The 243,793-nt window shown below is 36.4% G+C and overlaps 2 protein-coding genes across 3 annotated transcripts; one reads left to right on the top strand and one right to left on the bottom strand.

The window, feature by feature from the left end:
* Positions 1-377: 377 nt before the first annotated feature.
* LOC150090803 (transmembrane protein 245) lies at positions 378-148,458 on the bottom strand. Of its 2 annotated transcripts, none has more exons than XM_090380143.1 (13): positions 147,765-148,458; positions 129,810-130,026; positions 118,134-118,243; positions 116,002-116,212; positions 106,057-106,205; positions 93,406-93,510; positions 79,260-79,436; positions 69,752-69,982; positions 47,997-48,119; positions 32,110-32,347; positions 24,110-24,284; positions 19,367-19,555; positions 378-532 (listed from the first exon to the last, which is right to left on the bottom strand). In XM_090380143.1, the coding sequence occupies exons 1-13, from the start codon at positions 148,290-148,292 to the stop codon at positions 517-519; spliced, it is 2,469 nt and encodes an 822-aa protein (XP_090236269.1). In that variant the 5' UTR covers positions 148,293-148,458; the 3' UTR covers positions 378-516. The 2 variants fall into 2 exon arrangements, with proteins under 2 accessions (XP_090236269.1, XP_090236261.1); XM_090380135.1 differs by lacking the exon at positions 378-532 and adding an exon at positions 10,667-10,788.
* Positions 148,459-209,637: 61,179 nt separating this feature from the next.
* Positions 209,638-222,978, top strand: LOC150090802 (uncharacterized). The gene is made up of 5 exons (XM_090373221.1): positions 209,638-209,778; positions 209,891-210,037; positions 211,011-212,851; positions 213,125-213,607; positions 222,945-222,978. The coding sequence occupies exons 1-5, from the start codon at positions 209,638-209,640 to the stop codon at positions 222,976-222,978; spliced, it is 2,646 nt and encodes an 881-aa protein (XP_090229347.1).
* The last annotated feature ends 20,815 nt before the right edge of the window (positions 222,979-243,793 follow it).

Below are 243,793 nucleotides of genomic sequence, written 5' to 3'. Positions count from 1 at the left end.
ATAAAACTGACTGACAATGGATTTATAATATACAGTATTTACATCACATCTAATTTCCATAAAATAAAATAAAATGAAATGAATGTGATTCAAGGCTATGTTCTGAGCCACATATAGCTATATCACATTCATTTATATAGCACCTAGTAGCACTTATCATAGTTCAATAATTTCTACTCTAAGCACATTCTTTTTATATTTAAAATGTTAATTAAAATATGAATATAAAATATTTAAATTACAGAATACAAGAAAGACATTTTTAGGAATTTAATTAAATATTTATTTTCAAAGCTCATACAAAGACCTATATTTCTGTGCTCAGCATTTTATTACCTGGTCATAAGTGTAATTTCTTTAGAATTAAATATGGCCTGTTCTATAGTGTTACTATAATTTTGCAATCATAACTTTCATGATTCTAAAAAACTATTTTTCAATTTCTGAGATTTATAAATTATATGATTTAAACTGCTATCTTTAAACTTTGACTAGCTTGATCAGTCCATTTGCTCCTTATTCACTATTTGCCCTGAAAGCAATCAAAGAAAATTTATATACTTTAAATGAAAGTGTAATTATAAAAATTAATATATAAATAAAAGTATCTAAAAGTGATAATTTCAGAAGAGGGGGAAATAAGGGAGGATTCTGATTTACATGCTAAACAGTCAATTAAAAGTTTTTAGTTCTTTTCTACTGAAAACTAGATCACTTTCTTGCTATGATAAGAATACAATTTGAGAAACTTATCTGTAAAACAAACTTTTCATGAAGGATCACACTGTGAAGTGATAATTATGTTCTAACTTAGAAGGGAGCAAGAAGAGCCAATGTGGATGACATACTAGTTTCCAAACCTAAAGATAGTAAATAAAAATTCTTTCATAAAGCCAATGCTTATTAGTGACTGACATAGCCTGCAACTTCAAAATCCATATAATTTTGAAGCAACATAGCGTAGTTCCAGTGATTAAATAACATTCAAATCACTAGAAAACTGACAGTTTACCCTGTATATACCCTCCTCAACATCATTAAGGAAAATTAAAAATGGGTGAAGTCCCAGCACCAATCACTGAGGTTCTTCACTTGCACTGTGCTAGTCCAATCTGAGGGATGCTCATTTATGCCCATCTTTTGCATCCTGCCCTTCCCCTTAATCCACTAAGGTATCTTCTCTGTAATTCCAATTTTATGTATAACAATCTCTTGTGGGAGTCTATATTAAAAGCTTTACTGAAAATCTAGGTAAACAATGTCAGAGGATTTTTTTTTTTTTTTTTGCATCAACTGGTTTATGACTTAGTCATAGTAGGTAACCAGTTAACCAGATTCAAGTTACCACTAATCATCTTACTCCATGTAGACAACTTCCAGCTGGACTTGATCAGATTTTGTGTACAAAATGGTCACTTTTAAGAAACTTTTGATATGAAGCATAACCCCATTGCACTCCCTACTTCTCCTGTATTATTATGCAAGCTGGTGGCCAGGAAGACATGGTATCTTATCAATTACTTAGTGTACCTTTGCATCTCAGGAGTAAGAGGCAGGTAAAGATCTATATACAAGTCAGTGGTAATTGACTTCTTGGAATATTGTGTTCAGATTTTGAGGTTGCAATTAAAGACTTCTTGAAAAGGTCTAAAAATGGGCTACTCATCGTTAGGGTAGCAAAGGGACATATGAAGAAAATTACAAAGATGAGGGGTCTGAATAAAGTGTATAATGCACTGGGGGGATTTTAAATTATTTTAAATTTATCTTGAAATAAAAACCAGGAGGCATAAATACAAAATATTTTGGGAAAACAGACAATGTAAACTTCAGCATGTTTTTGACCACTAGAACAGACTGCCTTATGGGTGCTTGATATTGACAATCTGATGAAATTTAAGGGGTAGCTGGATCAGTACAGTCTAGCAGGGAGAAGAGTGATAAAAGAGATAAGGCTGTATAAATATTTTTTTAACTGATGCAGCAAAAGCTAAGCTTCCTTGCATTACAGTACAGATGGTCAGATTTTGTATGTTATTTTTCACTACTCATTACAGTAATTTATTCTAATAAGGGAAAAGGATAGTTCAAATTGGTGCAAAGTCCAAATTATAGACTGTAATGATATGTAAATATTTTAAAGCCATAATTAATCAAATCAAGCAAATTTTTAAAAAAGAGAGAAAAGAAAATTTTATGAAAATGTTTGAAAACAAAACTGAATATAAATAATTCAAATCAAATAGAATGAATAATATGATGTTCTAAACAATAAATTTTAATTAATGCAATAAAATGTTACTAACTATAAACTTAATGAGATGTAGACAACTTCTCCCCAATTGTATTCCTTGCTGAAACTGGAGTTTTTTATTTGAGTAAAAGTCCTACTGTATTGTCATTATATGATGTCATTCTTTCTTCAATTAAAATACAAAAATATTTTTTGAACCTGTCAGAATTAAAAAATTTAGTAAGAGTATCAAGGCAGTTCTGCCTTTGTGTAATTTAACTTTTTCTTCTTTACTGTCTTCTCTTTCTTTGCATCTCACTTCACCTACAGATTTTTCCCTTTGAAATGCTGTTGGTAATCCATGGCAGCTAGTTGACACAACACATTCTGCCTGGCACTTGTTTGAAGAAGTCTGGATTTGAATCTCTCAGTGACTGGTAGAATTTCTAAAGTCCTCTTCAACTGTTAGTTAGCTATCTCAGGTGGAGAAAATGGGGTCCACCCTTTGAGTAATTACAGGCTTTTAAGTTGGAGGGACAGAGGTTCAGATACAAAATATGCACATTATACACAGAAAATGCACTTCAGCCCATAGACACACACTTCTAGAGACAAACATATAGATATGAGCAAAAGCTCCAGTGCCATTATAATCTGAATTTTAAACTGTATTGTTGCTGCTTCTTCCACTACCTTTTGATATCTAACCTCATTTTCTATTAAGGATAGGTGGACTACAATCAAGGTGTTCCTGCTGGGAACAGCAAATGATGTCATCAACATCATCAGCTTGTCAGCTTTCAAGCAGGATAAAGAAACATTGATTTGGGGACTAAAAATATTAAATGCACATGAACTGATGATTTGTTCCATAAATAGAGGACAGTGCTGAAAAATTTCTGAGTTATGTCAGAATGTCAGAAAGTGATCAGATACAAATACTTGCAGATAAGCCTCCCCAGATTCACTACGCTCTCTCACAGCGATCAACAACTATAAAGCTCCTTACAACCACAAATACCATACTTGCAGCGTTCAAGAGCAATCCCAAACTTGGCGTAACTTACTTTGATATTGAGGCTGCGTTTGATACTGTGAATGTCCCTTCTCTTTTGTGGCTTTTGCAGTCATACTATCACATCAAGGGAGATATGCTGTGTTTTCTATCTGCTCTCCTTAGCAAGAGGTTGTGATTTGACACTGGTGGAAGATGCTATTGGAGGACTGTTACCACTGGAATCCCACGGGGGGGGGTATCCTCTCTGGATTGTTGTTCACAGCAATTATTGCCCCACTGGTGCAGAATAACCAAAAAACCATCTCGTACTCTGATGACTTTAAGATTCTTACCCCAAACTGGGCCTAATCCCAACCTCATCATGACCAATAACCGCATTAATAATACTCTTGGAAATTACATCCTTTCTACAGCACATTGGCAAGAAGATCAACCCCAGGAAGACCAAGATGATGTTCTTTCTGAAGACCAATTCTTCTGTGATTGCTCCCACCTTTGGTAACATCCAAATCCCTGTTGTTACTTCACATTCTGATTTAGGTGTAATGTTTGACCCTAAACTCTGTTTTAATATGCAACTGGATAAATTTGCCTCACAGGCTTCGAGTCTTCATTGGACAACAAAACAAAATCTGTTGCACATTGAACATCCCAAAGTAATCAAGAAATACATCAGGACGATTATCTACCCACCATTACTGTATGCGTCGGAAGTCTGGGCTTCAGTCACCGAAACAACTAAAAAGCCTCATTGCATCTGAATATTGGCTACTGAAATGGGCCAACTGGAAATTCAATCTGCCGCCACAAGCTAGAACAACAGCATTATCAAATACAATGGGGGTTCCCCATCTCTCCGAGCTTATTGATTCCCAGAGGTTGGTCATCACAGTGAAAATGGTTGTGGGACTTATCTCCAAACAATCCATATGGGATACATGCTGCTGGAGAATCCTTATCTATGCCTTGCAGACTACTCCTAGACTGGATGCCCGGAATTCAAGACTCTTCCTGACAGATCACTTCCCCCCCCTTTTCAGATGCTCTCCCAGGTCTACAAACTTGATGCTAATCTTCACAAATTCGCATGTGATAAAAGATATAGAAAGCAAGTGCTCTCCATACAATGACATCAACTGGACAAAGTTTTTTTTTTAATTTTTTTTAGTTTTTGTTTATTTTCATTTTGTGTGTCTTAGCATTGTTAATCCCTAGCCTGCATGCCATGACTGATCGGTTGCAACATTCTGTTCTCTGTAATCATCTTTTTCATAGGTTGCAATAAAGATTTTTTCTCTCTCTCTTACTGGTTTTTGGACAATAAATCTAACTAAACATGAATTGTCAAAATAAATATCAAAATCTGAGCACAAATAAACAGACATGTTAGCAACTCGGTCACATACTTTTTTTTATCAATTTTCTATGTGGGTAACTTATAATTTATTATATTATTTTATTCTTATTTATATATTTATCCCCTCTGATCATTAGTGAAACTCTGGAAATGAGAAACTCAGGCACAACGAACTTACTAAAGTGATCACCTATAAAATTACTTCAGTAACATTTCACTTAAAAAAAAAAAAGAAAAGGTGTATATGTGTGTGTGCAGCCCCTACAAACTATGGCAACTCTGCATTTAATGTGTGTTGATACAACAGAAAAAGCCCAATCAGTGTAGTAGCACAGGTGTACCGTAGAGTAATTGTCAAGTTGTGTTGTTTGCATTGAGTGACAAAAGCTTGCTGTGGTGAGCTTAGCCTAGCTCACCACAGCAAGTTATCAGAAGCTAGTTTCCATCCCTGGCATGCAGATGCCAGGCCAGAGATCAAAAGCACCATAGCAGTGTAAGTATGCAGAGTAAGAAAAAGAAGAGGAAGAAAGAGTATTAGTTTAAAAGAAAGACAGGAAAGAAAAAGAATCGTACACTTTCCCTGCCAATCAAAATTATTAAAGACCAATGAGAGTCGAGAGGTTGTTGTTAGGTATAATAGCACATCAGATGCAACAGCCATAATGCACCACAGAGAGATGAAGATTAATGGATGGCAAACTGATCAGTAGTATAACATTCATGGACAACTTTATCAGAAGCATTTTATGTACAGCCATATTCACATGCAATTTCTGGGAAAAAAAAAAGTGAACTACAACTTGGTTTCCAAAAAAACTTGGCTGTCACATCACAGAAATTCCACTTATTGTGGCATACTTTGTAATTACCATGAATCTCCATATGATCAGCCAAAGAATAAAAGAATATAATTTCATCCAAGGCTTACCATTTTGGTGTTTTTCATGTCACAAAGTATCTCCTTTATCTACTTATAACTGAATTTGGTTCTTTTTTTTGTTTATATGCATCCTTGCAAACTTCCTCCAGTTGCACCATTGGTATGTCTATGGCAAATGTACCACGATTTCTACTTGGGAAATAAGGTGATAATATTAAGTATTATTGCTTCCTCTGTCTATAGGACAGCAGAGCAGTAGTCCAGTACAATATTAAAAAAACAATAGCCTCTCAGACAAAAAAAATAAAGCTTGGTAAACATAGTATGGCTAATAATGCTCTAATCCAAATGCTGCCACCAGTGAACATTAAGCCAGTCAATGATGGCCAACTGAAAAAACACTGTGATAATCTTGAACCACACTGTTTGGTTCAAGATGATCACAACACAAAAAGGAAAAAGACTTTTTTTGCCCTTTTCAGCAATTAACTCAAATTTGTTTTTCTGAAATAATTTGTGTACTCTCCCAGGTAAAGATGTGTTCTCTTTCCATAAGTTTTATAAATTTTGATAATAAATGTGGATATAGGATACAGTTAAATTATGATATTCAAAATTATAAAGAAATAACAAGTTGCTGCTTCTTCATGAAATAAGCAGCATCATTATTCAACAAATGAAGACAGCAGTTTATAATTTTTTTTAAAAATGTTATACCCTGTTATGTCTACAGATGCATGCATTCATGGGCTACATTACACAGGCTAAAAAAAACATGGACTAACTCAAGGGAGAAAATTCTTCTCCCTTGAGTAAGTCCATGTCTCTCCATGAGATCAGCTAATTATAGCCTCAACTGAAGAGTATTTAAAAATCTTCCAGTCTCTGAACTCAGACCTCTTCAAACTTTTGAGGTATTTTAGCTGACACAGCTATTGTTACAAGTGCAAATATTCTTTATCCAGATTATTTCAGGAAATTAATTATACCATTTTGAGATATGTTCTTTAAGAAATTTCTATAGGGAGTTATTTTACAAAAAGATCAGGACTTCTTTCATGGATAGGTGCTCCCTATTATGCATCTTTTGATGTTGTATGAACTGGTGTCAACTATCCATAATTATAAATTTAACTAATTCTAACAAAAAAAAAGAAAAAGAAGAAAAAAAAAGGGTAACAGGATATCTGATGCAGCCTACACACCACACAAAGGCTAACCCCAGGGGCTCACATCTGGTGAGTATGGGCTGGCACACCCAAGTCCTGAGCTGGATATGATCATTCTTCTCTTTCTTGGTGATTCCCTTTTATTTCTCTCTCTCTCTCTCTCTCTCTCTCTCTCTCTCAGGGGTAACTCAGAAATTTTTTTTTGGGTGGTGCAGCAAAAGCCTTAGGCTTCCTTGCGCCATATGGCTAATAATAATAATATTTTGAAGAGCAAGACTTCCCAGCAATGTAATATTTTCAAAAAAAAATCACGTCAAAGAATAGCATATTATTTGGAACAGCCTGTATACAAACATGCTTAATTAAATTCTGTCGGACACTTCACAGATGTGACTTCTAAGGATAAAAATTAAAACTCATCTCTCATTTATTTCTTAAAAATATAAATTACTTGAACATCAATCTTAATAACAATACAACTGAAGAAATATTTTTCTTTTATAATAAAAATACATCACCATTATACATTAGCTTTATTAAATATTCAATGTTTATTAAAAAGTATACTATAAATGCTTTATGGATATGGTTCATAATATATATCACTCTGCATATATAAAAACTCATATTAAAATTGTTTATATAGTCATGGTATAAATAATATATATATATATATACACACACACATACACAATAAATGTCTCTCAAGTACATAGTGTGCAACATGTATCTATTGTTTTAATCAAATTAAGAACTGAAAATTTTTAATGAATTCCATAGAAGCAAATTTGAAGGATCTTTATGTCCATTACACTTTCATTGAATGCATAATCGTGAGTGTAAGGTACATAACAGTGAAATAACAAACATTTCCTTAAAATTTAATATTGTCTTATTAAAATGTATGAATATCATAACACACTGGGAGTACTTAGTTTCAACTAACACAGACACAAATCAATTCTGAAAAACAGATGAAATTACAATTGGAGACTGACTAGATTAAATGTAACGAGAGAAACAGAAACACTGAAAAGATGTGCATTTCCGAAATAATATACATTTCAGAAAACGAATGCTTAAATTTGCTTTCCCCTAAAGGAACAAACCAAGGATTCATCTGGGATAACACCTTTGAATCAACAGCCTGCATGAGCAGAAATGGATGAAAAGTATGTGGATGATAAAATAATCAGTATCATAAACCAATTTTAATGCTTACAAAATAAATGGATATAAAGTTAAATATTGGTACTTGGTTCATCAATACTAGCAAGATTTTTAATATCTAGCACTTAACGTCATGGATTCTGTATGGTATTTTACCAATATTTTAAGTGGTACAACACTGTAAATATCTTAGCCTTTAGTTTGTTGGCTATCTTATGGAATAAGGACTATCTTGTTCCATTTTTCACTTTCCTCATATAACTTTATCACTAAACATTAAAAAGAAAGTATTTCCTCAGAATAAAAATGTGGCATCAATTTTACAAAAAAAAATATTCAAAATTGTTTAGTGTCTACTGCAAGGTGATTAAAAAAAAAGCCCTTAAACTGTGATATAGTTTGAATGTTTTGGTACACTTACATTAATTAATATGTCAGAGCAATAATACACACTGGTAAGTATCCCAACCCTTTTCTAATATATCTTGACTAATCTTCAGGAAAGAAAGAAACGAACTCTGATTATGATTGTTGATGCCAATAAAAAGGCAGCTAAACAGCTACATATACTACACTAGCTTTCACAACATTTTGAACTTATATTCATATATGCCAACTTTTAGAAGCTGGAATTCATAAAACTTATCACCTTTCTTAATACAGATTGCCTTTCACCTGGAACATTTCATTGAAATTAATAATAATTAATGCCTGTCATACAACACAACAGGAAAATTACACATCATTATGAAATACAATAAACAATACAATTAATTAATCCTACTTACAAAACTGGGTATTGATATTAAAAGGTAAAGCTTTATTAAAATTAAATATCTTGTAATGCAAAATACAAGGTACATTTATTTACCTAGTGACTTCAACTCTTTTGGGAAGTAGTAACATTCTTCACCTTTTTCAAGATGAAGAATGTTACTGCATTTTAAACTGAAGCAGTCTCTAATATTTTATTTGACACAGATGATCTGATTTCTGTTCTTTTTTTTGTCAAGATTTAAAAAAAAAATATGTTTTCTCCAAGTATCAAGAGGAATAATTTTTCACAGAGCAAGAAAGCAAACTAAAATAAATGGGACAAAACAATTACAGGTGCTTGGCACATATGACTGCTGGTTTTAGTTGTTTTGGTTTACATCAACCAGTTCAATATTTGCAAAGTGATAAATCCAGTTTTTATTCACGTTAAATTATACTTTTCTTTCCACCAAATTTCCTTCAAAACTCTTTGCTGTCGAAAAATATATCAAAAAGATATTAATACATCAGCAAACCTGTGAATTTATTTATAAACATATTTATATTGATCAAACTTCAGTATTTGGTTAGTTTATAACAGAGAAGAAGTCAACAGAAATGCATATTTGGGAAACAGCATAAAACCATAAAGACATACATTTTCATAAATTTTGCAAAAAAAATTCATAAAAGTTGGCAAGTATGTACTGTATATTAATCATATAAAAGCCCAACACCTTTAATATCTAAAAAAAAAATTTTTCCCCATTTTTGACAAATCCTTATATATGAAAAAGATTGAAAGTTATATATTAATATTTCTATGCTGTAAAATAATAACTAATACATTTATAAAAGCTATAAACCCTCAAACAACATATGTAAAATAATACAGTTTCTATACACAGAATTATTCCATATTGAAAGTAGAACAGTTTACTAAAGTGTAATTCAGATTTATAAATGTTAAAATATATAAAATTACAAGCCATGTGTTCTAACTCTACGTATTCAGCAAATATTCAATACTGATTAATCATAAATGGAAAATTGAAAAATGTAGTTTTGACTTTCTGTGACATTATGAAATGTCAAAATTATTTTCCATAATTATTTTTATAAGTACCAAGTAAAACTTGATAACAGAGCACTGCATCTGTGTTACAGTAAATAACAGAAGTAGCTATTCAGTTAAAAAAAAACAGTTTCACCCTGAGTTAGAGAAAACTGAATTTATCTTTAAAACTGTGATGAATACCATACAAGAAATAATCTGCTATCAAGAACAAAATAGCAAATCACAAAACCTATCTGCAGGAAAATATCTATATCTATTAACACAATGTAATTCATTATGTATACTCATTTTGCCACTTTTTAAATTTAATTTAAAAAGTGGCAAAAAGGAGACAAAAAAAAATACTTTTTTCTTTTGTTTTTTCTGTAAACGTCAAAATTTGATAAATATAATAAATGCATATTACATTAATATGATAACCATCTAAATTAGCACCATTTCAGAGATATGAAATATTTTAAGGTGTTTATTTTACAGTGAATCCATATCAAATGTGCATTACGAATCCTCTCTCAATTCAGCCATGCTACCACGATACCAAAAATAATACAATTTAAAAATGCCAAACGAAGAAAATTATTTGTGACTAGTAATAGGCTTCCAACTTTTCAAGTGACTCCACCAATAAGTCTAAATTTATACCCAATTAAGAATTTGGATGATTTAAAAATTCTTCTGCATAGACAAGTATATATAAGAAGACAAACCATCAGGTATGTATTTAAAACTACACACGTGCACGCATCTTTGCAAAATAAATTTTGAAGAAATTACAATTCATGAAGTGCAAAAGTAATAGCAGCAGCATAAGAGAGAGATAATAATAAATATAAAATAATACAAACAAAACAAAAACATTATTAATAAAATTAAAAACAAAAAATACTTTTTCCAGTTTTGTAAAGTAATAACTATTTACATCATGCAGTTTAACAACAAGCATTAATTAAGATTAACAAATAAAATAAAATGATCTGAACAGCAGAAGCATTCTTATACAGGATGTAGCATGCCTAAAACAGCATTCCCACAGAGGCCACAATCATCAGTTTTTGCCTTGGAGTAAACACAGCAATTCCAAAACAGCAAGATCAACTTTCCACATCTATTTTGATGCAGATACTACCCTAGGGATGCAAAAGTCAAAAATAATAATGTAATCAAAAAGTTTTTTCATCTAAACATTTTAGTTACAGAAATAAAAATAAAGCAAACCTAAATTTTAATGTTTTATAGCACATTTCCATTACTTTGTTTTTAATGCTAAAGTTATTTAACAAACATATCTCTTTCTATCTAGAGTTATATCTAGTATCAATCACAACAAATTTGTTGAATGGAATGTTTCAATATGAAGTTCAATTCTTCTGTATTTTGAAGAAAAAAAAAAAACCCCCATTACTAGCAACATTTGATCTTGAACATACATACTGCATCACATACTTCGATTTCTGCTCAGTATACAGCACATCAACAAGGATGTGGAACAGAAAGGGTATTACTAAATTAACTGAACAAGACCATTTTAGATGTTTGAATGTTACTTCTCTTAATTATAAAAGTTTTCATTTAAACGGGAATGGCACAGAGGAATTAGTGTCACTGTTAACTGTACAGTTGACAATAAAAATATATGTACAGTAAATTCTCATTAATACTCAGTTTATACAAAGTACTTGTTTATATGAAGCACATACCATTCCCCGTGAAAGGATAGCCTTTTCTATGTAAATATATTTGTTTATTACAAAATTTGATTAATATCTACTAAAAAGTTTGTTTTCACCCTGTGAGAAATAAATATTGTTATTTTGTATGTTTAATCTTGGCACAATTGTCCAATTATTGTCCCTGGCCACCTAGTTCCCTGCTTTCTGAAGGATGGCACTGACTTGTAAGAATTTACTTTTGTGTAAACGAAACCAGTTTATGGTAGCTACAACGTAAGTGCACTCTAAAAAACATCACTTTAAAGGATGAGCTGTTAAAATTAATAAAATAATTAAAATAGTTTTTCTAAGTTGTTTACATACACTCCCTCATTCTCTACAGGATTAAGGTCAGCTACAATTGTTATGCCAGTTCAAAGATTATTTTGCTACAGTAGAGTATAATCTATTTTGTGTGCCATTTTATCTAATAGTGATGTCTTTCTTGGAACTTGTGTCTTTAAATAAATTTAAAGTATGTTCATATTAAATCTCATCTAGCAGTGTTATAGTGACAAAAAGTAAACTGATGGAAATAAACTGAAAATTATACAAGAGGCTGATAGGACGGAACAAAGCAAAACAGATATTGTAAAGGAATATAACATCTCTTTACCTACTTTATCTATAACACTGAAAAAAAAAAAAAAAAAAAAATTGAAGCGGGTGACACTGGAGCAGTGATAAAAAACAGAAAATGAATTTGTATTGCAAACATGAGGAGCTTGAAACAAACCTTTTTGAGTGGTATCAACAAATCTGTGCATCTAATTTGCCAATATCAGGTCTGATGTAAAAAAAAGGCAAATTATCTAGCTCAACAACACGGAATTAGTGACTTCAACTGTAGCAGTGGCTGGCTCCAAAGATTTAAAGACAGGAATAACTTGGTTTCGTGAAATGTTTGCAGCAAGTCTGGATTAGTCGACAAAGAAAAGGCTACAGACAGGTTGTGTTCTTTATGGTCCATTCTTGAAAAATATGAGGCAAAGGATATTTTTAATCTTGATGAGACAAGTTTATTTTATAATTTGATGTCAAACAAAACATTCGCTATTTGAGGAGTTCCTTGTCGTGGTGGAAAATTAGTAAACAAAGACTCACTGTTCTATTATGCTGCAATTCAGATAGCAGTGCAAAACTACCCCTGGTTTTGATTTGTAAGTTTTCCAAGCCAAAATATTTTAAAGAAGTTAACTAACTTTCCTGTGATTATGAGGCCAACAGAAGTGCTTGGCCTATGGTCGAAATTTTTCAGCCTTGGTTATCAAAAGTGTACAAAAGAATGGCTTCAGAAAGAAGGAACATTTTGATGATTCTAGATTGTTGTACAGCACATTCTGCTGAGAAACTTAAGTTGACAAATACACAGCTGTTCTTTTTATCTCCCAATACCACCAGTTTTATGCAGCCACTGGATCGAGGCATTATTTATAACCTCAAGAGAGAATATAGAGCCCGCCTGATGAGGTACTTGATTAGCAACATAGGAGGGAACAATTTGCAGCCAAATTGGAATGTCTTGAAAGCTATCCGTAATCTTGTTATTACTTGGGGCAGTATTGCATCAAGTGTAATAATCAACTGCTCCTGAAAGAGTGGATCTGGAGAGAATATCATTGAAAAACATGGTCCAGCAGACTAATGTGATAGCATCATTGAGGAATCAGGGAATTTGAAGAAGCATATGGATTTTGTTGGCAAATTTGAGGAGTTTGTTAAGGTGGATAATGATGTTACCACAGCAATGCCAACACCATAAGAGTTGATGAGCAACAAGAAAAACGATGATGTTTTTGTTATGAATATAATAAAAACAGCAACAGCAAAAGTAAAGAAACACAGACACTGCCATCTAAAAAGATGCCCAAAATGCATTGAGCATAACAGAGAATGTGCTGGCCTGCAGTAACATTGATAAAGAAACAACTAATGCATTTTATATTTCTGCTGTAGTTAAAAATGCATATAGCGCAAAAACTGTGCAAGCAACATTGGATTCTTCTTTAAATTAGATTAATTTATTAAAAATTTAATGGTTTGCACATCTCCTTTTATATTAAGATTGTAATTCTTTTTACTGTGATACTAAAATATTGTATATATCAAAATATATACTATACAATATTTTAATTTCCGTTAATTGCTTTTTTTCTTAGTTTATCTTATGAATAAAACAAAATCTTTAAAAAATGTGTTATTCCTATTACTGTATTATTGGACAAAGCTTTTGATTTTAATATTTTTTATTTTTATTATTTTATTAATTTAAATTATTTTTTTGTTAATTTTTGATATTATTATTAATTATAACTGTATGTACCAAAAAAATTTTTTTTTAAATAATTTAAAAAATATATTACTGATTTTCTTTGAGAACTCACCCAAAGAAAATATATTAAATTTTAACTTTTTAAAATAGTAATAGCATTCACAATATAGTGCAAAAAAGCCAACAGCTTTTGCGGCACTGGCCAAAAAAAAAAAAAAAAAAAAACCTGAAGTAGATAAGAAAATACAAATTAAGTGCTTCCTTTCTCACTTGGTTAATTATCCAGCTGACCTTTGAATTCATTCAAACTACCACCTCAACTACCTGAGAAGGCAACTTGTTCCAGCAATCAATGACTCACTGGCTAAAAGAAAATATCTGTACCTCTAAAATAAAAAATATCTGTACTTGGCATTAATTATATACATTCTCCTGCAAAAAAAGATTATCCAGACACACATCAGTTTCACATTGACTTCAATGAAACTCACTTTAATAGCATGTCAGTCCTCTTTGGCCACTGACACACTCCACCCTCCTGGGTTGGCTGTTTGTTTGTTTGTTTGTTGTTTTGTTTGTTTTTTGGTTTTTAGGAGCATTAGCAACTAAGGCCATATTGCTCCAGGATATGCGGTGGTCATTCCCTGACCTTTCTGCATCCTCCGTATTTGGTGGTGACGGGCTCGAACCCCAGTCTAATCAAGAAGCGTGTGCTACGCACTGCTGCTCCTTCCCACCTGGCTACGGAGGTGCCTCCTGGGTTGGCTTTCCACCAAACAATACACTGCAACAGATATACCTCTCCACTCCTGCAGAACAGAACTAGCTGAGCTACCAATGTGGAACACGTTGGTGCTTCACCTAACATTCCAGTTCAATCCTTTGGGTTCAAATCAAGACAATGCCCACACCATTCCAACTTTTGTACATGCATGTCCATGAATCCATGAACCATTCTTGAACAGTAATTATGGCATAGGGCATTCTCTAGTCAAAACAAACATGGGCCTATAGCCAAGAACTGCCATATCATAGGAAGCATGGAATTGTCCAAAATGTTAAGGTAGACTGGTGTTTATTGGCCCTTGTACAACCTAAAGGTCCTAGTCCATACCATAACAAACAACTCACACCTTAATCCCACCTAGTCCAAACTTCATTGTAGGCACAGCAGCAGGTGTCTTCCACACCCACCCATCTAATCCAGAATGGAGTGTAGTGTAGCCTGGTGTAATAAGATTCATCACTTCATAGAACAGATTTCCACTTTACTATGGACTAATTACAGCATTAGTTGCACCATGCAAGGTGAGACTGCTGATTTCAGTTGGTGGTGATTGGCTTATGCAATACTGCTTGCCCATGGAAACTGAAGCTGAAGAGCTCCATGCATAGTGTATTTGTACAGACCTCAATCCCTGTTAATGTCTTAAATTTTTGGCTAATGTTTTGCAGGGATGTCTCACAAGACTGCTGTACTACTTTTATGAAACTCACTCCACAGTACCTACCCCTGGTAATATGGAGTGAGCTTCATTAGTCTTCCTGTACTTTACTAGATGGGGTAGTCTGTCACACTTCCATTTTATGATAGCCTCACCGACAGTCAACTTTGGATGGTACAGGCTGTCAGCAACTGCATGAATTGACAAGTCATGCAATATATTTTTCCAACATTAAACCCCTCTCAAAATCATCTTGCCTCTACATGCCAATATAAGAACAATTAATTGGTGTGGTACATGCATCTTCCTTATACTGGTCTGAGTCACCAATGGGCTGTATATATTTTAGAGAACTAAATATATGCTATTGCAGTTTCTAAGGTAGGGAAACCAAACATTTGATATAATTTGATAAACAAGAAATATAAAAATTCTGTTGTGAAGATGCATTAACTGTCAAAACAAGTAGAGGATAACTGCTAATGTGTTATTGTAAATGGATAATTTTGAAAAAATTATCTATTCGATCTTTTTTTGTTATATTTTACTATACAAATAAATCAAAATCTTCAAGTGACATTCTTACACTGGAAACCAGAAACCATTCATTTTGAAATTACTTATGAAATACAAGTAGTTTTTACTTAAACTGTATTAAACCTAAGTAAGCTGATACAAGTATTTAGAACAGACCTGAAGTTTTATATTCAGGTCTGTATAAGTTTACTTACTATGTCTTTCAATGTCCCTATCTTATGAGTTAAATCAGCACTTGTCAAAAATAAAAAGGGACTTGAATCCATATTTTATAGAACAGGCAAAATTTGAATGAAACAAAGTCTTTTCAAACTCATTGACCTCTCAAATTTTACAGCTACTTAAGAGTTGCCCAATGGGACATTACACATAAATAACACTTCTCTAAAAAGAGAAATAAAATGTTATTTATTTAATTGTAATGTGATCCAACCCCCCCTTCATCCACTGATGGTGAATCAGTGCTTGTTAGTACAAGGGCTGAATGGCCATCTGCGGGGGGCCTCTAAGCCTGTCTGATGATAATATTTTTGTATATAATACAACTTGCATTCATTTTTATAAAACAGGCAAAATTTGAATGAAAAGACAAGTCTTGCATTGTTCTCTCAAACTGTACAGCTACCACCACAAGTTGTCTAATGCTACACTTGATTTTATATATATAGCGCATGCTGCTTATTGTGATCACAGATAATTTTGTCATTTATGTAATGTGATCTTTAACTCCAACACATTGCATGGTAGCTACTGATGTTGCTTCATACAGTTAAGAAAATATGGTATCTATACTCCTATCAAAGTGACTGTTTTACATTAAAGCATTAACTTTTTTCAAATTCTTGATTTTAATATTTTTTTCATCTGTTTTTAATGGTTTGTATGGATTTCCAGAAACATTATGACAGTTTCATTTTTATTGATGACTTTCTCAAAGAAATAGCAGATAGTCAAATTAAATTATTCTACATTGCCTGATTTTAATGTTTTCTTTCTGTCCACTTCCACCTTTTTATGCATACATTTCCAGTATTTCATCAATAAACAATGCTGAACAGCCACATTCTTGTTTCATCGGTTATTGTTATCAGTTTAGCAGAGTCCCAAAGTGATGAATAAGTTGCGCCCACTGTATATTTCATCCTCAATGTAACAGTATTTTTTCTCTAAAGTACATTCATTGATATTCTCTCTATTATTGAGTGTGCATAAAAAAGTAAAGTGCAGCCATTATCAACCCATTGCAGGGTGGAAGCCTCCTCAACAATTCATGCTGAGGGAAATGGACCATAATCTGCCACGCTGGTCCAGTGCGGGTTGGCAGATCGACCGTATTCAGCAGTCAGGGGCTTGAACCCCGGTCTACTCAAAGAGCGTGTGCTACTGCACTCCCGCTCCTGCCCACTCGGCTACGGGATATGTAGTGACAAAGTGCCAGCATAGAAAAATTGCATATTTTGGATCATTAGCCAATGATCACAATATTGTGGCTATAACATTTTCAATTTGTGTGCTTGTAGCATGAGGTAGAGGTACGTGAATTTCCCATGCATGTAAATTTTCAAGAAAGTGGATAAAAATGCAAATTTTAAAGATAATACTGCATAATGATTCTTGACTGTAGTTGATTTTGGCAGTTATTTATTTGTTATTTGGTTTTTAGGAGCATTAGCAACTAAGGCCATATTGCTCCGGGATATGCGGTGGTCATTCCCTGACCTTTCCGCATCCTCCGTATTTGGTGGTGACGGGCTCGAACCCCGGTCTAATCAAGAAGCGTGTGCTACGCACTGCTGCTCCTTCCCACCTGGCTACGGAGGCGCCTTGATTTTGGCAGTCTTTTTGAAGCAGACAAGCAACTGACAATTCAGATTTCTAACTTCACTATACACAATGCAAATTATCCATATAAAAGGCATATAAAACCCATTTTTATTAGTTGTCTATGCATTTCAAAATAATCCGATATTGAATTAACAAGGATATACTGTACAAATAAAATTTTACTTGAATTAATAATGTTGAAAAAGGAAAAATTAATAATGTTGACAATCTAAAAATTAATAATGTTAAAATTAAATACAAAATATTTTTGTTAAATTTTGTTGTTTTAAAACTGATATTTGGAGATTCTCTGATCAATGAGTAACAATACAAGTTAGCCAATGTATTGTTAGCTAACATATTTGGATTCCACCTTAACTGGTTGCACATTTCATACCAGATATACCTAATATCTGATGTGGAAAATCCAGATCTAATGGATAAAAAAAATCTATATGTAACTGCAGGAAATGCATCTTGAAAGATACAGGAGTTCATTTTTTTTAAAGTTATCCAGCACTTATTTAACAGTACCATAATTTTCTGCTGTAATATTACCTCAGAAATTGTCATTGGCCATTTCAACGTAGTTCTGTGCTGCTATTTAAATTTAATTTAACATGCCATTCAACGTTGAATTTGTTGGCAGACAAAAATATCCTCTTGGATTTTTGCTTCACTTATTTATTTTAGGAATTTCTTCTTTTTCTTCATCATTATCTGAATTTTTTATAACCAGTGGATGTACAGTTGACTGTAACAGTACATACTCGGTCCTTCTGGACTCTCAACCTTCCATACTATCCTATTTCCTGTTAGACCTTTAACTATGGCCAGAGTAAATCCTTTCTTCTAATGCTTGCTTGACACCATCAATCCACCCTTCCTCTTTGTCTGCCTCTGAGCTATAACCATTCATTTTTGCTTCAAATATCTATTTAGCTAATCTCCCTTCTCCTGTCCTTTTTATACACCCATGTAGAAAGCTTTGGTTAAGTGTCCTACATGTGTTTCACTTACCTTTGAATGATTATTTGTTATTCCAAGATTTTTTCTTATTTTCTCATTTGTAACATAGTCTTGCCACTGCTTCTTCCATCTGTTATTTCCATTTATTTTTCCTTAAAACTCTCATTTCTGAAGACTTTAATTTTTGTTCAACTGATTTCTTACCCAGCTTTCAGCTACATCAGTTAAAATAGGCTTAAAAATGGGCTTGCCATTCCGATGTTCTTAGCATTTATAAACAGCTAATACCATAGGGATGGCAAGTGGCACTGATGAATAAATGCAAATACTCCAATTAATGTATGAACAAAACATTAGTGGGGAGGCCAGCTTTTATCCTGACCTCCAAAACATGTTTTAGGTATTTCCAAGTCAGAATCCCCACACATGTAACAAAGTGAATCAGTGAATCATGATTATTAATATACTTTTGAGAGCCACTTTGTGGAACATTAAATAACTAACTGTTTCTGCAGTACACCAGAGGGCAGCCACAAGATCAAAACTAACATTCAACTGGCAGTAGGAAAGCAAAAAGACTGATGCATGAATTTGATATGGTGGTTTTTAAACTAATCAGTGCCCAACAAAGCAATCTCCTAACCTAGCCAATAGTTGAGCAATATTTAGTGTCATATTAGCCAGTAGCAGAAAGCTTCATACTCTTTTAATGGAATCTTTTTGAGATGTGACATTTCAATTTTTTGTTCCAAAGAAATCATAGATGAACTTTTCTAAAAAAAATTGTGGGTAACAAAACATTCTCACATAAAAATATGCTAATGTTGCACAACTATACATTAAGGAGAAAAATCAGCATTGTATGGTGTTATTAATATATTTGGAAAGCAATGATGCAAGCAAAAATCATTAAAAAATAGCCATTTTTGTTTATCAATTAGAATATTACCTCTTCAAAGTAAACCTTGAAGTTTTCATATCATTTTCATTTAAAGATGATTCCTGCATGACAGTACCATACATATTCACAGCCACAAACAAAAAGCACAGGAGCATAGGACCAAAAAGTGCACCTTCAAATCCTAAACAGAACACTCCACCAGCAATAGCTAAGCCTGTAAGATATGGATGCCCTCCCCTGAAAGTAAATATAAAGATATCAATAACATAAATCTTTTCTAATAATAATAAAAATATCTTTATTTTAGTTTAAATTAGTGACACAAGGGAAAACTTAAAAAAGCAAATTTGCCTAATAATGTATATGTAATGTGAAGCAAAAGTTTATTTACTTAGAAATTCTTGGAGCTATTTGACCATAATGAGAACAATACAGTTCTAAATTAATTATATATTAAGTCTGCATCACAGTAAAAGTTCTTTCTTACAGAAAAGTAATCATTAATATATATATATATATTAAGGATTACTTTACAGTGACATCTGGAACTAATCACATTAGTGACTTCTGGAACTATCAACATAAAATTTTTAGACAATTTTATCTGGGCAATAAATCAATTTGAAATATTAGAATGTAGAATCAACTTTTTTCTAACAGCTATGAAAGCATTTTCATGCCTGCCACTCTTAAAAATCAGAATCTGTAAAACTCTTCAGCTCCCCTTTCTGTCAGATACAGTTTGTTTATAAATGTTGGTTCCAAATTAATAACAATTCATTAATTATTATATTAAAATGTAATTATTATTATCTTAAAAATGTAATTATTATTATCTTAAAAATGTAATAATTATTATCATAAAAATGTAATAAGTAAAATTATTATTAAAAATGTAATTTGAGTATATAGTTAATTATCAAAACCCATAAGAATTATGCCTTGTGCATTTCATTTTCAAATTACATTTTTACCAACACCCTTTGGTATTTCAGGTGGTAGAAGACTTTCATCAACCGGTGAAATACCACCACTTTGCTTATTGGAGGCTTGAAGTGGTGAAACCCATGTTTAGTCTCTAGAGCAAAGTTTCCGGCATCCCCCTCCCCCCATCATCATCATCATCATCATCAGCCATTTTCAATCCACTGCAGGATGAAGGCCTCTCCAGCAACTTTCCAGTTCCTTCTGTTTTGAGCACTGGCCATCCATTTACTACTCAAAAACTCATGAATTTCATCTATCCATCTCCGCCTTTGTCTTCCAGGTTTTCTTCTAGCTCCTCTTGGGTACCATTCTGTTATTTTCTTAGTCCATCTGTCATCATGTCTTCGAGCTATGTGTCCTGCCCAAGACCATTTTAGTTCTTTAGTTTTGATAAGAATGTCCTTTACTTGAGTTTGCTGCCTAATCCATGTGTTTCTCTTCTTATCTAACAGTCTGATTCCCAATATAATTCGTTCCATTCTTCGCTGTGTAGTTCTTAGCTTCTCTTCCATTCTTTTGGTGAGTGCCCAAGTTTCACTTCCATAAGTCATGGTGGGGAGTATACATTGATTCATTATTTTACGTTTCAGACAAACTGGGATATTGCTCTTCAGTATGTGACTATATTTCCTGAATGCTATCCATCCAAAATTTATTCTTCTCTTGACTTCCAGCCATTTATCATTATTACAGCTAATAACTTGTCCCAGATAAGTATATGACTCCACCTGTTCAATTACTGCTCCTTCAATCATTATTTCCCTTTCTGTGGCATACTTGTTCATCATTACTTTTGTTTTAGCCATATTCATCTTTAGTCCAAAATCCTTACTAACTGTGCATAACTGATTAAGATTTTCCTCTAATTCTTTGGGATCGTGGCTTATGACCACAATGTCATCTGCAAATCGTAAATGGTTTAGGTACTCTCCGTTCACATTGACTCCTTTCTGCGACCAGTCTAATCTTCTGAAAGCTTCCTCAAGGGCAGCAGTAAACAGCTTCGGAGATATTGTGTCTCCTTGTCGAACTCCTTTCTCGATTTTAAATTTCCTACTGTCTTTGTCTAGTCTAATAAAGGATGTAGCACTCTCATATATTTTCTTCAAAATCATAATATATGGAGTATCTATGCCTTGTCTTTCTAGTGCCCGAAACATTGCCTTATGCTGTATGGAGTCAAATGCCTTTTCATAATCCACAAATGCCAGGCATAATGGTGTTTTATATTCATTTGCTTTCTCCATTAGCTGTGATATTACGTGAAGGCGATCCATAGTTGAGAATCCTGTCCTAAAGCCAGCTTGCTCTTTCGGTTGATTCTCATCAAGTATTCTTTCTAATCTGTTAGTAATGACCCTTGTGAACAACTTGTAGATTTGGGAGAACAAGCTAATTGGTCTATAATTTCCAATTTCTGATTTATCTCCTTTCTTATGCAGCAAAACTATGATTGCATTATTCCACTGCTTAGGCATCACACCTTTTCTAATGCACTTTGTGAAGAGCCTTGCCAGTTTTTGTGTTATGTCTCTTCCTCCCAATTTTAACAACTCTACAGTAACTTCATCTTCCCCCGGGGCTTTCCGATTTTTCATTTTCTTCAATGCATGTTCTACCTCCCCCCCATACTTCTCCTTCAACCCGTGCACAGTACTAAGTACTATAGGTTTTGATACCTTTCGTGTTTGGGGTTTTCATAAAAAAAAAAAAAAAAATCTCTCATATTGTGGATATAACTTCGCAACCGTGATGGCATGTTGTATTACCCGCCCACTGATGATAAAGCCCAATAGCTTCGAAACGATCGTCTGGGTGGTGGTATCGTTTGAAAATAAATAACAGTAGTCTTCTCTACTAGAGAAGCATTATTTATTTGAAGTAGTGCAATACTGCTATCTCGTTGTGAAGGCAACCACAATATGAGATACAATTAAAACGATGCCTTCTACACTACTTACTATATAGTTAATTACCAAAACCCATAAGAATTATGCCTTGTGCATTTCATTTTCAAATTACATTTTTACCAACACCCTTTGGCATCTCTCATATTGTGGATATAACTTTGCAACCGTGATGGCATGTTGTATTACCAGGGTACCTGCCCGCCCACTGATGAAGAAGCCCAATAGCTTCGGAACGATCGTCTGGGTGGTGATATCCTCTGAAAATAAATAACAGTAGTCTTCTCTACTAGAGAAGCGTCATTTATTTTAAGTACAGTAATACCCCAACTTACGCGAACTCAGAGTTACGCGGTTCTTAATTTTTTCGTTTGGTCTATATCTAAAATTAGCTTACCAGTGATTTGGAAGTCAAATCATAAAGCTTGAGTGACAGCTTCCATTTTTGAGGACTGGTTTGGTCACCACTTCATACCCGAAGTCGAACATTATTGCAAGTCTAAACAGATTCCATTTAAAGCGATGCTTCTTATTGACAATGCACCCGGTCACCCTCCTGCCATCCTAATTAATTTCAACCCACGTGTGAAAGTTGTGTTTTTGCCTCCAAACACAACCAGCTTGCTTCAACCGATGGACCAAGGAGTCATCAAAACATTCAAGGCTTACTACACGAGGCGTTCGTTTGCACGTGTGAATGAAACTATGAGACAAAATAGTGAGATATCTGTTAAAGACTTTTGGAAACAATTCAATGTTTTAGATGCCGTAAGAATCATTGAAGAGTCTTGGGATGAAATTCACAAAAAAACATTGAATGGTGTCTGGAAGAAACTTTGTCCATTTTTTTTAAAAAAAAAACGAGACGAAAACAACGCCAGAAACTGATCATGTCGCTCATGTGATAGAAGAAGTTGTTAATCTTGCCAGGCAATTAGATTTGGAAGTCAATGGTGATGATGTCAACGAGCTGTTGGATTCACATAGTCAGGAGCTGACAATGAATGAGATCATAGAGATGCATGAGCAAAGCGCCACTGAAGTATCCGACACTTCAGACCCAGTTCCACCAGAAAAGCACATGACAATTGCAAGTTTGACAGAAGGTCTCAGCTCAATTGAAAAGGGCTTAAAAATTTTAGAACACAGACTCCAATGAAGAATGCATTATAGCTACAAAGCAAGGAATAAAAAAATTATTAGCTTGCTACGAAGAAATTCTGCGTGAAAAAAAGAAGGCGCTGTGTCATCAGACGAATTTGTTAGATTTTATGAAGCCATCGACATCGAAATAACTTTTTGACGTAACTCATTTATTTTTTTAATACATATTTTGTATTAATATGTATAAATAACTGCAATTTTATTAAATATTTTTCTTCTAAACTAGTGTTTTAGTCCTTGGTCCCAATTAAAAAAAAAAAATTATATGTATTTATATGCAAAGTTTTACCCCGACTTACGCGAATTCGACTTAAGCGATTTTCGTCGGACAATACTGCTATCTCATTGTGAAGGCAACCACAATATGAGATACAATTAAAACGATGCCTTCTACACTACTTACGTAGTTCAAATTTATGGGTTAACTATGATGTATCTACACCAATACTATATAATAAAATATTCATGAAAGTTCAACTTATACCACCCATTTAGTCAATAATTTTAGCATAAAAAATACCAAAAAAAATCCAATACAGCAGACATTTCATCATAAGAGAATTTCTTTGATGTGTGTAACTCTGTGATGAGTTTGAAGAATGTCACAAGAACACTATCGCCCAGAGTTATCTCAGCATCAAGAATTAAAGAAATTCTTTTATATTTAATAAAGATTAAAAAAACTGAAAACAACAAAGAAAAAACATTAAAAAATAATTTTTAAAAGATTTACCCTTTTATCTCACTATACATGGCACTATCAACAAAGGACGTTGGTATCAGCTGGCAGGCTAACATCAAACCTGCCTTCAGTATCTGACCATTTACCAGCCATAATTCTAATACTGCTGGAAGGCAAGCCCAGTATGCACCTAAAACAGGAACTGTACCAAAGAGTGCTGCAAGAACTGTTAAAATGAACAAAATTAAAACATATTATTACTAAATCTCTAAAAATATTACCACATAAATACACTCAATGGCCACTTTAAGTATATTTACCTAATAGAGTAGTCCCTCTTTAGCCCTCAGAACAGTCTAGATTCATCATGGCACAGACTTAAGGTGTCAGAAGCATGCCACTGAGATGCTGGTCCATGTTGATTCAACTGCTTCCAACAGTTCTTGAAAATTGGATGGCTGCAGATCTATTAAGAACTCACTGCAGTAGACTGAATTTACTCTTATGTTCCTGGAACCAATTCTGTACAGTTCTGGCCTTGTGACAGGGCAAATTATCCTGTTGGAAGTACATTTGCAGATGCATATACTGCAACCACAAAGGAAAGCACCTGGTCAGAAACAATTTCCAGATAATCTGTGGTATCCAAGTTGCTCCACTAGAATTTAGATGCCCAACAGGCATTATGAAAACCCTCTCCACATCAGCACACCACCACCACCGGCCTGCACTGTCCATGGATCATCCTACATACAGCAGGATGGATCCATGACCTCATGCTGTTTTTGTTGTATTCTGGAGTTCCCATCAGCATGAAACAGCAGTAACCAAGATTCATTGGAACACTGTTTTTCCAATCCTCCAGTGTTGGTGGTTCTGAGCCTAGTGTAACTGTACCTTCTTGTTATTTCCTGACAGGAGTGGAACCCAGTTCAGTTGTCAGCTGAACTGGGCATGCACAAGGCATGCCCAGTGGCTACCATAACAAGGCATGCACTCTGAAATGCCTCTTTTGTTATCACTGTTGTACTGGTTAACTGACTGTAGCCTTTCTGTACCCTGCACAAACGGCACCTCCATAGCCTTCTTGATTAGACCGGGGTTCAAGCCCGTCACCACCAAATACGGAGGATGCGGAAAGGTCAGGGAATGACCACCGCATATCCCGGAGCAATATGGCCTTAGTTGCTAATGCTCCTAAAAACCAGATAACAACCCTGCACAAACCTTGTTAGCCTCCATCTCTTGCATCAACAAGCTGTTTCTCACCACTGAATGACTGAATCACATGACTGACTGAACGTTATTTAGTTACTAGGCCAATCTTAATACAGTCATACATGAAAACCCCAGTGGAGCTGCAGTTTCCAAGATACTTATACCAATACCAGTTCATCTGGTGCTGACTACTATGTCACATTCAAAGTAACTTTCACCTTGTTATGAACTGCATACATACAGCATTGCTATGTATCTGCCTAACTGCTTTTTATTGCATGGCATGAACACATGATGCTGTTGAAGGAGTGCTCCATTTCATGAAAAGGGTATACCTAATCAAGTGGTCACTCAATGTATATGAGAAAGAGAAACATTATTACACAGATAATTAAAACAACTGATTTTCATTATTTTTTCCGGTTTATAATTCTATAGAGGTAACAGATTTCAACCCATGTAAATTCTTTACTGGCATATGAACCCACAAGGCTGCTGCTTCTTATGTAAGCTGTAACTTATGTATAAATGAATACTGTGAAAACAAACCATGTGCAGTTCACAAACTCAAGTGAGAAATTTTAAGAACTGTGAACAGATCAATGAAGAAACTGTAGCTGGAGTAACAAAATATTTCCAAAGATGGCCACAAAACATTATGGATACATAAGGAACACATATTTAAAATGTTTTCATGTCACCCAAGAATGCTGAATTTGAAGACACCAATACATATTTCAGTAAACATATTCAATCAAAACCAGAGTATATTTAGAAAGGGTTCATTTGTATTTATTAAAGCAGTTTGATTTGTGTGGTTAAAGCAGTTTTTTTTTCTCATAGTCCATTATATCGTCAAATCAGTAGTGATTATAGGAAGCAAAATTTATATATACACAGAGTCAGCTTTGCATTAGCAACACCTACCTGGTGGGGCCATGTTTTGCCTATAATACAGCCTGTATGCATCTTGGCATGGTTTAACAAGGTGCTGGAGGGCGTCCTGTGGTAGTGCTACCTTTGTGTTGCACAATGTGTCTAGTAATGCCCGCACAATGTCAGGTGGATGGTTGTAGCATCAAATGTCCTTTTCTAGTAAGTACCAAAGAAGCTCAATTAGTGTAAGATTGAGTTAGTTAAGCAGCCACAGCAGGATGGAAAATTCTTTATCACGTTCCTGAAATCAGTTAGAAACTTGTCTAGTCTTGTGGTGTGGCATGCTGTCTTGTTGATAGACACTGGAATTGTCCAGATACATTATTATAACAAATGTGTATTTGGTTGGTGTAGGCATTCCCATCAAGCCACTGATTAATGGTGATCAGAGGACCTGGAACATGCCACAAAAACAGTCTCCAAACCATAACACCACCACCTACAGCCTGCTGAACACCAACAGTGCATCCAAGTACCATGGCCTCATGTTTCTTTCTCCAAATGCAGACACACATCAGCATGATAGAGTTGGAAATGGGATTCATCAGATCAGGCAACAGCTTTCCACATCAGTGATTCAGTGTTGGTGCTAATGTGCCCATGCGAGGCACAGTTTCTTGTGTCTCGCAGTGAGCCTGGGTACTTGTCACAGCTGTTGACTGCCATATCCTATACAAGCTAATGTCCAGTGCATAGTAGTCCATGTGGATATTGGTCTTGCAATTCCTATATTGTACTGGGTGGTTGAGTTGGGCCACCATGCAGCATTGCTGCTGTGTTACATGACAAGACAAACAACATTCATTACAGGCATCAATCACACATGGTCATTCCACATGTGCCATTTGGCTGGTTGTTCAACCAATGATGAGTTAATTACAGTAGACTTGTGATACCACGAAATGGGACGTCTTAACCATGTTGGCTGTTGTTGAGATACAGGCACCTATGCAACTTCCCCCTCGCCAATCATTCCAAGTTCTAAGTTAGAAAGTTCTCAATGCTGACTCATTCTTCCTCACAGACACTCAAAAACTGATTATCATGTGTGTGAAATACAATTCTATATCTGCTGCTTCTGACTTTGAGCCTTCACCAGCATTACAGACCAGTTCATTCCTAGGTTTTGTATTGGCACCCTAAGGGGGGGGTGCCAATACAAAAACAACTCAGAATACAAGTGGGTCATACTAAATGGTTAATTACAAGATGTAAATATACTTTGATATAGAAATGAAAATAATAAACTATCTTACCTACCCAACAGATGTGGCAAAAAGATTGTGAGAAATAGTGGTATGATTTGTGCATCATTCAATTGAATTGAGCACATTTAAAAACAGAAAATGTTTCAAATTGTGCATTTTATATCATCTTTTGGTAGAAGCAACTGACTCTCTGATAGAATAATGGCTTAAAATTCTCAACCATTAGATATGATGACAATAAAAATCTGCCCTTCTTTAGGGTCAATTTTAGAGAAGTCCATGCAAGATGGACACTAGCTGTTGCCAGGATCTATTTCTCATTAAACAAATAAGAAAGATGTGTACCCAGTGAAAGAAGAGGTAAAGGTTCCCTGCAGAGATTTGCAAGTTAGGAGTTAGGCTAGTTATTTATGCATCACACACTAACAGTGATCATGCCTGTCTGAAGAACTCCAGCATGAAAGCAGCCACAAAAGAGGCACAGTAGCTGATGCTACAGCCAGGATTTGATGACAACCCACCAATAACATATACAGGATAGAGAGAGAGTTCTTAAGGCAATTATATCCTTTGAAGCCCAAAGCAGGAAGTGCCATTGGAATGGCAAGCAACTGATGAAGGGACTGGAAACTACCTTCAGGTGCCTTCCAATGGAGGCATTGTAAGAGTGGGAGTAAAGGAGGAGCTTCTTCTTAGTGCCTGTTTAAAGATTATAATAGTATGATCTCTTATATGTAAATTACGCTATGTACTGGGTGGTTATAAAATAAGTTTCCCTATTCAGGAGACCCTAGTGTCAAAATGGTTAGAGTTAGTGCTGTGACAATCAGTGGGCATGTCATTTAGGGCAGCGTTTCCCAAACTGGGGGCCATGCACCCATGGGGGGGTCCATAGTCCAGTTCCGGGGGTTTGTGAAACGGTGACCACCGTTTCACGGACAAAAATCACACACACACACACACACACACACACACACAGGGTGTCTCAAAAATACATGGCATAACTTCAGGAATGAGTTACTCATATGTAGACAATAAAAATATTTTATATCAACATAGTTCTGGAAATTCTTGGTTTCCGAGTTTTGAAGGTCTGTCTATGACACTTAACTGTTCACATCACCTTTTAGTAATTGTTCAAAATGTCCACCTTCTGTCTGAATACAGGCCTCACATCGACATCTCATGGACTCGTGAAGACGATGCCAAATTCCTGGCATGTTTCGTATTGTCTCACAACCTGCCACAATTCTATTGCGGAGATTTTCCACATCAGCTACCGAAATCGAATACATCAATGACTTTAAATGGCCCCACAAAAAGAAATCTAGTGGGTTTAAATCAATGAGCGTGGAGGCCAGGTTGGTCCACCTCTACCTATCCACCGACCAAGAAACCTTCGATTTAGGTAATTGCGGGCTAGATTGCATGAAGTGTGCTTGTTGACAAATGATCAGTTGCGTGTCTTCCAAGAAGTCAGGCATGTTGTTTTCCAGAAAGTTTCTGTACGCCTGCCATGTGAGTCTGTTTGGAAGTACATGGGGTCACTTGCTCCTGATTTGAGTACATGGTCGGAATGGAAAACCACCAGATTCTGTCAGTACCTTGTGATGAAGGAAATCACCTGCGGGAGATAAGACATTCTGGTTAATAGCTCGGGAACCAAGCATTTCTGGAACTATGTAGATATCAAATATTTTTATTGTCTACGTATGAGGAACTCATTCCTGAAGTTATGTCGTGTATTTTTGAGACACCCTGTATATACACACACAAGTAGCCCTCGTTTTGTGCTGGTCCGATTTGCACCGATCACTGACCACAACGTCATTTTTATTTTTATTTGTTTATTTTTGCAAATTTTTTATAAATTGAAAGTTTAAAATCGTCAGACAAAATTTATCGGCATCATACTGTGCTATCCACTGTTCAAGTGATTTAGGACAATCTGAGGCAATCAGCAATTAGCACATCCGTATCAGAGACGAGAAAGATTCCCGCCCACAAAGTAACCACTCTTGGATGCGGGTAGTAAAGGTCCATGCAGTGAACCATTCGGTTAGTTGTTGTTTACGTTATTTACAAGTGTGTTGGAAATTTATTATGCTAGCATTTTTTATTAATTGTGCTATTAATAAATTAAATAATAATGGTGATATTTGTGTGCAGTTTTTGTCAATTGTGTTATAAAGTATTTAATTTAATAGAATAAAGAAATGCCATGTCTGGTAAAAGAAGTTCATTGAATCCTAGTGCAATGTTCGGAGGATGGAATCTGGCAACATTAGCAACTAAGGCCATATTGCTCCGGGATATACGGTGGTCATTCCCTGACCTTTCTGCATCCTCCATATTTGGTGGTCACGGGCTCAAACCCCAGTCTAATTAAGAAGCGTGTGCTATGCAATGCTGCTCCTGCCCACCCGGCTACGGAGTGCCTTTAAAGGGAGGTCTTGACCGACCAATTTGATTGGATACTATGATGTGGTCACAAAGGAACTGAATGCCAAAAATAATTTTGATATCATATACTTGGATTTCAGGAAAGCTTTTGATACTGTTGCACATGGAAGACAACTGTACAAGTTGGAGAGGTATGGCATTAAGGGTAAGTTGCTACAATCGATAAAGGGATGGTTGAGTTGGAGACAACAGATAGTGGTAATCAATGGACACTGCTCTTCATGGACAAATGTTATTAGTGGAGTTCCTCAGGGTTCGGTGTTGGGTCCACTGCTGTTTTGTATAACTATCGATGATATTGATGAAGGTATATTGGGTTTAATGTCCAAGTTTGCAGATGATACAAAGGTTGGCAGGGTTGTTAACGACAGTAAAGACAGTATGCTACTCCAACTGGATCTAGATAAGTTGGTAAAATGAGCTGAGAAGTGGCAACTGAAGTTTAACATTGACAAATGCAAAGTACTGCATATGGATAGCAATAACCTAAGAAACGTACTGTGTGATACTACACTCAGAGAAGTGGAAAGTGAAAAAGACCTGGGGGTAATTGTGCAATCAAATATGAAGTTCGCCGAGTAGTGCAGACGGGCTGCCAGGGCAGGTCATGGAGTCTTGTCAATGATATATAGGAATTTTGCTAGAAGGGACAGGGAGGTGATTACCCTGTTATACAAGGCAATGGTCAGGCCACACCTAGAGTAATGTGTACAGGTCTGGAGGCCTCATTTTAGGAAGGATGTAGAGTTGCTTAAACGAGTACAAAGAAGGGCAACAAGATTGGTGAGAGGAACAAAGGGGTGCTCTTACCAAGAAAGGCTTAAGTTCTGCAAATTGAAGTGCCCGGAGAGTAGGCACCTGCAAGGTGATCTGACTGAGGTGTACAAGGCCTTGAATGGGTTGAGCAAACTGAATGCTGATGGGATTCTTCCTCTTGCTCAGACTAAAAACCTGAGAGGGGGAATAGTTTCAAACTGAGGAAAGATAGTTGTAAAATAGACGTGCGGAATGCCTTTAGCCAGCGAGTAGTTGATTGGTGGAACAGGCTTCCATCTTTTGTTGTGGAAGTTAATAACCAAAATAAATTTAAGGCTGAGCTGGACAGGCATTTAGAACGAATGGAGGGATGAAATGAGTATTTTTTTTTTTTTTTTTTGGCTGATGCTTCATAAACTTTCTTTCTTGCATTGTATGCCTCTAATTGTAATGCTAATGCTAATTCATAATGAACGATGCCCTGTAAGTCAAGAAATATAACAATTATCTTTGTATTTGATTAAGATTGTCTTGACTTATTTTTCTGGGCCTTGGTAAAGACAATCTTCCATTGTGAGGACAATGCTTTTGCTTTCAGGTCACAGTCATATACCCATGATTTATCACTAATAATTATGGAAGAAACGCAAGTGTGGGTCAACAGCAGGACATTGGCAAAGATTCTGATAAGTGAGAACTCACCCCTCTTTGTGATTAGTGAATGTGAGCCAAACGAGGATCATTATGACAGACGAGCAGCTCTCTTTAAATTTTACAAACCATTGAAAAGTCTTTAAATGACACACAGTATCTTATCCAAAAGCTGTTTTTACACGCTGCAGGTTTCTGCTGTACTTTTCCTAATGTGAAAACAAAATTTGCTGCCTAGTAAAACCACTCATTTAAAAGGCAATGAAACAAACAATAAAACACCTATTCAATGTGCAATAATTTAGACTAATTGCAGATAAATGGATGATGTATGCATTACTATAACTATATAAGTCAGTGAACATGTTTCAACTTATTGAACATGTTGCAATAAGTTGCTACTTGTTATGCCGCTACAATTTCCAGATACAAAGGACGTCCCAAACTTTTTGATTGCATCTTGTAAGATGCCTAAATAGTGGTTTCATTCTGTCACTGACCCGAGGAACATGTTCAAGTTCTTTTACACTTAGGAGATTTAGTTAGCCAGTCTCGGGTGTAGATTCACCAACGTAAATTTACTCCTGGTTTTTTCATCCAAACAACTTGCAAAACCTACAAATATATACATAATTTACAGTCATGATATGATGCTTAAAAATCTTACAGAGACCAAGATTTACACTGGTTTCAGTAATAATGAAGTGAAAATGGTAAAAACACAAATAAATATGTTTTATGTTTTTCACCAAAAAATGTATGGTGAAGTTGTTATAAATACTTTTTGGTTTGCTTTTAAATCTTTTCATGTGCACTGACCTGAAGGAATATATACAATCTTGACGTCAAATAGTGTATGAATTAGCCATGTGTAAAGACCATAGAAAGCTGCCATTTTGAAGGAGGCTGCAAATACCCCATTCACAGCTTCTTCAACTGCTGATCCTAATTTGGTAACACTGCCACCAGAAGGCATCAAGCTGGTAAACATTTCTATAGGTTTGTACTCTTCTCCACTAGCACATAAGATGTAAAATAAGGAGGTGGAAAAAACAACCTAAAAAATAAGAATTTATTATTTCATTATTGTCATTAATTTTCATTAATTCATTATTGTCATTAATTTTCATTAATTCATTATTGTCATTAATTTTCATTAATTCATTATTGTGTTAATTATTCATACAAATTTAGTCAAGTTTCAATATTAATTTAACTGAATTTGGCTACACTGCCTGCATTAAAATTTTATAATGAAAGAATAAATTTATCAAGTGGACTATGATGAATTTCAGGAATAAGGCCAGTTTTGGTCGTTAAATAAGGCTCAAATAAAAGAAAACAATCCTATTTTGGTGTTATAGAAAACAATAGAATAGTGCAATAAACAGAAAATACTGACATTATTGTGGCTTCTTCTACTGTTGACTTTGAAAGCATATGCCATCTATTCCCCAGAAATTGTAGATATCGGCCTGGCCAGATTTAATGCTCTACAAAATCACTCACTTACTGTGCTTCTTATTAAACATTGCATTCAGCCAGTCATTCATTGAGCAGAATGCAATGTTTACTAAGAAGCACAGTGAGTGAGTGATTTTGTAGAGCATTAAATCTGGGCAGGCTGATATCTACCACTTTCACTATTATATCATGGCTATGTGCAGTACTATTAGCATTAGAAGATGGCAAATGATGCAAGCTTATGTTGAATCAGCAAAAAAATAAATAATAATAAATAATTACCCAACTTATCTGTCCATCCCCTCTAATAATTTGTCTAATTTTTGCTTAAATTTATTCAAGCTACCCACTTCCAATAGTTTGTTCCAACAATCAATTACTTCTAGCTGAAAGCAAATTTTCACACATCTAACCTGTCGCCATCTTATTACAATTTTATGTCCCATTATGTGTGCTGCCTAAGAAAGAGTAAGGACACCAAGAGGATTTGAAAATCAATCCATTTTGTTTTAAATGGATTGAGTGGATACCATCACTCGATCCATTTAAAACTGTAAACACTAGTAGAAATTTTAAAAATTCTGTGGATAATATTTTGTGGCCTTCTTCAGTGTATGAAACACAGGGAAAAGTGCAAGAGCAACACAAAAAAACCTCATAACAAAGTCTAGTGGGAATAATAGGAGCACGGTTTTGGCTTCCCACAAAACTACTAAAAATAAATAACTGAGAAAGTAATGTGGCTGATATGGAGAGGGGGACCACAAAAGAGTGAACACAAGCAGCAGAAATGAGAGACATATACTTTGTAAAGATGAATGCAATGCAAATACTAGTCACCACATTTCAAAATCCAAGTTTTCTTTAATCTAATGTAAGAAACATTGGCAAATGAATAAATGAATGTTTCACATATTGACCCATCTCTGCATGCAGAATTTGATATTATAATTTGGAATTATAGTATAAAAAAATTTGAATTTTATACTACAATTTACTGTTCACAGTAGTGACCTCTCTCTCTCTCTCTCTCTCTCTCTCTCAGGAGACACTACAACAACAGCAGAATCCCAGCCAAAAGCTAAAATAAGCAATAAGCTCCAGTGGGAAAAAAGAGAATTGAGATACAGTAGCTATCAGTTTCTCTTTTCTTTAGGTTTTCTAATTTACTTCACCACACCCTCTCATCATAGGAGTGCAGGCTAATTAGTAAAACCAATTCCAAGTTTTCCCATTTTGATATATTTTTCTGTTTATAAAGTACAGGTTATTGTTAATAAAAAGAAACACTAATAAATCATGAGAATTTACTTTTAAGTAGAATTTATTATGCTAAAAAATTACATTATAGAAATTCCAATAGTGTGTACTCCAATGCAAAACCCTCTAATGCAATAAATTCTACTTAACAATTTTGCGGCATTTCTCAAATCCTCGTAGAATCTTGTTTATCAAGTCTAAAAAAAGATAGCAAAATATTTAGTTATTAATTCGTTAATTATTTTGGATTTGAATGAAATGTGGGTAGAACATCTGAAATCTGGATGTCCAAAAACCAGATCTTTTTAGGAACTGATTCCCCCCCCACTCCTCCTTTGAGTAGTGCAAAACTTGCTTTCTCTGAATAGCACACTGGATAGATAACTCAATATTGCTTCTATTGAAATGAGCAGCACCCTGGAAAACAAGATGCAGGGTATTTCAGAGATTGCTGGAAGTCATTGCGGTACAAGTAAACACATGGGTTGTGTTAGGGTAGCTAAGAATAGGAACAGGTGCATGTATACTTGCATGTACACCAATGCTAGGAGTTTGGTAAATAAGTTTGATGAATTTGAGGTATTGCTCAAAACATCGAGGGCAGATATCGTTGGGATATCAGAGACGTGATGTCACACAGATATAAGGAATGCAGAACAGGAATTTGGGGAGTGCAATGTGTACAGGAAGGATAGGAAGGGAGGAGGGATTATAGTATTAGTTAAGAAACACAAAATCCAAGGAAGTGAAGCCAGTCAACATCGCTGGACAGTGCAGTATCGAGTCAGTTTGGTGTGACATAAGCACTGGGAGATCAAAACTGAGAGTAGGAGTGTGTTATGAGCCTAATCACTCTGATGAGTATAATAAGAAACTTTACAGGGAAATAGAGTGGGCCAGTAAATCAGAGAGTCTTATAATGGGAGATTTTAATTTCCCAGATATTGACTAGAATTTGTGGGTTGGTCACTCACACACTAGCAAGGCTTTTGTGGATTTATTGGATGATTGTTTTCTACATCAGCATGTTCGGGAGGCAACTAGAGGGAGTAATACTCTTGATTTGATTATCAGTAGTGATTCTTCATGCATAAAGAATCTGCAGATAAAGAAACCATTAGGTGGCAGTGGTCACAGTGTGCTGAAGTGGGATTTACTCAAAGAGGTAACTATCATCAGGGGTAAAGGGAAGGGTTTCTGCTTTTGTAAAGGTGACTACGGTGGTCTGAGACAGTATTTAAATTCTATATGGTGGGACCAACTGATGATGTTACCAACAGCAAATTAAAAATGGGAAGCATTCAAAGAATTTATCTTGGAAGCTACTAGGCTTTACATACCAACTAAGAAATATTGCTCAAGGTTTAGGCCTAAATGGATGTCAGATGAAATAATGAGACATATGGCAGAGAAGAAAAATGCATGGGATACATATAAATTAATGGATGACATGGAAGCCTATGATAGATATAAGCTGGTCTGTAACCAAGTCACAAAAGAGTTTAGGCAGGCAAAGGCAGATTATGAGACATCCTTGGCAAAGGATGCAAAGATTTCTTTACCTATGTAAACTCTAGAAGGAAAGGGATGAACCAGATTGGTTCACTGGATATTGATGGTTCAACTGTTGATGATCCTGCTCAGGTGACTAACAAACAAAATGAGTATTTTGCAACTACATTCACCCATGAGGAGTTATTCAGGTAGGGGAATGCCAGGGGTGAGTTAAACTCTGGCAGTGAGCCAAATGACTTTGTAATAACCAAGAGGAAAGTGGAGGAGAAATTGTTGAAGATAAACATTAAAAAAAAAAAAGGCACCCGGGGTGGAGAGGATCTATCCAGTTATATTAAAGGAGGCAGCAAAAGAAGTAAGCAAACCCTTAGCCACAATGGTTTGAGCATGCTCAATGCTGGTGGGATTCTTCCTCTTGCTCAGAATAATCACTTGAGAGGGCATAAATTCAAATTGAGGAAAGACAGATGTAGAATAGATGTGCAGAAGTTTGCCTTTAGCCAGTGGGTATTTGGTTGGTGGAACAGACTTCCATCCTTTGTTGTGGAAGTTGATAGCCTAATAAATTTAAGGCTGAGTTGGACAGGCATTTTGAACGAACGGAGGGGTGAAATGGGAGCTGTTTTCTTTCTTTTTTTTTTTTTTTGGCTAATGCTGCATAAGCTTGCTTTCTTGCATCATATGCCTCTACTAATGCTAATGCTACTAAATACTATTATATTCAAGGCAAAAAGTTCAATAATATTTAACTTAATGCTTTCAAAAATTCATTCAACACCTTTTCTTCACTATATGATCAATGTACAAATGAGCACATTCTATGTTCAGTGGTTGGCAGACTTTCAACTGTCATTAGTAAAGACACGATCTTATGGATGCATAATAAAGTTTGCCGACTGCCAAACATAAAATGTACTGATTTGTACACAGAGTGCATAGTGGAGAAGCAAGTCACAATTACTAAATTTATTTCTAATAAGTAAAAGTATTACATGAAAATAAAGAAAGTTTTATTTCTAAATAAATAAATAAACACTACACTCTCTCAGTAGCCTGATCTGAAGAACCCCTTCAACTCCTAACAACTGGAGATGTGCAAATGTAACCCTAATTCACAAAGGAGGATCAAAGGCTGACACAAGTAATTATAGACCTGTGAGTTTAACTTCTGTTCCAGGAAAATTAATGGAGGCACTGGTTAAAGAAGCACTGCAGGATCATCTAGACAAGACTTCAGTTATAGCTCGGACACAGCATGGTTTTGTTAAGGGGAAGTCTTGCCTGACCAATTTGATTGGATACTATGATGCAGTCACAAAAGAACTGGATGCAGGGAATAACTTTGATATTATATATTTGGATCTTAGAAAGGCTTTTGATACTGTTGCATATGGAAGACTGCTGCAGAAATTGGAGCAGTGTGGCATTGGTGACAAATTGCTGCTATGGATAAAGGGATGGTTGAGTGACAGAAGACAGAGAGTGGTAATCAATGGACACTGCTCTTCATAGACTAATGTTATTAGTGGAGTCCCTCAGAGTTCGGTGTTGGGTCATTGTTGTTTTCTGTATTTATCAATGATATTGATGAAGGTATATCAGGCTTAATGTCCAAGTTTGCAGACGATACAAAGGTTGGAAGGGTTGTTAAGGACACTACTGACGCTATGCTGCTGCAACAGGATCTGGAAAGGTTGAGCAGATGGGCTGAGCGGTGGCAAATGAAGTTTAACATTGACAAATGTAAAGTACTACATATAGGAAACAGTAACCCCAGAGCAACGTATCAACTCTGTGGTACTACACTGACAGTGGTAGAGAATGTAAAGGACCTGGGGGTAACTGTGCAGGTAGATATGAAGTTCTCTGAGCAGTGCAGATGAGCTGCAAGAGTAGCTCATGGTGTCTTGTTAATGATATACAGGAATTTTTCTAGCAGGGATAGGGAGGTGATTATTCCCTTGTATAAGGCAATGGTCAGGCCACACCTTGAGTACTGTATACAGGGTCTGGAGTCCACATTTCAAGAAGGATGTAGAGCTGCTGGAACAAGTACAGAGAAGGGCAACAAGATTAGTGAATGGAACAAAGGGTTGCTCTTACGAAGAAAGGCTTAAGTTTTGCAAATTGCAGTGTCTGGAAACTAGGCACCGACGAGGTGATCTGATAGAGGTGTATAAGGCCTTGGGTTTGAGCATGCTCAAAGCCGATGGGATTCTTCCTCTGGCTCAGAATAATCACCTGAGAGGGCATAAATTCAAATTGAGGAAAGACAGATGTAGGATAGATGTGTGGAAATTTGCCTTTAGCCAGCGGGTAGTTGGTTGGTGGAACAGACTTCCATCACTTGTTGTTGAAGTCGATAGCCTAAATAAATATAAGGCTCAGCTGGACAGGTATTTCTAACGAACGGAGGGGTGAAATGGGAGTGGTGTTGTTTTTTTTTTTTTTTTTTTGGCTGATGCTGAATAAGCTTGCTTTCTTGCATCATATGCCTCTGCTAATGCTAACTTACAGTACAGGAATTAGTAAACCTAGAGTGCATCTTTGTAGTGGCATTTAAAAAGAGAAAAATAAAAATAAATTTTTATAACTCTATATTTTCATATTGTATTTAATGTTGTAACACTATATTTAATGTTGTAATACTATATTTAATGTTGTAATACTATACAAACTTAACTGTAATGATCCCAGCAGAAGCAAATGTGTTAGAAGACTGCTCCATTGGCAGTTGGCTGCCTACTTTTTTGTCAATTTTTTATGTGCATAACTTTTATTCCTATAAGCAAAATATGCTGTTTATAAAAATATGGTAAGAAGCTCATGACTGAAAAACATGGGCAGAATGTAGTTGTCATACAAAAAATTATAATGAACAGTACTTAATTATTATTTTTTTATTTTAAACGAAATATTATAGAAGCAATTTTAGCATCAACATTAGTAGTAGCAAATGATGCAAGGAATCATTAGACAGTATAAGTGAAAGAAAAAAACCCAACTTCTATCCACCCTTCTAATAATTTCTCTAGTCCCTTCATTAAATTTATTTAATTTACTCACTTCTACATCATCAGACGGAAAATTGTTCCAACAATCAATGCAAATTTTCACATCTATATTTTGTTGATAATCACTTAACAATTTTATTGTTCTTGGATTTCTCAATCACAAATTCCTTTAATCCAAATCTTAACTAACAGCCAAATGAGGTAAAAATATACACAAGAATAAAATAATCTATTGTATAGGTTAGTGCAATTTCATCAGTTTAATTCGTAGCCATCTACTAAAGTAGTTAAGTTGGCATCATTTTAAGTATATCTCATATTGTGAATACCTTCAGAAAGAGTTGCCATGGCATTGCATTACCTCGAATAAGTAACGCTTCACCTGTGGAGGAGACTAATGTTACTTATACCCTTGGGTAGTGGTATCTGCCGAGAATAAGTAACATTAGTCTTCTCTACTGGTGAAGCGTTACTTATTCAAGGTAGTGCAATACCATGGAAACTCACTGTAGTATTTACAATGAGATATAATTAAAACAATGCCTATTTTGGTAGATGGCTATGAATCAAACTGATACAATTGCACAAACCTATACACTAGTCATTCTACCACATAGCATGAGGCTCTTGCCCTAAAATACTTTATAAAATAATCTATTTAAATAAAGTTAATAATTAGCATAATTTCTTTACACAGTAAACCAACCGAAGTTGTGCAGTAGCATCATTACATAACATCTCATATTGTGAATTCCTTCACAAAGAGTTGCCTATCTTATTAAACCACAAATAAGTAATGCTGCCACAGTAGAGAAGACTATCATTACTTATTTTCAGATTTCCATCACCCAGACAGCCATTTCAGGGCTATTTTGCACAGGCTAAATTTCATAAGTGACAACCTCCAGTTATGAAATTTAGCCTGTGCAAATAGCTTTGTGCATGGATGCACTGTTGTGGAGAATGCAAACCCAATGACCAAACTCTCCTCATCTTTTTCCCTGAACTGCAGCTTTTAACTCTGACATAATATTCCCATTATTGCAGTTTTAGTTGCAAGGTAATCAATTAACAACAATCCTTTTGCACCCCAGAAAATTGAGCCATACACTTTTCCATCTGATGGTTGGGTTCAAATTTTTTTTCAGGGTTGGAGATCCCTTGTGCCTCCACTGCATGCTTTCTAACACGGATTCAGGATCATTAAAATGTAACCACGTTTCATCACCAGTCATCAAATGGGATAAAAATCTACCTGGATTAGCAAGAATTAATTTTAAATTCTCTTTTGATAATGTCACTCTCTGATGTTTGTTGTGAATGGAAAGAACCCATTTTGTGCAAAGTTTGGATATTCCAAAATGCTCATGTATATTCTCTCTCTCTCTATGTATCGTGTCCGTTAAGGACGTTGGTGATCATGGTCTTCCACATCTCTTGATCTTTTGCTGTTCTCAGCAGGCTTCCATTTGAAATGTTACGTACGTTTTCAAGTTCAGACACCTCAATTCTTCTGTTTTCTACATTTTTTTTTTTTTTCTCAACAATGGCAACTGTTTCAGAATTGATTGCTTCAGGTGACCAATCAGACAATGGATCATCCTCAGCTGGCTTCTGTTCTCTTTTGACCTACATCAACTATCTTGCAACAATAGCATAACAATTGGACTATTGTTTTGGTAATACTTCCCCAAACAATAATCATTTTTTCATGGATTTCTTTGGCATTTCTGCCCTCTTTGGTCCCTCACTATTCAATCATTCAGTAATCAAAAATTTTATACTGAATGATGCTTGATTTGCTGGATTTTCATTTTTTTCCCCACCTACCAACATAAAAAATTAAATTTTAGAAACTTGTGTAAGAGAGTGAAACAATTTTTTCATGTCATTTCATAACATATTCAGCTATCAAATAACACATTCCATAATTTATTAATACATTTTACATACAATGTTCTCAGAACTTATTGACCACCCCCTTTATCTCAAAAGTTTCAGCTTCCATACCACTTTCTCAGTTTCCATTTCCTTCTCTTCAGTCACATCCAATTCTTGTGTATTTGTAGCATCCATCAATTAGCCACTGTTCTCATTTTGCTCTCAGAAGTAATTTAAACGATTTATTAACAGCAATATTGAGAATACCAGGTACGAGTTTTTGATTTTCCTTGGTGATTTTAATGTTCACAACTCCAGCTGGCTTCCATTTTCTAGTCACACCGACACAGCTGGTTGAGATGCTGAGGCTTTTGCAATTACTAATGACCTTGCACAGATTGTTCATTTACCTACAAGGATACCGGACAATCCTAATCATCCTAATCCTAATCCTAATCAGCCAATACGCTTGATCTTTTTCTCACAAACAACCCTTCTAAGTACACGGTCGAAGTGAGAGGTCCTTTAGATACTTCAGATCACAACTTAGTGATTGTCTCTTCTCCAATGGGACCTTTATCTCATAGCTATTCCCAACCTAGTGTTGTTTGGCATTACAAGAATGCAAAATGGAATGACCTGCAAGACTTCTGTTCTTCTTTTCCTTGGCCGGATTACTGTTTCAAAACTTCTGATGTCAACGTTTGCTCAGATCATGTCAGTGAAATTATTCTTGCAGGAATGGAATCCTTTATCCCACACACTCCACTTTAAAACCTCATCCTTTAATAAATAAACCTTGGTTTTCCAATAAATGTGCTAAGGCTGTTCAAGAGAAGAATGTTGCATATTGTAATTGGCTTGTTTCTAATTCTCCAGTTTCATTTTCTGCCTACACCAAAGCTCGCAACAATTGTAAAGCAGTTATTAATCAGTCCAAACTAGAGTTTGAACAGGCTAAGAGTAGAAAACTTGCTTCTTGCCCTAATGGTAGCCGAGCATTCTGGTCTCTTGCTAAAGCTATTGGCCGCAACTTTTGCCCATCTCTGCTCCCACCTCTGTCCAACCCAGATGGTCTGTTGTCACTTCAACCAAGGATAAAGCTGACCTGCTAGCATTCCATTTTTCTTCCAACTCATGTATTAATGATCTTGGTAAAACACCTCCCACCATTCCCAACACGCTCCATTCAATGCCTCCTGTAGTCTTCCGTCAAAAGGATGTCAGAAGGATTTTGACGAATCTTGATGCTAAGAAAGCTCCAGGTCCCGATGGTATTTCTCCACTTGTTCTCAAAACCTGTGCTTCTGAACTTACTCCTATTCTTTGCTGCCTTTTTTCGCTTTCTTATTCCAAAGGTGTTTTTCTTTCTGCTTGGAAATTTCCTCACATCCAGCCAGTTCCTAAAAAGGTTGACAAATCCCTCCCATCCAATTATCGTCCCATTGCAATTACTTCTACTCTTTCTAAAGTAATGGAGAAATCAATTAACCGCCAACTCTTAAACTACCTAGAAACCTGCCGTCTGATCCACTGGTGATATTCTGGCTTATGTTACCCATTTATGGACTAATTCAATGGAAAGGTTCGGTGAAACACAAGTAGTTACTCTTGACATCTCAAAGGCTTTCGATCGTGTTTGGCATAAAGATCTTCTAAACACGCTTCCATCTTAGGGTTTGACACCTGTTTTTAGTAATTGGTTATCCAGTTTTCTCTCCGATCGCTCACTGAGGGTGATGGTAGATGGCTCTCTGTCTTCTAACTTCTCCACTAATGCCAGTGTCTCCCAAGGTTCAGTTCTTTCTCCCACTCTTTTCCTCTTGTATATTAATGACCTTCTTCCATTGACTGGAAATCCTCTGATAGCACATTGCATTCCACTTTCCATTTTGAGAAACCTTGTCCTGCTCAATGAGCTTTAACTTCTCGAAAATCTGGTACCAATTCCTTAAATGCCGATCTTCAGTTAATTCTCCAGTGGGGGGCAAAGACAACTCAGTTGATTTCAACCCTTCTAAAACTCAGTCTTGTCTTATATCTCACAAAAAGGATTCTTCTACTTCTATGCTTATCTTTAGTGACACACCGATTTCTAGGCAAAATGATATATCTCTTTTGGGGATTACCCTGACTTCTAATCTCTCTTGGCACAAGCACATTACAAATATTGCTTCCTCTGCATCTAAAAAACTTGGTTTTCTCTTTCGCTCTCAGCATTACTTTTCTTCCAAACAGCTGCTCACTCTGTATAAATTGCAAATCCGCCCAGCCATGGAATATTGTTCCCACATCTGGGGTGGTGCCCCCAAAACCTCTCTCAGGCTTCTTGATTCCATTCAGAAGAGGGCAGTTAGGTTAATTAATGATTCATCTCTAACAGAGTCTTTCCACTCGCTGTCTCATAGACATACTGTTTCTGCTGCATGCCTCTTCTACAGATACTTCCATGGGCACTGTTCTTCTTCTTCTTTTTTTTTTTTTTTTTTTTTTTGGTAGTTGTTGGCGCATAGGCTTCTGTGGCCATAATGCACCTCCCAAGGTTTTTTTGCAGTACTTTGATCCAAGCCCGAGGCAGAAATCAAACCCGCGACCTTTGGGTTGCCAGGCAGGCACTTTACCCACACGGCTAGCCCGGTCGGCACTGTTCTTCTGAATTGGCTTCTATAATTCCTGCTCTCTCTTTCAAAACAGTCCGAAAACTTGCCCCCACCAGTCAATATCCATTTACTGTCCAACTTCAAACTCACAGAACCAACTTTTCATCTTCCTCGTTTATTCATTCAACTGCCGTTTTCTGGAACAACCTTCCTTCATAGATATTTCCTGAAAATTACAGTCTACAGAAGTTCAAGTCCAATGTCAACAAATATCTTCTTTCGTCTTCTCAATCTCCAACCAAAGCACAGTACTAAGTACTATAGGTTCTAATACCTCTCGTGTTTGGGGTTTACATAAAAAAAAAAAATGAGTGGCAAATCTGAAAACTTGAAGATGACACTTTCGTTTCCTTTGTTAAAGGAGCTCGGCAGGAGTCCATTGTCAAAAATGGTTTGCCACCAGAAAAATCCCTCTTTGTGCCTTCTGCAAACTTCTTATATCCAAATTTTCATGACTTCTCCATTTACCCACCCCTTCCTTTTTATTAGCTTTGACTAAGTCCTCCCCCCCTTTGAAAAAGACTCATTTGGGATAGCTTCTCTTTTAACATGTTCACTGTTTTTCATATTTGTGAAGGTCCTTTATGTGTGCCTTAGGGCAATGGAACAAGTAGGCAGTGTTTTTCTAGATAGAGAAACAAATAAATGTACATTAAGTTATGAGAAACATTGTCATGAGATGATATTGATATTATTTATGTATGAGGGGGTATCAAAACATTTATACCCTTACCTAGAAATAATCACCCTAGAAAGGTGAAACTTCGCAGAACTTTAATCCTTTTCTATGTACTCTCCATGTATAGTAACATTTCTCCCATCTATAGATCAGTTGTTTAATGCCTTGATCATAGAACTCCATACTTTTTGCCTGAAACCACAATTCCACTTCATTGATGACTTCCTGAAATGAATCAAAGCAGCATCCACACAATGGTTTCTTCAATTCTCGGAACAAGAAGAAATCTCATGGTGCTAGGTCAGGAGAATAGGGTGGGTGCTGCAGTAGTTCGAAGCCGCACTGGGCAACAAAGTTGGTGGTGACAATAGCCGTGTGAGCTGGTGCATTGTCTGACAGACTGACACCTTTGGTTAACATTCAGCGCCTTTTCACCTTCAAAGCATCACGTAATTTTTTCAAAAGATTTCTGTAGTATTCTCCAGTAAGGATGGAACCACAAGGTAGGTAATCTGTCAGGATAACCCCTTTTCTGTCCCAAAACAAGGTCAACATCACCATCTTCGCAGATGGAGTGGTCTTTGCCTATTTGAGAGGTGGGGAGGAGGTGTGTTTCCACTGCTTTGGCATGTTTTTAGTCTCCGGATCATACTGGTACACCCAGCATTCGTCAGCAACCAATCAAAAAAGTTCTCAACATCTGCATTACACAAATCCAACAGTTGGCAAGAACATTGCATTCAACATTGCTTCTGTAAAGGCGTCAGCAATATTGGAATCCATCGTGCAGAGACTTTAGACATGTGCAGATGGTCATGTAAAATGCTGTGGGCAGACCCATAACTAATTCCCACTGCATTTGCAATGAAATGAATAGTCACACATCTGCTACTCATCACCAGCTGCTCAACCTTTGCAATCGTCTCACTGTCTGCAGATGTTGATGGCCTTCCTTCTCTTGGCTCATCAAAGACACTTGTACAACTGAACTGGAACTCCCGTTTCCACTTTTTTACAGTATCATAGGATGGACAATTCTGCCCATACACAGCCACAGCTTTCATTTCTTCGTCAATTTCCTGAGCTTTCTTGCCCTGCAAATGCAGAAACTTGATCACTGCTTGATACTCCACTTTGTCAACAATAGTGCCCTTCCTCAGATTCCAGGCTCCACTTCTGGTGTACAATCACTATGGAATGAAATTTCACATGTTAGTTATTGACTATGTACACAACTTATATTAAAAACGGCATCTTCCTACTGATGTTTTATCTAGGTCAATGTATGAAGTTTTTGATACCCCCTTGTAGGTAAATATAATATAATATAAAATAATAAAATAAAATATGAAAATTATATATATATTTATAATAGCATATCCCCAACTCAAATATTTTGGTGAGGATAAATATTTATTGTCCACCCCTCATATTTCATGGCAGAGGCACTCTATGTTGTGTTTTGATTTTTATATATCCGTTGAGAATTATCACTGGTCAACACCAAAAATGTTTCAGGCTTGAAAATAGGAATTTATTCTAATTTTAGCATGAGAAAAATGAATATAACATTTAAAACTCTTAGTTAGTTCTTGGTTCCATATAGCTCCTCTTATGATTTAGGGTAATATTGGTGAATACTAGGGAATTTTGGAGTATAGAGAATAGATAGGTTGGTAACACTGAAACAGGAACTGATATGGCATGTTTTTTTTTGTTTTTTTTATTTCTGCGTATCATTTAACTTGCAAGTGATGTTCATTATTTTTTTATTTTTATTTTTTTCCAGGTTTATGGACAAAAATTACGTAAAAGAGCCAAGATGCCAGTAAATGTGTTAACAGTGTTGACAAATTTTGTTATGTGTGTGGTGATGTGACATTTTCCATTCAGAAATGCCAATTGACTCCACTTGTGAAGACTACCTACTACCATTATTTTGGCTGTAAGGTAGGGAATGAAGACAAACCCTGGGCACTTCATATTTGCTGCAACACGTGCTGTAAATCTCCATGGATGATTGAATAACAAAAGGACGTTCAATGCCTTTTGCCATCCCAATGATTTGGAGGGAGACTTCAAATCATGCAAATGACTTATTTCTGCATGGTGCCTCTTCAGCATGGCATGTCAAAAAAAAAAGGAAGTGAACTGTGGAATACCGCAACATCCCGTCAGCTATCTGACCAGTGGCACATGGGGATGGTCTGCCTGTACCTCACCCTCCAGAAAGTACACTTTAGAGTCTGATGAAGATGGGGACAGTGTGAGGAATGATGGTCAACCTGGACCATCAACATCACAGGATCCTGATTTGTGCCAGAACCTGAGTCGGCGAGTGAGTTACACAGAATCACTCAAGGTGAACTAAGTGATCTAATTCGAGACCTAGATCTATCGAAAGATAAAGCAGAGCTTCTGGGATCAAGGTTCCAACAGTGGAATCTTCTGCAACCAAATGTCAAAGTGTCTGTGTACAGGAGCAGGCAGAATGCTTCGACTCCATATTTTAAAAGTGAAAACAACCTTGTTGCCTGCTGTGATATCAATGGTTTGATGAGCTTTGAATGTGGAGCACAATCCACAGGACTGGAGGCTATTCACAGACTCATAAAAGCTAAGTTTAAAAGCTGTTTTGCTCCACAATGGCAACGCTCTTCCTTCAATTCCTCTAGGCCATGCTGTCCACATGAAGGGAGCGGAGATAGGAGAAATCCCAGGTGCCGTCTGACATGAACATACCTTATGTCCACATGAAGGAGACATATGAGAATATGAAATTAATTCTGGAAGCAATGAAGTACAAAGACCACCAATGGCAGATCTGTGGAGACCTGAAGGTGATTGCAATACTGCTGGGCATGCAGTTGGGATACACAAAGTGCTGCTGTCATGTGAGTGGGATAGTTGGGCTATCTAATCTCTACCCTGCTCTTATCAGTATAGTGGCTACAAGAGAAAAGTCTGGTCTATAAGGGAAAATCTGTGCCTCGGAGAAAAAATGTCCAGCACAATCCTCTGGTTGATCAAAGCAAAATTCTTTTGCCCCTTTACACATCAAACTGGGACTCGTGAAGAACTTTGTTAAGGGGATGAACCAGGATGGAGAAGCTTTCTAGTACCTGAGAGGACAATTTCCACTGTTGAGTGATGCTAAGATTAAGGAAGGAATCTTTCTTGGTCCACAAATTCCTGAACTTTTAAAGGATGAACACTTTGAGCAAGTCCTCCACGGTAATGAGAACGCAGCTTGGGAAGCCTTTAAAAGTGTAGTGTATGACTTCCTGGGAAACCAAAGAGCTGGAAACTAGGTTGAGACTGTGAACAACCTTCTAGAAAAGTATCATCAATTAGGCTGCAACATGTCACTGAAAATCCACTTTCTCAACTCTCATCTGGACTTCTTCCCTGACAACTGTGGTGCAGTGAGTGACGAGCATGGTGAGCAATTCCACCAAGACATTTCAACAATGGAAAGAAGATATCAGGGTAGGTGGAATACTTCTATGCTTGCTGACTACTGTTGGACAGTAACAAGAGATGCCCCAGAAGTGGAATACAAGCGAAAAGAAGGTGCTGTCGTGAATAAGCCACATTTTGAGAAAGTACTTTCGGTTCCTGTGCAGTTTTCATGTGTTCTTGTTTTTTTGTTTTAATTAAAAATAACTGTGATTTATGTTGTATCAAGAAAATGTAAATATGAGATTATTTTAATATTATTTTTCGCTCCGACTACTACTGAAATTACTATATTCTTAGACAATAGCAAAGTACTGTATCTCAAAAACTAGAGCTAATAAAAAATTTCTGAAATCATATTCCTTTTTTCTCGACCCAAATTAGTAAAGTTTACCTATTTTAAGAAAGGAAACAAATTCAAAGAATTTTTTTGTTGATGTGAATGAAGTTTTTCTAGTTTCACAGCATTCCTTCAAACCAGAGACATTCTAAAATGCTTGGCATCATAGTTGAGAATTATCAGCCCAAGTTCTAGAACTTGCCTTCTTTTTCCTTATTTAGTATTGTAAAGTTCTTCGACAGTCAAGATGAGTGATAACTAAAGTAACATCATAATATCACAGTACTGATACATTAGTACAAGCACTGAAAATGGATGGGCAGTGCAAATTAGGTGGGACATTCCATTCAAAAATTAGAGTCAGGGTAAAGAATATACATATAAGTGTAAAGAGTAACGAATAACTATACATGCATCAGGAAAAAATCACTTACAAAATTTAAAAAAAAATTCAGCAGTGCTGTTCCTCCTCCAAATAACAAAGACATTGTTGCTGTCACTGCACTTAAGGCTAAACTTATATTTCCTTTCAATACTGCCCATACTGACTCGAAAACCTATGAGAAAAACAGTCAATATCAGCATAATGAAATGAAATGAAAATTATCTTTTTAATCTTTCATTTAATAACTAGATCTTATGTATAGCTTAGCTTAATTTTCAGCACTCACCTCATAGTAATCCGCTTAGCTGGTGGAAAGTTTTACCACATACATAGTGATTATAGGATTCTAATAACTTATGGGGATTATGGGTTTTATAAACTAAGTTATGGGCTATAAAAATTTTGCTAAGAAAGGAAAGTGCACCTTCCATTCTATGGTTGCTTAATTAAAATAAATTAAATGAAGAAAGATGAAAGCTAATAGCCGCGCACGAGGGACTTTCGAAATCGTCCTCAGTTAGCTATAGTGGGGGGGAAGAGAGTGCGCGAGTGTGTTATATACGGGTTGGGTTCCCGAAATGCATTTCAGTGCACGTGGAAACTTGATACATGCTAAATTCCAAATGGGGGAGAAGTTGGCAAGAATCTTTTTGTTTAATACGTTGAGTGATGTATGGTGCTTAAACCACTCAATGACGAGGGCTTCGTTTTGAAGGATTTTAAAGCTGGAATTTAATTTGACTACTGTGATGGCTGAATCGATGAGTGGGTTATGATTATAAAATTGGACATGTTGTGTTAGTTCTGTACTTGCTAAATTAGATTTGAGTAGTCAAATTAAATTCCAGCTATAAAATCCTTCAAAATGAAGCCCTTGTCATTGAGTGGTTTAAGCGCCATACATCACTCAACGTATTAAACAAAAAGATTCCCGCCAACTTCTCCCCCATTTGGAATTTAGCACGTATCAAGTTCCCACGTGCACTGAAATGCATTTCGGGAACCCAACCCATATATAACACACTCGCGCGCTCTCTTCTCCCCCACTATAGCTAACTGAGGACGATTTCGAAAGTCGCTCGTGCGTGGCTATTAGCTTTCATCTTTCTTCATTTAATTTATTTTAATTAAGCAACCATACAATGGAAGGTGCACTTTCCTTTCTTAGCAAAATTTTTATAGCCCATAACTTAGTTTATTAACCCATAATCCCCGTAAGTTATTAGAATCCTATAACCACTATTTATGTAGTAAAACTTTCCACCAGCTAAGCAGATTACTATGAGGTGAGTGCTGAAAATTAAGCTAGCTATACATAAGATCTAGTTATTACAATACAGCACATAAGGACTCCTTAAAAATCAAGAGTCTTTCATTTAATTTAATATTTGATTTTAATTGGACAATTCAAAGGATTAAAATTCTTTTTATGTCTAAAATTGTCTAAAAGAGTGAAATACTTTCTTAGAATATGATAGTAGGCAGTTCAATTGTATTCAAATGCCCAGTATCATATTGAAAACTGCAATTTGTGTGATACCAATTACACAGTCAAGTAGTTTGTAGTGCACAAGTCATGAATCAAGTTTCCTTTGTATCATGCCAATGGTAAACATGAGCAAAGGGATCTGAGGTATATTAATTCAGAAATTTCAGGGTGATGCAAATGATGTTATGGTCTGGAGAATGTTTTGCTGGGCATCTTGATACCATGATAGAAGTGCAACATCTGATTTACACTCACATGTATATGCAGGAAGAAAGAAGATTCCTTCCTGCATCCAAACTGATACACTCACATGTATACTACAATATTTCAGGATGTGCACATCCACTAGTAGAATGGCACAACAAACAATCATGCCAATTTAAGAAGTACTTTTAACTGAAAATGAACATATATTAAATGGCCTTTATAAAACTATGGATTACGGAGGCAATAAACAGATTTTGATTGATTGATATCTCAAATGGATTCAAGTAATGCTAAAGCTTATCAGTTAAATTTTGAAAGGAAATGCCTAGCACTGTATTGGTTAGTTTTATAATGCATTATTAAAACATTTTGCACAATTTGCAATACTCAAAAAAATATAACGCTAGGCTAACTCTGTTAAATTAACAGAGTTAGCATTAACAGAATTAACAGTTAATTAGCATTAAATGTTTTGAAATATTGCAATTTTGAGACACATTAAAATATTACATTTTAAAATAAACTAATACAAAGTTCAGTGTTTCCAATGGCATTCAAGAATTATATACATAAATGTATATAATTCTTGAATTATATAATTCTTGTTTATAAGACTTGTGGGACTAGACAAATGGCTAGTCCCACAAGTCACATGACCACGGTTGTGGATATAAATGCAGCAGAACAACCTTTCTAGTACAGTTAAGCGTACAAACCGTAGCAAGAATGGGGAAAAGGAGTGATCTAACAGACTTCGAACGTGGCACAATAGTAGGTCCAAAACATGCTGGACAAAGCATCTCTGAAACGGCAGTTCTCCTCAACTTTTCACGCACCACAGGTCAAGAGTGTATCACGAATGGTGCAACGAACAGAAAACATCCTCTAAATGGTACTTCTGGGGAAAAAAATCGCTTGTTGATGAGAGAGGTCAGAGGAGGATGGCTAGAATTGTGCAAGCAAACAGATGGGCCACAATGTTGCACATCACATCAGAATACAACCTTGGTGTGCAGAACAAAATATCGCAATGGACCACTAGTTGCACTTTGTCATGAATGGGCTACAACAGCCGACGGCCACATCGCGTACCTTTGTTATCAATGAAGAATAAGAGAGCATGCCTCCTCTTGGGCAATGCCAGCACTGGACTATTGAGGATTGGAAAACAGTTGCTTGGTCTGACGAGTCAAAGTTCCTGGTGCATCATGTTGATGGAAGGCTCAGAATTTGGCGAAAAAAACATAAATCCATAGATCCGTCATGTCTGATGACTACTGTGCAAGGTGATGGGGCAGTGTTATGGTGTGGGGAATGTTTTCTTGGCACATGTTGGGTCCACTGATACCCAAAGATTCACGTCTCAATGCCACATTGTACCTAAACATCGTTGCTGACCAAGTGCATCCATTCATGTTGGCAGTTTATCCTCAGATGGTTACTTCCAGCAGGATAATGCGCTGGTTTACAAAACCCAAATCACTATGGAATGGTTCCAGGAATATGACAATGGCCCGCTCAGTCCATGGATCTCAATCCTATTGAACATCTTTGGGATGAGCTGGAAAGGGCTGTTCGCTGCAGGCCTACACCTCCGTTGAATCTCAAGGAACTGCATGACACACTCGTGTCTGCATGATACTCCAGTCCTGCACGTTTTCAGCATCTTGTTCAATCCATGCCTAGATGAATTCAGGCTGTTTTGAAGGCTTAAGGAGGCTCAACATGCTACCAGGTAGGTGTACCTAATAAAGTGGCAGCACAGTGTATATAACAAAATGTATATAATACAATAAATGTGATGTATAATATACATAAATGTATATTATATATATACACATATATAATCAAAAACTAATGCTAATCCACTTGATTCCTCTTTCAAAAATTTAACATATGACGAGTCTTCTTTAAAAAATATTATTTAAGGCTAGTAAAATTCAGAACAATCCAGCCTTGGTAAACCATGAAAGCTTCTTTACATATAAGAAAATCAATTAAGTAGAATAAAAAAAATTTGGGTCCTGAGCTGAGTAATTGAAACACTGAACTAAACTTTTCTTCAACCAAATGAAGAGTTTATGAATTCTTAGATGACATTTTCATTTTGCCAAAGGCAAAAACATCCACAATGTTCAATTAGACAAGTCTATAAAGTTCATTCAGTAATTTCCCCATATCTGGAAACGTACTAAGAATTTCAGTATAATCGGTTTGTGCCACCATTTAGCGTATTCCAACTTTCAGAGATATGTAGTTTCAACTATGCATCCCCCTTCCAACAAAGAGGGCACTTTCACCTTACTTAAGTCATCCCACTGCCATGATGTTTTAGTATTCCTTTGTGTCTCATCACGGAACAGCAAAGATATTCTCTCATTTATTATTTTTAATAATATAATTTTAACAAATATTACTCTGTTACACACTTAAACAAAAATATTATTCAGATACAGACTTCAAGTGTTAGGATAGTTGCCAGCATTTACATTTAATTGTAATCAGCAAAACTTTGGCATATCTGAAAGATTAACCAAAGTTTGGCATAACTTTGATACACTGGAAACTACTTTCTCCTTCTACTGTAACAACATGGATTTCAAGGATTTGAATAGCTTGAGCTTTTCTTCAAAGGATTATATTCAAAGGGCATATCCCTCACTAGGGCTGCTATCTTCACAAATATATATCAGCAGGACTGGTTCCATCTTTAATTATGACTATGGCTTTTTAAGAAAAATATAAGAAACAGTGCACCTTGCACAAGTACAGTAATGAGCTAACTTAATGAAGCATGCTACAAAACTGCAATATACTGAAATATTTCTGCTCTTACACATCCAACAACAATGCACAGAAAGAGTGCACTGTTTTTAAGGTTGCCTAATCTTATCACAAATCAAAGTAAGGTTCAACTTGGGAATTTCATCTTGATAGTTCTATTGCATCTTCATCAACATTTTAATTTTTGTTTAACTTTGGCACTGATGATTATGGTAATATCCTCCTATGATACTAAATACATCCTATCCAATGCATCCCTCAGTATTTTGACAAGGAGATTAGAAAAAAATGCTGTCAGGACTAAGACAGGCTTGTTCTTTAAATCTGCACTCTAGAGTTAACTCCTGTTCTGTCACTTTTTATGTCTTATCCCACTGGTGTTTTTCCTTCTGCATAAGAATTTGTCCATACCCAGCCTATTTCTAAAAAAACAGATAAATCACAAAGAATTGTCATCCTACTGCCCTCCTTCCAACAAATTGTAAATAAAGTAATGGAGACATCACTAACTGCCAGCATTAGCATTATCTTGAGACATTCCAATTCATTACTGATTTCCAATATGAATTTTGTCATATTACTGATTTCCAATATGAATCTTGGCTTATGTCACTTGTCTGTAGACAATTTCCATGAAAAAATTTGAGAAATCCAAGCAGTCACTCTAGACATTTCTAAGGCTTTTGACTGAGTTTGGCATAAGAACTTTTTAAACAGGCATCCAACCAATACTTTTCCTTCTGATCTGAGTAGTGAGGTAGTAAATAGCAGAGAGCTAGGTTGTAAATAATATATAGCAGAGAAATGAATCACAGTTATTTCTCCTGTATATTAATGACTTTCCACTGATTGGAATCTCATTCACAGTTACCCCTAGAATAAGAGAATTAATCTCGACTCCTAACCCTTCTTAGCATAAGAATATCACGAAAGCTGCTCTGCATTGGCTTTGTTTTTTTTATTTAGCAGTTGAAAACTCTGCACAAATCACAAATTTCCCTACCACAGAATATTGTTTCCACATCTAGGATGGTACTCCAAAACTTCTCAAACTATTTGATTCTATGCAAAAGAGAGCAGTCAGATTAATTAACAATCCTTCTGTCACAAACTCGCTCCACTCCCTATCACACAAAAATTCAGTTTCTACCGTGCCCTTTGTACAGACATTCCACAGGCATGAGCAATGTGGTCAACAACTAGAAGTGAACTGTAGCTGTAAAGTAGGCCAAAGCCGCTATACTGATAAGAGCAGGGTAGAGATTAGATACATAAAATAAATAAGCAAGTTTTCTTGTTTAATAACTCAGAATATATTTTCTTTCATCTGAAAATTATATTTAAATTACCTGTATTATAAATCAGATTGTAGTCCACTGAGGATAGATAATGGTTTTAAAATATTTAGTAGTTCTACTCAATACAGATTCAGCAAAGGTTTACTGTAATCTATATAATAATAAAATGAAATTCTATATTAAATTCTTAATACACACAAGTATTTCTCACCAGAAAAAAAAAAAAAAAAAAAAAATATATATATATATATATGTGGACCAGAGATATATCTGGATGTTCATTCCAAATTAGTTTTCCTCTAAAACATTAGTTTTTGTGATGAGACTGATTAAGTGAATGTAATAAGACTGATTATAACACTAGCATGCCTATTCAGAAAACCAAAATGAATATAATTATTATTTGTTATTATTGTTTATATACTAAGATTTATATAATTGTTTAAATATATCTATATTCTTGTTATTTCATAATTTAATTACAGTGCAACCTCAATATAATGCACTGTTCTGCAACTGGTGTGCCACCACAAGATGACGGGTGTGCCGTGAACTTTGCTGAAGCTGTATATCTATAAATAATACTATATGTATTATGATTAGAAATTGACAACTGAGAACTTTTACCTATTGTAAGAAATTAACTGTACATTATTTACTCCCACTTATAGTTTTTATATGTTTGTAATGCTACTCATTTTCATATTCCACAATAGGCCAATTTTACTAAAACCCAAAGTTATACGTGTGGGACAGTAAATTATTTTTCGTGTGAGTATCCAACACTTGCTTTCTAAAGTTATTTGTGTGTTTGCCCTTCCAATATTTCTCATTTTGTCGCTGCACTGACTGAAATAAGATGCCGCTTGCTAAAGTTAGATACATATGTGCTGTTCCTTTAAAGTGTAAGGGTTAGCAAAACATCCCCCGTCTTTTATTATTTTATTGGCTTGTTTTGATATGTCTCTGTTTGTCCGTGCTACTTCAACTTTATTACTTTGTTCCTGTGCTGATGCAACCATCCTTTGTTATAAGACTATATTTTAAAGCAACAGATGTGCACTTTCCTCTGTTCAAAGAGTATTGGTCCCACATCTATTACTTTCAGTTTTCTCACAGCTGTGCATTGAAAATTTCGACTGGGTTAGTGATCCATTTTTACTGCGAATGCAAAATCTCTTACAATGAATGTACAAGAGAAACTAACAGATCTGAAGGTGGACAGAACATTGCGATTAAAACATCATGAAGTGCAGCTGGACACATTTTGATTGTCAATAAGGAAAGAATACTTGCTAGCTCCAAGATGGCAATTAATATGTTATTACCATTTTCGACTATATATTTGTGTGAACTGGGCTTTTCGATTTTGACTGAAATTAAAACATCAAATAGGAAGAGACTCAGATTTATTGATAAAGAAAAGAGGCTTACATTGTCAACGATTGTGCCAAGCATTAGCCATCTGTGTACAGCAAAGCAGGCACAAGTATCACATTGAAGGTATGCATACTTATTTGGTTTAATGCTAATAGAATTTTTTTTCTTTCTTTTTGGCTTTGCTTTTGTACAGTGGTTTAGGGCTCAAAAAATGTTAATATATGCATGAGCCAATTTCTGTCAGAACAATGATTGATTCTATTGTGGCTTATAGCGTATTTATATTAACATTGCCATAAACTATAAAAAATGTTCAAATAACTAGCAATTTCATATCAGAAACTTGAAAAAATGAATACTGTATATACTGCATCTACTGTATAGCCTACTACCTTATTTCCAAGAGGGGAAATTAGCTAAAAATTCACTTCAATATTAGCTATATATTCGCTTTGATATATTCAGTATTCAGTTGCAGAGTAATTTTGTAAACAATGGGATGCATCAGAGACTAATTACTGTGGACACCCAGTTTCTCTCCAAAGCTAGAGATACAAGAGATACTAGAGATAAGAGTGTATGTATGTATATATATATATATATATATATATATCTCAGTGGAATGCTAATTACAAACAGCTACCTCTAGAGGGGAATATGACTAGCCTCATCAAGCTGTTTAGTTACAAAGTAAATTTTCATAAACAACAGCACATGACATCCTTTCTTTGACTAGAAGTTACACTTACGATGGCAAAAACTAAGGGCTAAACTAGACAAAAAATATAAATGAAGTGACAAGTGATTTATGAAGAAATCATGTGACTTTACTTCAGCACTACGATGGGCCGGACAGTTTGGTTTTGATTTAGTTTTCTCAAAACACTGTAAATTCTGGGGCATCAGAAATAAATACAAGGCAAAATTAGTAAGTCGGCAGGACTGAAGTAATGGCCACCAAAATAAAACATTATACAGCTGAAGAAAAGTTAAAGATTGTCGAAAAAGTTAAAGCAAAGCAAAATGCAGCATATTTCGTGAGTGCGGAATTCCAGAAAGGAACGGTTCATGGTTGGACGATAAACGAATAAAAATTGCATTCATTCGTAGACTCTGTAGAAAATGAAGTAGGCCTCCAATGAAAGAAAATGAGACGTGAAAACAGTGATGTGAACCAATGCTTATAAAAATGGTTTCTACAGAAGTGTAGCGAAGGAATAGGGATAAATGGGGTAATTTTGAAAGCACAAGCATTTAAATTTCAAAAGCTTCTTGGTGGAAATGATGACACATTTAAAGCTTCTGAAACTTTAAATGTGTCATCTTGTAGCTTTGGAGATGGAAGGCTCGTCATGGAATATCCCAGGTTAGTCTTGTTGGTGATTCTGCATTTGGTGACATAACAGCAGCAGAAGCGTTTTATGAATTTTTGTGTAATGTGATTCAAGATGGTGAATTTGCAGATAAACAGAACTGAAGAGGATATCATTAACCAGAAGGTTATGCTTCATTCACATAAATTTTACCAGTTATGAAATGTTACAATTGCCTAGGATACAGCCATACCTCTAAGGAGTGTCTCAAAAAGTAGCCAATCTGGGCATTGTGCAGAGGCAGGACACCTTTGCAAGGACTGTCCAAATAAATCCTTCCCACCAACCCGTGCCAACTGCAAGACTATTAATAAACCCAGCAATCACTCCATTCGGAATGGAGCCTGCCTTGTATATAAAAGAGCAGTTGAAATAATCCGTAACAAGACAAATTATGGATAATAAGCCTGATATTATCCAGACTTTGCATCGCCCAAATAAATTGACAAAAATCGATCTCTGTGGCTTATCAGCTCCATTCCATCATGGAAGAACTTGACCTCGACCTTCTCCTTCTCCAGGAACCCTACTGCATTTGCAGTAGCGTCTCTGGATACCCACTTACATACCGGAAGATACAGACTACAAACCAGCTATGCCTTGCAGCCATCATAATCCGCAACCCTAGTGTGTGACCAGACTCGATTCCTTATGCACCTTCCACCTGGCTGCTGCCACAGTGGAAGGCTGCTTTGGCCACATCTCAGTCCTTACATCCTACTTTTGGTTTGGCACTGACATCCACTCGCATACGGCACTGACATCCACCCTAGAACGGGCTCTTGACCTGCTTGAAGATTCACATCTTATCATCGCAGCCAACTCCAATGCACACTCTACTAGCTGGTACAATGCCACTACTGATGCTAGAGGTGATTTACTTGAATTTATTGCTGCCCGCAGAATGGAGATCACTAATCTACCAGGTCAACCTACCCTACTCCTCAGGAACTGGGGAATTGAACTTGGACAAATACCCTTATAACGTCTTCCCTCAGCAATTGTCCACAACAATGCCAAGTGCACAAATATGCGACCACCACTGATCACTGCCTTATCACAAACTGTATTACTGATCAAGTTATCCCTCGCCAAATCTACATGCATGATACTTCCGGGTTCTCTATAAGATCAGCTAAATGGGACATTTTTGATGAAGTCATCCGGGAAGCCACCTGTCAATAGATAACATAACAACAGCAGTCAAAAAACAGATTTTGTTCAATCATTGCTCCTGAAAGCCTCACAAGCATTGAAGAAATGTTCTAAACGTTCAAAGTCCATCCCCTGGTGGTCAGAAGATATTACTAATCTACAGAATGATCTCAAGCACACATGTAGAGCATACCAGTGTAAACACAGATCTGAGCCTCCCCACATTGTTGATCAATACAAAGAAAGATTCAGAGCCCTTTACAGAGAATATTGCAATAGGATTCACCATGCCAAACAAAACTCATGGTGCACACTGGTAGAGGCAGAAGGGAAGAGGAACCCTTGGGGGCCTGGTGCATAAACTTATCAGGAACAAAATTGGGTCTACAGACATCATCAATTCCATATGCAATAATGGCTCTCCTGAGACAACAAATTGGCTGGACACAATAAATAAACAAAATTCTGGATGATTTGATTTGGCAAGATGATGCTGCTCTAAACACAGACTTCCTTAATAATCAAGTCACTACTGACAACCAAAACTTCCAACTTACCACTATTGAAGATCCTTTTACTGAAGAGGAAGTGGCCACTTCTGTCGACTAGCTTCCCCACTGCCAATCACACTAAAAATTAAATAACTTGTCTGTGCTCCACAAGATGCACCACTGAAATTACACCACTAAGTCTCTATTATGTGGCCACTCAAGAGCTGTCTCTAGCTTTGCCCTGTCCATCCACAGTAACTTCATCTTCTCCTGTAATGCTCCAACGTAATGCTCCTACTGTTCCTAGAAGACTTTACCAAGTGATACTCAATTTCTCTTGACAAAGCTTCATCAGAGATTCTTGCCGATGCCAACACTTCTCTCTGCAAGGGATAAACCAAGGAGATTCCTGCCTTCACCTCTTCTCTTTGAAGTTCCTTTTCTGATGCTGCCTCTCCATTGGCGTGAGATTAGATGCTTTCGGGCTGGAACACTCCCCAGGCGGGATTTTAACCACCCTCAATGAGTACTCATCGAAGGGGTTCTCTGCTGATGCTGGTCAACTGACAGGCGTGGGATCATGTGGCTGTTTGGCCTGTGCTGGGGGTAGCCTTCCACTCTGCCTACCCCTGCTTCCTTCTCTTATCTTTCCTATCCAACTCGCTCGGTTCCTCTAACTTGGCCTCTCTCCTCTCTTGCTTTGCAAGTAGGGAGAGAGCCCGTCAGGCGTTCCTCTACCTTCCTGACCCGGCTCCTCATGCTGGTAGCAAGCTGCTAAAAGGCTCCTTCCATGGCAATCGAGCCTCCCAGTAACTAAGAAGTCAGTCAAAAAACACACTACTCACAAATAACACACACTGACTGGCCTACTGGCTTTGCAACATTGTGCATACATCACAGAGTACTCAATTCAGATTTGTGGGGAACCACAGGAACTGCTTGACAAAAATACTATGTCCACTAAACTTCTCCCCAACAAGTCAATGGATATTAAAAAGGTACCTAACAAAGTGAGTATGAAAACAAACAAAGAGAGAACTACTGTATGCAAACAGACTGGAAATCACAAGCTAATTATCACAAATTTAAATTAATACACTAACCGTTTTGATTAAAATAGTTTAATACTGTAAAAATATAAATATAATAAAATGTGCCAAGCGATACAGTGGATACTGTGAAACAATATTTACAAAACTGATTTACTATAAAATAAAATAAAATTTATTACGAAAATGTTAAAATACGAAAATTAAAAGCAATAAAACAATGATTATAGCTTTTGGGGGGCATCCGCTTCCTTTCTCAACAACAATGCTACTTGGGCAACACATCCTTTAGTATCAGGTTCACGGCACCCGTGGCTGACCAGGCACATGTTCAGTATTACTTTCACATGCGCCAGAACCGGAAGTGGCTCGAGAATTCTCGTTTCCACATTCTCGAGCCACTTCCGGTTCTGGCGCACGTGAAAGTAATACTGAAATTTACTGATTTATAGTAAATCAGTTTTGTAAATATTGTTTTACAGTATCCACTGTATCACTTGGTACATTTTATATTTATATTTTTATATTTTTACAGTATTAAACTATTTTAATCAAAACGGTTGGTGTATTTATTTAAATTTATGATATGAACAATTCTCCCAACCTCAGAGGCCTTTTTGAGGATATCACAAGCTAAAGCTATTGTGCATTGGTGAAAGCCAAAGTCTCCACTGTTTTAAGCTTGTCAACATGAAATCTCTAACTGTGATTTATAAAAGTAGCTCCAACACTTGGACAACTAGTGATAATTTTTCTTCATGGTTTGAAAGTGAGTTTGTACCATTACTTGCTTTACAAAAAACTATGGGGGGGGGGGGGCTATGTTACTGTTGGATCATTACCCAGTTCGACATTCAGCTGATGTCCTGAAATCAAAAGATGGCAAGATCAGAGTCAAGTTTCTGCCAGGGAACGCACTAATTCAGCCCATGGACCATGGCACTAATCGAGCCTTCAAAGCCTACTCTTGTGGTAAGCTACTTGCCAGTGAACTCAGAAATTAAAGTTCTGGAATTTCTGAAAATGTTAACAAGACATTGCATACAATATTGGATTAGTGTGAGAAAAGGTAAATTCAATGGCAATTGAAAACTAGTGGGAAAAAAATGTATTGGAGAAGACGAGACTAATAATCACCTCGAATTGGCAGCATTTTCAGAACAAGAAGCAAAGGCCACAAGTAACATACTTGGTGGCAGCCCTGGAGCAAATGACTTGGCTGCTTGGATTGAGGTAGAAGCAGAAGCTCCAGTTGCACATTATCTGAGCAAGGAAAATCACCACCTCTATGAACATTGGGAAGACAATTGAGAAAGAGAAGGTCAGTGACATAGGGAGTGACTCAGAAAATCATGTGGATGATTCGTGAAAGAAAAATGCACCAGAAATTAACAAAGTGCTCGAAAACATTAATGAGGTGATAGTGTGGTTAGAATGTCATTAGAGTGATAGCAAACATCATTCATTGCATCTGATCAATATTAAAAGAATTATGTACTGAGAAAATGCTAACGTCAAGTCTGGCAAACTAAATTACATGGCTATTTCAGGACAAATGCATAAAATTTAAGTCCATAACAGCATTGTGTGTTAGTAGAATGCATGGATGGTTGGTTGGTTGTTGTAGGCACATTGGCAACTTAGGCTATATTGCTCTATATATAATATGTCTGTAAATTGCATGTGTTCTGTGGTTAGTTTTCTGGGAAAAGAATCCAAGTTTCTGGGAGAAACAACCATGCTATCCTTGCCTGAGACTGACTAACTCAGTCACACTGCGAAAAACACCTATAAAAATTCCTCACATCATTGATGAGATTCAAACTCAGGTCTTTTCGACCCGGTGTGGGTAGGACAGCGATTCAACCAGCTTTGCTACCCACAAAGGCAGTAGAATGTAAAGGGAATAATAAGACCTTTAATACTTTGTATTTTAGCCTGTATACTCATAAAACATTAGTAAATGAAGTACAGGTAACCTTCGTATAACACGGCAGTTAGGTTCCGATAAAATCTCATGTAGTGCAAAACCGTGTTATATGGGACTAAGAACCAGCACAAAGAAGGGGGGTTACGTTCCAAAGGCTAACAAAAATACGCTTCTTTTTTTTTTATAACTATCGGAAACTTAATTTTTATTAAAAATAGTAATAACTGAACAAATGTTTTACAAACTGTGATACATATATGTCAGATAATGTACGTTCATTTAATAAATTTCTTCCTGTTCTTTGCTGCTAAGCACAATCAATATTCTGCAACAGAGAATGTTTTCTCTGTTGCAGAATATCTTCAAATTCTGAACTTTCTTCTGCAGCATTTAGATTTCATGTATCTTTTGCTTTCTTTAAAAAATCAGTAACTAGGTTTATTTGCTTTTACTTGATAGATCTTTGTAAATTTCGTGGTATGGAGCTAAGCATTTTTGAAGCTCCCTTTTGACCTTTGTGCTCCTTTCTGCTGAAGGATTTGCATTCAGAAAATAAGATTCTAATTACTCAGTTAAGTCTTTAATTCCAACTCTAAGATTCTAATAAGCAGGGCCGGCGCAAGTGGGTGTTGCAGGTTGTGCACCGCACAAAGGCGCCAGTTAAAGATGGGTGCCAAATTGGGTTTTAAATAATAATAATAATAAATAATAAAATTTAAAAATAAGAGATTTAACTCTTACCTTTTTATAGGAAATTCTTTGGCATGACACTCACATCAAATTAATCCAATTAATTTGTTATATCAAACTAAGTTTATGACATGATATTATGGTTTAAAATTTTTAATATATACGGGTTTCTTAAAAATAATCCTGTATTCAATTTCCATAATCTACTCACTGCCAAAAGGAAGATCAAAGCGAAGTCGATGCACATCAAATGACTAAAAACTAAACCACCCAGCAATAATGGACAGGAAATTGAAGACCATTGTCAAATTTACTAAAATATTTTTAGACTAAACTTCTTAATAAGGGACAAAGTTATTTCGGGATGGTCCGTGCTCACAAGAAGTAAAGTGACACTTAACAATCTTCACTCTCTTTTATACTAATAATAAGGTTTAGCTTAGTGTACCGTGAACGCAATTATTTTTATTAACCAATGTAAATGATGTTATTTACACATGCACGTAAAGGTTCACGAATCTGAAATTGTGTATGCTCTACATACAATTATAGTGTTAGGGTTTAACTTCATTTCAATTGTTTCGGCTATTAAGAGTTTTGTACATTCATATTGTGTATTAATTATTCTTGCCTCATTAAAAAGAAACATACATATGGTTCTCATGGATAGCATGAAAGGAAAGTTCAGATGCACCTGTCCTTTTTGCCTTAACGGATGTCTGGTATTGTTGCATTCGCATTGAAAGATAATTTTGGGTAGAACCAATATAAAAAGAGTTGCATTCCCCACAGGCAACGTTATAGACTGTTCATATGTTCCATATTAACAACTGTAGTATTCTTCCTCGTCTTCAATACTGTGGAGTTTACTTATGGGTTGCGCAACAATTTTAAATTCCGTGTTTTTAAAAATAGTAATGAATTGTTTATACCAATGTTGTACGTAAAGAACTTTAATAAAACATTTTTGTGTAATGTTTTTATTATTAAGTTAAACCGTTTCTGATTTTTGTTTTGCCTGTCGTTGAATATTCTCTATTGCACATAATGTATATCCCCTGTTCAAAAATCTTGTAGAGTTCCTTAAGTTCATTATTAAGAGATTCCTGTGTAGAACTATATTTGTAAGCATTATAGATTGGTTAAAAATTATGAGAACCATATGTTTCTTTTTAATGAGGCAAGAATAATTAATACACAATATAAATATACAAAACTCTTAATAGACGAAACACTTGAAATGAAGTTAAACCCTAACACTACAAATGTACGTAGACCATACACAATTTCAGATTCGTGGACTTTTACGTGCATGTGTAAATAACATCATTTACATCATTGGTTAATAAAAATAATCTCGTTCACGGTACACTAAACTGAACCTTATTATTAGTATAAAAGAGAGTGGAGATTGTTATGTGTCACTTTACTTCTTGTGAGTAGGGACAATCCCGAAATAACTTTGTCCCTTATTAAGAAGTTTAGTCTAAAAATATTTTAGTAAATTTGACAATGGTCTTCATTATTGCTGGGTGGTTTAGTTTTTTGTGGGTTGATGTGCATCGACTTCGCTTTGCTCTTCCTTTTGGCAGTGAGTAGATTATGGAAATTGAATACAGGATTATTTTTAAGAAACCCGTATATATTAACAATTTTAAACCATAATAGCACACCATAAACCTAGTTTGATATAATGTATTAATTGGATTAATTTGATGTGAGTGTCAGCCCAAAGAACTTCCTATAAAAAGGTATGAGTTAAATCTCTTATATTTTTAAATATTATCAGTGTAGGAAGGATTGAACTAAATTGTTCTTATATATTTTGAAATTAAATAATAAAATGTAAATATATAAAATATAAATGTATGAAATAGTTATTTATGTAATAAATATGTAAAGGAAGTGTTTTTGTTTGAGTGCGAAGGTATACACGTGAGGCATTAGCTGAACATGAAAAAAGTAGCACAAGATCAAAAACAGACCTTTACACACGTATTACATACAAAATTTTCTACAATCGCAATAATTGATAATAAATTATAATTACATGCATAATTGACACGATTAAATAAGAGTTGCCAATTGATAGTATTTTTTGGTAACTGTATGCTGGTATCATAAAAATGCAAACATGTCAAACGAATTAATTCTTACAAATCATAATAAATTTTGTACTAAACTTATTTTGTATTAACCAAAGATAATAAAAACCTTAAATCAATACAAATTGATCAGTTAAATTGTTGATATTTCATACAATTTGACATTTATAGCAGCCATATCGATTTATTTCACGCACACCAGTCCATGAAATAATTTTTAGGCACTGTTATCAAAAAGTGATATTTTACACACTAAAATGAGTACTTTATACATGGTCGTAGGAAAAATGTTATAAAATAATAATAAAGTTATTTTTTAACAATATGTTAAATTAAACAATTATGTTAATTTACATTATTTATGCAATTTTATAGAATATTTACTAATTATTGGGCACAGAGATTCATCGAAAAAGAATTGCGGCTTGTTATCAGCACTGATTGTTTATTTTCCGAGAACAGAAATCCATTAAAGATCTATTTTCTATATATATAGGTTCGCAATTGTCTTTGGTCCTTACTTGACATTTCTAGTGGAGTAAAAACATAAAGCAATTTTCTTTATCAAGCGTTATTGTTTTTGTTATTTAATATTTATAGTTGTTTATGTGAATTCCTATTCATTTTCCTCATGGTAAGTAAAATTTTATATTTTTTTCCGTTTCATTAGTTATAAGAATTGAAATTCAATTCGACTAAAAATAACAACAAAATAATTACTGTAGTTCTCAATCCGACATAATTTTTAAATTTTGAAAATTAATTAGTGCTCTTAATATAATGAAAATTGTCAAACGAGTAACATTTTTCAGAAATTCAGATTAATTTTCAATTTTCGAAATTTAAAAATTAATTTTACTTTGAATGACTATAAATCCCTTCATTTTTATCTTGAATAGCTATGAATTCTCTCGTATGAAAAAAAAAAAAAAAAAAAAAAAACTCTAATTTCCTGCTCATTAAATAATAAAATAATTCCTATTTACCCTAGTTGTCTGAGAAAAAATCAACAAAATTATATAGTGCTCGAAATAAACAACGGAAGGTCACACGAGAGGAACTGTGCAACCAATTGTCTGGTTCTTTAAGCAAGGTCTCAGAAACCTCAGAAAAAAGAAATAAGACTGAAAAATCAACACCATGTTCTGAAATTTTTCAATCATCTGAAGAAGGAAGTGACACACTCCATTGTTCTTGCTCCATTTTCTAGAACTAGAAAAAACAAGTAGAACAGAAACACAAATACAACAGAGTACCATCAACATCTACTACTACTCTTCCAGAATCGATTAAACTAACAGAAATTGATGACATTTCTAAAAATTTCTCCCAATTAGAAGATCCAGGTACGTAGCCAAAATTTTTAACAATGAAACCGAGACTATTTAGTCGACCATCCTCCTTCTCAAATAATCAAATGGGATTTTCCAAGAGATAATTTAGAAAGGAAATTTTCCACTTCTTATTACAGTAGGTTACTTCCAAATGGAGAAAAAGCATTAAGATTATGGCTAGTATACTTTCTAGTTTCTAGAGATTTGGTATTTTGTTTGTATTGCAAACTTTTCGGAGATGGCAAATCACAAATAATGAATTTGGATGCAAAGACTGGCAACATTTGTCACATATTTTAAATAAACATGAAAAAAGTGAATCTCATATAAAAAATAGTAGTGGTTTTGCTCAACTTTTAATGAATTTAGCAAAATATATCACAATTGATTCTCAAGAACAGAAGTTGTATAAGACAGGAAAAAAGTACTGGTATTCTGCATGAATTATTCATTCAATACAACTTTTAGCCCAACAATCTATAGCTTTCTGCGGATCATCTGAACAGTTATATGAAATAACAATGGCAATTTTTTGAAGTTAATAGAAACTTTTTCAAAATTTGATTCAGCTATGGCGGAACATTTATGCCATATTCAAAGCTCAATTTCAAAAAACATTGCTCATTATTTGGGACATCAAATTCAAAATGAAATCATTGAACTACTTTCTGATGCTATTAGCCAAAATATAATAGAAATGGTCAAGGATGCAAAATATTATTCCATTATTTTGGACACAACCCCTGTGTAAATCGCATTGAACAAATGGCATTTATAATCCATTTCATATATTATAATAAAGAATTTCATATATTATAATAAATTGCAATAAAGAAGCAAGCACAAATGAAATCAGAGAACATTTTTTAGGCTTTTGTCCTGTAGAAGACACAACTGGACAGGGATTGTATGAATTTATTTTAAGTCATATTTATAGACTAAAAATTGGATATTCAAAATCTTTGCGGACAGGGATACGATAATGCTGCTAATATAAGGGATAAATACAACTGGCTACAGCAAAAAATATTGTAAACTAACTCTAGAGCTTTTTATGTTCCTTGCTCAGCCCATAGTCTTAATTTAGTTGTCAATGATGCTGCAAAAATTTATTTTTGCAGCGTCAAGAATTTTACAATTTCTTTTCTGTATCCACAAAGTGATGGAGTATTTTACTTAAATATATAAACAAACTAACACTAAAACCATTGTCTCATACGAGATTGGAAAGTCGAATCAAAGCGATTAGACCTTTAAAATTACAGACCAAAGAAACATATCTTGCTTTAAAAGAAATTGCAAATGATTCAACAAAAGATATGGACACAAGATTTCAGGCTAACACATTGATATCAAAATTAACATCATTTAAATTTATTTGTTCCGTTATTGTGACATGATATTTTGAGTAAAATTAATGTCATTAGCAAAATGCTACAGAGTCCTGATTTTAACTTGAGTGAAGCTCTCAAAAATTTTAAAAAAATGAATGATGATTTAAACGAATTTAGAACAGATGAATCATTTGAAACTATCATAAGTTGTACAATTCAAATCACAGAAGACATAGATATCGAACTAACGTTTCTTGTCAATGCAAGACAAAGAGGGAAGAAAAGATGTTTTGATTACAAATCAACAGACAAATGCATCATAGATCCAAAATTAAATTTTAAAACATCCTTTTTTTTTAGTATTATTAGATTCTGCTTTAATGTCATTGTGTGAGCGATTTAAACTTTTAGAAGAATATAATGACACATTTAAAGTTATATCGAAATTAAGTACACTATCGGATTGGGATGAAAGTGAGCTCCTAACACATTGTAAAGATTTACAACTAAAACTAACAGATTACTCAAATAAGAGTAGTGATATAAATGGTGTATCTCTATTCGAAGAAATAAAATCTCTGCAACGTTTCTTAAATAAAAACAGGACACCCATGGATGTTTTGAATTTTATTTATAATAATCATTTAGTTCATTCTTTTCCAAATATTGCTATTTTTTTAAGAATATATTTGTCATTACCAGTAACAATTGCTACTGCCGAACTAAGTTTTTCAAAATTTAAGAAAATAAATTATTTAAGATCCTCAATGTCTCAAGAGAGATTATCTAATTTATCTACAATTATGGTAAGTTACTATGTACCACAGAGCGAAACAGAAGACAAAATAAAATAAAATATGTTAAATACATACAGTATAAAAAGCTTTCGGTTATTATGGTGACCTTCATCAGTCAAACTGACAGTTTAGGAACATAGAACATAAGGGCATGTAGTGCCAGTCATGCACAGTCAACTGCGTGATGTAATAGTTAACTGTTTGATGTTGAAACCAGTGGTTGTGACATATGCGAACATTGCCAATGTTTGTCAGTCATGAGAATAGTTGTTTCAATAATAGGGTGGACACGACATCCACTGTTCTGTTGACCGAAGTATTAGAGCACGTGATGTGCAACGACTCCAACCAGGTGCGCCGTCAGTAATGGTGGGACCAATTGATAACCATGACATCGCGGTGCAAGTCAATGTTGTGTCGAGTTGACCAGAAGTGCTCAGCAATGGCCGAGTGTTCTATGTCCGCTACACGGATGGCTCTTTTCGTGTTCTGAAATACGTTTGCTGAGTCTTCTCCCAGTTTCTCCAATGTGGCAGCTAGTGCAGTCACGGTAAGAGATGTGGTAGATTAGTCCACTTTGTAGTAAGGTGGGAACTGGTGTTTTCACGGTGTCTTGCTGTGACTGCACTAGCTGCTACATCGGAAAAACTGCAAGATGGCTCGGCAAACGTATCTCAGAACACGGAAGAGCCATCCACTTAGTGGACATAGAACACTCGGTCATTGCTGAGCACTTCTGGTCAACCCGACACAACACTGACCCACACCGCAATGTCATGGTTATTGATTGGTCCCACCATTACCAACGCCATGCCTGGTTGGAGTTGTTGCACATCACGTGCTCTAATACTTTGGTCAACAGAAGCAGTGGATGTCGTGTCCACCTTATTATCGAAACAACTATTCTCATGACTGACAAACGTTGGCAATGTTCACATACGTCACAACCACAGGCTTAAACATCAAACAGTTAACTATTACATCACGCAGTTTACTGTGCATGACTGGCACTACACGCCCTTACGTTCCTAAACTGTCAGTTTGACTAATGAGGGTTACCATAATAACCAAAAGCTTTTTGTTCTGTATGTATTTAACATTAAACTTGTCATTTATTTTATTTTATCTTCTGTTTCACTCTGTGCTACATAGTAACTTATCATAATGAATCCACAGGCCTCTTTACCTACCTATATTATCAACAATTTCTATAGAAAGTGAGGTATTAGAAGAATTAGATTTAAGTAATATAATTTAAAAGTTTTCTAGTTTAAAGGCCAGAAAAGTTACAATATTGTATTAAAAATGTTAGAAATATCTTTATAATCATAATATAAAAAATTATATTATTTTTCTTGTAACTTTTCATTATTTTTGTTATTAAAGCATTTATGTAGTGAAAGATATGTATGTATGTAGTATCAACATCTTTCCTTTTGTCCTTCATAAACGGTGACTATTATAAGGGCTTAAATTTACAGTTAGATCATTGAAGGGGTGCCGAAAAGCTGTTTGCACAAATTATAAATGATCAAATAAAAACCAAAATAACTTTACAAAAACCATAAAAGTCACGAACTACATGCTTTGAAGTCACAATTTTTTATGGTCTCAAACAAGCACAAGTTCAATAGCACAGAACCTAACCTGGGGATTTCCCAACAAAATAAAATACAAGGATTTCTCAATAAATTTTTTGCATAATGACTAAGGAGTGAACAGCAAGGATTCACAAAAAAGAATGGGAATTGAAAAATTACATCCAACAAAATAGCAAGGTTTACCCCGCACAAAAGCTCAAAAATACTGTGTTATGTGAGATTTACCGCAATTCTCTAACTGTATTTCAGTGAAACCATGTTATATAAGTATCGTGTTGTGCGAGGATTGCCACAATTTATCAATCATGTTAGAGCAAAACTGTTGTAGAAGTACTGTGTTATATGGGGGTTGCCTATTTATTTACTAAGTAAAGTGAATTTATGTATGTATTATGTTAAAAAAAAACTGGGGGAAAATGGCAAAATTTTTTCAACTAAAAAGCACTTCGCTTATAACAAGGATATTAAAGTCATCACCTGACACCTGCCATTTTATCAAGGTTTAAACTGTAAAAGTGATAAAAATGCAATTGTAGCGTCTTGTGTTTTGTAACAAAATCATCTTAATTAAGTTGTGCTGGTACTATCAGCAGTCATATTAGGAAAACCACATATGTTAGAAATAAAACACTGGAAACATATTTGAAATCAGCATGAAAAACTGGTTTAAAACTGCATTTATATCTTTTATGAAAAAAAAAAAGTATTTCTGATTGATCAATGTTATCAATAAAATATCATGACTTTACTTAAGATTATTTAACCAATTATTTAAAACATTACTTACAGACATAAATGTTCCTATATTTTCCTTTATGAAATTCAGTACTAAATCCATATTAAGTGTCTTAAGACCATCCATTAAATTATTTAAAGAAGCAGCTGATTGATGACTTATGGTATAGTCAGTGGTATTTCTAGAAAGCCACAAGTGATACACCCTATCCCATACTTCCAAAAGTTGTTTTTCTAAAGCTGCAGCTCTTGCACTATCTTTTTCATCAATAATACGACGGAACTGGAAGAGTAAGAAATTATAAAAACAAGTAAATTTAATCTCCGTGATTATTTTTAAATAAAAAAAAATATAAAAAAAACTTCAATTATAAATATTTTACAAATTTCACTTTAGTTATTTTAATTCATAAAAGGCATACAAATTAGTGAAATGCATCAGTTCTGTATATAGCAAATCACCAAAGTTGGTGAAATGACATCGTTTTCATTACATCTCATATTGTGAATACTTTCACAATGAGTTGCTGGTCATTACTTTGAATAAGTAATGCTTCCTCATTAGAGAGGACTATTTTTGCTTCTTCTTAGTGGAAACCACCACCCAGCGAGCCAATTTACAGCTATTTCGCCCCCTTCATCGGTGGGTGGGTGGGTACCTGGTGGATAACATTAAAAATTCAATTTATTATAATATTTATTGGTGTAAATTTAACCTTCTTTCCTCAACATTTCCTATATGAATTTATAGGAAACCTGACAACCCAATTATGAAGTTAACTCCACAATATGAGAGATGCCAAATGATATACAATAGTTAAAGACTAAAATAAAAGTTAGGGCTAAAGCCTCAGATTTTGAATTTACTAGACATACAAGTAGTGCAATGCATCAGTTCTGTTCGTGAAATGGTATCATTTTCATTACATCTCATATTGTGAATACTATCACAACGAATTGCCTGTCATTGTACTACTTTGAACAAGTAACGCTTCCCCATTAGAGAAGACTATTGTTACTTATGCTCACCAATGAAGGGTCAAATAGTCCTGAAATGGCCATCTGGATGGTGGTATCCACTGAGAACAAGAAACAATAGTCTTCTCTAATGGGAAAGTGTTACTTACTCGAAGTAGTACAATGACAGGCAACTTGTTGTGAAGGTATTCATAATCAGATGTAACGAAAATGATGCCATTTCACCAACTTCAGTAATTTGCTATATACAAAACTGATACATTGCACTAACTTGTATATCTAGTAAATTCCTGGTCTGAGGCTTTAGTCCTAAATTTTATTTTAATCCATAAAAGGTTATTAATTTCTCATTAATTTACAGATACACAGTTAACAGCCATCAAAGAAAAATGAAGACCTCTGTAGCTATATATAAAATGCCCATTCTTCTGTAGAGAATGATTATCTTGTGTCACGGCCACTCAAATAAATGATGGTGCCTTTAATTTTAAAAGCAAAGTTAAAGGGATCAGCTGTATTGTTTAATGCAGTGATTCTCAAAACTTATGGATATCATCCTTCAGTTAAATTTCTAATAAAAACAATACTTTATTCTTTAGTTTGACTATGATAAACAAACAAGAAGAGAACAACAAACAAAAATCTTAGTTTCTTTATGCAAGTCACCCATAGTTTCGGCCAATCACTTGTGCAAATGAGAACAAGGTGGCCATTATTCCATTATCATTTAATTATATCATATAAACTATGCAAGTCTCACTATAATTAATGATCAATTATTGTTTGATAACAAGTTAAGAGTTTCTGAATATTGCTATGAGTTTTTTTACTACTAACAATGTGTACAGAAAGGACAGACAGCGCAGGAAGCGAGGAGGGGTTATGCTGTTAGTTAAGAAATACATAAAATCTAAGGAAGTGCATCCAGTTGACATGAGTAGACAGTGCAATATTAAGTCTGTTTGGATTTAATATTGTACTGTCCAAACCACTGAGAAAGGGAAAATGAAAGTAGGAGTATGCTATAGGCCTAATGACTCTGATGAGTACAATGCACAGTAGTACAGAGAAATAGAATGGGCCAGTAAATCAGAATGTCTTGTGATGGGGAATTTTAACTTTCCAGATATTGACTGGAACTTGTGGATTGGTCACTCGCATGCTAGCAAGACTTTTGTGGATTTATTGGAGGATTGTTTTCTACAGCAATGTGTTCAAGGGACAACCAGAGGGAGTAATACCCTTAATCTGATTATCACCAGTGATTATTCATGCATTAAGAATTTGCAGATAAAGGAACCACTAGGTGACAGTGATCACAGCGTACTGATGTGGGATTTACTTAAAGATGTAACTACCATCAAGGGTAAAAGAAAGGGTTTTGTTTTCGTAAAGGTGACTACAGTGGTTTCAGACAGTTGTTAAATTCTTTACAGTGGGATTAACTGATGATGTTACCAACAGTGAATTCTAAATGGGGAGTCTTCAGTGACTTAATCTTGGAGACTACTAGGCTTTTCATACTAACTAAGAAATATTATTCAAGGTTCAGACCTAAATGGATGTCAAATGAATTAATGAGGCTTGTGGCAGAGAAGGAAAATGCATGGGATGCATATAAATTATCAGGTAACACAGAAGCCTATGGCAGATATAAACTAGTCTGTAATCAAGTCACAAAGGAGGTTAGGCAGGCGAAGGCAGATTATGAAAAATCTTTGGCAAAGGATGCAAAGAAAACAGCAAAGTGTTCTTTACTTATGTAAACTCTAGAAAGAAGGAGATGAATCAGATTGGTCCACTTAACATAGACAATTCGACTATTGATGATCCTGCTCAAGTAGCTGATAAACTGAATGAGTATTTTGCATCTACATTTACACATGAGGAGTTCTTCAAGGAAGGAAATGCCAAAGTTTATCAAACTCTAACAGGGAGCTAAGTGATTTTGTAATAACTGAGAACATAGTGGAGGAGAAATTATTGAAGTTAAACATAAAAAAGGCACTTGGAGCAGATGGAATCTATCCAGTTATAATGTTTTTTTTTTTTTTTTTTGGTAGTTGTTGGTGCATCGGCTTCTGTGGCCATAGTGCACCTCCCAAAGTTTTTGCAGTACTTTGATCCAAGCCCGAGGCGGGATTCGAACCCGCAACCTTGGGGTTGCTAGGCAGGCACTTTACCCACCTGGCTAGCCCGGTCGGCCAGTTATAATGTAGGAGGCAGCAAGGGAAGTAAGCAAACCCTTAGCCATAATTATGAGAGCATCCTTAGAGTCAGGGGAGGTCCCCATGGAGATGTGCAAACGTATCCCCAATTCACAAAGGGAGTTCAAAGGGTGACACAAATAATTATAGACCTGTTAGTTTAACTTCTGTTGCAGGGAAAATAATGGAGTCACTGATAGAGGATCACATAGACAAGACAGCAGTAATAGCTCAGACACAGCAACGGTTTGTTAAGGGGAAGTCATGTCTGACCAATTTGATTGGATACTACGATGTGGTCACAAAGGAACTGGATGCAAAAAATAATTTTGATATCATATACTTGGTTTTCAGGAAAGCTTTTGATACTGTTGCACATGGAAGACTGCTGTACAAATTGTAGTGGTAAGGCATTAAGGGCAAGTTACTGCAATGGATAAAGGGATAGTTGAGTGGGAGACAACAGAGAGTGGTAATAAATGGACATTGCTCTACGTGGATTAATGTTATTAGTGGAGTCCCCCAGGGTTCGGTGCTGGGACAATTGTTGTTTTGTGTATTTATCAATGATACCGATGAAGATATATCAGGCTCAATGTCCAAGTTTGCAGATGATACAAAGGTTGGCAGGGTTTTCATTGACAGTATGCTACTGCAACAGGATCTAGAAAAGTTAGGCAGATGGACTGAGAAGTGGCAACTGAAGTTTAACATTGACAAATGCAAAGTACTCCATATGGGTAGCAGTAACCAAAGAGAAACGTACCAACTGTGTGGTACTACACTCAGGGAGGGAGAATGAAAAAGACCTGGGGGGTAACTGTGCAGTCAGATATGAAGTTCTCTGAGCAGTGCAGACAGGCTGCCAGGTAATGGAGTCTTGTCAATGATATATATTGAATTTTGCTAGCAGGGACAAGGAAGTGATTATCCTGTTATACAAGGCAATAGTCGGGACACACCTAGAGTAATGTGTATAGGTCTGGTGGCCTCATTTTATGAAGGATGTAGAGTTGCTTGAACGAGTACAGAGAAGGGCAATAAGATTGGCGAGAGGAACAAAGCGGTGCGCTTACGAAGAAAGGCTTAAGTTCTGCAAGTTGCAGCATCTGGAGACTAGGCACCTACGAGGTGATCTGATTGAGGTGTACAAGGTCTTGAATGGTTTGAGCAGGCTCAATGCTGATGGGATCCTTCCGCTTGCTCAGATTAAAAACCTGAGGGAGCATAGATTCCAATTGAGGAAAGACAGTTGTAGAATAGTTTGCCTTTCGCCAGCAGGCAGTTGATTGTTGGAACAGACTTCAAAGTTGATAGCTTAAATAAATTTTAGGCTGAACTAGACAAACATTTGGAGTGACTGGATGGGTTAAACGTGAAGGTTTTTTTTTTTTTTTTTTTTTTGGCTGATTCTGTATAAGCTTGCTTTCTTGCATCATATGCCTCAACTAATGCTAATGGGAATCATCCCACCATCATTAATATGGCTGGGGGGAAAAAACAAACTACCCTATGCACACTGAGAAGTGACTCGTGTGGCAATCTGAACTTCTTTTATTCTTTCTTTTTTTCTTTTCTTTTTTTTCCTAAATCATTTATAGCTGCTTGCTTATTACATAATGAATTATTCCATCTGGAAATAAAACATATGAATATCTGAAAATATTTTTAGATGTTCACATAATTCATAGATATCCTCAGTGCAGATTAACCTGTCTCATCAGTTCTTCCATTAGAGCTGTGTTTTCAGGAATGCATATGGTGAGCAAGACGTTCGAGGCTTTGGTTCATTTTTATCTCACTACCTACCATCTTTGAATTGACAACTCCACTTCCTAACTAAACCATCACACGTTACATACTAACCACAAACTGATACTAGTTCACAAAAACATCTCTGCCCTTTACAATCCAGATTGGCATAATCCCATGGTTTTCAAACCTGGCTCAAAAAGGTTGTCAGAAAAACTGGCAGTAAAAATGTGAAAGGTTGGAAGGATGACCAGACTACAGAAATGAGTGGGTTGATTACAGATATAGTCTGAAAAATGACAGCTAAAGTTTAATGCTAATAAAATTATGGTCAGGGGCAAAATTACATATTAAGGTGACTAAAGCAAAATTATTTTGTAAAGTCCAAAACAGAAATTAATTACATTTTGTTCCAATTTTATTGCTATTGTTTCACATGAGAATAAGGTTAATTTAATATTGCTAATATAAATACGTTAGTTTAATATAACTGTGGCTTGCAGTAGGTTGCATATTTAAATCTGGATTATTAAATGTCCAAAAAAAAGTTCATTCCATCAATGGCAGTGGATAATCCTCATAATAATAATAAAAAAGTGTATTCACTGCTGCTCTTCTATATATACGACATTACTACAGCAGCCTCTATAACATCACTTTTTTAACAACAGCATGAAACTATGAAACCTAAGAATGATTAACTTTCCCAACCTATAACTTTCCCACAACCTTACAGACAAAATGGTATCACCTGCTGCATCTTGTGCCAAAACCGATGTTCTGCAGCTTGTGCTGAAGGCTTGGCCATTGCACACTACACAGATTCAGCCAGTGCATCTATTATTAAGTTCATTATGGAATTTGTTAGTTACTGGACCCCACATAATTAAAAAGCTCTATATTGAACTTGTAAAACCTTAGAATTGAACTCTTTGTGCTTTAAAGGATTTAATCAAAAATTAGGTGATATAAAGTAAATTAACTTTTGCAAAAGACAATTTAGCAATGACATCTGAACAGTTTATGGCTTTGCATGCTTATGTGCACTACATCTCAAGACAAGGAGGAATGTTTCTAGCTGGTTATGAAAAGAAATTATTGAGGCAATGGAAGGCTAGAGCTTTATGGGGGAAACAAGTGAATATAGAACTTGTCTCTGTGACTTGCTACAAGATCAAAATTAAGAGGAGACAGTCCAGACTCTGACCTTATGGTGAGTCACATCACAAGATAGAAGCCTCAGTGACATAAACAACACCTGGTATGGTGCTGTATATTAAATAAGAAATTAAAAAAGGAGATGAAAGAGGGAAGGAAGCAATGTCTAGATTTCTTGGAAAAGCCTGGAATGGCATCACTGCTTGCAGAGATGCAGAATGAGAGAAAAAAAATGTTTGTGTGGACAGGACTAAGTCTTTAAGCTTTGCGGTCAGATGCCGTGATCATTGTGACATCATAAACTCCCACCTCCAGTCTCATGTCACAGCCAATGTCCCATCAGCCTTTCCAATTAAGGAATTCATTTACCCACTGTAGTGCCACAATTATTATACTACTATCTGTTTACATTTCATATGCACAATATGAAAAGCTATATCAATGTTTGCTGATGTATATATTCAATTGTTAATGGCAGCGTTTTTTGATAGTCCTCTTCCAGCCAGATGTTGTTTTTTTTTTTTTTTGTTAGTTGTTGGCACATCTGCTTGCACCTCCCAAAGTTTTTTGATTTTACTCTGATCCAAGCCCAAGGCGGGATTTGAACCCACGACCTTTGATTTGCCAAGAAGGCACTTTACCCACCTGGCTAGCCTGGTCGGCGAGCCAGCCAGATGTTGTGAACCATGAATGTTGACATTTCTGATTATGTACTGCTATCCACTTATACTTCACATAAACAATATAAAACACTAAATATATGTTTATATTCGACTATTAACAGCAGGCAGTTTTTTTTTTTTTTTTTTGTCTTCTGCAAGTCTGATGTCACAACTGGGGTGACTGTTCTCCAGCCATCCCAGTTGTGGCCGATATGTTATAACATAAATGATATATGTATAAATGTACATATATCATTTTTGCTTAAATATTACTTATTTAGTTGAACAAACATGAAATTTTGTTTAATGTCATAGCCAACTTGTTTTTTTACAGTGAGTGGAAAAAATGAATTTAAGTCTTTGCCACTACACATTTCCTTATTTGAGTGTAGAGTGGTGAAATAACTGAATTCTGAGAGTAAGGATTCTTAGCTCACTCACTAGTCTTGTGAGCATCTGAAATCAGGTCATTTTTAACGAATACATTTTTCGGTTTTTTTGTTTAACATTGTAATAAAGGAATAGGTTTAGCACCCTAATCATATAATTGGTTTATTTTTGTATATATCTAAATTTTTTTTATCTCGTGCGCAAGAAAAATTACAAAAGTGTACAAAATTACAAAAATTTCAAAAATTATAAAATTATAAAAAAAAAGAGGGGAGACAGGCTTATATATGTCAGCAAGTTTTACCTTTCAAGCATTGTTGCCAGCATGCTTATCAACTCTCTAGCTGATAAGCACGCTGCAGCAGAAGTTGAGGGCTGTGGAGATTTAGAAGGGTTTTTTTTTAACACGTCACAAAATTTCTCTGCTGCTGCTGCAGAATTGGCACTGGCGACTTCACCGCATACTTTAATGTTTTGGAAACTAGCACAATGCTTGAACCTATTAAACCACTCGTTGCTTGCTACAAACTTGGCTTGGGGTTCATCGTACTTATCCTTAATATCTTCATAAATACTTGCTTTTGCTTGAATGGCCATTGGACTCAGGGGCACTTGCTTCTGAATCTGATTTTCCATCCATATTATTAATAGCTTTTCCATCTTCGATATAGCACCTGAACGCTGTTTTGTGATCACTGCTGATCTTAAATGCATTGATCCTTTAACATGTTCTTTTATACGTGCATTTTCCCTTAAAATAGTATTCACTGTTGAAGCAGCAAGACCTAATTCCGTGCAATAGATGACAAACTTTGTCCTGCTTCGTACTTCTTAATTAATCATCTTCAGTTCTAAATAAATTTTGTTAATTTTCCTAGCACTTGCACTTTACGTTGGTCCCTTTCCCTTCACCCTTTTAATAAATAAATAGGAATGAAGAGAAGATTATGAAATTTTATTTATGTTTTTTATGTGATTGAAAATTTTAGTGAAGCTTTACAATTCATTCAACTCATTTTGCCATTTCACCTTTTAGAAAGATAAATAGCTTAGTTACATAGCAATAATTTCAACTTCCAAGGTCTTGGAACGAATTAACAGAAAAAAATTTTTTTTTTTAAAATGCGTTATTGGGTTCACATTACAATATTTTCACGATATCTCCATTTATTCCTATGGACTGCAAAACAAATGATTTTTAAGTTTGCACCGACCAGAAAAAACTTACGTAAAGTCGAATTTTCGTAAGTCAAGTGTTACGTAAGCTGGGGAGTGCCTGTATGTTTATAAAATTTTGACTATGCAGATATTATCTAAACTTTGGATCAGTCTGTATTCCAGTTTCTTGAAGGGGTAAAAGAAATCAAATGTTTGAGCTTTACGATTCATTCAACTTATCAAAATATTAATGGCTTTTGTCTGTGCAAAAAAAGAATGGGTTGCAACTATTGTCTCATAGATGGATATGGCATGTTTTTTTGTTTTTTTTAACTTCTTAATGTTATCTTATTTATCCCACCCCATTAAAAGAAAATGCACCTGTTAGAAAAAACAGGTGCATTTTCTTTTTTGCATCTGTTAGAAATGAAGTCAAGACTAGTGCTTGAAACTCAGATTCAAACCAATCATGGTAAATTTTGATTTATTCATACCTTTGTCACCTATCATAATTTTTTTCTATTCAAAATGTGTCTGCCATGACGTCACTATTTTGTAATATATTACAGTAACAATCTATTTTCAGCCTGTTTCATGCATAGAAAAAGAAATTCAAACTTGATCACTCAAATCCTTTCTATTAAAGTCACTTTATAATGAATTCTGGAGCAAAATTTCCTTTATTTTAGAAAATTTTGGTTGCAAGAGATAATAAATCATGTGAGTAGTAGAGCCAATTCATATGGTGATATCAAAGCAAACTCATATCAAGTGGACTACAGTCTTAAGTCACAATGGCTCCATTTTTTTGGAGCCATTTTTAGCACACATTGCTATATTTAGGCTAACCTGCATTGTATTACTCTTTATATATTTTATTTATTAGTGTGTTTTTTCATGCTGTCATACAAATTGTATACTAAAAGATATATGAACTTGTCTGTTATGATATGTGCAAATATCTATAAAACGTAGTTTGAATATTTGGTATAATTTCAGATTAAACATATCTTGTACATCAACAAATGTGTATGGAAATCACACAATTACACTATGGTTTCTTGACTATACAGGATGAAACGTTAAGAAATCTGTAATTTTAAAGTTGTTTCAAAATACTCTGATTTTGTAGCAAAAAGTTATTAATTTAACCTTTAAACGTACAGCTTGTATTTAAGCTGAAAATAAAGGTGCAAGGTATTCTTAAATTAAGTTTCAGTACTCTTAAAATAACTTTTCAATAAAATATTCTTACTGAAGTTGCAATCCACTCCCGTCCATACACATACGCATCACTCAGTACTGTATCAAGGGTCCCCTGTACATCATGAAAACTTTCAGGAACTAGCTGCTGGATTTCTTGGTTGTAGACTAATGTTGTATTGATCAAACTACTTGTGACCCCTACTAAATGCATACTTTCACCATATATCTAAAAACAGATAATTAATACTGACAACATCTCAAAAGTATTTAAAAACAAAAAGTTCTGCAAGATAGTAAAGTCATATATCAAATGTGTTAAAAATTCATCTATAATAATATGATAAATATTCATCTATAACACTGGTCAACATGTAAAATGTTAAGAAAACAAAAATACCCAATCTTGACTAATTTTATGCTGCTGAACACGAAAATCACATTAAACTTTGTTGATTGGCTCTTGTGTTTGAATTATCAACTATGGCTCTCAGCAAAACACATGGCAAACACTGCAGTTCAGTACCATCATGCTCTTATCACATGATTGGTAACTGTCGCTTTGCTATGCATCGTGTTATAAGTTGTTGCCTCGAATGCAACTTCAACTGTGTTGCAGTAATCCTCGAATACGGGTAGGTGCTGGGTGATTTGCTCTCAATTAACAGTTGTTCTCTGTGAGATTCTAATTTTTGCACAGTATTTGTGTCATGTAAGATTATATGCCCTGTAATTGTGTGAATAATCCAGATGATTTCTGTTACATATGTGGAGAAGTCAAGTTAGATTCAAGAAAGCATCCCTTAACTCGAGCCTTTACACCCAATTAAGCCTTAACTTAACTGGGTGTAAAGTAGGCGACCAGGACAAGAACTGGGCTCCACTCATGCTGCACTACTTGTTCATCATAACTCAATGCATGGGTGAGTAGAAAGATATGTTTTATGCCTTTCCCCCCCATGATATAGAGAGAGACAACAAATCACATCACAGATTATTGCTTCTGTATGGTACCTCCTATTAGAAAAAGGATGACAATGAAGAAAAGGTGGGCAGTGATGTACCCAAATATACCATCTGCAATTCGTCTTGTGGCTCACAGTGAAGTACTACCTATTCCTGAACCACCCAACCGTTTTTCTGTACAATCTGATGAACATCAACTTGATATATACGAAGAAGCAGCAGCTGTATACATCAAGGGGTCCACCATTAATGACCTCACAGGGATATCAAACTGCTGAAAAATAAGGCAGAGATTTTGGCCTCAAGGCTACAACGGTGGAATCTTCTTGATCATTTTGTGAAAGTGACAACATTTCATACTCGAAATAAAGATTATGATAAATTCTATCAAACAGAAGGTGAACTCACTGTTTGTAAGGATGTTGATGGTCTAGTGACAGCAATGAACATGAGGCCCATTCACAAAGAATGGCGACTATTTATAGATGCTTCTAAGGTTAGCCTTAAGGCTGTGTTATTACACAATGGAAATATGCTACCTTCAATACCTCTTGCGTATGCCGTCCACAAAAAAGAAACATATGAGAACATGGAGAACATCCATGCATCAGATAAGATTGACACGCATAGGTGATGATGTAATATTGCATCAGCTATATAAGCACACTCTGCAAGAGTTGCAGTTATTCCTTGCTTGTGTCAGGATGGCGAGTTACACGCAGTTGACACCACGAAGAAAGAGTGCTATTGTTGCTTTACGTGAGGAAGGATGTTCTTCCTGTCATATTGCTTATAGAGTGTCTTGTAATCAGTTGACAGTGATTAGATTTCTTTCCAAACTCAAGAATACTGGTTCTGCGGATAGGAAAAAAGGAACCGGACGCAAATGAGTCTCTATACCAAAACAGAACTGTGTTTTGAAGTGCTTATGCCTTAAAAACCGTAAAGCTTCTTTGTCTGAGCTGAAAAGAGAATGGGAAGAACATACGGGAGTGGTAGCAAGTGCAGTAACAGTCAGAAGATGCCTCTTCAAAAATTGACTTGTAGCCTGTCGGCCTAAGAAGCCCCTCCTCACACAAAAAATGAAAAAGGCCCGATTAATTTGGTGTAATGAGTATGTCATGTCAAACAGACCCCCGAGCAGTAGAAGTCAGTTATTTTCTGGGATTAGAAAAATTTAACCTGTATGGCTCTGATGGGAGACAAACGATTTGCCTTAGACGTGGTGAAGAATACAATCCAGACTGTATGGTGTCTACAGTGCAATTCCCTACCAGCCAAATGACACGGGGGGGGTGCATTTTGTATCGCAGAGTAGGTCACCTGCAGTTTATAAAAGGTTCCGTAAATGCCAATGGATACCTGGCTATATTGGAAGGCAAATTGCTGCCAACCATTAGAGACCATTTCAACCTGCCAAATAACTGTATCTTTCAGGATGACTCTGCTCCTTGTCATCGGGCGAAAAGTGTAAGGCGCTTCTGTAGATACTTTAGCTTCATTTCTGCATTAGAAGTTCCACAGTAATGTGTTTACATCTGTTACAGATGAAAAAATGGTTGGAAGAATGGTCCATTACAACTCTTAGCTGTCCAGGAAACAGCCCATACCTGAATCCTATATACTGTTGGCATCATGTGGAATCTGCAGATGCCAGAAAGAAACCAAAGACCTTTCGTGAACGTCAGGAAGCCATAATTCGTGTCTGGAACCATGAACTATCAGTTGATTATCTTCAGAAATTGACCTTGTCAATACCTCGACGGCGTGCTGCTGCTGCTGTCATCTGGACCAGAGGAGGTTCAACTAAATATTAGTTTGCACCTGGTGAACTTTTCATTTTCATTAAAATGATAAACTGAAGCAAATTGAGGGCTTCTGATAACATTTCGGCCATAATTGTCATGTTTACCAAAACTGTTGTATAAAGGTTGCAAATGCTCATTTTGGAATATTTTGAGAGCACATGTCAAATATTACTTAGTTTTGTCTTAACTATTAATAAATATCTTTTGTTTATATTTCTTTTTGTGATGCTAGTCATTAATGTAACATATCATCACAAAAAAGGGTTAGAAATCTGAAATTCCTAGGTGATGCACTTCCTTTGAACACCAGTGTGTGTGTGTGTGTGTGTGTGTGTGTGTGTGTGTATATATATATATATATATATATTCCAAGCTTAGAGATATTTTGTCACTCTGTTTTAAGTTTCGACCTAATCTACCTAGTAATAAATCAACCTTTAAAAAACTGTTATATCTAGATTTATTAAAATACTGCATAAGATCTGCATACAAATATAACATAGCAGTTGAGGCATACCACATGTGGCTGTTCACAATGCTAAATATCATATTTAACAAAAATAATCAAATGAAATTCATACCGGATAATCTAAATGATTATCCAGTATGAATTAATACCGGATAATCATTTAGATTATCCGGTATGAATTTCAAAATTAATAAATAAGCAGCTCAAAGAAATACATAAACATTTTGTAATTACTCTGGTTGACAAAGCTGCTCACAATTATGCAATTATATGTAAGTCATATTACATAGAAATTATTTGGAAAATTAAATGCAAGGGGCATAATCCTTATGGGTTTTAATAATTAACTATATAGTATCGGTGTAAATACACCATAGTTAACCCATATATTTGAACTACGTATGTAGCGTAGAGGACATCGTTTTAATTGTATCTCATAATGTGGTTGCCTTCACAACGAGGTAGCTATTTATTGCATTACTTCAAATAAATAACGCTTCTCTAGTAGAGAAGACTACTGTTATTTATTTTCAGCGGTACCACCACCCAGACGATCGTTTCGAAGCTGTGCGGCTTCATCATCAGTGGGCGGGCAGGTACCCAGGTAATACAACGAGCTATCACAGTTGCGAAGCTATATCCACATTATGAAAGATGCCAAAAGGGTGTGGTGGTAATGTATTTGGAAAATTAAATGCACAAGGCATAATCCTTATGGGTTTTAATAATTAACTATGTAATATCGGTGTAAATACACCATAGTTAACCCATATATTTGAACTGCTGAAAATAAATAACAGTAGTCTTCTGGCCGACCAGGCTAGCCGGGTGGGTAAAGTGCCTGCCTGGCTTACATTTATAATATCTTCCTTTTGATTCAAAAATTTTTTAACTACCTTTAATTGATTTAGATTCAAATTACTTAATCTCTGAATTTTTTATATTTTCTATATCTTAGCAGATATCGATCATTACAGAAACAGAGAACTCCTTGTCGTTTTTTGCCTTCAGTCTGGGTGGTTGGCCCCAGTTGAAGTCATCTAGATTGTGGGTAGACAACGATAAGTTTTATGTATATATATATATATATATATTTTTTTTTTTTTTAATATATTTATATTCCTTGCGTTTCTTTAAATCCAGCTTGGTATTGTCTGCTTGAATTACCTTCTATATTATTATTTTCAATATTATACAAAATATTTTATACACATTATGGTCGTAATGCATAATTGCTCTAGCAACTGCATTGGCCCATAAGTATTAGTTACAGCTTGTTACAATTTATTAACTTTCTTTCTTTCCATATTACTCATATAAATATATATAGGCCCTAGCCACTGAAATCTTAGGAAACTAGGTGGCAGGGCCTGCCACAGTACGAACTTCTACTGCAATCCCCTCTATGCCTGACCTGCCTCCTCGGGGCAAAGTGTGGGTCCCACTAGGGGCACAATGGCCAAAAGGTCAGAGGAACAACACAACACAACAACACACTTTTTAGTAAAATCTCTGACCTTCAGAGTTCTGTGTTACACAGAGTACACAAGGCAGAGATGGGGAAAATCCCTGGTGCCGTTATACCCAAAACACTTTACACCTTACTTTACTTCTTAACAAAAACTGGGGTGCAACATGCCATTGAAAATGCATTTCTTGCACTCACACCTGAATTTCTCCCCACCAAACTGAGGTGCCATCAGCGACGAACATGGTGAGCACTTTCATCAAGACATCACAGCGAGGTAACAAAGATACAAAGGCAAATGGAGCGCTGCTGCTGTGTTAGCTGATTATTGTTGGATGGTGAAAAGGGATGCTCCCGAAGCTGAATACAAGCAAAAGGTGAAAAGGACCAGTGTTTGATACAGGTACACACTACTACCATATAAATAAAAAATACCTTGTATAAATATAAAAAAACTATTTTTTTATACTTAAAGTAATTAACCCATAAGAAGAGTGGGTATCACAGTTTTTTTTTTTGTGTTTTTTTTTTTAATTTATCAAATTCTTTCTACGAAATATTAAACTTTCTTATTTCTAACTGGCACCATTATTGATTCCAATATTAATTAAACTTTCATCATATCATAAATGGTAAAGGACAACTTAAACATCATGGTTGATAACTTATGAATAAAATTGAGTTTTAAATTTGCTTAGAAAATCTACAATGTCAATGTTATAAATGAATCAATTGAATTGTATCATGTACAGTAAATGTTCTCTCTCAATAAATTAAATATATTTTATACCTGTAAATGAGATGGAAAACAAAAGTTGGAAGGAAAATTTACAATATTAATAAAATTGTTATAAATGAAAGAGGTAAATGAAATAAATAAATGAAAGCAAACTTTAAATCAATTGATTATTCATATTAAATGTTCATGTAAATTGTGCCTATAAAAAAGGCAATTTATAAGAAGCCAACTTGAAAGCAAGTAAATGTTGTCCTCTCAAAAACTTCCAATTTTGGGTAATGCTTCAAATCTTTAAATCACTTAGAAATTTTGCAATTTTTTTTAACATCAATTTTATAAAGAAAGAGAGCATTACTGCTTAAATAAATTTGCTTGAGAATTTTGATATTAATTAATATCACCATTATAAATAAAAGAGATTGCCATAAATTATATGAAAGAAAGCTTTAATAAAACTGATTAGATATTAGCTGTTGAAATGAGATAGTCCAGTTCAGAAACTTTTCACTAATACGAAAATTTGCTAAGGTAAATAAAAGCACATTCAGATCAATGTGCTTGGAAAAGTTTGAAAAAAAGACACCCCTGGCAGTGGTACACTATTGCACTACTGTTAACAGGTCAAACAACAGCTCACTCCACGAAAACTTCATTTTCCGTCCACAAAAATGTATAGTTTCATGTATAGCTTACTGTCCAGACACCCACTCCTTGAAATTATTTAAAATTAAGCTTTTCTTTTGTTTGAAACATTGCTTCTCTCAGAATATCTTGGCAATACCAGCTGTTGTGGCAAAAATAACTCTTGCAATGTATGCAAGCATTACTTTGACCCTTTTCATCAGATAAACATATATTTAAATTACCTCAATCCACCCTAAGTAGCAGTTTCCCCGAACCTTACAGCAACCTCAATGATACTGACAAAAACAAAACCCTTGCACTCACCACCAATTTTTATAAGCAATGCTAGATACACATTTCCCCCTAAAAGCCCTGCAGTCCCTTAAGTCTTGAGTTAATCAAGAAGGCTTTCAGAATATAGTCCCTCCTATTGTGCCTGGGCAGAAGTGCAGACAGGAAAATTCTGACTCGCAGAATTTTTTTAGTGGTTTTATATTTATTCAACAAATCATTTTATGTGTGTTTGCCATCATTAATTCCCATATGTATAACAATGCTCTCCTCATGCCCCTTAAGATCAGACAATCTGTTGGTGACATCATCAGTTTTGCTCCTGGCAGACAACTCTGGTTCTAGTCCACCTGTCCTTATTACAAAAAATGTTATCCATTTCCCTGACAATGGAATCTCCAATAAAACTAAATCCTCTTGAACCAGAGAAGTATGCACTTGACTATTCTTTTCTAAGGCCAGAATATGGGGTAGCATTACCTGGATGATAACTAGATATGAGCGCCTGATATTTGTCGCTATGGCAAGCACCCATTTTCTTCAGTTATTCAAATTCATCTAGTAATGCAAGAAGTTTTAATATGAGATCGGTAGACTTTATATCAGGAACAAAGAAAAAATAGTCAGTCGAGCTACAATTATCAACTAGATTGAATACTTGCTTCAGGAATCACCTTTGGCCATTTCTATCTAAGTTGTGATATCCTCATAAAAAGTATTCAAAGTAGTTTTCGTAACAACCATTATTAAGGTAAGAATAAAACTAATAAAATATTACAGAATAATTTTACAGAATTTAAATTGACAAAATATTATATTAAATTAAGCAGATAGCAAAACTATCTATTACTGAACTTAAAAATTTAATCATACAAAATATTGAAAAGAATGTAACTTAGAGGAATTAGTTTCAGAAAAGGTAGAAATTAAATTTACAAGATATTTAAACAAATTAAGGAAAAACAAAAATTTGGATACTAACCTACCACTTAATTTGCCTTTATTATAATATAAACTTTTATTATTTCACAAAATAAAAAAAACAAATTTATGGCTTTATAGAAGGGTATATTAAACTTCAAAATTGTCTCCTTTAACCTCAATGCACGAAAGCAGTCTTCTTGCATATTTTTTTCGAAATTTTATATATTTTTGCAAACTTTCTTTTGAATAAAACACACGCTTTGGTGAATTCTTTAGTTATTTTTCAATTTTTAGGTTTCTATTCTTTTTATATGATATTTTAAATAATCCAATATAAAAAAATCTGGTGGGAAGATTAAATCTGTTAATTTGGGCCACAATGCTTGATCCCACGTTTGGTAATTTTTCAATTAGAAATTTCCTAGCTTTGAGGGGGAACATGCATGCAAGTTTCAAGAAGCTCGATGTTTTTTTTTTCAGATGAAATCTCCAAACCGAGACACATATCCCAAATACTGCCTTACAACTACCTTGCCTTATAAAGTGGAAATATGACCCCCTGATCTCAACAGGCAACTGTTCGATAAATCATTGGCTTTCCTGGCCACCTGTTTATATTGCTCAAAGAACTTCATATCTGCCCATATCATAACTCCCACATCCCTATTTTTTTTAATTCGACCCAACTAAGTAAAAGTTATTTTGGGGTTACTATTCCCCAAGTGTAAGGCATTTCATTTTGCTGCATTAAAACATAACTGCCACTGATTATTAATGAGTCTACCAAACTTTACGCCATCTGGCAGGAAGATTAAATCGGTGTTGTTTGTGAAAATCAGAAACAACAGTCATTCAAGAACCAATCCTTGGAGGATCTCACTTGTTACACCAATCGGAAAAATATCAATTAATCACAACCCTCTGCCTTCTGCCCTGTAGCCATTCTGTGATCCATCTTACCAGTAATCCCAACATGCTTCAGCTTAACCCCTTACAAGAGTAATCGCGTAATCTTAATCTCTAACCTCTCTCGTAAGAGATTGAGTCAACAGCCTTGCAAAAATTCAAATAAACTATGTCAAAGTTGTTCCTTCTGTCCAGCTAATGAGTACCTGTGTCAATATAGGTAACCAGGTTGTCTCCTTCAAAATGCCATTTCTATCTAAATGTCCCTGGATTGCACTCAATCATTGCCTCTAAGATTTTACTTACCACTGAAGTTAGACTACCAGGTCTGTAGTTACAGACTTCTCCCTTAGAACCACCTGTATGTATTGGCGATACACTGGCACTTCTTCAATTTAAAAGAATCTCTCCAAAGTCCAATAATGTCTTTGTAATTAACCTGAATGATTCAAATCACTCTCTGGCTGCCTGCCTCAAAATTACTGGGTACATGTCATCAACTCCAGGAGCCTTACTTTACTTGCCTTTAGGCTCAAAAGCTTTTCTAATAAATAATATCCTGAAATTTCAACATTGCTAATTTCATGCTTTCAACTTCTTTCACACAGCCTCTCCTCACCACAAAGGGTCTTTTATCAGTAAAGATCAATGTGAAGTACTTAGTCATCAGCAACACCAGTTGGGTTAGTTAAGTCTCTCCCATGCTCTTTACATAAGGGTCTGATCTAATTTGTTTTCTTCTTCTTTGTATTCACATACACACAAATCTCCTTGTCCCCATTCTTTGCTCTCCTGGCTAGTGCTTTCTCATACTCAGCATTGGCCTCCCTAACCTTTTCTGTGGTACTATTACAGATTAACTTGTAGCTGTTGTAGGCTCCAGCACTGTTCACCACTTTGTAACTTTCCCATACCATCTTTTTCAGCTCTATTAGACTTGTCAGTTATGCATGCATCCATCTCAGCATTCTCCTTGCTGTATTTTCTTAATGGTAAATATATGCATTTGTGGCTTCTGTGATAATTGCTTTAAAGGTATTTAATAATTCTAATATATTTGCCCTCCCTCTGCAATACACTCAATTCATAAGTGCCATGTAGAATCTTACACTGTCACCGTCCCCTTTTCTGAAATTAAAACCAGTGCCTTTACCTTTAATTACTGCAATATCCTTCTTCATCTTCCAACTAACAACTGCACAATCACTATCTACCAATGGTTCTTGTGATGCCATTTGATTTGTGAGTAATGATGAGAGCTAGCATATTCTTACACCTAGCATATATATACATAAAAAGCTTAGGTATGCTGCTCAAATTTTCCAACTGCTAATTGTTGCCAGCACCCACTCACACGGTTCACCTTGCATGATCACCATACCAGGCATTCTTTATTAATTTTTGTACTAACGTTTTTCGACTGAAGAAAGGCAACCTATGCCTGAAAGCTATTGATGTATGTTTATTTTATCTGTCTTCAATTTTAATAAACCGTTCTAAGTTTTAAGAAGTGTAAAAATGGCTGAACAGTGTGTAAGACCTCTGAGTAAACGTAGAAGAAATGCTAATGAAGAGGTCTAATAGACTAAGAGACCGAAACGAGACTTTACAACTACAAAGATGGACAGAAAACATTGAAGAAAGAGAAGCAAGATTCAAAATGAGAAGACAAGCAAAACACCGTAATATTAATCAAATAGAAGTACCAGATGCAAATAATCAACAAGCTGTAATTAACATGGAAGAGCATGACATACAAAATATGTGTTACAACTGTGAGTATTGCAATGCAAGATATTGGGGACATGAGTTAAACACGTCAAATAAATACACTAAATGCTGTCATGATGGAAAGGTTTCACTTGACCCACTGTCTGAGACACCTACTCTATTACGAGAGCTGCTTACAGGGGATACATGTGAAGAAAATAACAACAGAGAACATATACGAGAGTACAACTCAGCAATGGCATTCGCATCAATGGGCACAGAGATTAAATCACTGCCTGAAAATGGTCCATACCCTTTTTTAGAATACACGGCCAGATTTACCATTTGGCTGTCATCGCTATATCCAAATGAGGCAAATAAGCCAGGATACAATCTTTGTATTTTCGATTCTGCTGAAGCAACAAAACAGCTTAAAAAACAATCAAACCAAGGGTCTATAGCTGAAGTAATGCAACAATTGGATGAGAGCTACAACGTTAACCCATTTGCTGAGTCACATAAACAAATGCATCAAATAACCCAGGCCAATCCAACAATGAATGTGCATGTGGCATTTATAGAAGACCCGGACTTAGATAAGAGATGATATAACACACCTACATCCAAAACGAAGGTTGCTGCAATATTTGTTGGAGAAGATGGGGAACCACCGGCAAATAGACATTTTTAAGTAAACTAGATGATTATCATCATATAAGCATGTTATAGAAAACTAGATGTACCCGGTGTAACGTAGCATCTTTCTGATTATGGCGTAAATAGTTTAATCTACATCCTTCAGTCTTCACCATTCTTGTTTAGCAGTGATATAACTCTACTGCTGTAGAGTTATATCACTGCTAAAGAATGTGTGAATTTGTGAGGTGTGAGTGAGTTGGAAGCAAAATTATAATGAGAGCAGGATTAATCTACACACTAGAAGTTTGTGAAGAGTATAACAAGTCTCTACATGCAGATGGAATGGGAGAACAAGTGTGAATGTTTTATCATGGGCAATTTCAATTTGCTCCTAATTTATTGCAATAAGCGAGAAGAAAATTCACCATGGGGAACAAAATTTTTAAGTAAACTTTTTTAGGCTTGTTTCCTTAACTTTATCTTCCTGCTCATTGGAATTTTTGCCACCTTCAGACTATCATGTCAACATCGCATGTTGCAGCAACAAGCAAGAGTTTGAGATGTGCACAAGCATCACTTTGATCCACATAAACAGATAAACGAATGTCTACATTACCCTATTCTACAATAACTAGCAGTTTTCCTGACCCCTTAAGGTATCCTCAATGACACTGGTAAAAACTCTTACACTACATTTGTTCAAATATATACCATCTGTATAAAGCGGATTTTTTCTACCTACAAGTGCAGTCCACACTGATAAAAATTTTCGTCCAAAAGGCTTGCAGAATCCTTCAAGGAGTTAATCTACAAGCTTTCAACATATAATCCTTCCTATCATGTGCAGAATTTCAGACACACACAATCTGACCTAACTCGTGGCATTTTTCAGCATGGTCACATTATTTATCCAACAAATTGTCAGGTCATATTCATTTAATTTCATTAGTTCCCCCATGAATAATAATGCTTTCTTTACCTCCCTTAAAATCTGACAATCTGTTGGTAACCTCATTAATCCCTGCAAACACACCCTGGTTCCAGTCCACTTATCTTTATTGCAAAAAATATTACCTGTTTCCCTGACAAGTCTCCCAATGAAACTAAATCTTCTTGAACTAGAGCAGTATGCACTTGATTACTCTGTTCTGGGGTCCAAATCAGGGATGCAAAACTTGGCAGTTCATGAGATAATCGAGTCCCTGATGAGCTCCCAGTTACCTTTGTTTCTAGGGCAAGCAAGTCTGTTTCTTCAGCGACTCAAAAGAATTGTCAAGCTTGAAGGCTTGATGATATCATTAAAGAATACAGTTCCTCCTATCACTAAGTTTTATCTTTTGATGAAATTTTGGATGGCCTTATACTAAAATTTAGTAGTAAAATTTGAGTTAGAAGATTTCATTGGGGTTATTCGCACTACTATATTAGATGTTTGCTGTCAATTTTTATCAATAAATTTCAAAATTAATTCTTAAAATTTCATATTGCAATTTTTGTATATACAGGCTTTTGTAGTTTCTATAATACAAAATAATCTTACAACAATTTAGGGAAGTAGATATGAACTGATCTGTTGTATTACCTCCAAATAATGTTAGCATGCACTCATAGATGACAGTAATATTAAGGAGGGTTAACATTTATTTGGCCTTGTCTGTCTGCCTCCTACCTCTCTCTCTTTCAGCAACAGAAAGACAATTGTGGTGTGCATGTGTACAGTTTCTTCTGTATTTTACTTAGCACTGTATTGTTAAAATGGTTAAGCAGAAGCAAAAGAAAATGTCTGAATTATTCTGATAATTTCTGCTAAATATGTGAACAATAAAAACTCAGAGTAAGAAAATATACAGTATTACTAAATGTGCATATTCTTTGTACTTTGATTGCAAGACTGGTGATAAGGACAAAACATGAGCTTCACGTATGTGTTGTATTATCTGCATCACATATACCAGATTCCCCAAAATCATGGGATAAAAAGAAGCAGTGACAAACATAGCAAGGATTCTTGTGTTGCAGACTTTGCCAGACTGTCTACTTCAACAGATTTGGACTACCAACTAGATAATTATAAAGTGCAGCACTTAATTAAAAAGAAGAGTTCAACAACTTAATTCATGATTTATATATACAGGAATACCTCGCATAGCGCGGTTTCAAACAGCACGGGTTTCGCTATAGCACAGTTTACAAATTGAAAAAAAAAAATTAACTGTGTTATGCACCAATACATTTGATACATATATATGTATGTATTATAATGCCAGCATGTAGGCCAATGCGTTATGGACTCAAGGCCATTCTGACTGTTGTTGAAACTCCCATTATATACGGACTCTGCTAGCATTCATACATTAGTAACACTCTAGATTCCGAGCGGCGAGGTCATTGATTGTGCATAAGCTGTAAATATTTTTCGCTGCGTATTTTTATTAAAGATTATTTTTTAAAAACATTACACCTTTATACGCAAATATGAGTGGAAAGAAGAAATATAATGTGTCGAGTGTTCTTCTAGATCCAAACATCAAACGAGGTATGAAAGTAAGGCAGGCGTTGCAAAATGACATTCCATGTTATAAAGAGATGTATGCAGATAAAAAGAAGAAAAAAAACTGATCAGCTATTTTTCAAAATAAAAATATAATACACACTTCACTTATATTCTTTTGGTATGTACATACTGCAATAAAAATCATTTGTACTGTATTTACTAGTATTTTTCATTTTTATCATTTTAGTTTCTTTTTTTGCAAGAACTTCGTGTGCATCAATTTATAGTAAACAAACACCAATATAATCAACTCGACCTATATAATCAAATTGTCAGAACGCATTACATTAAAATACATACTAATAATACCTCGATCAGCGCGGTATTTTTTTTTGGCACGAATTAACTGCACCACGCAAGGTATTCCTGTATAACTTATCTAAAGAAAAAACAGATCTGCTGTGTTCTAGATTACAACTGTGGGAGTTATTTGAAGCAAGAGCTAAAATTACAAAACATCACAAAGTGTTTTCAAAATATTTTGTTATGGAAGACAGGTTGTAAAAGATATATTAGTGGTCTTCTGACTGAATTCAGCATTGAACACAATCCTAATGAAAGGTGTATATTTATTAATGCCTCAAAATTAAGTTTAAAAGCAGTTTTACTGTAACATTCCCATTAGTTGATCTACTTCACGCTGTTCTGAGTTACAAGGAACTTATGAAAGTAAGTTCCTAAGTGCAATAAAGTACCATGACTTTGCTTGGAATGTCCGGTGGTCTTAAAGTAATTAGATTAATCACTGGTTTATAAGGAAGTTTCCAAAATGCTGTTGTTTTCCATGTTTGGGGGACAGTAATGCAGAAAATGTCATTGCACAGCAGTGGGAAAAGAGGGAGGAATTTTTACCAGGGAGAAGTAACATAAAATTAGTATTTCTTCTATTAATAGACAAGATTTCAATTATTTATGCTTAGAGACGGGCCCAACTTTTGTTTTATTTATTCTGATCTGCAAAAAACAATACAAAAAACCTGCATTAGCTTCTGTTTTTAAAATGAACAAATTTTTTTTAAGGATGAATAAAAAAAATTACTTTTTTCCAACCTGACATAACAACTCAGATACTCTTTGATAACTAATAATTTAAAACCTACCTGCACAGCGAGAAATATGGCACCAAAAACTGTAAGAATGAACAAAAGAAGTATTACTCCAATACTCGTAAAAGTGTCAATAGATCCTTCCAATGTTGCAACTACCTAAAATTTGAATTAACTATTAAAGTGTTTTATTAAAAATGTTAAAAATATTTTATGAAATAGTTTAAAACAATAAAAATATGCATAAAAATACTCTTTAGTTTATAATACATATCTGCATATAGCATACAAAACTTCTGTTCGAGTAGCAATATCTGCTGAGAGCACTGTTTGTTATGTTTGTTATTTTGATTTTTAGGAACATTAGCAACTAAGGCCATATTGCTCCGGGAATATGCGGTGGTCATTCCCTGACCTTTTCCGCATCCTCCATATTTGGTGGTGACGGGCTCGAACCCAGGTCTAATCAAGAAGCTGAGAGTACTATTCAAACACAAGATTTTGCTTAGTAATATAATGAAACAACTAACATCCCTTCTATTACCACTATAATAAAGTACTTGGGGCTTGCAGTAAAATGAATGTTTATTTAAAAACTAATTACTGTCATTTTTTTTTAGTTCTTCCTTCTTTTAACTTGCCAACACCTGCATGGAATTGCAAAACAAGTGTTGGTGTGAGGTAAAAAAAAAAAAAAAAAATTAAATGATTATAGCAGAGGTAGTTTTGAATATTTCTAGTTAACACAATGTAATGCTCTTCAGCATTAAAAAAGTACAGGATGATTCTTTAGTTGGGCCACCATGGGCTACTTGAGTATTTATTTACTATAAACCAAAATGAACTGGCAGAGGAATGTAATATTTTATATATAAATACATCTATTAGCAAAGTCAAGGTGGCATTATAAGCAGTGTACATAGATGTGTCTGATGTGTGCAATAGCATTAACTTTAGCATATCGTTGTTTCATCCTGGACAGTTATTTTAAATCAATATCATATTCATTCATGCAGAAGCAGTTTAAAGATGAATTCCAGGAAATAAAGAGCATTTGAAAGTTAGTAAAGAATTTTAGAGAGAAAGGAAACCTGAATAATTAATTACATGGCAGTAGGCTTAATGTTTCTTGTAGATCCCTTAGAAAACTTGCAGTTTTCTTAGTGATCTACTAGGATCTTGCAGTACAAATTGGATTTTCAACACTGTGTTTAGCAGACATTCTGGACAAGACATTTTTCTACAAGATGAAGAATGATTACATCTAAAGGAATCTGTCAACAGCCAAATTACACATAAATACACTACTGAAATCCAAATATACTGAAGAAGGTGCCACCACATTCACAAAATCTTGAGGCCTGGTGCAGCGTTACACCACCATATCATTCAGACATAATTACATTGTTTCTTTTAAGAAGATGGTAACCTCTGAACAGCTAGATAACAGATGCAGAACATACTAATAGCTAATTCCAACAGGATGAAGCTACCTCAAGCACACTGAGAGCTCAAGTGAACAAATAAAAATAAATAAGAATGCCTTATGAGAGATTTAAACCATTTGGACACAGACTGAGTGTTTTGGACAGGCCACTAAATTTAAAAAATTAACTGCAATAGAAACAGATTCTTAAACCATCTTGATGGCTACTTTCAATAAAAGTAAAGTAAAAGTAAAGTGCAGCCATTATCAACCCACTGCAGGATGGAAGCCTCCTCAACAATTCATGTTGAGGGAAATGGACCATAATCTGCCACGCTGGTCCAGTGCAGGTTGGCAGATCGACCGTATTCAGCAGTCAGGGGCTTGAACCCCGGCTACTTTCAATATCACTTGTTAAATGCTTAATATCCTTGACTTGATTATTACTAAGAATTCACTTGCCATTAAAACTCTTCAGGCTAAAGAGTCATTAGCTGGCAGTGACAAAACTTCCCATACCATAATGCTTTGGTATGAGAAAAGAAGGCCACTTTGGATAAGCAGAGCTTATCAAGAGACCCTGTTCAAGATGTAATATATAAAACATTCAGGTTATTCAGCTAGTGAGACAAGCTAAAGCAGATTATGAAAAGATCATTTTTTAAATAAAAGCCAAACACAAAAAGTATTAAAAAGTAAAAGCACTACTTTTACTTTCTAAAAAGTAAAAGTACTACTACGAAAAGTAAAAGTACTACTTAGTGCCAATAATGAGTTGAAAGCTGAACAGATGAAAGAAGATACTGGTTGATATTACACTTGAATTTCTGTAGACTGTAATTTTCAGAAAATAGATATGAGGGGATTGTTCCAGAAAATGGAAGTTGAAGTAATAAATGACAAAGAAGTTGGTTCTCTGAGTTTGAAGTTGGGCAGTAAAAGATGCTGGTTGGTCGCATCACATGTTTGGATAAGAGAGGGAATACAGAAGCCAATTCAGAAGAACAGTACCAATGAAAGTATTCACGGAAAAAAGCACAGGGCAAAAACAAAATGTGTGTAAGGGTGAAGAGACTTTGTAAGAGATGGGTAATTAATTAACTAACCTGACTGCTCCTTTTAAATGGAGTCTTGATGCCTAAGAGATGTTATAGGGGCACCACCCCAGATGAGGGAACAATATTCCATAGGGAGGATTCGAGATTTGCACAGAGTTAATGGCTAATCAGAAGAAAAGTAATGCCGACAGTGCAAGAAAAAACCAAGCTTCGTATATGCAGAGGAAGCAAAATTTGAGCTTATGTTGAGTGAGAGAGAGAGAGAGATTAGAAGTCAGTGCAATCCCTAATAGAAATATGTGATTTTGTCCAGAAATCTAAGTGTCCTCAAAGATAAGCATAGAAGAAGTATCCTTTTTTTGTTTGCAAGATATAACACAGAACTGAATTTTAAAAGGATATTAAGTTATCTTTGGCACATTGTAGAATTACCTGGAGATCAGCATTTAAGGAATTGGTAGTGGATATTTGAGAAGCTGAAGATGCTGCGCAGGGCAAGATTACTCAAACTAGAAGGTGGAATGCAATGTGCTACCATCAGCAAAAATATAGATAGGATTTCCAGTCAATGGAAGAAGATCATTAATATAACAGAGGAAAAAGAATGGGAGAAAGAAAAAAATTAGCAGAGAAGCTAGAAAACAGAGAACCATCTACCATCACCCCCGGTGAGCAGTCAGAGAAAACTGGATACCCAATTCCAAAAGGAAAATTTCATGCCAAACACAACTAAAAAGTCTTTGAAATGTCAGGAGCAACTGCTTGAGTTTTACCAAATTTTTCCACTGAAATTGTCCTTGAGTGGGTAACATAAGCCAGTATACCACCAGTAGATCAACACTGATGGAATCCATATTGCAATCATTAATCAAATGGAAGGTTTCTAGATAGTTTAGGGATTGGTAATTAATGGATTTTAAATGGGATGAGAAGTAAGTGCAATGGGATGATACCACACAATGCAATACAGAAGCCCAACGGTTCGCGTTTGGAAACCACTACATTAGCTGTTTTTCTTACTGTGAAGTGTGGAGTTTGCTTTTGTTGGTGTCTGTTATGAAATTTGTTTGCCATAAAGTGCATTATTTTCTATATTCCTATTTGGGGACATGATCACACTGGATTATATTCAAATTTGTGATATAACAAGGCATGGTACATCAAGGTTGCACTGTTTTAAACAGAGCTGTTATTTGTTATAAAATTTGTGTCTTGCATTTTCCAGTTATCACCAGAAAAGAATTTAAAAAATAATTTTTAGCCATTCATCAAAGAATAAATATACATGAATTATACAATAAATTGGTTACCTTTTGTTTGCTTTTCACTCTCCTTTTAACATTATTTATTTTATTATTATAGTTTTGGATGTAAAAAATCTGTGGCGGCACCTACTAAATTTTCAGACTAAAGTAAAAACCGAATGGTAATGAAAATGTGAGATGGAAATGATGCAAATGACATCACTTCCTAGATGACACTAACTCAGTCACTAATGTTGATTCGGTACATCGTTCATACTAAATATTTCGGACTGAAGTAAAGCCGACTGGTAACAAAAATTCGAGAAGGAACTGACATCACTTCCTAAATAATGCCGACGTTGATTTGGTAGAGTAAGTAGCGGGCGTGAGCATAAAATGTTTCACTGTTCATAACTTCAGTTCCAGCTGTTCAATTTTAAAAATTTAAATGGTTTTGATTTTCTTTCGTCATCTACTATCGAATTCTCAAAAATGTGTTGAAAATACAATCTCAAGTGTACAAGGATGGTTTCACATAAAATAAAACATCTTTCGTGCCTACATGGTACACACGCTGTTTTTTTTTTTTTTTAATAGATGGGTATTCTCTTGATTTATTGATCGAAATTTGTCGCCATAACAATGCAGTATTAGTCACAGAAAAGCACAGCTGACTTTCTGTACATAAAAACAGCCCCAATAAAAATTAGTTAAGGAAATATGTATTGCTTTGTAAATTTTTAAAAGATCCAACAGGGTCACATGCTGCAGGCAGAAAAAGAAGTTGAAAGCTGCCTCTTGTGCCAATGGTAAAAGTTAGACTTATCGCTAGCTGTTACCAAAAAGTGCAGTGGGTTGCTAAAACTTGCCATGAAAACAGCCATAACATGTGTGGAAGGTGAATCATTTATGACGGAAAGAACCTTTACCATAATCCAGCAGTACACTACCAGAAGTCATCAAGGAAAGACCATACATGTGACAGAAGAACAAATGAGCAGGACGGCAGATGAAATCCAGTAATTTATATGTTTATTGAATGTAGTTACCAGTAAATAAAAAGAACTGCCATTTAGAGAATAAGCACAGCAGCCTTTCAAATTTCATTAAAAAATGATTTTCAGATAGACCAGAATCCCATAATTGGATGAAAAATAAATAAAATTAAATTAAAAAAAAACAGATTCTGGAATAACTCATCAGGGTGGGCCCTACTTTTCCATCGAAGATCACCTTACTACAAACTCCAACTGAAGAGACTTTTAGAAATTCCTCAAGTCTGTGACAAGACCCACACCTTACTAAACAAGTAACAAATCCACTATAATGTCACAGAGGGCAAATCATTTTAAGTATGACAGCAACTTGCTTGAATGAGTACAGAGGAGGATAACAAGACTAGTTGTCAATGCAAAGGAATACTCATAAAGACAAACACCAGCTCTGTAACAAGGTTCTGAAACAAGGAGTCTTTATGAGGATCTGACTGAGGTATTTAAGGCCATAAAAGAGTTGAGAAAACTCAGTGATGGAGGCACATTTTCTCTTTTTAGGTTGTTGTTGTTATTTGGTTTTTAGGAGCATTAGCAACTAAGGCCATATTGCTCTGGGGATATGCAGTGGTCATTCCCTGACCTTTCCGCATCCTCCGTATTTGGTGGTCACGGGCTTGATCAAGGAGCGTGTGCTACGCACTGCTGCTGCTCCTGCCCACCTGGCTATGGAGGTGCCTCTCTTTTTAGGATATTCAAACAACAAAACGCATTCAAATTAACAAAATGTAACTGGAAACTGGATGTAAGGAAATTTGCCTTTAGTCAAAGAATAACAAACTACTGGAACAAGTGCAGATACAGAGAGCTTATACAGATTTAAAAGGTAGCTTTTCTCACTAGCATGAAACCAATTGTGTGAGACCAATCTTGTGCAATCAGTTGCATATTGATTTTCACAACTGCTGATCAACAGTAGTTGCAATGCCTTCCTCAAACTGAAGAAGATGATGTTTTTCTCTTCTGGGCTCTTTTAAGAAGGGAGGGGGGGAAATGCTTTTGGATTCATCCATATTTTGCAAACAATTCTGAATGAAGATTGTTTGGGGCTTCAAAAGAACTGCATGATCCTTCAAATTTAAGGATATGTACAGTATGAGTCCAGTAAGCTTTAGTGAACTGGTTACTATGCACACTGGCCAAAAAAAAAATATGAACCTTTGTATTAAGACAGTCACAGATGACAGAAGAAATACAAATAAATGCAAATAGATGCAAAGAAAACTGACACAGGGATGACGAGAATGGGAGAAATGCATGATCTATTAGGTTGAAAAGATCTTATCATGGGTGTATCTTTAGCAGGAGCTATAATTCAAGAAATGAAAGACAACTGGTTTTTCAAAAGCATCCATCTCAAAGAGTTTAATGACTGGAAAGGAAGTGGTTGTTACACATCAAAGGTGTAAATGTAACAGAAAAACAATACTTCAAGAGCAAAGGTGTACTCTAAGGAGGACTGTAGGTAAAAAAAGAACATCCAGTGTGCAACAAATAATATCTGAATTGAACCAAGCCCAGAACTACTCTATATCAACCGTACCATGTGCAGGGAATTGAAGAAATTAGATATTGGCAATCACCTGCCTATTCGGAAGACACTTTTTTTTTCAAAGAAAAACAGAAAAATAAACTTGCAGTTACACTGAGAACATTGTGGTTGGACAGTGGTATAATGGAAGAAAGTCATGTGGTCAGACAAGTCACAATACAGTTTTGCACAAATGGCAGGCAGAAAGTGTGGCAAGAACTTCACAAAGCAATGGACCCTGCTAGCCTTGCTAAGACAACCCAAAAATCTGGAGATGGTATGATGGTATTGGAAATGTTTTGTCAGCATGGACTAGGTCCGTTGATACCAGTAGAAGGTTGAATGTAATCCAGGAAGTACCTGAATTTTGTATCAGATCTACTGAACCATTCTGACATGATGCGTGTTGCATTGTGATCCATAAAAGTGGCTATCTCCGTGATAAAAGCGTAACATTGCATGGTGCAGCATTTGGCAACAAAGCCCTCATCCTTCAACTTTATTGCATCTATGATATTTTGCTGGAAGAATGGTTACAATTAGACCAAAACACACTAAATCACGTAACAGAATCCATGCCACACCACACACACACACACACACACACACTTGTGGTTATTCAAAACAAATGCAGCCTGATTTGATACTGAATAAAGGTTCATATTTTTTTTGGCCAGTGTGTGTAATAGGCCCTTCCGTAAAGAAAATGGTTACCACATTCAGGGACTGTGTAGGTGCTGAAGTTAGGCTGTTAATAACTCTCAGGTACAGAAAATTATTTTTTATCATTATTATCAATTTAATTGAAACGAATACAGAAATATAGAATACAGTAAAAATGTAAATTAACATAGCAATAATGATAATAATAATTAACACAGTAATAATAATGATAATCTAAGCCATGTAAAACATACTGATTTGAAGTTTACTGATTAACTATGTTCGGATGAAAAATTTCATAATACCGAGCAACGTTCATGTCATGAGTAGATGGAGATACTGTGTTTTGGTTGCTGAAGCATTATGGTAACCTCCATCTGACAACATAGCAGAGGAACTAGGAGTTGCAGGTTCCAATGATAATGAGTCCGGTGTATCCAAAATCCTTCAACAAAAAATTTGCATTTCGGTATCACTTAATGAATACGGTGCTGTTTCTTGTATTCTGTCTATCTTGTGAACTCCTCTGACCATTTGGTCATCCCGGAGTATAAAGAGAAAATTTATTATTATTTTTATTAATTTTGTATATCAGTTAATAAACTTAACAAAAACATTTTCCTTGGGTCATCCTCTTTGGACTTATTATTTTTCTTATGTTCAATATATTCTATGAGAACTTTATATGCTGCATTTGGTGATGACACTTTTCTTTTAATCTTTTTCTTTCCTCTGAAACTTTGTACATTTGGACCTCTGATTCCTTGTCCACTTTTGATTCAAAGTGCTTGTCCAAAATAGACTCAGAATGCCTGCCCAAACGTGTTTTGAAATGGTTATCCACACTAGGCTCAAAATACTTGTCACTCTTCAGCCCCCTTCCTGGTGAAGTTGGTATATTACCTGCAACTTCCTCTGGCTTATTACTAGCATCAATCAAATAATGTTTTTTTATTGGATCTTCCAGTACTGCTAGGAAGGAGTTTTAGTTTTCTCACATATAGACTGTGTTTATATTCCTCCACTTCTCCTTATAGTTAGCAGCTGAAAAAATAAATAAATAAAAAATAAATATATATATATATATATATATATATATATATATCCAATTTTTAAATTAAATAAAATAAAACATAAGCCAGTAGTATGCCAAAAACTGTAGAGCAAAAATTAACATAAAATAATCCAAATAAACAAACGAACGAAAAGAAAGAATAGATATAAATAGTAGCCCAGAAACCCTTGTATAATTTCGAACTTTAAATCCAATTAACAAAAACTATACAAAATTTAGGATAATGCCAATTACATATTAATTTAGCGGTATCCCCCCGCCCAAGAGGTACCAGTTCCAAAAGACGTGAAATATCACCAAAAGAGGGTTAAAGGAACTACCAAACGATAACAAAATCAAAATAAAATAAAATAGACTGACCATCATGCCCCATATCGACAGAGGACCACGAGGCCAATAATGGTCATGGAATCGCTGCATTTCAATCGCTATACAAATCGTCGCCATGGTTTCCATGGCTTCATATGGAGGAATTGCATGTCGCTGCCTCTAATGAATGCTTAATTATTTATTTATTTATTTATTCATTTTATTATAATTTAACTTATGTTAATATTTAATATAATTCAATGATAGTATATATGTCGGCTTCATATGGAGGAATTGCAAGTTGCTGCCTCTAATGAATGCTTAATTATTTATTTATTTTATTATAATTTAACTTTCGTCAACATTTAATATAATTCAATAGTAATGGGTCGATATGCTAATTTAGCAACGCCTGTGTCGCCATCTATTTTCCTATTTTCTTCTATATAAGCTGATTCAGCTTACAGTATGTCAGTGGTGTGGCTTTGCTCTAGAGTGCTGTCTGTTCTATATTTTATTTTTCGCTGCATAAGGACCACCGCCGTGCAAGTCCTCTGCATTGGTGGATCGATCGGAGGAGGGAGGGTGAATTGGTACTTCGATCTTTTCACCATGGCGACGATTTGTATAGCGATTGAAATGCAGCGATTCCATGACCATTATTGGCCTCGTGGTCCTCTGTCGATATGGGGCATGATGGTCAGTCTATTTTATTTTATTTTGATTTTGTTATCGTTTAATTTTGTTATCGTTCCTTTAACCCTCTTTTGGTGATATTTCACGTCTTTTGGAACTGGTACCTCTCGGGGGGGGTACCGCTAAATTAATATGTAATTGGCATTATCCTAAATTTTGCATAGTTTTTGTTAATTGGATTTAAAGTTCGAAATTATACAAGGGTTTCTAGGCTACTATTTATATCTATTCTTTCTTTTTGTTCGTTTGTTTATTTGGATTATTTTATGTTAATTTTCGCTCTACAGTTTTTGCTATACTACTGGCTTATGTTTTATTTTATTTAATTTAAAAATTGGATGTATTTCAGCTTCATATGGAGGAATTGCATGTCGCTGCCTCTAATGAATGCTTAATTATTTATTTATTTATTTATTCATTTTATTATAATTTAACTTATGTTAATATTTAATATAATTCAATGATAGTATATATATATATATATATATATATATATATATTTCATAATAATAATATTGTAAAATTTTCCTAATGAACTTTTATTTGCTTCTTTCCCCCCCCCCCCCCAGATATTTGACAAGAACATATTCTTGGATATTTCATTGTATTTCATGAGAGGCATCAGTACCATCAGTAACACAATAGTTCACACTACAAACTCACTCAAGTTTCATGAAATTACCTATTGAGGAAGAACGGATGTATTTCTGTTCATTTTTATCAACTGTAGAATCTGCTCGACTGTTTGGGTGCATTAGATGGCAAACATATTAGAATTCAAAAACTTCTAAACACAGATTCATCTAACTTCAATTACAAAAGTTATCATTCTGTAGAGTAGACGATGGGTTTTGACAGATGGATGCTTTACAATGATAGAAGTCAGTTATGCTGGAAGAAATAGTGATGGCAGCATATTTCAAGTTTCAAAGATGGGGTGGATAGATAAAAATAAAAGGGCGATAATAATTTTCCAAGATTCCCTTTGATAATAATGGAGTAGATTTTCCTTTTTACTTTGTAAGTGATGAAGCTTTTCCTTTACAAACCCATATAATGTGATCACACCAATATAAAGAGACCACTTGATGATAGAAAAAAAATTTATAACTACAGTATTATAGCAGGGAATAAGACTGTTGAATGCACATTTGGCATAGTTTGCAAAATGTTGTTTTAATGAGCACTATTATTTGTCAATAAGAAGAGACAATTATCGACATTGTTCATGCTGTTTGTGTACTCCATAATTTTATACAGAAAAGGGAAAGGGAAGTGTATGAGCAAACAGTGTCTGATGAAAATCTGGAAGATGAGGAACTCTCGACTGAATGAAATATCATCAACTTTGGTGTTGCAGCTGTAAAAAACAGGCAGTAGCTATTAATTTAAGGAATTATCTCACAAATCAGAAGGATGGGGTTGAATAAGATTGGTCCACTTGATATAGATGGTTTGACTGTTGATGATCCTGCTCAAATAGCTGACAAACTGAATGACTATTTTGCATCTACATTCACACATGAGGAATTCTGTAAGGAAGGGGAGGACAGAAGTATACTAAATTCTAACAGGGAGCTAAATGATTTTGTAATAAAGGAGAGCAAAGTGGAGGAGAAATTGTTGAAGTTAAACATAAGACAATCACCTGGGGTGGATGGAATCTATCCAGTTATATTGAAGGAGGCAGTAAGGGAAGTAAGCAAACCCTTAAGCATAATTATGAGAGCATCCTTAGATTAAGGGGAAGTCCCCATGGACTGAAGATGTGCAAATCAAATCTATCCTCAATTCACAGAAGGGTTAAAAAGGGTAACACAAATAATTAGAGACATGCTAGTTTAACTTCTTTACCGGGGAAAATAATGGAATCACTGGTTAATGAAGTGTTGCATGATCATCTAAATAAGACTGCAGTAATACTTCAGACACAGTGTTGGTTTGTTAAGGGGAGGTCTTGTCTGACCAATTTGATTGGACACTATGATGTGATCACAAAGGAACTGGATGAAAAAAATAATTTTGATATCATATACTTGGATTTCAGGAAAGCTTTTGATAACTGCTACATATGAAAGACTACTGTACAAATTGAAGCACTGTGGCATTAAAGGACAAGTTGCTACAATGGATGGAGGGATGGTTGAGTGGGAGATGGTAGACAGTGCTAAAAAATGGACACTGTTCTATGTAGACTAATGTTATTAGTGGAGTCCCCCAGGGTTCGGTGCTGGGCCCATTGCTGTTTTGTGGATTTATCAATGATGTTTATGAAGGTATATCAGGTTTAATGTCCAAGTTTGCAGATGATACAAAGGTTGGCAGGGTTGTTAACGACAGTAATGACAGTATGCTACTCCAACTGGATCTAGATAAGATGGGAAAATGGGCTGAGAAGTGGCAACTGGAGTTTAACATTGACAAATGCAAAGTACTGCATATGAGTGGCAATGACAGAAGAGAAACGTACCAACTGGGTAGTACTACACTCAGGAAAGTGGAAAGTGAAAAAGACCTGGGGGTAATATTGTGCAATCAAATATGAAGTTCGCCGAGTAGTGCAGATGGGCTGCCAGGGCAGGTCATGGAGTCTTGTCAATGATATATAGGAATTTTGCTAGAAGGGACAGGGAGGTGATAATCCCGTTATACAAGGCAATGGTCAGGCCACACCTAGAGTACTGTGTACAGGTCTGGAGGCTTCATTTTAGGAAGGATGTAGAGTTGCTAGAACGAGATACAAAGAAGGGCAACAAGATTGGTGAGGGGAATAAAAGGGTGCTCTTACCAAGAAAGGCTAAAGTTCTGCAAATTGCAGCACCTGGAGAGTAAGCACCTGCGAGGTGATCTGATTGAGGTGTATAAGGCCTTGAATGGGTTGAGCAAGCTGAATGCTGATGGGATTCTTCGTCTTGCTCAGACTAAGAACCTGAGGGGGCACACTTTCAAATTGAGGAAAGATAGTTGTAGAATAGATGTGCGTAAATTTGCCTTTAGCCAGCAGGTAGTTGATTGGTGGAACAGGCTTCCATCTTTTGTTGTGGAAGCTAATAGCCTAAATAAATTTAAGGCTGAGCTGGACAGGCATTTGGAACAAATGGAGGGATGAAATGGGAGGGTTTTTTTTTTGGCTGATGCTGCATAAGCTTGTTTCCTTGCATTGTATGCCTCTACTAATGCTAATATAGATTAAATACTCTTTAAAATATTATGTAATCATTCGACTAATGTATATGTGACTGGGAAGCCAAGTTATATGCAACTGGTTTCCTGAAACTGCTTCATTAAAACAGTTGTGTTGCACAAGCATGAAAAGTTATACGAATCCTTATGTGTCAGTTCCATGAAACTAAATTAGTCAATCCTTAACAACCAGTTTCACAGAAACAATCACACTAGTGAGAAAGCTGCCAAACAGAACAGATAAATATTTGGAAGAAGTAGATAAATATAAAACCTGGGAGATATTTTCTCTCCATTTTATTGACAGCAGATGCTAAGTAAGCTGTGCTTCCTTGCATTATCTAGCATTTTAATACTAAAGCATAAAAGTTTCTTTACCATATAAACTTTTCTTCTATAAAAATGCACAAGCAGCATATGATCAACTACAAGCTTTTCGCTATATAAAATTTTCAAATAAAAACATACTTTCCTATCACCTTGAATCAGTAACTTCCAGAGGCCTCTTAATGGAGAAGGCACTAAAGCATCCTTTCTGGCATTACACCATTCCTTAGATGATTCCCAAGTGCTGTGCAATCTGGTTTCCAAGAAATTGCGCAATCCAAAATGGTGAGCTAGATATTATAATAGCAAAAAAAAAAAAAAAAAAAATTCATTACATTACTGTTTAAGTGAAAACTCCATAATAGCACATAAACAAAATTCATATTTATAACAATCCCCCACACATCTCTGTACATATACAGGGTGATTCAGGAGGAATAGTAAACATTTTGAGAGGTTATAGTATTGATTATTCTGAGTAAAAAATTTCATATAAACATGTGTCCAATTCTCAATGGATATGGAGATAGAGCTGCTTGAAACTGGCAGGCACAGCTCCCTGAATCAGATGTGACCGAAAAGCAGTTATAATCTGATGCTGTTTGGTGTTAGAAGTGTTGTTAAGAATGCCACACATCTTCACACGTGCTGAATAAGTGCTACTGCTGCTTGTAGAGAATACCATCAATGGTTTTCTAACCGCAGAATACCGGATTCAAGAGCATTTACTAGTGTTTACACTAAACTGCGTGAGACTGGTACAGTTCCCAGTGCTCATATTTCTTCTGAACGTGCAAATGAACAAAATGTGGATGAAATTAAACACATTCTTCAGTCAACAGAATGTAGTCCTACTATTAGCACACTGAGAATTTCTATGCATATTGGTGTTCCACAGACAAGAGTATGGCGAACATTACGTGAGCATGGCTTGTATCCATTTCACACACAGCGGGTGCAACACCTTCAAGAGACAACACCCAGCGATTGGAATTTTGTCAGCAGGTAAATGCTAATCGCTGATTAATTCCATTAATACTATTCAGCGATGAAGTTACTTTCACTCGTGACTCATAGGTGGTCAGATGAAAATCCACATGCCACTGTAGAAACGAATTTTCAACTTTGCTTCTCTGTAAACGTGTGGTGTGGTATCATCGACAATCAGTTGATTGGACTTGTTGTGTTACAAAATCGTCTTACAGGGCCCATTTACCTAGAATTTATGCAAAATGAACTTCCACTACTATTGGAGAATATTCCCTTGGCTACAAGGATTAGTACATACTTTCAGCATGATGGACTCCTGCATATTATACCCATCTGGTGATACAATATCTAAATCGAACTTTCCCTGAATGATGGATCGGCCATGGTGGTCCCATTCATTGATCACCAAGGTTTCCAAGACCTCACTCCATTAGATTTTTGTTTGTGGGGACAGATGAAAAGTATAGTATACAAAGAAAAGGTGAATACAAGAGACAAATACCGCTGCCCTCATAAAGCAATTTGTATACCGCTGCCCTCATAAAGCAATGTCAAAACCACCTAATAAGAACAACATGTCATATTACTACAAGAGTTGCAAAGTGCATTGAGGTTGGTGGTAGGATTTTCGAACATTTATTGTGAACTGTAAAATATTTGTCAATTATTTGTGTTTTGTATCATTGAAAAAGTCAATAATACAAACAATAAGTAATTTATCGTTCTTTAACACTTCTCATAACGGCTTTGTGCACGCTAGTTGCAAACAGCTGTATCTCCGTATTCATTGAGAATTGGACACGTTTATATGAACTTTTTTACCCAGAATAATCAATACTATAACCACCAAAATATCTACTATTCCTCCTGAATCACCCTGTATATGGAAGTATGCTAAGTAAGCATACACCCATCTCTTTACATAATTTTGAACAGACTGTTTGCAAACTGGATTAATTTGTGCATAAAAAAAGCAGGTTTTTTTTTTTTTTTTTTTTTTTTTAAATTTAGGTCTCAAAGATTTTGTAATATGAAAACCATCCTGTTCAATTCAAAATTACTCAACTCTAAATTTTCATAGCTGTTATATAAATAGCACTTTAGGGGTTTCTCTTTTACTGGTTATAAATTTCCTTTAACTCCAGTGCAGGGGGATAAACTGCACTTATTTCATAATAAATACATGTCATATGTATTATATAAACACCATGTGGGTAGAAAAATAAATTCCCTACCTTTATTTCACATTGTGATCATCACCTAAAAGATGTAGCACCTATCCTGAATAATGAAAATAAAATTTGAACAGCAGTATAAGAATAGATAAAAAGAATTTGAAACTCTCTGTCTGCATCATTCTAGTCATTAAAACAATGCCAATTACATCTTTCCCATTGAAAAATTTTTAAATATATTACAGGAGAGTCATACATTTACTGCAAAGTACCAAAACTACTATTGTCTTACTCTGGATATGACAATGAAAATGTGAAAATTAAATAATGGAAGACGTGAGAAATGCCTTGTAGCTAAAATACAATTATCTTTCCTTTACCTGCTGGGTACAGAGAAAGGACAGGAGAAGGTAGATTAGCCACACAGATATCCAATACAGAAATGAATAGTTGGATCCAGAAGCAGACCAAGAGGAAGTAGGACTGATGGTAACAAGCAAGCAGTTGAAGAAAGAGGAGACATTCTTACTACGACTAAAATCTGGATTATCTCTTCAGATTTTTTGTCTGCTAGCAACAACTCCACTGGAAAGAAATAACAAAGTATAGAAGAAAATAGTGAACGAAAGGTTGATAGGCCAGAAGGAACGGAAATGATTTGTTCTATCAGTGACCTGTATACTCAATCTGCATATAACAGATATTGGATGATTTATTGATTTACAAGTTGCTCACAGGGTTCTGCGATCAACTTGTGTAAATTTATCACCAGCTAAAAGTAAAATTGCTGCCTTGCATAGATACTGTATTAAATAGTATTATTTAATACAGTATTATTTAATACAAAAGAATAAAATCTTCTCTTCTTTTAAATTCTCTGCAAATTTGGCAGTAAAACTGCCTATGAATTAGTCAGAATTACTCTACAGATTTAGTCTGCATCAATAATGAACTTCCAAAATGGAAGATTTAAAACTTTTTATCTAACAAATTTACACATTACATTCTTCAACATGGCATAGACTAACTGACCTCAGTAAATGAATATGAGGCATGCTTACAAAGAGCTATATTCACATTTTTTAACATTGGCATAATATTTAAAAGGAAGAAACACAATCCTTTATTCAAGAGAGAGAGAGAGAGAGAGAGAGATGAAAGAAACATGAACAGATTTTTCATACATGAGAGAATAACCTTGCTTACAGTTATCAGCTTGCTCAGATTGTTTGAGATTGCTTGTAGAAATTTATGATTCGAAGTTATTTTCCTTGAAAAATTCATTAATGTCTCTTTTTAAAGCTTTTTGAATCATGACCTGTATTTGGATGCAAAGCATGGTATTCACTAACGACTGCTTGCTATATTTTACAATTTGTTAGCAGTCATTAGTGAAGTTTGCTTGCTGTATTTTACAATTTGTTAACAAATTGAAAAATACAGCAAAGCAAATAAATTATAAATTTTAAAAAATAAAAATAAAAATAAATTTTAAAAAATAAAAATAAAAATAAATTTAAAAAATGTTCATATGGGTTTTTTTTATCACTTCTAATATCTTCTTTAAATACTTTTGTCAGCGTCTACCACTGTTCCTCCAGTCTAGTTAAACATTTATCCAAGGTGTGCACACTTGCTGAAAATTTTTTTTTACTTTTTTAGAATGCATTAATTGAAAAAAAGTTTCAATTTGTCCTTCCTTTTAGCACTTCTTTCTAGGTGATAGTAAATGTTCACAAAACATTTAAATATTCGCCTTCAGTGGAAGGCTTGCAATCTGCTTTTCAGTACAAATTAATTGGATGACAAAGGCAGCCTATTGCTATTCAAGTGCTCAATCTCATCTTTTATTATCCTTGCATCCGTTTTTAGGATAGCCATAATAGAGGCATTATTAACACCAAGTGCCAGAGAGTAGTAGTATTGGCATGTGATGCAAGAAAGCAAGTGTATGAGCTTATGCAGCATCAGCCAAAAAAAAAAAAAAAAAAAAAAATCACACCATTCCCTCCAAATGCCTGTCCAGTTCCTCCTTAAATTTATTCAACCTATCAACTTCCACAACGACAAATGGAAGTTTGTTCCAGCAATTAACCACCCTCTGGCTAAAGGCAAATTTCCGCACATCTATTCTACATCTGTCCTTTCTTAATTTGAATTTATGTCCCCTTAGGTTCGTAATCTGAACAAGTGGAAGGATCCCATCAGAATTCAGCATGCTCAACCCATTCAAGGCCTTATACACCTCAATCAGATCACCGCGCAGGTGCCTAGTCTCCAGCCACTGCAATTTGCAGAACTTAAGCCTCTCTTGGTAAGAGGATCCCTTCGTTCCCCTCACCAATCTTGTTGCCCTTCTCGGTACACGCTCAAGCAAATCTACATCCTTCCTAAAATGAGGCCTCCAGACCTGTACGCAGTACTCAAGGCGTGGCCTCCTTTTCCCTGCTAGAAAAATTCCTATATATCATTGACAAAACCCCATGACCTGCCCCGTGGCAGCCTGTTTGCATTGCTCAGAAAACTTCATATCTGACTGCACAATTACTCCCAGGTCTTTTTCATTTTCTACCACCTTAAGTGTAGTACCACACAGTTGGTACATTTCTCTGGGGTTACTTCTACCCATATGCAGTACTTTGCATTTGTCAAGGTTAAACTTCAGTTGCCACTTCTTAGCCCATCTGCCCAAATTATCTTAATTTCTGTTGCAGTAGCACACTGCCATTACTGTCATTAACAACCCTGCCAACCTTTGTATCATCTGCAAACTTCGACATTAAGCCTGATATACCTTCATCAATATCATTGATAAATATACAAAACAATGATTTCACAATGATTCAAATCTTATTAGAGACTGGAGGAATTCTTAAAGCTTTATTTAATTGGGGTTGTAGTTAGCCAATCTTAGGAAGAATTATGATATTGATGAAGGTATATCAGGCTTAGTGTCGAAGTTTTCAGATGATACAAAGGTTGGCAGGGTTGTTAATGACAGTAATGGCAGTGTGCTACTGCAACAGGATCTAGATAATTTGGGCAGATGGGCTAAAAAGTGGCAACTGAAGTTTAACCTTGAAAAATGTAAAGTACTGCATATGGGTAGAAGTAACCCTAGAGAAACGTACCAACTGTGTGGTATTACACTTAAGGTGGTAGAAAATGAAAAAGCCCTGGGAGTAATTGTGCAGTCAGATATGAAGTTTTCTGACCAGTGCAGACAGGTCATGGGGTTTTGTCAATAATATATAAGAATTTGCTAGCAGGGAAAAGGAGGTGATTGTCAGTCTGTATAAGGCAATGGTCAGGCCACGCCTTGAGTACTGCATACAGGTCTGGAGGCCTCATTTTAGGAAGGATGTAGATTTGCTTGAGTGTACAGAGAAGGGCAACAAGATTGGTGAGGGGAATGAAGGGATCCTCTCACCAAGAGAGGCTTAAGTTCTGCAAATTGCAGTGGCTGGAGACTAGGCACCTGCGCGGTGATCTGATTGAGGTGTATAAGGCCTTGAATGGATTGAGCATGCTGAATTCTGATGGGATCCTTCCACTTGTTCAGATTACGAACCTAAGGGTGCATAAATTCAAATTAAGAAAAGACATGTAGAATAGATGTGCGGAAATTTACCTTTATAGCCAGCGGGTGGTTAAATTGCTTGAACAAACTTCCATCTGTCATTGTGGAAGTTGATAGGTTAAATAAATATAAGGAAGAACTGGACAGGCATTTGGAGGAAATGGTGCGATTTTTTTTTTTTTTTTTTGGGTGATGCTGCATAAGCTCATACACTTGCTTTCTTGCATCACATGCCACCACTACTACTACACAGCCATCTAAAACAGATGCCTAAAATGCATTGAGCATAATAGAGAATGTGTTGGCATGCAGTAATTTGATAAAGACACTACTGCATTTGATAATGTCTGTGCTGTAGTTAAAAATGCATATAGGACAAAATTGTGCGAAGAACATTGGATTCTTTCTTTAAATTAGATTAATTTATCAAAAAGTTAATGGTTTGTATGTCTCCTTTTATTATTATTATTAGCCATATGGTGTAAGGAAGCCTGAGGCTTATGCTGCACCAGCCAAAACAAGTTCCTGAGAGAGAGAGAGAGAGAGAGAGAGAGAGAGAGAGAGAGAGAGAGAGAGAGAGAGAGAGAAAGAGAAGTAGAAAGGAATCACCAAGAAAGAGAAGAATGATGACATCCAGCTGAGGACCCTGGGTGTGCCAAACCCATACTCACTAGATGCGAGCCCCTGGATATTAAGATTAATTCTTTTTACTGTGATACTAAAATATTATATTCAAAATATTTTCATATTATATATTTCATATATATATATATATATATATCACAATATTTTCATTTCTGTTAATTGCTTTTCTCTTAGTTTGTCTTACAAATAAAATAAAATCTTTTAAAAGTATGTTATTCCTGTTATTGTATTGTTAGACAAGGCTTTTGTTTTTATTATTTTATTTTAATAATTTAAATTAATTTATTATTTTTTTATTTTTGATATAATTATTATTTATTATTATTCTTAGATATAAAGTATGTGCAAAAAAAAAAAAAAAAACAGTAAAATGTTGACACTTTTGGGGGACCTTGTTACTAAAAACCTTGTTATTACAAAACGTGAAAATTTGAACTTTGTATTAATGAGATTCGGCTGTATATACGTATGTATATTTAAGAGCTTTGATAATGTATAACAGATTATAAATGTTTCTTTTAATTACACAATTAACCCTCATTTAGTCAATCAACAAAAAAAAGCAAAAAAAAACTGTGATATGGTTATCCCTTTCTTTAAACCCTTAAAATGGTTTAATCACTTGTCACTCATTTGGAAAGGTCTAGTTTCAAGTCTCATCAGAGAAGGGAAGAATTTCTACAAGCCTCTACAAATGAGACTGTAGTTAGCCAATCTAAGACAAAAAAAAGACTCCTATAAGTTATTCTGGCTTTTTCAGTGTGCATACTATACAATTGGCCTGGGAACATATTCAATCTATACACATTACACAGTGCCTGTTAGGAACTTTCGCATATGCACGCATGCACACACTGAGTGATCACTGAATTATGCCACCTGCCCAATACCATGTTGGGCCACTATATACAGGGATAACAGCCACTATTTTCCTAAGCATTGATTCCACTAGATGTCTGAGGATGTTCGTAGGAATCTGCAGCCATGCTGCCTGCAAGGATTTCCGCAGTGTTGAAATAGATGACAGGTGCATGTCCATAAACCTCACTTCCCACTCCGAAACATCCACTAGCACACTCGTTTCCAGTCCTCCAGTGACCAGTGTGTTGTTGACACCACAGCATTCACTGTCAATGATGATCAGCAGTGAGGAGAGTGTGTCTCTTGGGTTGACTACTGTGGAATTCCATACATCTGTGCAGTGCATCATCATTTGGGATATTGTTCTTGCATTTCCCATATTGTATTGTGATGTTAATTGTCACACAGTGACCTGCCATTGAGCCCTTACAACGCATTGCACCCTTCACTTACCACAAACATCCACCTTGCATAATCCTTTACAGTTCTGCCAGCAGGTGGTGGTGTGACCCATTCAACACCATTCTTTGTACACCTTAACTACAGTGGGCCATGAGAAACCAACAAGACATGCCATTTCTGATATGGAAACAACCAATGCACAAGCTCCCTAAATCATGACCTTTTGAAACTCTGCGATATCTTTACTGTCTTATAACAGATATTTTTTCAATCAGACTCAGACGACCAGATGAAAATTATCATTGCTCTAGCACAGTCCATTAAGGATGGGGTGTCACGATTTAGTGATCACTGTATATGCATAAGCACCTACTGTCTTCACCATGGCTGCTCATCCATCTGTCTGCACGTAACAACCTAACTTCCAGTGGACAGATTTTCATGAAATTTTATATTTAGTTCTTTTAGAAAGATCTATTGAGCCATCCTAAATTTCATTAAAATCAGACAATACAGAAATCAAGAAATTATTAATTACCCATGCAGTTTTATGAAAAAAAGTAATTCATGGATTATACATGGTTTTAGTGCATTATTTTTTAAATGCATTATTCTTAGCTTTAAAATAAAAGTATAAGGAATATTATACAGTAATAAATATTATACAGTTGTAATTAAACTGATTGGAAGTATAGAGTTTATTGTGTTCTATAAATTATAATCTTAGTAATTAACTTATAAGATAATTATAATTTTCATTTCTATATCAAAAAATATATCATTTCAATAATCATAAAAAAACAAAAAAAAATTTATTTATTTATTATTTTTTTTTGCTTTTCTTGCAGCCATTTGTTTCTTACTAGTCAACACTATATCAACGTTTTTGTTGCCTAGGCAGCCATGTAGTGTAGTGCTCATTTTAGAACCCTATAATATTCCTAAATTGATATTTCTAATATTTATAATATATTCCTAAGTAGATATTTCTATATTTGTAGAAGAATAAGAGAAATTTACCTCAAATCATTTTTCAAAATATGTTAAACTTTTTAGTTAATTTTTTAATTGTTTTTTTAATTTTTAATTAATTTTTTAAAAATGTTTTATAAATTGTTTTTAATTGATTTTTTACTGTAATCATTTTGCATTAATCTTTTATTCATTGTAACTTCTGGAGAGTATCATACAAATGTGTTCTACAGATCATATTGAGGTAAATTTCTCTTATTCTTCTACAGATATTGAAATCAACATAGAACATACTGAGCATCATACCTCTGTTATTTACTATCAAAAGTAGATATTTCTAATATTTATAATATTCCTAAGTAGATATTTCTCATCGAAATTTTTTCCCTTCTAGTCAATAATACAACAAACATTATAGAAATTAAATATCTTATAACTTGGCTGCATATCAATATTTCTCATTTACATATTTTTAAATGGTTAACAATGCTAAATATTGTAAAATAAAATGTTTATAAGAATAACAATTTTTTGAAATTATTTTTTCATAATTCCATTGAATTTTTGGAGATCAAATTACAACTCTCCAAACATTTCTGAGGCTGTTCTTTACTAAAACAAACAAACAAATGAATATACAATTTTCTCTTTTCTACAACTACTGGCCTTTTGTGAGTACAAGGTAGTAGCAACTGAGTTCCAGTAAATATTTATGCTTGGCAGTTGCTTGATATCACACACACACACACACACACACACACACACACACACACACACACACACACACACACACACACACACACACACACACACACTACCACCTTCTCGATATATTTTTTGTTGGGGCAGGACCTGTATAACAATAAAAAGCAAATGACTCTCTCTCTGAAAGGTTTCTGACAGTTTCTAGCATACTGTAAAGAAAGCAAAAGAATGATATCTCTAAAAGAAGTCATAAATGGTGTTGTCAACTTCAGATGGATCTGCCTCAAGGGTCATCCCCAGATATATAGATTTTACTGCTGCCAATGCAAACTGCATATTTCAACATGAAGGTTAATGATTATTTGAGTGGAAGAGGACTATTAATTCTAGATGGAAAATTATCATAAAAACCAGTCTATGCCAAAGTTTCACATGCATATAGAGGATGTAAGAATAATATGATTCTGAGCTTCGACATATATATATTTATTCCTATCATTAAAGAAATCATTAAGAAAAGCATTTCTACAACCTGGCAGATTTCTAGATATCTAAGTATGTTGCATTTCAAAGTGAGTTACTTTTGAACTCTTGTTATTTAAAAAATATTCATCAATATATCCTGCACACTTTTTTTTACCCCTTATGCAGATATAACCAAAATTACATTAGAAATTAACAGTTCACTCAATAAAAAGATTTGAAAGATATACAAAGATTAACAAGAATAGATATATAAATTCTATATTAACTAACCAGATCTTTTAAATATGATGTATATTAAAGGAATTGGCAAAAGATGAAGTAACCACAAATGACACCAAATTTCTGCCATGATGCAGGCCCACATCAAGCCATACAAATAAAGGTTGCTAACTTTTTCCTCAGTAACTGTAGCATTTTTCTCACTGTCTGGATGGACATCTGATTTAGTTGCTTCTTTGGAAGAGAATGGTTCTTTATCTTCCTAAAAAAAAAAAAAGTGTAATGATTCAACATTATGAAAGAACTAAAGTATATAATCACTCAAATATTAATTCCCAGAATTTCTTATACTAATTATAAAAAAAAACTGGATGTTTTTTAAGATTACATTATTTATTTTATTTTTTTTTTTGGTAACAATTAGTACAACTGGATTACAAACTGGTTTGCTGAATGCAATTATATTTAATTAAACACTTCCAGAAACTTAATTGGTAACTTCTCCACTATGTGCTCATTATACAAATGCATATTCTGGTTTTGGCAGGAAGCAGACTTTCAAATGCCACAAGTAAACACTATGGTCATACAAACTGACAACAGCAAGTCTGTTGGTTACCAAACTAAGCTCATAATTTACTAAATTGATTTCTAAATTGGACAGAATTTAAAAATCAATCAGTTCAACCAACACCTTGAAAACTGGCTGTTTTTGAAAATAATTTTCAAATCTCTGGAGAATTAATCTAAAATTAGCACCAATTAACAATTCCCTTGATTGCCATTTTTGTGCAGGCCCAGATAAAATTGGAGCACAAGGCAAAGCGTGGAACAGTAAAAAAAAAAAAAAAAAAGACTAAAACCCTTGAGGTGCAAGCAACTGATGTATTGTTTGTAAAAGTTTTCAGAAAAAACTAAACCTACTTTAGTTGTTCTTTTAGTAGCATTGTATATACGTAACTGAAATGGAGAATGGTGAAAATCTAAACAAGTTTAGTGTGTGAAACTGATGGTAGAATAAGGATAGAAATTTAATCACTAAATGAGTGGTACATGAAGCACCATGAAACATCTGAAAATAATTTATAGCCCTTTAAGAAATTAAAACCAGATTGCACTTTATGCACGTTGAAGTACTTACTTTTTCACTACAGACCTACTTTAAAGAGGCCAATTACTGGCTTCTGTGAGATGGTGAAACAGCCACGCCTTGACAACTATTGTGCTTTTATTCTTCAGCTGATCATATAGAGATTAATAGTAATTTCAAAGTAGACTACAATTAATGAGATTTCTCTGATGACAGCTGAGTTATTATTCTTCAGCAGATCTGCAAACGTTTTTATTATCATCTATTATTATATTGAGAGAGATTGCACACAAATGCAATTGTAACTATGCTTTACATATAAATACTTATGGCAAAGTTTGCCCCCCATCAATCTGATACATTCATTATCTTCCTACTGATTGCTCAGCTGGTCTTTAATAATTGTGAGTGATATAGAAGGTAGCCTTTGCTGATTACTGATAGAAGAGATCTGCCATTAAGAACAAAATCCATCCCTGGTGTTGAACAAGTTATATCACCCGAGCAGACATATTATCAAAAATTTTTAGTTGCAGAATGTTAATGATAAACACAACAATTCATTAATTTGTGATATAACTACATCACATAACTACACTGTCTTGCAGACTATTAAGAATATCAACCCTTTTGCAAGAAAAATGCACATATAGAAAATTTTGAGAGTTTTTTCAATGTAGTATCAACAAATTACATCTGTACACACAGCCTTAAAAAACTCAAAGCATATTTGTGATCTAATAGTAGATCACAAAGCATATTTTAAACAATCACAGTGTGCACAGAAGTAAAAATATTTACATAAAACAAACCCAGTTAGAAGGAAAATGGGATGCTAGCGAGTAACATAACACTAGCCCTTTAGCACATCCCTCCCCACATAGCAAAACCATTACACAACCTATGACATCTTTTTATGCCATCGTAAAATATGTATATTCTGGTCAACCACTGAAATTTTTTTTATAGCATGCAAATTTTTTTTATAGCATGATAAAATCATGCTATAAAAAATATGTTAAATTAGCTGTTTTAATGATTATAACTAAAGTTTAACTGAAGAGACAACAACAAGAAAACTCAAAACACTTACCAGAGAAGGACTAATAGATGATAATGGAGAGCTGGGTCTTGGCAACCATGTTCCTACCCAAACTATCAACACTGAGGCCAAGGATGGAGATCTATGATATTCATTTGTTTCTAAATTAAATACAAGTATAAAAATCATTTAAATTTTAATGATTTTAATTAGAGCAAGCATACAGATGCACAACTCTTTGAAGAATTATTCATCAATACTACAAAACTACAACCTAAGTGGAACCTATTACTACACACCAGAAGTAACCAATATAAAGTTTGGGAATTACTCTTCAATTTCCATCAAAAAGTTTGGTGGAAGAAATTGAAAATCTGATGGAAAAATTCTGCAACAAAATCAATTCTTCACATTCATTTTAAATCTAAAGGTAAAGTGAATACAAAATTTAAAAAAAAAAAAAATAATAATAATAATCAAAATCCATTAGAGTCTAGCCTTCCAACCATCTGCAACAACATCTCTCTGCAGATCTAACTAGATATAGATGTATTCAATGCTTTTTCTAGTTCGACAAGCTAGGAAAACAATTTTTTCATGTCATTTTGAAAATCAAGTATGATTTCATTTACATGAAAATCAAATATGATTTTGATTTACTTCAAAATATTCAAAAAAAAAACGAACTGGTTTAAATCCATGAGAAAAGTCATCATCACCCTTTCACAAATAAACCTTTTAATTTTAGTATTTATCTAGCCTACTTTTTTTTAATAACTAATTTCTGTTTAATCACTGAAGATAAACAGCTATGAGCTGGTCCTAGTACCTGGGAGAATGACTACCCTGAATTTTTTTTTTTTTTTTTTAAATGCCAGAGGTCAAGTAAAACTATAACATAATTTGAAAAATCTGAATTTCAATATGATGTCTAGGCCTGTATTATGATGATTTTTTTTATTTCTTCTTATTTCTTTTTGGTTATATATTGTTGAACAATAACAGAAAGCATGCACAATTTACCATTGAGGTAGATCTGTATCACTCTATACTCATTAAGTTTACACAAGCCCTATTCACAGAAATTTTACTGTGAAAGCAAGCTAGTCATTCATTAATATTAATAAGAAATCTTGTACTGATCACCATCAACATTTTAAATAATCAGGTTTGTATTTCAAACTGACCGGTGGAAAAACCTTTACAGCTTGTTTCATTTTGTCTATCACACTGAAAATAGCTTATAGCAAGCAATGACACTAGCCATATGTTTTATGTTGTTGTTATTTGGTTTTTAGGAGCATTAGCAACTAAGGCCATATTACTCCGGGGATATGCGGTGGCCATTCCCTGACCTTTCCGCATCCTCCATATTTGGTGGTCACGGGCTCGAACCCCGGTCTAATCAAGAAGCATGTACTACGGCCTGCTGCTCCTGCCCACCTGGCTACGGAGGCACCTATATGTTTTATACAAATACCTCTTCCACTGTTCTTAGCATTCCATCTCACTCTTCAATATATACAAAAAATATTATTTCAGTTAAAATGAATATCATCTGCAAACTTGGGCATTAAGCCTGAGACACCTTCATTAAAATATATTTGATAAATATAGAAAACAACAATGGGCCCAACACCGAACTATGGGGAACTCCACTAATAACATTAGTCCACAAAGAGCAGTGTCCATTGATTACCACTGTCTTCTCCCACTCAACCATCCCTTTATCCATAGCAGCAACTTACCCTTAACGCCAGACTGCTCCAATTTGTACAGCAGTCTTTTAATTGTTGCATTATGTTAATATGTATTTATGTTTTAATAACTTAGTAAAACAGACTGCTCATTAAGAGTGAGTTCAGTTCAATCTATTTAATGCATAAATAAAAAACTGGAGAACAACTTTGCTTTTATAACCCAAAAGTAATTCCATTAACAGCACAATCAACTACCAGTTAATCTCACTTTCAACATGACCTATTATTTGTTTGACAAATTATTCCTTTCCAAACAGTGTGAGATTTGGTGGATGGCAACATAAAAAATCATATTACCAGTAATGAAGTAAATGAATTCCTTAATTATAAGGAATTATAATTAATATTTGATATTCCATTTAATTTGATCACCATACTATATATACAAAATATATAACTAGTTTTCACCTGAGTAAATTAAGTTTAATCATTTTCCCTGACATCAAAAACTTGTCAATTTATAGTAATAGACATATAATGCAAGGAAGCCACAGGCTTTTGCTACACTGGCCAGGATAAAAAAAAAAAAAAAAAAAAAAAAAAAGAGTAGATAAGAAAATAGAAATTATTTGCTTCCCTCTTCACACAGGTAACTATTCAGTTGACCATTGAATTTATTCAAACTGTCAGCCTCAACTACTTATGAAAACAACCTGTTCCAGCAATTCAAAAACTGACTGGTTAAAAGAAAAATCCCTACAATCTAGTCTAAACCTTTTCCCCTGTAATTTGAATTTATATCCAGATCCCTTTCTTCCTCTACTGTTTTTAATTCTACCCCACAACATGTATAATTAATTTTTGGGTTATTATTTCCCAAGAGTAAAACCTTGCATTTTGCTGTATTAAAACATAGATGCCACTTTTCTGACCATTCTTGCAGCCTATTCAAGTCATCCTGAAGGAGCACTGCTTGGTACTGACCATTAACAACTCTACTAATCTTTACGTTGCCTGCAAATTTTGACATCACACCTTCTATCCCTTCGTTGATATCATTTATGAAAATGTTAAAAAACGACAGTGGTCCAAGGAACCGATCCTCGAGATATCCCACTCCTGACGTTACACCAATCTGAAGAATATCCATTAATCACAATCCCTCTGCCTTCTGCCATACAGCCACTCAGCTAATTTGGTCTTACAATCCACCTTAGAATTTTTACAGTAAACCCAACATGTTCCAGCTTATACAATAAGGGTCTGAGTCAAATGCCTTGCTAAAATCCAAATAAACTATGTTGAAATTGTTCCCTACAACCAGCTCGTCAATAATAACTGTGTAAAAATAGCTTACAAAGTTAGTTAAACATGATTTTCTCTTAACAAAACCATGTTGTGTGTTAGTCAGAATGCCATATCTTCTAAATGTCCCTAGTTTGCACTCTTAATCATTGCTTCTAAGATTTTTCTACCAACGTAGTCAGACTGACCAGTCTGTAGTTACCAACTTCGCTCTTAGAACTGCCTGTATGTATTGATGATACAAAGATGCAAAGGAATCTCTCCCAAGTCCAAATATAGCTTCATAATTAACTTAAATGGATCAATACACTCCCTGTTGGCCACCCTCAAAATTACTGGGTATATGCCATCAACTCCAAGATGCCTTACTTGATTTCAGTCACTGTAATTTAGAAATGAAGGAGAAAGGTCTTCCAAAGTATCCAACATATATGCACAAATAGCTTGTGGACTGAGGCCCTTCTTCTGCAGGTTGCTGCTCTCACCTCCAATTTCTACATTTCTGTTTACAGTACAATAGATCACCTTTCAGGCCTGAAAAACAACAAAATATTAATTAACCACTTGCCTAATTTGTCCATATATGGTATGAGCATATATGGGCAAATTAATTTGTCTGCACATGGCATGTATTTTAATATCTTGGTTCTATTTCGGACACAAATATTCACTAACATATCATAGTGCAATGTGAATTACACAAAAAAAAAAAAAAGTATTTTTTTTACACTAGATAACTCTACTTTCTTCAGTTAAATAATATCATCAACATGTGCTATACTTTTTGTGTGAATGCATAAGTGAAGATTTCTTTGACTGGCACTGGGACATTGTTTGCTTTTGCCATTTTAATACTGCTAAATATAACAAAAAAATAACATGTTTAGCTTTTCTTCTAGAAGTAGTTATTGTAATTGTTTTTATATTACACTGATTTTTATAACAATAAGTTTGGTAATGTATGCAACATGTTACATTTCAGGCACATTTGATTTGTGTATTTTAAATTAATTGAATTTTTTTTTCTCTGATTCATAAAATGAAAAATAGAACTAATTATCTTCTTACCAATTCACTATTAATGAATTAACTAATAACATACAAAAGTAATTCACGGTCATATTCAGGTGCGATTTCTTCTAGATTTTTTTAAAAAATTGAAATTCAATATCTATTTCATGGATTTTTTCAGATTTCATAAAATAAACAAACAAACATCAACAAGTTCCTCAGATTGCAGTATTCCTTTTTTTAATATACTTCACTTATTTTCTCCTACATTTTAACCTAACAATGGTTGGTTGCAGGTCATCTGATAAGTGACCCTGGAAAATAACACTCCTGCATTAACTTCTAATCAATGACTAAAAATCTGAAAATTTTTATTTTATTTTTTTATGTAAACCCCAAAGACGAGAGGTATTAGAACCTATAATACTTAGTACCGTGCTTGGGTTGGATATTGAGAAGACGAAAGAAGATATTTGTTGACATTGTACTTGAACTTCTGTAGACTAATTTTCAGGAAATATGTATGAAGGAAGGTTGTTCCAGAAAACAGCAGTTGAATGAATAAACAAGGAAGATGAAAAGTTGGTTCTGTGAGTTTGAAGTTGGACAGTAAATGGATGTTGGCTGGTGGCGGCACGTGTTTGGACTTTTTGAAAGAGAGAGCGGGAATTATAAAAGCCAATTCAGAAGAACAGTGCCCATGGAAGTATCTGTAGAAGAGGCATGCAGCAGAAACAGTACATCTATGAGACAACGAATGGAGAGACTCTGTCAGAGATGAATCATTAATTAACCTAACTGCCATCTTCTGAATGGAATCAAGAAGCCTGAGAGAGGTTTTGGGGGCACCACCCCCAGATGTGGGAACAATATTCCATGGCTGGGTGGATTTCAATTTATACAGAGTGAGCAGCTGTTTGGAAGAAAAGTAACGCGGAGAACGAAAGAGAAAATCAAGTTTTTTAGATGCAGAGGAAGCAATATTTGTAATGTGCTTGTGCCAAGAGAGATTAGAAGTCAGGGTAATCCCCAAAAGAGATATATCATTTTGCCTAGAAATCGGATGCCACTAAAGATAAGCATAGGAGCAGAAGAATCCTTTTTGCGAGATACAAGACAAGACTGAGTTTTAGAAGGGTTTAAATCAACTAAGTTGTCTTTGCCCCACTGGAGAATTACCTGAAGATCGGCATTTAAGGAATTGGTAGCAGATTTTCGAGAAGTTGAAGCTGACTGAGCAGGACAAGGTTTCTCAAAATGGAAAGTGGAATGCAATGTGCTATCATCGGCAAAACTATGGATAGGATTTCCAGTCAATGGTAGAAGGTCATTAATATACAGGAGGAAAAGAGTGGGAGAAAGAACTGAACCTTGGGGGGCCACCGGCATTAGTGGAGTAGTTAGAGGACAGAGAGCCATCTACCATCACCCTCAATGGGCGATCAGAGAGAAAACCAGATAACCAATTATTAAAAACAGTTGGCAAACCATAAGATGGAAGCTTGTTTAGAAGACCTTTATGCCAAACACAATCGAAAGCCTTTGAGATGTCAAGAGCAACTACTTGTGTTTCACCAAACCTTTCCATTGAATTAGTCCATAAATGGGTAACATAAGCCAGAATATCACCAGTGGATCAGACGGCAGGTTTCTAGGTAGTTTAAGAGTTGGCGGTTAATTGATTTCTCCATTACTTTAGAAAGAGTAGAAGCAATTGCAATGGGATGATAATTGGATGGGAGGGATTTGTAACCCTTTTTTAGGAACTGGCTGTATATGAGCAAATTTCCAAGCAGAAGGAAAAACACCTTTCGAATAAGAAAGTGATAAAGGGCGGCAAAGAATAGGAGTAAGTTCAGGAGCACAGGTTTTGAGAACAAGTGGAGAAATACCATCGGGACCTGGAGCTTTCTTAGCATCAAGATTCGTCAAAATCCTTCTGACATCCTTTTGACGGAAGACCACAGGAGGCATTGAATGGAGCATGTTGGGAATGGTGGGAGGTGTTTTACCAAGATCATTAATACATGAGTTGGAAGAAAAATGGGATGCTAGCAGGTCAACTTTATTCTTGGCTGAATTGACAACAGAACCATCTGGTTTGGACAGAGGTGGAAGCAGAGATGGGCAAAAGAGATGCGGCCAATAGCTGTAGCAAGAGACCAGAATGCTCAGCTACCACTAGGGAAAGAAGCAAGTTTTCTACTCTTAGCCCGTTCAAACTCTAGTTTGGACTGATTAATAACTGCTTTACAATTGTTGCGAGCTTTGGTTTAGGCAGAAAATGAAACTGGAGAATTAGAAACAAGCAAATTACGGTATGCGACATTCTTCTCTTGAACAGCCTTGGCACATTTATTGGAAAACCAAGGTTTATTTAAAGGACGAGATTTTAAAGTGGAGTGTGGGATAAAGGATTCCATTCCTGCAAGAATAATTTCACTGACACGATCTGAGCAAACGTTGACATCAGAAGTTTTGAAACAGTAATCCGAACAAGGAAAAGAAGAAAAGAAGTCTCGAAGGTCATCCCATTTTGCATTCTTGTAATACCAAACAACACGAGGTTGGGAATAGCCATGAGATAAAGGTTCCATTGGAGAAGAGACAATCACCATGTTGTGATCTAAAGTGCCTAAAGGACCTCTCACTTCGACCGTGTACTTAGAAGGGTTGTTTGTGAGAAAAAGATCAAGCATATTGGCTGTATGATCAGGATTGTACGGTATTCTTGTAGGTAAATGAACAATCTGTGCAAGGTCATTAGTAATTGCAAAAGCCTCAGCATCTCGACCAGCTGGGTCGGTGTGACTAGAAAACAGAAGCCAGCTGGAGTTGTGAACATTAAAATTACCTCACTGTTAGGAAAGTTGGACTGGAGAAAGTCAAGTTGCAAAGAGAGGAAGTCAAAGAGCTCCAAGTGATTAGTGGAGTTGGGAGAACGGTAGAGACAACAGATGAATTTGACACAATGAGGTAGAGAGATTTTAAGCCAGAGAAAATCAAAGAGAGGAGATTCCAAATTGCCAAGTCTCTGACAGGGAATATCAGAATGGACATATGCATGAGTACCACCTTTGAGACGAAAGGAATCACACAGCGAATAATTTGGGCATCTGAGATGAGTAGTAGTTGAATCAACCGATAACTGAGATTCTGTCAGAAAAAGTACATGAGGTTTGGCACACTGCAAGTGGAAATGGACATCGTTGAGATTAGAATTGAGACCACGTATATTTTTGAAATGAATTAGGAAGTGCTTGGGAGGTTTAGATCTTTTCGCAGATACGCTTGCTCTATTAGTTTGACAATTCATGGTGTATTCAATAGTAAGAAAAAGTGGGTGGAACATGCTGTATGAAGTAATGAAATTTTGGATACGGTGTACACACGGTAAGAATATACCCAGATCCTTGACATAACGTGGCCTCGACAATGCTCCCCACATACACACTACTCGGACTCCCTCCAGTTACTATCTGGCAGAGTAGAGGTAGCAAGATTATACGCCAGCTGATCTGCAAGCCTCCTAGAGAGTTACCAATAGGTTCGGTCCAGTGTACTAACTAGCGGCCAGCCTGCGAACACAGTTTTAGAGCTGTACCCTTGAAATGTAAGGAATATTGGATCTCGCCACGATGTTCATCATAACCTCAAAAGTCATCAATCATACTGCATGATGGAAGAGATAGGGAAGAGTTGACCGGAACTTAGCTCTAGAGACTAAACATGGGTTCCACCACTTCAAGCCTCCAATAAGCAAAGTGGTGCTATTGCACTGGTTGATGAGAGTCATAGAGGGGTAACATAGTCATATGATGGTAACATAGAGGGGCGGCATTCCTCCATGTCGTGTGGGTGCCACACCTCGACCCCTGCTTAGGTTGGTTCACACCTGGGTGGTCACCCACCATGTACTTGTGCATGGAGGTTATACCCAGGATTACTAACAGTCATACCATCATGAAGATGCAAGTAGAGGATTTGGCTGTCACAGACCGTCCGGACTTCGCCGAAATTGGATCCACTTGACTTGAGTGTCGCCTCGAATATCAGTTCCATCAGCGTTTTAGACTCCCAGGTAGCAAGTACAGCTTGTCTGGCATATCTGAGAGAATGTCGGTGACAACCTCAAGGACCAATTCTAATTTTAGGTTACTTGTTTTTCTTCTTCCATTAATTCCATAAACATCCACAGTCTTACCTAGTTTTTAAGATATATATTTTTTAACATAGTAAAGACAGGAAAATGAAACCCTATTCCCTCCACTCTAGTGCAAGGCCAGACTGCCACTACACTGCAGCAAGCTAGATACATAGTTTCAAATTTCATGCAATGAGAACGTGTAACAAATTTGAACTAAATTTTGAAGTAAACCTGAAAAGAGAAGTAACTAATGGTACTGAATATATATAATTTCTTCTTTTTCACCTTTTAACAATATTTATAAAATAATAAGGATAACTATATGTGCTTGTACACGTTTGAAATTTTGAGCACTTAGTCATCTTTTAAACTGGAAAATGGAAAGGAATAAGAACGGGATGCTTCTATTTTATTTCTAAAATATTTCTTTGCAGTTTTCAACAAAATTTATTATTTTTTAAAAATAAAAGATGCAAAACACACAGCATGTTTTAAAATTTTGAATTTGTTATTAAAACTTAAGTCTACAATCCATTAATAAATGATGAAATACTGGCAGTGTTCAAGCAGAACAAAAAAAAAAAAAAAAACCAAAAATGTCTTCCAGAAATTAAAAAGAAAGTTGAGAACCTATCTATTGACCTGCCACTTTTTTTTTGTACATCCACACCACAATCACTGCTAGGTTAATAATAATTGAAAGATAGCACATTTCTGCTATGAGGAATACAAAAATATTAATAATTCATGATTTAGATATTTAGTAAACTAATAACAAAAAAAAAAAAAAATTCCTTTTAAAAACAATGAGTTTCATATAGGTGCTGCTTAAACCGAAAACATTTTTTTTCTTGTGCAACCACTGTATTGCCTATTCATTCCTCTAACCAGCAAATGGCAACATACATAACATCCAATGCTTCAATTATAATATACAGTATATGGGTAGCCATATATGTATGAAAAAAAGAAATTAGATAGTATGAATCAGAGCTGTAATACTCAATACGTTCTATGTTGATATTAATATTTGTAAAATAATAAGGAGTTTACCTCAATATAGTAACATAGAACACTTCTGTATGATACTCTCCAGAAATTTCTGGAGAGTACCATACGGAAGTGTTCTACGTACTATACTGAGGTAAACTCCTCTTATTATTTTACAAATAAAAAAAGAAAGAAATAATAACTTCCTCAATTTCTATTTTCTCAATTTTAATGAAAATTTGGGATTACTTGACAAATTTTTCCAAATGAGCCAAATATAAAATTTCATGAAAATCATTCCACTGGGAGCCAAGATGTTAGATGCAGAATGAGAGGCAGGTGGACGTGGCAAAAACAACAGGTGCTTCGTGCATATGCACGAGCCTAAAAACTGGCAGTAACTCAGGAATGGAAATTTCTCTTAATGAAGCATATTCTGGATCAATAGATATTTCCAATTTATTGAATATTACTAGTTCAGAAAATGACAACATAGTTGATTTTAGTGCAACCAGACAATTTTGAATTATCTTAAATTGAATTAAGTTAAGTTAAATGTAGAGCCATCTTGTTAATAGCTGGGGAGTAATAAAAATTTCAATTTCAAAAATGGAATTCAAACTACTTAAAGGTGGATAAAAATGAATTTTCCCTGTCAGGGTACTTCAACACTCCACTGGTATGGGACAGGAATTGTGTGTGATAAATCTGGTTTCAACTATAAACAGAAATGTTATTAGAGTGAGAAAACATACATAATCTCACACACACACACGAAAATCTCACAAGCCAAAGTTTTTGGAAACTAAACCAAAGGTGACAGTTATTGGAATATCTTGAATAAAAGTTGACTATTAAACAATTAATTGAAAAAAAATTTGCAGTATAAACATAAGAAAAAAAAATTGATTATAATATCAATTTCATGAACAGGTAAAAATTCCTCCCTGGTTGGGCTTAGTACTTATGGGTACCTATCATGTATAATCAAACCCATGCTCTACGTAGAAAAGCTAGCTTATTTCAGTGAAAATGAATTACTATAATTAATAACCTCTCTTATACCATATGAAATTAATATTTTTTGGAATATCGCTCTAACCACTGTACACTTAAAGTGATGTTTCAGGCATCTTACCAATACCCATCACCAGACTGTGCTGTTATGGGTAGAAAATATAATGGGTTACAATTTGGGAACATTTGTAATTAATTATATTCCAATAAATATTAATTGTGAATTTTAAGTCTACAGGATTTTTAGTTAAATTTCCATTTGGGTTGCATTAGAAAACAGAGATTAAGAATAAATAAATATGTACAGATAAACAAGCCTGCACAACAGTCACCACAGATGATCGGAGTATGAGGGTCACGTTCACCCCAAGACTTCCACCCAAAAAAAAAAAATACTGGATCCAGGATAGTAAAACTTGCCATTTTACTACTGGCTGATAGATTTAACATCTCACCCATAAATTAACTGTTGGCAGCACTTCTTGCCAGTATGCACATCAGGTTTTGGAAGTATCAGCAAGCAGGAGTCTGACAGCAAGTAAGAATTTTATTTTTATTTATGTTTATATCTGTATGTATTTATTCTTAACCCAAGTGGAAGTTTAGCCAAAAATCCTGTAGACTTAATATTCATTGGAATATAATTAATTAAAAATATTCACAAACTGTAACCCATTCTATTTTCTACCGCTAACAGCATGGTCTGATGATGGGTTATCAGTAAAATGCCTGAAACATCACCTGAAGTGTATAGTGGTTTGGACTATAAGCTTAATAAGCTATATTATTAATTTCACATAGTATAAGAGTGGTTATTAACTACTTAAAGTCCTTCCCTAACTATATTATTTCAGTGAATTCGATAATAATTTTATTTCCATTTGACCTATATGACTATTCTCATGCCATAAGGTTTGTAGCTGTGCAATAATTATATTCATATCATAATAAGAGTGACATTGCATATACCTAAATTCCTTTTGTTTTTCCGGGACTTAAAAAAAAAAAAAAAAAAAAAAAAGTAATAACACAAATATTTTTTAAAAATTCACCGTAATGCAGATAAGATTTTCCTAACAACATCTAATGATATAATAGTGCTGCAGTATATTACTGCACTATAATATCATTAGATGTTATTAAGGAAGCTGCTGGCAGTTTGAATAAGAAAATTTTTGCTACTTATAACTCAAAATATAATGTAATTTAGGAAATCTGAAGTACTTTCTTATAGAGCAGATGGATTAAATCACATAAAAACAAAGGCATTACCAGTTAATTCATAAAGGAATACATCCAAGTCTTAGTAGGAATTTCAATTATTGAAACTTCCCCAACTATACAAAAATTGTTAATTTCAGCCTCTTTTGTATGCAACATAGGTCTAAAATAACATATATATATATATATATATATATATATATAATATATATGTTATTTTTTTTTCCTAAATAAAAAATAAATGTCTTTTTTGTGGATAAACACCCATAAGAAAGTACAGAAAGAAAAAAAAAGCTTCTCATTAATTTTTAAAATATGAGAAATTTATCTTTTTACCTTGAGAACTTTGCTTTCCTTTAACATCAGTAAAAAATCCAATTACCATAAGGGCTATAAGAAGTAATAAAATGGTTAACTTCAAAGGACCAGCAATTGTCACCAAATAGCAAATAATAGATGTCCACACAAATGGTGAAAGACTTATCCATACTGTTCGAAATGGGGTCCACCAAAACCACAAGGATAAAATATAACAGAAGACTATAGTTGTCACCTGTAACAAATTGCATTACTATAAAACACAATGACCTATAAGCATACATATCATGTATATGTAATAAATAGTAATTTTCTATAGACTAAAGCTAATATAAGATTACTGAAAACAAAAGAAAAAAATTGTAATTAAAAAAATTAGCATCAGCATTAATAATGGCATATGATGCAAGAAAGCAGGCTTATACAGCATTGACAAAAAAAAATTCCCATTTCACCTATGCATTCACTCAAATAGTTTGTCTAGTTCTTCCTGGAATACAAGCTGTCAACTTCCACAACAACAGATGGAAGTTTGTTCCAGCAATCAACCACTCGCTGGCTGATAACAAACTTCCGCACATATATTCTGCAACTGTCCTTTCTCAACTTGAATTTATGCCCCCTCATGTGCCCAGTCTGATAAAAAGGAAGAATCCCATCAACATTCAGTTTGCTTAAACCATTGAAACCCTTAAACATCTCAAAAAAAATCACAGGTGCCTAGTCTCCAAATGCTGCAATTTGCAGGACTGAAACCTTTCTTGAAACCTCACCAATCTCGTTGCCCTTCTCTGTACTCATTCCAGCAGCTCTATATCCTTCCTAAAATGAAACCTCCAGATCTGTATGCAGTACTCAAGATATAGCTGACCATTGCCATATACAATGGTATAATCACTACCTTATTTCTGCTAGCAAAATTCCTGTATATCATTAACAAAACCACAGGAGCTGTCCTGGCAGTCTGTCTGCACTGTTCATAGAACTTCATATCTGACTGCACAACTACCACCAGCTCTTTTTTATTTTCCACTATGAGTGTAGTACCACACAGTCAGTATTACTCTGGGGTTACTGATACCGATATGCAGTGCCTTGCATTTGTCAATATCATTTGCCATTTTTCAGCCCATCTGCCTAACTTTTCTAGATCCTGTTACTGTCATTAACCACTCTGCCAACCTTTGTAAACCTGGACATTAAGCCTGATATGCCTCCATCAATATCACTGATAAATATAGAAAACAACAATAAGTCCAACACCGAACCCTGAGGAACTCCACTAATAACAATAGTCCACAAAGAGCAATGTCCATTGATTACCACTCTACCTCCTCCCATTCAACCTTCCCTTTATCCATAGCAGCAACTTTCCCTTAATGCCACATCTCCAATCTGTAGAGCAGTCTTATATATGCAACAGTATCAAAAGCTCTCCTGAAGTACAAAATATCAAAACATTTTTTCCATCCAGTTTCTTTGTGACCACATTGTAGTATACAATCAAACTGGACAGACAAGATTTCCCCTTAACAAACCCAAGTATAACTGTCTGAAGTATAACTGCAATATTATCTAGATCAGATATTGCCAACTGTATGCCCGCAGGCCCCAAAGTGCCCAACGAAGGGTTTCATGTGCCCTCATGAAAAATAGGAGCGATCGCCCTACAGATCCCCGGACCGTGTTGGAATGTCAGGTCACAGCTAACCTGAGATATACTAGGCATAAATATAACGAGCCGTTATATTTATGTCTTGCATAAAAATAACAGTTATATTTATGTCTTGCAGCAACAGCCCTCCAAGTGTAATAGGTAGAGGTTGAAAATATTTTCTTTGAAACTTTTCCAATTGTTTTAGTCTTTCAGTTTTCTTTATTCCGATTTCCTCAGGTTTTCTAATGTAACCTTCCCAGTCCAGAAGTTAGAAAGTCCAAAGAGAACTCTATAAATCCAGTGATTTCGTGTCGTAAATATCTGTTCGGCAGTTTAAATTGAATATGGACTGGAAGAAATCCCCCATTAATGAGAAAAGATTACAGTGGAGTCTTTGCTTTGTCATCATGAAAAGGGTATAGACCTTTAGTCTCCAGATGTAGAAGTTTTATAGAATAACAATAGTGTTTGGAGGATGCGGTTTTCTAAGAATTTTTCAAAACAGCCTGAAAAGGAAAGTATCCTTTTTGGGCAGTTCCACTAAGATTTTCATCAAAAAAAGACCATTGGCGAGAATGCTTATAGTTTCTCAGTCCTTTTTGGATACAAGTGTATATGTGGGTAGTGGAAGAGATTTATTTTGTGTTTAACTGGACACTTTTGTGAAAATTTAACAATTTTATATATTAAAATAAAATCAAAAGTATATAATTCCTCGGTATAATTTTATATTATACGTTTATTTTTAGGTTGATCCCACAAAGAGTAACTTAATATGAGTGGAAAAAGACAAATGGAAAATCATATCATTTTAACAGTGAATACGAAGAACAATTCTGCTTTATCATGCATAATGAAAAGTGTTTGTGTATTGTGTCATAATTCTGTGTCAGTAGCTAGGAAGCATAACATTGAGAGGCATTTTAAAACAAATCATAAAACCTTTGACACAGACTATCCACATAACTCTGCTATAAAGAAAAACAAAGTTCATGCATTAAAACCTGAAATTTCAATTCAACAGTCTCTTTTCACTAAGCATATAGATAATCATATGCCTCTACTAATGCATTAGCATTAGTAGAGGCATATGATGCAAGAAAGCAAGCTTATAACAGCATCAGACAAAAAAAAAAAAAAAAAAACACACCATTCCAATTTTACTGATCCAAATGTTTGTCTAGTTCTGCTTTGAATTTATTTAAGCTATCAACTTCCACAACAACAGATGGAAGTATTACCTGCTGGCTAAAGGCAAATTTCTGCACATCTATTCTACAACTGTCTTTCCTCAGTTTGATTATTCTGAGCAAGAGGAAGAATATCATCAGCAGATACACCTCAATCAGATCGCTTCGCAGGTGCCTAATCTCCAGAAGCTGCAATTTGCAGAACTTAAACCTCTCTTCATTAGAGCCCCCCTTTGTTACCCTCACCAGTCTTATTGCCCTTCTCTGTACTCATTCTAGCAACTCTACATCCTTCCTAAAATGAGGTTTCCAGACCTGTATGCAGTACTCAAGGTGTGGCTTGACCATTGCCTTATACAAGGGGATAATCACCTCCTTATCCCTGCTCACAAAATTCCTGTATATCATTAACAAGACCTCCATTACCTACTCTGGCAGTCTGTCTGCACTGCTCAGAAAATTTCATATCTGACTGCACAATTACCCCCAGATCTTTTTCACTTTCCACTTCCCTGAGTGTAGTACCACACAGTTAGTACGTTTCTCTTCGGTTATTGCAACCCATATGCAGTACTTTGCATTTGTCAATGTTAAACTTTAGTTGCCACTTCTCAGCCCATTTGCCCAACTTATCTAGATCCATTTGGAGTAGCATATTGTCTTTACTGTCGTTAACAACCCTGCCAACCTTTATATCATCTCCAAACTTGGACATTAAACCTGATATACCTTCATCAATATCATTGATAAATATACAAAACAACAATTGGCCCAACCAAACACTGGGGAACTCCACTAATAACATTTGTCCAAGAAGAGCAAAGTCCATTGATTACCACTCTCGGTCGTCTCCCACTCAACCATCCTTTTATCCATTGTAGCAACTTGCCCTTAATGCCATACTGCTTCAATTTGTACAGTAGTCTTCCATGTGCAATGGTATCAAAAGCTTTCCTGAAATACAAATATATGATATAAAAATTATTTTTGCATCCAGTTCCTTCGTGACCATGTCATAGCTGTGTCTGAATTATTACTGCTGTCTTGTTTAGATGATCCTGCAATGCTTCTTTAATAAGCGACTCCGTTATTTTCCTTGGAACAGAAGTCAAACAAACAGGTATGCAATTACTCGTGTCACCCTTTGTAAACTGGAGATACATTTGCATATCTCAAGTCTGTAGGGACTTCCCCTGAGTCCAAGGGTGCTCGCATAATTATGGCTAAGGGTTTGCTTAATTCCTTTGACACCTCCTTTAATAGAACGTGGGTCACCCTCTGTGAACTGGAGATACATTTGCACATCTCAAGTCTGTGGTACTTCCCCTGAGTCCAAGGATGCTCTCATAATTATGGCTAAGGGTTTACTTAATTCCTTTGACACCTCTTTAATATAACCTGGGGTAGATCCCATCTACCCCAGGTGCATTTCTTAGTTTAACTTCAACAATTTCTCCTCCACTTTGCTCTGAGTTATTACAAAATCATTTAACTCCCTATTAGAGTTTGATAAACATCTGGCCCTTTCCTCCTTGAATAACTCATCAAGTGTGAATGTAGATGCAAATACTCATTTAGTTTGGCAGCTATCTGAGAATGATAATCTACAGTAAAACCACTGATATCAAGTGGACCAATGTGATTCATCCCCTTCCTTTTAGAGTTTATATAAGTAAAGAAGTCTTTGCTGTTTTTCTTTGCATCCTTGGCCAAAGATTTCTCATAATTTGCCTTCAATTGCCTAACCTCATTTGTGACGATTACAGACAAGTTTGTATCTACCATAGGTGTCTGTGTTGCCTGACAATTTATGTGCATCCCATGCATTTTTCTTCTCTGCCACGAGTCTCATTAGCTCATCTGACATCTATTTGGGCCTAAACATAGAACAATATTTCTAGGTATAAAGTATAAAGCCTTGAATAGTTTGAGCATGCTCAATGCTGATGGGATTCTTCCTCTTACTCAGAATAATCGCCTGAGAGCGCATAAATTCAAATTGAGGAAAGACAGTTGTAGGATAGATGTGTGGAGGTTTGCCTTTAGCCAGCAGGTGATTGATTGCTGGAACAAACTTCCATCTGTCGTTGTAGAAGTTGATAGCTTAAATAGATTTAAGGCAGAATTAGACAAACATTTGGAGCGAGTGGATGGGTGAAATGAGAAGGTTGTGTGGGTTTTTTTTTGGCTGATTTTTTTTTTATTTTTTTTTTATGAAAACCCCAAACACGAAAGGTATCAAAACCTATAGTACTTAGTACCATGCGTGGGTTGAAGGAGAAGTAAGGGGGGGGGGGGGAATGCCGGAAACTTTGCTCTAGGGACTAAACATGGATTTCACCACTTCAAGCCGCCAAAGAGCAAAGTGGTGGTATTTCACCGGTTGATGAAAGTCATCTACCACCTGAAGATGCTATATAAGCCTGCTTTCTTGCATATGTGCCTTTGCTAATGCCACACCAAACTGATTCAACATTGCACTGTCCATAGATTGACAGTGCAATGCAACATATATTATCTTTCATGCAACATTATCATATAATGCAACAATATCACCTTTCAAAATTGCTTATTTTCTTGCAAAAAGAAAAAAGCCATTCGAGAATGGAGAACTAGTTAAGGAAGCAATGCTGTCTGCTGCAGATTTCCTTTTTGAAGATTTAAGCAATAAGTCAACCATTATTCCATCGATTAAAGATTTACAACTATCTGCTAACACTATAAAAAGGAGGATAGAAGAAATTTCAAAAAATTTAAAGTCACAGTTGAGGGATGACCTTCACACCTGTGCCTACTATTCATTACAATTTGATGAGTCAACAGACATAACAGATACAGCACAAATAGCGGTCATAGTTCAAATGGTTTTTTACAATAATTCAGTGAAAGAGGAACTTTTAACAATTCTTTCATTGAAAGGCAAAGCTAGAGGGGAAGATATTTATCAAGCATTTAAAGATTATGCTTCCAGAAACAAAATTCCTCTTCAAAAACTAGTGTCAATGACCACCAGTGGTGCACCTGCGATGGTAGGTATCAGAAACGGTTCCATTAGTCAGTGTAAGAAAGATGCTTCATTTCCAGCACTAATTACATACCATTGTATTATCCACCAGGAAATACTCTGTACAAAAGTGATTCGTTTTAAGAATGTGATGAATGTGGTAAAAAAAATTATAAATTCCATTCATTCTTCAAGTTTGCAGCATAGACTACTTAGATCTTTCTTGAAAGAAGTTGAATCTGAATATTCGGGCAAGATATTGCACACTGAAGTAGAGGGAAGATCGTGGAAAGATTCTGTGAGTTACTTACCGAAGTTCGAGTGTTTCTCGAATACAGAAATGAAATGAGGAATATCAATAACTTAATGACCACACTTGGTTGATAGATTTAGCATTCTTCACGGATAAGAATCTGGAACTTAATGTATTAAATCTTGAACTTCAGGTAAAAGACAAGAATATTGCTGAAGTGATTAGTTTAATCAACATTCAAAGGTAAACTAAACTTGTGGGAATCTGATGTAAGAAAAAAAGTCATGGTCACACTTCCCTTATTTGAAAGAGTTTATTATCGAAACTGCCACTGAAAAGAGTTTTAATATTCAGCCTTTTCTAGAACATCCTGAAGAGCTAAAGCAAGAATTCAGATGGTGTTTCCAGGATTTCAAGAAAACTGAACCAGTTGTGAAATATGTTCTAAATCTCTTCAATAATGTAGATATTTCTGAGATTTCAGAATTAATTGGAAACTTATTTAAAACAGACATTGTAGAAACTGAACTAGAAATTGTTAAACTTCAAAGTGACATTGTTTTTCAATCATATAAAAAATATTTATCCTTTGTAAAAAGTGTAATGCTAATAGTGAACTCTTGCTTTTGTTCAATGTACCTCTGTAAATCATTATTTTCTAGCATGAATTTCATAAAGTCAAAGAATAGATCTAGATTTACAAATATACATCTAATTGATTGTTTGCGACCTGGGTGTTCATCTTATACTCCAGGTTTTCGTTCGATAACTGAAGAAATGCAATCACGAGTTTCACATTAATTTTAATTAAATTTTATTTTATTATTTCGAAAAATAAAATAACATTATGTATGACAGAGTATATAATGTATGTATTAATCTTCTAGTTTATATATTTCAATGTAAAACCCTTAATAAATGCTTTAATTTTTGGTGCTTGCAACCATTTAATTAATATCAAAAGTAGCCCACCACCAGAAAAGTGGCAACCCCTAGTCTAGATGATCCTGCATTACTTCTTTAACCAGTGACTCCATTATTTTCCCTGGAACAGAAATTAAACTAACAGGTCTGTAATTAGTTGTTTCATCCTTTAATCCACTTTGTGAACGGGGATACATTAACACAGCTTCTGTCTGTGGGCACCTCCGCCAAATCCAAGGATTGCTTTCATAATTATGGCTAAGGGTTTGCTTAATTCTTGCAGCCTCCCTTAATATAACCGAATAGATCCCATCCATCCCAGGTGCCTTTCTTATGTTTAACAACTTCTTTTCCACTTTCCTCTACTTATTACAAAATCATTAAGCTCCCTGTTAGCCTCCACTTCCATAAAGAATTCCACTTGCATGAATGTAGTGCAAAATACTCATTCAGTTTGCCAGAATCCTGAGCGGGATTGTCAACAGTTGAACCATCGATATCAAGTAGACCAATCTGATTCACCCCTCTATTCTAGAGTTTACATGAGCAAAGAAGTCTTTGCTGTTTTTCTTTGCATCCTTTGCCAAAGATTTCTCTAATCTGCCTTCGTTTGCTTAACCTCCTTCATGACTTGATTAAAGATTAGCTTATATCTACAACAGGCTTCTGTGTCACCTGATAATTTATATGCATCCCATGCATTTTTCTTCTCTGCCATGAGTCTCTTTAGTTCATCTGACATTCATTTATGCCTAAACCTTGCACATTATTTCTTAGTTGATATGAAAAGGCTAGTAGCTTCCATGATTAATTCCTTGAATGCTTCCCATTTAGATTGGCTGATCAGTTGGTCCCACCGTATAGAATTTAAAAACTGTCTGAGACCACTGAAGTCACCTTTATAAAAGCAAAAACTCTTCCCTTTCCCCTTGATAGTAGTTACATCTTTAAGTAAATCTCATCAATACACTGTGATCACTGCCACCTAGTGGTTCCTTTATCTTCAGAATCTTAATGCATGAATAATCACTGCTGATAATCAGATCAAGAATATTACTCCCTCCGGTTGCCTCTCTAACATGCTGCTATAGAAAACAGTCATCCAATAAATCCACAAGTCTTGCTAGTGTGCGAGTAACCAACCCACAAGTTCCAGTCAATATCCAGAGAGTTACTATCCCCCAAAATATTAAAATATTATACTACATACAGGAATTGCTACAAACTGCAATAAATAATACTGAAGAGGTGCTAATTCCTACTGCACAGAAATAAAAAAATTAAAAAATTAAATTCAAACTATCTAATGAAAACCACAGAGTATAAATTCGTATAATGGCACAATAATACTGTTTAATTTTGCAAATCATTATTTGAATATATTAGTTAACTTATTAGTTAACTTAGTTTTAATAAAAAAAAATAAGATGAGTTTTCTGGTTAATAAAGGTATGAATGAAAAATATCAAATCCCATAACTGTAATTGATATCTGCTAAACAATTAGCAGATAAAACCCTAGATTACTATAGAAGGTGCATGTTTTATGTCAGAAAAGCAATTTAGTGGAAGAAATCTAATAAACAAAAATATGTTGCTACTTATTAGTAATAGTATCATCACCCATATGTCTACAGATTTCTTGCAGACCATCAAATAAATGAACCAAACCCCAGGGGCTCACATCTGGTGAGTATGGGCTTGGCACACCCAGGGTCCTGAGCTGGATATCATCATTCTACTCTTTCTTGGTAATTTCCTTCTACTTTTCTCTCTCTCTTTCTCTGGGTAACTCGGGAATTTTTTTTTGGCTGGTGCAGCATAAGCCACAAGCTTCCTTGCACCATATAGCTAATAAATAATAATAACATAATTCTTTTATTAAGTTAATGTATTTTAATGAATAAAAACAACAGATTGTAGTATGCATTACAAAATGCATACTATAATCTGATATTTTTATATTAGTATTAGTGCTGACAATATAGATGCAAGGAAGCAAAGCTCATATAGCAACAGCCAAAGAAAAAAAAAAAAACAGGTCATTTGTCCATTGCTTTCAATAATTTGTTTCCTTAAATTTATTCAAACTATCCACCTCTACAACCCTAGGTGAAAGTTTATTCCAACAATTGATTACTCCTTGGCTGAATGCATATTTCCACACATTTATTCTGCAGCCATCCATTTCTGGTTTAAATTTATGTCTCCTTAAGTGCTTTATCCCAGAAAGAGTAAAGATTCCATCAGTATTCTATTTACTTAGCATTATTAAAGCCTTGTACTTCAATTAAGTCACCCCCACAGATGCTTAGTTTCAAGATATTCCAATTTGCAAAGCCCTGGCCTTTCTTAATAAGAATGTCCATTTGCATCTCCAGCTAATCTTGTTACTCATCTCTACACCTCTCTAACAGATTTATGTCCTTCCTAAAATGAATTTTCCAAAAATCTGTATGCAGTATTCAAGATGTTGTCTAACCATTGCCTTATACAATGATACTATTGCACATGGAAGACTACTGTACAAATTGGAGTAGTATGGTATTAAGGGCAAGTTGCTACAATGGATAAAAGGGTGGTTGAGTGGGAGAAGACAGAGTGATAATCAATGGATGCTGCTCTTCGTGGACTAACATTATTAGTGGAGTCGCCCAGGATTCGGTCCACTGCTGATTTGTATATTTATGAATGATATTGATGAAGGTATATCACGCTTAATGTCAAAGTTTGCAGATGATACAATGGTTGGCAGGGTTGTTAATGACAGAATGCTACTGCAACAGGATCTAGAAAAGTTTGGCAGATGAGCTGAGAAGTGGCAACTGAAGTTTAACATTGACAAATGCAAAGTACTACATATGGGTAGAAGTAATCCTAGACAAACATATTAACTATGTGGTACTACACTTAGGGTGGTAGAAAATGAAAAAGACCTGGGAGTAGTAGTAGTAATAGTAGCATGTGATGCAAAAAAGCAAGCATATGAGCTTATGAAGCAACAGCCAAAAAAAAAAAAAAAAAATTCACACAACCATTCCCAATAAATATTTGTCCAGTTCCTCCTTTAATTTATTTAACCTATCAACTTCCACAACGACAGATAGAAGTTTGTTCCAGCAATTAACCACCCGCTGGCTAAAGGCAAATTTACACATATCTATTCTACATCTGTCTTTCCTCAATTTGAATTTATGACCCCTTAGGTTCGTAATCTGAACAAGTGGAAGAATCCCTTCAGAATTCAGCATGCCCAACCCATTCAAGGCCTTATACACCTAAATCAGATCACCACGCAGGTGCCTAGTCTCCAGCTGTTGCAATTTGCAGAACTTAAGCCTCTCTTGGTAAGAGGATCCTTTCATTCCTCTCACCAATCTTCTTGCCCTTCCCTGTACACAATCGAGCAAATCTACATCCTTCCTAAAATGAGGCCGCCAGACCTGTACGCAGTACTCAAGGCATGGCCTGACCATTGTCTTATACAGAGGGACAATCACCTCCTTTTTCCTGCTAGCAAAATTCCTGTATATCATTGACAAAATCCCATGACCAGCCCTGGCAGCCTGTCTGCATTGCTCAGAAAACTTCATATCTGAGTGCACAATTACTCCCAGGTCTTTTTCATTTTCTACCACCTTAAGTGTAGTACAACGCAGTTGGTACGTTCCTCTTGGGTTACTTCTACCCATATGCAGTACAATACTTTGCATTTGTCAATGTTAAACTTCAATTGCCACTTCTCAGCCCATCTTCCAAATTTTCTAGATTCTGTTGCAGTAGGACACTGCCATTACTGTCATTGACAACCCTGCCAACCTTTGTATCACCTGCAAACTTCAACACTAAGCCTGATATACCTTCATCAATATCATTCATAAATATACAAAACAACAGTGGACCCAACACCGAACCCTGTGAAACTCCACTAATAACATTAGTCAACGAAGAGCAGCGCCCACTGATTACCACCCTCTGTCTTCTCCCACTCAACCATCCTTTTATCCATTGTAGCAACTTACCCTTTTAATACCATTCTGCTCCAATTTGTACAGTAGTTTTTCATGCGCAACAAAGTAATTGTGCAGTCAGATATGAAGTTTTCTGAGCAGTGCACACAGGCTGCCAGAGCACATCATGGGGTATGGGTAACTGTTATGGGTAATTGTCAATGATATACAGGAATTTTGCTAGTAGGGAAAAGGAGGCGATTAATCCTTTGTATAAGGCAATGGTCAGGCCATGACTTGTGTACTGCGTACAGGTCTGGAGGCCTCATTTTAGGAAGGATGTAGATTTGCTTGAGGGTGTATATAGAAGGGCAACAAGATTGGTGAGGGGAATGAAGGGATTCTCTTACCAAGAAAGGCTGAAGTTCTTCAAATTGCAGCATCTGGAGACTAGGCACCTATGATGATCTGATTGAGGTGTATAAGGCCTTGAATGGGTCAGGCCCATATTCTTGCCAAGATTACAAACCTAAGGTGGCATAAATTCAAATTGAGGAAAGACAGCTGTAGAATAGATGTGCAGAAATTTGATTGCTGGAACACACTTCCATCTGTTTTTTTTTTTTTTTTTTTTTTGATTTTTTTTTGGCTGATGCTACATAAGCTTGCTTTCTTGCATCATATGCCTCTACTACTACAATGGGATAATCATCTCTGTCGCTGTTGGGAAAGTTCCTGTATATCACTGAGAGAACCCTATGAGTTTTTCTAGAAGCTTGTTTACACTGCAAAGGGAGAGAGAGAGAGCATTCATGTCAGACTGTACAATTTACTCTTACACTCCACTGCTTTGAGTTTGATACCACCGTATCTTGCATTTATCACATTTAACCATCGATTGTAATTTTACAGCCGATCTATTTAATTTATCTAGATCCTCATGAAGTAGAATACCTTAATTACTAACATTAACCACTGTTCCACCTCTGTATTATCAGCAAACTCAGACATCAAACTTGAAATACCCATCAATGTCATTTACAGAAAGGGGGCCCAACACTTACCACTGTGGAATTCCACTAATCACATTAGTCCATACAGAGCAGTGACCATTAATAACCACTCCTTGCCTTCTAATACTTAACCATCCCTTTATCCACATTGCTCAACTCAATAGATGTATATGTGATATAGTATTAAGTGCTTTACTGAAATTTTAGTAGGTGATGTCAAAATATTCTTTACATCCAGTTCCTTTGTGAAAACCTCATAGTAGCTAATCAGATTAGTGAGGCATGATCTCCCTTTAACAAACCTATGCTGAGATTGTCTTATGACTTCACTCTATCAAGATATTCCTGCATTATTTCTCTTAACTAATGATTCCATGGCACAGAAGTTAAATTGACAGGTCTACAGTTACCCACTTCATATCTGTATATACTACAGTACAGAGGCGGACTGGCCATAAGACGTACCTGGGAAACCCAGGTGGGCCGAAGGCCAGTGCTATTTTCAATATTATGCTTTGACCTCCAATACATTCTATTTTATTTCCCCAGTAACAATTTTTGACCCAGCTTGTCACTGCTACAGTAATCTATTCAAATTTAGTTAGTTAGATTACTTGAACATATCAATTATCCAAACTACACAATCTACAATTAGTCCAAATAATTTTAAAATGTTCTTATTTAAACTCCCACATGACTAGGACTCACACCAGGCCTTTTCCACATGGTGTGAAAGGATGGCAACAGTGGCGGATTTCCGCACAGGTGCACGAGGCGCGCGCCTGGGGCCTCTTAAATAGAGGGGGCCTCAAATCTCAGGTCTCAAAAAAAAAAATTAAATTGTTTCATATAAAATTTATACACTCATCTTTATTACCATTACTGAATAAAACTATAATTTAATATGAGAAGTTAATAAACTCTTATGCAAATATCCCCACATATTATATGAAATATCTATGCGAACTAAGTGAATCTGAAGTAGAATACATAATACTTAAATTGTATTAATTTTATGTATTAATGTTGGATTTGGGAGGGATGGTAGTTGTGTCATTTTTTCATTTAAACATTAGTTAAAATATGTATGAAAGAATTGCACAACCAAAATGATTAAAACCGCAACACCAAATCTAGAGCGCGTGCTATAGTAAAAACATGCGCGTAGAATGCACACTGTAGTGGTACCGAAAATATTTAGAGGGGGGGGCCTCAAAATTGAATTGCGTCTGGGGCCTCTCAAGTGCTAAATCCGCCACTGGATGGCAATTAAAAACACTGTGCTAGCAGTGAAGACTTACTGTATGTGTTATTTGTCCCTTGTCACTTCATGTGTGCCACCAGGCAGTATACCATTGGTATGACAATTTCAAAATTTTCCATATATTATAATGTGTACACACACTTGTCCAAATGGCATGCATGAAGATATTTATAATTATAATGAACAAAAATGGCACTCACAAGGGAAAGGGTACAGACCCCTGCCTTACACCATAAGCATTTTATACAATTTGAATGCAAACAAAAAAAAATTTCATCTGGAAATACTCTTGACATCCCAAACTATCACCATGTACTATAGTGATGTGGAAAAATCCATTCTGCATACTAAACACATGTGCTGCAGAATTTTCACTTATATCACGCACTTTGTTTTACACACTATGGCACCTATCAATGCATCTCTCTAATATGTACACAGTGATGAAAGAGATTCTACTCATTGCATTCTGTTAAGATGAAAGGAGTAGAATCTCTTTATTTTAATTTTGTGATTAGACTGCGAAATACAGAACATTTTAAATGGTTCGTACCATTCTTTATCGTGTCTTAAGTTATTATTATTATAATTTAAAACTAAGCCTTAGTATCCCACTGCTGCTGCTATGTCCATGTAACAAAAGAAATGGAAATAAATGAAAAATTCAAATTATTTTTAACAGCACAAGACAAAATACATGATAAAGTACCATACATTTTGTCCACACGTGTGTCTGTGTGTGTGTGTGTTTGTTTTAATGCTGTACAGGCTGAAAAAACATCTCTGCCTAAGACGATCAACTACAGCCTCAACTGGAGACAAACAATTTATCATGGCTACTGTTGACAGGAGTTCACATGGTCAGTTCTGAGAAAGGTAGAATTCTGAATAGTGCTGAAAATTCAACTAGAGTTCAGGTATATCTCATCCTGGTTCTGAGTCTATTTTAACATATAGTATTGTAAAACATCATGAAGTGGATGGAATTGAGTAAATAATTCAAGTGTCATTCTTTATTTTTTAACTTAATCACAGAATAAAAAGTTTTGTCCCAAATTGGCTGCAACTGTGAATAGAATAAACTATAACTATATGAGGTATATCATTCAAATTAACACTACTAACATACACTGGTGTTCAAAGAAAGTGCATCACCTAGGCATTTCACATTTCTAACCCTTTTTCATGACGGTATATCACATTAATGACTAGCATTACAAATAGAAATATAAACAAAAGATATTTATTAATAGTTAAGGCAAAGATAAGTAATATTTGACAGGTGCTCTCAAAATGTTCCAAAATGAGTATTTTCCGCCTTTATACAACAGTTTTGGTAAACACAACAATTATGGCTGAAATGTTATCAGAAGCCCTCAATTTGCTACAGTTTATCATTTTAAATGGAAAACAAAATGAAAAGTTCACCAGGTGCAAACTAATATTTAGTTGAACCACCTCTGGTCCTGATGACAGCAGCACACTGTCCATGCATTGGCAAGGTAGTAGTAGTAGTAGTGCATTTGTGATGCAAGAAAGCAAGTGTATGTGCTTATGCAGTATCAGCCAAAAAAAAAAAAATCACACCATTCCCTCCAAATGCCTGTCCAGTTCCTCCTTAAATTTATTTAACCTATCAACTTCCACAACGACAGATGGAAGTTTGTTCCAGCAATTAACCACCCGCTGGCTAAAGGCAAATTTCCACACATCTATTCTACATCTGTCTTTTCTTAATTTGAATTTATGCCCCCTTAGGTTCATAATCTAAACAAGTTGAAGGATCTCATCAGAATTCAGCGGGCTCAATCCATTCAAGGCCTTATATACCTCAATCAGATCACTGCGCAGGTGCCTAGTCTCCAGCCACTGCAATTTGCAGAACCTAAGCCTCTCTTCATAAGAGGATCCCTTCATTCCCCTCACCAATTTTGTTGCCCTTCTCTGTACACGCTCAAGCAAATCTACATCCTTCCTAAAATGAGGCCTCCAGACCTGTACGCAGTACTCGAGGCGTGGCCTGACCATTGTCTTATACAGAGGGACAATCACCTCCTTTTCCCTGCTAGCAAAATTCCTATATATCATTTACAAAACCCCATGACCTGCCCTGGCAGCCTGTCTGCACTGGTCAGAAAACTTCATATCTGACTGCACAATTACTCCCAGGTCTTTTTCATTTTCTACCACCTTAAGTGTAGTACCACACAGTTGGTACATTTCTCTGGGGTTACTTCTACCCATATGCAATACTTTGCATTTATCAAGGTTAAACTTCAGTTGCCACTTTTTTTAGCCCATCTGCCCAAATTATCTAGATCCTATTGCAGTAGAACACTGCCATTACTGTCATTAACAACCCTGCCAACCTTTGTATCATCTGCAAACTTTGACACTAAGCCTGATATACCTTCATCAATATCATTGATAAATATACAAAACAACAGAGGAACCAACACTGAACCCTGTGGGACTCCACTAATAACATTAGTCCACGAAGAGCAGCACCCATTAATTACCACCCTCTGTCTTCTCCCACTCAACCATCCTTTTATCCATTGTAGCAACTTACCCTTAATACCATTCTACTCCAATTTGTACATTAGTCTTCTATGCGCAACAGTGTCAAAAGCTTTCCTGAAATCTAAATATATGATATCAAAATTATTTTTTGCATCCAGTTCCTTTGTAACCACATCATAATATCCTATCAAATAGGTCAGACAAGACTTTCCCTTAACAAACCCATGCTGTGTCTGAATTATTGCTGCAGTCTTGTCTAGATGATCCCACAATGCATCTTTAACCATTGACTCCATTATTTTACCCAGAACAGAAGTTAAACTAACTGGTCTGTAATGACTCGTGTCACCCTTCGATCCCCCCTTTGTGAATTGGGGTACATTTGCACATCTCCAGTCCAAGGATGCTCTCATAATTATGGCTAAGGGTTTGCTTAGTTGCTTTGCCGCCGCCTTTAATATAACTGGATAGATCCCATCGACTCCAGGTGCCTTTCTTATGTTTAACTTCAACAATTTCTCCTCCACTTTGCTCTCAGTTATTACAAAATCATTAAGCACCCTGCTACAATTTGATAACCTTCTGCCGTTTTCAAACCTTAATAACTCCTCATGTGTGAATGTAGATGCAAAATACTCATTCAGTTTGTTTGCTATCTGAGCAGGATCATCAACAGTCGAACCATCGATATCAAGTGGACCAATCAGATTCATCCCCTTCCTTTTAGAGTTTATATAAGTAAAGAAATCCTTGCTGTTTTTCTTAGCATCTTTTACCAAAGATTTCTCGTAATCTGCCTTCGCCCACCTAACCTCCTTTTAAACCTGATTACAGACTAGCTTATATCTGCCATGGTCAATTTCTGAAAATAATCAACTGATAGTTTGTGGTTCCAAACACGAATTATGGCTTCCTGAAGGTCACAAAGTGTCTTTGGTTTTTTCCTGGCAACTGTAGATTCCACACAATGCCAACAGTTCTCTATAAGATTCAAGTCTGGGCTGTTTCCTGGCCAGCTAAAAGTTGTAATGGACCATTCTTCCAACCATTTTTTCACCTGTAACAAATGTAAACACATTACTGTCGAACCGCTAAAGCAGAAATTAAGCTAAAGTAACTACAGAAGTGCCTACTTACACTTTTTGCCCAATGACAAGGGGCAGAGTGGTCTGGAAAGATGCAGTTACTTGGCAGGTTGAAATGGTCTCTAATGGTTGGCAGCAATTTGCCTTCCAATATAGCCAGGTATCCATTAGCATTTACGGAACCTTTTATAAATGCAGGTGACCTACTCCGCAATACGAAATGCACCCCCATATCATTTTGCTAGTAGGGAATTTCATTGTAGATACCAGTCTGGATGGTATTCTTCGCCACGTCTACGGTGAATTGTTTGACTCCCATCAGAGCCATGCAGGTTGAATTTTTTCTCATCCGAGAAAATAACTGACTTCCACTGCTCGGGGGTCTATTTTACATGCTCCTTACACCAAATTAATCGGGCCCTTTTCATTTTTTGCATGAGGAGGGGCTTCTTCTTAGGACGACAGGCTACAATTCCATTTTTAAAGAGAGGCGTCTTCTGACCATTACTGCACTTGCTATCACTTCTATAGGTTCTTCCCGTTCTCTTTTCAGCTCAGACAAAGAAGCTTTATGGTTTTTAAGGCATAAGTGTTTCAAAAGGCAGTCCTGTTTAGGCAGTCCTGTTTTGGTGTAGAGACTCATTTGCATCTGGTTCCTTTTTCCTATCAACAGAACCAGTATTCTTGAGTTTGGAAAGAAATCTACTCACTGTCAACTGATTACAAGACACTCTATAAGCAATATGACAGGAAGAACATCCTTCGTCACATAAAGCAACAATAGCACTTTCTTCGTGGCGTCAACTATACATAACTCGCCATCCTCACACAAGCAAAGAATGACTGCAACTCTTGCAGAGCATGCTTATATAGCTGAAAGTAACAGCTCATGCAATATTACGTCATCACCTACAAGTGTCAATCGTATCTGATGCAATCTGTAAGAAATATTGCCATTTACTTACGTTATTTAGACGACAATTACAATTTTAAGGAGTGATGAACCTTCTTTGAACACCAGTGTGTATGTGTGTGTATATATATATATATATATATATATTTTTTTTTTTTTTAACAGGAAAAAACTTATCTAAAACAATACTGTACTTACTAGTATAGTTGCACCACTGAAGAATTCCAAAAGTGCCGAGACAAAGTTAAGTAAAATTCCAAGACTCCTGCAAAAACCATATATGAAACTGTTTGGCAGAAAATTGTATAGAATATATAACGTTGGGAAGCCTATTGAAACAGCTAATATGGCACTCAGATACTTTAGGAAAAAACATCCTATAGCTTCTGACATACTGTCAATAACTTCAAATGGTAAAACTGCTACTCCGAGCACTAAAGGGGTACCAGAATTATCAAGCCTCTGTAACCAACCTTTTAAAATAACTGCAAGGCGCCTCTTGAATGGATGAAGAACAGATCCAAATAACACAGCCCACAAGAGTGGTCTTAAAAAAGGTTCAAGAACGAAATACACGGCAACACATGCAACTGCCAAAAATACAACAAATAATATAGCAGCTATGTTATAAAAAGCTTGCTTCAATGCTTTTTCATGCCCTTGTGGAACAAAATTAAATACATCAAATCCAAATGACGACGCAGACCGGCTAACGCCAGAAGCCATATTTTTAATAAATATAGTAAATGTTTTCGGAATATCACAGTGCTTCTAATAAATATCACTATTCTAAGGTGGGGTTCCTGTTTATTAACAAGCACCGACTGGGCACTCCCGGTGTAACCAGAGTTGCTAAAGCACATGAATCAATTTTTTTTCATCACAGCAAAAAAAAAAATATAAACGATCATATGTCGATAGTAGCTCTAAACTTCGTATACAATAATTCATATTTATTTAATGTTCCCCTATAAATGAAACGGTAAAGCGCATGTTATTATAATAAAATTCGAAACCACGGGTCAATTATCATGGAAAATATTATTGGAATTATGCACAACATATACGTCTACAGTGCATCTGCACCACCATGAAGAAAACAGCAACTACGACTCCCAGAACCCCTCGTGAATGTCACCGAAACTCGAAACTAATATCAGCTGATGAAAATATCGAAAATAATAAAAAATAAATTACCAAGAACAATTAAGAAAACTATTATGCCAATATAAACCTGATAACATAAGTAATTTGTTTAATCTTATAACCGGGAAACTATTCATTTAGCTATATTTCTGCAAACGGAAAAAATATATATATCAATCAGAAAGAGTACCGTTTACGAGTGTTTGCGCGCCTTCATGGCTTATGGACTGTAAAGAACTTCCAATCAGAACTGAAGAAGTTTGGTGGTGATCTTATCACGCCGTGAATCAGTTGCTCGGCCTGTTGGGCAGGGATTGGATGTTTTTTTTCACCCTAGAAACCCGTGGTTTTTCATCATAACAATTGCAAGTTGACTAAAGAATACATGAAATTTACAGACGCAATATACCGAAGGGATCTGTTGTTATTTTTATGTATCACAATAAAGATTATATTTGTTTATTTATATAGTTATTCGAAATTGTACTGCCATGAATATTGTTATCAGTGTGGGCAGCAATGCTACACTGGTGTGCAAAACTTAAGGACCAGCACCATTTCTAAAGGTTACAACCACAAAATTTTTACTTAAGGTACTCTTTACTGATGAGAGAGTAGATTCAGTCTCAGAAGCGATTCTGGACGTCAGCTAATCTGGCGATAGGTTGGCACACGGTATCACCCCGCAAACATCACTGAAAGGGATCGATATGCCGGTCGATGTGTTTTCGTCTGTGGAGGCGTTATCTTTGATGGACGTACACAACTCCAGATACTGGGAGGTGGTACTGTAACCAGTGCACGCTACTGTACTAAGGTAATCCTTCCCCATGTGGGTCTGTTCCGAGGTGCTATTGGCCCCGAGTTCGTGTTTATGAATGGTTAACGCCACATCCCATCGCACTGCAGCTGTTGATATGCTTTTGGAAAGTGAGGACATTGTTCGTATGGATTGGCCTGCCCGTTCCACCGATCTAAATCTTATCGAACACATATGGGACGCTCTGGGGAGACGTCTAGCGGCACATCCACACCCACCAGAAAATGTTCACCAGATGAAGATGGCGCTGACAGAGGAATGGACGATGTTACTGCAAGAACTTATCAACAACATTGTTCTAAGTATGGACAGGCGGTGCAAAGCATGCATCGACATTAGGGGTTGCCATATCTCCTACTGAGGACCACCTCTTCCCTTTTTTCCATCTTTGGCAGTGATGCATCTGTATCATGGCAGCCAGTGCTATGTTGCCATTTTTGAATAATAAAGTCCCTCTGTACCGTTTTGTTTCGGTTGTTGTGTCGGTGTTATTTCCTTCATCATTTCTGTACCTCACGAGGTTCCTTTGGTATGCTTCTCCCATATCCAGGCCACTGCTATGAGAAGCTACAGGTGAAAACCTGACTGGTCCTTAAATTTTGCACACCAGTGTATGAATATATCGTTATCAGTGTAGGCAGCAGTGCTCCATATCCCTCATGGCTTGCATAGTTGATACTGTATAATCACTATCCTCCCCAGACCCCACAACGGGGGAAAGACTTAAGCTCAAATAAAAATTCCTCCCATCAACAAAGGGAGGAATTTCTATTTTTAGGCCTTTTTCACAACGTAGAAAAGTGGAGGGTAGAACGTTTTTTCCCTCCTGGAAATTCGAGTTTTTTGTCTAGGAAACAAGAAAACTATCAAGGAACACACGCCATTTACAGATAATATATACAGTGGAATATGATCTCAGTAGCTGATGCCCCTAAACTCCTATAAAAATAAATACATGCTTCATAGCAATGGGCTGCCTACACTTGTTGTTATTGTAGGGTTTTAGGCGCTGCAGCAAATTAGACAATATTGCATGTCAAGTCTGTAAATTGCGTGTATTCTGTGTTCGAATTTCTGCTTGCCGAAAAGCGAGCATAGCATGGTTTTTTCTTCCGGAATCCAGAGTTTCATGGAGAAAAACCACACTCCCCGCTCTTGAGATCGATTAACTCAGAGCCAAGTTATAAAAAAAAAAAAAACACCCATAAAAATTCTTCGTGTCACTGATGGGACTCGACCTCAGGTCTTTTCCCACACGGTGTGGCAAGGACGATAATTATACCAACTGTTCTATCCACGAAGGCTTATTATCACTAAACATCAAAATATATACATTTGCACATATAGGAACAAATGCATATTGTAGCCGTCTCATATCCATCAATCTCCAATCAACAGAACCTACTCATCTCTCTTGGTAAGCAGTAAAAACACTTTTACTGCCCTTCTGAACTATACTACAAGTTTATTCCAGTGACACAGACGTCTTCTGGCAGCCACAGCTCTATTTACTCTGAAAACCAGACTGCTGAATCATAGTTGAAACCGAGGAACTATTTTTACATTAATTACACCACGACTGTGACCTCTTACTGATGGTGTACTTACGGCGTAAGATTCAAGTCGGACTGGTTTTCATTCCTCTCCTAACCCCCTCTTTAAGGGTAGGACGTGAGAAGAGGGCCATTTTGGCAGCTCCCACTTCTCTCTCTCTCTCTCTCTCTTAGCTGTCTGCTTTACTCTGTTACACATCCTTACCCATCCACCCTTCTCCAGTGTTCCTCTCCATCAGTGGTTTCCTTGCTCTTGCTCGCCTGGCAGACTTCCTTGTCTAAAGTCCACCCCTGCCTTCCTCTGTTAATTAAAGTGCAAAGTATGTTAATGTCAAACAACACCAGGGGTTTCCCCCATCTCCGCGTTGCTTTCATTGCAGGTGAACCAGTTCACTGGGAAGGTCAGAGATTTAAAAGTGTATGAATATTGTAAATGTGTAATGTCATATACGGTTGTTCCTCTGGCCATTTAGCTGCTGAACCCCTATTGAGGCCCAACGTTGCCCACACTTCGCCGCATGGAAGCAGACCAGGTACACCAGTATTTTATGTAGGTACTCTGGCAAGTCCTGCAGCTACTTTCCTGAGATTTCAGCGGCTAGGACCTAAAAAAAATAATAATAAATAAATAAAATAAAATAAAATAAAATAAAATAAAATAAAAATAAATAAATAAATAAAATAAAATAAAATAAAATAAAAATAAATAAATAAAATAAAAATAAATAATTAAATAAATAAATAAAATAATAATAAATAAAATAAAAAAATAAAAAATTATTGATTGCGTTGGGATGTCATTTGAAATGAACAGGCCGAGATTGGTGAAACTGTAAATTTGGTCAAGATTAGATTTGATGTGTGGGACATTCGGTGGGTGTGCAGATAGAGTGGGGGCGGGGAGGCGGAAGACTGGGGGTTAAAGGCAAAAGAATGGAGACGATAGAGAAGATGTCCCCACATGGGGCATGCCCATGCTCCACCAGGAGAAGAGAGGATCGGTGGGGAAGGGGGAGCCAGGAGGCTGTCTTCTCTCGCCCCCGCCCAAAGGTGGTTTAAAGTGAAACGGGCAGCAATCTACGTAGTCTGGGATTAGTGTGTAGCAGTCCGGTCCAAGGATTATGGTCATTCATGCGGCATGGTTCCACGTCCATGTTGTCTTCAGTTAAGTACAGAGTTGTGCGTCTTTTTAGAGTCTCCAATTAGTGAGTCTCTTGTTGTGGCTGGGATTCTGTTCTCCGGAAGGGTGAATCTTAGTCCACCTGCCATATTTTGTAGTTATATCAGTTGAGCCTTTTGTTTGTGGTTGTTCCTTGCCTCAGATTTGTTGTTGACCAGATCCATGTGTCGAATTTCTCCTATTCCTCTTGGTTAGGTTGTTTGGTTTGCTTGTTGAGATTACAGGGTTCGGCGTCTCGCGAATAGCTCCTGTGAATATTCAGAAAAGGCGATGTATGTCTCCCTGCCGTCTAAGAGACATTGTTCTTGGTCTTGGGACAAAAAAAATTAAATCAAATTACTATATTAGGGTTACCAGTAAATGATTACATTAACCCGTATTCGTGTCTGTAAATTGCGTGTGTTCTCTGGTCGATTTGCCTGTTTCGCTGGATGAAAAAACCTTGCTATCTACGCCTGAGACCGACTAATCAGCCACGGAGTTAAAAAAGCCCACTAAAGTTCCTCGCGTCATCGACGGGATTCGAACCCGGGCCTTTTCCACCCGGTGTGGGGAGGATGGTGACGATACCACTGTGCTACCCATGCAGACTGGTCTTTGGGACAGTATTGTATTCTTGTGACCATTTGGCAGTGGAGGTCATCATATTGGTGGCAGTCATACATAAGGTGCTGCCAGGTTTCTTGCTCGCTGTAGGTACAGTTGGATCGTCTGTAATTCCGAGCGAGGTCAACTTGGCCTTGATGACACCATGTCCTGTTAATAGGTAGGTCGTGAATAAGCCTGGTGAATACCAGGTCGGCGTTTTCGGCTGAAATCTGTCAACTTTGGGGAGGAATTTTTTGGTGATTTGTCCCTTTGTGGAGGCATCCCAGCGCACCTGCCACACCTGCAGCAGGTGAGTCTGGAGCCTTCTTTTTTCTGCAGCGTGGTTGTTTGCGGGGTTTGCATTGAAATCCTGGTGTGTGCAGGCTGTGCCCCTGCTAAGCTCATAGAGCATGCCTCTTTTGACCACCTCAAGGTCAGGGGGAGGGCTCCTGCGATAATCTGTAGTGCGTGTGTGCTCACCGTGCTGCAGGCGCCGGTAGCGGACAATAGCATAGTTCTGTGGATGGAATCCAGGATCCTTAGGTTGACAGCAGTGCCGGCTTTTTTATACCATGCACCCGCTGCATATGTTGCTATTGGCAGAAGTGCTGCCTTGTAGTACAGCTTCATTGTGCATTGGTTTATTCCCCAGTCTCGCCAGGCGATTCTTTTAACCAGGGCAGTGTAGAAGCGTATCTTCCTTCTCAGGTGGTCCCTTCCTCTGTAACCCCAACTCCTTTTTTATCCCAACTCTCTTACTTACCACTACTCCACTTCCTGGGCCTTGCTCCCCCCCCCATGTTGCCAGTAACGCTGCGTTCCTATGTGCCGCCAGTAAACAAAATAAAAATTGCCGCCCTAAATATTGAATACTGATAAGCGTTAACCAATCAGAAAACAATACCAAAATAAATTTTCCGCGCCCTCTTGAACTGCGGTCTGTAAGCGTGGTTACCTCGCCTACGCACTTGGGGTGGCCCTGCCTCTTGCTTTGCAGGAGGTGGGAATCCTGATACACAGAAGCCTAAGGTAGATATAAACTAGTCTATAATCAAGTCGTACAGAAAGTTAGGCAAGTTAAGGAAGATTACGAGAAGTCTCTAGAATTTAAGAGAATGCAAAGAAAAGCAGTAAAGACTTCTTAATGTAAACACAAAAGAAGAGGTGAATCACATTGTTCCACTTGATGTCAATCGTTCAACTGTTGATGGCCCTGCTCATGTTGCTGACAGATATTTCTCATATATGTTCACGCATGAGGAATTTTTTAGGGTTAGAGATGTCGGAAGTATATTAAATTACAGGGAGCTAAATGTTTTTGTTATAACTGAGAGGATAGTGAAAGAGAAATTGTTGACGCTAAACATAACTAAGGCACCTCAAGTGGATAGGATCTGTTCAAATATATTTAAAAAGTAAGCAAATCTTTAGCAATGATTGCGAGAGCACCCTTGAATTCAGGAAAGGTCCCTGTGGACTGGAGATGTGTAAATGTATTCCCAATTCATAAAGAGGGATCATCTGGTGACATGAAGAATTACAGACCTATTAAATTAACTTCAACTTCTGTTCCAGGGAAAATAATGGAGTCACTGATTAAAAAAGTAATGTAGAACAATCTTGGCAGGAATCAGTTGTACTGCATTTATAGCATGGATTTGTTAAGAGCCGATCTTTTTTGACCATTCTGATTGTACTGTGATGTAGCAACAAAGGAACTGGATGCAAAAATAATTTTGATGTCATATACTCAGATTTCAGGAAAGTTTTTGATATTGCAGCAGATATAACATATTGATTTTGATGTTGCAGCACATATAACATATTGATTTTGATGTTGCAGCACATATAACATATTGATTTTGATGTTGCAGCACATATAACATATTGATTTTGATGTTGCAGCACATAAAAGACTGCTATATAGATTGGAGCAATGTGGCATTAAGGGCAAGTTACTGCTCTGGATAAAGGTATGGTTGAGTCGGAGAAGACAGAGAGTGGTTATTAATGGACACTGTTCTTCATGAACTAATGTTATTAGTCCTCCAGGACGCACTGCTGGACCCATCGTTGTTTTCTATATTTAATAATGGTATTGATGAAAGTAAATGTCTAAGTTTGCAGATCATACAATAGTTGGAGGCAGTTAATGAGAGTAGAGTAATCAGGATAAGCTACAGCAACAAGATCTAAAAAAAAAATAGTCGGATGTGCTGAGAAGTGGCAATTAAAATTTAGAATTGAGATATGCATGGTACTGCATTTGGGTAACAGTAATTCCTGATTACCACATTCATGGTAGTGGAGAACAAAAAATGTCAACAAGGAACTGTTCGAGCAGGTGGACAGTCGGTAATGGTCTGGGGCGTGTTCAAGTGGCACACGTTGGGACCTCTGGTACGTCTAGATGCATCTCTGAACGATTCATGTTACGTGTTCATCCTTGCAGACCATCGGCATCCCTTAATGGTCATCGTGTTCCCACAGGGCAATGGACTCTTCCAGCAGGACAAGGCGCCTCCCAGAGCCGTGGTGACTAGAACATGGTTCAAAGAGCATTCTGCAGATTTTACCACCATGGAATGGCCTCCCAGTACATTGGACATGAACCCTGTGGAGCATCTTTGGGATGCTGTGGAAAGGTCCATTTGAGCTTTGGATCCTCTTTGGATCCAGGAATGCGACGGAATTATGGACAGCGGTGCAGCAAGAATGGATGGAAATATCTATGGAATGCCTTCGTGAACTAGTGGACTCAATGCCTCGCCGTGTGCTGTCCTTATCCGGGCGAAAGGTGGGCCTACCCGTTACTAGGTAGGTATCCCATAATTTCTGTCCACTCAGTGTACACTCTATATTGAAATAATTCAACAGAATTAAAAAATATTCAACCAAAAAACAAAAAAAAATAATTATTGTAACAAAATGGAATTACCAGTAGAAGATTTTATTTATTATTAATTCGTTTACGATATATAAAATATAAAAGTAAATAGCATCGAGAAAAAACACACAAGGCTCATATTTTTAGATAAATATCCAATAATCCGGAATATCTGACAAGCTGACACTGCTACCTCCCATGGGTTCCATATTAATAGATTTCTATTGTATTCTCTACGCGTCACACATAAATAAATAAGTACGTATATAAATACATCTTCTATTTATACTCGGACGACCACACAGTCAGAGGAGTTGACAACACAGAGGGAATACAAGAAACATCACCGTCTTTAGTAGTCACGCGAGCTTGAACCATGGTCACTCAAAACACGTGTATTTATGCACTCTCGAGCTATATATTCTGACATATATTTTTATATATTTCGATTTTTTATGCCAGAAAAACCAATAAAAGTTTTAAGCAGGAGTTTCGCTGTCCCACTTAACATAAAGTGGGACGATGTATTTGCAATTGTGAATAGGGACTGGTGGTAACCCTACTGTAGGCCCACCACGGCAATGACCATAGACTAGCTCGTAGTGCTGAAACTTGCCATTCTGACTCTTGTTCTCAAGGAAACTTCTTGTACGATTTTCGAAAATTAACTAATAATATGCAAAAGTATCCTAATTGTATTAATTTCGCTGCAAATATCTTAACAACGTAATATTCTCTCGACGTTTTGTAATACTTTCCTTATTTCCTCCAGGATTTTTAATAGAAATCAAAATGCAACAAGAATTTCACGGATATTCTGTGATTTAATAAAATAAACAAATAGCAACACATACTTCAGATCCTTTGCCACCTGGATTGTAATAATAGTTGAAACAAAACACGTATTTCACGTTTCTGCTGTGATTAATATAATGAAAAAATTGTAACAAATCATGATTTATATATTTAGTAAACTGATAACAAAAAATGAACTTCTCAGGTTTCATATGCGTGAACCAAGAACGTTTATTTTCTGTGCATCCGCCATATTATCTATCCATTCCTCCAATCAACGTGCGATAACAAACAATATCCAGCTAACTTATGTGATATCTATAAAAAAAGACTATTAATAATTGTCGAATTTCTATTGGTCTAATTTTAATTATATTTGGGATTACTCGGTAAATCTTTCTAAAAAAACTAAATATAAAATTTCATTAAAATCCGTCAGTGAGAGTCGAGTTGTTAGATGCGGGCTGGTTGACCGACAGACAGACTGACATAGTGAAGACAACAGACGGACTGACACAGTGAAGACAACAGACGCTTTACGCATATGCGAACGCGCCTAATCACTATACTTGTACATTCATTTACACTGAACTGACCGGACAGGATTATTTTGTTTACTTTACTACAAGGAAAGTTCTTTAATATGACATAAATTCGGTTATTCAAGGAAAAGAATTCTGTGTACAAAAACTAATAGAAGAATATTTTTGTTTTCTTGTCGAAGTGTTCTGTTTCTGATTTCGCCATCATGTTCCTTGAAGACTGTCATTATATATTAAATCTTGCCTACAAAACTCATAAACAAGGAAGCGAACATTGTTAAACTATAAATAGGGTTTTTTAAAATGATTACATGTCTCAGAAAATAACACAGCAATCAATTTTGCGACCATCTTATTCCTAGTCGAACTTTTTCAACGACACAATCTGTGTAATGCCTGTAATGAAGCCACAAGAAAGGATCTCCCATTAAATTAACCTTTGTACGTGCACCTGTTTTTCTCGTTACTGGATTCTACGCTTTGATAAGATGTAGCCTGTCTTCAGACTAAAACTCCCCTACAAGCTTGGATTACGTAATTTTAATGATCTTAGAGTTTCATTATTCGTTATTTTGGGTCAGTGCTTCTCATACTTTTTGTCTCATCGCCCATTCTGCCCCAAAACCTCCCCTTTTGTGGATTCCTCTTCCTCCCATCAAGATTAAAAAGCTTAATTTGTAGCCTGAATTTCATTTTGTGATTTTTCACAGATTAGATTATTAAGTAAAATAATATAATATATTGTAGAAATATAATATAAATACGAAATCGTGTGTCATTTCTTCTTAATGGTGTTGAAAAATTTTTCGTATTGAAAAATGCTCGAATATGTTTAAGTGTGTTTTAACTCTTTATAAATATAGAGAGCACTGTTGGTTTTGGAATATTTTTTATGAAATAAATAAGTGAAGTGCTTAATTGATTGTTGTAGGATTTTAGACACATCACAAATTAGGTCGTATTGCGCAGTACATAATCTGTAAATTGCGTGAGTTCTATGGTCGATTTGCTGGAAGAAAAACCCGAGTTTCCGAGAGAAAAAACCATGCTATCTTCGCCTGAGACCGACTAACTCAGCCATGTTTTGAAAAAAGTCCATACGAATTCCTGGTGTCATTGATGGAATTCGAACACGGGTCTTTCCACCCGGTGTGGGGAGGACCGTGATTCTACCAACCCTTACTGAAATGCAGAATACAGTATTATATTCCAAATCTTCTTCAACTCGTTTATGAAAATTACGTCGATCTCTGACAATATTAATCATAATCTAATACGCATTGTCAAGTTAACTGAAAGATATATCTTCCTCTGAAAAAATAATAGGAAAGGGTTCTAAGGGTCAATCATAAGATAAATTTTCTCAAAATCTGTAAACAAAACTTATGCAAATGCTGTTGATTGAGTTTATGTTCCTCTTTTTTTGGAGATTGAGTTTATGTTTCTCTTTTTTTTTGGAGATTGTATGTCTAATTGATAGGTCTCGTTGTCAGGACTGTGTAATGTGGATCTTGAGTGAATATATTTGGGGAATCCTTTATATATATATATATATATATATATATATATATATATATATATATATATATATATACAAATGTATATTTGTTTCTATATAAACACTAAACAAACGTTTTGGGGCTCTTATTCTTTGTTGTATCTCATGTGTCGGAACTCAGGTGCTTCGCATCTAATGTACGTCTTCCCCCCCCCCCCCCTTTGCAAGGTCCTGCTCACTATTTTAATTTCTTCCTTACTAAGGAATTGTTAGGGAAATAGTAAGTAAAAGGATTTTCTCTCTCTCTCTCGGTCTTCTGAATGTTACTCGAGAGAGAGAGAGAAAATCCGAGAGAGACTAAACACGTGAAATAATTGTTAAAACATGAGAGAGAAAGAGCATTCCATCATTAAACTACCATAGTAAGGGCCAATTCTAGAATTCAAGGGACCTGGACACAAGAATCATTAGGTATTCCTTTGCATGGATGGGGGGAGAATCCCTCATGTTTAGAGGTGGGACCCTTTTCAGAGTGGGGGTTCGGTTATGTTGTACTATTTCAATCTCTTCCCCCTCCCTCTAGTACTAGCCTTGATCAAATGCAGCTACTTTTTAAATGGTTTAATAGAGATACTTTTTTTTTCCGAATCACTAAAGTTATACTACACTATTATTTTGGTGTTATTAGCTCATCTTTAATAAACTGTTATTATTGTGTCTAAATTGACAGAACACTTTATCCGTCTCATATGATCCCCACTTATTATTTTGAACTAAGATTTTGTTTTTCACTAAAGTGTTCGAATGCCATAAGCAGTCTTATTGAAGTCCTCCGATTTCTTTTAACAGAATTCTTCACAAATAGGTTGCACTGTTTACTTCCCATCTATATTTCAATAAATGCCCAATAGAGGGAGCCAGCACACCTGAGCAGCCTTTCGTTACAATCCTATTTATTTCGTTTTATTATTATTATTATCATCATTAGCTATATGATGCAAGGAAGCCCGAGGATTTTGCTTCACCAGCCAACAAAAAAAAAAAAAAAAAAAAAAATTACCCAAAGAGAGAGAGAGAGAGAGACAGACAGACAGAAGTAGAAGGGAATCACCAAGAATGAGAAGAATGATGATATCCAGCTCAGGACCCTGGGTGTGCCAAGCCTTACTCACCAGATGTGAGCCCCTGGGGTAAATATAGTATTAGTAGAGGCAAACGATGCAAGAAAGCAACCTTATAAACATAAGCCAAAAAAAAAAAAAAAAAAAAAACTTTTCCCCTTATCACCTGTCCATCCCCTCTAACATTTTCTCTAATTCTTCCTTGAATTTATTCGAAATATCCACACAATCCGTTTATTTACCGGTCCCCATGCGTGGGACCGGTTGTAACAGGGCCCGATAGAAAAAAAGTTCCCAGTCTGCCCCTGTAGCCAAGTAATTATAAATAATGATGGTTGAATGTCGAATGTTCGCAATGTGCAAGAATATGGTGTAACTTGCAATTCGCATCACGAATTTTAAAAAAACACAGTATCTAACTGCAATACTTTTCCTTCTGTCTGTAACGTCAATATTTCTGGACAGAAAGTTAGAAACAAAATGGCGTTCATTGTCTATACTGCTCCCACAGAAAAATAATAAATATATATTTATAAGAATATATATAATTGGTTGAAAAATTGGTCTGGATCCGAATTTTTGTTATAGAGTAATATGCAAAATATACTTTCATTTATATGAATAAATTTCTGTGGTGGGAGTAGGGGGCAGGCTATGACTGATCTTAAAACCAACGAAACATACGCTGAAAATGTGATATCGACTGAACCTTTTCTTGCTGAGTAATGTCTAAACATCCTATGACATACTTCCATTACAAGTTAAGTAATGTACGCAGTGCGCTACATTTTGGACGCATTCTTTTTCTTTTTTTTTCTTATTAATTGGATTTTTTTTCTTTTTCTGTGATTAACTGAAGTGAAAGTAAATACAGTCACCTTCTTCAATTAATTACTAATATTATAACTTTATAATATCGTTGTGAAAAAGGCTCATAAAAATTCCTCACGTCATCGACGGGATTCGCAAGTCTTTTCTACCGGGTGTGGGAGTAGTAGTAGTAGTAGTGGCACTTGATGCAAGAAAGCAGTGTAGGAGCTTATGCAGCATCAGCCAAAAAAAAAAAAAAAAAAAAAAAAAAATCACACCATACCCTCCAATTGCCTGTCCAGTTCCTCCTTAAATTTATTTAACCTATCAACTTCCACAACGACAGATGGAAGTTTGTTCCAGCAATTAACCACCCGCTGGCTAAAGGCAAATTTCCGCACATCTATCCTTTCTTAATTTGAACTTATGTCCCCGTAGGTTCGTATTCTGAACAAGTGGGAGGATCCCATCAGAATTCAGCGTGCTCAACCCATTCAAGGCCTTATAGACCTCAATCAGATCACCGCGCAGGTGCCTAGTTTCCAGCCACTGCAATTTGCAGAACTTAAGCCTCTCTTGGTAAGAGGATCCCTTCATTCCCCTCACCAATCGTGTTGCTCTTCTCTGTACACGCTCAAGCAAATCTACATCCTTCCTAAAATGAGGCCTCCAGACCTGTACGCAGTACTCAAGACGTGGCCTGACCATTGCCTTATACAGAGGGACAATCACCTCCTTTTCCCTGCTAGCAAAATTCCTATATATCATTGACAAAACCCCATGACCTGCCCTAGCAGCCTGTCTACATTGCTCAGAAAACTTCATATCTGACTGCACAATTACTCCCAGGCCTTTTTCATTTTCTACCACCTTAAGTGTAGTACCACACAGTTGGTACGTTTCTCTGGGGTTACTTCTACCCATATGCAGTACTTGGCATTTGTCAAGGTTAAACTTCAGTTGCCACTTCTTAGCCCATCTGCCCAAATTATCTAGATCCTGTTGCAGTAGCACACTGCCATTACTGTCATTAACAACCCTGCCAACCTTCGTGTCATCTGCAAACTTCGACATTAAGCCTGATATACCTTCATCAATATCATTGATAAATATACAAAACAACAGTGGCCCCAACACTGTTGTTTTGTATATTTATCAATGACGCTGAATCTGCCAACTGTGCTACTCACAAGGGCTATACAGCCATGGACAGCTATTATATCCTTACTAGATTAAGTACATGTTTTAATTGTGTTTCGAAAGGAGCACGCTGCAATGCATAATTTCAAGGATGGCCCTATGATTTCATATTATGCCTCTGTGGATCAGAATGATATTCCAACAGAAAGAGCATCCGGCTGAAGTCAACAGCGCCTTGGAAGGGCGGGAAGAGAGTAGATATTTTTCGAAAATGGATGAGGAGTAGAGCCGAAAAAGAAAGTAAATTCTCATAGAAAATAAATGTGTTGATTTGAGTGTCGGTAATAGCGTACCTAGGATCTTAGCCAAACCCCTGAAATTTTCTTGCTTTCTGTCTGCTCCAGTTTGACCGTGAAGCATAGGCATGACGCCTCGGTGGGTAGTACAGTTTGTATAATCAGCGTCCTTCCCATACCAGGTTGAAAAGACTTGTTAATGATGCGAGGAATTTTTATGGGTCTTTTTTCACAACGTGGCTGAGTTAGTCAGTCTCTGCGCTATTTAAACGTACAGCAGTTGGTAAATGTAATGTAGTATCGTGTTACAAAAATTTTTAATTTTCTACACTAAAGAATATAATATTTTTGAATGCTTACTGATAACCCCCTATGAATTCCATTAAAAGTGTAGGTCTGTCTCTGAGTGGAGTAGGAGTAGTGTCACTTCCTCTAACCTATCCAGGAAGAAATCATAAAGAAATAAAACAGGAAGTTCTGCTGTTTCTCTCCTACAGGAGACAGAGTCCCTCTGGACTACGTATAATAGCACAGTCCAATACTCTCGTCTTTTATACCTTTCCCCCATTTCAGTCCCCTTGAATTTATTCCGTACATACTCTTGGCGGGCTTATTTGTATACTCTGAACTGATCTGCCAATGTGTTTAGTGGATCAAGATCATTACCACAGATGTGGAGGAAATCACTTCGGCCGATGTTTTTGTTAATCTCAGTCAGAAAAGAATTTAAGTAAACTTATGAGATTTTCAATTCAAAACTTATGCAATTTTCTAGGAACTATGTTCAATTGACTTTAGAGTTACTATGCCCTGTTTGCTTGAAAAGTATCAAAACACTATTAACCTGTTAATAATCATATCTGATTGAGTATTGGTAGGAGTAACATTGTGGTGGTGGGAAGGAGCTATTCCTGTTAAAGAAGACTCTGGTTTGCTACCATTAGGGTAAAGACCAGTGAAAACTTCAAAAGCATTAAAATAAATCAGTTGGAAAAGCTGCTGACAAGGATACTGTGAAGGACAAACTTGGGAAGTTGCGTTGCAGAGCTATCTAACTAAGAGAAAGTACAGGAAAAACAACAGTGGATATCTTAGTTAATAAGTGCATCCACAATGTTATGCTTAATAGAAGCAAGACTCCAAACCCTTTGGCGAATGGGTTTGGAATGATATGATCTGTTAAGGAAAGAACAGAGAATGCCCATAAAAAAAAAACAAGTTATTAATGCACGCAGTAGTGAGTTACATTTCAGACTCATTAGTCAATAGTAATAATTCATGAATAATAACAAAAAAAACCCAGCTACTTTTATGTACGAACCGTGAACGTTCCATTTCTGTGCATCCACCATATTGCCTAAAATATTTTGGTACGGTTCTACATGAACGACTCCTACAGTTACTGCAGTTAAGAGTTAGGATTACTTGATTACAACCAATGCTGTCATTTTCAAGCAGAGAACCCTAGACATGGTCGACACAGTGGCATAATGTTTTGTGGAAGACGCCACCGGTGGTTTCCCACATCTGCACCATAGTACTTTGTGAAGAAGTACAGAATCTCTGTAAAAGCCAGGAGAGTAATGTCTGGTTTGTGTAAGTAGTGTTATATTCTGTTGTTGTGACTCAGGCTATTTCGCCGCAGGGCCCCTAATGGGAGCCCAAGTTACCCATAACCACCACTGGGAGATAGCCAGGCTGCCTATCATACTCTGGCTGGCCTCAGAGACATTGTCGACATTGGGGAACAGGTTGATTTAATTTACACCAACCTGAATAATGTTTGACACTATCTTACACCAGAGTTGGGTTATTTAGAGTTTGTGCAGAGGCAATTAAGGTACTGAGGCATAAGCGTATCGTATCTGTAAATTTCGTGTGCTCTCTATTATTTCGAAATGAAAACCCAAATTCTCTGGAGAAAAAAAAAACAATATAACTCCTGTGCAAAAAAGTACTCATCCCGATTCAACTTAACCTGGTGACGAGAATCTAACCCAGGCCTGTATAGAGAGCTTATGGGATACATGTGGGGAAAAAAAAGATATAATAATTACCGGATTTCTATTGGTTAGATTTTAATGACATTTAGAATGGCTCAACAAATCTTTCTAAAAGAGCGAAATACAAGTTTAAAATTTCATTAAAATCGACCTACTAGAAGTCAGGTTATTACATACGGATAGACGGACATGGTGAAGATAACAGATGCTTTACGCATATATGCTCGTGCCTAAAAAAACATAATTATAAAGATGAAGCATTTCTCTTTATTTTGATACTTGCAAAACATACTGGAATGTTTCACTGACTGTTAAGTGCCTGTAGAGTATTTTGGAATGAATAATAAATAAATAAAATAAAAGAAAAGCTCTTAAAATATGTGCAGATATTAAATGCAGGTTTATAAGCCTTCTGATTCTGACGGTCACTTTACTTCATCAGAGAAAGCTGACTTTACAGCTTCATAGAGCAGTAAGTCATTGAAGTTACAGGCATGGGTGATAACATGACATCGCTCTTATTGACACTACCCGCATAAGCGTATATGGGACGCTTTGATTATGCAAATGGCCATCCCTTGTTGCCTGCTCAGTACTGTACTGCGAATTAGTACAGTACAGTACTGCAGAAACGGCCCCAGGTCTATCAGCGCCCTGTGCGAGTTTTTTGGTGAGCCCTCACCGACTTGAAATTTACAGCAAATCAGTGAATTTTGCGCCCCCTAAATTTTAGCGCCCTGTTCGGGGACACCGCTCGATCGTGCCTTAAGCCGGCCCTGCAGTATTGTACTGCGAATTAGTTTCTCTGAAAACAATGCCTCGATGTGAAAGCGAGGTTTGCTATTGGACATTAACAACCTCGAAAGTTCACTTTTCGAAAATTTGAAAAGTAAACTCGAAAACATAACTCTCGACGAATTCCATGAACTGATTTTTTCTGAGGAAGAAGATGAACAACTTATTGGGTCAGCAAGGATGTATATTTGTGTAAAAATATACATCATTGCCTTTAATTCAAGTTTAAAATTTCATACTCGGCGAATAAGTCGACCTTAAATTTCAGACGATTTTTTTTCTGCTTTGTCTGTTGCAAGTGAACAGTAAGATTTGGACAGTGTTCAGATTACATAATAAAGCATGAAAGGGGGGGGGGTCGGTAACTAACTGTTCTCTCGTTTTCTGCATCGAATAGTAGTGATTTACTTTTGGATTTCACTTCGGTCATTAAAAAAAAATCCATCAATAAAATAATTTTAGTTTATTAATGTCCAAAATTCTTGCTAGGTATATGAGTATAATTTTCTTCTGAAACAATGGACAAACAGGAGGCAAGTACAGCCATAAATCGGAAAAAAAATTATTTTAATAACCTTCCGGGAAAAAGAAAATATACTCTTAAAAATACGTGATATCAAAGCTATTATAAAGTGTAACAGCGATGATAAGACTCGTTTCCTTGACTTTTTATCACTACTGGACTATATATTCTTTGCACTGAGCCGCTATGGGAATATTCATTCTCTACCCTTATATTATGACTAACTCCTTTAGCTGCTCTTGTAACATTTGGTATGCCATAAACAATTTTGATAATTCCTCAAGCACTGCTAAACCAGTTGGATTACTACGTAATTTTTTACCGAAACTTGCCACTAATTATATGCTTTCTTGGACTGTCATTAATCACATACACCGTGCCATACTGTTGAACGTACAGAAAAAATAACTGTTGTGGTTTAATAATTTAGTCTAGAAGAACGTTATTTCAGTTGTGTGGGCTGCACTTCTTGGAAGGGGAGCACATTACATTTGCTTTAACGTGCGTATGAGGAAACACTCTTTCCATTGGTCCATATATACTTACTAGGTACTCTAAACACGTGAAATAATTGTTAATATGAATTCGATAGACGGCTTTAAAATGTAAGGAGATTACCAGGAATAATGAATACTTTAAACCTCTTCCTCTTGGATACCAGTTGGACCGGCCTGGTAAAACAGAAATGCTTATTGCAGATAATTAAAGTACATAATTTGTAATTCCGACAGATATAAACAAGCCCGCGCACATAATGTATTCACATATTAAGCATATATGCTTTAGGTTAAAATCGATTCCACTGGCATATAAGGTAATGGTTTTAGAAATTCAACTGTAGTGGGTTACTGATAGAGCTAACACTGATATTCGTTAAAAGAGGCGGTTTCAAAGTGTCCCCATTGTGGCTTCAGCATGCTCAGCTTCATAGGCTATTTAAACCGCGGTTTATAGAACAATTTATAAGGTTTTTTTAAATGTTTAAATATGATTTCTCTTGACTGGAATCAACTTTCGTGACTTAGTCCGTAAAGAAACCTTGATCTTTTCTATTTATATGTGAAGAGGAAAGATTAGAGTTTGACCTAGATTACATCCGGGATTTAGATGCTCCAGCTCTTATTCTAAATATCTAACCAACCAACAAACTAACCAGCCAACACAGAATCCAATGAATTACTGGTGGAAAATTTTGTCGATTTTTACGCGAAATGGAGTTATGCGAGGGTTGTTATTGTGTGTTCTTTATATTTTTGCCAAGGAACTAATGCTATCAGGCATCAGTGTACTTGTCTGAAATTTATGCGTATTTTATGGTTGGGTTGCCTGTTTTGCCGGATGAAAATTTCGATTTTTCGCAGAAAACTATGCAGTCGTCTTCTTAAATTGACTAACTCAGCCACGGTGTGAAGAAAGCTCATAAAAAGTCGTTCCATCTAGGTGGGACTGGAGTCTAGACGTTTTCCAGTCGTAATCACTCTTCCTGGGTGATCTATCTTCTTGGGAAGGGTAAGTTGGTACAATACACCCAGGTCGTCGACAGAAAAGGTCCCCAAATCCAAACAATGGGGAGGGGAAACTCAATCCCAGCCAAGAGGAACAGATAGCTGAAATATCAACTAGGGTTAATAATTAGGGTTATTAACTATTGTTCCTAGTAAGAGACTTCGTTACCCCACAAAACCCTAATCTTAACACCTGGCCTTTAGGCCGTGAAGAATAAAATTTCTAAATATTGTACCTGTTGTATACATACATAAATAACAGGTTATACCTGTTTTTATATATTGTACATATTTCTAGCAATAACAAAATTATCATTCTTTAAGAGTGGATAAATATAATACGGAAGGCATATCTCGAAAGACATCAGTCGTAAAACTATATGTCAGCCACTGTTGACAAACTCCAGAAATCTTTTGAATTGGCTACATAAAGAAGAGGAAACAAATTAATACCTAACAATAATTTCAAAATAGAATTCCATATCATAAAAATAATAGCATTTTAAAGCAAACAAATGTTACTCTACCAATTCGAATATTGAATTCCTATTCTTTGACGAGCCTGCTTTCTTCTGTTTGTGTGTGCGCGTCGTGAACGTGAATGACTGTTATAAATAAAAAGGGTTTCCCTCATTTTTATCAATGAACTGACTCATTGCATGGCTTTGACATACATAGCTTGTTATTGTATTGGAAAGTTTAGAGAAAGCTGAGTGAGCAATTGTCGAAACTAATAAAAATGTCTGAGATCGTAAGCTTATAATTTTTAGTTTTCCGTGAAGCAAGGTCGACATCGATGAAGTTTTCGACCTGCCTGACAGAGGAATGAACAAGAACTTGCACTTTAAAATTTCATGGATATAATTGTCCAGCATTTTTCCTTAGTCGTTTGGAATAGTGCTTGTAGTATGTCTGCCGGCTATTTACTGAACTCCACTGCAGAACAATTGAAGATGACAGCTAACTGAGGAGCCTCTAAATGGTTCGTTATCGCATAGAGAACTAAATCATAGTATAATATAGAAACAAGCATACAATATTTAGGACAGCAAGCAGGCCCATTACTATAAAAGAGAGCCAAAAAAAAAAAGTACAGATCTCAAGAAGGTTAACGACTTTCAGAGAATCGGTGCATCTACCCAAATAGGCAACTGCAAAAGAGATGTTCAGGAAATGAACAAAATCTGCCTTTAAACATCCCGCTCAGTCCCCTCCCACACAATACAGCTCAGCAGGGATTTGCATCCCCTCTCTCGCAACATCCTTTTGCATAATCACATTGAGCAAACAACGCCTCATCAAAGTGATTAATAAACCCCCAAATAAATCAACGGTGAGATCGGATGGCTCTTCCTTGTCTATAGTTGAAGTTTGCAGAATTTACGCCGTTGAATCCCACATGAACGCCTTTAATAATATTCTTAGGGCTGAGGAACTTAACTCGTTAATGGACTGGTCACATACTTTGCCACTTCTCTTCCGAAAAAATCTCAACTCTAATCACAAAGATTTTAATCTAGTTCTTTGGTTTGCTCACTCCTAAAGATTTTCGAGAAAGCTATCTTACCCGGCTTTTTGACCATTGCTTTTCTCATGAGCCTTTTACCTTAACACCTTTATCCAACGATGCTCGACAACCGCCTGGCAAAGCACTGTTCAAGATACAGAATGCTATAAGCTGCAAAGCCCAAATGAACACAATTTTCTTAGATGTTACGGTAGTCCATGATACCAAAGACATCACGAAATACCTTCATATTCTTCAAGTTTACTCCAGAATCTCTAATGGTATTCTGAAGTTGTTTCGGATTGTTTAACAGGAAGGTTGTAATTTGACAATTAACAGGATTAACACGAAGATTGTAACACGATCTATATCATGAGCTGAGTATCACTAGTGGTATCTGCAAGTGGATATAGTGTGTGCCTGTCAGCGGTCCCCCACAAAACCGCATAAATGTGTCACTGTGAAGAAACAAAATTTGCCAAGGCCAGATGAGCGTGTGTTGTTGTTGTTGTTATTTGGTTTTTAGCAGCATTAGCAACTAAGGCCATATTGCTCCGGGGATATGCGGTGGTCATTCCCTGATCTTTCCGCATCCTCCGTATTTGGTGGCTCATGGACTCGAACCCCGGTCTAATCAAGAAGCATGTGCTACGCATTGCTGCTCCTGCCCAGTAGTGTGAGTAGTGCATGTAGTGTGGATATAGTGTTGTTCCTGTTGTTCATCTAGCCTCTCAGTTACTGGAAGGCCCCGTCACCAGGAAGAGGCATTCCAACATCCGTCCACAGCACGAGGAGCCGGACCAGGTCAGTAGAGGAACGCCTTTTGGAGTCCATTCCTCCCCAGCAAAGCAAGGAAGGAGAGAGAACTCAAGAAATGAAATGGGGCAAAAGGAAGAGGAAAAGATGGGACCTCGAGTAAGGGAGGAGTTTTTTCTCTCTTTCTTGCCTCCTTGACACTACCGGCTTGGAGCTCAACCTCCTTAAATCAGCCCAACTGGCACATATTTATATATATATTTTTTAATATTTCAGATTTTATGGTTATAGTGACCTTTGGACACAACTGTATTTATAGTGGGTAAACCAACTGATTGGCTGACTTTCTTCTGTAGTGTGGCCAAAATAATTTTATTTGGTTTCAAGTTAAATTTCTAATTAGTCTTTGAAATAAAATAAAAGCAAGCACTTATCCTATAACGTATGTAACAGTAAACGGACAAATATCAGAGTAATAAAAAAGTTTGGGCTATTGGGTCGGTTAGAATAAGTGTCAAGGCAGATAAGACCATGAGGAATCGGCATATCGTCTCATTTTAGGCGACACAATGAAACATCAGTCAGCAAACATCATTGGTTGTTAAGCAAAAATTATATTGTTTTATCGCACGAGTAAAAACTGAAAATTTATTTAATTTTAAAAATATTTTGCACATGTTAGGGTTCTGTTTGTTATACTGGTTTAAAAGAAATTGCAAAATAGATTTTAAAATATATTTTGACCTTTGATCTTCTTCCCATTGATATACTATTTTCAAAGCTGATTCCGTTAAATTTTTCAAATGATCACAGTGATATATTTTAGATAACTAAAGTGACACGCGACGCTCTTTCAGATAAGATAAAAACCGGCACGCGAAACTTTTTCAGATAAGATTAACAAACAGTGGCGCGCTTTGGAAAAAAGTCAGTCATTACCGTTATATGTTCTCATGTTTAAAGACTATCCCACACTATAATTTATATGCATTTAATTTGAACGTTAAAGATCATTTGAGATTTCCAGGAAATTTCGGAATTTCCAAGCAGTTATTTCATCATAACAATTCGTTAGAGAAACAGGACATTGTCCGAAAGTAAATTCCCTGCGCAGTCAAGGACAGCAGACAACGGATCACGTCGTCCATTCAGATAACAACAGATGAAGTAAAAAATACTTGGTCTGACATTGTAGTTCTGAATCAGCGGGTTGTCCGCCTTCGATTCCAGAAACTGTAGTGATGACTGCTAAAAAAAAAGAAGAAAAAAAGGAAAAAAAAAACCAAGTGCACTATGCCAAAAAATAAATAAAATAACACATTAATAAAATAAACAACCTGTGTGTTTCCCTCCTCACGTGAAGGTGTGTATGAAGCACCAAAGCCTGTTTACCGACGGAACGCTGAGTTTGCTCCATACAACCCTTTTCAGAGACGAACTAACTCAGCCACGTCGTGATTCCTTACGCATCATTGACTGGATCCGAACTCAGGACTTTTCGAACCGGTGTATGGTAGTAGAATTTTGGTATCCTCCTCCTTTATAGTATTATTATTTTTTATATATATTGTAGAGGCGGTTCGCCCTCCTGGATAGCATAGTTGGTAGGATTGCCATCCTCCCCACACCACATGGAAAAGACCTGAGTTCGAGTCCCGTCGATAACGAGAGGAATTTTTATGGTCTTTTTCACAATGTGGCTGATTTGGGTGGTCTCAGGCAAGGGTAGCATGGTTTTTCTCTCGGAAACTCGGGTTTTTAGTTCAGCAAACAGAAAATCGACCTCAAAACACAAGCATTTTACAGACAATATACACAGAGCAACATGGCCTTAGTCGCTGATGCTCCTAAATCCAACAACAACAACAACAACAGTGGTCCAGTATGTTTTACAGAGGGTACTGCATGGGTAAGCTATTTTAGATATAGGCGGCCATTACTTCCACACAAGAAATTTAATAGCTTGGTCCTTATTGTAGATAAAAATTCTTGTTAGAAGTGGCGGAAAGAGAACAAATTTTTTTATTAGACTTTTAGGGAAAGTAATAAATGATCAAGGGCAACAAACCACTGCTCTGACAGCACTTCACTTTTAAATATGCTATCATGGATATAATTCTATGAAATTATTTATACTTTGGAAGAATGATACTCCCAATATAAAAAAAAAAGAGAGGGCGCAGAAGATACCCATTCACTTTAGAAGAAGGGTAAAAGAAAGTTTAGAAAACACCATATTTTTTTATTTAAAAAAATAAATTCCATTTTTGTGTTACTTGAATGGATGCAGAGCTATCTAATCTTTATAACCGTAAGCCATACATCCTAACAAAAATAGCGGTAATTATAATAATGCTTTGGGATAATCAATCATGTGATATATATCTCATAAGGGCCGCTATTGTATTCAACATTAGTATTCACTATACATAGAAGAGAAACACAGATTGTTTACTTAACAAATGTCACGTTTTCTTACTTACACCAGTGACCTATATATTCCAGTCTGTCATCCCCCTGCAGTGTCCTCCATAAAAACTATGTTACCACCTAAAGGGATATGACCTTAACAAGTTCGCTGCGCCCCACCTAAAGGCGTTGGCTGAAAGCCAGGGAACAAAATAAAAAATGAATTAATGAAAGATCAATTTTCATCCCTACTGTTTTCCTAACACTGTTGTTTATATTAGTCATGATTAGATCATTTCTGTTTCATTGGTTTCAGTATGGGTGTATTATTTTTGAGATCCATTACTAAATCAACGCTATGACTGTATTCGCTATCTGGAAAGGAAAAAGAACCGCAATCCCAGAGTCGAGACGTGTAGCCCACACATAATTATAAGAAAAAAATGTCAAAAAACATTTTTTATTTTATTATTTACTTTTTTCAACTTTTTTACTTTTATTATTTTATTGCTTACTGTTTGATAACTAAAATTAGTATTAATTTTAGTAGTGGCAAATGATACAAGAAAGCAAGCTTATACAGCATCGGCCAAAAAAAAAAAAAAACTTCCCACCATTTCACCGTTCCATTCCCTCCGATAATTTGTCTAGTTCTTCCTTGAATGTAGTCAAACTATCCACTTCCACAATAACACATGGAAATTTGTTTCAGCAATCAACTACCCGCTCGCTAAGGCAAAATTTCCGCACATCTATTCGGCAACCATTCTTCCTCAATTTGAATTTAAGCCCCCTCATGTGCGTAGTCTGAGCAAGAGGAAGAATCCCATCAGCAGCATTGGGCTTGCTCCCAATGCTACTGATCGGATTGTTCCCCTCACCAATCTCGTTGCCCTTCTCTGTATTCGTTCCAGCAGCTCTACATCCTTCCTAAAATGAGGCCTCCAGGCCAGTATGCAGTACTCAAGATGTGGCCTGATCTTACACTTCTTAGCAAAGTTCCTGTATATCGTTGACAAGACCCAATGAGTTGCTTTGGAAGCCAGTCTGCACTACTCATAGAATTTCATATCTGACTGCACAATTATCCCCCCCCAGGTCTTTTTCATTTTCCACTATCATGAGCGTAGTACCACACAGCCGGTACTTCACTTTTGACAAATGCAGTACTGCCCTTTGCATTTGTCAAGGTTAAATTTCAATTGCCATTTGTTAGCCCATCTACCTTCACATAAATACAATATTTATGTGAATAAATCCCCGTTATTCTGGTAGAGCGGTGTTAGGCAGGAACCATAAGAATAATCAATATGGCGCACACGCTACAATGTCACAGAGATCATTAATAAGTAAATAAATTAACACAATAGAGTTACGATAATATGAGATAAAAATCTGTGGGTAATAATTATACAAACAGAGGCCCAAGGTCGCTTAGCTTCCCACTTCGTATTAATTCTGTGGAAGAGAAAACCTGGTGAGTGCCCTATTGTTCTTCTTGCTGCTACAGAAGAGCAGCACCTGTTTTAGTCTATGAATGGCAATTGGATAGATCAGTGGATACCCAGTGTGATACAAAAGTCAGCACCTGTTTCAGTCGACCATTAATCCTATTTCAGATTTCTTGTATTCAGCACATTACAGAATTTGGATATATCGCTCTAAGAACGAACCATTTTATCGAGCATATGCACTGTGACCTAGTTCCGGATTATTCATAGGGCCTAATTGGCCCTAATTTGTAGGATCTACCACTGGCATAAATCCCAGAAGATAGGAGTGTCGATCCATCCAGAAAATCATTCATACTATATTTGAATTTTTAAATTATTTAATAAACGTACTCTTAAGACTACATCAGATGAAGAGAAGAGGGGAAACAGGTGAAGGATCTTCTTTGGAATGGGGATATTCCTCGAATGGCCAACAAGATCTTCAAACCTGAATCTCATTGAATATATATCGTATGTCCTGAGGAGACAAATTTCGAATCGTCAACCGCACACAGAACATTACATAAGTTATGAACTGGTCCCCTGGAAGAGTAGACTTCAATATTACAACACACTTGAACACTGTCATTAATAATATCACGATAACTTTGTGAGAGTTCTCTTGCTGTCATGGGTAATCTTGTCCGTCTATTAAGACCTAAAATCTCCTCTGCAGGATTCTAAGATACGCATGAGTTAATTTGTATATTTCAGCAATAGCACGTTTTACCTATAAGTTCATACACGGATACTGTTGGGTCATAATATAATGCACTTCAATAAAAATTTCATTTACTGTCAATTATTTTGCAAACTATTGCACTTTGTCATCTGTAAATTAATTCTTGGACACCAGTGTATAGATTAAGCTAATGTTAGTTTTTTTTTCGATATATTCGTTAATTCAGTAGATATTCGATTATACGAATATTTACCTGTGATATCGATGAAACGTGCTGGGATACATTTCCTCGCTGAAAAGTCGAGTACCTAGACAGTTCTGTCTGAACGAAAAAAAATGATCCTTAAGTTCTGGGAATAGTCAAAAGTCACTGTGAATAGGTGTGAGGGGTAAGGGGCAAGAGTTCATATTGTTGAGATCAAAAACAGTTTTAGGGGCTTTGTGGTTGGTTGTTTTGGTGCAATGACTGCTTCTAGCCATAGCGCACTAGTTCATAACTTTTATCATACCCCAATGAGCCAAAATATTATGACCACCTACGTAATATGATGTTGGTCCTCCACGTGCAGCCAAAACAGCTCGTACCCGGTGAAGCATGGACGCTACAAGATTTCTAAATGTGTCTGGTGGTATCTGGTACCAACACGTAACCAGCAGATCCTTTAACTCCTGTAAGGTCCGTGGTTGAGACGCTGCAGATCGGAGTTGCTGTTCCCACACAAACCACAGATGCTCGATGGGATTGATGTCTGAGGAATTTGGAGGCCAGGGCAATACCTGGAAGTCTTCCCCATGTTCCACGAACCAGTCTCGAACATTCCGGGCGGTGTGGCATGGCGCATTATTCTGCTGAAAGACGGCACCGCCTTAGATGATTGCCATGAAAGGGTGTACCTGGTTAGCAATAATGTTTAGGTAGTTTTAGTTTAGTTTAGTTTAGTTTAGTTTAGTTTAGTTTAGTTTAGTTTAGTTAACTGTCTCTGGTGGCACCCAGACTGATGTTCGTCTCCACCTATATTCATGTATCCAAGTGGAATAATATATATATAAAATAGTAGGCAGACCACTTATCCACCAGGAAGCAGACAACCGCATCTCGGTGTCCATCCCCGGCACGCGGGTCTACTATACTGTCTGTGTAAATAACACAAAAATCCCCTCACTCACCAGTTGTGCAAGTCTAATGGGTGCCAGCGTCTCCCGCTTCTAGGCTGCCCAAACCAACGAGTCAAAAAAAAAAAAAAATTTAAATTAAATTAAAAATAATTTATTCTCCCCTCCCAAAAAAAGAAACCTCTCTTTAACCAGCCACAGAGAACAAACAATACCGCTTTAGTAAATTCTACTAATGCCAGCAAACAAAGCAAATCTAATTTTTTAAAAAATAAAATAAATAAATAAATCCCCTTTATACGCTCGCCGAAGAAAAAATACTCGCAAAGCGCAATCCCGCATCAGTAATATTTAATTGATGCCAGCAAAACAAAAAAAAAAAAAAAAAAAAACACACGAGACAAAACAAAAAAAGTAGTCATGCAGTCGTACTAAAAACCTAATTTACACTAATCAAAATAGAGAGCTGCTTGCTTTTAAGGAATACGCTCCTACAAAATTCCTGTAATAGCTTAAAATGTTTTTCATCAATCAACCATTCTGTTTCAGTTCCCCTATTCAATGTAGACAAGATAGCTCTTAATTTACTTCTAAATTATTCATAAATTGGGCAATCATACAAAACATGAACCGTTCAGGGCAGAACCGTTGGAGAACGGTTCTGCCCTATTTCATTTAACTTTAACCATATATTCTTTTCCTATCTACCAAAATGTCATTAGTAATACCCAAAAATTAAATCTTAATTCCTTTTCTCAAAAAATAGCTGAATGCCCTAAACGCTATATATAAATCTAACGGAAGGGTGCCAGCAATTACTTCCATTACATGTGTAGAGACGGTTTTACACACTCGTAATATTGTTAGCAACATGGATCTCTGAATTGAGTTAAACGTATTCCTAAATTCAATTACATTAATTCTCTTAAACCAGACAGAAGTAGCATATGATAATATAGGTAACAATATAACCTTATAATATAACCCAAGGACCCTTTTACCGAGTCCCCAGTTCTAGTAATCCTTAAAATAGAGGCAGTAAATTTTTTAACCTTGCCCACTGGGCAAGGTTAAAAAATGTGTCACAAACGACAATTATCATCTATAATTACAAATCTGTAATTTCAAAATGTGTCACAAACGACAATTATCATCTATAATTACAAATCTGTAATTTCAAAATGTGTCACAAACGACATATTATCATCTATAATTACACCAAGGTGCTTGAACCTAGAGACTAAATGTATCTGCTTATTATTAATAAGTACACGAGGAGGCCTATTGTAATGAAGTTTCCCTTTAGTCAACATCATAACCGTCTTAGTAGAAGATATACTAAGTTTATTATCTGTAGCCCAATTGGCGAGACTATCCACAACCATCTTAATTTTACCCTCGATATCTCTCCTTGATTTTCCTTGCACGCACAACACCAAATCATCCGTATACGCAGTTTTATGACAATCAAGTGTATCATCACACAGCCACATATTAAGTACCAGATTCCAGAAGACTGGTCCTAACACTGATCCCTGTGGGCAACCCCTGTTAATATCTCGTTCAAATTTAGAATGTGGTGCCCTAACAATAATTCTCCTCCCATTTAAATAATCTCTAATTATTCTGTATAATAAATCCAGGCACTGTAGTGCTCTCAAAGAGGCCAACACACTCTCATGCCAAACAGTGTCAAAGCCAAAGGCCCCCCCTCAAAATCAATGAAGAGGGCCAAGAGATATTTGCAATTAGAGTTTATACTATAATTAACAAGATCATGTATTGTATCTTCTGTGGAGCTTTTTCTTTTAAAACCAAATTGATGTGGAAAATCTAAACTCCTGGCCGAAAATAAAGCCTCCATTCTGATTAATATCAATATTTCCAATACTTTTCCAAGATTTGGTAACAATGAAAAAGGCGATAGCATCTTGGATCTGTAACTGGCTAGCCTGGTTTCCTTATTAATTTTAGTAAAGCCATCTTCCAGAACCCAGGTACAGTCCCAGAAATAAAATATTTATTAAACATATTTAATATAAGATCATATCTACAATTTTAATAATACAGCTATTCTCAAGCTTATCAATTCCTGGAGTTTTATTAACATTCAATTTAGAGCAAACTGACCTAAGTTCAGTAATATCAGTTCGACATCATTATTACCAATATACCTAAGATTCTCTTCTCTAACCTTCCTCTGATACTCAGAATGCACACTATGATCATCCATCAAAAATAATTTATCAGTTATTGTCGTTATAGTTGTTAACCAATCAGTAGTTTCCCCATTATCAGAAGTAACTGTAATTATTGCATTATTTAAATTTAGTTTATTCCTGGTTAACTTAAACAAAAGTCCCCAGGGATCATTATTCCCAACATTAAAAACCAGATCTTGCCATGCCTTATGATTATAAATGGCTTTATGATACAACCTCCTTTTAATTTTATACAAATCCTTATACGCCTAACCCTCAAAAGCACGACAGCTTCTTATTTAACTGACCTTTGTATAAACTCAAATAAAACAAAATGGATCTGTGATCATTATTAGTAAAGTTATCCTTAACATCCTAATAAGAAATTCTTCTATCTAAAGACTGACTAACTAAAGTGATATCAATATTAGAACTGTCATGTAAATTGTCAAATGTATAAGGCTTATTAGGTAAATTTAAAATATTCAAATTATAACATAAAATAAAATCTTCCAACTGTGCCCCTCTGCTGTCTCCAAAATTGCTATGCTACTTTCGAGATTTAGTATTTGCATCTAATGTTATGATTACATTACTGCCAGCCACAAATTCCATAAGTCTTTATAAATATTGAATACTAACATCAGTACTAATTGCAGAAGAACAGTATAGAGACACTACATAAACCGATACATAAACCGAGAAATGACAATATGTACACAGGCAGCACATTCTGAACAAAAACTGGATATAACAGTGACATTTAAATTTTTATTGAAAACAACAACAGCTGTTTTTGGTTTCAGAGTCGCTGTACGGATTACCTTGGATGTTACTGGAAAACCAGTCACTTTATAGGTTTCAGCAAAAACACCATCATATGGTTCTTGCAAACATAATACATCTAATCCATAATCAATCATTACAACTTTGGCCTCATCCATATCCCTTTTACATCTTTGACCATTTAATTGCATAAACTTAATCAATTCTACCTTATTATCATCACAACCTCTTGAATTTATACCACTATTATTCATTAGAAACACGCGTACTGACAAAATCTAATGCTTTTATACTGTATATTCTGGACACTGTGAATCCCTTACAGAGTGTTCACAGTTGCTGCCTCTCCTTTTACAATTTATACATTTAGGAGACGAATCTTTATTTTGACAATCATAATAAATATGACCAGGCTGAGCACAGTGGCCACAAATAATAGATTTGTGAGTACAATAGACTGAAGAATGCTCGTATCCAAGACACTTAAAACATTTAGTCACTATTACAAACTTTCGAAACTTATGGAATTATACCCAATAAATATTCTGTCATTCTGCAAGCTACTGTTATACATCTTCGAGACCTGGCTAATCACCCAATTAGTCGTCCCCTGTTTAGATCCTGTACTAAATCTGAAAGTCACACCCTCTTGTACTTTTTTTTCTGAAAAACCAAAATCCCTGAAATTTTTGCAATATAGATCTTCCAGTATTTCTTCCTTGGTTATATCTTTGGGCACATCAAATACTAAAATTGTTGGATTAGCTAATCTAACCCTATCAGATTTAATTCCCTGTCCTGACAGTCCCTCAGAACTGACTATCCTGTCGAGATCTTCAACGTTTTCTGTCTCAATGAGTACACCCTTATTTCTAATCATTCGCAAATTCCGTAATTCTATATCTCTGAAATCCATGTTTAAAGAAGTGACCACTGAATCCTTAACCTCTTGACTAATGCTAAATTTGGCATCATTATCAGCCCTCAAAATTACTGTATTATTAACCCTGCGCTTAACATTTCTAGACCCATCAATTTCTCTACTATTCCCCCCCCACTACATGAGATTCCTTACAACTTCATCACTCCTGTTTTGCGTAACTCCTGCCTTCAACATTTCAGCATAAGAAAGCTGATACTCCCCTGAAACTTCTGAGGGATTTACCACAGGTTGGCCCCTCTTCAAATTGTCAAACAAATTTGCGCTTACTTAGAGCTCATCAATTCGTGCTTTCAATCTTTCGTTGTCTATTAAAAGTGCAGTCGTGCGATCTCGTATCCACCCACTTATCGAATATAAAGTTAATGCTGACTTTGTCACCTTTTTAAGTTAATTTGTAGAGTAATTAACAATAATTTTTTTAATTTAGTAATTAACTCATATATGTTTTGACATCACCATAACGGCACCTCTGTTCACGTATGTTGACTACTATTATATCACTCTCCCTGACATTAGTTCCAGTGGACCTCCTATTGACATCCCCACAAAAACTGTCAACATCTACGTTCAAAAAATCATGTTGCATTTCCAACTATTCAGGCAAACTGTTCAGAGTAAAGCTGCAATTCTTGAATTCCTACTCGAATTTCATCTATCTGTATTCCTTGTTCAATTGCTTCCACCTGCTTCTCACCAAATATCTCCAAACCTGTGTCACCACTATGTCACTGAGAAACACTTGAGGTGTTTCTCCAGCTACTACTTCTTTAGCTGCTAACACCTCAGTCCCTGAGGTGTTAGCAGCTAAAGGCACAGAAACACTAATATTACTTAATATACCAGATTTTGCGCCCTTACCCTTGAAATATTTGCTATCTAAAACTTTCTTAGTATCTTCGCCATGCAACCGAGGCACACGAGACGATAACGATGGGAAAGCACCAACTTCATCCTCCTTTCCACTCCTCTCTGTATTTTCCTTTTATTATCCATTATTCATCAAAATAAACAGGAACAGGATCAAGTAACACATCAATCCTTATTCAATAATAAAACTGTCATAATAATAGAACTTCGACAATGTAACACTAACAATACTAACTAACTTTCAAAATGGCAACCGCTACATCCCCTTCATTGTAATTACATTGCAATTTCACCAGGTTAAAGAAATAACTATTTGATTAGTAAATAAGTAAGATTAAATATTAATACAACTTTTAAAACACAAAATAAACGATGACGATGGGATTAAACCTACTAAATTAGCACAGCAATCAACAGCCTGCAGAGCTAAGGTAAACACGTCCGACGTCTAGGTTTAGGTAAAGTGTAAAATATATTTAGGGTGAAACGGCACCAGGGGTTTCCCCCATCTCCGCGTAGTTTACATTGTCAGGTGATGCAGTACACTGTAAAGGCCAGAGATTTAAAAGTGTGTGGATCTTGGGGTGTGTAATGTCATGTACCGTTGTTCTTCTGGCCATTTAGCCGCCAGATCTCAGCTGAGGCCCGACGTTGCCCGCACTTTTAGGTTTAGGTAGAGTGTATTTAGTGTCAAGCGGCACCAGAGGTTTCCCCATCTCTGCGTTGCTTTCATTGTTGGTGTGCCAGTTCACTGGAAAGGCCAGAGATTTAACTGTGTATGGATACTGTATACGTATAGTGTTATGTACCGTTGTTCTTTTGGCCATTTAGCCGCTGGACCCCTGCTGAGGCCCAACGTTGCCCGCACTCAGCCGCGTGGAGGCAGACCAGAATTTTAATTATTTACACTGGCAGGTCCTGCCACCTAATTTCCTGAGATTTCAGTGGCTAGGACCTTGAAAAAAAAAATGATCTTTCGCGTGGGGGGTAATGGCGCTAGGATTTGAAAGGCCGAAATTATTGGTAGGTGGTAGACGTCAGAGTTCCTGGCACATGGATGACTGAACCCAGGGTATCCCAGCAGAACATCTCCCAAAGCATGACACTGCCGCTACCGGCTAGTTTCGTCCCATGGTGCATCCAAGCGCATCACTTCCCCAGGTAAACGACACACACGTGCTCGGCCGTCCACTTGGTGCAACAGGAAACGTGATTCATCGGACCAGACGACCTTCTTCCAATCACTCAAGGTCTAGTTTCGATGCTTGCGTGTCCATTTTAGGCGTTGTCGCCGGTGAACCGTGGTTAGCATGGGCACTTGGAGCAGCCTGCGGCTACGCAGCCACATTTTCAGCGGGGTTCCATGTAATGTACTGTGAGTTGTGACACATTACTTCCGTCACCAGCATTCCAATTACCAGCGAGTTGCGCCACAGTCGCCCTTCTGTTGCCACTTACCATCTGGGAGAGCCTTCGCTGACCTCCAGCATCGATGTGACGTGGTCGTCCAATACCTCGCCGGCGGTTCGTGGGTTTTGGGTTTTCCCTCCTGGGACCACTTTCGGTAGGTACTAACCTCGGCTGACCGTGAGCATCCCACCAGCCGTGCTGTTTCGGATATGCTCTGACCCAGTGGTCTGGCCATTACAATTTGGCCTTTGGCAAACTCGCTTAAGTCCGCTGTCTTTCCCATCTGAAGAACAAAAGTAACGCTTATTAACGGAGCTCCCTATCAGGTGTTTTTTATACTGTGTCCCGACCCGCGCACGTGCCGTAGTTCACTTGCAGTTGCTTCGGTTTGCATAACCACTCGCTGATCATAATATTGTGGCTCATCAGTGTGTATTATAACTGTATAAGTATGTGTTCATAGTAGATTTGAATGTTGTGCGGCCGAATCTTTCAGAATTTCTACAGTTTCAGAAGGGATTTGAATCAGATCTGTCCAAAAGAGTGAGCAGTGGCGAACTCACTGTGCGTTGAACATGAAACTGCTTGTTCGGTACGCGTCAGTGTAGGATTTTATGACAAATAGTTCATCTGTATTTGTGTGTATGCATGCAGAGAAAATTGCTGCAGGGATTCTCCATGGGCCTTTATTATTATTAATCTTTATTACCAATCTGATAACAGCAGCGACTGGTTCGGGTGCTCTCTTCCTTATACACTAATGACATAAAGTTGTTTTGAACGGCTGAAAAGGAATTATTGAAGGAATAAGAATTTGATAATAGGCCGTAAAATCAACTTCGTAACAATGTAAATAAGTTGTTAAAAAGAACTCAAAAATACCTTCTTATTATTTTTTCTAATAATCAAAATCGTTCGACCATAATTTATAAATAGGTAGATAATTTACACGTGCTATAAATGAGATCAAGGACAAAGACATTATTTTTCATTCTTCTGGTTGTTTAGGACCTCAATTACTTACATAAGAAATTATGCCGCAAGCAGAATGTCTTACTAAAAAGAAATATCATAAATTTCTATGATACTCCTGTAATGTGTTATTGGAGTGGAGATTTAATGGCGCAAGGGTAACTATGGCAAAAATTGCGCCTTCAACTTTGAAACGGTTGCTTTTACATTCTTTGGCGTCATCTTCAATGACGTGACTTAGGGTTAGTGGTTCTGTTATGTTAGCAAACTTCTCTAATGAGTTTGGGTTATTTATAATTTGCAACAATGATGTTGCAAATTATAAATAACAACCAAGCCATAAATCAGAATATTGTATAGCAGTGTATATAGCAACCAAACCGTAAGTCAGCATTGTATATCGTTACTCTAAATTTTGATAATTCTATTGTCAGTGCGCATGGTCTGCGGGATAAAAAAATCAGTATAAAATTATATTATTATTTCCGTATAAAATTCAAGTATTTTAAACCTTTAAGTAGCACATTCAAAATGCTTGATGTAGCCTATACGAATAGATGACTCGTCTTTCTCTTGATCAGCCATAATAAAAAAAGTTATAAGAAGCCATAACAATCGTCAAGGTTATTGTTGCATTTAACTAATCTGATAGTATAAAGTCTCAACTTAAAGAACTTGTTGGCATCTTCATTTCCATAATAAGTCAAAGCTACTAATCAATAAACATTCTTCATCAGGAAAGAGTGGCTCATTTCGAAGTCAGACTTTTGGAGCCTATTTGCACCCGGAACTAAAATTCTTAAGACTTTATTGAATATAGCTTCTACATGTATCAAGAAGATTCATACCTTCCATGGGAACGTAATGAAACAATTATCTGTTTTTACGAGAATTATATGAATATGACAGAAACTATTGAAATTAATGTATTGTAGTTTCTAACCTCTGAAATTTAATTGTTTTTAAGTACATTCTGATTTTATAAGTAGTTTCAAAGGGCTTTGTTGCAGTATTTTTGTGATATTTCAATTTAAGTTAATACAATATTACATAGTGTTCTAAAATGACTTAAATAGCAGGACAGCAAAGTTGAAGATTGGATAGAAACTTCAAAAGAGGTTTTAATATGTAGAAGGGTGGAGCAGGGTTCTGACCTGTGGCCCTTTATTTAGAATTTTCATTAATGATGTAAAATTAAAAAAGTACTTGCTAACTTCTATAGATCTATTGAGCCAATGCAAATTTATCTGTATTAAAAAAAAATCCATGAACAGTGTGGTGAGTTTGATCAAGACAGTTTTTTAATAAATCCCAATACATGCACATATAATTAAAAATATATATTTATAAAATTATATTAATTTCCAATATAATGTTGTCTTAATGTCGAGAACTTAGTCAATGGAGCAAGTATCTTTCCTCAATTTAAATTTAATGTCTGCCCTTCATGTGCCTCCCTGGACATTTATTATTATTCACTAATAATTTCAAATTGAAAAATTGATTGTTAGTTTATTTCTGTAAGTGTCTTTGGTCTTCAATATTTGATTTTATTGCGATTATTCTGTAAAATTTCTAAATTTTACAGAATAATCGCATAATTCATTTATTATATAAAAATCGAATAACTCATTTATAAAATATTTTATTTAATTTATAATGAATTTGGCATACGGAAATACTTTCTGTATGCTAATTGTCATGGTACTTCATTGAAAGAAAGATTTTTCCCTTCAAATCTGTAAGTAATTTTCGCCTATGTTATATTTTTTTCTGAAGGGGGGGGGGGCTGATGTAAATAAATACATAAATAATTTGATATTCCTTTGAAAATATCTTACTGAGACAATGAGGAATAACTTACCCAAAAGAACCGAAATGCCTTACTGTGACAATGAGAAGTAAATTTTATGATGTTCCGCTCTTTCTTTTGCACTTAATCATTTCTTTTAATTTCCTTGAATTGGAGAGGTGCCAGAATTTCGTCAATCCACAAAGGTACGGAGATAGAGATGTGATGGATAACTAAAGATCTGCAAGTTTGACCCTACTGGCAGGGAAGGTTATGGAAGGAGGTTATAGTTTACATGCATAAAGAGACTATGCTTCTATGGAGGTTATAGACCCTTTATACAAGTGAGTGGTAAAACCACATTTGGAATATTGTATTCAGGTCTGGAGGTTGCATCTAAGGAAAGACATTGAGCTCCTTTGAAGAGTACAGAAACAGAAGACTTGTTAGGTGAGAATAGCAAAGTAACATTCATATGACAAAAGACTACGATGTGGAAGGTAATTACACGGAGTGGAAACTACACATTTCAGTAGAGGGTATGATTGAAGCAGTGGCGCACTCCGAAATTTCTTTTGCTGGCTGGAGGAAGGACTCGTACGTTTCACATTGGTAGCTTAAACAAGCGTCAAATCTTAACGTACAATTATATAATATATATGTAAAAAAGCTTTTGAGGAGTTTTAGCGCTCTTAATCTCCCCGCGGATATGCCTATGGATCGAAATGTTTAAGTTACTTAGGGGACAGTCAAAATCAACGAAATTTCCCATTGAAATGGGAAACAAACCAGCTGGGAATAAATGCAATTATTGGGAGGACTAAAGGGCTGTACCTCAAGGTTGTTGTTGGTGGTGGTTTTTAGGAGCATTAGCAACTAAGGCCATATTGCTCGGGGATATGCGGTGGTCATTCTCTGACCTTTCCGCATCCTCCGTATTTGGTGGTGACGGGCTTTAACCCCGGCTAATCAAGAAGCGTATGCTACGCACTGCTGCTCCTTCCCACCTGGCTGGGGAGGCGCGTATCTCAAGGAGTTTAAGATTGGATATTTACTCAGTGTATTGTTAACCAATGGAATAAACTGCGTTTCTGGATGGTCGGGGTTGACAGTCTGGTGAAATTTAAGAGGCTGCTGGATCGGTACTTTATAGCAGTGGTAAGTACTCTATAGTTCATAAAAAAAAAAGAATACTTTTTTTTTTTTTTTTTTTTTTTTTGTCTAGCGTACTTGCATCCTTTAGCCTTTACTAACATTAATTCAAATTTCTATCAAAGGAGCCCTCGCTGGTTATACGAGCTTATCCTTAATCATATTTTGAAGTACTATTTGTTTTTATTGTTTTGAAATAATCTGAGATGTGCATAGTAACCGCTACATTGTACTGACTTATTTGTGATCATGCTTGAATACTTAAAGAATAATGAAGACCACAGAAATGTGCATCTCTATTAGTATGGTTTAATTGAAAGTTGCGTAATGGTGCCCTTAGTTACTTCCTATGCTTTATAATTGTGTTTTATTGTTTAATTTTTACTTGTGTCACTACACTATGTGTCACTTGAGCTTGGGTAAGTTGGGGGCCCAAGCACTACCCCGCCCTATTTGTTTTCTTCTTATTTTATATTTATTGTTGGCATGTTACTTGCAAATGACGATAATGTTATTTGTATGTGTATTCGACCAATAAAAGATTTCATGGATTTTTGAACTATTCGTCATGTTATTTAATGATATTATTCTGTTGTATAAAATATTATTGCTTAAAATTTACCTATAAAACGTTCGTTCATTTTGTTTTATTATTATTACATAAAGATTAATTAAATTAAAATTTCCTGATAATCTAAATATATTTTATGATATGAAATTTGAGAATATGACGAGGAAAAGTTTTATATTTCAAGTAGTGTAAACATTACACCATGAACGGCTGCCGTAGTCGAGCGGTCAGGCGCGAGAGTGTACACGTGCTTTTAGTGACCAGAATTCAACTTCGTGACCGCTAAATACGGTGCTGTTTCTCGTATTCTCTGTATCTTGTGAAATTCTCTGACCGTGTGGTTGTCCCGGAGTGTAAACAGAAAATTTATTTTATTTATTTATAAGAGATACTGTTGTAAATACGACAACAACAGTATCTCTTATTTTGCACTCACCCAGAGTACAAAGATTTGATGGTAATTCTAAGTATAATCTCAAAGGAAGATACAGAAAATTCTCAACAGAAAATGGTTAAAATAGGCATTAGCTTCTTTGTAAAAAAAATATAGAAAGTGTTTCATAACATGTGAACCGTACTTTCAGGGTCGAACGAGGACCTGAATACAACGAAAAATGTTTATATAAACATGTCCCATCGTGAACTGTTATGGGCTGTTTGGATTTTTAAAAATCATTAGAGTTTTCAATGGCAAAAAATAATAAATAAGAACAACCCGACAGATACTGGTAAAATGTTTATTTATGCTAGATGCGTGTTTGCTTATCATCATTTATTTATTTTTATTAATATCATTATTTTAGCATTGTAAACTCCATGTTCTTTGTTTTTTTTTTAAATTCGGATAGCTATAGTTCCATAACCGTTCAGAATCAGACGCATATTTATATGAACGTTTTTCATTATTTTCCGTTCTGAATTGATCCTCACAGTCTAGGCTTATAAATCACCCTGTATATTGACAAATTTAAACTTTATTTATTTTCACTCTAAAAATCAAACGGGTAAATAGTTTGCAAACAGTATATAAATAGCGAATAAATTTGTATTAAATGCTTCTACTTTTTATTGGCTATAATGTGGCTTGAAAATAATTATAAAAGTATTTTAGAGAGTCGTACGTGTATATATTTGTTTGTGTCAGAAAGAGAGAGAGAGGGCGCACAAGATGGAAATTGTTTTTTTACGTTATCGTCTGGTTACTGTTATGTGCTGTTCGTGTGATTGTAGAATATAGTGAAAATTAGTAAGTCATTTGAGATTATTAAATAAGTTGAATTAATCCCCGTCAATAGAATATGTATTTTACTGTTATCTGGATATTTTGTTTATATGTAGGCTCTTGCTTTGCTTCTTGCCATTTGCGAATTGTGCCATTTACAATTCAGCTATCAGAAGGTAGCAACCATGGTGTTAGGAAATTAGATCATTTATCTACATGCGGTCAGAGGAGAGGTCAGTTGACCGGTACCTGAAGGTTATATCAAGTCAGTATCCAGTGTAGCCCTTCACATGGAATCAACTCACGTATTTCTTACAGAGGGATGTGCTTGTATTTCTGTGAAGGTAAACAGGGAGGGGCAGCTACTACTTAAGGACACAATTCGAACTGCTTGACCAATCTAGATACGTATCAACTGGTGGAAAGAAAAAAAAAAAAAAAAAGAAGGAATTGCAGCGTAGAAGGAGTTGGTAACTTCAGAACAAGTCTCCACTGCGTTTACAGGTAAGTGATATTATTAATTCTCTAGAACGATTCGGAAACTGAGGAAGTGGAATTTTCCTTATGTGAAAAGTTTCGATTTTAATAGTTTTTATTTCTTGTACAATTTGATTGTAATTAGCAGAATTAAATACATAATGTGCGCCTTGAAATTATATAGTAAAGGAACTTAATTTAATCATAAAACTTAAAAAAATTTTAGAAGGCAAGGGAAGGATATGCGGGAAATTCTTGCACCTACCGATCACAAACAGAAATGAAAAGTTAAAACAGATGGTCGAGGTGTTTTTTTTATATTTTTTAATGTTTCTAATTATAATTTTGTAATTAAATATAGCAAACATATACTGTGTATATATTATAATTCAGCCCCTACTCAGTTTGAATTATTTGGCATCTATATGTGTGTGTGTGTGTATATATATATATATATATATACTTTATTATTTCTTGTTTTATGTTTGATTTTTAAGTTGGTGCTATTGATATGTAGCGTTACTGCTGTTGCAACAGTTAACTATTAAACATTATACATACATTATTTTACTTAGTGCATGGTCCTAATAATTTTAGGATCCATTTTTGAGTTGAGGGCGCATTTATAACATGGATGGATGGATTTCAGGCATTAAGGCCTATTGATGCTGAATAATAATTTAGTGTGTTAACACACACACACACACACACACACACACACACACACACACAGCGTAATATAGAGGAAATAATGGAATTTTTTATATTTCTGTGAGTTTAGCTATTTTAGGTTGTGAAACAACCTAAAATAGCTAAAATAATATAAATAGCATAAAATAGCTACATATGTTTAATGGTCCTTACTTCTTTAATTAGCACAAACCGACATAAAACTCTAATTAAAAAGATGGTCGAGGCGTGTGTTTCTATATGTAAGAATAGATAAGTCTGATAAAATTTGCATAGATGGAGGTGAAAAATACACAAAGTGCCAAGGACTAGAAAGGTACGGATAGTAGAAAAAAGAAGTATAGTAGGTTTGTAAAAGGCGAAATAATGTTAATATCCTAAAAGTTATGATGAATTAAGAAAATTATGGGCTGAATTGCAAAGCCAATTAGAGGTGAGGGAGCGTAAAGTGAAATGATTAATAACAAATGATTAAACAAAATAAAGTAAAATAAAAGGTGGTAGAGCTGTCATCAGATATGGGTGGGCAAATTTAGTTAAAGTCGAATACAGGAATGATAAAAATGCAATGTCTGATGTCAGCTGTTGTAAATATTGATACATGGTCAAGGACAAGGTATTCTCTTACAGCATGGACCTAATGAAAAGGTATGAAAAGCTTGCGTTCATTTGACTTATTTTTTGGTAAATATCAATGGTGCTAAGTAAAATCTTTGGCGATAAATAAAATATATCTTATGGGGAAAAAAAATAAATAAACGTTCGTAAACTTCTCACACAGCGGATACAGACCCAAAACTTTGGTGAGAAAGCTGAGCATAACAGAGTATACCGAGATAAATGCAGAGTAGTTGTTTATATTAAAATTAGTATTTAATGAAAAGTGAGTAACAAAGGAGTAGGATAGTTGAATCACACAGAATATAACATCTGCTAACGAATCCTAGAATTTTATATCTTGTCTTGGTCATGTATAATAAAAAAAAAAAAAATTCCGCACAGTTTGGGGTCAGCGACATGGGTGGAACGCTTATCGTTCCTCCATGTTGATATGTCCAGCCGAATTTTTATAAGCCGGTGGCCGGGCCTGACGCTCTTGGTTTTTTTTTTTTTTTTTTTTGGTGTTTCCTTCACCCAAGGTCAATGCAAACTTTTATCGTATTTAGTGGTCACCGGGCTCGAACCCCGTCCACTCAAAGAGCGCGTGTCACTGCACTCGCGCTCTTGACCACTCATCTTAGTCATGTATAATGTGAGTTGTAAATAACGGATTTTAGATAAGTTGTAAATAACGGATTTTAGATAAGTTGTAAATAATGGATTTTACATTCATCGAGTATCTAATCACATCAATTTAGGTACTCCTAAACCGATGTGATTAGATACTCGATGAACATATTGTTCATTTATCGCATATTTATGAAATTTATTTATATTATTTGATTGAGCAAACGTCTTGACTTTGCATTTTGAAATATTAAGTTTGTTAGGTGTGTGTGTTAAGCACCAGAGTAACCAAGGATATGAGGCGCCAGTGTACTGTGTTGTATTTGTACACTTTGTTCGATTGATTTTCCTATTTTCTAGAACGAAAAGCCTGAGTTTCCAGGAGATAAAACCACGCACCTCTCCCCGAGACTGAACTAATTCGGCCACGTTGTGAATAAAAAAAAAAAAAAAAACAGATAAAGTTCCTCCCGTTGAGACGGGATTCGAATACTGTACAGGCTTCTTCCACACAGAGTATAAATGTACTACGGAGATCATAATCTGTATTAACCGAGAGGGGTAGTATAGCGACCATTCAAGCCAATAGGTGGCCGCTTGCCTGAGGTTATTGTAGTTTTTCGGAAGAAACAGCTGAGAATATTTTTTATGTTGTTTGCATATGATAGGAATGGAATACAATATACTGTTAGAAACGTAATGTCAGATCACTAAATAGAGGACTAATCCGGACCCCGAGGACTCTTCCCCTCTCGAGAGTGAATGCATCAGAAGTAAAACCGTTTATGAAAATTTGAGAAATTATATTTTAATGATATAAATGTAGGCCAGTAGAATCGCATTTACGAACTAATTTTTATAAAGATTCAGATAGTCCTGACTGTTTCAGGAAACCTATCTCAAAAGACGTTAAGGATATAAAAAAGAATGATGGCCATGATTAAAAATATTTGGCCAGAAATTTTCACTTTGTTCACTGCAGGTTGCCAATAGGATAACGATAAAGTGCGTGTAGCATTCTAGTATTTGTTATTATAGACTTAATTTATCTACATGCAGTTTTTTACTTTATTTTATTTATTTATTGATTATTATTTTTTTTTTAGTCTTGAGGTATGCGCACTCACCTTTTCAATGTCTTTAACCGTTTCGGCCTGAAAACATAAAAGTAATGAAGCTCTGATAAAAAGTTTCATTACAATAGTAATAGTAGAGGCATGTGATGCAAGAAAGAAAGCTTATGTAGAATCAGCCAAAAAAATAAAAAAAGTAAATAAAAATAATTAAAAAAAAACAATTTCATACATCCATTCCCTCTAAACGTTTGTCCAGTTCCTCCTTGAATTTATTTAACCTATCAACTTTCACAACGACAGATAGAAGTTTGTTCCAATAATCAACTACCCGTTGGCTAAAAGCAAATTTCCGCATATCTGTTCTACAACTGTTTTTCCTCACTTTGAATTTATGCCCCCTCAGGTTCGTAATCTGAGCAAGAGGAAGAATCCCATCAGCATTGAGCCTGCCCAATCCATTCAAGACCTTATACACCTCAATCAGATCACCTCGCAGGTGCCTAGTCTTCAGACGCTGCAATTTGCAGCGTCTGGAGACAGTTTTGTCTACGACTATCTTTCTTCCTTGCCAAGTGGGAAAATGTCAATTTTAATTCCGTCAGTGATGGGAGGGACTGTTTTTTTTTCCTGAGTACTGCACTTCACCCTGTGCTATGTTAGTGGGATTGCGTGCTGAATAGCAGAATTTCCTCACTGGAAAACTGCAGTTTTTAATTCTAAAAACAGATGCTTGCATACACACTTGCATCATTCAACTACACACAAACTAGCATTACAAACGATCTTTACAAACCCACACAAATGCCAGGAGAGATATAAACTAGTCAGCGAGTATTCCCTTTGCGCCATTCGGAACGTTCCAGCGCAATATCAGACCAAATGATAGAGAGAATATTATAATTTAAGTGAAACTTTAAAACGGAATGACAGGTTATTGCAGACTGGCTAAGTAACACTGAAACACGAATGACTGTTAAATAAATAAAGAAAAAATATATGGGTACAGTGTATACAAGAACATTAGCCATGATATTCATATGAAACCTGTTGTCTAAAAAGCGTTGATGCCGGTTCGGCCGTGGCAGGAACTTTTCAAAGATTTTCGGTTTTTCCTTCAGTGACAGGAAGACTATTACGAAATGTTAGAAACGTCTTTATAAAAATAAATCACCTCAACAAGATTTAATCAACATTCAGTCAAAAACACAAATGTAATAGGTTTAGGTATATTCCCAGCTTGTTTGTGTCAGTTTAGGTATATTCCCAGCTTGTTTGTGTCAGTCATCCAAAGTTCCCCAGTCTCCCAAGGCGATTTGGCTCGAACTACGTGGGGGGAAGAAAAAGAAAAAATATTACGACATTGAAAAGAATTTTTTTTTTCTTTTCTTTGCAATGTAGTAATATATATTTTCATTGTTATTCCTAACACAAAATGTTGCTGAAATTCATAATAACCCCATATAATAGAAAATAGGAATACATATCTCGTTTTTTGTTTTTTGTTTAAATCAGTTAAATATTTCCATTTTCTCTTATTAATAGAAGTAGAAAAAAAAAACCGATTAAGATTTTTTACCGGTTAATTACTAATTAATTAACAAATAATATATTGAAAGTTAATATTTCTGAATCCATCTCAGCGTAATTTTTGTAATTTGCCATACTTATTTCCTTTTGGATTTTGAAAAATAAGAAAAATTGAAATATAACGCATTTCCCGGATATTCGGTTTTAGCAATACTTCATTATTTATTTAGTTGTTTATAGTATGATTTTAGGAGCATTAGCAACAATGCTCCTAAAATCAAAGGTCATGTTGCTCCGTGTATACTGTCGGTAAATTGCGTGTGTTCTGAGGTCAATTTTCTGCTCGCTGGACGAAAAACGCCAGTTTCCGGAAGAGAAAAACGATTCTACCCTCGCCTGAGACCGACTAACTCAGCTACGTTGTGAAAAAGCCCGTAAAAATTCCTCACGTGATCTACGGAATTCCAACTCAGGTCATTTCTACCAACGGCGATCCTACCAACTGTGCTACCCACGATGGCTTATTTGTTTAGTAAATTGGTTACAAAAAATTAACTCTTCAAATAACAATCACTTAAAAAAGCTCAGTGCTTAAACTAAAAAAAAAATTTTTTGATCATCCTCCATACTATGCAACTCTTCAGATGCAGCTGCAGTGGATAACGTGTGATACGAATAAAAATAAAATAAATAATAATAATATTATTATTATTGTTGCTCTTATATTATTATTATTTTTTCTCTGACTGGGGTTTCCACCTCGTAACGGGTATTGCTACCAAGTACACAGGGTAGTTGTTGTTATATCTGGTGTTACTGTTGGTCGAGGAACTCTCTGACTATCCTACAGGTGTTCAGGATTGCGACTTTCTGGAGTTCCTTGTAGGTGTTCACTGGGAGACCTATTGCTGCTAGGCTGCTATGTAGGGTCTTTGGCACCATACCGGTGGTTGACACGATGACCGGGATGGTCATTACTTGTTGCATGTGCCACATCTCTTTGATCTCCTGCCTTAGGTCCGTGTACTTCCTGATTTTTTCCTCATGGATATGTCCTGTGGATATGAGCTTGGATATCATTTTTGTTCCGCTTCTTGGTGATAGATATTTGGGAGAATTTTTTCTAATTTAGCTGGAGCCCTGCCATATCTGAGTAGTCAACAAGTTGATTAATTTGTTCAGCAGTGTTTTGATTTATTTCCTGAACGCTTTTAATGTCATCAGAGATGACGTACAACTGCAAGTCATCAGTGTAAGAGCTGAAGTTTGTAAACCTTGCTAGAAATGATTGTAAGATAAGTGTAAAGAGTCTGGTAGATAACACCCCACCTTGTGGCACTCCTCTTCTTACTATTGTCATAATCTGGTAATGATGTATATAACATAATTATGATTGAGATAGCAATAAATGCGGGGCTTTTTTTTATTTGATCAGCTTAATACATTAACCCAAGGACAGTCATAAGGGCTAGAAGGGTATAGACAAATTACTAAATCAGCATGTACATAGGTTCAAACAAGTCATTAATAAATACATAATCAATTTATAAACTAAAGAATATAATTTAAACAGTAAAGATGAAGTCTGCAGAGGTTGCATGATATGCAGAGGGGTCCAGTCGGAAGTTTCCAAAGTTCTGGTGATAGTTATCAGTTAGAAGGCAAGGTAATTTTATAAATCCGCAATGATTCTCTTCTCTTCTTGTAGATCTTACCTTTACTTAACTTTTAAAAATTGAGATATAAGATAGAATAGAGATTGATTCTATTCGCAGGAAACAGTCTGATTGAATGATCTGAGAGCCATATCTCTTACGTTGTTGCACTGCTTGGGGTACATCAGATGAATCATTCTGGTGTGTGTGAAATGCTGGACAAGAACAGAGACAAGAACATACATGATTAAGGTAGAAGCTGCCTTTGTGTATATCGAACAATCAGTTGAGTATTACTCAAATAAATTCCTGTCGGATTCTTGACATGGTTGCATATGCCTTTGGCTTTCATGTGTTTAAGATGATGAGAGAAAGTGCTCTTATCTAAGATCCAGCTCTGCTCTTATCCCAGAGCAGACCCAGATCTTATTGAGCTGTAATCTTTTAGACTTCTTTACCGAGATGAACAATTTGATGTTGTTTTTGATTTTCTTCTTGGTAAAGGTCATTTGTGTGGACTTCCCTTGATTAATTTTTTTTTTTTTTGCATTCTCTCTCTCTCTCTCTCCCTCTCTATTATGAACTCCTCTAATCTTATGTTCCGGAAGTATAAACAGAAAATTTATTTTTTTTATGTTGAAAGTGCCTTCCTTATGAAATGTAAGCACATACTCTTTTCTCCACGTTTGGTGACGTTTGGCATAGTGTTTGAACAGTTATCGCTGAAATTTCTATTTCGATATTAACATTTAACTCTTCCAATATATGCAGATTTTTGTACGTACCAGTCCTTTTAAGTATTCCGAAAGATAAAAATACGGGAATCGTGGACATTCAATTATGAATATGCGCTGTGCCTTGGAAAATTATGTGTTATCTTCAAAAAGTGGTTAGTGACTGAAAAAAAAAAAAAAAAAACGCTGATGAGTTAGCGACTGAAAGTTAACATATATAATAATAGCTTTTGAACATCTAGAGATGAGTGCTACTACTGTAGAAACTAGAATTAAATTCCACCATGTTGTTAATGGTATTAACACTGACATTTTGATTTCATGAATTTTGAATCACATTATAGTATCATCATCCTTATAACAGGAGTCGTGAATCAACAGCCCCTCTCGACGATTTTGTTTAGTAATATAATTTTGTATATTCCAGTAATTTCAAATTATTAATATTATAGATAGAAGCTACCTTGTGTTTAAAGAGATTACTGTAAAATTCTGGGACAAAATGACGAGTTGATCAACTTGTTACCTTCGTTTTACCTCCCTTGTCATTAAAGAGATTACTGTAAAATTCTGGGACAAAATGACGAGTTGATCAACTTGTTACCTTCGTTTTACCTCCCTTGTCATTTTATAAAGACAATGTTGTGACAAAAAAAGCTAAGAAGTAAAGTAATATTTTGTCTACTGCATTTGTTTAATTAATAAATAAAAAAAAATTCTTTTTATACTCCGGTACAGCCACATAGGTTCAGAAGAGTTCACAGGATGGAGAGAATACGAGGACATCGATGTATTTAGCAGTCATGTGACTTGAACCACGATCATTATTGAGGCACGTTTTAAGCTTTAAAAGTAGACTTTGTTTACGTGTATTTTAAAAATGTTTTTTTTTTTTTTTACGAAGCACAAAAGTTATATTGAAGACATTGTAAATCAACTTACTGCTATGACAAGTGCTGTCGTTGTTATTTGGTTTTTAGGAGCATTAGCAACTAAGGCCATATTGCTCCATGGGGATATGCGGTGATCACGGGCTCGAACCCCTGTCTAATCAAGAAGCATGTGCTATGCACTGCTACTCCTGCCCCCCCCCTGGCTACGGAGGCGCCATGACACGTGCTTTTTTTTACAAAAATCTCAACGGAAACAATCTATTTCACTTATTGCAATCATTACGACTACAGTGGTGATGCTAGCTGTAACATTTTTATGATTTCAATGGTGATGCTGTCTATCGTAAGATATTTAAAGAATCTGTGTACTTCAACATCTTATCCCTCCCCTTCTCCCTCTACGTGTTTTCCTTGATGTCTTAGATTCGTGGTTGTAGCTTAACTTTTCATCAGTATATCAGTATATATTTTCTATATTTTTAAGCAATAGCTACTTTCTTCACAGAAAATGGGATCAGCCAAATCCTGAATACGCTATATTCTTTTACTATTTACGTTCAAAAATATCTCTACGATTCCCAAGACTTATAGTAAGGCACCTCGTAATGATTCACTAAAAAATTCGGCTCTAAAGTTTAATTTTTCATTTACACAATAAAATACTTGGCACCTAAACGCCCCGTCCTTGTATAAATGGATCTTAGTGATCTCATACTTGGACGAATACTTTAAACGACGCTGACTAGATACATTATATCAGTGTCGTTTAATTTTCCATTTTTTCAGAATCACAGCGTACCTCTCGCTCAGCCTCTTTAAAAGTTTTTAAAGACTTTTATCTAGAGGTCAAATGTTCGTTCCCACCTTTAAGATAAAGGAAGTGACTCCAGCCTTGTGCATTTTTTGTTGAATATTTCACAATCAGAAGAATGTTGGGAAATTGTCCTTTCTCACAGACTTCGTTTATGATTTAAATAAAATTTATAAATAAAAAAAAACAAAACGGGTTTAGTAGATTTTGACTACTTAGCTGCCATTACTTGATAAATATTTAAGAGCTAAATAGCGGATTTAATTAAATTGCGTATTAAATGCAATGTTTAATCCAGTGGTTTTCAACCTTTTTTAATAATGGCACCCCTAAGTAATTTATTTTATTTTGCGGCACCCCTACTCAATTTTCTGCCTGTTAGATCCGATTCTCTCTCTCTGCATATATAATATTAAAAAATATATATGTTATATGATATTTATTACAATAATATAATTATAAAAATTACATTTCATAATACAAATTATATATATATAGTATATAATTTTATTCTTTATACAGAGGTGATCACCACAAAATTAAAAAGATACTGTACACCTTTTTATAATGAAATAAACATATAAATTATAAAATAATAATAAGTTTAAGTAACTTAAACCCGAATTACGTGGCACCCCTGGAATGTTGTTGCGGCAACCAAATGTGCCGCGGCACCCCGGTTGAAAACCACTGGTTTAATCACTTAAAAAGACGTATTAAACGAAGTGCTTGAATACGCTTGAGTCCAAATGTAACAAAATTACATAATACCCTGAACTGATAAAATTTGCTGTATTTACGATAATATAAACCAGGGGAGCTTCTCCCTTGCTCGCTGCCCTCGTTTCTTTTGATAAAATAAAATATACAGTAGAAGCTTTCGACTGTGACAGAAGCTATGAATACATAAATACGTTACATATGGAAATCAAGAATGGTACGGCGTGGTCATGCTAGATAAACAAAGCGCATGCACGAAGTTTATCTAGCATGAACACGCTTAAACAGAAAATTGTTAGATTTGGCTATGTATTATTGATGCTTTCGCACTATACTTATACATAGTCTAGACTTTTCCATAGCTTGAGGCTTCAGCCCTAAACGCTTTACAGAAACTTGTTTTACCAATTACGTATTACCACGTAACCCGCATCCCTTTTCTCACATTGCCTGAATAAATATCACTAGGAGGAAAATTATTTTACTGTATAGAAAGATATAAAGTATAATGAAATATGCAGGGTGTCTCAAAAATATTGGTACAAACGTTTAGGGGAGGTAGGTAACATCTAAAGGAATGTGAATCGCATAGGAATCCATAACCGGAAACGTCACGGGAAAGTAGTAGCAGAGGCACAAGAAGCAGAAATGACACAAGACAGTAATTAGTGGCAAACATTTATTTGACATAATATTAACAATGGAGTACGAGATGGATGCATTTCATGATGTTACAACAGATGCTCGAAGGCTGCACCATGAGACGCGATGCATTCGTGACACCGACGCAGCATGGATTGGCGGACACGGTTGAACACACCTGGAGTTTCTTTGACAGTAGCAGCAGCGCAGACGAGTCTCGCCACGAGATCCATTTCCGTCTCCACAGACGATTCATACACGATACATTTGAGGGTATTCCCCACAGAAAGAAATCAAGGCTCGATAAATCAGGTGAGCGTGGGGCCAGGCAACGGGTCCACCACGGCCAATCCATCGACGCCCAAAACGCCTGTTCAAATGGTCATGAACACACCTTTCATAATGGGCAGGCGCCCTGTCATGTTGAAACCAAATGTTGCGTCTCACATTTGCTGGAACATCGTCAAGTAACCCTGGCAGAACTTGTTCAAGAAAGATCCGATATTTAGCGGAGTTCATGCGGGATGGTAACAGGTATGAGCCGACTAAGCAGTAACCGACCATACCGGCCCACACATTTATTGCGAAGCGATGTTGGGTTGTCGTGAGCCCACATCTGAGCATTGTGCTAATTGAATAAGCCTTCCCGAGTGATATAAGCCTCATCCGTGAACAAAACGTAGGCTGGAAAATTCAAGTCTTGAACACTTTCTTGGAGAAACCACTGCGCAAAAGCCACACGTTCAGGATGATCTTGGGGGGAGCAGTAACTGAACCCTTTGGAGATGAAAGGGGTGTAAGGAATCGTCGTGCCAGACACGCTGTACACTGTAACGAGACACTCCTAAGGCAGAGGCAACGGCACGTGTGCTGGTAGTAGGATTATTATGGACAGCATTCAACACACTTTCTTCCATGGCGGGAGTTCGCGTCAAACGTGGTCTGCCCGCACTACTCCTGTTACCTCTAAATGACCCATAATCGCACAAATTTTGATGCACACGCACAAACAAACGTTGGTCCGGTACATGTATGTCTGGGAAGCGTTCTCCATAAATTCGTTGAGCGGCTCATACATTGCCCTCTGCTAATCCATACACTAGGTGCATGTCTTCCAGTTCACAGTTCGTATATCGATGCATGCTCTTCGTGCGGCGACTACTGCTTGAATGAGTAAACCAGAAAATTTCCTTCTCGCGAACTGATGAACAGCGCCGTGTACCGACTTACGGTGACGTTTCCGGTTATGGGTTCCTATGCGATTCACATTCCGTTAGATGTTACCTACCTCCCCTAAACGTTTGTACCAATATTTTTGAGACCCCTGTATAAATAGAACAGGCCTCTGCAGCTGAGTGGTCAGTAGCGTGATTGTAATAGTACACACTCTACGAGTAGTCCGGGGCTCAAGCTCCTGACTGCTAGATACGACTAATCTGCCAACCCACACTAAACCAGCATGGCAGATTATGGTCCGTTTCTCCCAACGTGACTTGTTGAGGAGATATCCGTCCTGTAGTGGATTGACAGCGGCTGCATATTTAGTTATTTATATAATATAAATATTAAGTTCGTAATATAAAGTGTAAATTCTTTTTTTTTTCTAGACAAATGCATAATCTTCACAGTAGGACTCGTCGCTGTTACTAAACTGATGCGAAACAAATTAACCCCGGGGGCTCACATCTGGTGAGTATGGGCTTGGCACACCCAGGGTCCTGAGCTGGATATCATCATTCTTCTCTTTCTTGGTGATTCCCTTCTACTTTTGACTCTCTCTCTCTCTCTCTCTCTCTCTCTCTCTCTCTCTGGGTAACTTGGGAATGTTTTTTTTTTTTTTTTTTTTTTCCTGGTGCAGCATAAGCCTCAGGCTTCCTTGCACCATATGGGTATTAATAATAATAATAATAATAATAATAATAATAATAATAATAACAGTGTGAAAGTTGTTTCAGTTCAGGCTGTCGATGCCATTTGCGTGTCGATATTGTTTTTAAAGGTAGTTTGTCCTATATACTCGTACACTGAGTGGACAGAAATCATGGGATACCTACTAGTAACGGGTAGGCCCACCTTTCTCCTGGATAAGGGCAGTCACACGGTGAAGCATTCAGTCCACTAGTTAACGAAAGTGTTCCACAGGTATTTCTATCCAATCCATTCTTGCTGCACCGCTGTCCATAATTCCGTCGTATTCCTGTGTGGAGGATCCAAAGCTTGAACGACCTTTCCACAGCATCCCAAATATGTTCCACAGGTTTCATGTCCGGTGAATGGAGAGGCCGTTCCATGGTGGTAAAATCTGCGGAATGCTCTTTGAACTATGTTCTAGTCACCACGGTTCTGTGGGGAGGCGCATTGTCCTGTTGAGGAGTCCATTGCCCTGTGGGTGCACGATGACCATGAAGGGATGTAGATGGTCTGCAAGGATGGATACGTAACCTGGACCGTTCAGAGATGCGTCTAGACGTACCAGATGTTCCAACGTGTACCAGCTGAACACACCCTAGACCATTACCGACCATCCACCTGCCTGAACAGTTCCTTGTTGACATGACAGGTGCGTAGCTTCGTGCGGTTTCCGCCAGATACGCACCCTCCCGTCCGCTCGAAAATAACTGGAAACGGGACTCATCGGAACAGGAGACCCGTCTCCAATCATTCAAGGTCCAGTGCCGATGTTCTTTCGCCCAGTTGAGGCGTAGAGTCCTGTGTCGTGGTGTTAGCAATGGGACTCTGGTGGGTCGTTGACTCCCATAACCTATTGCGGCTAATGATCGCCTGATGGTCTTGGTAGAGACGTTTCTGGCACCTCCCTGGTTGAAGTCGATGTTGATTTGTGCCACTGTCGCTTTCTACATGTCTTTCTGGTTGGCTGAAACAATGCGAGACAGACGTCGACGGCCACGTTTCTCCGCCCACAGCGCTGTCCACGATGGGATGTTATTTCGGAAATGGCATATTCCCGATACACTCTTGATACTGTCGAACGGGGATAGTGCAATTTCTGTAAAACCTCCACGATAGAGTGACCCATGCGTCGGGCACCCACTATCATCCCTCTGTCAAAGTCAGTTAAATCACGACGTTTATCCATACTGACATCGAATTACCGTCTACGTGAATGCAGTGTACCTATATACCTGCGAAGCAGTGGGCTCGTCCACTAGCGAGAGGGGGGGGGTGACAGCGTCGCGCTGCCCAGGAACCAGGTATGAATTCTGTCCTTTTAGTAATACAGAGAGAGAGAGAGAGAGAGAGTCGTACTTACGAATACGACTACAGAGACATAAGCTGCAAATATCGGTGTTTAAGATACATAGCTGGGAATGAGTACTACCACTTGGCAGGTATATAGGTACACTGCATTCACGTAGACAGTAATTCGATGTAAGTATGGATAAACGTCGTGAGTTAACTGACTTCCATTCTCTCATCAACCCTCATCTGAAACTTGTATTGTTCAGTCCTCTGCATGATTTTTCGGTCCTTCAGTTGTCACACAGAGAATTCTTTATGTTAGTATGCATTATGAAAATTTTTCTATACAGTCCATATTCTGTGCGACTTAAACGAAGTATCGAAACTGTTGACCTAGAAAAACAGATGTTCCGGTCTTAGTGATAATAAGTAGGGGGGGATGCATATTAATAAAAAAAAAAAACTCTTCCATAGTATCAGGAAAAATATCATATTTATTTCAATTTTCAAAATTCTATTATTTCCGAAAAGGTTATAAAAGTATCGTTGCGGTTCGTTTACTAGAGGTCGTTGTTTGTAATTTGGAGGTGGTATTGAGGAAATTCTTGGAAAGTCATTGTCAGAACTATAGTCTTAGTTCTGGAAATGGAAAATGATTTCGTATTTTTTTCACATTTCTCATATATTAGTTATTTTAATTAAATTTAATACTAAAATGAATTAAACGTAATGTCTTCTTTCTCCTTTACAGAAATAAAATTTTCATAATTTAAGTCATTTAATATCTCTCTCTCTCTCTCTCTCTCTCTCTCTCTCTGTATTACCTATTTATTATAAAACACGTGTAGGAAGTATTCCTATTCCTCAGGGTCAACTAATTCGGAAAAAAAAAACAAAGTTCCTGTTTGATTTCCTGTTTCCTGTTTAACGTGAAAGTATCTGAAATTTTGCCTGAGCATAAGAGAAAGGAATATTTGATGAGCTTTTTCAGTCAATCTTAAATTAGAATTAGGCTTAGTTGTTTAGAATAAATACCAAGGCAGTTAAGGTCGCAAGGCCTGGGCATATCTTGTCTGTAAATTGCATATACAGTACTGTACACTGTATTTGCTGTAATCGGTTTTTCAGCTTTGCGAGACGGAAAGTTCTCGCACTCCTCCCGAGGGATCAACTCATTGGGTATAGCGGGAAATGGTTTCACTCTATGGTCGAGTTAGGATTTGAAAAAGTTCCTCCTCTCACGATGAGTATCGAACCCAGCTACTTCCACAGTGTGAGGAAAACAGGAATCGTAACATTACACGAAATCCCTTGCCAATGTAGTAGTAGCAAATAAAATTTCCAATTTGATGGTGGAATGCTATTTTAATTGTAACGTTCATGTATGTCTAGTTAGTGATTCTCTAGCTAAGAATAGTAGTGATAAGTTTGGATAAAAAATACTCTATGAGTAGAAATTTTATTAAAAGCAATAATAATCACTTCAATTGAATTTACTTGTTACGCGTACTTGGGAAACAGTAATAGGCTGCGCCCTGACATATCCGAGTGCTTAATTCCAGAGTACGTTAGTCAGAAGTAACTACGAATTTTTACACCTGTGGACAAATATTAGAAATGCGTCTTTGTTTTCATAAAAATAATTAAAGTTATATTATGATATTAATTGAATTATAAAAAAAATTATTAATAATAAGAAGAACTCTTTATTGCATACAAAAGGCGCACGTTGTGCACCCTTGACGGCTACAAGCCAGGGAATAATTATTAAATTATTATTCATGAGATGGCATTTTATAAAAAAGAGACTTATTGATTGATTTGGTTAATAACAATTGTCATATTTTTAAAAAAATTATAAATTAAGTTATTCCATTCGTCGCCTGTGGCTAGGGCCACACTCGCCATACCTTAGTTACGCCTCTGACATAGTACACGCATTCGTTTAACGTGGTTCGAATCAAACTGACTACAAGGAGTATAAAGGGGACAGACGCACACACTGGCTTGTGCAATGAGAGAACAGTAAATAAATTTCATGAATTAAAAAATATATATATATTTTTACTACGATACAACTCCATGACAACCAGAGGAGTGTTTTCAACTTAATTTGACTGTTTTTCGCAGCCTGAAGTTTCAGCAGTGCATTTGGGGTGGAGGGGGGTGCACTTATTGGGCCAGTGTCATAATGAATGTGTTTGCTACATTCCCGTACCTTAATCCAGAACTGCAGTCATTGGAAAAGTCAATAAATTGTGAAAAAAAAATAGGAATATCAGAAATACAGTATCATACTGATGTAAAGGATGCAGAATTTGAATATGATGCGTACAATGTATATAGAGGACAGACATGACGGAAGGGAAGGGGTAGGAAGAAATTATGCTTTTGATTATGAAACTTGCAGACTTGAAAAGAGCCTATACAGTAGAAGTGTTAGTGTAATACTGGGTCTGTTAAGTGTGACATGAGCAAAGGAAGAGCAAAAATGAGTAGGAATATGTATTATGTTTTCACCAAATGACTCTGATAAATGTAGCGATCGGCTGTACAAGTTAAAATGAATTAGTAGATGGAAATTATTGTAGTTGTGGGGGTGTTTCCAGAAATTAATAGGGTTGGAAGTTGTGGGTTGGCTACTCTAGTAGAAGTATATTTCTGGACTGACTAGATGACTGTTCTCTGCATGCGGAGATATTAAAGTGCTACAAGGGAAAGTATTCTTTATCTGAATATCTCAGATTCATCGGACATTAATTTTCAAATAAATAAACCATTATGCTACGGAAATATTGAAGGATCTTGGAAGCCACAAATGTATCGTTCTAGTGGCGAAATTTTGTAAACGTAAGATACCAAAATGGATGACATATGAGGCTAAGAGTTTAATTGAGCATAAGAAACAGACATGAGATAGACTATCGCATAATTGTATAAGCGTTATAAGAGAATATCATAAAACTACTCAGTAACAGATATTTTTCAACGATATCTTTAGTTGAAACTAAGCTCAAATCTGGGGAATGATGATGACCCAAGGTTGCTGTAAAATAAGTGATATAATAATCTTAAAGAAGAGTTTGTTATGAAAAGAGTTACTGAGGTTAAAGGAGAGAAAGGCTCCAAGGGAGAATGGTATATGCTCAGTTATAATTAAAAAGTGTGCATGCGAGTGTATCAAACCGTGGAAAATATTTCTGGTTAATGAGAGCATCATCAGACTGGGAAGATCCCCTTAGACGGAGAAATGCTAATATGTTCCCGATCCACAAGGAGCTGCTAAAGAGGGGAGCAGGTAACTGAAGACCAGTGGGTTTGACTTCCAAGTTAGGGCAGATTATAGCGTCTATGGCTAAGGATGCGATTCAGGACCATCTCCACAAGAAGGGTGTCAGTAGATCCCAGCGTGTGCTTGTGAAAGTCTTTGTAACTTATGATGAAGTCATTACACAGTTGGATGCAAGAAACAGTTTTGACATTATATACCTAAACTTTAGTAAAGCTTTGATACTGTTCCTCATGAAAGGTTGCTATACGAACTGGAACAACTTTGGATTACTGGTAAGATCCTACTCTGGAGCGCGGGCTGGCTAAAAGGTAGGAGACAGAGAGTTGTCATAAAGTGTCAATCTTCAGGGTGGGCCAGTGTAACAAGTGGGTTCCTGAGAGATGAACGTTCGTTCCCCTCCACTTTCTAATTTTTATAAATGATATTGACGAGGGTATCTAAAGAATTCTGTCAAAGTTTGCTGACTCTCTGAAGCTGGGAAGGCTGATTAACAATTCGAGCCAGGTCATGTTCTTCAAAAAGACTTGACTCGGTTGCTTATATGGTCCGAAAAAATAGCAACTGAAGTGGAAACTAAACGCATGTACTACTGGACTCCCGTGCTCAATCACTCGGCTATACATTGTCGAGATTGTATTTCAAAAACCATGAATTACTATAACCTCTCGTACAAAAATGCAAGTAGTGCCGTTAGAATAAATAAATAATGAATATTTATTGCGTTCTGGATGTATTACAACGTATCAATGTGATCCTTCACAGCTTACAAGGCTACGGATCACATATACATAAAGACTAATAGTAACATGGAATGTTATTCATAAGCTTATGGTGACAAAACAACAGTGAGTAAATATACGTGGGAAAATACTAATAATCCTTTGACGACGACTTTTTATAACAGCATTTCGTAAGGAGTTTAAAAAATTCAGCTGGTCTCACATAGCGTATACCAGTACGCATTGCGAGTTTTGGCTGAGTTTAATATGCATGATCAGCAATCACCAAAAAAAAAAAGCTTTCAACAGTTCTGCTGCATCTATTTTTTTTTTTTTTTTACAAAATACAGATTATCTATAAAATTTACATGAGATTAATAGTGAACTGAGGGAATGAACTGTAATGGTTATTGTCCGGGCGCTGAATTAACTTGGTATTGCGTTGCTGCCAAAATATTATGAAGTAGAATCAAAAAGTAGATTGATGAGGCGAAGTATTAACCTTTATTATTAGTAATGTTATACAACAGAAAAAATTTGTGAAATTAAGTATGTGCATAATATTTGAATAGTAGCGTATAGTTCAGATATAGTTATTGGAACCGTATTTACTGTACTACGGTGTTTAATTTTAAAAATTGCCCGAGAGAGTTTCTGAGTGTCGCAATTTTGTGACCTTCGCAAAATTTCTTTCACACACACACTTTGATTTCAGGAAGTCTAGTGCTCTGAATAGAAATTAGCTGCTACCAAAGTTGTCAGCATACCGGCGGTAATGTGCTTCCGTCATGGCGTAAATAATTATGATGGAATGGTTTGCGTTTTTAGTTAAGTGCTCTTGAGCGCTTATGCGGAATATCTTTTTCTCCTCTTTTAAGTCAGTCTTATGTTCCGATTGTATGAATGATTAAAGCGAACTAGAAAAGAATTTGATTACAGCAGCTTCAGTGCTACTCATATTTCATAGACCCAGTTGATCCTTTTATCCCCTAAGTCCTCCAGCTGTACTTCGTTCGGATTTAACTGTCTGTCGATTCGCCTCCACAGTTTTTAACCTTTTTTTTTTTTTTTTTTTTTTGCCAGGTTTTCCAATTTTAGAGTTTCGCATTTTGAATGAATTTCTTTTCCAAATATAAAACAGCTGATGGTTTCCTTTTGGAATTATATTCTGGTGATAGATTGCGAAAACAAATTCCAGTTTAATGATATTTTATTAAGTATTGGTGGATGTAAGCGTACCACCCACCTGGACAAATTCCTCTGCAGCTGTGTTTGATTAATAATAATAATAATAATAATAATAATAATAATAATAATAGTTGATAAAGAAAGTGTACCGAATTACAAGTACGAACCACATGCTGTACTAGGCTACCTGATTGACATAGCGGAGCCCAACACTGGCGACCTCCAGAAAATCCACGAGGAAAGGATCAGGAAGTACATGGACTTTAGACAGGAGATCAAAGAGATTTGACATATGCAACAAGTAACGACCATCCCGATCACAGTGTCAACCACCGGTCTGGTGCCAAAGACCCTACATAACAGCCTAGCAGCAATAGGTCTCCTAGAGAACACCTACAAGGAACTCCAGAAAGTCGCCATCCTGAACACTTGTAGGATAGTCAGAGAGTTCCTCGACCAACAGTAAAGCTGTAAACACCTATGCGGTTCCGGTACTAACATACTCCTTCGGGATCACAGAATGGACTAACACTGAGCTGGAAGATATCATGAGAAAGACGGACAATGATGATCAAAAGTCGCCAAAACCACCCAAAGTCAGCCGTGGAGAGACATTTATTTTTCGTAATTTCCATAGCTCGGAAAGAAGAAGGAAGGGGCTTGGCACACCTTATCGAGAAACAGAAGAAAACGATTGAGAACCTGAAGGATTACTGCCAGAAAATACAGCGTCACTCTACCAGGCCATGAGGAAGATAGACAAGCGGAGTAGTATAAGGTTGGGGTTCTAACCGAGTACGGCTCTATGAATTTTGGCGTCAATTTTCGTGCGTGCTGCCGCGTCGGTCGCTTGTTTTGCCGTTTCGGTTTTGCGCATGTGCCGGTGAGGCGAGCCGAGGTTTAGGCTTAGCTGTTGCGCCGAGGCTTAGTTGCGGAGTCGGAGGAAAAAATATTTTAGTTCTTATTTCGCCCGCTAGATGGCGCCACTTATTTTTCGCATTAAAATGCATAAATTTTATTTTTGCTTTGCCAAGGCTCGAACCCATGTCGTTGCTACTGGTGGTCCGGTGCTTATCCCCACGGCTACCCTTTCAGTTGTAAGAATATGTGTAAATGTAGCTCTTATAGTTAAGAGTGGTGTGAGTGTGACGTAGGAAGTTGTATTTCGCCTTGTTCTGATTGGAGGGGGATATGAACCGATGTTCTGATTGGTTTGGGGGTATAAACCGACTTCGACTCTGAGTCTACCGGTGATTTTCTGGTCTGTTGATGCCGTAGAAATCGTCTGTTTTTGCCGCGTTGGTTTTCAAGGTAGCGTTGGAGGGTGCGCAATGAATTGTGGGTTCGCGCACGCACACACACACACACAAGCCCGAGTTCTCGCGCGCGCACGCGCACGCACACACACACACACACACACACACAAGAAAATAGAGCAGTAGACATTCTTTCCCAAGACAAAGGTTTTGGCGGGGAAAACGTGGACGCTGTAGACATACGGGCACTTGGGGGGGGGTCACAAAAGTTCGAGCACGACGATGGCCACGACAACAGAAGCCCACGAAACAGTGCCGCCATCTAGCGAGTCATTCTGAAAGCTGAAATCAAAGATTTTATTTTATTTAAGGTGTTTAAATTTTTTTTTTCCTAGGTAGCTATGACTTTGCCGTTTAAATATATTTCAGTGGCTTTGCAATATGTGGCGCCATCTGTGGAAGCAATCTGAAAGCTGAAAATTAAAAGATTTTATTTAAATATATATATATTATTTTTTTTTTTTTCCCTACATACTTCTTGAACGGAGATTGCCACGACATCGTAACAACCAAGAAACTGTGTCGCCATCTAGCATGTCATTCTGAAAGTTGAAATTAAGGATTTTATTTAAATATATATTTTTTCTCTCACATACCGATACTTGGTGTCACAATACTTCTTGAACGGAGATTGCCAAGACATCGTAACTACCAAGAAACTGTGTCGCCATCTACCGATCTATTCTGCAAGTTGAAAAGCTGAAAAATTAAGTATTTTTATATGTTTAATGTTATGTTATGTGTTTTTTTGATGGTTAAATTTTTATATGTATATATTTTTACCCATAACTATTTATGATGGTTCCTCTTCAAGTTGAATTTTGTATCCTAACGTTTAGAGTCTATCTTGAAAAAAAAAAAAAAAAAAAACCTGAAAAGTAAAATGTATTGATGTGTATATATATTTATTTACCTTCTTCGTGATATGGTGGTGCCATCTTCAGATTCTTTCCACAACTTTGAATTTTTTTTTTTTTTAAAATCTATATTCGAAATCATTTCTTTCCTAAAAGTAAATTCTCAATTTTTTAAAAAAAGGTTATTGATTAATGGAAAATTAAAACTTAATTTCTACTTTCTAAGAAAAAAAGACAGACAATATTTTTCAAATAGACATGTTTTTATTGGTAAGTTTTACAGATGTTGTTACTAATCACAAAAAATCAACACAAAAACTTACATATGCACATTGCTTTGATCAGAACGGATACTTCGTATATTTCGTAGTGTAAGCAGTTTGAAGTTCTTCGATCATCGAAACTACAGCATTGTACAAAGCATAATCGTTGAACTCAGTAACTACACCTTCTTTCGAGCACTTAGCAGAAAAAATTTTAACACTTGTAGATGGTTCAGCATTTCTTACGAAGTAAGCATACACGTCGTTAAACGAAACATCGATAGAGCCAGTAAACACATCGTTCTTTATACGTTCTCTAACACAATCAAGATGTTCCAGTATAACTGATTGCATTAACAGAAATGCGGGTTTTTCGTCTTCTAGACGTTGAAGAAAAGAATCTGTGTCTATGATTCTATTAGATATAGCCTCAAGTTCAGAAAGGTGGAGAGTCATTCGTCGTTCTGCAGATAGCGAGAATTGTTTCCAATAGAAATCACAAGCACCAACATCTGTATTGATTCGGATCCCCGGTAGATGGATTTCATCTTTAGATCTGGCTCTTACGGAAAGCAAGATATCAGTCATTTTGTTTTTGAATTCTTCCCACTGGTTTCTGGATAACATTATGTGCGTATTAGATGTCTCGATCGTAACATGTGGCTCGAATTTGTGACAATAAACACGAACTGTGCTACTATGGCTCAGACGTCTGTAGAAAGTTACGTTTGGTCGTCTTATATCATCAAACATTTCGTGCTTTGGCATTTTGGAAAAAAAACTGCAACAGTGAAAAAATTCACAACCACACTGAGAAAGCTCCAAACTGTAATGTGGTCCACTGGCTATAGCATCATGTGATTAGAATCTAGTCATGTTGTTACTGGCTCATAAGTTCGTGACATGTCAGGAACAGGTAGAGGCATGTCGTACAATGGTTATATAATACCATATAGCTAACGCAGGTGTTGCTCCCAAAGTCTTTTGTTCAAATTTAGAGAGGGCTAAAGCAAAAGATAACAAAGCTAGTTCAACTTCAAAGGTGTGGGGTGATCACAGGTGGACACATGGCGTACAAAGCCTATATATCGTCATATAACTAAAGGAGATACCACCCCCAAGTCTGCGCCACCGTTCCCAAACCTTTGTTCAAAACCTTTGTACGACATGTGTCTGAGCTACCGCTCCCTAGTCTTTGTTCAAATGTAGAGTAACAAAAAAAAAAAGCAAAAGATAGCTCACCTTCAAAGATGTCGTTCGGGAACGGCTAGACACATGTCATGCAAAGGTTATATTTCATCATATAACTAAAGGTGATACCAACCCCAAAGTCTTTTGTTTAAATTTAGAGTAGTAAAAGCTAGTTCAACTTCAAAGGTGTTGGTTGGTAACAAGTAGATACATGTACAAAGGTTATATAACTAGCGCTGTTATCGTTCACAAGCCCTTGTAGTAACAAAAGGCAAAAGATAACTCAGTTTCAAAAGGTTACCTTCAAAGATACCACACCTACCCTTACTGATGTGTAAGGATTTCGCTCTCATGCCATGGTATTTTCCTATTGGTGGTGACTTTCACATACTATTGAATCTAAGCACTGATTGGCTGTCGTCAAATGTCGTTTCAATCCACGAGTTTGCTTTAAAAAGGGGTCAACACGGTCACAATTCACAAGTGCCTTTTTTTCCTATTACAAGAAATCAAAATGAGTAGTGAAGATATTTTCTTTGGGGACGAAGTAGATTCGAAGTTCATAGATGAAGTTATCAGGGTAGAGAAGGATCATGAAGATGCTAGGATGATTGAGGCTGAGATAGAATTCTGCCAAACTTTGGTGTATTCGAGTGTAAGTATTTCTTTTTTCATTACTGAAAAAAAATTTTTTTTATTTGATTTTTTTAAATATGTTTATAGAATTATTGTTTGGTAACTGAGTTTCTTTTACGTTACCCTTTCAGAATGCGGAGTTCTTTGGCTATGGTGATGACGGTATTGAGCATCGACCAGGATGCTCACATGACAACATGCTAGAAGGTGCGGGGGGAGAAGAATTGGAGGCTGAGAGTCCGTTATTACTAGATGGGTTTTTGAACGTTGATGATGATGTAAGTATACCTATAGATATATATATATATTTTTTTTTTTTTTGTTTTTTTTCGCGAAAAACAAACCCCTAAAGCTCATGCGATGTTTTTTTTAAATTTTAGATGGAAGAGAGAGAAGTAGCCGTACAAGAAAGTTTTGAACAGTACTACGAAGTACAGGATGGGGTTGCGCGTTATTCAAAAAAATATCGGACCTTATTTAAAACGTATGAGGTCCGGTTTACAAACATTGTAAACTTAGCAGACGGGGATCTGTTTTTTTCGAACTTTCGGCGGATGCTAGAAGAGATAATCGCAAATTTAAGTAATCAGGGTGATTATTCTCATGTTAGGTTGTGTTTAGACGCACCCAGTCTAAAAAATCCCATAAACTTGCCATTTATGCCTCTAACCGATCTGACATTTGACCGTGTGATGGCCGCATTTATAGCTGTCGACCAATCAAACAGTGAATTTATGATAACGGACGACTTGAGTCTGGACGTGATTCTTATTAATATCACGAATAGGGGGGATGGTGGCTATCGTTCTGAGAATATTAAAAAAAGGGCAATGTTGAATTTGAATGACTTTTTAAAAAAAAAAAGCTGTCATTCAAATCAACAATACCGATAGTTTATGTCTCGCCAGAGCATTAGCTGTTGGTATTTCAGCCCATCAGGACGATGCTAAAACATACAGACAGGTGCGAGAGGATAAGCGTAGTATGCAAACTATCAGAGCTACAAATTTACATGGTATCGCAGGGGTTGCCTTAGAAAGTTGTGGTTTGAATGAAGTTGAGTTGTTTCAGCGAGCGATCCCAGATTACCAACTGGTTGTAATTTCCGCTGAGTGCGGTTTTGAAGTTGCATATCGGGGCCCCGCTGCTGATAAACAGATATTTCTACTCAGTCACGACAGACATTATGATCTTGTGCGATCTTTGAAAGCTCTGTTTGGCAGTGATTATTATTGTCCCCTATGCCTTAAGGTTTTACCTACTCGAGAGAGATTAAACACACACAATTGCTCTTTCAAGTGCAATAGATGCAGAGCCGTTCATAATGAAGACAACCTTCTCCTGTGTAATTTTTGTAATCGTTTTTTCCAAGGCGAAGCATGCATTAACGCTCACAGGGCAAACAAAACCTGCTCTGAAGTGCATCGCTGTGGCGTTTGTATGTGCACTTTTCTTACCAATACAGCACAAAAATGCATCCACCCCGACTTCTGTAGCTATTGTAAAACTGTGCACAAAACACAACATTGCTTTGTTCAAAAACCTGAGGACCCGAAGCACGATGTTTCTGTTGTATACTTTGACACAGAAACAGTCTTGCTGGATGGTGAGCATGTGGCTGTGCTCTGCGTTGCTTCTTTTGGCGATCAGGAACGCGTTTACTGGGGCCGCAATTGCATGGCGGAGTTTTTGGATGAGCTGTTAGGAACCCGAGAGACTTTGAAACGAGGTAGTGATGGCCGAAAACTTCGACACATAGAGCCAAAATATAAGAATGTGCGAGTAATCGCCCACAACCTTCGTGGTTTTGACGGTTACTTTGTGCTTTCTTATATTTTCGCGAAACACATAGCTCCTCACACTATCTATGATGGGTCAAAGATTTTGGGTATCTTTCTATCTTCGTTAAACATAGTCTTCTTGGACTCTTATTCTTTTCTAACAGTTCCACTCCGAAAACTGCCAGCTATGTTCGAGCTGCCAGAGGTGCGTAAGGGCTTCTTCCCTCACGAATTCCACAAGATAGACACATTAGATTATGTGGGAGCTTTGCCCGATCAAAAATATTTTAAACCGGAATTCATGAGCGAAGAAACCCGTACGGAATTCGTGTTATGGTACCAAGAGAAGTCACGAGATACCTACAACCTGAAATGTGAACTTTTGGCCTATGCCTTAGACGATGTGAGAGTATTGCGAGATTCCTGCAATAAGTTCCATTCTCTCTTTATAGCAGTCTCGCAAGTTGATCCTTTCTGTCAGGATATTACTATCGCCGGTGCTTGTAGTAGGATCTTCGCCAGAAACTATTTAGAACCAAACACAATGGCTATCCTACCACCTGGCGGCTACATAGGGAGTAACACACAGAGTAGGAAGGCGTTGGCTTGGCTTTCGTGGCAGGAACAACAGAACAACATTAAAATTCAACACGCTCGATCACAGGGTGGTGAAGTTAGAGTAGGTCCTTTTTTATTAGATGGGGTATGTGGTAGCACCGCTTACGAATTCTACGGTTGTTACTATCACGGGTGCAAGAATTGTTTTCGACCTAGTACTATACAGACACAGAGAAACAAACCTATGGGCGCCCTATATGCTGAAACCATGGATCGCGAGGCCTTCATTAGGTCTCGAGGATATGATGTGGTTTCCGTATGGGAATGCCAGTTTGACAACCAACAGAAAAACGACCCTGCCATGAAAGAATTTGTTGCAGCATTCATAACGTACGAATCGATTACACCACGTAGCGCTCTCAGAGGAGGTAGAGTTGACTGCTTTAAACTTTACCACCAGGTGGCGGATAACGAGGAGATTCACTATGTGGATTTCTGTTCGTTGTATCCGTGGGTTTGCAAATACGGCGTATTTCCTCGCGGTCACCCCGAAGTCATTCTTAGCGACTTTGACTATAGTCACAATGCATACTTTGGTATAATCCATGCTAGGGTGACAGCGCCCGAAAAGGAGTTCTTACCCGTCCTCCCAATAAGCTCCAATGGCAAGCTAGTGTTCCCGCTATGCGGTGCTTGTGCCGAGCAGATGTCTCCCACCTGTAATCACGAGGATCGGAGCTTTTCGGGAATCTGGTGCACGCCTGAGTTTTACCTGGCTGTTGAGAGCGGTTATAAAATTGATAACATCTACGAAGTTTGGCATTTCAAAGAGAGCCATAAGTCTTTATTTGGTGGCTACATAGACACCTTCTTGAAAATCAAACAGGAGGCGTCGGGCTGGCCCGAGGGGGTTGAACCTGATGCATACATTTCCGATTTTAAAAGTAGGGAAGGCATCTCTATGGACAGGCACGAAATAAAGGCGAACCCTGCTAGACGTTCACTTGCAAAATTATGTCTCAATAGTCTCTGGGGTCGGCTCGCAATGAGAACTAATAGGGTGAGCACTGCAGTATGTAACACTTACGAAAGCGTTGTACAGCTTTTTATGGATGACACAAAAATCATCCACGACGCCATGTTAGTGTCGGAAGAAATAATGCAAGTTGCATTTGCCCCGATTGATGGAACGGAAGAACCATACCGTCGGGGTAATGCAGTCATTGGCTCTTTCGTCGCTTCCTATGGCCGAATGAAGCTTTACAAAGCTATGGCCCCTCTACGCCAATCTCTTTTATATTGCGATACTGATTCGGTGGTGTTCATCCAAAAACAGGGGGACGAACGTCCACCCATAGGTCACTCGCTGGGTCAGCTCACAGACGAATTGTCTGGGGACCACATTGTTGAGTTTGCCTCGACCGGTCCCAAATCTTACTCCTTCCGCACCCAAGGGGGTAAAACAGTGACCAAATGCAAGGGTGTGACACTTAATGCCAAAAACGCGAAGTTAGTCAACATGAATGTTATGACCGCTGCTGCAAAAGGCCAACATGTTGACGTTTCTGTCGATGTACCGTTTTCTGTCCGGAGAGAGAAACGTACTTCTCGTCTCCTTGAGTCCTCAGTAACAAAAAGGGTTTGGATTTACTTTGATTGTTTTTAAAAACCCTCGCGACTCAAGACAAATCTCACACCTAGCAAGTCAAGTTTTCCCCGGGAGATCACGTGTTTTAGTCGACATATATAAGCATGCAACACGCGATCCTCATTCATATTTACTGTTTGATTTTTGTCAGAACACTGATGATAGATTGAGACTGCGCTCACACGTGTTACCAAACGAAGGACATACGATTGTTTACATCCCCATATGGCTCTGCGTCTAAAAAACAATGCTAACTTTATAAGGTATCTGTCGGAAGTTCGACCGAAACAGGCAACCGCTTTATTAAGGAGTTCAAATCAAACACAAATAAATTCACTCTGTGAAATATGTAAAAACATAGTCAAAGGTAGCATTCCGTTGACAGACAGAGTGAAAAGCAAGTTGCAACGCAAAAAACGTCTGCTCAGAACACTAGCAGATAAAAAAGTAGCATTTAAAACTAGGCGGAAATTAATTCTTCAACAAGGAGGTTCACTGTTCCCCCTGATAGCAAGCATAGTTGTTCCACTCATCACAAGTTTAATCAGAAGATGAGTGAATCTTTCCGTAAATTCTTGCTTGTAGCTGCACAGCCAGAACAAAAACAGATGCTCTCTTTAGACGAGAAAATGTCTGAAATCTTAAAAAGACAGGATTTGCAGCCCGAGTCTAAAGTTAAAATGTATCTTCAGATACTACAGTCATATTTAGGCCTGAAAACTAATGCCGCAAAACAAGCGTCCTCGTCGGCATCAAGCGATATCGAGACCAGCGTATCGAACGTAACGGCGTCGCTACCCACAATCCCCTCTGAAGCGCAGGAGCAACGGTACTCCAAGAGCGAAGTTATAAAGCCTCGTAAGCAGGTCAAGCGCAGATATACAGCTTTGCTATCGCCTCGTCGTTTGAGACGTAAGCATACATGGATTTCGTTGTGGTAAGTTTTTTTCAATAAAACAGACACTTTTTAAAAATAAATAAAATTTTATTTTGTAAGTAAAGGTTCAATTACATGTAATGTGGCTAACAAATCATTTGCCCACAAATCTTTACAATAATATTTGTTTACAATCTTTGACATAGAAATATTTCTACACCGATGAGTCAGGAAAAAAATACAATGTAGTCCACACGCTATAGATTCGGGATGTTGAATCACCACTTTGTTATAAGTCCATTTCTTACTGTTTTGGTTAAGGAACTCTGCAATGTCCGGTGTCGGCGGTCGTGCAAAGCTGTCGAAATATTGACTGCTGTTTTTTCCCAGAAAAATGCAAACCCAGTGAGTACCGGGCAAATACGAAAAGTCCGTATTAATGACTAACAATGCTGGTTTCCTCTGTATTTTTGACGGTAACTCGTCCCTGGCACAGACACCGATCAGATGTTTTCTCGATTCACTGTCTGCTTCTAAAACATTCAAAATCTGATCAGTGTTCATAATTCACGAGGATTGAACGGTCTTTAGTCACAGAAAGAATGTTTTCGAATTCGGCATACAAGATCACTGTTACGTTTTCGGGTAGAGGTTCTGCGAATTTCAGTTCAAGTCGAACACCGCCTCGCCGTAAAGAAGTGATATGCGCGCTGACAGCGTTACTGTCGGGAGTTAGGTCGAAAGCATAAAGCACAATCCCTTCTGTATAATCCAAGATTGATATGTCGTTTCCACAGTCTGAATTCCATTTGTTTAGCGATGTGAAAAGAGACAGGTAGGACCGGGTATAATGTCCATTCTTATAATCGGGTGTTAGCGGAATGGAAGGATGCTGCACACCATCAGCCGTCAGAAGTAAATAACACAGGTTGTAGTGACCAAAATTGAATGGGTTGGTTTTGAGGGAGCCATTGAAACCACCACTGGACACAATACCGACTATTAAACGAGTGGGGATCTGGCCTAGATATATATTGTCTCGGGTAGAGTCTGACATGCCTTTTGGTATTGAATAGTAACTTACATCAGCTCTGTTAATGGGATATACAAGAGGATGTTTTTCAAGAACACTCATGTGGGCTAACTGTATGCTGGGGTTAAGTTTAACTTTACGCACAAAAAGACAGGCTTCGCGTATATGAATTTTAGCAGTATTGTCGAGAGACAACAGACAGAACTCGGGCGAACTGCGAACCATTCTCAGGCGGAGCGATAAATTGTTAATAATATATTTGGCCTGATGGCACAAATCTAGTCTGAGACGACCCAGAAGTTCCACAGTTTTGGTTTTCGAAAAAAACTTCATACGTTGATTCATACCACTGTCAGGCTGAGAAAACATTTGCGAAACATCGGAAACATTGACTTTTACGAACAGTTCTGTAGTGAGTTGGGATTTTTTTGCCCCTCTGTCAAAATTCAAAAGCGTTTCTAAATAAGCTCTATAGGGGTATGTATCACTGCTAGGATTTATTAATTTGTCTTGAACGAAAAGATCCACATGTTTAAACATGGAGTGAAAAAAGTTGTTGACAACACCTACACTCGACTGTAATTCTTTTCCGTCGCTTTGAGTTAACTGTACATTGAGTCGCAAATAAGTTTTTCCCAGGTCCAGATATTCTTCTGATGTTCCCGGTATGGAAAATTCTATTGGCCCCGGCGTATCCACTGAAGCTAAAGGCAAGAAAGTAATGTATGAAGATCGCTCGATGCATAGATTAGTGGCAGGCTGAGCAAACAGGTCTAGTTCTGACATCATAACTTCACCCATCATTGAAAGATGTCCTGATATTTTTTTTTCTTTCGACGCTTGCCTCCACTCTTACTACGGACTTTTTGCTTAATGGCATGTCCTACTTCAGAAGCTCGATTTATAAACGAGCGTTTCACGGGTGCTCCCGAAATGACATCATCGATCATATTACGACCTGCCGATAGCACTTGGCGACCGATGAACTTGGCTGCGGGCTTCAGAAGAGGAGAGAGAAATGTAAATGCAGATCTGAATATACTGCCTAAACCTTGACCTCTCTGGATCGCTGCTCCTGCAAAGTAGGGATTTCCCCCCGCTTGCACTGAGTAGTAATCAACGTACGCGTTCATTGGGGTCGAAAATGTAACTTAATTAGAGTTTTACCACCTCTGAATGGAAATAACTGACCACTGTCTGTGCGAATTTGAATAGAAATGGATTGAATGTTTGAGAGCAGTACAGGGTAATAATCCAAATGTAAGAATTCACCACTGTTTCCGAACGGTACTACTCGCAAAAGAGGCGCTCTGATATCACCCACAACCTGGTCTTCTATCACACTACTATAAACAAAATAAGAGCCTACACCTCTATTTATATCTCCGGGAAATTTCGATCTCGCTGTTCCTTCGAAACCATCAGGCATACGCTCAAAACCGAGTAACTCACCGAGTCCTGTCTCAGGGAAGCGAAGACGCACACCGCTTTCTATTTCGAAAGAAACAAAACCACGGGCATTAACAGAACCTTTAATTTCGGGGGCTATAAAAGTCATAACCTTTAGAATTTCGGAGATGTTATCGTAATTACCATAAGGAATTTTATGCTCGCGAACATCACAAGTCGGCTGTTGTACGAGTACAAGCTTCCTATCAGCACACTCACTGTTAGGCTTTAATGGTGGTAACACTATTTTACCTTTAGGTATCCACTTTCCTATGTACTCCCCTTTAAAAGTTCTAGATTTGTCAACAACTTCACTCACTACTACTTTGTGTACTAGTCCTAGAATTCTGGCAGTTCGTAAAGTCATACGCAACTCACAGCCATTTTTAACGCGAATTGTAAATCTCACTTTGAATTCTGTCTCTTCTACTTTAAGCTCTAAATTGGTATTAAGACCACACATATGTTCAATCAATTTAGACGAATTTTCGTACTCATCGTTCAGCATGTAAACCTCAGGGTTCCTAACTGTCGGTTCTTTCTGCAGAATTTCAAACTCGGCCCAACCTTCGGAAATATTGTCCCATGACTTAGGTACGTGTATTTCTGCAAGTGCTACCTCCCACTTGCCTTTGAGAGGTATAGTGTCGGGCAATATAATAGTAAAATTAGCTTGCGTATTCTGGGGATGGAAATCCATGCACGCATTACTCGGTAGTGTTAAGAAGAACACCTTTAGCCGAAACCCAACTGTTGTAGGAAGCAGGGTATCCTAGCCACTTAACACGGAATTGACGTTCTCCTCCCACACGTCGCTCCTTAAGTACTTTTTCAATAAGATACGCGTCGATTGGTAACGAGTCGTGAATATTAACAAGTAACTGTTGCTCATAAAAGGTACCTTCGATCGTGTCGCCTGTTTTGTCTTGTACTCTGTACACAACTGGCTTTCTTCGTTTCAATACTTGAGATATAGTAAAAATCTCACGCATCCAACTGCCCCAGAATCCTTTGCGGAAAAGATTCGAACCTGTACTTAGAACGACACGATCCCCCACTTTAAATTTAGGAGTCTGTTCTTTGGTTTTTTTCAAGTACAATTTCCTGTAGACGTCTTCTTCATTATGCAAAGTGACATCGGCAGGTGGCATTCCTATAGCTCGATGTGGCGTTCGATTATAAGTAGCTACAATGTCGGGAAGAACATGCACATATTTCTTACTTTCAGAATAAGTTATCCATTTAAATATTTTTTCTTTCAGAGTTCGAATAAAACGTTCAGCGATTGCAGCCTTTTTCTCCGATCTAGTAGTATAAAAATTAATGTTGAGAGATTTAAATAGAGCCCTCACATCTTTGTTTATAAACTCTCTACCTCTGTCACTGTTAAGACTGAATGGCGTTTCTTCCTTGAAAATTGATTTGAATGCTTTTACCATCTGCTTCGATGTTTTATTTCTAAGTGTTCTCACCCAGGCGTATCTAGAAAAAGCGTCTATACAGACGAGTAAATAACGCACTCCGCCATTAGCATCAGACAGATTGGAAACTTCTGCTAAGTCACACTGAAACGTATGGTGTATACCAGGAACTATTATTTGGTTTCTAGGAAAATTAACTCTTTGAGGTTTGTGTCTGACATAAGCAGGTTGAGATGACAAATACTCTTTCACGATACGTCTGGGTAATTTTGTATGTTTTTGTAATGCATTAACACCACTAAAACTTCCAACGACGCGCGGATCGTTGTAATCTTGTAACATTTCTTTTTTTTCTTTTCCAGATGGACTTCTACGAAAACCAGGAGTACTTATGGCGCGACCCCTGTTTCTTTGCATCTTATATGGCGGGTTTGGATGCTAATGGTTAAAGATGGGGTAAAACTAGCGATGACCCCACTATCTTGTAATTTTTTTTTTATTTTTTTTTTATTATTTATCAATAAACATATCTATTTGAAAAATATTGTCTGTCTTTTTTTCTTAGAAAGTAGAAATTAAGTTTTATTTCGAATATAGATTTTTAAAAAAAAAAAAAATTCAAAGTTGTGGAAAGAATCTGAAGATGGCACCACCATATCACGAAGAAGGTAAATAAATATATATACACATCAATACATTTTACTTTTCAGGTTTTTTTTTTTTTTTTCAAGATAGACTCTAAACGTTAGGATACAAAATTCAACTTGAAGAGGAACCATCATAAATAGTTATGGGTAAAAATATATACATATAAAAATTTAACCATCAAAAAAACACATAACATAACATTAAACATATAAAAATACTTAATTTTTCAGCTTTTCAACTTGCAGAATAGATCGGTAGATGGCGACACAGTTTCTTGGTAGTTACGATGTCTTGGCAATCTCCGTTCAAGAAGTATTGTGACACCAAGTATCGGTATGTGAGAGAAAAAATATATATTTAAATAAAATCCTTAATTTCAACTTTCAGAATGACACGCTAGATGGCGACACAGTTTCTTGGTTGTTACGATGTCGTGGCAATCTCCGTTCAAGAAGTATGTAGGGAAAAAAAAATATATATATATATTTAAATAAAATCTTTTAATTTTCAGCTTTCAGATTGCTTCCACAGATGGCGCCACATATTGCAAAGCCACTGAAATATATTTAAACGGCAAAGTCATAGCTACCTAGGAAAAAAAAAAATTTAAACACCTTAAATAAAATAAAATCTTTGATTTCAGCTTTCAGAATGACTCGCTAGATGGCGGCACTGTTTCGTGGGCTTCTGTTGTCGTGGCCATCGTCGTGCTCGAACTTTTGTGACCCCCCCCAAGTGCCCGTATGTCTACAGCGTCCACGTTTTTCCCGCCAAAACCTTTGTCTTGGGAAAGAATGTCTACTGCTCTATTTTCTTGTGTGTGTGTGTGTGTGTGTGTGCGTGCGCGAGCGCAAGAGCTCGGGCTTGTGTGTGTGTGTGTGTGTGCGTGCGCACGCGCGAGAACTCGGGCTTGTGTGTGTGTGTGTGTGTGCGTGCGCGAACCCACAATTCATTGCGCACCCTCCAACGCTACCTTGAAAACCAACGCGGCAAAAACAGACGATTTCTACGGCATCAACAGACCAGAAAATCACCGGTAGACTCAGAGTCGAAGTCGGTTTATACCCTCAAACCAATCAGAACATCGGTTCATATCCCCCTCCAATCAGAACAAGGCGAAATACAACTTCCTACGTCACACTCACACCACTCTTAACTATAAGAGCTAATTTTACACATATTCTTACAACTGAAAGGGTAGCCGTGGGGATAAGCACCGGACCACCAGTAACAACGACATGGGTTCGAGCCTCGGCAAAGCGAAAATAAAATTTATGCATTTTAATGCGAAAAATAAGTGGCGCCATCTAGCGAGCGAAATAAGAACTAAAATATTTTTTCCTCCGACTCCGCAACTAAGCCTCGGCGCAACAGCTAAGCCTAAACCTCGGCTCGCCTCACCGGCACACGCGCAAAACCGAAACGGCAAAACAAGCGACCGACGCGGCAGCACGCACGAAAATTGACGCCAAAATTCATAGAGCCGTACTCGGTTAGAACCCCAACCTTATACTACTAAGCGGCATACCCCACCCACTCTAAGCTGTTTGTTATTTGGTTTTTAGGAGCATTAGCAACTAAGGCCATATTGCTCCGGGATATGCGGTGGTCATTCCCTGACCTTTCCGCATCCTCCGTATTTGGTGGTGACGGGCTCGAACCCCGGTCTAATCAAGAAGCATGTGCTACGCACTGCTGCTCCTTCCCACCTGGCTAGGGAGGTGCCACGCCACTCTAAGCAAGGATACCCCTGCCGCCCAGACGGAAGAAACAAAGAAAGAAAGATGGGCAAAGAAGGCACTCCATGGTAGATACTACAATGACGTCCATCAAGACCACATAGATAAAATGGCTTCCAGTGGCTCACGAGAGGGACACTTCCCCGAGACTGAAGGATTCATGCTCGCCATAAAAGACGAGGTAATCAACACCACCAGGAACTATAGAAAATACATTGCTAAGGAACTCGGAGTGATAGATGTCACATGTGGACGATGCCACCTGGCCCCAGAAACAATCCAGCACATTACCGCAGGATCGCCTTAATATACCCCGTGACGGAGTATACTCACAGACAAGACCAGGTCGCTAGGATAATACATCAAAAGCTAGCGAGGAATTTTTTTTTTTTTTTTTTTTGGTAGTTGTTGGCACATCGGCTTCTGTGGCCATAATGCACCTCCCAAGGTTTTTGCAGTACATTGTCCAAGCCCGAGGCGGGATTCGAACCCGCGACCTTTGGGTTGCTAGGCAGGTACTTTACCCACCCGGCTAGGCCGGTCGGCTAGCGAGGAAATACCAGTTGATCAAAGAACGTGTACCGTATTACAGATCGAACCATAGGCTGTACTAGAGATCCTAACCCACAAGCTGTACTGGGACCGCGCCATAACAATAGACAAGACGATCCCGCACAACAGACTGGACATAACCCTCGTACACAGGAAAATGCTACCTGTCTAGGCGCCTCCGTAGCCAGGTGGGAAGCAGCAGCAGTGCGTAGCACACGCTTCTTGATTAGACCGGGGTTCGAGCCCGTCACCACCAAATACGAAGGATGCGGAAAGGTCAGGGAATGACCACCGCATATTCCCGGAGCAATATGGCCTTAGTTGCTAATGCTCCTAAAAACCAAATAACAAACAAACAAACAAACAGCTACCTGTCTAATCATAGCTGTGCCCAAAACTGGCAACCTCCAGAAAACCTACAGGAAACACAGGGATCTTAGGCAGGAACTCAGAGGTGGCATATGAAACAAGTAACGACCATCCCGATCGCAGTGTCAACCACCAGCATGGTGCCAAAAAACCTGTACAAGAGCCTAGAAGCAATAGGGCAGCCTCCAGAAAGGCGCAATCCTAAACACCTGTAGGACAGTCAGAGTGTTCCTCGACCAATAGTAATAATATCCGGACGTAACAACCACCCTGCGTACTTGGTACTAGTACCCGTATTGGGGGGTAATAGGAATCTTCCCATCAGGGATAAATAATAATAATAATTCATTGCTGGAACGAATGCGTATCGAAAACAAGTTTTTGATGCCTTTACTGTTAAAATTGCAAAATAAAATAATGAATCACATATCCGATTTGATAACATTTCTGCTATCTTTTATGGAAAAATACCGACTCTAAATTAAAAATTGTGGTTTCATATTTCTTTAATTTTACTATAGAAAATTATTGCATTACAAAGAAAGACAAATTAAAATGGTTGTGATGCAGAACCCCACATGCCAGGACTAACTTAGCGATATTATTGAAATTAATTGCAATGATTAGAGTCTGTTAAATTTGTTAAAAATGCACAGTTGATTAAGAAATTGACTATTAACCAAATAGTCAATTTGATTAATTAAGCAAAAATAGAATTACTCAGTATAATATGTTAATTTATCTAGCAAAGTGGTAAATTAAAATGGTCAGTTTTGCATGAACTGGACAGCCTCTTGATGCAGTGAACACGATAGTCCTCGAAATTTGAGACGAAAGTTCTGAGTGTGTACAATTTTTCAGTACTGTATTTCGGATTTGCTTATTACAGACAAGTTATACAGGTTTTATTACTATGGTTATCATTCTTCATATCACGTTAAGGACATTGTTGATATTCTTGTACAGACATATGATACCCAAGGAGATAGAAGCCTCATCAAATCGGAAACTGCACTTTAAGGGAAGGCGGATAAGAATTCGCCACTTAGAAACGTGCGAGTTACCGGGTATTCGTGATGTTTGTTTCCCATTTCTTTTTCGTCATTTCAGGAATGATGAATTACTTTCACCTTTCTTGGAGTGAATGTTATAGGCGTATTTATTTTTGCATTCATTATTATCTGCATTGGCTAATCTTGCCAATTTCTTGCACTATGTTGCCTCTTGTTAAAATCAAATAATATAACTTGACATTATTATAAGGTTTTTAACATGTAGTTCAACACAAGCTGTGCAGTTTTAAAACATTTTTATAAAACGCATTCATTATACACTGCCTGGCCACTTTATTAGGACCATTTACTTTATGAGCTAATAGCGTGTGGCACCGCCTGACCGATTCACTATTCCGACACGATACGGAATGGAGTCTGCAAGGTGTTAAAAGTGACACGAATAATATTGAACCATTTAACCGAACTCTCCTCAATTCCTGAAGTGACGTGAGTCGAGGAACACGCCTTTCCACTTCATACTGCAGATATTCAAAGAGACTGAGATCCGTAGATTAGAATTAGAGTAGGAATATTTAATAAAATATACTTTAATCGAAGTTAATTAAATTTTGGGGCGAGCAAATAATTCCTCTAACCCTCTAATACCCACGATTTGTGTGCTTTTGTATCTCAATAGGTCAATTGCTATTTATATATGGCTAATGCTTTTCGGTTATGGAATTGTTATTCAGTCGGGCGACTTGCATATACGTGGAGGATACCATGTTTTATAAATTCAGATTCCCAGTCGCTTCAGTCAGTTATTCATAATGCGGAGGTATAGTAATAGATGCATTTGAGTTGGCTGTAGTTACAGCTCACGTGCCGACCACGCTAACCGGATGTGTAAAGTGCCTTTCTGGCCACCCAAAGGTCGCGGGTTCGAATCCCACCTCGGGCTTGGATATTATGATGGTGCTGTACTCTTCGGTTGGACCTCACGGCCACAATACACGAAGGAAGCAGGAAAAAAACTGGTTCTGTTGTGTAGTGCTCACATCATACGATAAAAAAAAAAAAAAAACAGTCCACGTGACTACAAAATACGGCCAGTGTTTTGTTATCTAACTTGTAAATGCCTCTGATCATATGTGGCCGTTCAGGAGTGAAAGCAAACAGGAAATTTTTTTATGCCTGACGTAGCCGAGTTGTTAACTCGAAAGGGCAGCAGCACACGCATTTGAGTTGACCGTGGTTCGATCTCACGTAACTGGTAAATATAGTAACAATTGCTTTTCAAAATGATTATTTGTTAACTACTCTGGCTTATATGTCATGCCGGAGTATAAACTCAACATTTTTTTTATTATTGGACTGCGGAACAGCAGTTACTGCTGAATGTGAATAAATTCAAGATAACTTCGTTTTTTAATAAACCGGAAAACTAATCCTTTCCATTAAATATAGGTTAATACTTGTACAAGTTTCAAGTGGCTTTGCCGCTTCTCACCGTTTGGAAAGTTGCACTCGAAGACCAAAGATACTCAATAAAGGCTTTTTCACTCTCATCTGCAATTAACCTGGGTAAATCCTATACCTCCATACAGGCGGAGGTATAGGGTTTTCATCCCGTATTTCGGTTTTTCATGAAGAAAACCATCTGGATCTGATGCAAAACAGCAAACTCCTTTGTTCTGATTGTTGATTGAGAGAGTTGCGATGCTCATCACTTTTTGAAGTATTCTGAGTAATTTAAAAAAATATACTTTATACGTAGGTGTTATGGAAAATTAAATTTGCTAGTTTAATTAATTTCACCTATAATTTGCAATTAACAATATCTTATTTAAAAAAAAAAATCACACGTGTAACTAACTACTCATGCAGTGATCATTTCCTTTTTTATTTATTTATTATTATTATTATTTTTTTGTTGGGACCGAGATACGCACATCTTGTTTAGTTCATACAGAGCCGTTTCTTGGATATGTTGAATCACCCCAAAGAGATAGGAGCGTTACAAACGCGAAGGTACAGTAGTACAATAGTACAAAGTAATACACGCGTCTGAGTTGACTGTGATTCGAGCTTGCGTGACTGCTAAATATGGTGTTGTTTATTCTCTATCGTGTAAATTCCTCTGACTTTATCACAGTCGCCCCGGAGCATGAACAAACTATTTATTACTTGAATAATTCATATTTATTCAGCACGGAAATAATATAACACACTGCTGGTCACCTAAAGAAAAATAGTCGCAATAATGTAAGAAAAATTTGTTGTGTTTGATCGTGTTTATTGTTTGTGTTGCTTTTATGTTATTTATGTTGCCGAAGAAACTCAGGCTATCAGGTGTCAGTTATCTATACATTTAATACAGAAACCGTTTTCTTTCGACAGTCAGTGTGAACGATAGGCTTAATCGATCGGGCTGGTAGTGGTCTCAAATTGAAGATATTTCTTCCTAGGTGTGCAGAAAGTTGTTAAAATTTAAAAATTCCGAATAGTTTTATTTTACGGAACGGGCCAGTTTTGTACTACAAATGAGAACAGTTCAATATTCACTTCATAGATGGAGCCACGGGAAAATGTTAACTATTAAACAAACAGTTGTCTAAAACTAAGTTCATAAGGCATTTTTTTTCTGATTAACAATTTGCACCTTCGCACAACTGTGTCCTTTGTTTCGAAAAAATAATAATAGGACAGCTTCGCAATTGGTATCAGAGAGAAAACTCTGATACCAATTGCGAAGTTTTCGCAACGGGTACAGCTAGCTGTAGCCATTGCGTACGATAGGTCTAATCGATCTGGTCTCAAATTTAAGATGTTTCTTTCTAGGTGTACAGAAACATGGGAAAATATAAAAATTCCGAATAGTAAAAAATCCGAATAGTTTTATTTTACAGAACGGGCCAATTTTCTCTACTAGCGCTGCCTACCATAAAAGAAAGAATAGTTTTATTTTACAGAAATAAGAAATGAGAAAGGATTCGACGCGTACTGGCTTGCTTCCCTGCACACGATCAAACACGGACTACATTTCTTTTGGACAGCTAGAGAAAACTCTGCTACCAATTACGAAATTTTCGCAATGGGTACTGCTAGTTGTCTATAAGTTGCGTGTATTGTGTGGTCGATTTACCTGTTTTGCTGAATGAAAACGCGAATATGCGTGCTATTGCCATGATTATATACTGCAAGCATCAATAATGTCATGTGGAAAGACAGAGGCATATTAGGACGTGCACAATAGACAGCAAAAACAATAATAAGAAAAATAGAAAATCATTCATTAGTCTATGGTAGTTGATTCCTATCATGTACTTTGTTATTCAGTCGGTTCGCGCGGTTGCACTCGTGTGTGTAGCCGCTTGTGTTAATTATGTAGGTAGTATAAAGAAATCGTTTAAAAGCTAGAGCGCATCTCGCTTTTAGAGGGTTTCTCATTTCCGCATAATTAATAAGTCGCAAAGTAGAGCAAATCGATCGGAAGTCTGAATCTCTGAAAAACCATGAATTGTATGTGCATTTTATTTGACATCGTGTGCGATAGAGTCATCTGAAAACAATGAACTTGTCATTAATTAAAGTACGTATTCATTCTCAAAGGAATTAAAATTCCATCGGAGATTCAGGTCTACATTATTAGTTAATAATATCTCAATCATAACGTCATTTAATAAGTTAACAAAGTGCATTTTGTTTTTAGTTTACATTTAAAATCGAAGTGCCTCGTTTTCCTGGTTGTCCCCGTCCTCTCGTACAGTACAGTACTATTACTGGCAATTATTTCATTGTAACTAGCCCATTGATCTCTCTCCTTCACTGTGAGGTCTTTTCTATCACGAAATAACTGTTCTTTTCGTTTTATTCTTTTGATGAAATATACTATAGAGCAGCGGTTCCCCAAACTACTGAGCTCTACGGACCCCTTCAAAAATTAAAAGAAGTTCGCAGACCCATATATATATATATATACACTGCCCTACCAGTAATATCCGGACACCTCCATGGATAGGAAAACAGGTTCCGTGCATGTAATACGTCACAGAACCTGCTATAAATATGCACACTGGGCTTCGAACAGACAATTGCAAAAGTGAGCATGCAAGATGACACTTTCAAAAGAACTACCTCAACAGTTCAACAGAACTGATCAGACAGTCCTATGGACAGACGAGTCGAGTTTCGCACTCTACCAGTCTGATGGTCATTCCTGGGTGTGGCGAATGCCAGTGGAGCAGTTCCTTCCTGATTGTATCCTCCCAACAATGAGTTTGGTGGAGGCAGTGTCATGGTATGGGGGAGTTTCATGGTTTGTCTTGGGCCCATTAGGCGTTATCGACAAAACCATGAATGCTGTGTAATATCAGGACATCCTGGACAATTATGCACTCCAACATTATGGCAGTACTTCGGGGAAGGCCCATACCTGTATCAGCAAGAAAACGCGCCATGCCATACTGTTCGGGTCGTAACAGAGTGGCTTGAGGACATGGGTGTGGAAAAGTTGGATTGGCCAGCCCAGAGTCTGTTCTAAACCCTATCGAGCATCTTTGGGGTGTACTGGATCGTCGTATACGTGCACGTCGAGATCACCCAAAGAACAAGGCCGAACTGGTGGCTGCGTTAAAGGCCGAGTGGAGGAACATAGCACGTTACATTTATAAAAAGCTAGTTGGGAGTATTATTATTATTATTAATATCAATTTATTTCCGAAGAAATGTCGTATGCCGCGAAGATTGAACGCCATCATAAAAGCAAAAGGTTTCAGCACAAAATATTAAATGACAGAATAAAAAGCTCTTTTTTTGTGTAAAGGCAAGGTCCGGATATTAATGGTAGGGCAGTATATATATATATATATATATATCTGATAATTAAAATAAATATGATATTTAAATAAAATCATCAGCCAGTAGTACGGCAATAATGCAGAGCGAAATGAAACGCAAAATAATGATAGCTACATAGCCATATCTATTTATTTTTATTACTTTTACCTAACTTTTACCTCACATAATATATATATATATATATATATATAGGGGTATATAAGTAAATAGTGGAGAGCGATTGGAGTAAATAGGAAGATAATAATAGGTATTATGTTAACAAACAGTAGTAACAAACTTCTACTTCACACTTTCTATATACCGCTATATATATATATATATAGGGGTAAATTTATAAAGGTTGAACCTATATATATATGTTTAAAACAACTCAGCTTTATTCTTATTTTTACATAAATATATAATAATAACTTTATTTATCATAAATTTGCTATACATAGAACGAATAATTTGACCAGTTCCAGAGGGTCCGTTTCGCGGACCCTCTGGAACTGGTCTACGGACCCCAGTTTGGGGAATGCTGCTCTAGAGTACATTTACAAAATTCCAAGTTGAAGAAAGAAATTATTGTCAACATTGTGACCATATAACTTGACCTTGTGCTGCTGCTAAATTTTACTTTTGTTCAGTTTTCTCGCTAAGTTTTCAACTGTGTGACATCAACTGTGTTATGAAAATCAAAACAAGGAACTAAAATATTATAATTAGAATGCACAAAGAAAAGATTTGCTTCAATGGGTTGACAGTTTACAAACAAGCATGCCGTCTAATAATCTTAACGCATGCTTCCGGGAGCAGCCAGCTACATATTTTGCATAACGCTTATTACAAGGTTAAAAGCCTTAATGGCTTGTGGTTTCCTTTGTTTATGGTGGGTCAACAAAAAAAAAAAAAAAAAGAGAGAGAGAGAGAAAGCAGGTCTGACGCAAAGAGGAGGAGGATTCGACCAGAAAAGTAAATGTTTCTCTTAAATTAAATTAAATTTATAAAATACTTGAACAAAAATAAATATAGTAAATTAATTGATGCTGTCATTAGGTTGTTAGAGATAAAGCAAGGTGCTATTCCTCCTACGAACCTAACCACTCCTATATCGAAATAGCAGTGTTCTCAAAAAACAAAAAGAATTCTTTTCTATTCTTAATCTTATTTTATGTTTATTTTATTTATTATTGGTTTGAATAAGGGTGACTAGATACATAAAAGCAGAATAACATCTTGTCTTTCCTATTACCTTAATAACAGGGGTTCACATCTTGTGAGTACGGGCTTGACACAACTCAGGGTCCTGAGCTGGATCTCATCACTCTTCTCTTTCTTGGTGATTCCTTTCTACCCCCCCCCCCCCTCTCTCTCTCTCTCTCAGGATAACTTGGAAATTTTTTTTTGGCTGGTGCAGCATATGCCTCAGCCTTCCTTGCACCGTGTGGCTAATAATAATAATAATAGCATTAATTAATTTTTTGTTTATTTTGTGGTTCAAGTGGTTCTCTAAATATAATTTAATTTAAAACGATATAATTATTTTTTATTCCGTAATAAATTACTAAAATTTTCCTCAATAAATTGTTAAAATATTATCGAAGAGGATACGAATCCTAGATCTTGCTTACGAGTCTTGTTTTTACTGTATTTATGAATTATTCAGATGGAGAAAATTAAGACGATACAGTTTTTCGCTGAAATACAAAGTATTTATTACGAAACACGATACTGTACGTAATTTTACATGTCGTGCAACTTCCGAATCCAATCAAAATTAATCTCCCATACTACCTTACGGGAATTTTGTAATTATAAACAAAACATTAGTATTTATTTAACAAAATTAATATTGTGTTTCCCCACCTCTGGCCGTAATGATTGCTTTAATGAGTCGTGGAAGACATTTTTTTAATACAGTACTATTTTTTTTTTTTTTTTTTTTTTCAGTTTCTACTGAGCCACTTTCCACTTTTATGCTCCTCATACCACACGTTCACAATCCTTGTGTGGTGATACGGACATTTTCATGTTGGAAAGTGTAAGGGCCACTTCCATGAAATTGTCAAAATATACGACCTTCGTGTAGGACATGCAGAATTGTTCTCCTGGCATTCTTCTCGCGTAAACACACCTGTCAAACTGGAAGAGCATGTACCTTGACTCATCCCTCTACAGGACCGATTTCAATTGATTCAGTCCAGGTTTAGTGTGCATTTGTTTTTGTTATCAATGTGGGCTGCATCTCTTCTATGAAAATTCTTGGCATGCGGCTCTCTACATGTCGTGCAAACACAGGTTTGCCCCTGTCCAGGTTCAATGGCGAGATTCCGGCTGTCTCCAGGAGCGTCGGTTCCTGTCTTCAATAATTTACTGCTTACAATACTACCGAGTCGTTTCTTGGGCTCGGTTCACCTCTGAATTTCTATTTCTATAGCACGTGCCAGTTGTACTTCGGAGTGTTTAATTCCTGAGTAGCAAACACAGACATTTTCCTCACATGATATCCATCAATATCCTCTGAAATTCATTAAGCCCTTTTTTGTACTCAATTGTTCATGTTTAATTAATTCTGGGCTAACCGCTGATCACCTTTCTAGCCCAAAATATTTTCACATTTCGTAGTCGCACACAATTTCCAACAATTAGAGAAGTATCTCATGACTTTTGGTAAGACAACGTAAAAACAATAAAACATTATTAGCGTGGCTAACTACAAATCAGTATAAGCTATAGTGTGGCCATTATACATCTACCACTATGATATAAATCAATCAACAATGCATTGCCACTGGTCATGCAATCGTACTCGTATATTGCCACCGATCATGTAATCATACTCGTACATTGCCACTAATCGTGCGATATCGAAATAGCTCACTTGGCTTCTGCCAATGTTATTTAACTCTATAAAACGAACGCCAACGTGATTTCGTTCATGTAATTTTATTAATACAGTATAAGCCTAGTTATCTGGCGTCCATGGGGATTGGTGAGGAATTCCGGTTACATGAATTGAATTGCGGTTTGATGAAGCACTGCTTTACGTTATAAGAATTATACTGATCCAACGGGCATTGCTCTTGTAGGCTTCCACACAATGAAATGCCGCAACGTAAAGTCAAACTTAGTCACATTAGTGTATACACTAGACTGTTTTCTCTTCATTTCGGCTTTAATCATGTCTTTAAGTGAGGCATTTCTTCGCGAGTAATCTATCCTGAAATAAACTGTTTACACACTTTGTACACCACGATAAATACTTTTAATAGCATTTAGCATTAGCATTAGTAGAGGCATATGATGCAAGAAAGCAAGCTTATGCAGCATCAGCCAAAAAAAAAAAAAAACTTCCACTTCACCCCTCCGTTCGTTCGAAATACCTGTCCAGCTGAGCTTTAAATTTATTTAGGCTATAAACTTCAACAACAAGGGATGGAAGTCTCTTCCACCAACCAACTACCCGCTGGCTAAAGCCAAATTTTCGCACATCTATCCTACATCGGTCTTTCCTCAATTTGAATTTATGCCCTCTCAGGTGATTATTCTGAGCAAGAGGCAGAATCCCATCAGCATCGAGCATGCTCAAACCATTCAAGGCGTTATACACCTCTATCAGATCACCTCTCCGGTGCCTAGTCTCCAGACACTGAAATTTGCAAAACTTAAGCCTTTCTTCGTAAGAGCAACCCTTTGTTCCATTCACTAATCTTGTTGCCCTTCTCTGTACTTGTTCCAGGAGCTCTACACCCTTCTTGAAATGAGGCCTCCAGACCTGTATGCAGTACTCAAGATGTGGCCTGACCATTGCCTTATACAAGAGAATAATCACCTCCTTATCCCTGCTAGAAAAATTCCTGTATATCATTGATAAGACACCATGAGCTACTCTTCCAGCCCGTCTGCACTGCTCAGAGAACTTCATATCTGCCTGCACAATTACCCCTAAGTCTTTTTCATTCTCTACCACTGTCAGTGTAGTACCACAGAGTTGATACGTTGCTCTGGGGTTGCTGTTTCCCATATGTAGTACTTTACATTTGTCAATGTTAAACTTCATTTGCCACCTCTCAGCCCATCTGCTCAACCTTTCCAGATCCTGTTGTAGCAGCATAGCGTCAGTAGTGTCCTTAACAACCCTACCAACCTTTGTATCGTCTGCAAACTTGGACATTAAGCTTGATATACCATCAAGCTATATTATTTATAAATACAGAAAACAATAATGGACCCAACACTGAACCCTGAGGGACTCCACTAATAACATTAGTCCACGATGAGCAGTGTCCATTGATTACCACTCTCTGTCTTCTCCCCCTTACCCACCCCTTTATCCATAGCAGCAATTTGCCTACAATGCCACACTGCTCCAATTTGTGCAGCAGTCTTCCATGTGCAACAGTATCAAAAGCCTTTCTAAGATCCAAATATATGATGTCAAAGTTATTCCCTGCATCCAGTTCTTTTGTGACTGCATCATAGAATCTGATCAAATTGGTCAGGCAAGACTTCCCCTTAACAAAACCATGCTGTGTCTGAGCTATAACTGAAGTCTTGTCTACATGATCCTGCAGTGCTTCTTTAACCAGTGCCTCCATTAATTTTCCTGGAACAGAAGTTAAACTCACAGGTCTATAATTACTTGTGCCAGCCTTTGATCCTCCTTTGTGAATAGGGGTCACATGGGATACATATAAATTAATACGTGACACAGAAGCCTATGATAGATATAAGTTGATCTGTAACCAAGTTACAAAGGAGCCAACCAAGTTAGGCAGGCGAAGGCAGATTACGAGAAATCTTTGGCAAGGGATGCAAAGAAAAACAGCAAAGAGTTCTTTATTTATGTAAACTCTAGAAGGAAGGGGATGAATCAGATTGGTCCACTTGATATCGATGGTTCAACTGCATTTTTCTTCTCTGCCATATGTCTCATTAGTTCATCTGACATCCATTTAGGCCTAAACCTTGAACAATATTTCTTAGTTGGTATGTAAAGCCTAGTAGCTTCTCAGGTAAGTTCTTTGAATGCTTCCCATTTTGCATTTGCTGTTGGTAACATCATCAGTTGGTCCCACTGTATAGAATTTAAATACTGTCTCAGACCATCGTAGTCGCCTTTACGAAAGCAATAACCCTTCCCTTTACCCCTGATGGTAGTTACCTCTTTGAGTAAATCCCACTTCAGCACACTGTGATCACTGCTACCTAGTGGTTCCTCTATCTGCAGATTCTTAGTGCATGAAGAATCACTACTGATAAGTAAATCAAGAGTATTACTCTCTCCAGTTGCCTCCCGAACATGCTGATGTAGAAAACAATCATCCATTAAATCCACAAAAGCCTTGCTAGTGTGTGAATGACCAACCCAAAAATTGCAGTCAATATCTGGGATATAAAAATCACCCATTATAAGACTCTCTGATTTACTGGTCCACTATTTCTCTGTACAGTTTCTTATTATACTCATCAGAGTGATTAGGCCTATAACACACTCCTACTCTCAATTTTTATCTCCTAATGCTTATGTCACACCAAACTGATTCGACACTGCACTGTCCAGCGATGTCGACTGGCTTCACTTCCTTCGATTTTATGTGTTTCTTAACTAATAGCATAACCCCTCCTCCCTTCCTATCCTGTCTATCCTTTCTGTAGATGTTGTACTCTCCGAATTCCAGTTCTGCATTCCTTATATCTGTGTGACACCACGTCTCTAATATCCCAACAATATCCGCCTTTGATGCTTTGGGCAATACCTCAAATTCATCAAATTTATTTACCAAACTCCTAGAATTGGTGTACACGCAAGTATACATGCACCTGTTCTTTTTCTTAGCTACCCTAACACAACCCATGTGTTTACTTGTACCGCAATGACTCCCAGCAGTCTCTGAAATGTCCTGCATCTTGTTTTCCAGGCTTCGGCTCATCCCAATAGAAGCAGTGCAAGAATCACTTTCACCTCTGCCAGTGGCTACTGTTAATCTATTAGTCCTTGTATCCCTCCAAGCTAGCAGTTTTCCAACCCACCTAACGCTGCCTCGATAGCATCAGCAAATATTCTTGCACCCTTTCTATTTAAGTGTATCCCATCCCTTTAGAAGCAGTCCCTTCTGTTAACAAGTACAGACCAGGCTGAAAAAAATTCTACCCCCCCCCCTGAGCCTTGCCCAATCTTTCCAGGGCCGAATTGATCGACAAGGCTCTGATCATATATTCCCTCCTATCGTGTCTGGGCAGAATTGCAGACACTTTCAAATTCAACCCTAATTCACGGCTTTTTTTCAACAATGAGCTGTACTTTTTAAGTAATTCTGCCTCTCTCCTACTCTTAATATCATTAGTGCCAACGTGTACAACTATATCACCTTTTGTGCCTTTACAAGATGATATCCGCTCTACAACGTCATCAACCTTTGCCCCTGGCAGACATACCCTGGTCCTGTCCCACCTATCCTTTTCACGAAGCATGTTTCCCGTGTCCCTGACAATAGAGTCACCAACAACTACTAGTTCCTTTGGGACCAGCGCATTCTGCCTTGGGGGTTGCCGCTATGTTGTGTGATGACCAAGTGCAAGCTCTGGCGTTGATGTGGGCAGCTGAGGGCTTGATGGGCCCCTCACTTTAGATCCTTCGAGGGCATCCACCCTGTCCTTCAAGCTCTCATATAGGCCCATAACAACGCTGAGTTATCGCCTGATTTCGTTACACTCCTTGCATCGCGCACACACAAAGACATTCCCCATGGCAATATCATGTCCCGTACCCGATTGTTCCACAAACATCATGCAAGCAGTGCATTTTAAAAGGCTGTGATTCAGAGGGCAACTGCCCCCCTCAGTTCACCTCTGAGCCATAGCACTCCCATTAGCTTGAGCCTTTTGTTTTTCTGCTCTGGTCTGAGTCATGATTACGATTTAATTTCAATAAAATTTCAATTTCAGTGCAAAATTATAACCCTAAACTTGTATCCCAACACAGTTATAACGCTATATATATTTTTCAGTATCAAATATTATCTACAAGTTCTGTTTATATAACTTCCGTATCAAGTTATGTTTTAATTAATTATGTTTCGTTTGTAATCTACGTCGTTATATGAATTTAGTTAAAAGTACAATTTAATTGACAACGAAGTTTAACAAAATTAGTAGATTTTGCTGATCAATTGACAATATTATATTATATACTATACTATATATATATATATATATATATACTATACAAAGGGTACTAGGAAAGTTTTGCAATATGACGCAACAATGAATCACAGGAAGCTGTTTGTTGCTGCATGTTGAGACATGTTCATACGAGCATAGTAGCCGCCGCGCCAAGTCGATGGGCTCAGTTATTCATTAGTAGTGAGAGTGTAAAGTGCTTGCGATGGCATCGTGGTCACGAAATGTGATAGGGACAGTTTTGCGGTATAATTTCGTGCTTGGTTTAACCATAGACCAGTGCTTAGAAGAAATGACTCTTGCACTAGATGATGATTGTCCACATCGTACAACGATATTCAGGTGGTATAGAGAATTCCAAAGGGGAAATTTCACTCTGGAGGATTCTGAGAGGCCGGGAAGGCCACGAACGTCAGTTACGGTGGAAAACGTTATTGCTGTGAGGAAAATGCTTGACGAAAACAGGCGAGTGACCTACCAACAGATAGAGGATACTTTGGGCCTAAATGCACCAGCAATTCGTTCGATTCTGCAAGATCATTTGCACGTGAAGAAACTTTGTTCTCTCTGGGTGCCGCATCAACTGACTGAAGAGCAGATGACACGACGTGTGACTTGGTGCCGGGAGATGTTAAAAAAGTTTGATAAGGGACAATCTCGGTATGTGAACAACATCGTGACAGGTGACGAGACTTGGGTGTACTATTACGATCTGCCGACCAAGGCTCAAAACAAAGTTTGGGTCTTTGATGATGACGACACACCCGTAATTATCAGAAAATCCCGATCTGTAAAGAAGAAAATGATAGCTGTATTTTTCAAATCGAGTGGAATTGTGGAACGTGTCGTTTTGGACACGCAGAAGACAGTCACAGCTAAGTGGTATACTGAACAATGCCTGCCTAAAGTCATTGGATCTATGAAGAACCTGCGGCCAAAGTCAAGAATGGGCACCTGGTACCTCCACCACGATAATGCTGCAGCTCACCGCGCCAAAGCCTGCACCGAATATTTGACCACGACAGGAGTGAAACTTCTCGAGCACCCTCCCTACAGTTCAGACCTTGCTCCCTGCGACTTTGCACTGTTCCCGCATGTGAAAATGAAGCTAAAAGGGAGGCGGTTTTCCAGTGATGAGGACCTTCTACGGGCTTGGGACAACGAGTGTGCTTTAATCCCTAGTGAAACTTGGCAGAACTGGTTTAAAGATTGGTTTCGGAGGATGGAGAGGTGTATTGAATGTAGAGGAAATTACTTTGAAAAAATTAAATAAACAAAGCTGTATTGCAAAACTTTCCTAGTACCCTTTGTACTAACGCTATCTAGTTCGGGATATAACGTTGTATCGTATAACAATGGCGCAAGTTACGAACTGTGAATCTAGGGACACTTAAGTTTTAATTAATTTCCAAATCTCGCTGTTTCAATTCAGAATAAACTAACGATCCTGACTAGGTCTATAAGCTACTTATAGAAAATAATTTGATGTATCAATTGGTCAATAAAGCGGCTAAAAATGGCTAAAAACGTCTATGAGCATTAGTTTATGAGCACTTATAAATGAGCATTACGTTACAAACTCTTTATGCATATGAACAAGAACCCAGTTAAGGGTTTGTAATGCAATGCTCAGTTATTAAAATTATTTATCGTGGTGTACAAAGTGTGTGCATGATTTATCTCTGGACTTCTTTTCATATTTCTTATCAATTAAAACTTAGCACTGATTGCGCTTTTATATTATAAACCAAGAATATAAATTATCTTGTTAAACACTATTGTTTTTATTTAATGCATTTTTGTAGTGTTTAATTATTTAATTCATAGTCTCTTTGCTACTGGATAAGTAGGTCGTGCAACCATCCTTTTTTAAATATATGATATTTAAAATATTGTATGCTGGCTGCTTGAACTTTTCGAATTGATGGATGCCGGGTAGCTGGGCTTTTACTATGTTATGTTCCTTAGGGTATGTGTAAAGCGTTTAGTAAACTCGGATGCTGCCAGTTGAGTGGGCATGTCAGAGGTTTCCCAAAATATGGAGCGCGTGTTGTTTTTATGAAGTACTCTTTTAACGAAATATAGACAAACAATCCCATTGATCCAGGTATGAAAGCATATTTTCTTTCAATATTTGATATTGAATGTATTGAAGTATATATTAATTTATAAGTATGAATAGTGTTAACTAAATTTTCGAATCTGTTTATTTGCACTTTTTCTGGAAGGGGCGTGAAATCTATGAAATATTTTAAGGGGTACGCAAGGTACAAAATTTGGAATCCTCTTTGGCTAAGTTATTTAGAATTTGCACTAAGGAAACTAAGGTGTCAGAATATCATGTCTGTTTATCTTGCATGCATTCTGTGGCAGGTTGGCCGGTACACATTACACTTTACGAAATGAAAAGTTCGCGCTTCTAGCAAAAAAATCATGCAACCCTCGAGTGAGAACTGACACGGTTGCAGTATTGAAGAAAAAAAACCCCTAAAAGTTCGATCCGTCTCGACGGAGGGAAACTTTCTTCAAAGTTTTTTTTTTTTTTTTTATACTTCGGTAGGCTACAGGAATCGAACCCAGGCCTTTTTCCATAAGGTTCAACAGTAGTGATGCCATCCATCTACTACATTACTAATGATTGTATGGCCCATTGTGCGTTTGTAGGGTGGATCCGTACAAAACGATACTAGTGTTTTTTTCTGTAATGCACAGATGCTAATTGAGATAGCGAGCCAATAGCTCCAGGCCATGATCCCCTAAACTTGGGGCATCTAACACTGTTTTTGGCTAAAGGTTATTATTATTATTATCATTATTATTATCTGTTTATTTCTCTTTCGAGACACCCATTAACAGCACGTAGCTAGAGGGTGTGGTTACATTATTTCAATATTTACAAGCATATTTATATGAACTTATTTACAAAATTTGAAGATGAAAGAACACAGAGCATGTGGTTAATAAATTAATTAAGTAGTTTTAATTAATTACTAAGTAATTATTAATTATATTAGTTATTAACTGAGCTTTCTTGTTATATTTTGTATCCGCCGGTACACATTACCAAAGATTTCTGTCCTATACATTTTGTCTGTACATAGTTTCTCTGGATCTATGTTTAAATTATTAAAATACTTAACAGTATTTGCTGGGAAGAATCTCCCCAGAGAGATCAACTGATTCAATTCGCACTTGAGACTTGATTCTTCCCTATTTATTCTCGGTCATATCATCCGAGGGCGAGTGATCACATTTCCAACTTTCGGCGCATCCAGTCTCTCCGTTAGTAGCTTTGCCAGAGTTAATATGCTTCTAGTAATAATGCTTTGCTTCCAGGGTGTGATGTCAAGATTGGCATACAAGACCGCTCTTGAAATGGTAAACGGTTTCCCGACGATCCTATTTAGCCATCTCAGGAGCCAGTGTTCTACTCCTAAGAAGGCCTTGATGTTGTTCTCGGGGGCCGATGACCAGATAGTCGATGCGTACAACGGAATCGGTGTAACGCATTTAAGGATGTATTGAATCATAAGATGAGGGCTTCGAAGACCGGTAAGTTCTTGTCTAGTGCTCCAGAGTGCTGCAAATGTCTTTTTTCTAATATATGCGAAGTGAGGTATGAAGTTTAATCCTTCATCCCACTTAAGGCCAAGGTCGACATGTGCGGGGGCTTTTTTGAACTCTGGTATTGTTAGCAAAGATCGTAATTTAGTTTTTCTTCTTTTTGTTGGTGAAGGTCATTTGGGCAGTTTTCTTTTCATTAAGTTTCAGACCAATGTAGTGTAGACAGAGCCGGCCCGAGGGGGGTACGAACGGTGCGAGCGCACAAGGCCCCGCGTTTCTGAAGGCCCCGCGCCACTGACTCATTTTGCAAAATAAAAATGGTTTAATTTTTTTTTTTTTTTGTTTTAATACTGTCGCAAAATCTAGCGACATCGCCATAAAATGCCCATATTTTTAATATACATAAGAAATAAAATGTCAATAATCATGTTATTAACATTATCTAAAAGCTCGCCAAAAATTCTCCAAAGAACACGGAAAAATATATTTTCTTTCAAATATATTTAAAATATCTCTCCGTACAAGTCACTCAGACGCGATTATATGTTGCCATCGTTTGCATAGTTATCGTACTCTAAAGGCTATATATACCACCGACTAGGTTTTCTCGGCCCTTTTTCGCTTTCTACCTTCGAGAGATCAAGTGAATTCGAAATTATTCAAAAAGTCGACTTAAATTTTCTTCTGAGAAAATTTTAAGTTAATACTGGTTTGATCTGTGGGGGGTGGTAAATGTGTGTTATCTTATTTGTATCTTCTTTTTTTGTATTAATTTATTTTTATTTATTTATTTTTTTTTTATATATCCCCTTATAAACCCCTCCCACTTTAACACCTGACTTGATTGATCTCAGAAAATCCCAGACTCAAGGGGACCCCAAATATATTAGGTATTCTTCCACTGGACTGGCTGAGTTTCGGAATGACAGACACACACACACATGAATGTAGAATGATACAATGTTTATTAACATATCATACATAAAAACTTGCAATAATATCTAACTGATTATAATATTTGGTTGGAAACTTGTTATCTTTCTAACTTTTAAATGTGTATATATCTTGATCTCAAACCAATTATCTCACCAACAATTATCCAATTCTAATACATATTCTTATACATTATATCATGGTGTCTCTTCATGTTTTTACATGGGCTTCGATAGGGCGTAGTATTCACCTCATACAATCCATCTCACTCTACTCCTAAACAGTCTGTATAATGGAACAACAAACTACCAGTCAATGAACTGGCTAACAAAATCTTTAAGAGTTCGTTTCTCAAACTTGTAAGGAAAGTACATTTATTCAATCAAACATTTTCTTGTAGCCAGGTTAACAGTAAACATTACTCAACTCAATTAAATAGTACCCTTCTGATCAATTAGTCCACAACTCCTTAATAGTTCACCTGTTAATCAACTCCTACTCCAATCAGATATACTCACAATAATTCAACTTTCATAATAAATTAAAGTTCAACCTTTAACTTCACACTAGTTAGAAAACCTTTACTCAATCGTAACAATTCTTAGTTAATTATTACCTCTTTTCTTTCTATCAAACTTTAATATATAGGACTTCACTTCCAATTACAGATTACTTACGCCTTAATTATATTACACTTATATACATATATTCATCACTTAGACATCCCTCCTTAACTATATAGCATTCTCCTATAGTCCTTCCCTTATTAATATAGGTACATTTATTCTCAGTAAACTTCCTAACACTTACGTGATTGTCTGGACTTTTCTCCCTGCTCGGATTCCTTTCCTATCTGCCCTTCGTGTACTGGAATGCGGAAGGCGCCCATCCGGGATCACGGTAATCTTTCTGATGTTTTCCTACAGGGTACTGCGCGGCTGGATTTAAATCTGGATCCTATATTCCTTTCTAGTCGGCATTTTTTTCTTCCGTGGACTGAGGTGCTTTCCTAGTAGGCCAGTCGTTCGACTGCTCATTTGATTATTCTTTGCCTAAAGAATTCTCAGAGTGTGTTTCTCTTTTCTCCTTCCATACTGCTTCAATGTCTACAGGTGAACATTCCTTCCTATTGTAGTCGTACGCAGAGTTCTTATCACAACTTCCATCTATCCCAGGACTTAGACCACGACTCCAACCTAGACCACGACTTTCCTTCCTCAGAAAAACTCCTCGAATCTCCTCAGTATCAATTTTTTCCCAGACTCTTCTCTACGTTCTCTCAAAAATCCCTCCGCTTTCTTCCTGGCCAATCGTTGACTTCCACATCCTTTCCTTCGTGATTCTTATTCGTCTCCTTTCATTTCCGTGGGCGTGTTTTTTCATCCTTTTTGTGTCCGAACTTCCGTTGGTCTGGAAATTTCTGGCAATTTCGAGAAAAATAAACGTAAGTTCCGGTCACTAAGCAAGTTTCAGGCCTTCTTTGTGACCTCACATTCACATCCATTACTACCTCGCCCACACCTGCTAGAGTCGCACCGTGAAATCTTTAAGAGGGCCACTCCCGCACTAGTGCCCTTTCTATAGAGTATATGCTCCTGTCTTAAGTGGGATTTGTTTCGGTCTATTATACTTTTACTTACTCGCTTAAGGAATCCTTTACAACCGAGATATAACTAACTAGGAGTGTCTGGAATAACCTTCCAAATTCCATAGTTCCTAACACATATTATTTGAGCTGAAAACTAACTATTTACACTACAATTAATTCTCCCAATATTTAACAAAACTTTATTAAATTATTGTAAGGATGGGTCCTTACAGATCAAAGCACTTATCCTGCAAAAGAATTCCAAAGCACGGTATATGCCCTGTTGAAGTCAAAATTTGAATTTAGTTCTTGGAGACATTTCAAAATTATCTTCTTTTGCAAATTCATTTTTTGGGACTTTACAAAGCATATATAATATTTTTGCAAGTTCTGTGATACGCTGGGATATATTAAAAGAGCATGTCAAACATCTTACTCCAAAACCACTGTCAGCAACGAGGTGGGAATGTCGCCTCGAAAGTGTGAAATGTGTGAGATACCAAGTACCACAATTTTCTCTAGCTTTGAAATACCTTTATGAACATACCAGTGACATGAAAACGAAATCCAATCAATCGAAAATAAACTTACTTCATTTGAATTTTTATTAAGTTTGGTCATTTGGTATGACATACTGAATGAAGTAAATATTGTGAGCGAGATATTTCAAAATTCAAATATAGATATCGGTACTGCAAATTCACATTTAAAAGGCCTTTTAATTTTTTTTGAACAGTATCGTGAATCGGGATTCAAATCTTCTTTAATAACTGCAAAGGAAATAGCTGAAGAATTACAAGTGATATCTGAATTTAAGAATCAAAGAACTGGACGAAAAACGAAGCAATTTTGTTATGAAGGAACCGATCAGCCTATTTCATCAGGCGAAGAATATTTCAGAATTCAATATTTTCTAGTCATAATCGATATTGCGATTATTTCTTTTAAGAAAAGATTCGAAATTTATCACGAACATGAGACATCATATGGTTTTTTATATAATTCGGATAATATTCAAAAACTGACTGAAAACGATCTTCTTAAATGTTGCAAAGACTTAAACGCTACCTTGCAAGACGACATTGATTGCATGGACATTGATTGCATTGATTTATTTTGAAATCAAAATTTGTCGTCGAGTTTTGCCTTCCAGGATCCGAGTATTACAATATTACAATATTTACTGAAAAATAATTTATTTGAATTGTATCCAAATTTTGTTACTGTTCTGAAAAATATATTAACCTTACCAATTACCGTCGCATCTGCAGAAAGATCTTTCTCAAGATTGAAAATTATAAAAAAATTACTTGATATCTAACATTAGTCAAGAACGATTTACCTCCTTAGCCATTTTATCTATCGAATCCGAAATAGCCAAAAAACTAAATTATGATGATATTATCAACGAATTTGCTATAAAACATGTAAGAAAATGAAACAAAAATCACATATTGTGACCTTATTCAATTAAGTCGCATACCACATTGTATTTTATAAGTATATGAAGCAATTATTTTTCTTATTTGATTTATTAAAGATTTTTTTGTGATTGAAATGTTAAGTTTATTAAAATAATTTAATTATTTATCATTTTCATGTAATCCTTACTAAACCAATTTGTGCAATGTAATAAATATCAAAATGCAATAAATTATTTTGTTGTACGAATTTGTATCAAGGCCCCGCAAGTCAGCTTTGCACCGGGCCCCGCTTTTGTTCGGGCCGGCCCTGAGTGTAGATATTCTTCTAGTTTGCTGATTGTCTTGTTTGCTTCCTCGGATAGATGAAGTGCAGTTTCTTGTTCTTTAGAGGTAACAAAAAATTTCAAATGGTCTGCATATGTAATGAATTGTTCAGTTTTGAGCTAAAAATGGGGCTAAGGCTATTGCGAAGAAGGTGGTGGACAATACGCCCCCTTGGGGTACTCCCCTGGAGATATAGTAAGTTGCTGTTTGTTTCCGTTAATTGCGATAATTAATCAACTTCTGGATATACGGTTGCCCAATTTCGTGGTACCACACCCTTAAAATGCTCTCCTGCAGCTGAATCTTACTTGTTCCTTAGCCAAAAATAATTAACATGCTGGAGGCACCGGCCGCAAGAACAGTGCCTTACCAGAAATTATCATTTTTCAAATAGGATTTAATTTTTGTTGAGGCAGTGATTCTATGTGAAGTTTAATTTTTTTACACGTAATAGTTAAATACGAAAATTCAATACTGACGCTAATAACGCTTTTATACATGGTTATAATAACATTGGGAAAAATTGAAGATGATACAAAAATCATAAGAAAGCAATACAAAAAAAGAGAAAAATACTAAAAACGAAGAATATTTTCGAAAGTCAGTGTTTGGCAACACGCTAGTGTAGAGCTCCAGGAGATATAAAAAACACGAGGCGCAGGTTGCACACTCCTGCTATATACCATCTAGTTCCATCAGATAGGATTGGGGGGAGTTAGTTTGACCATCGTATAATTTAATGTCTTGACTGTGCATACTTGAATTTATGTTATACTGAAGACAGTTTAGGCGAGCGATGGCGAGCCTTTTTCCCGCTCTACGTGCCAAAATATAAGTTTTCGCGTGCTCTAGAAAAAAAAAAAAAAAAGACTAAAATTAGTAAGTATTCTTTATTATAATTATAAAACAAATTAGGTAACGCGTGCAGTGTGTCACATTTCAGGCGCGTTAGCAAATACTGTAGTAATAATTCATGATTTATTAAAAAAAAAAAAAAAGCAAAAAAGCAACGACTTTTATGCACAAATCCGAGAACATTTCATTTCTGCGCATTCTCCACATTGCCCATTCATTCCTCCAACCAGCGCATGGCTGGTTGGAGACATG

Source organism: Mastigoproctus giganteus, chromosome 1, assembly GCF_048544385.1.
Source record: "Mastigoproctus giganteus isolate SK-2022 chromosome 1, ASM4854438v1, whole genome shotgun sequence".
In the NCBI taxonomy this organism is placed as follows: Eukaryota; Metazoa; Arthropoda; class Arachnida; order Uropygi; family Thelyphonidae; genus Mastigoproctus; species Mastigoproctus giganteus.
Note: the sequence above shows the minus strand (reverse complement) of the source record. Positions and strands in the feature narration are given on the sequence as shown.

What these genes read in the sequence shown, in the direction of transcription:
- LOC150090803 (XM_090380135.1), bottom strand. Translation starts at nt 148,292, where the DNA reads ATGGCTTCTGGCGTTAGCCGGTCTGCGTCGTCATTTGGATTTGATGTA. An exon ending in GGGAGTGGATTGCAACTTCA is followed by an intron (nt 69,983 to 79,259) that starts GTAAGAATATTT and finishes TTACTCTTCCAG; the next exon opens with TTCCGTCGTATTATTGATGA. An exon ending in TCAAGGTTTACTTTGAAGAG is followed by an intron (nt 10,789 to 19,366) that starts GTAATATTCTAA and finishes TTGCATCCCTAG; the next exon opens with GGTAGTATCTGCATCAAAAT.
- LOC150090802 (XM_090373221.1), top strand. Translation starts at nt 209,638, where the DNA reads ATGAGTAGTGAAGATATTTTCTTTGGGGACGAAGTAGATTCGAAGTTC. An exon ending in TTTTGAACGTTGATGATGAT is followed by an intron (nt 210,038 to 211,010) that starts GTAAGTATACCT and finishes CTATGCCTTAAG; the next exon opens with GTTTTACCTACTCGAGAGAG. An exon ending in CTTAATGCCAAAAACGCGAA is followed by an intron (nt 213,608 to 222,944) that starts GTTAGTCAACAT and finishes TCGTCATTTCAG; the next exon opens with GAATGATGAATTACTTTCAC.